Genomic DNA, 259,130 nt, shown 5'->3' on the forward strand with positions numbered 1-259,130 from the left:
GTGCGGTTAGAAGGAAAACTAAAAGGTAATACTGGATAGAGGAAGATGGCTGAGAGGGTGCAAGAAGAATTTGTCATCTTTTCAGCCTTTTTGGTTGCCTTTTTTGTCTTGGCCTTCTGCTCGCTGGACAGTTGGGCAAGATTCTGGAAAGACAAAAAGCAAACATACATTCATTAATTCGTCTGCTGCAGACCGAATGTGACACAAGAACAAGCTGCTAATCCACCGAGTCATCGCTCCAATAACTTCTGAAATCTCTGTATGTGTCTGTGTCCATCTGTTCTTTTTCTTTCTCTACAGCCGGTCAACCAATCAGCTTCAGACTTGGCAGGTGTACCAGCAGGGTGTCGAATGTGAGGTTTCTGGATAAAGGCCAGTGACCAATGATGTCATAGATTGAGATTTTACTCATCTTGTGAAATAGCAACTAAAGATTTTAGAATTAGGAGAGTGACCAACGTGCACTAAAACGATCACTTGGATGTTTGCAGCTCTTCTCTTTTTCTCTCTGCTGTCCTGTAGCAGTTCCTGAGGTCTCTTCAAGCTCACATCTTTTTCTTCCACCTTGTGTTTCATGCAATGCAAATCCCTGATTTTGATTTGACCTCTCCGCTCTCAGAGACTTGATTTCTATTACTGGTAATTCTCCAGAAACTCTGTTTCAAGAGCTATGTATTAAAATTTTAATCAGGCAATAATATTGTCCTTTTATTCATGGAAGTCAGGTCTTTCCTTGTTTTCATAGTTAAACTAGGCTGCCACCTTCTCCTCCTGCCTTAAAAACCACCAGTTTCCCCGCTCTGTATTGAATGGCATGAGATCTTTTTTGGAGACCACATGAAAATTTTTAGGTTGCTTCTTCTGGGCCTGGATTCTGTCTGGTTTATAGTCTCTGACTTCTGAAAAGAGAGACATGCCAAAAGTACTTAATCTCTTGTTCATTCTCTCTGGGTTTTTGCACCAGGTCAGAAGTTTTAGTTACTTTCTGACTGCTGGTTCTTGCTGACTGCAGAGACCTTCTTCCGTCTTCTCCTCTCCTACTCTGTGTTCTTTGTGGATCATTTGATTTTGGGCATCAAGGAGGAATTTACTCAGGCAGCTGGGAGCGATTTGAATGAGTGGCACCTGATTTGGTCAGGACCAGAGATGGGCAGTAACGCGTTACTTTTTAACACGTTACTGTAATCCGATTACTTTTTTCAAGTAACGAGTAAAGTAAGGGATTACTATTGCAAAAACGGTAATTAGATTACCGTTACTTTCCCGTAGGAACGCTGCATTACTGCGTTACTAAAACCATGATTTTTTTTTGCGAGAATGTCTCATGACAGTGACGTAAGTGAGTGTGACGTTCGTGACAACAGCTGTGTGCAGATCAACAATGGATAATATATCGATTGTGGGAGAGAGTATGAGCATGCAGCGTTTAAAGCGTGGAAGTACTGACCTTACTTTGAGTTTGATTCCATAAAAAAGTGACAAAAACATTAGCGTCCATTGTGCGTGGGAAGAAAACTTCTTTTTACAGCGAAAAAAACCCCCTAAACTTCCAAGCAAGCACCGAGTGCACAACGATGTAATGGGAAACTCACAGAGAAACTCGTGGATTCTTCCACTGACCACTGTGGCACACCTGCATCAGGGTAAACCTCCGCCTACCCGACTCCTGCTTTACAGGTGAAAATAGAGCAACAGGACGGCTAGTCTTTGACTTTATTTATTTTCTGCTGTGTTTTACTTGCATCTATTTGAAAGAGTGTAAACACAAAAAAAAAAATATTTATGTGCTGGAATGTGCAGAAAATAGGTTTAAATATTAAACAAATTTCTTCCAGTCAGAGAATGTTGCATATAACTTAATTTTTGCTTGATGCATAAAGTTAAAAGATTAAAACTGATAAAACAAGTTTTAAAAAGATACTTTTCCATTTGATTACATTTTGTATGATGGATTATGTAGAAAAAGTAGAATTGGGTTGAAAGATCTATCGCTTTATCACCTCTTCAGGTTGTAAATCATGTTTTTAAAAAGTAACTAAGTAACTAAGTAATGAATTACTTTTGAAAATAAGTAATCAGTAAAGTACCGGGATTACTTTTTGGGGGAGTAATCAGTAATTAGTTACTGATTACTTTTTTCAAGTAACTTGACCAACACTGGTCAGGACTAAGCCTGATAGCCAGTCGTCTGAGTTACTTAAAGGTACGAACATACAAGGAAAAATGAAAAAAACAAACAAACAAAAAAACAAATTCTACCACTGGATAAAGAACAAGCTTTAGTTAAATAAGCTCACTTTCTTTCTTCAAACCTTGAAATTTTTGTACACTCGTATTTTAAAAAATCAAAAACATAACAGTTAATATTTATACTTCGTTTTTAAATCTACAAGATTTACATGTCTTACAAAAGTCCCCCTTTTGTATTTCTGTCATACATTGTAGTGTAAATGAGGCAAATGAAATGTAAACATAACCAGAAGCGAAGGATTTGTAAATCATTTAACCGAGATACAGGCACAAGCCTCAGGGGATTGTATGAACAGACTCCATGTGTTAGCTCTTATAATTAAATATAATGAAAATATATTTTTGTTAATGTGTGGACATTTTTTTTTTTTAAAAAAGCTCAATTTGTGACAATTTCCACTTATTGTTTTGACAACTTGAACCTTCATGAAAGAACTGGACCAAAGAAAAGAATACAACCAGAAAGCTTTTGGATGAATTACCTTTGTAGCCTTTTCCATGTTATCTACAGGGCTGGGCTTCGATACACAAAGTTTTTTTCTTTTCTTAAATACAGCTTCAGTTCTGTGAATTTTAAAATGCTTCTAAAAATGTGCCAAAGAAGTTGATAAAATGTGATCGTTAGACAGGAACAATAATCTAAAGCACAAGATTACAGTTTTTCTCAGATGTTAAAACACAAAAGCCAATCCTGTAACCCAAATGACCAGTAGTCTAAACACATTTTTCCTTGCTAAAACACATGTTGCAAAACAACTCTGCTCATATTCTCAAATGAAAGCCCATGTGATGCAAAATGCTTGCCACAGTCACCAATCTTTGAACACAGGGAACACACCTGGCGTCAGTCACTACACACAACGACTCAAAATTGAAGACACCTGTTGCTAATGATGTGACCCCACCTATAAAAGCATAGTTTGGTGAAGATGCCAAACAATCACAATGGATGAAGGCATTTGAGCGTGCGGAAGGAGAAGAGCTGCAGGCCAAAGAGGAAGAGGGGTTGAGATCAGAGGAGGAAGAGGTGGAGGCCTAAAAAGAAGAGGAGTTTGGAGTAGAGGAGGAAGAGAAGGAGGCCAACAAGAGAGGGGAGAAGGTCCAGGTGGGAGAAGAAGACAACCTCGCACCATCATAACAGATGATATGCGAGCAACAGTAATTGATCATGTCATTGTCCATGGCATGACAATGGCTGAAGCGGGACGAAGAGTACATCCAAACCTGAGTAGGTTCACCGTGGCCACCATTATCAAGGCATTTGGACAACACAACAGGTATAGTACGCTATAGCTTTGTCACACTACAGTTTTACAGGCCTGTGAAAGTGGTCTGTTACTTTACATGTAGTTTTACATATAAATCAGTCAATTGACAACACATGTTTCTTTCTTTAGAGCTGAAGGAATGCCACATAGAGGTGGGAGGGTTGCCATATTCACAGCGGCACAAGAAACCCTCATTGCAGATATGGTCCGTGAGAACAACTGCATTAGACTCCGAGAGATCAGAGACAAAGTCATTGCAGATAATGTAAACTTTGAGAACATTGATGCTGTCAGCGTGTCCACAATAGACCGAGTTCTCCGGCGCCAACAGATGAGGATGAAACAGGTCTACAGGGTTCCCTTTGAGCGCAACTCTGCGCGACACATAGAACAACGTTACGAGTATGTGCAAGTACGTATACATCCATGTCCACAGTACAGTTAGTGGAGATACTGTGTTGCTTAGTGGCCTACATTACTTCTGGACAATACTGTGCTACCTGATTGACCGTTCTGAACACCTGTACGCTTTTCCATGTTCACAGAGGATAATGCAGTTGGACGCGATGGCCAGACTCCATGAGTACCTCTTCCTGGATGAGGCTGGCTTCAACCTCCAGAAACGAAGGCGAAGAGGCCGTAACATCATTGGCCAAAGAGCCATCACTGAGGTTCCTGGCCAACGGGGGGGTAATATTACTCTTTGTGCAGCTATGGGTACGGAGGGGCTTGTCCACCAGCATGCTGTCCTTGGGTCTTACAACACCCAACGTCTCCTCACCTTCCTAGAGGAGCTAAAAGACATCCTCCTGGACCGTCAACAACACCATCCTAGGCTAGCACATCACATGTATGTGATCATTTGGGACAACGTCCGCTTCCACAAAACACACCAAATCAGAGAGTGGTTCACCACCAACAGTGACCACTTTTTAAACGTCTGTCTGCCACCCTACTCCCCTTTCCTGAACCCTATAGAGGAGTTCTTCTCATCATGGAGATGGAAGGTGTATGACAGACAGCCATACACAAGAGAGAACCTCGTACGGGCAATGGAGCTGGCCTGTGCTGACATCCCAGTGGAGGCCTTCCAGGGATGGATTCGCCATTCCAGGGCATTTTTCCCGCGGTGCCTAGCAAGGGACAATATAGCCTGTGATGTGGATGAGGTGATGTGGCCCAATGCAGCTCGGCGACATGATGCCGCACAGTGACTGTGTGTAATACTGTAAAAAGACCGTGTAGACAATAAAAAGACTTCACACCCTGATCATGTTTCCGAGAGTACTGTTGTGTGCGATAGATTCTGTTTTTGCATTGAGTTGTGTTACAGTAGTGTATGTACATGCAGGATGTTTTTATAGATTTATAGTCTTCATGTGAAACTCACAAATCTAAATGCCTAATCCTCTGCAGGGTTCTATGACGATCCGTTACTGTACAGTTTATAAAAATATGCGTTGGCAGTTATGAACCAAAGAACCTTCTCACAAATTGAGCATTGTGTTTTCAATTGTTTTGCTGTAGTGTGTAATGCTGTGTATGGTGTTTACAGTTTTGACAACTTCGAGCTGCTCTCTTGGTGTGGGAGTTTGAGTTTTGCAGTGGGAAGGTGTGGTTGTGTTTATGTAGCTTTAGAGAAGGGTGTTGTGTTTGGACATTGGGGGACCTGGTGGTAACGTTTGTGACATGTGTTTTAGCATTTGAGAAAAACTGTAAGTGTGTGTAATGTTTACTTAATCTTGTTTGCTCATCAGCAGCTGTGGTCGCAATTACAGGATAATGCAAAATACAGTAATAGCAACATCAGTAAGGATAAGTAATAAAAGTGAAAAGCAAAGTATATTACTAACACTGGCAAATATGAGAAAAGTAATACAATTGTAAGTCCAGTTGCCGCAGCCTTACAGATGGGGTAAGGAGCTCGGTCATTAGGGAGGAGCTCTGAGGACAGCCTCTACTCCTCCACACTGAAAGAAGCCAGAGGAGGTGGTTTGGGCATTTTATTGGATGGGTGCCACCTAGGAGAGGTGTCCCAGGCATGTTCTACCAGGAGGAGCCTTTGGGACATGTTGGATAGATTACTCTGCTTTGCTTGGCTTGGTTCTGCCTTGGTGTTGCTTTAGAAGAGCTGCTGGAGGTGGCCAGGGAGAAGGATGTCCCAGCATTGACTGTTGTCAGGGCGACCTGGAACCCAATTAGTGTCGGGATGGATGATTGGACAGATGCATGTGACAGCATGTATTAAAATGATCAGGGGTATGTTTTAATACCTAGGTATTAAATCATACATTCATATTCTAACTTTTAGTTTCAGATTCTGTGATCGTTTCTTTCACAAACGGCACTGCTCTTTTCAACAAAACAGATGCATTAGTATTGTTTTGACTGATTTTTTTTTATGACTGCTTTATCGCAAGTCTAACTTAGACAACAGCAGAAACAAAAGCACAGCGGGACCAGTCTGCTGTCATTCTCAGGGTATTAAATAGTGTCTTGTTGTCAGAGCTGCTAGCATCTACCACATATGCACAAGACAATAAACTTCCAAATAACTCCTGTGTGCCCTCAATAGTTAGGTTGAGTGAAATGTCCACAATTTCACATAGAACATGCAGGTTCTATGTGAAAGTGCCCTCACTCTCACTAAGAACAAATGTTCATTCTTGAAGTGACTGCTGTTCTTCAGTCAACCTATAGCTGCTACAGACCAGAACATATTAGCGCTCTTACTCCAAGTTTAACACATTTGTTTCTTATGCTTATGTTTGTTAGGAATCATGTACAAAATCAGGCACATCATGTACATCTCCCACAGATGCATCTTAACAGCAAAACTCAAGTTGCCCACCCTTAAACCCATCAATGAGTTTAAGCCATTGAAGACATTTTTATTTATAAAACTTATTAGTGAAAAACAAAAAAACTATTAAAAAGAAGAAAATCAAACCAGCAGATAAAACCTTTGTCTGCACATGTTTGAAAAAACAAAACAAAAACAAATCTGTGCTGCTGGCAACCATCAAATGTTTATGCCCTTGTGCAGTAAATTCACGAACATGTGTTACTGAGCCAGTCCAAAACTCAGCACATCAGTCTCCTACATGTTTGGTGGAGAGTGCTCTCAGTTTTCCTTTACTAAGATACAACACGAGTATAAATCACGTTCGCGGTTCAACTCTCACTTCATCAATTTATCTTCCTTTCTCACGCGCAAATAACTTCATTTGACTCAATTCTCGCTCACTCTTTACTCTCTCTCCCTCTTTCTCGCTCTCTCCGTCGGGTTTTATGAGGTCACTGACGAGCAGCCACTCAGTGCTGGGCTGAAGCTGAAGGAGCGCTGTGAGCTCCACATTAGTGGATAACAGGATCGGGATCTCTGGAGCGACGGAGACTCCTCAGCGCAGTCCGCTCAGGGTGACGACTGCAGCAGCCCCGCTACAGCCTGCTCCAATAAGCGCGCATGAAGTGAAACCAGCCCCGGCAACATGCATCTCTGAAAGCGTTCAGCAGGCAGTCTTTTGTCTAGCCTGAGGAGAGGAAAGTCTGCAAGCCCACTTTCCTTGCTCCACTGAGGTGAACTGAGCGTCAACAGAGCCTTTTTTCTACCCCGTTTTTCCCTTTCCCCCCTCGCTCTCTCTCTCTCTCTTCCGCCTCTCGCAGTCCATTGCTCGATATTGGACATTTTCTTTTTTTTTCTCTTAAGCGCCGCGGTTTCCCCGAGTCTACCTGTTTGCCCAGCACCCATGAATTCAGAAAAAAATGTGTATCTTGGGAAAGACAAAGGCATCATGCGGAAAAGAGCCTTGCTCCTTCGGAAGGGTTGCAGCTTCGAGATTTCCAGGTAGGTCCTCTTTTCTATTTTTTCTTAACGGTGGGCGATTTTATTTCTGTCTGGGACATGAGGGCGATCAAAAAGAAATGGCCAGAGTATCCCACTGGAGCTGCACTCTCGTGACAAGAGCTAGCACTTAGTTTCTGATCTATGTTTCACCTTGTGGATCGGGGATTTAACCGGGATCTGGCGTGTGCGCGCGAATTGATGAGCAGAGGGATTCCCCGAGAAAGGAAAAACAAGCATTGTTGATCCAAAAAGACCGTACATTCATAAACATGACAGGTTTTAACCTCTGTTTCAAATGAAAAGATGCATTTTGGGGGCCATCATATCGTTTCCATCTCAGCACCGTGCGTTCACGTTTCTTATCGGACCGTGGAAGGATGCGTTACGCACGGGCTCTTTTTGTCTGCGCCTGACTCTGCATTATTGACAGAGCTGCCCAGCTGCAGGACGCGGTCTTTGGTGATTTTAGAGCCCGATTCAGGTGCTGATCGTGCAGCCCACCAACATGCATTGTAGAATACAAACAAATCCACGTAGCAGGTATTTGATCACATGCGGTAGTGTTATGCCAGGAGGCACCTGTGAGTTCAGACATCCAAACAGGTGAAGGCGGGGAGGGCCTTGGTGACAAATAGACCACAGGCTGCGGAGCTAATATGACTTGGCTGTGTGGTACAGCTGGGTTTAACCTCCCGCTGGTGCTTGAACATGTGGCTTCCTGTGGCAACCTCCTACTGTGGTTTATCTGCTGCAACATCATTCATCAAATGGTTTGGGTACCTTGGTCAGGGCAACTAAGCTGCAGTTTTACTTAAAAGACTCACTTTACTGATGTCACACCAGTTCCTTCCTCTTTACATAATCGCTTTTTTGTTGACTATACTTCCATGCCAGGGAGTGTTTGTTGAGAACTTGTGACAGCAGATCTGTTAGGTGGTCGTTTTAACTAAGGTAACTTTCTCTGTTAATTGTTTGGTGTATAAAGCAAAACGCATATTTATATATAAATGGAAGGCTCACAATTCTGAGCTTTTAGGTCCAATAGTGTGGCAGTATATCCTGCAGGTACTCAGTCACAGTGCTGTGTCTGTGCAATATTGAGCCAAGTCACATTTTTGTTCATTAAAAACTCGTCTGTTCGTTTTCCTAGAGACTGAGCACAGACTGATATTAACATTTAATGAATCCCCCGTTTGATCTGTGTTTGATTTTCCATTATCTACCACAATGTGAGGCTTGGAAATGCAAATAAATATACATATTTAAAAAGGGATTCCTATGATTGATTTCCATATTAATGATGAATTGTTAGGAATCATGTTTTATCACTGTGGTCATATCATCTTGACTACTCCTACCTTCACTCCGATTTCCTGCCATTTCAGACGAGCTGTGGAGGTGTACACAAGTGCAAGATTACTCACAGATCTCGCTTCATTGCTCTTATGGCTTATAACTTTGTCCCAGTGTGTCTATTGATGGTGAGACTTCTGTCAGGGAGATGGCTAAATATCTGACTGCACGTCTGACTTATGGCAACAGAGCCATGTTTTGCACACAGCGTGCATATGTGGGTTGAAATTTGGCTAGTTTTGTGTCCACTTACATTCAAATTACACATCCCTTCTAATGAGCCAGACCTATCTCGTGCAGTGAATGAGTTTCTTCCATTTCTATGCTGTTCTGCGCTGGACCCAGAGTCACACTGTAAAGCTTCCTGGCACTCTGTCTCTCAGACACTAGCAGTTTAACAGACAATCAATCAGAGGCAGGCCTAAAGTGGGACTGCGTGGGGAAATAGATTCTCTGCTGTACTGAGAGGTGGAGGGGTGGATATGGAAGACACTCAAGTGAGAGGCTTCTGCTGAGAAGTCTGTGTATAATTCATTGCACTGCAGAGAGGCAGTGCAGAGTGTCACATCTGACCGTACAGATGTGACACATTGTGACCACTTCTTAAGCACACATGCTGTACATTAGAAACATGCTGTCACAGGCAGGATCGGGCTTGCGCTCTCTCACACAAACTGGCTGAGTTGTTCTATATGTTGTTCTATATGTATGTTAGCAAACTCTATTATGAAGCAGCATTATCTAGACATTTTCTCCTTCGTGCTGCAGACAGTGGGAAACATCTTGCAGGATTTGAAAGGAGTTCCTTAGGGCACCAGCTAATGATTCTGTTGTGATCATTTGATCTTGTTATTATTTTCTCAGTTGATTCATTCGTTGCTTGGCCCATAAATCTGAAAAGCGGGAGAAAAAAAAGCGATGAAAGATGAAGATCGTAATTTCCCAAATTTCAATGTGACATTTATCAAATGTCTGAAAGCATGAAAGTCCCCACGATGTTCTGCTACAAATGGTCAGTCAATCGTGTCGTCATTTCACAACAAGTCCAAAAGCTCAGTTAACGGTGTAAAGCTGTCGTGATCGGTGCTAAGCTGCTGGAGTTAATACACTCTGGTATAAACATGCCACATCCCATTAATATTTCCAACTGTGATCTGGACACTGCTTCATCATGACTAAGCCTTATCTAACAAAGTCAGCGGAACACCAGTTGGCGGATATTCTCACTGACAGCATGTAGCTGCAATACTTAGATGGACCACTGAAACCAATTACAGGGCCATTTTCCTCTGCTGCTCTCGATTTATTCGGTGAGGGATGCAGGTGGTTCAGCTGGTGTGTGTATTTCTGTGCATCAAGTACAGTTGTGCACATGTCTGAAGGTGTCTGGACTCTGAAGGGGAAGTCAGCCAATTTTACACTCTGGTCTATCTAGGCTCCATAGCCTATCATGGACCTCTGTGCCTTGTGGCTCAAGCCTACATTGGCTATAAGCATAATGCTCTCAATTCTCCAGTTCAGCAATGAAATGTACAGTAACTAATTTGGGAACCCAAGTCTGCTGACTTATAGCCTTTGGAGGAATTTTGAAGCTGTAGCCTCGAGGACTTCCTGCCAGTCAATATTTACGAAGGAAGATTTTAAAAGCATCATTGGGTCTTGTACCTTTGCAGTTCTTAGCACTGTCATGTGTCATCATGAAGGTCTGGGCAATCTCCTGTGACTGGTTGGGGCGTTGCTAGTTAGTCGAACTGGTTAAACTAACTTGGACATATGTGCAAACTGTGGACGTGAAGCCCAGTGATAGACTGGTGGGCTGTTTAAGGTGTGCCCTGTTCATCCAGTGTTAGCTGGCATAGACTCCCGGACAACACGGGTACCAGGTTTTCACAGAAAGGGTGCTTCTCTGAAAAAAAGAAGGGAAACAAAGACTATCTCCAGTTCTGCTGAATCTGTTTGGATCCAGCCTGAGACTGGCAGTGTTCTAGAAATGCTCTGCTAATCTCTGGAGTATGTTTTAAGAAATATGAGGTTAATTATGCTTGTGCATACACTCAAAGCAAGTACATAGAAAGCATTGTCTTTGCCCTGGAGCTTTGAGCCTGACAGAGGGAGAGTCTGGATATCCTCCAGGAATAACAAATCCTTACCTAATTACAGTCGTTTTCCATTGTTTTCCAAAACAATCGCAACACGTCTGTTTGTCAAGTCCGCCTGTCACTAAACTCTTGGCTCTGGTTTGTCTCAGAGCACTCCCCACCAGCATTGGCTAATTGTGCCTCAGCGAGATTAGGCTAGGTGTCACTTCAAGGAGCCAAGAAAGAGCTGGCTCGACTCTGACCACGAACTGGCAGAACAATCGCAACTTCAGGAAATAGTGCAAGAGAGACAAAGAGAACTATGTGAGCACTCATTGCTAGTAGTAAGCACAAAGATGAAAAACAAAGAGGCCACAGGGAAGAAGACGTCCCCTGATGAAGCCTGAATCAAAAATTCAGGGGAAACTTCGCTGTGTAGAATTTTTTGGGGGGGGTTTCACTTATCAATCCCTCATCAAGAAGCTATAGTTTATTTAAATGGTAGCAGCATGTTACTGCAAGGGAGACTAACAGAGACCAACAGAGAACAACATGTGAGTAAAAAAAATAGATTACTATGGTTTAATTTTGTAACACAGACCAGTTCAAGATAAGAAGTCTGTTTGCATTATAGGCAGGGGAAGATTAGGTTTTCACAGCATGGGTTAGTTGTTTTGTGCTGTTCATCAATCACTTTTCTGTTGGCTTATCTGCCTGTGTATGCCTCTATTCACTCATTAGACTAACAGTGCAGTACCAACTTCACCTGTGCAAATACAGTAGATCTCTGTGGTGGCCTGTGAGCTGTGAAACTCTTACACAATGTTAGTCGCACGCCCTTTCATCCTCACTTGCCTTGAACTTCTCACTTGAGTGGTTATTCGAGCACACACGCTTTGAAGTGCTGTCAGTGTCGTCATTAACCTTGCCTGTTGCCAAACGCACAGTGTTTTGTGTGTGTGTGTGTGTGTGTGTGTGTGTGTGTGTGTGTGTGTGTGTGTGTGTGTGTGTGTGTGTGTGTGTGTGTGTGTGGAGTGGGGGTGGGGGGTTGCCGTAGCTTGCTGCGCATCACATTGCCTAAAGACCGAATCTAGGAGAAGCCGAAATCCGCTGCTCTCCGTGCGCTTCGTAACTGAACTGGAGTGGGAGTGGTGAGCATATGTATCTTTAAGAAGAAAAAAAAGAAGGAAACATATATTTGGGTTTGTCCTTTTGTGGTTTCCTGGTGAACTTTTTATAGTAGGCTTCAAAGCTCAATGCGAATGAAGAACATACACTTCAAATGTTAGATGCTTTCCTGTAGGTTGTTTTTAGACCTTTCAATACACCAACCTTCTGTTTATGTGCAGAGGCAATGCTGATGCACTCTCATGCAGACTGAAAGTGGTTGTGATAGGCTGGCTTACTGGGGTCTCCCCCTGCTTTACAGTCTGTCATAACGCACCCAGCAGGAGGAGGGGGAGGCTGGTTGGGTGGACCATTTGACATTTTTGCTGACTTAAGGTACTCCTCTGCTTTGCATACTGTGGACGTTCTCTCGCACAGATGTAAACCTTGTTCGGCACAGTATGTGTTTGCATTGAAAGATGAGCGCAGGAGCGGTGTAGACAGTTGGAATTTAATGCATTAAAGGTTAACTGTAACTAGGATTGTTTATGTCCTGCAAATCAAACAACTAAAGCCGATGATTTTGTTTTTAATGACTCACAACAACATTTTAAATATGGTCTCCTTGTTCTCAGTTTGAGGTCCAGGGCGCGTCTCTATGCAGAGATGCCCAGATGTCCCACTCCCCAGCTTGCTCCCAGGTCCCTGGGAAACCACTATGTTCAGTTTTCTAAAATAAATAAAGAAGAGCATTTAATTCTGACATAAACCTTTAATACACCGATATTATCATTCACCCGATCTATCTGTCAGAGTCATGTGACAGAGCCATGTTTATGGTTTGTTTAGGTTCAGTCTCTTAACCTTTCGCGGTTTAATGGGCCTTTATTGTCACAGATTTTTAAAACAAAGCAATGTTGATTGTGGTTTTAAACAGTAAGTAGCCTGTGGTTTCTTAATCTGTGGGTCAAAGTCATTTTGTTGACCATTTGATCAGACACCTCCTCTGTCATTGGCTCCTTTCCTCTATTTTCATCACATGTCCAGAAAGCTAGCAGCTAAAGAAAATATCCAAAATCCTGTTTAACCTAAGGTGTTTGTGGTTAATGGAGGAAACTAATGTTGACAAATTTAATAAGAGACGTATTTAAAATGCGAAAGGAATCCAGTGTGATCATTTCAAGTTGTTATCTTAATATGGTTGAAATTTTACATTTACAGCCAGTTTACAAGAGTGCAATAAAGGTTCTTATTTCATACGTTCTTCAGGTTCATCAAAACATTACTCCCAATGCAAATTAACTGCTGCAGATACATTTACTAACAGATAGGGAGTGTATCTTAGAGTTCAGCTAAACATACTTCCTTCTTACCCATATGCAAAGGTTTCATATTTACACTCTACAGTATTGTGCAAAAGTGTTGAGCCACCCTTAATTTCTTCATACTTTGCTTCCAAGGAGATTTTCTTGTCATTTTTAAAGAGGTCTTAAGCAATAGTTTTCCAGTCTTTATCTCAGTCTCTCAAAGTTTTTCTTTAGACATTGGTTGTTTTTTCATGCATTGTCAGTCGACTTCTTGGAACTGTTTATCTTCAGGGAAATGTTTGTTTTCTTTTTAAATCACGTAACACTGACTGATGAATGAGTATAAAAATCCAGGGGATGGACTATGTTGTGCTTTTTGACAACTAGGCAAAGAACCAGTTTTAAGTCATATCTTTAAGCACTTTGTTAGCAGACGTCTGTCACAAAAACACACAATTTTTCCCATTTCTGCAGTTGAATCTACAAGAAGCACCACTGATAACAGTGTTTGACAGGTGTCTGAGAGATGTGTCTGGGCTTTCAGTTGATCAATCTATTGTTCACTGTAGCTTCATCACAAAATACTTTGACATATGCTTAGCCGTCTAGAAGCCATTTTTAAGTAAAGGAAACAGAAAGAAAAGCCTGAGATGTGTCAAATTACACACAAAATTGAGTAAAAATGACTTTTGGTTGAAATCGTTATCAGCATGATGTACAGACTCTGTTTTGGCCTTTATATACTGCATTCCCATAAATTCTTGCATATGTTTCAATAAGTCAGTGTACCTTTTTCCCATTTTCCTGCAAAATATAAAGAAATCAGGCATGGCTCCAAACAATTGGAAATACTTGCATGACAATAAGACGTGTTTTGACATGTAAAATTATATATACGTACTTTTTTTTCTAAAACAATTTTACAGTTGCTTTCACTCATGGGTGAATCCACATCCCTTGATTTGTTTTTGTTGTTTTTTTTATATTACATTTCCAAGTTCACACAGCTCCCTCTGGAGACACGAGCAGCTTTTTACAACTGTTTTCACATATGCAGCAGATCTGTCAACACACTTTGAGGCTTTGAATTTTGGCACCTTCCCTGTTTTTTAACTATAGTATGGAAATGACCGTGCATACATTTCCTATAAATGAATTATCCAACTGGTAAACTAACCAGTTATTTCAGTTTCTGCTCCCAGGAGTGCCAATCGCACGCTGTTTTGCTGTATTGTATTACTTGTCTGATTTCCCCTACAAGGTTGTAGGCTGGGAACTGAAATCATGTGCACACGGCTGGTTCTGCTCTGCTCAGCCACACAGTCGGTCTCTCAGCAAGGTCTGATAAACACTGGACTGTAATCGCTCCCATATGTGGCTGCATAGCTCAGCACAAGCCAGCTCAGTTCAGCCATGCGCACGATGCAGCGCACCAGGCTCATTTTGACAGTAAAATAGACTCAAATTACTACGAAGAAGAAAAAAAAAGAAGCTGAAAACGAAAGAAAAGTCCCTCACTTGATTACAACCCCATGTAAACTTTTATTCTTTTGACTAAAACATCTGCTTCCATTTAGGGTTTTTTAGACACATACCTACACATTAAAATGCACTGTGCACTGCTCCAGGAAAGCTTGGAGTGGAAAACATTTCCCATTATAGTTGGCCGGAATAAGACCAAGCATAGAGCGAGTTGTACTTAAAGCCGGGTATTGGTTGAGATGTGGCCACCTCAAGCTCAGCCGCAAGCCACATGCACACAAGACTCATAATCTGGGGAGCGTTTTATTTTTTTCGCAAAGTATTACAAACTGCCTTTATAGCAAGGTCACTTTCAAAGTGAAAGTAAATGTTTGAAAGTTGAAAGGAAGTCTGCACATATAGAAAAGCTGTGAGTATACAACATATGCTGTTTCTCACCCACCAGCTGTATCGTGGTCATCCTTAAAAAGTTATCCAGGAGAGATGGTGTGAGAAATGGAGCGTGTGAAGGGTTACTGTTGGACATTTTTACCCTGCGGTTTTTTAGGAGGCCAGCCAAAACCACTTCTTGGTTAGCGGGTGAGCAACAGAACAAGACATGTAAGAAAGAAGGAGTTGGAAGTGCAGTTTAAATGCACTTGTAGAAAAATAAGGGCATGCAGAGGTTGTGAAGGCAAAGCTGAAATAAACTCGTTTAAATTTGAGCTTGTATTTCAGAAAACTGCTCAAAGGAGTTGTCGCAAACCCCCCACTCCACCCCACTATAGGTCTCATACTGCAGTTGCGTACAGATTGCATTGCATGATGCTATTTCTCCTGTGTTGTTTTGGATAAAGAAAGCATGCATGTTGGTTTACACAAACACAGGTGCATACTCACAGATGCATTTTCCCAACAGTGCATCACTATTGTTGCCGAGATGTCCGACACAGAGTCTTTAAGACCCCCTCTGAGAAATTTTAGGCTTTAGCACCTCATGTGTCATAACCGGTTTTCTTTTTCAAATGAGGAACGGAAGTGATATACTGTTGCATTTTAGTGTGGGAACACCCTTTGAGGAAGTTGAGACAGCAATGATATGGCCCAAGGCAAGAGGAGGTTAAAGTAAGTGGGACTGTTTAATGCTTTTAAATTGAGATAACCTGTTGAAAAATAAGAAAATTAGGCTTTCATACTTTTTTGGTAACCACATTTTTTAAAATGACCTTTGGTGTGATGTTTGCATTAGTTGGAAAGTTAAGAGACTCAAGTTAATATAGTTAATTCTGATAACAAGAAACTGAGTACAAATGTTTATACGCAGGCGTCATCGATTACTGTGATGAGTCGTTGCAGCCTCACTAAACTATGAAATCAAGTACATGCAAATGTGCAATGCTAAAAAAAAAAATGAAAGGAACACTTTGAAAACATATCAGATCTCAATCTACAAAACATGCTGGATATCTACACTATTGGGGACTGGGTAATGCGTTACAAATGAAATGATGCCATTTAATAAAAATGAAAATTAATGGTATGAAAAATGGTGCTCAGTAGTTTCCTGACAACATCAGGACATGCTGTGTGTCCCTCCATGGATATGCCTCCCTACACCATCACTGACCAGCCACCAAACCAGCCGTGCTGAATGGTGTTACAGGTAGCATCGGGGCAAACCTGCTCTCATCTGTGAAAAGCTCAGGCTGCCACCTGCCAATTCTGGTATTCTATGGCGAATGCCCTCAGGCCACACTCATGAAGTTTCTGATTGTTTGGTCAGAGACATTCACACCAGTGTAATGCTGGAGGTCACTTTGTAGGTCTGGCTGAGCTCACGCTGTTCATCCTTGCACAAAGGAGTAGATACCAGTCTGCTGATGGGTTTGGAACTTCTACAGCCCTGTCTGTCTGCTTCCTAGAATCTCCTCCATGTTTTCTAGACTGTGTCGGGGGACACAGCAAACCTTCTGGCAATGGTGCATATTGATGTGCCATCCTGGAGGTGTTGGACTACTTCCTGCAACCTCTGTAGGATCCAGGTATCGCTACCAGTAATGATACTGACCCTAGTCAAATGAAAAACTAGTGACAAAACAGTCAGAAAAGATGAGGAGGAAAAAAATGTCAGTGGCCTCCACCTCTACCTGTGCTTTCAGCACAATTTGTTGTCTCATTGTTGCTGCTCTATTGCACCTGTTGTTAATTTCATTAACACCAAAGCAGCTGAAACTAATCCACAAATCCTACGAGTTTAATTGACTAGATGCTATATTCTGATTAAAAAGTTCAAGATTAAAGTCAGAAGTCATGTATTCTCAGAAAGACAAACATCAGGGTGGGGACAAAATGTAAACTCAGTGACTTTGATCGTGGCTTTAGTGTTCTTGAAACTGCTGATCTCCAAGCAAGACCGTTTCTGGAGTTTAATCCTCATGTTGCAAACGAGCAGTAGTTGTGCATGGTTCAGAGAATAATGTGTGAATCGGACACAACAGCTGTGAAACCACAGATTATGTCAGAATGCAAAACACCTCACATGAACAGAAGAAAATGATGTTGGGCTCCATTGTTGTCAACCAAAAACAGAAATGTGAAACTACAGTGGACACAGGCTCTCTAAGACACAGCAAACAGACAGTCAGATCAAACTCAGTTTCTGCTGAGGCTGAAGATGGTAGGCTCAGAAAATTTGGCTTCAACAGCATGAATTCATGGACCCAACCTGGCTTGTGTAAACAGTTGCTGTTCCCACTCAGTTTACTTTAAAGGCCAAAGCTTATTTGAATATTGCAGCTGACCGTGCGCATCTTCCAAAGGTTGCCTGCAGTATGATGATGTAAGTTGTCTGAAATGGCTCTTATGAACATGACAAAGAGTTAAGTGGACTTCAGTGGCTTCTGTCTCCGATTCGAGTCTATCACAACTCCTTTGGGATGTAGTAACACAGCAGTAATGTGCAGCTGCAATATCTGCGGACTTGCTAATAATATTTCCTACATCTCACAGAATTCGTGCCACCAAGAACTAATACTTGGTGATTGTGCAGTTTTCCTTCTCATTCAACTGTGATAAAAGCTAAAACCACAAGAGGGCAGACTCTCCCTGTAAAAACAGTGGGACCATATGGCTGCATGATATAGGCTGAAAAGAGAAGGATTGAAGAATTCAGAGTCACACACAGGCACACACCTCTCACAATGTGAGATTTTATAACTGCTCACATTATGTGAAGATGAGTTCAAATTCACATTGAGCAGCATGTTTGATATCACGTCTCTCCACTAGGAGGAGGGTGTACATTAAAAAGCAGTGATATCTGTGAGGACACCAGGAGGAGTCCGCCCAGGGTTTCATATCAGGCATCAACTTCACCGGGTTTATTTTCGTGAAAAAAGCTGAATTTATCTCATGTCTGTTCTGCATTCAAGCAGTGCACTCATCTACACGGTGTGTCAGGAGCTCCATACCTCTCATGAGCCTAAAAGCAACAACAAATATCCAATAAGGAAATTATAGAATAAGATGTTTTTCTTTGATTTCAAGGTTCAAATTCCTAACAGTGTTTATGGTAATAGAGACATATTTTTGTTACAAAGGGAAACATATTAGATTCAGTGATTAGAAACTAGGAAATCAAAGGGGTTCCAATATCAGCTGTCACTAAATCTGTCACTTTGGATACTGGGCATAGTCTATTATATTTTGCTCTCTTGCATTGACTCCTGTTGCTTGAAACGGTCATACTGTAAGCGTGGGTACATTACATGTTTGAAGACATAGGAATTCTCATTTCTCTGTAGTACTTTATTTATATAGTTAATATTATTTCTCTATTGTAAGTTTTTAACTGTGGATATGGCACTTTTTAATAACGATATGTTTCTTGTGGGCCAGCCCTCTGCATTTTGTCAAGCAGTTATGTTCTCTCTTTTTCGAGTGGTGTTTCTATACATTTTCCCATAAATCTGAGGGTAATAAAGCTTTTGGCTCTTGTTGTTAGTGCCAGTGTTATTTGGTAGTGAACTGGTCTGAAACACAGTTTTGGCATTAAACAAAAAAATACAAAAGCAGACATTCACATGCACATGTAGCTAAAGTGCCAAGGGCACAGAGGTGTCCAGGACCGGTCTGAGCGTCACAGGCAAAAGGTTAATTCACCTGATTACATTTAACATGACTGCCATCATCAATCGACACAGCCTGACATAGTGGCATTTCACTGAGGCCACATGGTGACCGGCTGGCATTTGAGATGCACTAAGAACAGAGAAGCCAAGGCCTGAATCCAAATCGTGTGTGTGTGTGTGTGTGTGTGTGTGTGTGTGTGTGTGTGTGTGTGTGTGTGTGTGTGTGTGTGTGTGTGTGTGTGTGTGTGTGTGTGTGAAGCATTGGAAAAATTTATGAAAGGGGAAATATAAATATAGTGGGCTACTGGAACTCATAATCTCAGTTAGGGAACAACTCTTTCATTGTCCTAAAGTCACTGCATTTTGACATGCTTCCTTCTCTGATAGGTACCTAAGCAACTGTAACTGTAATGTAAATGTTGTGCAGCAATATGCACAATACACAAACCTGATGGTGAAGCTGGACTATAAGTAGCAAGCATTTACAGTATCTTGATGCATTCTCAATCATCCAGGAAAGTAAATCTCCAGAAAGTTGATTCTGTTCATCTGGATGTAGCGTTTTGTGGGAGAAACGTTTCGTCACTCATCCAAGTGACTTCTTCAGTCTCAGCTGACTGCAGGTTTCCCCAAATCTTATAAACAGTACATTTGCATAATTACTGAAACCAGCCCACTGGGAGGTCAGTTCCTTAATCTTAATTATGCAAATTCTCATGACCATTGATCAACAACCACTGACCAAAACCCACTGATCAAAGACCACTGATCAATTGCTAAAGGGTTGAATTTTGCTGTCACACCGAGACAAATCCCCCTAGTGGAGCTGATCACAGCCACAGAAACAGCAATTCGTAACAACAATATTGCAGAAGTGTAAGCAGGGCAACTGCGGACGAAAGTTTCGGCCTGTCTCAGCAATGCAAAGCCCCCAGCATCCAATATCACCATGAAGGAGAGGAAGGCACTCACATCACTTAGTGATGACAACAACATCATCCTTCCGGCAGACAAGGCTAGGTGCACAATATTGCTAAAACAGAAAGACTATCATGAGAAAATTTTGTCACTACTCAGTGATGAAAATACTTATGAGCCCCTGAAACGAGACCCAACGAGACACAGAAGAGCCACCTCGTCAGGCCAGGACTCTGCAGTCTATTTACACCTACAGGCCAGTGGACACTCTTCCAAGGATGAGGATGTGCACATCTTGGACAGGGAGGAAAGCTGGTTTGAGCGCGGAGTCAAGGAGGCCAATTACGTGAAAAGGGAAAGACCATCTCTGAATCGAGGAGGGGGCCTAAGGGTACATCTTTTGCCATCTTGGATGAGTGATGAAACGTTTCTCCCACAAAACGCTACGTCCAGATGAACAGAATCAACTTTTGGAAAAGCATTTACAGTAGTTCATTTACACCATTGATAAAAACCTGCACAGTCCAAGCTAGTTCAAGCTCCTCTTCCAGTGTGGAAATCATTATAATCGCTCAAACTTGCAATAATGAAAGGGAATAGAGGTGGGCAGAACGATCCAAATATCGATAGTATTGATGCTAACATTGGTACTGGATTGATACTAGCATGATAGGATTGATACTTTGTGAAAAAAAAAAACATTTTTCACTATGAAAAACGTCTACGTGTCACCTGTGGAACTCTCTCCCACTGAGCATAAGATCTCTGGACTCAGTAGCTTCTTTCAAAAACCAACTAAAAACTCATCTTTTTAGAATTGCATTTTGTTAACTGTGGTCTGTTTTTTTTGTTATCCATGTGTGAAGCACTTTGTGATCTTTTATCTAGAAAGTTGCTATATAAATAAAGTTTTATTTACTTACTTACTTACCTGTATCGCCTAGTTTTTGTTTTTTTCACAGCCAGTCATATTCTAACAATAGAAGCTTATCCAAAGTGTTTGAAAAACGGGCACATTTACATTCCAGGTTTTCAAAAAAAATAACGCACTTTTAGAATAGGTGAAAAACTGGAAGGTGTGTTTTGTTGCGTGTTCTAATTATTGTGGAAAGTATAAATCACTGTGATGTGATGGACATTAAAATGTGCTGATGACTTGCAAATTTATGATCAACTCATAAATCATGACACACTGCTCTCCCTTACTTTAAACTGACAAAGGCAACTTGTGTATTGGTATTGGCAGTACTGTATTTACTTGGTATCGGATGTATTCCAAATTCTGCAGTATCACACAGCACTATCAAATGGAGCCATCTTTAATGACTGGTTCCTCTTGCAGGTTACACATTATCCACAAGCAGCGGCTCATCAAAGAAGTGACATCACGGCAGGTGTTTTCATTTGCATGTCGCGTACATGACAGATAATAACCCCACTGTGCATGTCGTCCACTTTTGCATATTATTGTCTGCAGTGTTTACATTTTTCGCTCATTTTCATCCATACCAATTTATTTATAGAAGATACTCCCACTGGATTTCATGTGATGTAGCCATCACTGTATATTATACACTTTCAGACAAGCCTCGTTTATCCTATGTGTGGGAAAAGTGCCGTGGCTTAGATCGTGAGACTGCAGGGCCTGAGTGGCAGCTGTCCAGAGAGAGGGTGGTGGAGCTCAAAGGGATTATCGCACTATTGAGTCAAGAGCTCTTGATCCCCACCTTGTAGCTAGCTTCATGTGCTTCAACTGCCGTGGCTCACCCTGCAAGTGAATAAACAATTAGTGTACCTCTGCACCTCAGCCTTACTGGCATTGACACATGGACTGTAAATCCACACACTGTAATGCTTACGCCTACATATACAATCAGATCTTTAAAGTTCCAGTCGTCTGGGGAACAAAGAGCCTGAGAAAGTCCACTACTGCCGCGTCCTGCACACATACAAGAGTTAAAAAACAAATTCTAAACATTGATTTTTAACTTTCTGCTGAAGTCCTGAAGACAAAGCTTAGTAGATTTTTTTTAAAAATTGAAGCTCTGCAACATAAAGCAGCTATAATTTAAATATTGCAGCAACTCTTTGCAGCTAGAAAAAAAATAGTCCAGTAATTATGTTTAATTTTCTTTGCTTATGCTAATCAATTTCCAGTTGCAAATGAATTGGACAGTTTGCCTTGCGGGTAGGAGGCAACCTTTCAAACTGACTGCAAAGCCATTTAACACTGACCATTTTAAATTTTGTCTTTAGGGACTTTAGTAAATGACCTGTTGATTCATCTACTATTCATAGAAACCTCATCAGAAATTGTCTCAATAGAAGGGTAGAAAAGATAGAAAAGGCTGAGGCTTGCCAAGTTACACAAGAACTGGACTGAAAATCAGTGACAATAGGCAATCAAATACATTTTTGATCATCAACATTGAGTTGACAGTCAGGAGAAAGGTACAACAGTGATTGTCTGCAGCCATCTGTAGACCACGGTCATGGTGTGGGGCTGCATTTCAGCCAGTGGTGTTGGAGCTCTTGCAAAGCTGATGGAAATATGAACACTACAGGATGGTATGTTCCTGTCTGATCCAACGTGCAATACTGTCTAGAAAGCATCTTATTGGCAACACCTTGATTTTTCAGCATAACAATGATCCCAAAAGAAGTAAAAGCATACCTGAATAGAACATCATAGAGTGGGACACTATCAGTTATGGATCGGCCCCATCCCAGAGCCTGCATCGCAACATTATTGAAGCAGTGTGGTGTCACCTTTACAAAGAATGGAATAAAAGGCAGCTGAGATCCAAAGAAGAGCTTTTAATATCCTTCAAGTAGAACTCTTCCTGAAGACTAGAAGCAAGCGGCCTAAAAGAGTGCAGGCTGTGTCAAACTTATTAGAACTGCACAAACTAAAATAAAGGCAATATTTTGGTGGATTCATGTCCTGTATTATTTAACTTTGTACGTAAGCTGTGCATTATATTCATCACCTCAAGCAGGCTGTTGTTACATTACACTTACTGTAGTGTTTCTTCTCAGCCCGTTTTGTTATGCATTCAGGATGCCCACCCTCCAACCCCACCCCCCTCTGCCGTATTAGCAGACTGATCTGCGAAGAGGAAGTCTATCCCTGTTCTCACTTCCCTTGTTAAAGAATAACTTCATAAGCATCCGTTAAAAGAATAAACCCTTTATGCAAAGGCCACGGACGCCAGTGCACGATATGGTGTGACAGTGGGAGGGTGTGACAGAGCTGTGTTTATGTAACTTGTATGACTGCCTCTTTGTGCGAGTTATTGGCCCCTGGGCTCTAATTAGAGCTTAGGGGTGTTGAGCTATCTCAGGTTGGCTCATTGTAACTCAATCCTGACCTCAGAAAACTACATACACGAACTCCAGTCTTGTTTAAAAGGGTTTTTTTTCCTTCTTTTATTTTGTTTTTGAAGCTTCAGGCTGTGGCAGATTACAGCTGCATTTCAACATGAGCTATTTATAAAGGTTATCACATCCAGAGAACGAACAAGACAAAATGCCATGTGTGTTGGTAGCTTTAGGTGTTTTCCTGTAGCATGGCATGTCACAGAGGGGGGTTTCTGCTGATTAAAAATTGATGAGCAGCTGAGTGCCATGTAGCCTGAGCCGAGCATTCCTGCAGTCTTTCATGTTGTGTGTGTGTGTGTGTGTGTGTGTGTGTGTGTGTGTGTGTGTGTAGGCTGTAGCTGCGCTATTGTGAAGGTATCATATATACTAAAGATCACATTTCACCCGCTGTGTCTGTGTGTTTAAAGGGAAAAACGCGAGAGAGCTCAGAAATAAGATTTAAAATCCATCTTCACATGTTTCTGGTGTCATTATTGCTTACTTTTTGTGCGCCATCCATGTACTGACCTGAGAAGTATTTTCCTTCCTTCCTGTTTCCGATTACAACATTCATCTGTTAAAATAGAGGACCAGATCCAAAGTTATTGTTATCTTTAAAAAAGGATAATGATGCAATTTTTGTAATTTTCCTCTGTTCACCCATTGAATATATTTTTATTTAAATAGTGCCACAAATGCAACAGCATAAACTAAGCTAAAAGCGTACAATAATACAGAGAAAACCCCAAGAATCAAGAGTGGGAAGGAAAAACTCCCACTCATAGGAAGTGACAAACAAATGGGAGACCACACACAGGCTTTTAAAGACTGTAAGACACATTTAATGAAAATAAGGTAAAGCAACTTAAACACAAGTTAAAGGACATAACAGCCATAACTGAAACTTCCAAATAAACATAACACGTGCCAGAGGGAGCCAAAAGCCAGCCACCCTGGTTCAGTCAAGGTGTCTTTATATACACTGGGACTGGCCTCTCAGGTGTGCTGCATCAATAATTGGGTCAGTTCCACCTACCTGCAAGAAACAGGAAAAGGAAAAAGAAAAACACAAGGCCAGCCCACTGGCCGTCACAATGAAGAAACTTAAACAAGTCCAGTCACTTTTCTTTCCAAGCTCCTTAGATTACAATGACCTGGATGACTGAAAACCTTCACAGACTATTCTGAAAGGATTCCACAATTTGTAGATGCATTGTTTGCAGATTAGAGAGTACAGCCCCGTCTGCTTCACAATTCATCCTGCTACTGCTTAGACCAGCAGTCAAAATCATCAATAAACAGCAGTTGGTTCCACTGGTACCATCGCTGTCAGGGTGCTGGGTCTTTTGAGTTTGACTTTGTGTTTTTGTGACCCTCTGTATTACAATCATGGTTTAAGTTCAGGTTTTATAGTTTAGCCTCGAGTCTAGTTCTTTCTATGTTTGAGTTTTCTGGTATTCCCAGTTTATGGTTCGTCTGAGGTTCCTCGTGTGTGTTTGTCTCACCCCTGTGCCGCTTGTGAGTCCGTCACGTCATCTGTGTTTACGTCGCCCTGTGTGTGTGTCTTTGAATTTTATCTCCCGTTCCTGTTTGTGTCCCCCTCCTTGTTTTTCATTCCATGTCTCTCCTGTCTGTCATGTGCATCAATGTGTGATCTCCCCAACCCGTCATGTCTCTCCTCTCTCCCTCCCTCCGTGTCTCGTCTCCCTTAACTGTTTCCATGTTTCCATGTCTCTTTGTGTCTCCTCCCTATGTCTCCCCAGACTGTCTTGTTCCTATGTACGTTCCTTCCTTCTGGCCCTGGTGTCTGAGTCTGTGTTTTATTTTGACAGTCTATCGTCCAGTGTTTAGTGTGTTTAGTTTTGCTTTCCCCATCTCTTATGCCTATTCATTCCAGCTGTGTTCCCATGCATTTCCACTTTCCTTGTTTTCTCTCAGTGTATATATTTTGTCTCTGTCTCCCTCAGTTCCTTGTCGGTGCATCCGTTTACACTCCCTCATGTCTCCATGGTATTTCCAAGTATTTAACAGTATTTAGTTTTCCCAGTTTAGGTTTTTCATGATTTGTTCTTCGATTAATTTGGTTTCCCTGTTTTGTTCATGTATGTTATCAGCCACAATAAATGTCTTGTTTTTTTGTTAAGTCTAGTCCATTCTCCTTTGTCTGAAATTTGAGTTGTATAGAAGAAAATGTTGATAATTCCCAAACACTTAATTCAATACTTTTGTTAAGTGTAAAAACTGATGGATCCAGCTGTAGCTAACTGAGATGTCACTGGTCTGGTTTACTCAAATCAGCTGGGTCTTGCACCTAGCCACAACACAGTTTCTTTGTTCTGTAACCAGTTAATCTTCACAGCATCACATTCATTTAAAAAAAAAAAAAAAAAGATTTAATCCAGTGCTTGTTCATGCAAAATAAAGAATGTGGAGTTAGACCCTCATTACTTACACTGGGGTATACCATACCTGGTCTATGGCCAGATTTCTGTGAGTCCCCCAGAGCATGTTGTGCACTAGTGATTGACTTATAGAGCGAAAGAGAAAAATCTCTTTTAATGTTTTCACTCATTTACCAATACTTTATAAATCGGCCTCTATCCATTATTAATAATATCATTTTAGTAGCCAGGTTGTCGAAAAATACTTGGCAGGATCTTTTACTACAACTGGCAACAACAGCGGTATTTTTCACAACCTGGCAATCCAAAACTGTTCGTCATTTATAGACAACCAGTGAGATGCAGTAACATCAACTCTTTCAATAATGAATCTTTAAGTTAAAACTTCCGAGCCTGTGACTTTTGAGGAAGTAATGGCAGCCAAACATTTCCAATTTACATGTTTAAGCTGACTAAAGCTACACTGGAGACCATTTCCTGCTACGTACCAGGAGTGATACTTAAGAGATCGAAAATTTAATTTCCCTCCACATTTTTTTTTTCTTAAGTGAGCCTCAGCCTGAAGTCATGCATCTTGAACATCACTTTGCGGGATACCGAGAAGCTTGGCGCACGGCATAATTGACAGTGAGGTAACAGCGGCATCAACCTGGAGAAGAATAAGCCGCTCTGAATGGTGCTTTTTGCTGCAGAGCCTCAAGCAACAAATTGTGTCCACTTGAAATGCACCATTGATGAAGAGTCTATGTGCAAGAGAGAGAGAGAAGGGGGAAGAGAAAGAGAGGGAGAGAGCGAGGGCGACCACACAGTAAACGCACAGCTCCTATGGCAGATCCGTTCCGCTTCACTATCACGCAGTGAACAGTTTTTTGGCTCTGAAAGAAGAGCTGCAAAAAAAAAAAAAAAAAAAAAAGCAGTTGGAATACCAGTCGTGGGGCTTTTTTGTTTTTTGGTCAGCAGTTGTCGGAGTTTGCGCCGCAGTGATGACCAAGCGCTCTTAGCGGGTTAGGAGTGGAGGAAGACGTCCGTTTGCCGTTTGCTGTCGCCTTGTCCGCTGGACTAACATCGCATGGGGACATGAGCAGTGTGGATCCATCCTCTAACAAACTGTTGACTTTCAATCAGCGGTAAAAAACAACAACAACAAAACAAAAAAACAACCTAAATCCCACTCATACCTGTGTGAATGCCGCTCACTCATCTGTTGATTGCATGCTATCGTATCTCCTCCAGCACTCGCATATTTTACGCAGCTGAACGCAAATTAGGCTGGAAACACCTGCTCTGGTGTCTTCCAGCGTTGTCACCATTTGTCGGTGCGCATTGGCACCTGCTAGATCCGCGACTTGTTTGTGCACTAACTGACAGGTTTTGGTCGAGTTCTGGCTACTTTACGTGTGAGGTGCATGATTTATCGGTCTTTGCTCGTTTACTTCTGTTAACTAAAAGCGCCGCTGAATCCACAAGTCTCCAGTCTGGAAGTAAAAAGCTTCTCAACGTACAGCTTTTAATTAACGAATTACTGTCGTTAGTTTTAAAAAATTAAAAACAAACAGAAGCAAACCAAATTGGTTCATTTATTTTCTTTCATTTTTGCCCGAGAGAACAGACATCACAGGCGCTATGTGCATGGAAAAATGTGAATTATTCATAACCTGCTTTTCAGTTCAAGGTGTGGAGGTGCATTCGGCATTCTGGCTTTGTGTCAGTATAACATATGTGAGACACACAGAAGGCAGGCATCTGGCTTAAGCTGAGCAGCTGAGTTTAGATGTAGTCCAAGGCTGCTTACTGTGTGGAAGCTCATTTCCAGCTTCTTCTTCTTCTTCTTCTTCTTTTTTTACAGATGGGAAATGCCACCGCTGTGGCTCTTTTAGCAGCTTAAAAGGGAAAGCTTTGGGCTGCAGTGACAGCTGAACACAGAGACTGGGTGTATAGGAAATACTCTGAGGTGCCAGCAGCATACTGCAGCGTTTGTGTGAAGATGACTGTGAAATGTCCATTCTTAAAATGATTTCTAACATCGCTGATCTGGATTTTTTTTTTTTTTTTTTTTTGCCCCATTTTGTGTGATTTCTGCATCATCTTAGCTTTCAGTGATCACTCTTGCAAATTGTGACTTAGTTTTATTGGGAATAATTCATAAGTCCTTATAGAAAAGTTAATGAGTAGCAGTTACTTTGCATACATATACTGTAGTGTGCTATGCAGCTCTGTCAGTAACTTCACTTTGATATTTACATGCAAATTTTCTATATCACATCCTGGAGTGCACAATAAGAAATTATAATTGGGATAGTGAATGCTTAATTGACAAATTAGTTTAAGGAATTTCTCATACTACCCAAAAATAGTCTTCCAGTTGGTAGTATAACATCATATTTTTGCAGTAATTCCTAATATTTATAGTTTTTCTTCATGTGTTGTTAGACAGCCTGTGTCGGAAAGCCTTCAAAAGTAACATTATTTCTGAATTGTGTACCAGCTAATGGATATTTTATGTCGGCCCCAAAAGTCTTTTGTTTGGCATTGTTCCTGCTCCTGTTGGCATCTTTTTCTCTCATAAACAAATCCCATTTTGTTGTGATTAAAGAGTCACACAGTGCTTAATGTAATAGGAAAAAATGACTGGTTTAGTCTCGTGGAGCAGTTGGAGGTTTCGTGTGATGGGTGTACTCTACATTTCACTCCATTTCAAAGGCTGCTGTCCATTGTCTTGTGACAGAAACCACAATTTCCAACCTCTCCTGTACTGCATTACTGAGGGCAGCACTTGAGTAATGAATATCCATCTTACCTTGTTCGTTTCGAAGCGATTTCTCTTTGCTCTGAGCTTTCAAAGTCATTTTGCTTTGGCTAACAGCCATTATGCTGCTGGAAAGTGATTGTCTGGACTGCTGTGGTGCAGAGTTCAAGCTATGATGTCTAAACATATGGGTGGCTTCAAATGCGGGACTATAATTTCAGCTGTGCTATATCTCAAAACCATGTAATGACACAGCATGTCAGGAGAGTGAGGTAGCTTGATGGGCTTACAGCCAGTCATACAAGCCTGAAAGTGGACTAGCTGCTCTGATGCAAACAAGGTGATGTGAAGCAGATGTAAAGTTCATCATGTACACACTTTTAGTACACTGCATTACAGGCACAGACAGTAGGGGTGGGGGGATGGTATATAGATTAACTATCTATATTGATTTCAGAGTTAATGTTGTTATGAAATATATAAATACACTCACTGGTTACCTTACCGGATACACTTTACCAGTACACCTTAGTTGGACACCTTTTAGTTACCAAACTTCCTTAATTCTATGTGCTCGAAACATTCCTTATACATGATCATGACTGACATGATGGCATCACACAGTTGCTCCAGATTTCTTGGCTGTACATCCATGATTTGATCTCCTGTTCCAACACGTTCTATTAGAATGTGATCTGGTGACTATGGAGGCAGTTTGAGTAAAGTGAACAGACTGTCATGTACAGGAAGGCAGTGTGAGATGATTTGAGCTTTGTGACGTCGCACATTATCCTGCAGGAAGCACCCACGAGAAGATCTGTACACTGTAGTCATAAAGGGACAGACATGGTTAGCAGCAATACTCGGATAGGATGTGGTGTATAAGAGTGGGGTTTAAAGTGTGCCAAGAAACTATTCCCCACACTATAACACCACCAGCACCAACCTCAACCTTTGCTATAGAAGGCAGAATGGAGCCATGCATTCCTGTTGGTTACAACTGATTCTGATCCTACCATGTGAATGTTGCAGCACAACTCGATACTAATCAGGCCCTGCAGCCTTTTTCCTTTTCCTTTTTTCTTCTGTTGTCCAATTTTGGTGACCCCACATGAACCATAACCTCAGTTTCCTGTTCTTAGCTGATAGGAGTGGCACCTGGTATGATCTTCTCCTTCTGCAGCCCATCTACTTCAAGATTCGACATGTTGGGATGCTTTTCTGCATACCTTGGATGTAGCCAGTGGTTGAGTTAGTATTGGTTCGTTATCGACTTAAGGCAGTTTGGTCATTCTCCTTTGACTCCTATGGTCAATAAGGCATTTTTACCCAGAGAACTGCTGCTCACAGGATTGTACAGGATGTAGAACTGGCAACATTGAAGCCACATTCAAATCTCCTTTTTTTTCATTCTTCTGCTTCTTCTGTTTGAATTTCAACAGGTCGTCCTTTGCTATGTCTACATGTTTATATGTACTGAGTTGCTCCCATGTGATTGGCTGAAAGAATAGCTATATTAACAATCAGTTAAACAGGTGTACCTTATATTGTTGCCAGTGAGTATGTGTATAAATTGGAATATACTTGAAATCCTGTCTGTGTTACACTCCTGCAGCTCTGTTCTCTGACAGGTACATGTTCATCATCACATTCAGGGCACTTCACTCCCGCAGCTTGTTCCACCTCTCTAATAGTTTGTTAGCACAGCATGAATGTTGCTTATCTGTTTGGTCTGACTGAAACCACATTGAGCACAAACAAGCAACCGGCTACACCTCACACATGTGTTAAAATACCTTTCATTTTACAAGTGTTTTCCAGAACATACGAAGATGTAGTCTCGGTCTGGCAACAATGTTTTTCCCTTTGAGCATTATGGAGGTTATGAGATTTTGAAAAAAATAAACAAATCAAAATAAGTCAAAAAATATCAGTTGTAAAGATTTGATTACTCTGCATGCAGAACCACTTGTACATGCATCTTTCGCACAGTTCAGCCCTAACTTAAAATATGAGAATCATCATTGGAAGCACCAAACGAATAAAATGAACAAAATGAGCTTCAGTGGGAGATGCAGTGGTTCTCATTAAGGAGATGGTTGAGGTAATTTCACCTAATCACCTTCCTCCAAGATAGAGTCCCTTTCATGACCCTCTCTCTCAGAGGTACAGTGAAGGGCAGCAACTCCCATTATGGGCAGAAAAACCCACGGCACATATAGTTGAAGGTATTGTTGTGCTGGACCACTTTCTTAATCGCATCTCTGTAGAAGAGGCAAGAATGAGGGATGGGAGAGTGTAAGGAGACGATGATGGATACATCCTGTAGTGTACACACACACACACACACACACACACACACACACACACACACACACACACACACACACACACACACACACACGCAACCTTTAAGCCTGAGTGGGCATTATGTATTAACAGCCCTACATCTGCCTTTAGCTTGTCTGCAGAGACAAATAAACCTTACCACAGAGTGAGGAGTTAAATGGAGGTAAAAGGGAAATAGAGGGTGTTGGCCAAAAAGGAAGAGGAGGCTAAACATGGGGGTCATAATAGGCAATCGTGGTACATGATACACAGTAACACAAGATATTCAAAATGTGGAAGGTGTACAGCTAATAGCACACTGTTATTCACTGAATCAAGCTGAGCACCCATCAGCTAATCGGTTGAGTTAGCTTTCAGGAACAATGGCTAATATTTTGGGGCTTCTGGTGTCGCCGGTGGATCTCTAGGTGAGGACTTCCTGTACCATTGTTTTCTATGCAGATGACTTTTGAAAAACTAATAAAAGGCAGCAGCATCGTGAGACTATATATGGTTTTGATGCCAGAACTTAGTAGAGAAATCCTTGTTCACAGCTGTAAGATTCTTCTGGTAGTCTGTCACCAGGTTTGCAGACATCCCTGGAGGGATTTTAGCCCACTCCTCTTTACAGAAACTCTATCAATTCTTTTGGTTTCAGCGTAGTGTGTTCCCAGTGATGTTCCTGGTGACTGTCTCTAGTCCCTTCAAATCATTAACAAGCTCCTGCTGTGTAGTTTTGGATTGATCCATCACCTTTATCATGATCATCCTCGTCCCAAAAGGCGAGATCTTGCATTGATCTCCAATTTAAAGGCAATTGATCATTTTATACTTCTTTCATTTTTGAATAATCGCGTCAATAGCTGTTAAGTTCTCGCCAAGCCTCTTCGTGAGTGTCTTTTAGCCCATTCCAGTGTTGTGCAGGTTTGGTTGTAATCTGTGTGACACGTGTACAAAGCCAGTCAGAATATCAACCAAACATCCAGAAAAAACAAAATAAAACACTTTCTATCCATTAAAATGAAACTATCATAAATATTAGAGACTTCTTATCTCTGGAAGTGAGAAATCTTATAAATTCGCCAGGGGATCAAATAATTATTTCCCCCCACAGTGGAAATAATAATTTGGCAATTGCAATCTTTATGTTTTTTCCTTATTGTGGATTGTTTACTGCACCCAGTATGATCCCGTTCAAATGTGATTGGTTATCAGAAGATGGATTACCCCTTGCCTTCTAATCCTAATCTCATAAGTTAAATGTATAAAATCATGAAAGCCTTTAAAGATTTAAGCAGTTCTGTGATAGGTCACACACACTTGTGCTTGTGTTTGAACAATTTGTCCTGAAGCACCAGCTAGCATACTGTACCGATGAGAACATGCAACTTCAGTTTTCACACAGTTGCTGCGTGACAGCCGAATAACTTTAACTCCACACAAACTTCCTCCCCAAGAGTTATATCTGTAGTGTTACTGCAAGTTGTGAGATATTTGCCCAGATCCGTGTGTACTCAGTGCGTATGCTTGTAAAGAAAAACATGTCTCATATGTGAGCATGAACTGGTACTGTAGCAGCATCCATCTATCCAGCTCTCTATGTTCAGTCTAATCTTATAAAATTCTATAGACAGAGAGGCATTGTTTCTGCCACTCTTCTCTTCTTTCTGGAACTTCTCTGATTAACATTTGAGGAAGGGAATGACACTGCACGGCATGACGAATTGCACTGCACATCTATTTGGCAGTGCCATTGCTTCATAAATGGTTTTATTGCTAATGGGATTTAACTAGATTCTTATGACATTTAGCATTCCAAAGAAATAAAGCGTCACAAAGGGAACTTTGAGAACGCTGCCTGCTGTGAATAGACAAATTAATTGATCGTTTTAGAATTCTACTGGGCTCGCTTTGTCTTTTCAATTCATCTTTAAGATTTGAGGCTTTTTAAATTGCTACTAAGAATATCTTCTACATGGATAACGTTGGATCGATAATAACACGATTGTCATGACTAAAAATAAGCAGTGATACATGGGTGTATCAGCAGTACTGTAGGGCAATTCAGTGCTGTCATACTGAGAGTCTCGTAGCAAAGTTTTTGTAGGGACGGAAAAAAATATTCGGTCTTTTGTGTGGAGCACCGAGTGTCAAACCTGACATTTATAATCACAAAAACACTTGAATGACTGACCAGCTTTCACTGTAATTTACTTACCACTGAGAGGAAAGAAATCCACTTGTTTACTTCCTCTCAGTGTTAAATGATGACATTCATGAAAGTGCAGTGTCCGTGTTAAATATGTTATAGCTGCGAGTCCGAGCTATGCTGTGATAAGCTTAGTGACTCAGATCTCTATTGCTATTGCTCTTTTCATCTATATCTCAACTAGAATGAAAATTGGAGAACTTACGCTTGTGCATGTTTTAGTGTTTTCAATTTGTCATCATTTTATTTTTCCTTAAACCAGAGAGAAAACAGCTCCTTATTTTCTGTCCCTTCTGTGCAATACTACTTTATGTCTCCATTATAATGCTTTTAGGACCAGATAAGGTTATTCATATTGGAGAAACACTTAAATTTTTTGTATTAGTATTTTTTTTTACTTTTACGTGTGCGTGCGTGCGTGCGTGCGTGCGTGCGTGCGTGTGTGTGTGTGTGTGTGTGTGTGCGTGTGTGTGTGTGTGTGTGTGTGTGCGCGCATTGGTTTGAATCTGTCCCTGTGTCAACTCTGTGCGAGTGTGTATCACCAGCAGTCATCTCTCCACACCAATCTCCATCTATCACTCGAGCCTAATTCAATCAGGACCCCCATCTCAATCAGAAGTGAGTTGGACACAGCTCCCGGGTCAGTCACTGTGCTGCTGGCAGCCACACCATACTGAGAAACAGACAGAGAAAAGAAAAGAAAACCATAAGAAGGAAAGACGCAATATGAATTTAATGCCAATGACCAAAAGGACAAGTAGGATAACTGAAAATGGAAAGAAGTGCCCTTTGGGTCATGGCAACCTTTTCGCTGACTCCCGCCTGAACTCTAAGAGTCTCACCTTTGTACCCCTGCCCTCTTCATTGCTTTCACCCGCCACCCCAGTTTCTGTTATTCCCCTCGGAACTTTTGATCCTACCTCTAAACAATATCCTGTGCAAAGGGCAAGAAGCAGTAGTTAAAATGGTAAATTTGGAAAGGGCAAATAATATAAAAGCACAGACAGCCCCACATAGAATTCCCATATTACAGTACACAGTTCACATTTACTAGTAATCCAATGTGAATACAAGCAGAAGATGATTACTTACCCATACTCATGTTGAAGGAGTGGCAACAAGTGGAAAATATGGATTTGATTTTTTTTTTCTTTAGACACTCACTGGCCACTCGCCGTGAGAACTACCTTAAATCTTCAAGGCACAGATACAACATGGTGCTGGAAACATCCATCAGAGATTTTGGTACATGATGGCTCAGCAGCATCATACAGTTATTGAACATTTGTCAGCTGTGCATCCATGATGCCAACCTCCCATTGCATTACATCCCAAAGTTGCTCTATTAGACTGAGATCTGGTGATTGTGGGGGTTCTTTGAGTATAATTAACTTACTGTCATGCTCAGGTAACTACAGTGGGGCAAAAAAGTATTTAGTCAGCCACCGATTGTGCAAGTTCCCCCACCTAAAATAAATTCTTTACAAATCCTACCATGTGAATTCATGGATTTTTTTTTTCACATTCTGTCTCTCACAGTTGAAGTGTACCTCTGGTGCAAATTACTGACCTCTGTCATCATTTTAAGTGGGGGAACTTGCACAATCGATGGCTGACTAAATACTTTTTTGCCCCACTGTAGATTGAGATGATCTGAGCTTTGTGACATGGTGTGTTATCATGCTGGGACAAAGGGATGGGATGCAACTATCCTCCAAACCATTAAACCACCAGCACCAGCTTGAACCTTTGATACAGAGCGGGATATCATGTTGTTTACACTTCTGTTGTTGACAGTGGTCTTCTGCTACTGTGCCCCATCTGCTTAATGGTTGATTGTGTTATGCAGTCAGAGATGCTATTCTGCATACCTTAGTTTGAGTTAATGTCGCCTTTCAAAGTCACTTAAATCACCTTTTTCCCCTCCTATTCTGATACTCAGTTTGAACTTAAGCAGGTTGTCCTGACCATGTTTCATGCCTAAATCCATTAATAAGCAGTGGAAGTAGCTGGTGAGTGTATAGTAAATACTTAATAAATGATATTATAGTCCTTTAGTGAGCATAGTGCATAAAAGAAGTAATAGGCAACTATGAATAATTAAATGGCTCTATCCTCTGGCAGCTCCACTGACCTAGTCACCCTGATTTTCCTACAATTATCCAGGTGGTGCTTAGATGAAAAGTGAGATAGTAGTGTGAGAGGAGCCAGCTCGTGGTGTGTTATAATGCATTGATAAATACTTAATACTTTGATAAAGCCAACTTGAAATTGTTTATATGTGACACAAGACTGACTGGTGGCTTGTGAGTATGGAGGACACGATGCATTAAGCGGTTAAGTGATGAGTACCAGTAGCCTCAGGTGGCTCCAATGACTTATTCTTGTAGTGTGATTCACTACTGCCTGTCCTCAAAGCATGTAGCTGAAAAGTGAGTGTTTCAAATGCAGTTGTCATTCAATAAATATTTAAAGCAGTAAAAGTACATACCTGAGACCATAGATATGCATAAATAAGCCAAAATATCTCACGGTGTGATGAAATAGCTGGAAATTTAAGCACATTGATGGGCAGGATCATTGTATCAGCGCACCCAAACATAGGTGTTAGCAGAGGAAAATAAGCAGGACGTGCATGTGGAAAGAGTTAGCAGGGTTAGGGTTACCTGTGGTCTCCAGCTTCTCCATTCACGGGGCCTCGTAGGACTTTACCAATCAAGTCAGATAGCTCTTCTTTTTCTTTTTGGTCTTCCTCATCGGTGGAAAACACAGCTCAGTAACAGAAGCTAAAGAGGTTACCGAGTTGTGCAGACGCCTTCTTTGCATGCATTGCCTTGTAACCATGTACTGTTTGAATGTGAAGAATGGTGAGTCACACACAAACACAAACAGGTGTTCTCTAGTAATACTATACTATGTATATTATGATAAAGAGACTGTAGAAAAACAGATGCTGCAACTGCCACTTGTGTATGAACAATGTCACAGTTTATGCATTGTATACGTATGTGATGAGAGCACATAGGACATGCATCTGAGTCTGACCGTTCCTCTGTGTTACAGCTCTGCCTCAGAGGACTTGGGGTGCAGGCGTGGAGACTTCAGCAGGAAACACTATGGTTCGGTCGAGCTGGTGAGTCCCACCCACAGTGCGCTCACGTCTTTGTTGCTCTCTTTTGTTTCTCAGCATGAGCATCTCTTTTTCTTCTTTCCTCTCATCCTCATCATTGATTCTTCTGTTGATGACCTCCCCTCCCTCTCTCTCTCTCTCTCTCTCTCTCTCTCTCTCTCTCTCTCTCTCTCTCTCTCTCTCTCTCTCTCTCTCTCTCTCTGTCTGTCTTGCTCTCTCTGTCTTTCTCATTCCCTTCCCACTCCCTGTTGGCATGGATGGACAATAGAGGGGGACTGATGAGTCATGACATGCAGGGCGTGGTTCAGGGATGTGCTTTACCAGTGTGGATCACAACAGTTCTCCACTCAAAGTCATTTAATTCAATTTTGTTTTTATTAATAAAGCACAGTGTTTTAATCTAATGGGATTTTAAAGTGTAAGGTAAACATCTTACGATAGTATAGGGACAGATCGGTTTGTGAGCAAGAGCTCTGCAACAGCAATGCAGGATGCTTTTTGCCTACCAGCCTCCAAACTTAATTCGTTTTGTTTTGATGCTGCTGGTGTAAAGCTGCGGCACAGTGTGTGTCTTTGTGGTTGATTACTAAGCTGTTGAGTCATTGTTGCCCTGGGGGAGCATGTGTGTAAGTGTCTGTGCATGTGTGTAAGCGTACGCCCCTCCACTGTGAGCTGAGTCTGTACTTCCCGATAGCGCAGAGGGACAGGAAGTCCTAGGGTTTTCACGCAGCAATCGTACTTCCTACCAGAGACATATTGCGGGTTTGTCCATGAGTGTCGGGCACCACGTGCTCAGCAGATTAGTGATGAGGAGAAACCGCACTGTGCCTATCAGCACTAGCATACAGACAGTATGGACAGTGAAGTTGTGTGAGTGGAGGCTAGTATCCAGAAACTGTGAGTGTGAGACAGGGTGAGGTCACTAGCTTCAGTGACTTGTTGCAGCGGGTCAGTGGTGTCCTCTCATTTCATTACCTCTGCTACACCTTAAAATCTATTTCTCTAGCATTAGCTCGGACCGTCACTATGCGAAGCAAGGTAAAAAGTGACTCTGACCTAGCATCAGGGATTTAATAGTAGAAAAACAAAATATGTAGATTCCGTATTTAAATGTAATTTATAAACAGCCTTTTTAAAAATATGGATTGAGTTTCTCTGTGGGCAGAGATGTATTTGACTCATCTGAGACTGAAGTTTACAGCTCTTTTTTTAATTTAGCCAACTACATCCTAGAATATACTGGCAGGTTTTGTATTGATAACTACTGTAAAATCAATAATAAAATCTAACGATAGATTAAAGGTGGAATTTGACAAGTGATGCTAAAGAGCTTAAACTCAAATTGATGACTTCTAGCCTTCTTCTGCATTAGTCCAGTTTAGTTTTTACTGTAAGCCTTACCACAGATACTGCAGACTACTTAGTTCAGTAACCTCACATTAGCCTTTTGACCAATGCAACACAGTTGATCATTTGATATATTAGCAAAAACCCATCCCACAGGCAGTTTTTCCCATGCCGGCATCAAACTTGGTATGTCTTGATGCATGCTCAATCATCCAAATCCCAAAAGGTTGATTCGTTCATCTGAACAGAATCAACCTTTTGGGATTTGGGATCCCAAGATTTGGGAGTTTCACTACTACATCCAGATGAACAGAATCAACTTGGTATGGTTACATGAGCATGGCTCTTTCAGTGTAGCAAGCAAATGCCTGGAAAGATTCTCCTCGATCTCCCAGCTATCGTGACCCTTTATCCCCTTCAGTTCATGCCATGGAATTGTAAAGGGGCGTCAGATAGAAAATAAAAACCTGCCTGTTTTTGAAAATTAAACCCTATCATAAGCTTTAAATTGTACGTGTAACATGCCTATGAATGTGCAAACGCTATGTTTGTACATAAAAACAGGAGTGTACACTCATAAACCATTGTTTTTATATGCTGATACAAAGACAGAGTACTTTTATTTGAAGTAAATATTTTAACCACGTAGATGTTAGAAATATTGGGATCTTAGATTGTACCAATCAGTCATCAGGAGGAGTTTGGGGATAAACATACAGACATGCATACTCTGCAGTTATTATAGTATGATGATAACGGTTACGTCCCAATATGAATTAATAACCATATAACTCAACAAGATAACCCTTCTTCTTCCTATCCACAATCTGTTACAGGCATGTGAAATAAAATGAAAATTGAATTTTCTTATACTTGTGGACCTCTATTTTACACAATTAACTTGCAATCATCTGCCACTACAGAAAAAAAAAAGCAATGCAAAGCAGTTCTGCTCGTTTTAGTTTTGTTATTTTGCCAAATGCTAAAATACAGAAACTGCAGCTTTATTGACATTTAAATGCATACAAAATGATAACAAGAAAAGAAATAATGATTTTCTGACCCACTTAAACCCCTTGGCTGCAGCTATTTTGAATATTTTATTGATTTAATAGCATATGCTTAAAATAATTACCATGTTATGAAAGTCCAAAAAGTTGCAAATCCTGACATGTGAGATCTCAAATGTTTAAATAATGTCTTACATAATTGGTCTATAGTATAAAAAAAATCTACTCACTGCCGTAAGATTACTAAGCAACATCACAGTGTATCTCTTGTGAAAGCTACAGTTTTCATTGTAGAGTTAGGTGTCGGAACAATTTCTTAGCCAGGTGCAATGGCTAATTGCTCAGGTGTTCACGCTTTCCTGGAAACATCACAATGAGAAGGACAGAGTCCCTCTAGCTGCTTGCCTATTCTGCCAATTTCCATGCTAAGCTAAGCTAACTGGATGCTTGCAATTATAGTATTGTACTGTTGATCATCTCATCAGAGTCTGAGCAAAAAAAACAAACATTCATAATATGCATTTGTTTAACTGCCATGAGAATATGCCCTAAGTATAACTTCTAGAGATTTACTTTTGAAGTTTAGTTTAACAGAATGGTTAACAGCTTCATCCATATGCTCTGAAGGAAGCTGGATAGGCTGTGTATGTTAATCATAATAAACTTTAGTACAACCACCTTTGTGCTTTTCTAATGCTATTATAGTGTATTACAGATTTATTACAGGTTTCAGGTTACATAATTCAACTAATTATTGGTGCTCAAACAAATTCACATAAAACTTCAAAATAATCATTTCATCCAGGATGATTCGGTTATTAACACATGGCAATTTCAGGTGTGATAAAAGGCAAAATGGCATGGTTAAGAAACGAGGAAGTGGGCAGAAGGAAATTAAATACAGGGCTTGATAAACCACCTTTATATTCACAAAGGACCTCAGGGAGTATAACCACATTACTACATTACCTGTGGTATATTTTTGCGCCTCAACTCCGTAGTGAAATTAAGCTCTTGGCTTTCTGTGGGAGAAGAAATATAATTGCGTGTGTGTGAACATACAGCAGAAAGTGTTTTTGTCAAGTCTGGCACTCATGCTGCTTAAGGCTGTATGTCTCTGGGGGAGGCTTGTGCAAAGGTCGGGAACGAGTCTGTGGTAATTCAGGTTATGTTGCCTTTTAGCCAACAAACAGCTCTTTGTGTTGACAGCATTGAATCGATGTGCTCTGTGTCTGTTTGTGTCCCTAGTGTGGTGTTGGAAGGTTATTAGGTCCTGACATTTCCTTCAAAGAATTATTCAATTGTCCTAAAAGTCACATAATTACCAGTCATGTGTGTGATTGTTAAAATGATGTAACTCATATTTTATGTCTATCTTTGAGATGCTTCAGTGCACGTCTGCTGGGCTGTCAGAGCTGCAAGCACTCTGTGATGGTGATGCTGTGGCTTCACCTGTGGCGCCTATGGTGGTGTGATGTTAATGTGGGCAGAGTAGTGTCCAGCAGAGATGACAACGTTGAGGTCAAAGCTTTCTGCAGAGACTACGTTTGGGGCTCACTTGCAATGACGCACAAGAAGGATGAAGTTAAGGCATAAAAAAGCTTTGTTTGGGGAGTTGCAGTGTTTTTGCTGTGTTCTCTGTCAAGATGATCCCACACTGCTTCAGCAATGTTGAAGTCCAGGATCTAGGGAAGCCAATCCATGACAGATAGTGTTCCATTTTGTGTTTTTCTATTCAGATATGTTTTTACTGGATTGGCAGTGTGTTTGTGATCATTATCATATTGATAAAACAAAGCTGTTGCCAGTTACATTTTTTCCAAATGGTGGATCAAAATCTAATGGTACTTTTCTGCATTCATAGTTTTGATAAGACTCTCAATACACTGGCTTGAATGGGCCCTAAACCCCACATGCATGGACATAATTATCGATTATCTCACCATTTGCTGCATAAGGAAACGTGACTACACTATATGCATCATTACTCTGTGTGGAGTTTGCGTGGGTTCTCTCCGGGTACAGTGCAGTTAGCGGGGTTGGGTTAAGTGATGATTCTACATTGTCCATAGGTGTGAATATGAGTAAGGATAGTTGTCTGTATCTTAGTGTTAGCCCTGCAACAGACTGGTGACCTGTCCAAGGTGTACCCTGCCTCTCCCCCTATGACAGCTGGGATAGGCTCCAGTGGCTTCACTCTTCGTATTCTTTCTTTTTGGGGCACGGATTTGATGGTGGTTTATTTTAGTTCTTTTAGTACTAAAGAACATGTTTTCAAATGTCACAACTAGAAGATATTGATTCAAAGCAGGGACTCCCTAATAAGAGAGACCAGCATAAGCAGAGCCATGACTCACCCTGTCTGTTTTATTTTTGGCATCATGGAAGCAGTGGTAGCAGGGCTCCCTACAATGTATGATATGATTCACTCTTGAGCACACACAACTAAGACACTATATAGATATGTATAGGATCCAGTTTCATTTCAGCCTGCTTGCATTATAAGACACTTTGTACTGTTAAAATCATTTGATGGTGAAAACACCGAAGAGTCACTAGAGTGCTCTGCTGTTAAAGGTGGACATCAGCATCATATTAAACGGGGTCCTTGTTTGTTTTTTCTTATTTCCTGTGCATGTTTACTGTTACCATGGTTGATGAGTTCAGTTTCACTGTGTGTGCACCGCCTCACACCGACATGCATCACATGCAGTGTGGAATAAACCTGACAAGAGTTGTGACGTTGCAGTGTGTGAAAAGGTTTTTGCTCCCTTCCTGATTTTTTTATTGGGGGTTTTGACATATTTGCACACTTTCAGGTGATGATCTGAAACAAATCTTAACCTGATAACCCGAGTAAATTTAAAAAAAATGCTATTTTTAAATGATTTCATTTATCAAAGGAAAAAAAAACTATCCAAACCTACTTGGTTTAGTGTGAAACAATAATTGCCTTCTAAACCCTGATTGGGTTTTGGGAGCAAAAATGACAATTTCAGCAATTGTGATAACTGGTAATCAGTCTTTACAGGAATTTTTTGGAGGAATTTTGACCCATTCTTCTTTGCAGAGTTGTTTTATTTCAGACAAATTTAAGGGTTTTCAAGCATTAATAATAACTGACTCCAAAACTCCCAAACTGTTTTGTTTTTTAGCCATTCAGAGGTGGACTTGTTGGTGTGTTTCAGACTATTGTCCTGCTGCATAACCCATGTGAGTTTGAGTTTCAGGCCATGAACTGATGGTTAGATATTCTCCTTGAGAATTTTCTGTTAGTTGTCCAGGTCCTGAAGCAGCAAACCAGCCCAGGCCATCACACTACCACCGCCATGTTTGACTGACTGAAATCCTGTGTTACTTTTACTCCATATGTAACGGGAAGCAAACCTTCGAGCTTTCCACCGAATGTTTTCCTTGGAACTCTCCCATTGATGTCTCTGTGAACCCAGCTTTCCAAAAATCACGGCTAAAATAACGGCCAATGATGGTTAACCCATGATTTAACATGGGGGCAATTACTTTTTCTCTAATTGCTTTTTTCCCTTAATAATCTTGTCTTGTCTTAAATTTGTTTGATGATCTGAAACATTTAAGTTTAACAAATATTTAAAAAAAAAAAAATAGAAATTAGGAATGTGGCAAATACATTTTCATAGCACTGTAAGTGATATTAAGTCAATATATGTTAGCTGCAACAAAACAACTTAGAACGAGAGTTAAAGCAAACAAGGCACGGCCAGTTTGCATTAAAGTCAAAAACCACACAAAGAAAAGCTGATGGGCTCCAAATGTTAGCTCTCCTCCTCGCACTGTAGTGAACAGATGAAATATGGAACTGAATTCAGCAGATCAGATCTATAGATCAGCGCAGTCTAGCTTTAAGAGTCCGGATGAGTAGAAATGAGTAGAAATATTGGATTGCTGAACTCATAACCAGCACACAGGCACAAATCTATATTTGTAAGTGCTCATCCACACAACTGAGCAAGAAATCCTGTCACCATTGTTCATAGAAGGGGATACACAACACAGTCACAAAAGCGACGCCCACCCTATCTTGTCATTTCATTCTGCAACAACGCCACCGTCCACTTTAAAAAACTTAATTGTGCATTGTTTCATCCTGACACAACAGCTCGGAAAGCATGGAATTTTGTTTTTCCAGTGAACTGAATTGTCTTTGAGGCTGAGTGATGGAGTTGGTGACAGTGAGGTGGGTGCTGGCAGTCTCTGGTGAGCCAAATGGAAAAAAGAATAGGATAAAACCCTTCAGACACACATTCTCATGGTAATTTTTTCTGCGTGCGGACATTGTATTTGCCTTAGCTTCGTGCTATTTGATGTGCCGCAGTGCACAACATTAAATGAGACTGGCACTACTGGCAGAATCGGTGCGTGTGTGTGCTGAGAGGTTAGCTGTCAGTCTTGCACAGCGACTGGTGAGCAGACGGCTCCGCTCCCACCTGCCTACCAGTGTTACTGTCATTGCCTCAGAGGCTTTTGACTGCACTGTCACACTGCATTTATTCCCACTCTCAGCGTGTATCACACTGTTTGCGACGCGTCTGTTCGTCTGCTTATTAACTGCATAAATTCGGCCGAGCAGAAGACACTTTGGCCACAAGTGGCAATTAAGATAAAAGCAAATAGATGTATGCTGTGTGTAGTTTTGCTTTTGTGACGCAGACACTGAAGTGTTTATCCATTAAGCCAGAATCACACGTACGTGTTTCAGGCTTCGGTCGTCTCGAGTCGTAATCATTTTAAAAGGGGTGACTTGTTGCATTGCTAAATTGAATTGTGGGCTCTTTGCAGAAAGTTGAGAAAAGATCAAACAGCCACAAATTGCCTTTTTTTTTAATGTTCCAGCACAGTTGTGTTGTGTTATGCAAATTATTGAAGACAGGCTAAGAAGCCTGATGTCGTGGGTGGTTGTGCTGATCCTTTTTTTCCCTTCTTTCCAAATCAATGCACTGCTGGTGACCCATAGTGTAGTAAACTTAGAACAACACAGATTTGAATTAAATGGATTTGCTGCATAGATTATCCTTTTGTCGTGTTGAGTCAGGATTGGACCGATATCTGATCTGAATTTGAATTTGATAGGTGTGACTGATATTTGGGTCGTGAGTACAGACTCAAAGTGACTCATCCACACGTTTGACTGTTATGTTACTGGTATTCATGTTATGGAAATAGTTAAAAAGTCAGTAATGAGCAGAGGTGGGTGGGTGCTGTTTTTTTTCCTTTTTTGTTTAGCTTATATTTACTGAATAAATCACAACTATCACTGATCGCTACATTTTGCAGAATGGCCACGGGATGAGGGGAGGAAACCTTAAAAGTATCCGGTTGAAAATAGTCAAATAAGGCAAGTTCACAACAAGTTATATCACTGCAATAGACTGGTGACCCATCTGGGGTATAAGCTGCCTCTCACCCCATGATAGATGGGATAGGCTCCAGGGGAAGCCACTACATCTATCGAAAACCCCAAATTAAAATTCCAAAGAAAGCAAAACATTTTCCTTTGCACACAGCCACTCACTGTCACTCACAACATTGAAAATGGCTCACTGGGGCTGCCTGTTGTTCTCCCAGCTTTTGTATTCTGTGCTGAGTCACCTGAGTCAGCACCACAGGAGAAGAGGGGGGCGCATAAATAAGGAGGGAGACAAACAGTTACCAACACTCATGGTTCCTAGGATATTTAAAAGTAAAAGATTAGTCTTAAAGCTTTTACTTTTTGATAAAGCTTATAGTCCGAGATGGATCGGGTGACCCTGAACCCTTCCTTAGCTATGCTCCAATAGGTGTAAGCTGCTGGAGAGTTCCCATAATGTACTGAAAAGTTATTCTCTCCATATGTTTATACACTGCTTTGCATGTAGTTATTACTAAAATCTGGCTTCACAGTGTGTCTTTTGCCCTGCACCCCGTTCATGTTTCATAAAAAGTGAAAGTGAAAAGAAAATTCTCCTGCTAACAATTCTATGTAGCCTCTTATAGCTTAATCCTGTGTACCAATAATTACAAAAAAGAACAAAATGGATATCTGTCAGAGGAATCAGACTACCAGCAGTGTTTTTTAGAAGATCGGCACCTTCTTAAGAGCTTTCAGGAATATTGCATGGCAGAGTTTAGTTTGCTCAATGTCATATCAGTACCACATTATTTTGCTTCTTTTGCAGACTAACAGCTTGTACAGCTGATGTTTTTTTGTTTTTTTCGTGAGCTTCAGTTTGCATTTCCTGACTGAATTTGGTCTGATTGAAGAAGGAGGGTTTTATGCTGATCCAAGCTAATGAAGTGCTTCAATTTTAAGTTACATAACTTATTATATGGGAGCAATTAATAGTGCTTCAACTCCTTCCACTGTGCATCTGTAATTCATCTGAATAAAAAAACACAATGAAGAGTTTTATTACCGTAGACCAAGAGGAAGGTGAAAAGATGAGACTGAATTTCCATGATTCTTTTGACAACTTCTTCCCATTCAGTGACTTATTTTTAATCAAGGAACTCTGTTTAATCTTCCCGTTTTTTCGCTCAGTCCTTTTCTTTAGCAGTTTCTGCTTCTCTCTTTTCCCACTCCTAATCTCCATCTTAATTCTTTCAGTGTCTTTTTTTATATCTTCTCACTGAGTGTGCACCTGCCTCTCTCCTTTTTCTCCCTCCCCGTGCTATTCCCTCCTCGCCCTCTTTCACATCCTCTCCTGCTCTACTGAACTACGCCTCTGTGTTTCCTGCTTTCCTGGAGGGTTGTGGGTGTGCATGAACAGGCCCGCTGATGAGATCAATTATCTATCAGCAGTCACAAAAGTATTGATTTAACAACCCCCACACATGTCTCTCTGCACTGCATCTCTTTTTTGTCCCGTGGGCCTCGGGGGAAATCAGAGGCTCCGGTACGAGCTCGATTGTGTACGTGTGAAATGCTCAAGTCGTGCCCTAAAATGTGAGCTGTTTAAGTGTGTCTGTAAGAGGGAGTGTGAGTGTGCTTCATCCATAAAGCCTCCAAAGCCTCTTAAGTTCATGAGATTAAGAATTGTGGAGATATCCATTATTCTTTCACCGCTCAACTTTGTGTTGTCATTATGCACCTCTCTTGGCTTCTAACGTTTTTTCCCTTCTATGTAGTGGGGAAAATAATCATTTGATCCCTTGTTGAATTAGTAAGTTTGGTCACTTTAAAAGAAATCAACAGTCTCTAATTTTTATGGTAGTTTCATTTTGTTGGAGAGAAAAAACACATTGAGTAAAAGTTATAAACTGATTTGCCTGTCATTGAGTAAAATAAGCATTTGATCTAAGTTGGCCCTGATTATTCAGAAATGAAAGAAGTATAAAAGGATCAATCGCCTTCGATTTGGAGCTCAATGAAAGATCTTCCTTTTGGGATTAGGATGATCATGATGAAAGTGATTGATCAGTCCATAACTACAACGGAGGAGCTTGTTAATGATCTGAAGGCAGTTGGGACCGCAGTCACAAATAAGACCATTGTGACCACACTACACTGTAATGGACTGATATCTTGCAGTGCCTGCAACATCCTCCTACTCAAGAAGGCACATATAGAGGCTTGCCTTAAGTTTGCCAGTGAACATCTAAATGATTCAGAGAAGGCTTGGGAGAAAGCGCTGTGGTCACATGAAACCAAAATGAAGCTCTCAGGCATTAAATCAACCTACCGTGGTTGGAGGAGGAGAAATGCTGTGTACTGTGAAATCTTGGATCAGAACCTCCTTCCCTCAGCCAGACACTGAAGATGGGTCATGGATGGGTCTTCCAGTGTGACAGTGTCCAAAAACATACCACCAAGGCAACAAAGAAGCATATTAAGGTCATGGAGTTGCCTAGTCGGTCTCCAGACCTCAGTTCTGTAAGAAATCTGTGGAGGGAGCAGAAGCTTCAAGTTGCCAAGCTGCAGCCTCTGTAAAGACAAGTGGGTCCTCCTGAGATGTCTGCAAACCTGGTGACCAGCTACAAAAAACGTCTTATCGTTGTGCTCGCCAACAAGGGTTTCTCCGCCAAGTATTAAGTCATGTTTTACTTGGTCATCCAATACTTATTTACATATACAGTTATAATTTTATATACAGTTACTGACTTGCAAATCAATTTTGTTAACTCTTATGTAATGTGGTTTTTGTTTTTTGCATTTTGGATTGGTATTCGGCATCGATTAAAATTTAATTTCCATCAAAATTAAAGACTGTTCATTTCTTTGGAATTCAGCAGGGAATCAAATAATTACTTCCCCCACCGTATATAGGTTTGGTCCTGTGTCTCCAGTATTGTTCCCAGCAGTGTCGAGGTGTTTTATGAGTTGTTTGTTAAAGCGTAGAAGCATAACAGGCTCCCCCTTTTCCCCTGTTGCCCCTCATTTTGCCTCCTCCAGCCCACCGGGTATCGTTGGAATGCAGCTTTTTCTTCTTTGCCACTCTTCTGTTCCATGATTTAAAAGCAGTGGCTACACAATACATAGACACACACAGAAACACACAAAAACACACACACAGACTCCCCAGAGAGCTTAATCTCTCTTTTCTTCTGACATTTTTCTTTCTTTCACCCCATAACAACTGAAAGCCTATTCACACACTGCAGCACAAACACTTACCTAAAAACACAATTAATACTGAATGTCTCTCTCCTTTTTTCTTCACATCCAGCCACACACACAAACACATCCACCAGGGAGGTAGTGCATTGCTCTGTATGAACGCTACATTGGTTTCCCCTCCATTATCTTGCGATTGGACAGTTAATGTTGCAGGAGGCACGAAAAATAGAGGAAGATGGTGGCCTACAGCTTCGACATTTACTTTCCATTTTCAGCACTCGAATACAAAATACAGATGTTAACAGAGTCGCAATGCTCATTCATTCACCCATAAACATGGGCACGTACAGGTCCATACCCCGGGATGCGAAAATATGCAGGGAATTTTGATGCCTTTTAATATGCATATAAAAAGAGAGAACATCTTATTTTCATCAGTTTATTCTATAACAAAATGAGTTATTGCAAAGAAGAGCTTCAGACCTGCAGTAAACATGCTTTGGTCTGTATTGATTTTAATATGCCATTATATACACTTACCTAAGGAAGTAAATGCAGCTATAGTGCTGTACTTGTGTGCACATTAGGGCGGAGTGAAATCACTGTCATATTAATAAGAAAAATGTTGCAAATATGTTGTTAGAATTCTTTTTTGAATCACCAATTTAATCAAATTCAACAAGCCTACAGTATAGTCTGCATAAATGCACATAACACTTACAGGTCTCCCATTTCTTTTGCAATGAGTCTGACACTTAAGGTGTCTCAGTTCTTTGAGTTACAGCAAACAGACGGACTCATTTTCCACTCATGCAAGGTTAACTGTTTGCTTTCTGTGGTGGTTATCAGAATTTACTAGCATCTTTCATCATGACCTTGCAGTTGAGCTAAATTGGTTCAACTGCCAGCACCTGCAGACAGAGCCCTTAATAAAAGATCGTATAGCTTTTACTGGTTTGAGATTTATTTCACTTAAGGGTTAGGGTGACTGTGATTTTAAAATTGTGTTTTAGCAAGCGTTGTAAATAGCTAGCTAGATATTAGCCAGGGACGCTTGTTGTTTTCCGGTTGAGCTTAATCTGAAGATGCTTTTTGTAGACTTCACATATGGAGCCTACTCTCCATCACCTGAGTCATGATGCTGGTGCTTCCAAGCATGCGAAAGGAGTTGTTAAAAACTGCTTCGCAAAACATCCTAAATCCACACAGCAGATGTTTCCGTTCAGATATTAATCATAGTGTCATTTTCTCATTGCTTTCTTGTTACAGCTACCTCAGTTTAGAGTTTCCATATACATCTACACAGTTATAGATAGTACTGAATGCAGTATATATTCACAACATACTTCATACCGTGTACATTATAACATACCATAATAGACCCATTTCTGTAATATACTTACATATCTATACTATTGCTAATATATATTGTAATATATCTATATCACTAAAGCACTTCTGGATGGATGCAAACTGCATTTCGTTGCCCTGTACCTGTGCATGTGCAATGACAATAAAGTTGAATTCTATTCTATTCTATTCTATCATAACTGATCTCTGAACAGTGGAAGCTGAGGGAGGTACAACTCACAAAATTGTCTGTGGTTAGTCTCTTGACAATCCTCCATTAAGGATCACAGGTAAATCCTTGATGTGCTCACAAAAAGAGCCAAAATACTGCTTCCCTTGTTTCAGTTTGCAAGACTTCTGCTCTTGCTAGCAGCGCCCAGGAAAATGACCTACACAGCAGAGTGAAAGGCTTGTAGTCAAGCTAGGTTCCAGAGACAATAGTCAAGTATGGCCAAAAGATGGCATGACGTTACACGATGGATGCAAACTAGAGCTGGGCGATAGAACGATAACGATATGTATCGCGATATAACTTTTACTCGATAGAGAAATTAAGCTATCGCGATAGACCTCGCCGCTCTTGTCCTCAAAAAAAAAAAAAAAAAAAAAGGTCAGCCAATCCAAATTAAGTAGCACAGAGCCGAACCAATCACAGCCGCAGCGTCACGTCGCGTGACTTGTTACGTACAGCACAAGTGCCAAGCCGCACGTGTGTTTGTTTGGGAAGCAGCCAGCGGGTAATGGAGCCAGCGCGTAATGGAAGAAATGAGTGTGCCGACTAGAAAAATCAACCGAGCGTGACCGAAGAGAAAACAGATGATGGTTCCAATGCCGGAGAGATTGTCGAACGGAAGAGCCAAAGAAGTTCCGTAGTGTGAAGGTATTTCGGCTATTTCAAGTCTGACAAAAAACAGAGTAGCGTGCACTGTAAATTGTGCCGAAAGCAAGTCTGAAAATACAATAAACTGGTGCATGCGTCACACTGCGCCACGTTATTGTTTCGGTGAAATGAATTTCTACAATACTGTTAATTCTACTCTCTGCAGTGTTTAAATGCTTACATATACACACAGTTACTGTCCGTCCACACATACGACTCGGTTCTGCTTCTATGCCCCAGCTTTGTTTACTTTTTCCCACCGAGGCTTCTAGACTTCTGATTGGCCAACATTTAGGCACGGTTAGGAATCTAGCGCCACCTGCTGCTTTGGCATGTTCATAGCAGCGTTTTCCTTCATTTCTGCCTTTATGTGTGGATGGGATTATTTTTTAAAACGAAAATGGAAAATCTCCGTTTTCAAAAATACCCGTGTACGTGTGGACGTAGCCTCAGTCTCTGACTGGAAGCGCTAATTCGTCATTCGGCTTTTGTCAGACTAAAGTAACTGTTAAAACTGTTTGAAAAGCTCAGCTATACAGCAAGGAGAGATTGAGAATTTCCTTTTAGTTCTCAGTTTATTTGATATTGACAAAAGTTAGTCAGTTTTGTCTGTTCTTCTGTAAAACAAACTAAGATTTATTTTTAGAATTAATATTTTGTTTCTAAGTGGAATTGACAATTTAGTAGTCTGTTTTGTTTGTCCTATTTTGAAACTTAAACGCTTTAGTGGCTGCCTTTTGTGTAGTTTGCAATATTTGCCTTTATTTATCTGAAAAAGTCTCATGTTCCTTAAGTACATCTACCCTGTTGAACTTATTATGGGAAATAAATATTTAAATAAAAACAAGCTGCTGATTATTTCACATTTTACTTGTGAGCAACGGCACATTTAAATCTTACAAATATAGTTATTTGGCTTATATCGTGATAGATATCGTTATCGCCTGAAATGAAAAAAACATATCGTGATATGAAAAAATCTCATATCGCCCAGCTCTAATGCAAACATGATGTCTGTTTTTAGCAAACACTGCTTGCCTCACTTATTCTGTTGGCATCCCCACTGTGTACACATACCATGTCAGAACAGCATTTTTAAAATTGTTTTGCATACCACTTGGATAAGCAATCACTGAAACCAAAGGATACAAGGGTCTCACTTACAGAAGCATTTATAAAGTTTATTATTAAATCAGCTCAGATTAAACTTAGATTAGTCAGTTATTTGAAGAAAGCCCAAAAAGATGAAGACATCCTTTATCACGAATGACTTTTGCAGCATACAATGCACAAAACACGTGAATTTACAGTTAATGTCACAAAGTAACAGATACAGAAGAGTGGCTTGTATGCTCGATAGGCAAAAACTCTGAGGATGGCATATAAATAAAACCCACAATTTCCTTACTAGCCTTGTTACAATGCGAATGCCTATTTTCAACCCAACCCAATGTAGAGCCAGTTGCAAAATTTAATTTAAGAGCTTTGCACCAAAACCCCAGCTACAGTACTCCATATCAGATTTAATTTAGTGTGAACAATAAAGTCAGAGTGACAGTTATTAATGATTTTATTTAGGATGCAAAGCTCTTGCCTTTTATCCTCACTTACCCACAGGAATGTTTTGAGTGGACTTGAACCCTCTGTCTCTCTCTCTCCATGATAAATGCTCTCTCATCACTCTTGTTCATCATTGCACTGGCCGTCATGATCTAATGAGCTGTTGAAGTGGGGCACACCACCCGCTCTTCATACAGATCAGCATTGTGCCTTGTCCAGGTTTTGCACAGGCTTTGGCAGCCACTCAGAATATTGTGTTGGTTATTAGTTTATCATTGTTCATAACCCCTTACAGCATCACACTCTACTTTGAGCTTTATCTGAGGTAACGAGTGCACAGTCCTGCTTTATAGTCTTATTCTGCTTTTGACCATGATCTTGTTGTGTATAGGTGATTGTTACACTTGCTTTCCTCCTGCTTCATGCATTAGTTGTGAACTCTTTAACTTTGTAGGTCAGCGACACTGGATGCTGTTTATTAGTTTTCTGTATTTGCTCCTTACCTCTCAGGACCTAGCTTGTCATTGTCTTTTTGCTTGGCTTCTCCAAACCATTTCTAGCCATCTGGATGTATCACAACACATGCAGGAATACACATCCACGCCAGATCTGTCTTTTTTTTTTTTTAATGTATTGGCAGATCAGAGACCTCTGTTGACGAGGACAGTAAAATAAAGCACAGCAGTCAACAGGATCAAAGGGCAAAGGACAAAGGAAGTGCAGTATGGGAGGAAAGAGTCTCTGATGTGTTGCCTGATAACAGAGCATCAGTTACCATGATGGAAATGGGGGTTTAAAAGAGGAATCAGGAGGTGAAGAGTAATAGACTGAAAGGAGTTTTACATGTGTCCACACGGACAAGAAGAAAGTAGTCAAAAAAACAGCAAAACTGACTATTTTTCTTTATATATCATTGATCTTATTGATATTCTTGATCTTTTATAAAGATAACTTCACAGCATTTGTTTATACACATTTATAAAAGATAATCATAGAAAGACACATACACACATTTGCAAACAAAAACAATTCTGCAAGCCAAGTGTAATGGGCTTATATTAACACCATATTACTTTAAGATATTGTGAAGGATTTTTCAGTGTGTATTTTGTGTAGTTTGATGTGTAGTAGCAATTGCTTAATGACTTAGTTTAATCGAGATTAGTGGAAATGTTCAATTTGACTGTTGTTTGACCTGCGCAGGCCATTCATCTTTCCTGCTAGACTCATGGACTCATTATAAATGCTTTAAAAGACTCAAATTACTGTCTACTGCTATAGTCGTCTGAAAAACCTACACATCTGTGCTGCGTTCAAGGGAGTTAGGAGGGCCTAAGCACTTGTATTAAAGCGAAAAATTTGGTGGCAGCATTCAGATGTGTGTTGTCAACCAGTGCAATAATCTTCCAAGGAGAAGACATCCCAGAAAATTCTCCCAAGATCAGCCTGTGCAATGCTCAGAGAAACTACAAAAAACCTGGAGAGCTACATCTCAGACTCAGTTAGCATGTTAAATGATAAAGTTCATGACAGTTCAGTTAGAAAAAGACTGAACTAGTATGTTCTGCTTAGAAAGGTTGCTAGAAAGAAGCCTCTTCTCTCTAAATCCAGCACAGCTCATGTTCACAATGGTACGTCTGAACGAACCACAACACTTCTGCATATCACCACAAACACCTCACACTAACTGCCAAGCACAGCGGTGGAGAGGTCATTATTTGGGTTGTTATACCTCCACCCAAATGAAATGTGATGTTGGGATCTTAAGCGTGCGGTGAATGGTTGCCTGAAAAACGTCAATAAACTGATGCAATGTTGTGTAGAAGAGTGGGACAAAATTCCTCCAAAGCGATGTGAGAAACTGTTAAATTATTGCTGCTAAAGGTGGTTCTACAAGTTACAGAATCATGGGCTGTTTACAGGAGTGCACACTATAACTACACCTCAGGTCTGAAATGCTTAAATTGAAATGGTGACGTGATGATGATTCTAGGTCATATTTGGAATCACTGACTTTGCACAAAAATCAGCTGCAACTCTTTGCAAGAGAGTGACTAAGCATCAAAATTTGCCCAAATATGGGACCGGTTTTGGAAGCTGTACACAGTTAGACAGGATAGCTGAGCTGCTCTCAGGCTTTGTCTTCTCTTGTTTCACTCAGTCTCCGCACTATTAACTTTCCCATTTCATCTCATGATGTCTCCTCTCTAGTGCTGCAGTAGTAAGAGGTGAGTCAGCATGAGACAGATAATTGTGGTGATAAGTAGAGGGTGCCTGAGGAAAATTAGGAGAAAAGTTTAAAAGTTAAAAACTGTTTATAAAGTGAAGGGAGACTTGAGTGAATAAGGGTGAAGAGGGTTAGTTGGTAACATATTCATGGAAAGGGGTTGCTAATGCTGCTGTTGTCACATGGAGGTGATGTTTCACCACGGTTCCTCTTTTTTCTGTGAGTGCAGCGGGCTCTGGTGTATTTATAGTCGGTTTATTACTGTCTGCCACAAGTCACTGTTTATCAGGTGTCTAATTTTGACCATGTCTCCCTCTCACTATGTCTGTCTCTGTCTTCCTCTCAGCTGATATCCAGTGATGCAGATGGGGCCATTCAGAGGGCGGGACGCTTCAGGGTGGAGAATGGCTCCTCAGACGAGGTGCGCACTATATCACACACAAGCCTCTTGTCTCAGTCTGGCTCTCAAGGTTTTCTTGTGCTGATTTTTGGATCCGTAATTGTTTTGAGGGCCTGTTTTAACTCAAGCTGATTGAAGGTGACAGAAAATTTCATAAAATAATATTTTAAGCTCTTTTTCATTTGCCATTCTTTCACTAAATAGTATTAAAGCTAATTTAAGAGGTGGCTAGAGTAGAGTAATATAAAGACTGGAAGTATGGGAAAACTGATTTCCTGGTTCTGTCCAAAGTTACAAAAAATACCTTCCAGGTCCTCTAAAACTCCTAATTACGATGTTATATAAAGGTGGTATTGATTTTCTTATCTAATGCTCAGCAGAGAGGACAATAAGTATCCCTTTAACATGACTCATGTAGCTGCCGCTACGAATTGCTTCTTCATGTGGTTCCCAAATTTGGGTTTATGACTCATCCATTAGGTCAAAAAGATATATCTAAGGGGTCACAAGATGAATAACGGATGATTAAACAGGCCTGTTTCATAAATTCTGGCTTTTCTCCCATAGTTGGGTTTTTTTTCTTGTTAAATGCAGGCCAGTTTGCTTTCTGTAGCTGCTGAAATTGTTCACATCAAGCAATCTACACACTCCTGGTGGACACACCATTATTTTATAGTGATATGCACAGGGGTTAGTGCGGTGCCAGAGCACAGCAAACACTTTTTTTCTCCCCTGAGGAAGTAGAATTGCCACATTTATCATAAACCTTATTTTGTGCCAGAGAGCCCATGAAAACAAACTGACAAATTGGTCAGAGCTGTCATATTGATGTGATGATTGATTTGCAATGTCAGCTCGAGCACAGCAAGCAAACGTTCCAACTTTGAAGCTGCCGTTAGCTGCAGGCTACCTTCAGAGGGTACAGGGATTTCAATTTTTTTTTTATCTCGTCTGTCTAGTGGGGTTTTTTGTGGGGAAAAAAAGATGAAATTTAAACATTTTTTTTTCGCTTGTGGCAGGTCTTTATTTACCTCACCTGCTTAAACTGATCATATACGTCATTCCTTTTTTTGACAACTATAGTCATTATTTTAGTCCCTTTTGAGTTAGTGCTTTATCCTGTTTACACAGCCTCAACATTTCTTTTTATCTGTGTTTAATTAAATTCCTTTTATACTAAGCCATCCCATTTCTTATTAAGGCTTTAATTGTGAAACATTTGTTGTGGAAACATCAGGAAGATTTTTATGTGAAGAAATACATGCACATGTACATAAAATTATTTGTGGCTATGGCATTTGTCCTCTGTCAGCTGTATGTATGACAAGAGATAACTTGAGTGAGCAGAACAAACGCTGACCAGTACTGCGAATACAGTAGCTCCTGCATTTGCTGATCTTTGTTTCCTTTTTAAGTCAATTTCCAAGAATGCAGCAACAATGCATCTCTATCATGGGGCCGCCCTATTATGATTCACTGCCTCGATTTTGTCCAACATTTTGGTATTATTTAGGATGTGATGCAATCCGCAAAGACAAAGGTTCTCTTAATCTCAAACCTTAGTCCTCCCACATTTTTAAATTGAGAGCCATGATACAAGTAATAAACAGTTACATTATAGCTTGCTTTTGCTGTATCTGATTTCCTGCCCTGTAATATAATCAGTACTGTTTTATTGTGTAACAGTTTTCCACAATGAAGACTGCTGTGACTCAAGCTGTGACTATCATTATAACATTGTGGCATATGTTTGTGTGTGTGTGTGCGTGTGTGCGTGTGTGTTTGAAACAGACTTTGGACTACACTCCAGGAACCTGGAGGAGAACCGATGTCCATCTGGAGAATCCAGAGTACCACACCAGATGGTTCTTTAAATACTTTTTGGGAAAAGGTCAGTGCTTCTCTGCTGTGCTCTGTATAAAAAATACACTCACGCACAGAGCTAGCATGACATAGATCAAGAAATGCCTCCATATTTGGAAGCTTGTTATCAGCCTTGTCCTCATGCACTGCTTTTCATTCATCTAACCATATCCCCACTGAGAGTCTTAACTACACTCCAGCCCAATACGTCACCCAAGGAGAAAGCTCACTAAGGACATACAGTATCACTAGACAGACAACGCTGCACAAGATAGCACAATTAAAATTTTACCCTTAGCTTCTGAAATGAGACTGTGCAGCAACCTAGCAACTGTGAGAAGCTGTTAGGAATTATTTGTATTGGTCACCTGTCCTGCACCTTTTTCATAATTTCTCCACCCGCATTATTCCCACTCTGCATTACTTCCATAGTCTTAAAAGCTCATTGCTGAGGCTTCCCTGTAATGAGTTTAGTGAGGAAGATCAGCTGAGAGGTGAGGTAAAGAGCAGAGATATTTGTGAAGGAAAGTTAAGACAGGAAAACTATCAGCTATGGAATAACAGAATAAGAGGCATCTTTTTCCTCTTCTGGCCAGGGTCTAATCATACTATGGCACGGGCAGTTTAAAAATGAGCCACGTCGCAAGAAATTTGGCTCGACCTGTTTTGGACCGCAGCTGAGCCATCTGTGTCTCACAGCCCGGACAGAGTCGACTGCATCGCACAAAACAACACATTATGAACTCGAGGCCAGCTACTTTAACACAAGCTTCCTGTTTGATGAAACACCCACAGTGGCACACATCTTACTGATAAGAATAAATCTTTCTGTGTCTGTTTCCCTGTTATACTCCATTAAATATGACAATAATTCTTGAGGCTGCTCAAAAAGAACGAGGCTCAGTAGTAAGCCAATAATTGGAACGCAGCTTCACGTTACTGCTTACCTTAAGCTTAAAAACATCACCGATTAGGAATAAACAGAGCTTATAACCAAATAGAATAAAAGAGACACACACACACACACAGGAAAAGAAAGCATTAGCTGAGGTGAGGACGAAGAAAGAGGCAGCAGAGAACCTGCATCTAATTGGGTTTGGATGGCTGTTTGGCATTGTTTGGATATGTTACCCTGTCAACCAAAGAGGCAGAGACTCTGCTGCGATCTGTGTAACTCTAGGTTTTGAATGAAAGAAGAGAATTTAATGAAAGAAAAGGCAGGAAGGAAGACAAAAAATGAAAAAACATCAACAACAAAAAGACTAAAAACACAGATAAAACAGCAGAGAGATGACTGGGCCCCTACTATGACAGAAAAATCTAAATTTTTAACTTAAACTAATCAAAACTTTAACACCAGGAGAACCAGCCTGGAGGTGGAATAACATGGGTCAGTTCAAGTAGATAGCTTACTCTGTCCATCTGTCAAAGTCTTCTTGGATTTTATGAATCAGTGGGGTATGAGCGTATATTCCAAGGTATAAGTCCCAGCGTCCCACTGTGTATGGCTGAAAAGCAGAATCTTGGATTTCAACCAGAGGACTGAGTAGCCATAGAACTTTCCAAAGCAGTTGATCAGAGTGTGGACTGACAGAAAGTGAGTTGTCAGATTAGTTAATAAAGAAGAATGTTATCTGCATATAAACTGAATTTTTGATTATGTAAATTTGTTGCTATACCTATGATGTCATCAGTCTGTCTTATGGCTGAGACAAGAAGTTCAATGAAAAGTGCCAGAAGAGATGATGATTATCCTTATCTCGTACCTCTGTTTAAATTGAATGGGTTGGATATTTGTCCATTAGTGATTACAGATGCTGTTGGAGTGTTGTGTTGTATAGGATTAGCTGTTTATGTAAGGACCAAATCCAAAATGTTATAGGAGGCAGAAATTTCCAGCTCAATTTATCATTTTTTTCCTGCATCTAGAGTAAAAATTATGGCAGGGCTTTGATTTAATATCCATTTTACTATTGTATAAGTTAATCAGTTGAATAATCTTGATCTCTTAATCTTAATCATATCTGTAAATGATCTCTGTCCACCATAGTCCACCAAAATTATGTGGGCACGGATGCAGAGAAGAATCCCTTCTACCTATCGGTGGTCCTCTCGGACCAGAACAACCAACGTGTTCCCCAGTACCGAGCCATCCTCTGGAGAAAGACGGTGAGTTCACTGTCTATGCACCTAGCAGCAGTAATTTTAAATGCGTCACATCTCTTAGACCTTCAGGATGAGTGTTGGGGAGTAACAGAATACATGTACCACCGTTACGTATTAAAAATACAAAATATGAGTAACTGTAGTCCGTTACAGTTACCGTTTAAAAAGGTGGTATTCAGAATACAGTTACTTTGTTGAAGTAACTGGATTACACGGCGGTCTTTTCCTGTTTCATATGTTAGGCTGTCCCCTCTCTATTTTTGGTAATTCCACGCCGGTGGAAACCCAAACAAAACCTGTGTCTCAATCTCTCGGCCCATGTCACCCCTACTTGCGGCCCAAATAATGACGTGACGAAATATTTTCAAAAATTATTGTTCAAAAAATTATTTAATATGAATGCAATAGGCAGAGTGTTATTGGCATAGCCCTAAAGAATGTAGCCTCATGGACAGTGTAGCCCAGTAAGCTATTAAGACTCGACTTTACACCGTGTTCGTGTTTTCCTCCGAAACAATAAGTTCCGTTGCAGCAGCCTTTCAACGCCTCTGTCTCTCGCTGGCAAAGTTGACGCAGACAACAAAGTAAAGCTAGTTTTCGGCTACGAGCCCGACACAGAACTGACGTATTAGCCAGAGGTCCCTTTTGGAGCTGTGGGCCTGTTTTATATTGTTACGCCCCACTTAAGAACGAGGTGTCGACTGGAGTGAGGGGTAACACAAAGTGAAAGGGAACACATGAACTACTGGAGAAATAGATGTCAGTATACAAGATTTATTGCCTAAAACTACTACAGTACGAAAACACAGGGAAGCTCTTTTCTTCAGGGTCTCCAAGGCCAGAACAATAAACAAAACACCCCCCTTTAGCTAGAAATCAAAACCAAGTACTCACTAACCAAAAACAAAATACAATGGCTGAGCTCCCTGTCTAACCAAACCAGGAGAAAACAGTTGAAACAAAAATGGCAGAGAACCCCTACCTGCTTCCACAATGACAAACTAATTATCACAATAAGGGCACACCTTCGCTCACAATAAAAGAAAGAAAAACCAAAGTTCACAGAGGGTAAGTTCTCACACACATACACACAAAGGCCCGCTGCCCAAAACTCTACAGCTCACAGCTCTGGCAAACATGGGGAAAATGGCAGGGGGTGTGGCAGTTTAGGACGGCAGACTATATGCCGTGGCTGACGAGCTGAAACACACCTCAGCTGCGGCTCATGAGGCAGACCTGCAACACAAGAAAAGGAGAAAAACAACTCTTCGACAGAGGGAGAGCCACTAGAGGTCAGCGACCGTAACACCCCCCCACATAAAATATCACATACAGTAAACAGACACCTTTAACAACTGCCACCAAGTCCGTTACTGGGGTTAAGGGGTTAATACTGGGTCCTGGACAGTGCGTCAGCCACCACGTTGTCCACACCTCTCTGATGTCGGATGTCTATGTTATACTCCTGAGCAAGCAACGCCCATCTCATCAATCTTTGGTTATGATTGTACATGTGCTTTAGAAATACCAGAGGGTTATGGTCAGTATTGACCCCACGTACACGTCAAAATGCTGCAGAGCAAGCAACATGGCTAGGGTTTCCTTCTCAATGGTGGAATAGTTGAGTTGATGAGGCTTGAACTTAGCTGAGAAGTAGGAAACCGGGTGACTGATGCCAGCAACTCCATCCTGTAACAGTACTGCTCCCGCGCCGGTAGCGCTTGCATCCACTTCCAGCTTGAAGGCCTTGCTGAAGTTGGGAGCAGCCAGTACAGGGGCACTGCAAAGGAGAGACTTGGCACAGTCAAATGCATGTTGGCACTCAGCAGTCCATACGAAGGGTTCCTTTGGACTGCACAGACGAGTCAGGGGAGCCACCACTGTTGAAAAGTTCCGGCAGAAACACCTGTAGTAGCCCACCAGACCTAAGAAGCGTCTGAGCTCCCGTCTGGTGGTGGGCACCGGGTAGCTCAGTACGGCCTCCACCTTTGCATTCACGGGGCGCACCTGGCCATGTCCCACTTGTTTTCCGAGGTATGTCACTACCGCCTTGGCAAATTCACACTTTGCCAGGTTCAGAGTTAGGGAAGCCTGGGATAAACGAGCAAAAACATCCCTCAGAGTACTCACGTGATCAGTCCAGCAAGAAGAATATACCACAATGTCATCCAAATACACATTACAACTGTGAATGTCTGCTAACACAAGGTTCATAAGTCGTTGGAAAGTGGCTGGTGCATTCCGCATGCCAAACACCATCACTGTGTACTGCAAGAAATAGTCTGGAGTAACAAATGCTGAAATATCAGAGGCTCTGCTAGTTAGAGGAACCTGCCAGTACCCTTTTAACAGATCTAGCTTTGTTATGTAGGTGGCGGCTCCAATACTGTCTATGCAGTCTTCCATGCGAGGCAATGGGTATGAGTCAGGGACTGTGACTGCATTTACTCTCCTAAAATCAGTACAAAAACGAGGAGAACCATCTGACTTTGGTGTCAGCAGACATGGAGAGCTCCAAGAGCTATGGCTAGGTATCGCCAAACCATTTCCAAGCAGGTACTATACCTCGTTTTTCATTAATTCCCTCTTGAGTGGGGGGCACCGGTATGCGTGTTGCTTAATAGGGCACGCATCACCCACGTCAATGTCGTGCTTTAACACTGGGGTTTTAGACGGTACATCCCCAAACAGACTAGGGTGCGCTTGGATCAGATCCTTCACATCGTCTCTCTCGTCATGAGGAAGATAGGAGAGGTACGTGTCTAAGGCACCAAGAACCTCTGAGTTTGCAAGCCTGCCGCTCTGCTGACCTTCACTACCCTTCACCAAACCATCATCATGGTTTATGGGCACAGAAATGAGTGAGATGGAGCCCTCGCGATCGTCTTCCCTAGAGTGAAACAGTTTCAGCATGTTTATATGGCAGAGCCGTGTTTTACGCCTCCTATCCGGAGTGCGAACGATGTAGTCTGTGTCATTGACTTTGCTCTCTACCACATATGGTCCCGCAAATTGGGCTGACAGAGACGGACCAGATGTGGGCACCAACACGAGTACCTGATCACCAGGTTTAAAAGAACGCTGCACTGCCTTCCGGTCATACTGCCGCTTCATTTTCCCTTGGGCTGCTGACAGAGACTTCTTAGCTATTGCACAAGCATGGTACAAACGTTCCCGACACTGCGTGACAAACTCAAGCACATTTGATTGCGGCTGCACATCAGACAAAAACTGTTCTTTCAGGGCTTTTAGAGGCCCTCTCACACTGTGCCCAAAAACTAATTCAGCAGGGCTGAAACCAAGGGACTCCTGTTTTGCTTCACGAGCTGCAAACAGCAGGAATGGCAGTCCCTCATCCCAGTTCTTGTCAGTCACCAGACAATATTTTCGCATCATCAACTTTATGGTCTGGTGCCATCTTTCTAGTGCACCTTGTGACTGGGGATGGTAAGGGCTGGAAGGGATGTGTCTGATACCAAGTGATTGTAATGTCTGCTTGAACAGTTTTGACTGGAAATTGCTGCCTTGGTCGGTCTGAACAATTCTAGGCAGACCGAATGTTGAAAAGAATTTAAGTAGAGCCTTAATCACAGTGGGAGCGGTGATTTTTCGAAGTGGTATGGCTTCAGGAAAACGGGTTGTGGCACACATGATTGTCAAGAGGAACTGATTACCCGTTTTTGTTCTGGGTAGAGGACCCACACAGTCCACTAAAACACGCTCAAAAGGCTCCCCAACTACCGGGATGGGTTTAAGAGGAGCAGGTGGCACCGTCTGATTAGGTTTACCCACAATTTGGCAAACCTGGCATGTTTTGCAGAACTTGGCAACGTCTTTCTTCAGACCTGGCCAGTATGTGACCTGCCCAACCAGAGTCAATAAAACACTGGACTTACTGTATGCCAATGCAGAAGAGGCATACAGTTCATCACCTCTCCCTCCCCTGGGCAGATCTGATCACAACCTGGTGCACCTTGTCCCTGTGTATGAGCCCTTAGTGCGCAGGGAGCCACCAGCCACCTGCACAGTACAGAGATGGTCAGAGGAGAGCGAGGAGGCTCTTAAGGATTGTTTTGAGTCGACTGTGTGGGAGGTGATTTGTGATGACCACGGTGAGGACATCGACAGCCTTACTACATGCATTACTGACTATATAAACTTCTGTGTGGATATTACTGTACCTACCAGGACTGTACGGTGTTTCTCCAACAACAAACCTTGGATTACCCCAGAAATTAAAACTGTCCTCAAGCAGAAGAGGAGGGCCTTCAAATCCAGAGACAAAGAGGAGTTGAAAAGGGTGCAGAGAGAGCTGAGGGGACTGATAAGGAATGGGAAGGAGAGCTACAGGCAGAAGATGGAGAACCAGCTTCAACAAAACAACGTTGGTGAAGTCTGGAGAGGCCTCAGAACCATCTCGGGCCACAAACAGCAGAACTCTCTGCCTGGGAGGGATGTGAGATGGGCAAATGAACTGAATCATTTCTTCAACAGATTTGACTCAGCCATGAGGCAGTCTGCAACATCGGCTGCAGACTCACCCACCCCCACTGCTGCTGTTCCACCTCAGACACTTCACACCTCCTCTATTCACCCTGCTCACTCCCCCCCACCCCCAACAACAGCATCCAATACACACTCAACACAAGGCTCCAGCCTGTCTCTCTCAACCACCCAGGTTAGGAGGGAACTGAGGAGGATTAATGGCAAGAAGGCAGCGGGTCCAGATGGCATCAGCTCGAGGGTCGTCAGGTCCTGCGCGGACCAACTGTGTGGGGTGATGGAGCACCTCTTCAACCTGAGCCTGAGGTTGGGAAGAGTCCCACAGCTCTGGAAAACCTCCTGTGTTGTACCAGTGCCAAAGACTTCACGCCCCAAGGACCTCAACAGCTACAGGCCGGTGGCTCTGACATCCCACCTGATGAAGACCCTGGAGCGGTTGGTCCTGGCTCAGCTTCGGCGCCTAATAAGCTCATCACTGGACCCACTTCAGTTTGCCTACCAGCCTGGCATTGGAGCGGATGATGCCGTCATTCACCTCCTACATCATTCCCTCGCTCACCTGGAGACCGCTGGAAGCACTGTGAGAATCATGTTCTTTGATTTCTCCAGTGCCTTCAACACCATTCTTCCCTCGGTTCTAAAGGACAAGCTGGTGAACTCTGGAGTGGACCATCACCTCACTACCTGGATCCTGGACTACCTCACCGACCGACCACAGTATGTGAGGACTCAGGGCTGTGTGTCGGACAGGGTCGTCTGCAGTACGGGGGCCCCACAGGGAACGGTTCTGGCTCCGTTCCTCTTCACCATCTACACTGCAGACTTCTCCCACAATTCCACCCAGTGCTTCCTGCAGAAGTTCTCTGATGACTCTGCAATAGTCGGCCTCATCACTGATGGGGACGACAAGGAGTACAGAGGTCTGACCCAAGACTTTGTGGACTGGTGCCAGCTGAACTACCTCCAGATCAACACCAGTAAAACCAAGGAACTGGTGGTAGACTTCCGCAGGCACAAGCATTCTCCACTGCAACCACTGAACATCCAAGGTATGGACATTGAGGCTGTGGACAGCTACAGGTACCTTGGTGTTCATCTGAACAATAGACTGGACTGGACTCATAACTCAGACGCCCTCTACAGGAAAGGGCAGAGCAGGCTGTACCTGCTGCGGAGACTCAGGTCGTTTGGGGTGGAGGGCCCACTCCTGAAGACCTTCTATGACTCTGTGGTGGCTTCTGCTATCTTTTATGGCGTGGTCTGCTGGGGCGGCAGCATCTCTGCTGGGGACAGGAAGAGACTGAACAGGGTGATCCGAAGGGCCAGCTCTGTTCTAGGATGCCCTCTGGACCCAGTGGAGGTGGTGAGTGACAGGAGAACGGCGGCTAAGCTGTCATCCCTGATGGACAACATCTCCCACCCCATGCAGCAGACTGTGACAGCACTGAGCAGCTCCTTCAGTGGGAGACTGCGGCACCCACGGTGTGGGACGGAGAGATTTCGCAGGTCTTTCCTCCCCACTGCTGTCAGACTCCATAATAAAGACTTTAACTGATCAAGCACACACATCCATACATATGCAATAATACTAAGTGCAATAATCCTTTCTGTCATCGTTGTATTTTTACTCAGTTGTATATAGTATTTGTATTTGTATTCTATTTTTATCTTATTGTATATTTATTTTATTTTATTCTACTGTATATAGTATTTTATTTTATTCTATTCTGTACAGTTGTGTACTGTATTTATTCTTATTGTATTCTAATTTTTTGCCTCATAACTTTTGCACTGTCCACTTCCTGCTGTGACAAAACAAATTTCCCACGTGTGGGACTAATAAAGGTTATCTTATCTTATCTTATCTTAAAAAGTGCTGAAGAACGCGGTCATAGGTTTTAGTAATACCTAAATGACCTGACCATGGGTGTTCATGCGCAAGCTGCAATATGCCACCCCGGTAATCCCTAGGAATGACTATTTGGCGTACCACCCCCCAACCCTCATCACCTCCTTCCTGCTGTAATGCAGGTCTTGAGACCCATTTTCTTAGCAGTAACCCATCCTCAAGATAAAACCTGTGTGCCTTTTTATTGTTTGCTAACTCGCTTACCTCTTTAAAACAGTTAGTGAGTGACTCATCCTTTTCCTGAGCCTGGCTCAAACACTCACGTGAGACCGGCAAAGGAAGAACCTCAGACAGAGTAGCCAGACCCTGTTCATCGAGCGCTGGTTTAGAAGGGCTAGCAGCTGGCTCTCTGTCCCCAGTTAGAACAGATCCAAGAACAGTCTCACTCAGGTTCACTTCCTCCAGCTTCCGAGCTTGCGACCTGGTAAGAACACTGACAGAAAACACATCAGGGTGGGATTTCAACAGCTCGTCCTCTTCCGGGATACAGCTGGGTTTATCCACCACTTCAGGAACAGGGAGTACTTTGTCCCCAGCAATATCATTTCCCATTATAAACTCAACACCCTGAATAGGAAATGAGTTTCTTACTGCAACCTTGAACAAACCAGAGGCTAACCTCGACTGCACATGAACACAATGTAATGGTGCAGGTATGTAGGCCATCCCAATACCTTGCACTATTGTACTAGCGTTACAAGATGACTCATCACTGACTGGCAAAACGTCGGCCAATAGAAATGACTGCGAGCCACCCGTGTCCCTCAGTATTCTCACGGGCTTTTGATCCCCAGGAAACCCTGTTAAGGAGACAAAACCATCGAAAATGAAGGGTTTAAAACACTTATCAGGTTCACTCATGGTCACATGGGAGGGGGAGCTCAGCGACTTGACTAGGCCAACCCCTTTGGCTTGTTTTAATTGCTGGGGCACTTGTTTACGTTTAAGAGCCAAACACTCAGAAACTATATGCCCCACTTTGTGACAGTAGAAACATTGTCTATCAGACTTGGAACCCAAGGAACCCCTAGGTTGTTGAGGCTTTGTGTCCTTTTCCAGTCGTTCATGATAGTGTGAATCGGATTTACCCACAAACACGCTTTTGTGCGTTAAAGCAAATTCTTCTGCCAGGATAGCTGCCTCCTGCAAAGTGGCCACTTTTTGTTCATTCAGGTACAGCACTGTACGATCAGGAACACAGTTTTTGAATTCCTCCAACAATACCAGTTCACGCAATGCGTTAAACTCTGACACTTTGCTTGCTTGACACCACCTATCAAATAGTGTCCCTTTTTCCCTTGCGAACTCAAGGAATGTTTGAGCAGCGGATTTCCTCAGGGTCCTGAAACGCTGCCTGTAGGCTTCAGGCACCAACTCATAGGCTCTGAGTATAGCGCTTTTGACATTGTCATACACAAGACTGTCCTCGATAGTGAGAGCTGCGCATACTTCCTGTGCCTTACCAATTAATTTGCACTGAAGCAAAAGGGACCAAACCTCCTTGGGCCAATGTAAAGCCATAGCAATGCGCTCAAACGCATTAAAATAGGCCTCCACCTCAGTCTCCCTGAATGGTGGAACTAGGGCAATGTTTTTGCCCACATCAAATGCCGGAGGTGCAGGAGCAGGGGGAGAATTATCTGAAGGATTGCTATTGTTGTCTTCATCCTTCACTGTAGGTGGAGCAGAAGGCTCAGGAGACAATTTGTTAGCTTGCAACTCCAGTTGACGCAACCTAATAGATGTCTCAGCTTCTAGCTCCCGACACTTTAACTTGAACTCAAGCTCATCCTTACGTTCCCTTTCTTTGGCCTCAAGTTCAAGACGAACTAAACGTACCTTTACGCGTGCACTAACACTGGGATTACTAGATTCGACAGAGAAGGGCTCAAACCGTGGAAGAGAGGTTGGTAGCTTTCCCTCACCTGGTTTGACCACCGTAGGTGTCCCCGCCCCCTCCTCAGCACAAACCTCAGGCTGACCAGAGGTTTCGAGGAGTGACGCGGCATCCCCCGAGTCCACCTCTAAGGGGAACACGCCTTTCCCAACCAACCCGCTGACAACAAGAGTCTTTAACTCGCTCTTCTTCATGGACTTGGCCACAAGGATGTCATAATGCGCGGCAACAGCACACAAATCCTCCTTCCGACATGCATCAAGCTGGTCCAATGCAGGCCTAGCTATAAAATCACCCAGGCTAAACTGTGCCATAACCCAAATAATCCCGGACGAGCCCCCACTTATGTTACGCCCCACTTAAGAACGAAGTGTCGACTGGAGTGAGGGGTAACACAAAGTGAAAGGGAACACATGAACTACTGGAGAAATAGATGTCAGTATACAAGATTTATTGCCTAAAACTACTACAGTACGAAAACACAGGGAAGCTCTTTTCTTCAGGGTCTCCAAGGCCAGAACAATAAACAAAACACCCCCCTTTAGCTAGAAATCAAAACCAAGTACTCACTAACCAAAAACAAAATACAATGGCTGAGCTCCCTGTCTAACCAAACCAGGAGAAAACAGTTGAAACAAAAATGGCAGAGAACCCCTACCTGCTTCCACAATGACAAACTAATTATCACAATAAGGGCACACCTTCGCTCACAATAAAAGAAAGAAAAACCAAAGTTCACAGAGGGTAAGTTCTCACACACATACACACAAAGGCCCGCTGCCCAAAACTCTACAGCTCACAGCTCTGGCAAACATGGGGAAAATGGCAGGGGGTGTGGCAGTTTAGGACGGCAGACTATATGCCGTGGCTGACGAGCTGAAACACACCTCAGCTGCGGCTCATGAGGCAGACCTGCAACACAAGAAAAGGAGAAAAACAACTCTTCGACAGAGGGAGAGCCACTAGAGGTCAGCGACCGTAACAATATACACGCGGAATAGTTTTCTATACGAGATCGCTCCAAAAAGTGCAGCCTTACCTAATGTCCACCTACTGTTACTCATTTTATATTAAGATTTAAAAATCTGGTTGGTATTAGTATGGCGAATAACCTTCAGTAATAGTAATAAATCACACAGCAATAGTACATTCATGTAGTTGTAAAAAGCTTGATAATATATTAAGTAATCCAAAGTATTCAGAATACGTTACTCTGATTGAGTAACGTAACGGAATACGTTACAAAATACATTTTGGGGCATGTATTCTGTAATCTGTAGTGGAATACATTTTAAAAGTAACCTTCCCAAAACTGTTCAGGATATATGCAATACTTTTTTTTCTGAGTAAAATGATATATAAGGTTTTATATTTTTGCAGGTATCATTAATTGAAAGCATTTTCAGCAAACTGTATCATATGACATGACTGCATTTCATTGTATTGTAAGCAGTTTCTCACTGTTGGACCGATAAATGCTGAGATACTTTTCAATAGTTTCATCAAATAGCTGCAGCCCAATGACATGATCAACAAAAAAATCATCATGTGTAATCTTAAAGAATAATTCACAAACATTTATTCTCTTTAAAATCTTAATCTTTAAAGCAAGTTAGATAAATGTAGCGGCAGTCGTGGAGTCTAAATTCCCATAAAATATAAAGTCTCCAACTAAAAGTGCAGGTATTAAAAGTTTTAGCACACTGGTGCAAAGATTAATCCTGAACACAGACATTTTCTGCTTAATTAAACAGTTGTGGGAGGTGTGTTTTTTGTTCCTCAGATCTAAACACGGAAAAGCACAAAATGTGCAAAGTCCCTTAAAAATAGTCTTTAAGGCACTATGCTACTCCACTTTTGAGTCACCGTTTGTGTAGGTGTGTGTGTGTGTGTGTGTTAGAGAGAGATGCATGATTATTATGGTGTGCATCTAGTTCTGTGATTCAGTTTCATGACCAAGATAGCTTGGATCTAATTTTGCCCTCCAGCCTCGTCTGGAACCTGATTAGGGTGATGCACCTCCGCTGCCTGATCACATTGATTTATCTTGTTTCTGTCAGACTCTAACTGGTACAGGATGTTGTTGTTGAACAGAACAACTTTGTCTTCTCTTGAATTGCTTCTGTTTAATCTTTTAAGTCCTCTGTAATTATTCTGCGAGTAGTTGAAAAATCTCTTTTGTGGTCTGAATTTCTAAATACACACACCAAAAAATGTACTAATTATTTCCAAAATGAACAGATGTATAAAACCCACTATGTTATAATATGATAATCACTGATCTGTGTCACTCTTGTTCACACAGGGGACTCTGAAGATTTCCCTTCCCTACAGCCCAACAAAAACACTATCAGTCAAGTCCATACTAAGGTGAGACGTGCAGCTCAGACCTTGTAGTCACTACTCTTTATGCCCTCTTTCCAATGCATGAATGAGATTTTATATTGTTGTTTTCTCATTCTACAGTTCAGATGTAATTATTTGCATTGCACAATCTAACTGAACTTAGAACAAAAGAAACATTCAAATCAAATCAAATCACAGCAATACAAGGTAAAGATCTACAGCAGTAGAGAAATAACCCCAACAGATGACCCCCTATGTGCAAGCACTCGGTGACAGTGGGAAGGAAAAACTCCCTTTTAACAGAAACCTGCAGCAGATGGTTGAGGGGGAGGAAGACAGGGAAAATACACACTGTGGAAGAGAGCCGGAGTTTGACGTGAACTAATGATTAAATGTAAAGCAGTCTATAAACAGACAGAGAGTAAAAAAATGTGAGAGAAGAAAAAACAATCAGTGCATAATGGGAAGCTCCAAGCAGCCTAGGCCTAGTGCCGCATAACTAAGTTAAAGTTTTAAGCCTAATCTTAAAAGTAAAGGGGCTGTCCGTGTCCTCTAGCCAAAGTGGGAGCTGGTTCCACAGAAGAGAGACCTGAACGCTGCATCAGTGACTGGTAACAAGATATTAAAATATGTAGAAAACAGAAGGTTTGAGATTTTAAATTACTCAAGGCTAAGTTGCTGCACAAACTCTAAATGAATACAAATGGTTCAAGCTAGATGGGAAATCCCCTGTATCAGGTTTTAATGAGTGTTAACCTTTGGGCTGTTTGTCTTTCGTCAACACTAAACACTTGGGGTTTTTATCTCTGTTTCTTCCACTCCTCCTTTTTCTGCCGCTCCTGCTTCTGCCTGTACAGTGCAATGAACATGGACAGGTTTGAGAAAGGCCCCAGGGAAATCCTCAACCCAGAGATTCAGAAGGTGAGAATGACACCAGCACAACGGCAGGCTCTTAATGAAATATAGCACCGACCCATTTCATGCCAACCCGGATCAGCAACATCTAAACTTCATAATGTCCTTAGGCTGTGTCATCTCTAGCTGTAGTGCTGGTCAGTGACAGTTGTTGTGTCCTCTTTCCCCAGGACCTGTTGGTGTTGGAGGAACAGGAGGTATGAATATGATATGTTTTTCATGGGATAAGTTAGCATGTCTGCAGTAATCCTGGAATTTTCTGTCATTAATGCAGTTTGATTTTCTTTTTTCTAGTGTTCTGCATGTTTGAGTCTATATGCTTTTATATGCTGAAATGGTTGCATGTGTACAACTACAATTGTTCTTTCAAGTGTTATGCAGATTAATATTTTTCTTTCTTGGTCATCAGTATTTAGCCTTTCTTGTTACCTTTTGTGGATCTTTTGTTTAATCTATTACATGTTATTTTACATTTCTTTAAAAAAAAACGTAGAATTTATTTTGAATTGTTAATCTCTAATCTAACTCAATTTTCTTTTAGGGTTCTGTCAATTTTAAGTTTGGTGTGCTGTATGCCAAAGATGGACAGCTCACAGATGACGAGATGTTTAGTAATGGTAAATTCTGCTATGCTCATTTATTATTTAGTGTTCGAATTAAAGACTGTATATTAAAAAGGACAGTCACTGTGACATCAACCATTTATGAGTGTATTATCATGTTGAAGCTTAATATGAACAATTAGGTTGCTGCCATCTTTGGGCATCATCATTTTTGGTCACTAGCGCTAGCTTGTTTAGCCCTTAAACGCCGATGGGAGTGCCCTTAATTCCATTTGCGTAACTATTTTTAAATCCCGGTAGACTCACAATCAAATAAGATGAGGCATTTTGACATGAAAACAGAGGAGTTTACTTACATATCATGCATTCAACTTGTCCCTGGCCGCAGTCTCCTTCTACTAATGGGTTTGCAAAATAGCGTCAGAAGAAATCCAGACACACGCTTTGCGGATCTGATCAACTTTCCATTGCACTTCCTATGCTGGAATAAACATCATCACATTATCAGCATGAACTAACACGTCTGCGATTTACTGTGAAAACCAGAAATTATGTCATTTTTGCAGGAATTTTTCTTTTTTTTTTTTCAGGGCCATTTTAAGATCCGCTAGTGATAATGAAAGTTATGTTTGACTTGGTGCCTTTTTTACACTTAGAACTTTGATTTCACTGTTGGAAATAGTTTTACAGAAGAGGATTAGGGCTACCGAAAGAAAAAAAAAGTGGGCAAGTATTTTTTTGACATTAAAGTCAGACTTCTGAGAAAAAAATAATTCTGATGAAAAAGTTAGAATTCTGACTTTTTCATCAGAATTATTTTTTCTCAGAATTCTGGAAAAGAAGAAAAAGAAAGACTTGCCCACTTTTTTCCCAGTGGTCCTAATCTTCTTCCGTATAGTTTATTTTGATGCACATGCAGGGTTTCTTTGCACATTAATATCTATTTTTGTTTTTGTTGCAGTTTATAAAAAATGTAAAACTGAAATTATGAAGTCCGAATGAATTTCCTGTGGTTGAAAACTATTTCATTCAACTTTCTTTGCATTTAAAATTTCGAGGGCTACACCTTTGATATTTCTGTAACTAGAAAAATGCGTAAGCAAAACAAAACCGATTTTCAATTTTTTTGTAGTTTATTAGAGTTTTTAGTAATTTATGTAGTTACTATGGACTTGATACATACATATTATTCAAATTTGGGATATAACAACTTGCATGCATAGCAATGCTCTTAAAAAAGGCACTACAGCATGTAAAAATATAGAAAACATAAAGTAAGCTCTGATGGCCTTGTTAAAGGATAGGCTTAAAACAGTTAGCAAGATGACAAGACTTTCTATAACCTCATTAATGTTACTAACCAAGCTAGCTTTTTCACCTTGTTTACAGTTTTCATGTTAAGCTAAGCTAAACTAAGCTTAGCATATAAACTTAAGAGTGGCGTAGATCTGGTCACCAAAAGTGTACTTTTTCCAAAATGTCAAATTAAAATAAAAAACACTACATACCACAATAGACGATATCTGCTTAGTGACTTGTGTTGTTGCAGAGACGGGAAGTGAGAACTTCGACAAGTTTCTCAGTCTGCTGGGTGATACCATTACACTGCAGGGATGGGCAGGTTACCGAGGAGGGTTAGACACCAAGAGTAAGAATGTGCACCGTTTGATCACATAACAAAACATCACATTCAAAAGGAGGCCATCCATTAAGGTTTTTTTTTCTCTGTGTTATGTTATACTGTTTTTGTCTGCAGATGACACTACAGGAATTAAGTCCATCTACACAGTGTATCAAGGTCATGAGCTCATGTTCCACGTCTCCACGATGTTACCCTACTCTAAAGAGAACAAACAGCAGGTGCGTTACAAGTGTGGTTGTACACATTTGGTCTCTGTTTTTTTGTAACACTTTTAGTGTTTTCTTGATTTCATATATTTTTACATCGTTGTTTTTTTTACAGTCAGCCACTATGTCTCTCCGGATCATTGGTCTAGATCAGGGGGTGGGCAATTCCAGGCCTCGAGGGCCGGTGTCCTGCAGGTTTTAGATATCACCCTGGGTCAACACACCTGAATCACATGATTACTTCATTACCAGGCCTCTGGAGAACTTCAGGACATGTTAAGGAGCTAATTTAGCCATTTAAATCAGCTGTGTTGGTTTAAGGACACATCTAAAACCTGCAGGGACACCGGCCCTCGAGGCCTGGAGTTGCCCACCCCCTGGTCTAGATGAAATATTGTAGTATGGATACATGAGATAAGCATTTGTACAAACATTCATGATGTTCAGAAGAATCATTCTAATAGTTTTGGTAAAACCTTGAAATTGTGGTTTTCCGTGAAATATCTTTTTTAGATTTTTAGCCAACATCAGCTGATGGCTCCTGATACCCTGCCCCATTCTGCGCTGGGGTCTTAATGATCTCTTTCCCCACCTCTGACTTTATATGTGTTAGACCACCAGTCATAAAACCAACAAAACACAAATATTTTAAAAATCTGTCAAAAACACCTTTATTTATTAGACAGTTAACAAACTGAATCCATGCACCATTTCAGCCAGCCCACTGGCTTTCTCTCAGAAGTTGGAAGTTAGTTAAGCTTTAAATTCAACCACAATAGCTCATGTTTCCATTCAGGAATGCAAGTAACTGACTGTAATTTGGCATCTTAATCAAAAAACAATAATTTCCTATACTATTTTACCTGTTTTTTATGTAAAACGGTACATTTCAAAATTCATCAATAACAACAATAATTATAGTTTAGCATTAAAAATATAATTTTGATTACAGAGCTTACTCAAACTGATGCATTAACCATTACACAAACAAATAAAAGAAAAGAAAAATGGTAATGACCAGTTCAATCACTTAAGGCAGCTGTGACATAAACCTGACATTGCACTCTGAAGGCTGGGAAGCCATACACAGCTACTGTCTGTAGCACGTCTCATTAAATACTGCAATCATACAAAAGTGACAAAAATACCAGGAGACTGACAACACTGTTGTTCAGTACTCCTTTCAATGTCTATTTCTGTATCTTTATGTATACAGTTGTTATGTATGCATAAGGGAGTGCTGTGGCATGAATGCAGTAGAATCCTGTTAGTATAGGAGGAGAAGAATAAAAAGAAATGGGCATCGTTGCCTCCTTCTGTAATCCCAGGTTGTTTTAGGTATGACTTCAAAGGGCTGCTGCTTAGCAAATCTGACACATCTTGAGATATTCACTCTGGCAGTGATTAATAAGGAATAGTCTGTGCCTGTAGTGCATGTGGGTGCATGACTGAGAAGAGCTCCAGTCACACTCTATATCACACCTTAGTGTTGGTGTAATGTAAAGTCAGATTGTTTTAACTGGTGAAGGTGTTGTGTTAATCATATACAGCAATACTTCTGTATTGTTTGATATGAAAGAAATATATTTTTACTGGTAATGGGACCACGAGAGTTTCAGACTAGACTTTGGGCATTTTTACATGATTGTATAGGTTTAAAATCTGACATTTTGGCTTAGTTTTAGTCCTGGAAGAAAAGAAACTCAGTAAATTTTAATAGATGATCAGTGAATTAAGGACAAACACACTGCATGACACAAAGTGCATGCATTTGTGTGGTCTCAAAAACACTGGTTGTCACGGTGTGGCATGGCACACCGTGGAAGGAGTGGGGAAGGAGGACCCAGGCGCGGTGCTCTATGTATAGACAGTGTTTATTTACAAAGTGAAACAACGTAACAATAAATCCCCGTGTTCTCCCAGACTCCAGTGTCGTGTCTCCCCGTGAATAGTCCGTGTTTCTGTGCTCTCTCCGCTCCCGTGTCAGCACCCCCTGCTGACACGCTGCTCTCGTGTCTTCCACGCTGCTCCTGCGGGAAACATAAGACGCAGCCGTCAGGACACATACAACTGCGGGCATGCACACACACTAACTCAATAACAGGACGACTAACGTGGAGTCTCATGCAATGATCCCGCGTCGGTGGGAGCTCCAAGACTCTCCTAAGTAGCTCCCCCGACGAGCCCTGATCAGCGGCAGGTGTGTGGCTTCGGGTGTGGCCAGTCCTTCCACAGGGCCACATCCCTCAGGCCTGCAGGTGGCTGAGCTCCATCCTCCAAGCATACCCGCAGACGTACACACACACACACACACACACACACATCTACAAGCATGGAGAAGAGCAGCAGCAACACCAAAATACATATAATAATAATAATAATAATAATAAATAACTGCTCAGGGATCCTGGGTCGCCCAGTCCCAAGACCCTGACACTGGTAAAGTATTTGGGTTGCTGATTTGGCCTAGCAAATCATAGGAATAATGTTTCTATAGCTCCAGAACCTGCCCAATAACTACCATGTTTCAAAGTCAAAGAATTCATTGGTCATCATCTGTACATGCAGTTCTGTATTGCCATTTATTAAAATAACAATTATTGGTAGATAATTCCTGTGACACATAAATTGCAGGGTGCCGAGGTTAATTTGCCGTGTTTTTCCTTATCTCGGTGTCTCTCTTGTTCATCTATTCTGTCAGGTGGAGAGAAAGAGGCACATTGGAAATGACATTGTTACCATAGTATTCCAGGAAGGCGATGATGCCTCGTCATCCTTCAAGCCGTCTATGATCCGATCACACTTCACCCGTATCCTTCACATGGACAGCGACTGTCACAGAGATTAAGTGGTAGCCAACAACATGAGCCATGTTTACACCAGCTTGAGATAATGAAGTCACATCCACATCAGAGCAGTGGAACTGTATGTGTTTGACTGTATGTGGTTTAATTGTTTCCTTTACTTTCACATCTAGATATTTTTGCATTAGTTAGGTACAATAGCCAGAATGACAGTTACAGGTGAGTGTGTTTGGTTTACAGAAGAGTCGATGAAGTTACTTGATCTGCGGCTCTTTACGATCTCATGTGTGTGCTCTCTGCCGCAGGTTAAAGATCTTCTCAGAGGAAAGCGTTCCACTGTTTGGACCCCCTCTCCCATCCCCGCCTGTATTTACCGATCACCAAGAATTCAGGGACTTTTTATTAGTCAAATGTATGAAAGTGTTCAAAAAAAGTTCATCAGATATGCTGACATCTTTGCGTCCCCTCTGTCTCCCTTACACTGATCTTCCCTCATTTCCTTCAGTAATCAATGGAGAGAAAGCCACACTGGAGACACCGACGTTTGCCCAGAAGCGTCAGCGGACCCTCGACATGCTGATCCGCTCGCTCTATCAAGACCTCATGCCTGACCTGCACAAGGTACAGCAGCGTTTCCGTCCACGACTCTGCTGCAGAGACCTGTTGTTGTACTTTTTTTTGCCATCAATCCACTCTTCTCCTCCTGACTCCTCCTTGTCACTTCAGTCACTTGCAGCGACTGGAGTCGCTGCTGATTTGTCCTCTGCTGTATTCCACTGCAGCCTCCGCATACTGCACCACACTCCACTGGATTCTGCTGCAATGCTGACTTTCTCAGCAGGGCTCTCTCTCCTCACATCACTTTAGTTCTTATATCTGTTGTTTTTTCCCCTCCTTTCACTGTTGCTCCTAATACAGCTTAGTTCAAGCAGTGCACTGTTCACTCTTGCTGTTCTCACTTCACTTCTAAGACCCTTGTTGCTTTTCTTTTTCTCTCTCCGTGTGGCTGCGTGTGTGCGCGCATGTGTCACATTTTGTGCGTTCCATGTTTAGGTTCCCTTTTCTCCCCAGAACATGTTAAACAGACGGTCCTTCAGCGATGTGTTGCCCGAGTCTCCAAAGTCGGCACGTAAGAAGGAGGAGGCACGCCAGGCTGAGTTTGTCAGAATAGGGCAGGTAACTAAGTACTGAGCACACAAAGACATGTAAAATAGCCTCATGTGTTCTGTGAGAAACTCCAAAGAGCAATTCTGTGCAAGTCTTAAGCCACCTCTCATTTTCATTCATTTTGCTATGGGAGAAAGGTGCAACAGTTTATTGAAATATGTGCAAACATATATGGAAATACAGCATATATAAGGTAAAAACATAGTTTGTACAAATTTAATGAGCTTGAAAGTCAATATTTGGTATGACTACTTTCAGTCTGAACTCTCTCAGGCGGTCCTCAGGAACAGTTCTCCAGGCTTGCTAAAAGCCATTCAGAGCTCTTATTTGGACATCGGCTGCCTTTCCTCTGTTAAGATGATCCCACACTGTTTCACTAATGTGGATTTCCCCTGACCTCCTGCGTACATATTCACATGTACAGAATTGAACCAAAAGTTTCAAATGCGGATACATCAGTTGCCACTGATTTGTGGTCCAGTTCTTGTGTTATTTGACATAAATAGAGGGAGGGCCTGAAGAGATGTATCTGCTGTAGATAGATTTTAGGTCTGGCACTTCTTTTGTCCTCCACTTATCCAGTTTCCTCAGATGTTTTAAGAACAAACTGCACACCATGCCAAGAGTTTCGCTAATAGTTATTTGGGAATCACCTTGTTGTTGCAAAAATGCTATTTTATGCCTGTCAGACTGTGTTATCATTAACATTTTTGTAGATTCACTGAAGAAGTAGTCTGAAAATAGTCAGGTAAAAGGACAAAACTGAAAGAAAAGCTTTGAAAGATGTTCAGAAAGACTAAAGAGCCATTGCTCAGCTCCATATACAGTATAGAAATCGTGGTATAGTGTTGTAGAAATGACATTGCAGACCTTGAACAAGTCATAGTATTTTTTTTTTTACATGATTATTGTTCACAAAATCCTTTTTTTGATCAGCTTCTATTGTAGTGAACACTTCAGACTTGAGCTGTAATCAGAGGCTTAATTCAGAAAGAGGAACAAATTGCTGAAAAACATCATTGAGCTTTATACAGCCCTATACACTCCATTTCTCCATATTTGGGCTTTTTTGGTGGGGGCGTATTTACTTTATGGGTCATGTATTTTTGATGTAATTTCCAGGAAACTTTCTAAATGATTTAGCTACTCAAAGAAATTAAAAAGGGTGTTAAAATTTGTCCTACTCATAAGAGAAAAAAGTGCTTCCACAGTTACCAGCTTCTTCTGTTTGATGTTTTAAGAAGAAAAGTAATAATTTGTAAGGCAAGTGAAAAGTAAATGCTAATCGGAGTTGCCTGGGAAGTCAAACAATAATCCTAAACTTAACAGAAAAGGTACCCGAGTCACTTCAGTCTGGTCTTTAGAAATGAAACTGCCTAGCATGGGTTAGTGTATTTCGCTCTATTCTCTTTGTTTCCCTCTAAAAATGCAGATGTAATGAGTGCTGCCTACCACTGCAGGAGAAACTACCCTCTCTCAGTCATTAATGAGGAAGCTCTTTGTACTGATTGGGTTTCAAAGGCTGAATGAACTGAACACCTGCTTGCAGGAGGATAAAGAAGGAATAATAATCTAAGAAGGTCACTGTGTGGCTGATATACCTGATATAATCATACTGGGAAAAAACCTTACAAAGCACCATACATGGCAATGAACCCGGATGACCATTTTTTGTGGGAGGCTGGGAGATAGTGGGTATTTTTGATGTGATCACTCATACAGTTTCAGAGTAATGTGACTGTCAGCATGAGTTAAATTATAATAAATCAATAATTGCCCTCATAAACCGAATACATCAATAATTTTACTACAATTTGTTCTTTCTTTTTTTTTTTTGATCAACTTGAAAATCTATCCAAAGTCCAAAGGTTTGAACTGAGTAGTACTAATAATGCCTTCATCGTCACTCATTGTTTTATAATAGTCTATATGAGCCTTAAAAACTAGACACTAGTTATAACAGCTGTACCCTGTAGAAAAAACCTGTTGGAGGAAATTAGTTTTTAAAGTCAAAACCATTTATAGTCGACTCTAAATGAGCAGCTGTTTATTAATCTTAGTAATTCTCTCTTTTTCTCTTTGTTGTCCTTGTTTCCTTTTCTTTACGTAACTGTTCTATCTCGTTTCTACTGTTCTCGACTTATAAATACAAAGCTTAGGTATCGACGTGCTCTTCTATAAAGCATTAAAACAGTGGAAGACTAACATCTTCGGTCATTGATTGTTCAGTTATTTTAGGGACAAGCCATTTGTCAGCTAAACTGACTCACAGTGGGGTCAGTCACTGTGTTGTGCACGTCGTACACAGTGATGTCATGTTCCCCATTAATGTCTCATAAATCTGAATATGATTTCTCATGGATCTGTTCTGAAGGATGCTTTAGTATGCTGTATGGCTAAGCCACCGCAGTGGTGGTTTGTATTGATCTATGCAGGCATGGTAATGCTTTGTGCAGCTTGGATTGGCACTTTCAGTCAGATGGTTGCAGCTTGCACATTTGTACGAACTGTGTTTGAATTCTGAAACGGCTTTAACCTTTGATGCATTATGACTTTTCTTTTTGTACAGTCACCTTCTTGAGCCGTCACAGATCTCAGAACCTAAATAAGCATGAAAAACAAGCAATGTCAGTCCAAATAGCAGTAATAGAAAACAGCATGCGTATTTCAGCAAGTTAGGGCTCATTTATCTTGCGCAAGGTCCACGAGTGTGAAAGCGTTATTTAAATAACAGATAAATACCGTAAAATGCAATTTCCTCCACAGAGAATGACTGTGATAGATGCTAGCTCATTGGCAAGCTACCTGTTTACAGCTACATGATGGAGCCCAAAAGATAGAAAAATACATACCAGTTCATCAAGGCCTCATAATAGCCACATATAACATCAAAATATATGTTTAAAAAATGCCCCTTTAGTAGCACATAGATTGATCCTGTTTATTGAAAGAATTCAAACCCAGTGGCTGAAAAAGAACTACTTAACTCTTTACCCCTAGATACTAGGGCTGCGCGATTTTGCATGAAATGGCACTGTGTAGCGTTTGTCTAGGGTGTTGTTCATTTTCCTAAATCCCTCGTTTTGCACAGTGTTGATGGGAGCCATATCTTTGGTCAGGTGATAAGTGATAGCCTCCGTAATTTCTTTGTGCCTGCGGGAGTTCGACGTGTATAGGGAAGCGCTGTATAAGGTTCCCGTTATTGATGTTTGGGTGGTTGACCGGGACGGATTTTCTCCTGTCACTTTCTCGTCATCCCTGACGTGCTCTCCGTTGTTTTTTCCCTGCCAATTTTAGCATCACACGGCACAGCTTCTGTATCACGTGGTATAAGGCTCCGCCCTTGTCATTTGTTGAGCAGGAAGAGTGAGCGCTTGTTTTCATGCAGATTACGTCCCGGATCAAAATGCGGTACAATTGTCATCTTTTTTTTAAAAATCGTTGTCATTTGGAAATGAGATCGCACATAAGTATGAATCGAGATCGCGATTTTCTAACGATTAATCGTGCAGCCCTACTAGATACCCTGTTAGAAGCAACCCTCTGATTGGTTCATGTCATATTTCAGCCTGCCTATTGAACAACATGAGTGGATGTGCATCAGAAATGAGTGAGGATGGTCTCTATTCATGCAGGTACCCTAGGGAAATCCATTTATTCTAATGGTCATTGAACCGCATCTTTATTGATATTTACTAAGGCGTCAAAACTTGCCATTAATGATGCAGGGTAGATCGTCAGATCATCTTAATGGGGAAAAGAGTTCAAGAAACAGAAATATCTCAAAAAATGTCTATATTTGTGTAGGTCTGAACTTTATTCTTCATTCTGTCCTGCCTCATTTGAGGTTGGAAAATACAGAGTAACTATAACTCTGTTTATAAAAGAAATCATCGTTACCTCTAACAACCACAGCGGTAAAATGCCACCTTCTCATCGTGGCAACAGCGTTAATTTTATGCTAACATTAGCTACATGGGAGCAAATCTTGATTTCAGATGTCAGACACTGTGGTGATGCAAGACTTCAGACTTCCATCAGTGCAGAATTCAGAGGTGTACGCCGTGTGTCATATCTGATGCCGTTTCTTCCCCAGGCCCTCAAGCTGAAGACCATAGTGAGAGGCGATGCGCCGACTAGCCTCGTCACCACAGGCTTGTGCAGAAAAGAGGTGAGGCTCACATCTTTAAAGCGTCTCACCGCCTTGATCTTAATACTTGAAAGAACCTTTGAATTTTTTGCCGTTACAAAACAACTTCATGTTTGAAATGTTTAAAAAGCACTTAATGAACCCGGGGGGGTTAAATTTATGATTTATTTGTAGTCCTATCAAACCAAGTGAATATTAATCCTATTGTGCGCTGTATCAATATGTGTGTTGCAGCCATGGGAGTCCCAGTTGTTCTGCAGCACATTCCCCTATGATATCGTGTGCGCTGACTCCTGGGGTCAGTCAGTGCTGGTTGCCACAGACGCAGCAGGGGTCATGCTGCTCGATGGTGAGGTCACTAATCAATACGCCCTGTGCCATCTAAATTAAAGCACCCATGCATAATTGTTCAATACTCAGCAGAATGTCGAGAGCAGCAGCTAACATGATGATGGTAATGATGTTGTCCCTCTTTCAGGCCCTGATCCAGCAGGGTTAGGCATTGGTGAGTGACACAATCAATATTTTCTTATTTAAATGCTCTTTCTTTTTTTAATCCCTACTTGGGGCGGGGATTTTTCAATTTAATTTTCTTTAATCATGTGATTTTTGACTTGTCTTTCAGAGCCACAGAGCCTTCCCCCAGTGCACATGTTCGACAGAACCATGGTGGTGAAGCAGATGCACGTTCTCGAGCCTCAGGACCTGCTTATCACCCGCACTGACAAAGGTAGGCTTAGACCACTGGGAGGATACTGCTAAGCACTGCCTCCCTGCACATCAGAGATCTCCTGTCATCCTTTGAAATCCTCTTTTTGACTCACAGTACTATTTGGAGCAGATTGTCTTTATGTTTGTTCTTTTTCTTCGCCTTACATTTCATCTGTCTTTTCCTGTGTGCGTTAGTGTGTACACGTTTGCCCACCTCCACTGGTCCGGTGAAAACATCGATCCATCGCCGAGATTTAAGGAAGCTGACCTGCACAGAACGAGTCCCTAAAGGGGTTCTGTGTGCATGTGTATACAAAAGAGTGTCTGTTTGTCTGAAGAACCACATAGACTGTGAGAGTGCAGGGGGTTATAAAGTACTAAGAGATATCCAGACAGGCAGACAGATAAAATTAAACACAGAGGGTGACTAAGATTTAAAGGACACACAAGTAGTTCAACCGAGATGTGGCTGTGTACTAACAAACAGCAGTTGGACTTGTCTGATGTTTGCTTTAACTGTGAAAGAATGTAAATGGTTGATCTGCAGATGATAAGCAAGTAGGGATCGTCCAGGTTTGATAGTCATTATGCGATGGCAGGCATTTGTCACGACTGTGTGTGGGCTTTGATGAAAGCTTCTGCGAGTGCGCCAGCTTTAAGAAGCCTTCTAGTAATCCTCCTGCAATACCACGCCATTGCATGGCCGTGGGAGGATGCTAAATAAGAGCTAGCAAATTGAGGGTAGCCTTCGTGCAGAAAAAAACAGAAGAGCTTTTTGTTTTGTTTCCAGGAAAGGATGCTCGGCTTTATGTGTTCAGACTCAGCACAATCAAGAAAGGCCTGGAGGAGAGGCAACTAATCAGGGGCAAGTGCGACAGCCGGGAAAACAAACTGGAGAAAACGAAAGGTAACGCACAGGATCTGCAAGAATATGCACACAGTTGCACAGAATGCAAAATAATCCTCACAGTGAAAAAGGTAAATACACTTATGCAAGATAGAAAAATCTGCTTGAATTTGACAGAAGTTGAAAGCATCAGATAGTTCCCCATCCGAACACCTGTGATAAATTTTTCCCCCTGTTAATACCTTTAGGTTTATTTGAGGATAATATGAGACTACAAAATTGCTCTTTTTGTCAGCATCCTTCAACAGCAGCTCTAGTGTGAAATAGACATGCATGCTTAAATTCAAGCCATCATGAAAATAAATGTAAAAACATTTAAAGAGACATTTCCAAGACATTTAAATGTTGATACATATCAGCTACCTAGCTTAATCGTTTCTGGCATAAAAGGAGCCTGAAATGTACTTCATACATTGGTCATTCACGACTCCTTGGCTTTAAATCTATTATTTCCCCCTGCTGGTAATGCAACTTAAGCATGTGGTGGATTAGTGTGTCTGTTACCCCTTAAGGTGCTTTAAATTGTAAGGTCAAGATGCTAAAATAACACAAGAGAAAATCCCAATAATCAGGCAACCCACTGTAAGCAAGCATTCGGCAACAGTGGGAAGGAAAAACTCCCTTTTAAGAGGAAGTAACCTCCGGCAGAACCAGGTTCAGTTGGGAGTGAGGGGAGGGAGACAGGAAAAAAGGCATACTGTGGAAAAGAGCTAATTTGGTGATGAAACCTCTTACATTCAGATCAACGTTAAAACCTATTTTAAGACAGATTGGATCGACTGATAGCATCTCGCCATGCTCCTGTTGGTATAAACAGGAGATAAAGAAGTTCCTACTTGGGAACCTACTTCTCCACTGGCCTCTGGCAGGTGTTGCTTACTATCACACTCCAATGTAGCTCCAGAGCCACAGCCACCCCATAAATGTGGAAGAATGTGGTGGCTTAAGTAACCAGCACAGCTTGAAGTAAACAAGTAATCTAATTAGCATCTGTAACGACATAAACTTCTGCAAATTAACACATTTGATTGTTTTGCTATCAATTGCATGAATGTGGAAATGAAAGAGAGATTCAGTCAGCTGCATTAGGCACAAACCTAGGGGAGGAGTCAGAGAGAAACTCTGGGTTTGTTAAAGAAAAGCTGCCAGCGAATAGAGTCTGTGAATAGCCCAGGGATTAGGGAATCCTCATCTCAGGGTTAGCAAACTGTTTTCTGGAACAGGCCTGTGCTTCATCATATTAGGCGCAGCCAAAGCCACAGTGCTGGCCTGAGATGGACATATGAAGAAATCCATGCCAAGCTGACAACAGCTCAATACAAGTAGAAAAATTTGGAAAACAAGCTTTTCGAGCAGATTGAAACCTGAGCTTTTGGCTTACAGACATAAAAAAATGTCTTTGAGCTGTAAATATTGTTCATCTGTACAAATGTTCCTAAAGAAGTAAACATCTACATTTCTGACCTGTTGAAGGATTATCTGAATATGTTTATGAGGTTGTTTACAAGGTTAACAAGTATCTAATCAATTCTGAAGTGCAACCTTAATGAATCTCCTTTTTACAGTGTACACACAAATACACACACAGTGTTATATCCACTGGTGTCATGCCAGCTGTCTGAGCGGCATGCATTGATCTGCGGGACGATGCCAGGGAACGACACCTGCAGCAGTAAACATCCATTATAGTTTCCATCTCTTTGTCAGCCTCCCCTCTCATCCGCTTTGTCCTAGGTTGCCATTTGTACTCTATTAACACCCACCACGGCTCAGAGCTGAGGATAGTAGCAGCCATCAGGAACAAACTCCTCCTCATCACCAGGAAACATCCGCGTTTCAGCGCCGTCGCCACAGGAGCGGATTCTCCAGTGGAGGAGTTTCAGTACATACGGGTAAATCAAAGTCCACATGAGCAAAGAGAAGGTGGAAAAACAGCATATGAATCAAGCATGCACATTGTATTCAATACCCAAATGTAATGGGGGCTAAAAAAGAGTCTAATTATCTATCAAACAGAAGAGGGTGAAAGAAGAACGAAGACAGGAGTGTAAAAGTAAAGAGTGCTAATGTTAACCACGTGTACCACGCTCCCATTAGGAGATCTGTCTGTGCGACCCGCCGGTGGTGATGTCGCTGGTGGACGGTCCAACCGGGGAAAATGATAATATGATTTGTGTGGCCTACAAACATCAATTTGACCTGATCAATGAGAGCACTGGAGATGCCTACCGGCTTCATCACGCAGAGGCCAACAGGGTGAGGCACACAGGCACACACACACATATTAGCGGCTTTCTCTTTGCTTTCTTGCATTTCTATGTGATGTTTATTGAAGCCAAACGGGACTGAAACCTTTAGTTAGCGGCTTTATTTACCTGCTGATTACCAGCCTGCTTGGGTGAATCAAACATTGTCATTCTCAGCAGGGAGAAATGGATGAGCAGGCTGTAGGATGAACAGCTGCCTTAATAAAGCATCTCATTCTGCTTTCTATTTAGAGAAGAGTAAATCTGTAGCTGACATGCAGTGTATCTTCTGTATTGCCCTGAGGGTGCTGACCTGACATTATTTGTTAAAAACAGTGTCTCCTATTTGACCTTTCGCCTCTGAACCGTCTTTGATTTCACTAAACTGACTTCTTTGTGCCTGCAGGTAAATTTTGTAGCGGCCATTGATGTGTATGAAGACGGGGAGGCAGGTCTGCTGTTGTGTTACAACTGTGAGTGCCCCCCACCACCATCCCTCTCTTGACTCCAGACATTTCAGATGTTGTGTAATGTCGGCTATCTGCCTTTTTCCTCTGCGACTGGAATAAAAATAATTGCAGAGACAGCTCCAGAATATTAAGAGTGAGGGAGCTTTTTATCCCTCTGCTTCAGCTATATAAAAGGACAAAAAGCTGTCTGCCCTCTTCGACTCACAATAAAAGGCTGCTGTCGATCGTGGTGTAACATAAATACCTTTAACCTGAATCCTGTGTGTCTTTTGCAGATATTTGTTACTATAAGAAAGTTTGTCCGTTTAACGGCTCCACACCGATGATCCAGTCCAACACCTCGGATTTCCACTTCAGCTGGAACCAGATGCCTAATGCTATTGGTAGGTTGCCACGGCAACAGTTCTCGGGGCCCCACCCTGCCCATTGCCGCTGAGCTTCGTGTCACCATGGAAACGTCATGTGTAATCACAAGCATCCGACTGGCCCAAGTGATTACTTGTGCGTGTGTTTCTGTGTACGTTTTATTATTAACACAGAAGGTGATGAAAATTTAAAAAAAAAAGCTGGTGTTAAACCAGTAACCCTGGCACTGCTCATAACAAAATGCTGCCCCTCTGGCCTCCTGTGCATCCGTAATGTGTCCTGCTTTAATATGCACATAGACACTAAAGCCAACAGTGCAGAGTAATCGCACAAATGTATTAAAACATGTGGGACATCTTCAATTTAAAATCAGCTCACACCACTGGCATATAAAACAGTAATTTTCATAATTTAAAAAAAGTAATCACACCCTTTTGATATAGTATGCTGGATCTTATCCTCCTGGTGTCTTTGCAGTTTGTGCATTTCCTTACATCCTGGCCTTCACCACGGACTCCATTGAGATTCGACTAGTGGTCAATGGCAATCTTGTGTACACAGCAGTGGTCCCGGAGCTGCAGCTGGCTGCTTCGCGGGTCTGTATAAATGACAACATATACACCCACTGAACAAGAATCCTCAAGTTTGTGAATTTAGTTTCACTGTCAGGCTTCACTCAGTTGTAGAAGAAGATGTCTGGGAGCTCTCATTTCAATCCATCTTTATTATCCCTGTGGGAAATAAGGCTGGTAATCTGCATGGCTGCAAAAGCAATAATACAACTATGATTTATACACTCCGATAATTGCAAACAGAACAGTGCGCCTGAGATCCAATGATTCATTCTGATTCTTTGTTCTTTCTTTTTCACCTGCTGCTTCAAACCTTTCTGTTTTCCTGCCTTCTCTGCACGTCCATCATTTCCCTCTCATTTCCCTCTCTGCTTGCATCTGCTTTTTCCACCCACAGTCAGACATTTATTTCGTTTCATCGGCTCCAGTGAGCTCAGCCTCCAACTGCAGTTCGAGAGACACCAGTTCCCAGAGTTCCCCACAGACGCCCACCGGCTATGAGATGCCCATGTTCCCCTCGCCGCTCGGCGATGGTAAGACCCACACAGGATGTTTGACTTTGGAGTCTCTCTTAGCTTCAAGCGCTGCAACATTTGTGTACGTTAGTTCAGGTTGATAACCTGCAGTTTTCTGTGACAGTAAGTTTTTCTTTAATCACTTCTGCCATCATCTTTTTTTTTTATGAGAAACATTATAATGTCCTCATTGCTGGGTATTTAGAGTAGCAGTAGACAAATAGGTATCCTGTCAACGGCCCTTTAACCCCTAATTTTACTTACAAATGTGGTTACTTTTATTTATTACCGACCTTCTTTCTTACAATTATTTCAGAGAAAAAGTCATTCATTCAACAAATTTTATGCTTAAAAAATGACTTTTGCGGCACTTAAACATGAGGTAGAAAGACTTAGGTGCCGTTGTTTAATTATCTTTGTTACCAAGCCAAAACCGGTACAAAAATGTTGCCTGTTGGTGTGTTCAAGGACCTACTCATAATCTGAAACTTTGCTTTAGATTAAATTTGCTAATCTATGTTGAAGGGCAGGGATGGGGATGTCAAAAACGTATTTTACATTGTGAACCAAATACATCCCACTTTGATCTTAAGTGGGCCGGACAGAAACCCTTTCTGTTAGTGTAAAGAACTTTAACTACACATTTAATCCCTGGAATAGTTTAATATAAGAAAAAGGAGTGCAGTTTCAACAACACATCTCAGTTTTTCTATATGATATAGAAATGTTGCTGTTGTAAATAAAAGAAATCTGGAAAACCTTTGGCTTAAAGTGTAAGAAATGTGTAAAATGGCCTAAAACATTCTGGTTCTGTCATTGCCCTTTATTTGTAAACCCACTGGGGAAAAAACAAAAAGAGAATTTCCTGTCGGTTAATTATTTATATATTCATATATTTTCTTTGGTGTATTATGCCCATGGGGGAGGTCTTTATCACGCTCCAAAACCTGTGGAAATATAGTTAAAACTCCAAAATGTATGCCTTTTTATTCCTTCACATTGTTAAAATTGCCCAGTGGGTCAGATTGGAGTCTGTGTCTAATTCCGGCCCTCAGGCCTTATGTTTGATACCTCTGTTGTAGGAAACAGACAGATAAGCACAGCGAGTATTGCAGAATATGCCTTCTTTTATTTCATTTAAACACTGTCTTTAAAAAAAAAAGACCAACACTTACAAAGTGTTATTCTGCCTTGTAACCCTCTGTGACTCCTCTTTGTCATTTTTATTGTTTATTTTTCCAAGATTTCTTTTTTAAGGTTGACTGCGTATAAAAATGCTGTAATTACTGAAGAGGTAATGCAATATTTTGTTAGATCTCTTGAACTGAAACTGAAGATCTGCACTTCAGTCACATCTTGATTGTCCATCATGGTGATGTATGGAGGGAAAATTACAAAACTGTCTAAATACTGACAGATCTGGCTGTAAATCATATTTATTCTACTAAAGTTTCACTCCTTATTTTCCCACTGGTTGTCCACCACACTCTCCAGTGTTTCTGTCTCAGACCTGACAGTTTGAGAATCCCTTTTTTGTTTTAAGGTTGTCACCAGGCAGTGAACTCTTGAATTTTGGAGGATCCTTGAACACACCCTTTTTCAAAACAGGCATCCACATGGCCTCCCGTTCATCGACATACTGCCAAGAGATCAAGGGGACAAACTTTTTACTGAGATACGACGTTCCTTACTTTCAAGCATCATATGATTTTATACCCATATGTAGTATGAGGTGTATGGAAAAAAGCTTGTACCTTAGCTAAATGTGATTTGTAGTTGAAGGACAAGAACATTTAAAAGCATCATTGTGATCTTTTCGATTGCGAATTATAGTTACAATATAATTACAATATAGCACGCACACTCTCCCAGACATCTTTCATTGTATGTTTGACCATTTAATACACACACCCCCACCAGCACCACCGCCTCCCCATCCTGCTGTTCCTGATCTCCTCCAGATTAATACAGCTTGTACAAGCTTGTCATTCACTGTCTGTCAGCTGACTGATGGACAGTGCAGTCTAGCTGTTAAAGACACACAAAGGTTTCCATGTAAGTCTGAACTGCAGAAAAGAGTGAGACTTAGGAAAAATAAAAAGCTTGTGTTCCTGCTGCTGCTGCACCATCCAGGCAGTCTTTTCCTGATGGAAGTGGGTATTTACAGGTTCCATTAAAGCTAACGGGGAGGAAGGTCTGGCTGTTGCTGCTGCAATTAGTCAAGTGCAGGATTTCTGCTTATGTATGTCATTTTTATTAAAGGAATTCTCTTTTTTTTGCAAATAATTCTGCATTACTGGAAGATGTAGGCATAATAGAGAACCTACTATGTATGTGTGTGCGTGTGCTCCTAAATGTATGTTACTGTGTGTGTGTTCAGTTTGTGTAACCCTCTTCTTCATCCCTGGTTCAGATTCTATACGGATCCCCTATGGTACCAAGCTTTCCCTGTACATGTCTAAGGATGCTGAAGGTACTTTAGGATTCTCCCACAACTTGTCCTCTGTCCATAAAAACACTCATAACGCTGCCCTACTAACATGCACGTGCACCCAGAGTGTATCACCCCTGTCTGCTCCGAAGCAGCATGTTGACTTGAACGTTGGTTGAATGTTAAGTGAACATTATGTCTTCCCCACCCCCACTCACCCCCCTTTCTGTCTGCCGACTAATTAAAGCATTAGCGCGAGGGGAGAATGAGAAGGGAGAAAGGAAGGTGCTAGAGCTCAAAGTACAAAAGTGAGGCAGAGGTGATGAAGATAGAGAGTTATGAAATTACCAGGAAGGGGGGGAGGAAGAATAGGTATGCAGGCAGTGTGAGCGGAAAGGGAGGGGTTATGGAGGCTTTGGGGGGTGCAAAAAAGGAGCAAGAAAAGGGAAAGAGGGAAGGAGAAGACACGTCTGCTGCAGCATGATTTACAGATTGCACTGTCGCCATGGAGACTTTTGTCAGCCCTCTTTTTCGATCCAAAGTAGTCCAAACAGCGGTGCTACAGTCTGATGGTGGGTGGGTGGTCGGGCGGGGTGTTTGGAGAGTGGGGGGGGTGGAGAAAGGTGGAAGGGTGCTGACAAAAATCCCATCCTCTTAACTGCCTGTGCGCCTGCCGTATCTGCTCCTTGGGAAGGTTTTCATCTGACGTAATCACATCAGTGATGCGAGCAAGATGTCACTGATGTGGCTGCTAGCCACCATCCACCTCCACTGGCTTAAAGACGCCACGTTGTTCTGAGGAATTTGACTCTGTTTAGTACTAAAAACATCCCTGACAACTGTTTATTTGATTTTTGATTTTTTTTTGCCAGTGTGCAGGAGTGTGACACTTCCCCTGGTCCAGAAACGCATGTGGAATATATTGATCTCTGCAACTATATATTCCAAATACTTGCATGCCTTGCCGCATCTTTGGCTATTTCCTTTTGCCGTCGGACGACACAGCGGCAAGTGAGAGCTGATCTGTAACAGCACTAACACAGTGTACCTGTCAAGCATCAGCAGTGACCCTTTGTTTTTCACAGTGGCTCTTTAACTCTCCTCTCACCCGCTGACATTTCAGATGAGGCAGACCCTTCCTTTTTTTTGCAGCATAGTCTCTGCCTCGATTCACTCTCATTCACTATCACCAGCCTGCCTCATCGGAGCAGTGTGCAGTTTCTGAACTCCAACACTGCTCCCAAGTGGAATGGCTGGGCACTGCCAGTGGGCACACTGCAGCTTTGCGGGCAGATTGTGTCACTTGAAAACTTCCAAACATCCATTCAATGCATCTCGAGCAGACTTTGTTGTCTCTGTTGAATAATAGATGGCCTGCTATAAATGTCTACTGAACAGTTACATTAGCTCGCTGTTGTAAGGAAGATTAATTTTAAGACTGCGTGCTGTTTCAATAAATAGCGCTATAAATCACTTTAAAGTGGCTTCATTTAAATGTGGATGTTTGATTCTGTTGTATCAGCATTCATAGAGTCCTAATTATGTACAGAATTAATATTACAGCTGACTGTTTTGCAACGCATGCCACATGTGATGTCATAGATGTTTTACTGCGCTACGAAAATACAAAAGTTAAAGACTTGATCAAGCTGTGTCACCTTTGCTTTTTCAGGTTTTGTAAGCTTTTGCTTTTGCTGTCATTATCTGTTTTTTACTGGTCCTTACTGGTGCATTCAAAGACTTTTATTTCCAGTGAAATAAAATTATTTCTTATTATACCTTTACAAAATCGACAACATGTTGGAGTTGGAGTGGCTGGCACACAGAATGCAAGAGCAATGTTAATAAGTTGAATCTTTGAGAGTCCCTGAATGCACCGGAAAGGCGGAAATATGCCTCTAGAGATTATATACAAGATAGATGCCAATATTTACATGTCTGACGCCAGTCCCTGGTTATTTCAAGTGTGTTTAGTGTAAAGATTACAAATGTGCATCTCGTGTAATGCCGTTCGCTGCATTAGAGTCTCAGAGGTAAGAGTATGTTTCATAATACCCAACAGCAGAATTTCAAAAAAGCCTAATCTTTGAGTCAGGTGAGAGTTTTGGAGTATCCTAAAGCTGCACTGAAAATGCTTGCAGATGATATGTATGTGAGTGTGATGTATTGTAAATTTAGTTCAAGTTAATATATAGTGCATATATTAGTGATCCTAATATATATATAGCCTGTGCAAAAGGCTTGAGCCAGCCCCTCATTTCTTTATATTTTACTAGGAAATGGGAAATGTTTGAAGAAATCTATGCATACCATGATGAAATATGCCAAGGTTTGAGTCAAGTGGAACTAAAGAAAGACAATCTGGCCCTGAGAAGCAAACCACAAAGAAATGTGGGATGCTTCAAAATCTTTGCACAGTACTGTATGAGAGGTAGAAATTTGGAAACCACTAATGTAGTCACATGTTAATGTTTTACCACCTGGGTTTTTGTACAGATTTTCAAAAAAAAATCAAGAGCACAGGCAGCTCTTTCCCTCTGTTTATCATCTTTACGTTAAGCTAAGCAGTAGCTTCCCAGTGGTAACTTATGCAGCCAAATAGTCAAAAATAAAGTATTTAATTTTCATTGCACTGCCATACAAAAGTGTTGAAATATTGATAAAAATAAAAGGTTCAATTGCTAGTTGTAAAATCTGAAAATATATGGTATGTTTTTGAATTTCTAAAGAACTAAAGCCAAGCCTTCTTTCTTTTTTTGTTTTCATTTTGTGTGCTCTCATGTCATCTACCACAATTGTTCTTCCTCACTGCTACCTCTTCCTCTGGCTTCCTCCTAGGTGAAGCGACATGCAAGCACATTTTTAAGATCCCTCTGTGTAACTTGGTGGGCCGCAGCATCGAAAGACCCCTGAAGTCCCCTCTGGTCAACAAAGTGCTGACGACACCAGCCCCCACCATGGTGGCCCCAGCTCCCCTCATCTCTGCAACACACTCGCTTTCCTTATCCCGCATGGAGATCAAAGAAATAGCCAGTCGCACACGGAAGGAGCTGCTGGGTAAACGGAAAAATTATTTTGCACCATATAGGAAATTTAAGTTGTTTTTATGGAACTAGTGCCCACTGGTGCAGTTTTGGATTATCCCTCACATACCTGCTCCTTCATGGTACGGCTACATTTGAGCATACTTGCAACAGCAAAGCTACATGACGTGATCACAGTCAGTCAAAAACACACACAGAGATTCCTTTATTTTTAGTTAGATCTAGTTGTCGTCTCTGTGTTTCATTCTAAAATCTTCCTCAAAAAAGCTAATTCCACAAACACATTTTGGTTTGCAAGAACAGCTATATAGAATCTCAACAGGCTCCTATTAAGAATCTTTTATCTGTTTATTTATTCATTTCTGGTTGTGTTGTTTCAGTTATTACATTATATGTGGTATCTTCGATGTCTAAGGCAGGACAGGCAGCCATTGCCCAACTCCCTGTGAGTGGTTCATGTTCATTGATCAGTAGCTGTTGATCAGTGATCAAGAAAGTGACCTCACAGCCTCCCAGTGGAAAGGCTACGTCCAGATAAACAGAATCAACTTTCTGGGAGACATCACTGTGCTAATTCTAAAATCTTTGAAGTACTCTCCAGTATTGGTCTCAGATGCTATTGCAGTTTAGTGGCTCAGTCACAATAGAGCAAAGATATGATATAAACCTCCTTGCAACTACTAAAAATTGGTGGTTGCCCAGTGAGTCCATTGAATATTTTGAAATTTAGCAGCCGATTACAAGTAGTTGCACTGACCAACTGGTAACCCAGAGGTTAAGAATGCAAAACCCACAACCTGTAGTTGACCACACAGTGATTGCACAGGTTCCCTGGAGACAGATTGGCAACAGGTTGTAATCAGTGTGAGTCAGTCTGGACACATCATCTACGTGTGTGTTTTTAATAGCAGACCTGCCTCAACTGGTTTCCAGCTGGTTGTATTCTGGTTATATTCCTATATAAAAGCACCTGTGTCATTTTGCAGTTAAATTGCTGGATTCTGAATGTAAATAGTTAATGTGAATTTCTGTTAAATGTTACATTTCTGTGTATGTAGTTGGCGACACATTTGTGATTTTCAACGATTTACAGTTAATCGTATCATACAGTTTCCAAGCTGACCTTATTCAGTCACAAACTGATAGCAGACTGACTTCGACTTATTGCTGTTTTCTGACTATCTTGATGCACCAAAGTTGCTTTCAAGACGTGAACTGTGGTTAAAAGCAGCACTCAAAACCACAGAGATCACACAGTTACATTCATTTTGGTTGTGCAGCATCTCTAACTACTGTTTTCGCCAGCGAGACTGTAGCATTAGAGACTATATCTGAGATATGAAGTCACCACATGGCTTTACACATTTGGCTTTGTAGGAGAAGATCCCAAACAATGTGTACCTTCCAATTCTGAAGTAGACCTGTTTTGGGTGTTTTTTTTAACATAGGCAAAAAGCAAAAGTTTGATATTTGGAAAAATGTGCTTATTGGCCTTCCTGTTGTGTGAGGAGATTCATCCCACTGTCATGTGGTACTTTTACACTAAATGTAAACTTACAGCAACATTAGCTTAACATATGGAGAAACATTTACTCTTTTGTCTAAAGAAGCCATTTCTATCCGTCCCCACCTTCAAATACTTTCAAATTTCATATTCATATACTTTGGATTTATTAAACTGAAAAGTTTAAAAAATTAAATGAAATCCAAGAAAATTACTACTTTTGGTTTGAAATCATCTAGCTCATAATTATAAATGGGATATCGACCATCCTGCTCTCAGAAGGAAGGCAAAAAAAAGCATATTTCTGAGTTTTCCAATGCATTTTCCATTGTCTCCTACCAACAAAGGCTTGACAGAGGAACCAAGTGGGAAATCAGACAGCGGATCAGTGAAGCAGAGAAAGATGAGCAAAAAGAACACAGAGGACGAGCCCAAAGTACGAGCGCTGACGTCCACAAACAGCGACAGGTGATAAATCTGAACAGCAGCTGCACGTTTGATGTTTGCTTAATGCTAGCTTGAGCTTGAGACATGAGTCTTTCTGTGCACAACAGGCTAGCCTCACAGTCCAGCGAAGTGGATCAGGATGTCCAGCTGCACTGTTCATCCAGTTCGGAGGCGGAGCCAGAGAAGGCGGTGCTGCAGCCAGAGAGCCCGCCCCTTACCAGTGCGTTCTCCCTCTCCACATCCTTCGAAGAAGATGTCTTGGACCTAAAGTGAAGACAATCCCATCGTGCACTTCTCTGCCCGCCCACTTCTGTACTGTCACCTTTACTCTGTTGTTTTGGTTGGTCTTCTTTTCTTTTCTGTTTTTTGTTTTTTACTGTTGTTGAGCTCTGATACCTTGGCGCTTTTTCCTACATACCCTGGGATTCTGAGCCCCCGTTCAGCGGACGAGATGGGTGCAGTGGAGGTTTGAAGTCATGTTTGTGTGCGTGTGTGACTTTTTTCATGAGCAGTGCCCCCCCTCAGCCGCCGTGTGTCAGCTGTTTGTGTCGCCCCGCAGCAGATAACCCAAAGAGGTTGCGTAAGATGCCGTGGTGCATTCAGACTTCTGCAAGAGCTTTGAGATGCCGGTTTGATCCTAAACCACAAACTGAATGTAAATCTGTGCACCAAGGCATGAGAAAACTCTCTGCATTCTCAACTCCCTCTGACGTTGCAAGAGCTTATGTGTTGTATATTATGTGATTATTTCCGATCCACTTTCAAGTATTGTATGATATGCATATGTGTACATCTGTTTATACACAAAAGTGCACACATGCAGGCGTATATGCCTGTCTGGCTTGTGATGCATATTTATAGATATATTATAAAAATCAATTTTATTCCCATATTTAGTAAAAGTATGATTTTTGATTTTATGCTCTGCACATTTTCGCCCATATTGTTCCCCTTATCTGTCGTAAACAGGTTAGACAGACCTGGAAGAAGTCTCCCACAAGTGCCGTCTGCCACTGTCCTCCATTCAAGTAGACGTCCAACAGCCACCAGATTTTGGTGTCTGTCAGTAGCAGCCATGATTGTAGTCCATGTTCGATTACAGTGGTAACCAACGACTGCAATCAGCTCGGGTGATTTCACTTGCTGGCGGCAAAATCTCAAAGGCACATGCACAAATCATTTTATCCCATAACAAAGACCTGACCTTAAATTTGCATGACTTGCAAGTGTTGTGTTTTTTGCAGCAAAGAAATCACTTCTTTGGAAACAGTGCGATCTGTAACATGATACCAAATTCCGAACAAAGTAAAGAAACAAACTGAGACAAGAAAAAAAAAGTACAGGAGTATCTATAACAAGACGGTGGCTAGATGGATAGAGGAGGGATGATAAAAACAAAACCAAAAGTGTGAATTACTTTTACTTTGTCTTTTTCTGTGTGTGGAATGAAAAAGTCTTTTATTTTGTAGAGTAAAATGTGCACTTAGTTAAAAGATAGTTTTATCTTTAGGAAAAATTAGACTTTTACTGAACTAAAATTAAAGCCTAAATGAAACTAAGAATTTTAACAGTGCAAAACAAAACATCTCATTAAAAAATACTAAATGTATTTATACAATTAGTATATTTGGAAAGCATAACCATGCTAGCGCTGTTTAAATCACTGAGTCTAATTTGGAACTTCAAGGCCCAGAAGCCCTGCTGATTTTCACCTCGAGGTCCAGAAATACACTGATTTACAGCTGGGGTTATCGGTTAGGGGATAACTCACTGCAGCACACGGTTAAATTCACAGTTTAGATATCCTTTCCTTACTGAGTGTAGAGGTTTATGATCAGATTGTTAATTGGCTGCCCATCTGGAAAATCTTTTGTTATTGTCATACAGATAAAAATCTAGTCCATAAATTTGGAGGGCTCAAAAGAGACTGATAAGTCTCTAATATTACATATGCTCTAAAAACAATCCTTCATTTCATTAAACCCTCTCGGCCTTTTAAATGTCTCCTCATTTTATACTCCACACATTCAGATTACAGAGTAAAGCAATCCATTAAAAATAAAACCACTAATGCTCAGTTACTGTAGAGTTGACAACAGGGAAACATCAGTATCTACAATGGCTCTTATTATTACATCAGTCTGGGATGCCAAACAGCTAAGGATGCACCACATCAGCTAAAGGGTGACATTCCACATGATTAAACCCAGCTTGAGCACCTTTGGGCGTTAGAGCAATCATAAAAATAATTCTGAGAGCAGAAACTTGGCAAGTGAGAGTGCATGGTTTTAAAAAAGGTCAAACATGGTCAAACAAACTTTGTGTAATTACTGTCACAGCCAGAGGAGGGAGACAAAACTTAACCACCACAGGTTCAACATGGGAAACCTCCACATCTGTACCATCCACCCCACTTGTGATGTAAATGCACCTCCAACACTAATAACCTTTATCAGGATTACTTTATCTAGAAAAAGTTTCATACAGAATCTCACAATCCGTTCTAACACAAAGGGTCAACTACACTTCTCATTTAATTTTAGTAAGAATCCACTTTATAACACCTAATTACAGCACTGAAAAGGTTAAATGGTGCTTTGTGTCAATGTAAAAGCTAATCAAAGTGACAGTAATACAAAGGGAAATGTTTGGCAAAGGTGACTAGCCTGATGTAGGTGTTAGTGCATCTCTGTATGCTTGTTTCACATCATAGCAGCCTTCAGATTGAGCATGAGCCTCTTCTTTTCTCATTTCTTCACACCTTTGCTCTGTTCTCCTGCCTGCCTCTGCGTGAATCCCTCTAACAGCAAAACGTAACTCAGAAAAAGGGGTAGAGGAAGAAGAAGAAAGAGGAGGAGGAACCGGGATGGATTTTTACTCTTCTTTAGTGTCTAAATGAGGGTGGATGACTCGGGGAATGCTGCTTCTCCCGCTTTGCGTTGTTACGATTCCTTCTGTATTTTTGTCTTTAGTTTCTACCTCCCCTTGGCATTTTTACTGTTTTGTTTGTTTTGGTTGGTATTTTAGTTTGTTTTGGGGGGTTTTGTATTTGAATCTATATTTACTGTTTAGACTGTTGCTGAACCTCTCTGTGATATCAAAATGACAGAAAATTGACAAAAAAAACACCAAGTGTCTTAAAATATTGTATCGCCATCGTTTTTAATGCCAAGTAATACTTGTAAATGTTTGTGTATCAAATGTGGCCTCAAAGGAAACTGAACTATATTATTATTAATATTAATATTATTTGAGCAGTTATTTTAAACAAGTGCTGTAGACCACTGCTGTGAAAGTAGTTGATTTTGTTCATTGATATGTAATAAATATTTATGAAATTTCTGTTGGGTGGTTTCTTTGGCTTACACACACACACACACACACACATAGATATAGATATATGCAGGCTGAAAGCAATGTAAGTAATGTTAAGGTTAAATGCCAACATACATTTCTGCTTTAACTCTCTTTTCTGTAGCTGACTGAGTCATAGGTCTGGGGTTGTTTATTCATGAGTTGTTTAAATGGAGCATTTCTTTCTGTTTGGATTTTTAACCCAGCAATAATCTGATTATGAGGTTCAATGTAAATGTTTACCTTTGTAGTACATTGCGAAGTACACACAACTACCAAAGCCCAGCAGAACACCGATACTAGCATCACACCACCTTTTACTCACTTGCCCTTTTCAACGCCCATCACAACGTGGCTGCTGAAGTTCAAATTGAGCATTAGAATGGGAATGACATGACTCCTGGTGCTGGACTGTTCTCAGTATTTCAGAAACTGCTGATCTGGTGGGATTTTTCTGCACAACCAGTTCTAGGGTTTACAGAGAATTGTCGGGAAAAGAGAAAATATCCAGTAAGCAGCAGTTTTCTGTGCGATTACGGCTGATGTTAGAGGTCAGAGGAGAATGGCCAGACAGCATGGAGATGATAGGAAGGCAACAGTAAGTCATACCAAGGTATGCAGAAGAGAATTTCTAAATGCACACAATGTTAGCCCTTGAAGATGGGCTACAGCATCAGAAGACCAGACTGAGTGCCACATCTGTCAGCAAAGAACAAGAAACCAAGGCCACAGTTCACACAGGCTTAGCAAAACTGGATAATGGGAGAATAGAAAAACATTCCCTGGTCTAATAAGTCTCACATTTCTGCTGCATCATTCATATGATAAGGTCAGAATTTGATCTAAACAGCATGTAAGCTGGATTCTGATTTCTATCAACAGTTCAAGCTGCTGCAGATACTGTAATGGTTTGGTGAATATTTTCTTGGCACACTAACAACTGAGCCTTGTTTAACCTCCTAAGACCCAAACTCTTTCATGGCATGCATTTTAAATTTTTCTTTGCTATTTGGGTTGATTGGGACCTGAGGAATGTAAAAACAAAAAATTACCAGATTTTTATTTATTTATTTACTTAATTTTTGTTTCTGATACAAATGAGATCCACGTATGAGGACATTGGTTTTAAATTCTGATAGAACGGTGGCAGTATGTTTTTGCTGATGTTTTCCAGGAGGCGGTGTATTATTTTGTTTCTCCTGGGTTTTATTTATTTTATTTATTTATTTATTTATGTAATTTTTTTTTTTTTTTTTTTTTTTTTTGTTTGTTAGTGTGTTGTTTGTTTGCTTGTCTTAGTTTGTTTGTTTGTTTAGAAACGGACAGAGAACTGACAGTATGATTATTGCAGTTGTATATTTATTTATTAATGTTTCTGTCCATCCAAAAATATTAATAAAAAAAAAAAAAAAAAAAAAAAAAAAAGAACGGTGGCAGTATAATGTCCTCACAAGTGAATATCAGGCCCTTGTAGAGAAAAATTAAGTATTTTCGTCTAGACACCAGGTCCTAGGAGGTCAAACACCGACCCTTTATAACCACAGGGTACCCATCTTCTGATGGCTGATTCCAACAGGAGAGCATGCCATGTCATAAAGGGGAGATTCATATCATGGAGTCACATCTGACAAATCTGCAGCAGCTGTGTGATACCGTCATACCCACTCAGACCAAAATCTGCATTTTTTGGTTATGACTACAGTGAATCTGAGAGAAAATCTCATAAAACACTAGCAGGAAAACGCTATGAAAGAACACAAAACACAGCGGAAGTGTTTCCGGGGGGACATTAATGTGACAGAACAGCTGCAGCAGTGACAGAAACCAAAACATGCGAAGGACTGAGCAGAGACATGATTAAAAGAAGCGTGCAATTCATCTGTGACTCAGAAAAAGGTGAAACATAATTGTATTTTAATCACATAGTTCATATAATACTGCAGATAGATGTTTGCTATTAGCCGTTTACTGTTAGCTTGCCCATTCCGCAGCTGGTCCGTCACATTATTGTCTCCTCAAAATCCCCATTTTTTGTGAGCAATGTTTTTTCTCCTTCCGTTGTGTTTTATTTAACTTCCGTTGTGTTTTGTGTGCTTTAACACTATGTTTGCATGTACTGGTGTTTTTTGAAGTTACTATGCATTGGGCCCTTTCAGGCCCACATGTTGCCTATATTGACATTAATATGTAAAGTTAAATAAATCAGTTTAACTGAAATAAGACACAGAACAGTGGAACATCATAGTTATACAAGTTTAGATTCTGTGGTGTTAGAAAAGTGTTAGATAATTATTTAGCTGGTGTGAACTATTATTTTAATAACTCTAATAGGTGTCTATGTACTGTTACTAGTCAAAGTCAAAAATTTATAATAATAATAATAATAATAATAATAATGATTGCATTTATATAGCGCTTTTCGGGACCCTCAAAGCGCTTTACAATTCCACTATTCATTCACTCTCACATTCACACACTGGTGGAGGCCCTGGGGCAGACTGACAGAAGCGAGGCTGCCATATCACGCCATCAGCCCCTCTGGCCATCACCAGTAGGCGGCAGGTGAAGTGTCTTGCCCAAGGACACAACGATCGAGACTGTCGTTGGGTCCGGCAACCTTGGAACCAGCAACCTTCCGGTTACAAGACAAACTGCCAACTCTTTGAGCCACGATCGCCATTTGGTTGAAGAGTGAAAGCTGAAAAGATCTGGCTGAAAAGTGCTCTGTGTGTCCACAAGGTGGGGGTAAATATTTATGTAGCTTTACTAAAATGACCAGTTTGTTTTTTAATCTCACACAGGAGAGCCTGCACTTCTAAAACAAAAGAAAGTTTGGTCCAAAGTAAACTGATCTCCCTTAACAGCGAACAGCAGCAAAAACAGAGCTTTTGTCAGAGTTTTCCTCCAATCCAGAAGTTTAAAAAAAAAAAAAAAACAGCATGCATGGGAAACGAAAAATATTTTACTTCACACTGATCTTATTCAGAATCAGAATACCTTATTGATCACTAGGGGAAATTATGTATTACAGTGAGAAGTGTAGGTAGGAGGTCAGGAACCACATTTCCTTTTACCCTCGAGGGCTGGGGGGGGGGCACGTTGAGACTATGACAACACTGACGCATGCAAGGATACAGACACACCCCTGTCACTGGCATGCCAGCTTTATGTTTCAACCAGATTACACATATTGTTAATGCTCTGTTATTAAAAGCCAAGGATTTTCCCCGTCCTCCCACCTTGTCAGTCATTTTGTTTAAATCACAAAAACACCTGAGCTCCTGTAAGTTCGAGCTTAGTCATGATCACTGGGTTGGAGAAAAAAAAAAAAAAAAAAAAATCCACTGGAAACGAAATTACATCATCCGAGAATTGGGCAAAAAGTTTCACGCCAGAGTGAGAAAAGCCAAATCAAGCGTAATCACTGATGGAAAAACATTTTATGTTGGCGCACAAACTTTCATTTTCCTCAGTGTGGAAGCATGACTGGGCACCTTCTGTAAATATTTCTATATGGCCTTCCAGCACCTCCCTCCTGGCCTCAGGGTGAAAATAAAAAGAAAGGGAAAATGAGCACAGCATAGCAGAAGGTCTTACATAACAATCAAAGGAATGCTGGAACTCTGCCGGTGCCTTTTGGATCATCTCACTCTCGCACATAAAGTGGGGCCCCCTATCCCCAGAACATACCAATTCTGCAGCACAAGGCTATCTAAAAGAACAACTCATTTAGCACAAAGTGAAGGTAGAGGCTGGGTGTGCTTAGATGTGCATAGTTTTTATTGTCTACAAGTTTTCCTTTCAAAAACATTAAATTGAATAAATTACAAAACTCACCAAGTGCCTTCACAGATACATTTACACACAATTATACGCTAGAAAATTCCTCAGAAGGTTGTTGCGAGGCGTGTACTCTGAACCCGTTTCTCACACACAAAGAGCATCAAGTGTATTTAAACTTTCAGCATATCAATCATCATACCAGGATCCATCATGCTGTTGTTGAACAGACACAGGAACATGCATCCATCCACAAAGAAACAAAAGCATGGGGTGGCATGACAATACATGAATAGTGGTCTATGGTTTGTGTAAACACAAAAGATCAGTGGCCAAAGTGGAGCGCAGAGGTGGAAAATTATCCCAGGTTGTTTGAGTTCAATCTCTGCAGCCTGTTCTAAATTTCAGCATTTCCTGGCTTTAAAAAAAAAAAGAAAAGAAAAGAAAAGAAAAGAAAAAGGGAGCAACAACCTCGATTGCATCTACTGCATGTGATGTCAGCTTCAGATATCTTTATAAGACACTGTTATATTTCAAACTTTGCCAAAAAGAAGAAAAAAAATACTGATAATCAATCTCAAAACCCAGCACTGGTGTTATCAGAGACCTTGTATTGCACTTCCACTTGTCTTTACAGGAAGTGCAACAGGAATCCTTCTCCCACTACTTTCTGACACAGGTCACACATAATGAGCCGTCTTGAGTCTCAGATCACAGCTGTTAGTTCAGTCCCTTGTTCCTGGATTTATTTTGTTTTTGATTTATTAGTGTTTTTAGGCATATGATTTGACTGCCATCAGGATCTGTACGGCCATGGACACACAGGGAATCTGAGCTAAGGTGTAGGCCACGGACCGGGTCGGTGCTTGCAGGGCCAGCAGGTAGGCAACGCTGTGCAGCACACGGCAGATGAAGAAGACGAGGAAGTGAAGCCGTGCCACCCACAGTGAAGGTCCGGTCATGGAGTAGATGGCGCCCAAGAAGAGAAAAGGGAGGATGTTCTCCATGTCATTAATATGAGCTCTGAAAAGAAAGACAGAAGTCAGCACACGGAGGCTGACACACAACTGTTTTCCACAGTTGTGTGACTCAGCTACCTATGATGCAGTAAAGTGACTACATCGCATGAGTGACTATGATACGGGGTAATGATTTCCTGTGATATTCCTGGAAGATTTATATTCAGGGTGACTAAAATAATATGCATTTAACCCACACTAGCACTATCTCAAGCCAAAGCAAGGGCTCTGCAACCTTCTCTAATCACCTCTTTCCTGTTTCCCCTCCACCCACTTGAAGCAGCTTTTTAAACAATATTGTTCTAGGACACTCGCCATCATAATCCCCTTTTGCCCAGAAAACAAACAAAAAAGGGCACATAAAAGACATGATTAAGGTTGGACATGGAATACGTCGTGCTGCAGCCATTTTTATTAGTTATTAATGGAAATTTTAAATGTGTTTCCCCCTGGTGCAGAGTTGATTCCCACCACAAGCTCTCAGGAGAAAAAAAAAAAAAAAGAAAAAAAAACATTTCAGGACAGACAGAGGGGAAAGTTTACTAGTAAGAAAAACATCTGCTCTCCCCTGTCTCAGATCATATTCTGACAAGTTTAAACAAATCTGTCGCACACAGTGCTACAAGCTACTGAAACATCAGTGGAGGAGTAGCCCACAAGAAAAGAGAACAAATCCGCTGGAAATAAATCTACACTTTATCGGGTTTGCGACAGATATCTGCGCGGGAGAAAACTTGCGGCACGTCATTCATGTTCTGTAGAAAAATTTTCATTTTATGATGCAAGGGTATTTTACTCGAGTACTTCAATGCTGTGCGCATTTGAAATCTACCTGAGTGAACCAGTTTTCATGCAGTGTACTGAATTCCTTTTTAAATCAAAAAGTAAAAGCTATGCAATGGGAATGCATAGTATAACTAATACTTGCCATAAGCAGCAAATACAAGGGAGTTTATTTGTTGTTGTTGTTGTTTGGATTTTAAATCCAATCCAAAACTTTCTCTTTTTTTCCCCTTTCCTTTCCTTTTTTTTTTTTTTTTTAAATCATCCTCCTGCGACCCTCCATCCCCCTAAACACAAGCAGTCTAGTCTTACAAAAAATACCCCGTCTGCACGCTCACCTCCGGCATCTTTCCACATATGGATCTTCTCTGTGATACTGTAAACCTCCGTGTCTCAGCGCGTCCTCGGGGTTGGCAAAAGCCTTTCAGGGAAGAAGCGAAAAAACAAACAATAAAAAAAAAAAAAAAGCTTTCCACCAGAGAACAAACAGGAAGAAGAGAAACTTACACAGCATTTAACTTCAAGCTGCATATACAGGAGCTCACTCACCTTTTTACGCAGTCTTATTTGTCCCGTTATGACCGCTATTACGTACATCTTTAACACCAGCAGCACGCCGTAGAAAACAAAGCAGGAGAAAACAGAGTTTCTTAACATGACTGCTGTAATCCACGCAGAGTTGCAGCGAGAGCAGGGGAGGAAAAAGCACTTAAAGGAGGACTCAGATTGCAGCGTGCTGCTGAAATAAAAGGGAGAGTGAGAATGAGGGCAGGCCGTTTTGTAGCACTGCCTCCACCCACTCACGGTAATGATGAAAGCACTCTCATTCATGCACAACTTCTGTGAATTCCAGAATTGCTTCCTGGAGGCTACACTTAACATGTTCAGATGGTGGAGGTACGTTTTGTTCTTCTGCTTGGAAACAGGTAGCACATTTAATCATTCAAATTGAGCCTGATAGTTTTCTCCTTCCGTTATCTTGGAGGATAAATACCAAAATTTGACATGTTCACGTATGATTTTTACCTTTTCCCCCCAGAATTTAGAGCAGGTTTGCAACTATTTAGAGGGTCAGGTTTGATCCCCAGCTCCTTGCAGTCTGTATGTTGAAGTGTCCTTGGGCAAGACACCCAACCCTAAGTCCCTCCTGATGTATGTGCATGAATGTGTCAGAGTCTAAAAACTGTGTTTGTGATAGCAGGTTGCAGTGTGATGATGGGAAAAAAAAAATCCAACTTATTCATTCTCACAGAAGATTAGACGTGTGGCCCAACTTGGGGTATGAGTACGAGTTAGCCAATATAACGAGAAGCCTCGCAGCACTGTGGTTCAGTTCATCTTCATTTTATTCATATAACACCAAACCACAGCAAAAGTTGCCTTGTAGGATAAAGACCCTATAATAATGAGAGAAAACCCCAACAATCACATGACCCACAATATGAGCAAGCACTTGGTGACAGTGGGAAGGAAAAAACCTTTTTAACAGGAAGAAACCTCCAGCAGAACGAGGCTCAGGGAGGGGCGGCTATCTGTCGCAACTGGTTGGAGTTGATAGGAGTAGAGACTGTGGTGCAAACGTTGCTTTGCAGCAAGAAGGTTTTAATCCTGAACTTGTTCAAAGACCTGCTTTTCAGGTTAAATTGTGTTTCTATAGCAGCTGTGGAGGTAAATATGCCGGCCGTCCACGGTATATCTGATATCTCACCCAGTGTGTGGGATAGGCTGCCATGAACTCGGTGCGGGCATGAGGCAGCTGAATCAAGGGTAAAGGAAATTTTACGTGTCAAATACATGAATGTTTTTGAAACAGTAACTCTATTGCCATTGGTGAATGTCTGAACCTAGCTGTATACGTCACAGTGCTGTCAAAGGCTTAAAATGGAATTCCACAAAACTGTGCAACTAGAATTACCTTAACATCATTAGACGGAACACTGACGAAGTTTTTCGATTAAGAAATTTGACCCACTTTTAGTCAGAGTTAATGCTCTGTAATTTATCCAGTGGATGAAATTCTGCAGCTGTTTCTTAGATGAAAACAATGGTCAGATTTTGAAATTTCCTGTGGCTATTTTCTTTTTAAACATTGGCTGGACATACCGTTTTTGCCACTTGTAGGGGAGACCGGGGATAGTTGTAACATTTTTGACATTTCTGTCTGTAAATTGGAGCTCTTTTAAGGTAGTGGATTCAAAATGTAATGCAAAGTATTTACATGTCTCTGCTATTAAATAGTGCAGCTATTTTCTCTGCAGCACAGTTACCCATTGCATGGTATGGTCTCAAACACAAAGAGTGAAATGTTACAATTAACCCCATAGTCTGGGTTAGTTGTAACATATCCTGGGGTAAAATGTAACACAATGAAATAAGGGTACTAACAAAATATTAACATGTAATCTTTGTTTATTCAACACATGAATGCACTTACATCCATTTATGTAGCTGTGTGTGTGTGTGACAGAATGCAGAAATCTAGCTTTTGAACATATTCCAACCCCCCAAAAAAGACAAATTATGGAATTTTCTGCAACTGAATATTTCATTAATTTTGGTTGGTCTTCCTTGAGTTTGGCCTCATTGGCTCAGTGGGCATTATAACTTACAACTCTTGCACCAATTTTGAACATAACAATGAAGCTGAAAAAATGTAGTTGTTCACCAGCATCGCAATTCCATTACTTTTTATCATACCTTGGTGTGGTTTGCAAAGTGCTTCAGAAAGATGAGGAAATCTGTTTCTTGCACTCATCCTGATTTATTTCCACTACCAGTACTTCCTACTGGTCCATCTCTGACACAGAGGTCTGCATAATGTATGTGTGGGAACACAAACAGTGGAGGAATTGTGTTGCCAATGGCATTAACCACATATACAAATGCGACCAGTGAACCTCTCTCTGCTGATGTTGTTGCCCCAACTTGTTTAATATAAGTTAAAGTAATAGTGTGGTAAGTTGTAACATCTGCATTATTGTTACAACTAACCCAGACTGTTGCTGTTACAACTGACCCAGACTCCTATAGCCATGAACTAGCTAACATTACAGCCAACGGCTAAAACATTAGCACTAAAGACCTACACAGAATATATCCCCATAGACATACAAATAACATAATTTAAGTTTGATGACTTTAACTGCAAAGCAGATAATGCTATTAGAAATTGAAATAAAGTAGAAAAACGTACTTTTTGGCATACAAATTACTTTTTTTGGTGTTAAATTGTCTGTTTTTGACAAAATGTGCTGATTTTTCACATGTGATAGCAGAACTGAATTGGGCATGCACAGGATGAGTCACATCATTTGAAACTTAGCCCTGATTGGAGAAATTTGAAGTGTTACAACTGACCCACGTTACAACTATCCCCGGTCTCCCCTATTAACTTTTGAAAGATTGTTTCAGATATCTGCTGCACTTGATTCTAATTTGCATGATTCATGTGTTGCCTCACTCTTTTCTACCCGCCCTTAAACTTTGAAAAATTACTTGTTACTTACGTTGAGACAGTTTGTCCTTGTGGTCTGAGAGCTTTGCAGGGAGAATGGGAGGATTTGATTGGTGCACCGGCTTGATTTCCCTCAGGTGTGGATAACGACTGGGTGGATCTCTGCTGAAGCGTGTCACGTTTCCTCCTTTTATGTTCACTGCCAAAACAACATGTACTGAATTAATCAAAAGTTGTTATTATTCAGCAAAATGTTGAGTTTTAGATTACTTGATCCTCTTATATTGTATTATTAGTTTTCTTGAATAGAAGCCAGTATCTGAAGAAGAATAAACCCTAAACTAATGTGTAAACACAAGTGATGAAATAATATTTTTTTTAGTTGCAGTGTTCCCATAACAACCATGCTTTAAGCTAAATAAGTAGGCTAATGTAGACAGTCTTACCTCCTAATCACTCTTTTGTTGTTGCTGTTTTTCATTTTCTGCTAGATCCTAGCACCCACAAAAAAAACCATGCCCACTACTGATCACTGTTGTATTTACACAGCCTGCCCTCCCAGACCCACGCACTTTAAAATGCTCTGCATACTGAAACGCTAAGAAACAACGCCTAACAACAAACAGAACTGAGTTTTTCTAACAAAAGCAGTGTGGAGTCAGAAAGAGGCAGAGGTTTTTTGTTGTTGTTTTATTTTAGTGTAATGAGTGAATAACTAAACCTCTGGGCCAAATCTTCTTCTCTGAGAATCAATCAAAAGACCACAATGAGAGGGATGGAAAACTGTCATAAAATGGGACTAAATGCCTAAAAAATGGATATAAAATGACCTCAAAGGGTCGCTAAACAACGGCAAAACAAAACAAAAAAAATTAACCAAAAAGCAACACAAAAACTACTGAAATGATCAAAACACACGACACACCGATATTAGCTTCATGGGAACCATTTACAGGAGTTTGTCCAATATTTTTTGCCCTGTTTTCTTCTAATTCAATTCAGTTTTATTTATAAAGCACCAAATCACAACGAGCACTTAGGTGACAATAGGAAGGAAAAACTCCCTTTTTAACAGGAAGAAACTTCCGGCAGAACCAGGCTCAGGGAGGGGCGACCATCTGTGTTGACAGTGTGTGTTGAGACTGTCATTTTTAGCATCTACATGAATGTTAAAATTTTCCACAATAATTATTTATTTTCTGAGCTGAGCACTAAATTAGATAAAAAGTCTGAGAAATCAGACAAACTCTGTGTAAGTCCCAGGTGGACGATAGATAATAACAAATAAGACTGGTTTTTGTGTTTTCTAGCTAGGGTGGACAAGACTAAGCATCAGGCTTTCAAATGAGTTATGTCTGTCTTGGTCTTTGGTTGATTAATAGCCTGGTGTGGAAAATTGCTGCCACACCACGTCCTCAGCCTATGCTTTGAGGATTCTGATAGTTATTATGATTTGGGGGTGTTGATTCATTTAAGCTAACATAATCATCCTGCTGTGAGCAGGTTTCTATAAGGCAGAGTAAATCGATTTGTTGATCAAGTTATTAACTCATGTACTAACACAGCGGTCCCCAACCTTTTTTGCATCACGGACGGTTTAATGTCAGACAATATTTTCATGTCTTTAAGGTGTCGCGGATAAATACAACAACATAAAATGATACGACCAAGACAAAAACTGTATTGGTACTTAGTGAATTTGCGTTTATTGTTATATTTACAGTGTAACTTAATTAGCAGCGTCCTCCTTAAATGCGCCAACAACATTGAGAGTAACGTCCTCCTCTCTGCCCCTTAATGCTCTCCGGTCGCTATGGTAACGCGTAAATATTTCTTTCAAAATAAGACACACAACTACAACACGGGAAAAGACCCAGGGAAAATGAGTTAACGATAAAAACCCTGAAAACCATAAATTTCACACCCGAACCTCAACTCTCACGGCCCCGTACCAAACGGCCCGGGTGTTGGGGGCCGCTGTAGGCTACTAACAGAGACTTGAATGAGAGACCTAATGTTTAATAATCCACATTGCACTGTTTTACTCTGTGGTGGAGATGTGGATACTGTATTGTTCTTTCTTTGTGATTTTGTTTTTTATGTTTAAATCGTTTTTTGCTGGTTTTTAGTTTGTTTTTTGTCTGTTTTGCAGCTGACACAGGGGGGTGGAGATTTGGGGGCATAATAGGTCCACTGTTTATAAAGATTTATTGAGATATTTAAACTTGTTAGCATTCATCTATCACACAATAAATGCAATTAATTTTTTCCGATATATCCAACACCAACAGCTTTATATTTAAAACTGTCCCTGCCTGTCCTCACCCCCACCAATTACTTTTTTCACTCAATTATGGATGGCTCTGGTTCAACTCTTTTGAAAGAGTGTACTCCACAGAATGATCTGAAACTGAGTCATGTTATGTGACTCCTTCAAAAAAAAAAAAAAAAAACATGCTATGAACTTTTTAAAGATAATTACTTCCTGTAGGACTGCTAGCAAAATACGCCATCAGAGGTTACAACAGAACATTTCTGATGCAATCCAGCTGTGCCCTCTGTTCGTAGCCTAATTGCTCAACACCATGATTAGTCATCATTTTACATAGACAAGTTTTGTTTTTTTTTTGTTTTTTAATGAATTAATACTGCACTTAAGTGTGTTTGGAGCTACTTTTACTGTTTTACTTTGTTCTCTAATACTTTATAATTAAATATTGCATGCTTAGGGAGTTACTTTTTTAAATAACTGTATCTTTTCATACTGTGTCTCTATGGATGTTAGACAAGAGCTCTATATAAGTACCATTTACTATATCTATACATCAAGGAAGCAGATTGTCTGAATCTGCGTGACATGGTGCGTTATCTCTCTGTAAGCAGTCATCAGGAGATCGGTACGCTCAGTCACTTGAACCGCTGCTACAAGACTATATGGATCCATGTCTTCATGCCACACCAAATTCTGAACGTTGCAGAAGAAATGGAGACCCATCACGCCAAGCAATGTTTTTCCCAGTCTTTTATTTTCCTACGTTTGTGAGGCTGTGTGAGCTCTAGGCTCAGTTTGCTGCTGTTAGCTGACAGGAGCGGTGTGCTCGTCTGCTGCTACAGAATTCTCTCTTTTTCAGATGATTCTCTGTAAACCCAAGAGATGGTGGGACAGGAAAATCCCAGTAAATCACCTGTTTCTGAAATACTCAGAGCCAGCCCTTCTGGGTTCACCAGCCATTCAATGTCACTTTGATCATTCCCCTTCTCACCCATTCTGACATCTTGACCACGTTGTCATATTTGAATACATTGAGTTGCTATTATATTATCTCTGGTGCTCTAATAAGTAAACACTAACTTAATGTTAAAGGAGTCTTAGTCTAAAACCTGTATTAATTACTAAAAACATGTAAAATCTTCATTTGCTTTTAAGATTTTAGACAAATGTTTGGACATCATATTTTTCCTTTTGTCTGAGAGTATAGATTTGAAAGAAAACAGGAAGCATCACCACATTTACTGTAAATACACATTTTCTGTGCACGAATCCACGTTTATTTACATGTTTGGATTATAACACTTCTTGGATGAGGGTCAGCCGCCTGTTCCTTGTGTCTGCCAGTCCAGCGTGATTGAGCTGCCTGAGCTGGTGTCGTCGCAGCAGTCCTCGGCATCAGAGAAGGACGACATGTAGTGGAGGCCCGTCACTCTATGGTAGTCTCCCTGGAGCATCTGCGGATAGGCGGTGAGCTCCATAGCCCTGCGGCCAGTCCTGCTCACCCTCACAGTCCACATGTCAACCAGATGCATACACATGGCACAGCCCATGGTGTTTCCAAACAGTGGAGGGGACAGATTACACAGATATGCACAGTGACTCTATACAAGAACGCAGGTCTCAGGGTAAATAGTGACTTACTCACCAACACACTTGGCAGGTGCAGACAGGACCTAAGACGTATCAACATCAATCATTTCCATGCCTTGTCTTGGTTCCCGTGTTTTTTCTGCCTTCAAAGTGCACGGTGTATTTTTTTTGTTCAGGTTTTGGCATAAAAATATAAATACTATCATCATCATAAATTATGCAGGTAAAATGCAAAATGAATTTGCAGTGTTAAATACATTTGAATAGTTATTCTATGTCATGTTTCTGAAGAGGAGCTCTCGAGTATCGAATTTCTGCTAATGAGTGTAAAACACCATCAGCGTCACTGTAAACCCCTATGCTTGTTTCCCAAGAATGTGAATCAGTATTTTCTTCTATAAAAGGCAGTGAAAAAAAATAGATAAGTGGCAAAAAGGGTGGTTCGCCAAAAAATGACGTAAAACCAAAAGTGAAGCTACTTGTCAAGCTGCATGCACCGCACAGATACACAACAGATTCACATGCAACCCTGCCTGCAAGGCTCGAAAGGCTTAACCACGAAGCAAAAAGCCAGAATCATAATTGGTGTTCTCCATCTCATACAGCTGCCAGACACGGCATGTAAATATTTACTGCAGTTGCTTTTGGAAAGGGGGAAAAAAAGAAGAGTTCACAGAGAGAAGTCAGACACAGAGATGAGTCAGTGAGCTTCTTTCTCTCCAGCAAATCGCACTCATTTCAGAAGAAACAGTTCATCTGGTGACGTGCTCTTCGAACTGGTGGCACTTTGATTTGGCCACAGGGCGTCTTCACACTGATGATTTGATAAATGAAAGCCTTCCTGTGTGATGCCTTTTAACTTGATTAAGCAGAGCTGTCACTGCAGATCTGAAAAATGTGTGAAGAGAGAAATGGATGAGAGGTTAGCGAGCGGCAGATAAAAATATAATTTTAAGTTTAGGGGCAAAATATTCTTTTTTTTGTACACCACTCAATCAGCAATGAAATAATTTCTGTGAGACTAAGATAAATACAAAAGTAGACAAATATGAAATGGAAAAAGGAAAATCAAGACAAAAACTAACAGATAAAAAAAGGAGATGTGACTCAGTTTCTGGTTTATATTTATGTTACAAGTACAGCCTCTTTCAGTTGTAATGTTTTATATCCCATATAAATAAAAATCCAGTAATCTGGTCCTTAGCAGGCTCTTTAAAAGCAACCTCTGATGAACAAGAACAGATGACATATTACACCACCTTATTATTTACGTAACAAAAACTAAACCAAGTGGCAGAAGCAGTGTATAAAAATGGCCTACACCCTGACTGCTTCCATGGGGATCAAGTGGACAGGTAACAGCCAGAAGCTGATAATCAAATGAAGTTTGATAAACTGAAGATCTGGCAGTTTGCTGGTCCCAATCATTCAGATGTGTGTTAACACAGCACAAGGGAGGAAAGATATTAGCCATGATCTTGGAGAAGCATCTGTGTCTCCCCATTAATCTGGGAAGGCTTAAAAGACTATTTCTAAACACTTTAAGGTCTATCATCTACAGTTAGAAAGATTATTCACACGTGGAAAACATTTAAGACAGCTGCCAATCTTCCCTGGAGTGTTCAGAACATGCAATGCTCAGAGAAACTTCAAATTAAGTAAAAAAAAACAAACAAACCAACAGCTACATCTCTGACTTTACAGGGCTTGGTTAGCATTTTAAATGTTAAAGTTTATGACTATATTAATAGAAAAAGACTGATGGGTCATTATGGGTCAAGTTTGTAAAGCTTCATCTGAATAAACCACAAGACTTCTGGAACAATGTCCACTGGAGGTGTTTGGCTGTAATGCACAGCTCCACGCTTAATGAAAATCAAACACAGCATATCAGGACACCCCAAGTGTCAAGCACGGTGGTGGAGGCGTGATGATTTCGCCTTGTTTTGCAGCCACTGAGTCGCTCATCAACTCCTCTATGTACCAAATTATTCTAGAGTCAAATGTGAAGCCATCTGTCTGACAGCTAAAGCTTCGATCAACAGAACAACAGCATAATGACTGCAAACACAGCAGCAAATCTACAACATGGCTGAAAAAGAAAGACTCTAAGTCATGCAGTGGTTCAGTCAAAGTCCAGACCTCAACTTGACTGAAACGCTGTGGTGGCACCTTAAGAGAACTGTGCATGAACAAATACCCACAAACCCCAATGAACTGCAGCAACACTGTAGAGTGTTTAAAGTTATATTTGAGGAATTGTAGAACCTGATGAAGCCCAAATTATTTTTTTTATGTCCTGATATGTAAAAATCTTAGAAATGTAAGAGGCTGTATTTTTGTTTTTACATAACTGTATGTCTGAAAAACAAATATACACCTACAGGGGTGCTGTGAGGACAGCAGAAATGGGGTAACCGCTCAAGTGTTCGTAATCTGAATTAAAAATACATGCATGAACCAGGCAGGATCCAGGTTTTTTCCTTATAGCTATGGGAAAAAAACACAGGGCACTCCTACAAGAGTGATTCTGGCTAATTACATTACATTGCTGCTTTCATATAATGAAAAACATGTTGTTTCTGTGCACTCTATAAAATAACAACACAATTTACAACCAAAAATAAACTAAATCTGTGCAGCTGACCCAGGCTGTTCGTGATATGAATGTCGACATTCATATTTCCCTGCTCGAGTGAAATTTTCTTCTGTACCAGACCACCCGAATCTACTGTCAAAGCTCCATCAGCAGAATCTGGGTGGTGCACAGAGAGCCATTAGCTCCAAGGGTGAAAAAAAAATGCCTGTTATGATGAGGACAAGTGGTCTGCTGCTACATGCCACACCCATCCCATCCCAGTGAATGGACACAGCAGGGGCCACCCTCTTTAAAGCCAGGCTTTAAGACTCCTCTGCTGTCCTCATTTGTCACTGTACTGATACTGGTTTATATTCAACTGCTCCTACGGGACACTTAATTATTCATCAATACATGTGGTGTTTCAAGAAATGCATCCCAGCTTCAATTTAACCTTCACATCCGTAATGATGTCAAAGCTCTGTGTGTATTCATGTTCAGACACACGCGTAGTGCAGGAATCATGCCAGTGTTGTGTTCCTGTGATGAGGATGGATGCTGCACATGCTGCTCTGTGTGTTTGTATAGCTATATGTGCTCAAGGCAACCCCCTAAAACACATTTTGGCTCTTACCTGAATACGGTGTGTCGGTTCTCCCATCTGCATGAATCAGTATGTGCGTGATATCCTTGGAGCAGCCCGGCGTGTTTCCCTCTTGCTCCGTCTCTGTCTGGGCTTGGAGTCGGCAGAGCTCAGTATATGTACGGGACTTGAGATGACATCACACCTCCGTACTTAAGAGCAGCTCTCTTCCTAAAATTAAAACGGGCGATTCTTTCGTCTCTCTCTCATGCTTATATTTTTTTGGCATACAGCAGAAGGTAAAAACAACAAAAATAATAAAGTCTATGCATCATTTTTCTGTGGCATTTGCAATAGTTTTAGCACATTAAAATATACTGATGTAAAAAAATCTCATGCAATTTGGGTCTTGAATTACTTTGTTAGCTTTTTCCACAATTAAGGCAACCATTTCTTTTGTAATTTATATTTGCAAAGTAAGTACAGCTTTTGGGTTTTTTTTTAGTCAAACACTAGAGTGGCCCTCCAGTGAGATGACAGTGCCAGCAGTGGCCCCCAGCTCATTTGAGTTTGATCCCATAAAGATCATGCCAAGAGTGTCTAAATGAATAAAGTAAATAATTATTTAACTTGTTTAAAATTGGATGTAATCTATTAAAGGCATAATTAAATTAAGATTTAGTAAAATTATGTGTTTATTTAAAAATATTTGGTGCTGTCAGCGTTAATCTCGTTAAAATTATGTTAACGCCATAACCGCATTAGCGCGGCACATCTCTGTTAGCGAGTTAGTGCGGATCGCCCCATGTGTGGGGCTGCACGGCGTCAATGTGTTAGCGCCGTGCAGCCCCACGCACGGGGCGATCCGCGCCAACTTGCTAACAGAGATGTGCCACGTTAACGCCATAACTGCATTAATGCGGTGAGGTGAATCATCCAATAATTTAAACTGCATGGAGTCTCATTGCAGTGCTGTCAGTATACTTTGAACTAAATCATTTGTTTGTCCATGTTCAATTGTGTTATACGTATTTGAAAAAAATAATCAAACATATTTTCAATTAAAATTAACATAGGGAGGGAAGAAAATGAGAATATTTTACCGAGAACAGAAACATCTGATCTAGCACACTGAGGGTATCTGCATGGATACCCTGAAGAGCGCTGTCAAGCCTGCTCCAGAAATTATCAAATTATCTGTCTTCTAGATGGCAGCTGTTTGTTAAAAGTTTACTAGAATTTTTTATTTTTTTTTAATCTGATCTGTGTGAACAGTCTTCATCAAATTTAATATACTGGTGTACAGTTCTTTACCACCTTCTTCCCAATCAGTCTAGCATTTTTGGGCTCTCAAAATAATTTTACATTCATGTGCCTTCTATAGCTGAGTTCTTGCCTTTAAAATTGCACATACATTTTAAAAGAACACAAGTAATACAGTCAATTATGTGTTATTTCTATTAGAGCTATTAATCATAAGCATGAAAAGGTAGTGAAGTGCACAGTGAAGCCAAGCTCTAGTTATCAAATATGCTGCTATCAACGTGTGGGCTGCGTCCTGCCATCCTCAGAAGTCTGGAGTCTTCAACTTGCCAGGCAGGAAGTATTTGTACACAAATACAAACTCTGTGTACTTGGAACTGAGAAACAACTAGAAACACTGGGGAAAATGTGTATTAAAAAAAAAGAAAAAAGAAAATGCAATGGCTTGGACCACCCTGGAGTTAGCCCCGCCCCCTGACTTTGAAGGGTGAGGTTTAGATTAGATTAAATAGATTTATGATGCACTACAACACAGAAACCATTAAATAATTTAATGTTTTGATATTTTAATCTAATAATGACACATTTAAGTAATTATTTTGGCACAATCCCAAGTGGCTACATTTGAAATCCATCACTGGTTCATCCCTTAAAAAGCATGGAAACTTCACTGCTCATCATTCAATGCATTTTTTGCATAAACCTCTGTTTAGCAAGCATAAATCTTTACAAAGCAAAAGATTTGGAAAATTCGCTTCCTTATAGTAAGAAGGTCTGACAGCTAGGATGGATGGATGGACGATAAGAAGGTTGATGCCACTCCAAGCTTGATCTGATTAGGTTAGCTTAGCATTAATACTTAAAGCAGCAGAAAGAGCCGTGCTTTGTCAATGAGCAAATTAGGTTTTAATGTCCATTTTTGTACAAATTTAAAATGTAGATAATGTGATTATTAGAGGGTATGTGCTGGTAGGGAGGGAACACACTCATGCAAGCACATCCAAACATTTAACATGTGATGTACCTTTAACAGAACCATGAAAACGACTTCCTCATTCGACTGTCCTTCTGAATAAGGAAGTTGAAAATTAGGTCCTTGTTGGTCCTTGACCCTACTAAAAGGTGCCATGATGAAGAGATAATGAGTGTTATTCACTTCACCTGTCATTGGTCATAATGTTATGCCTTATCGGTGTAGCCTGCTTCACAGTAATGCAAAAGTCTTGAACCACCCTCATTTCTTTATATTTTGCCTCAAGGAGCCAGACGTGGGGGGGGGGGGGGGGGGGGGAACGACGACACTGGCTGCTTTTTCACTCGTTTTCACTCCAATCCTTGTGTGTGAGCATTTTTACAGATTTAGAGTTTTTTTTTCTTTTGTTTCTTTATTAAGCCTGTCAATGGAAAATTGTACTTAGTAGTCAGTATAATCTTTTAATGATATAAGTTTGCATATGGTAGAATGCTGCATGTAATTATTTGTATGTAGAAGTATATAGTTGGTGGCATATTGAAAGGATGTCTCATCCTAGGAGGTCTGTAACATTCTAGGGTGTTCACCCCCACATCCTAGGAGCATGAGAGTTCGTACCTTGTTTTATTGTTTTATGGTAGGATTAACGTAGCTACGTCTGTTCTAGTCTAAGTGTTTTAACTGCTGGACTTCCTCACCGTGTTATCTAGGGTGAACCATCTAGGGTGGGGGAGACTACCCTCTTTGTGACCAAGGATGTAGCTTTTGTGCTTTCATAACCCTTTGATCAGCAGGACACACACACACACACACACACACACACACAGAAGTACAAAATAAAGACCGGGGCAGTGCTCAGCGCGAGTCTCTCAGTCTGGAGACTGCCCTTGCTAGCAAGAAGTTCTGTGTGTTTCTCTTCTCTGGGTCTTTACTGAAGAAGTGTTTTAGAACATTTTCCTTAACAAAGCCATATAACACTAGCCTATGAATTCTTCAAGCATAAAAAGGCACCTAACAAACCAGCACTGTGTCTACATGTGACAGACCATTTCCAAAGAACCAACAAAGTCAATATTAAAGAGCCATTAGACAAAACCTTGGCATGGTATCTAAGCAGGGTGTGTTCTTAACTGGACAAGTGGACGACAAAAGTGGCAGGCCTAAAACCTATCTACACCACATGAACATAGTGAAATAGAAAAAAAAAATCTGGAGAACTATTGCTCAAGACCACTTGAAAAAATTACATGACAGTCTGGCTCCTTGTTAGCGAAATATAAAGAAATGAGGGGACTTTTGCACAGCTCTGTAAAAATGCTGCATCAGTTTTTTGAGGCTGATAGGAACACCCAATGTCCTGGAATCAGGCCACTGGTGTTCCTCTTGAACAATTGTCAGTGAGGTTTCAAATATTTACCAAAAAGCAGCTGAAAGCAACCATCAGTACCTTCTTGCATCACACACACACCAAAGAAAATTGGCATTTTCAAATGTAATACGAGGGAATTTTAATCATCAAACTAGTCATAAGTTATTACATCAGTTATACAGATATTAAGACATCTCATTGAATTTAGGCCAACCACTTAGGTCCCACGTTATCAAAGCAACACTACTGGCATGAGCACACGAGCCACACATTAGAGGATACAGAGAAAACAAAAGTCAATGAGATCCCGTTGTGTGTTTTAACATTTCCGATTAACTGTCCACATTTTTGAGTGAAGTGAAAACTCTGCACGTGTAGCTACGCACTGTAACACAAACAAACAAACTCACAGATGAGGATAATTAAGTAATCACCATTCACGATTTCTCTACACTGCAAAGAAAGTTTAAACAAAAATGAAACAAAAAAAAAACGCTCCAGTCTTCAGGTCAGCTGTTCAGACTGTCAGCATGTCAAGCACATCTTTGATGATAGAGCTGAGATTGCACTAAGATTTGTCTTTTATTTCATTGCACTTCCCCCCCCCCCACAAAAAAAAACATGTATCTAAACATAATACACATATCGCCAATAACACCTCTCGTGGATACAACATGGAAATGTGCTAAAAGAAAACACATTAGAAAACAATGAACAAATCAGTGGTGTAAACAAAACAATGGAAAAAAGTAATTCTGCCTATCATGTGTTAGGACGCGCCGTTCAAAGGTTCCTGTTGTTTTTCATATAAAGCTGGAGAACAAAGGAATGATTACCTCCTGAGTTCTCATCGCTTTCCTTAATATCTCTGCATGAATGAGAGCTTTCTCGATTGAGCTTCCAAACAAATAAAGCTGTTAGAGTTAATAGTACACTGCTAGACATACATGACTAATGTAAAGGTGGATGAATGTTGGGAAATTTCCCACCTTAACAAACAGTGTGTAGGGGATTGAAGGCACTGTATTCAAAAGTAGGATGACTATAGTGCAGATAGAGTTACCCCAGCTATTATTAAGGGAAAAAGCACACATCAAACACTTAATTTTTGATCGGTATTTGTCAAAGTTTTGTTTTATTCTGCTAAGATGACTCGAACACATTAAAGGGAAACCCTATTTCTACTTTCTTGTTAGAGAGTAAAAATGTCCAAGGTCTTTTTAAATATAAAAAAATTTAAATAATTGATGAATCTGTGTCTATCTGAACTACTGTCGCCTATTTCCGCAATCAAGTTTCACATTGGATGGGTGTATTGCTGACTATACAAGCACAGTGCCAAATGTGAAGTTGTTTTGGATAAGGGGCGCCTCACTTAGCTGGAAGGCAAGAATGCCACGGGAACCAAAAGGTTAAAGTAGATATGTCACAGAATGACATATTAGAAATCTGGAAAATTTAGAGCTGAACATGCACAGTAGTGAGTCCACTCAATAGCCATGGCAAGCCAAGACACCTTTCAGAGGAAGCTCATTTCCACTGCTTGTATCCACAATCTCGTTCTTTCGGTCTTCACGCCCAGCTCTAACCATAGGTGAGGACAGAAATGTAGCATGACTAGTAAATCTACAGCTTCACCTTTACACTCATTTCTTTCTTCACCACAACAGACCGGTACAGCACCTGCATCTCTTCAGACAATATGCTATTCCCATTCTCTAGATCTAAAGATACTTGAACTCCCCTATGGGAGAAACTACTTTCCAAAGTGGAAAGAGACCTGCACCCTTTTTCGGTTGGGAACTGTGGCCTCAAACTTGGAAGTGCCAAATGTCATCCCAGCTCCAAATCGTCCTAGCGCAATGTATGGCGCTTGAAAACAAAGTGTCTGGACTTCTTTAAGTTTCCTTGAAGACTTTTCACCTCTCATCCAAGAAGCTTCTTCAGTTCTAAGAGCAAATGGTGGAGAGTTCCAGATTTTAAGCCCTATTGGGAGTGTCCCCAAGAGGGTCGTGGACCCCCTGTTGATCCTCTGCCCCACACCTTTGAAAGCGGGTGTGAGGCACAATCAGTCAATGTTTCAGGTGAACCCACTGTGAGACTAAGCCCCACCCTATCAGGTGATTTACTGAGGTCAAATGGCTCAGGATGTGAGTGGTCGTTAAGGCGTCTGGGAAGGGTTCTCAAAACTGGATTATAGATGGCAGACTGTTGGTGTCTTAAACCACCGCCTCTGTTCAAAGATGGTCGTTCACAGTGGACATAGATGCTTCCTTCGCTCTTCTTTCAAACCATCTGTCTTCTCTGTCCGAAATGTGAACATTGGCATCTTCAAAAGAGAGACCTGTGTCCTTTAAATGCAGATGAATAGCTGAGTCTTGTCTTGTCGAGGTGGCTCTTCTACTCTTCACTCTTCACCAATTGCTCTTAGAACTAGAGAAGCTTCTCGGATAAGAGGTGAGATGTTTTTAAGGAAACTTAAAGAAGTCCAGACGGTTTTCTTTCCAAGCTCCTTTAACTACAATAATTTGGATGAACTGAGAACCATCCTAGCAGAAGGTCACCACCTAATGAAGTCAGAAGGACCATATGATCTACCAAGCGATAGAAGTGATCTGAGCCCACCCAGCCAGAAACAATCTACCACTTCTGTACCTGGACTCTGGTGGAGCCCTGGTTGACCATTAATTCTCCACCCCCCAAAAAAACAAACAAACATTAACTTTGATTTTATTGGAAACCTAGATATATAACTACATGTACAGAGGTGAGCCAGTTTTGGCTTTATGGTTGAATTCACTGTCAATTTGTCCTGTGCCTCTATTTTGGCTCTTCTATTTGGCAAACGCAACCGGGGTGAATGATCATACTCTATTATTGAGACCCATCTGTTATGCCTCAAATTATAGCCAAAAATGATTCCTTGATACAAATGTGAAGAAATTCAGACGATTACTCCCAAATATGTGTGGGTGAACTCGTCATCAGGGAAAAATAGTAATTTCACTTAGAGGAATTTTTTATTTTTTAAAAAAAAGCAAATGACACAGAACGGGGAACACTCTGGAACAAACACCACTTTGCACCTTCATCTTACATAAAAGATTAAATAAGCCCTCACTATTATTTTCAGTCATTTGGCCCTGAAAATTTCGTTATCAAAGTACTTCTAGCTACTTTTAAACCGGCATCAGCTGAGTTGCAACATTTACCCACAGTCTACTTCTGGAGGTTTTTCACTGCCAGTCTAATACATATAATTTCTCCCTTAATGATTACTGATAAAATAGAGATTTAAAAGCAATGTATATGCACTGACACTTTATGAAAAACACCTATGGAGACTTCATGTCATGTAAATTGACAAAAAAAAGAAGAAGCATGTAATAGCTCATTAACACCATTTCTAAACCTGATTATTATTAACTGACAGTAGACTAGACTAATATAATGTAATGTAGTCTAATATATTAAAGGGAAAGAATTAGCTTATTAAAATAATGCCAAGCATTAACTACTTAAAATGTGGGGGCAACGTTTGGCAAGGGTCAGGGTTCCATTATTTATTTATTTTTTAAAAAGAACAAAAAAGGCAAGCGTGTGGTTTATCTGAAATGAGAAAGAGGATGACTAAGTTTACTTAGCTAAGCTTCTTACAGATTTGTTATCGAATTATCTCTCTTGCATTTCTGCAACATGAATTGCACACTTCAGGAAAATATCTAACATTTTATACTTATGCTAAATTTTTACAAGGTTTTTTTTTTATTTACCACCTTCAGATTGGAGTCCAAACATTGCACAGTAGTATAAAACAAAATAATAATAATAAAAAAAAGTATACATACACCGAATCAGTATAAGGAGTAACCTTATTGGTGCGACATGTTTCTTTTCTTCTTTTTTTTGCATATGTGATATCTGTTTGTGAAGCTGTTGTGTTATTTCTGCTAAATTTTTAGAAGATGGTGGGAAAAAGCACTTTGTACTTAATACTGCCCTTTAAACAAATACTGCATAATGGTCTATTGTAATAACAGGCATCTCAAAGTTAATTTACACTTAGAAATCAAAAGCTTCTGTCTCTTCTCGTCATAAAAACCAGCTCTGATGTTTTGTTGCACAAGATTCTCTTCATTAATCCTCTCTCACGCTCAACTTTCTGTTTATGCCCCATGAAAATTCCCATTTCCAAATTTCCATCTGTTAATATTCATAAACTCCTAAGTATTGATAGCTGCTTGCGTAAACTAAACAGAAGCGAGTCAACACTTCGATCATTTTGAGCACACAAAAAGATAACGGGTTGTCTGTTTGGGGTATAAAAATAAAAAATAAAAAAAAACTCAACCTGTCAGTGAAATGTCCTCACTTGAGCAAAGAAGAACAAAAAAAAAACAACTTTTTTTTCATGCATTTATACCCAAAGTCTTTTGGAACATGCATTTTTGTAGTCTGTAAACCCTTTTAAACAAATTCAAACCTGAAAAGACCCACAGTCCTGAGTGCTTTTAAAGAGGACATATTATATACCACTTTAACATGTTGATGCAGGCTTTACATGTCCCCGAAATGTTTAAGGTTCAGCTTATACCCCCAGTTTTCAACAGACGCTTTCAGTGCCTGTAGCTTTAAATTAAAAGTGCTGCTGGTGCCCAATCTCCTTTTCAGGAAGTGGTCTGTAAGACACACACGGGAGCAGCCGAAAGCACCACCCAGTGAGAGCAGTACAGCACAGTGTGCCACATAGACGTGAATGAGAGACTCTGATGTTTCTATCATTCTCAGTGTGATCATTTTACATGCAACACAAAGCAATCACAAACAACCACTGATTTGAGCTCATGATTATGAACCATGGATCAATTCAAAAACTGAAACTTTAGCAATGCAGCTTTAAAAACTGGCTCATAACTGGCGACAGGTTACAAGCCAGGTTGTAGTTTGTGTCTTCATATTTCACACTCATTTCATTGTCTGTAAACAAAAACTGAAGATTATGTAAATGAGGTCAGCTGTAGTGGGATTTTAAACGTGCTGAAATGCAGTACAGGGTGCGATGAGGAGAGATGCAAAGAGACGTAAAGGACCGAGCTGAGCTTGGACTAAAGCAGTAAAGGTGACATGAAAACACAGAAATGTACACCGGGGCAGGTCTGTTGTATTCAGGTGCATCTATTCACCAGTGGGGCCTGTATGTAACTACATGCAATATCTCTAGAGATGCTCTTTTGCCATCTTTTGTGGAAAAACAAAGTAGATATGCATAATATGTCCCCTTTAAAGATCAAAGTGTCCGACTGTGATTTATCTGACATCCCTCTCGTCATGGCCGTACCTGCTGATATGTAACTAAATAACAAAAAGCACTGTTAATGTCTCTGGGTTTGCTTCCAGGGAAGAAGAGAAGTCCTCAAAAGCAACACACTGTAATTCTATTCTCCGCAGCATTTCGTCTTGTAATACTTGCAGCCGTCTGCCCGTTTAGCATTATACAACACCATGTCACTACAGCGGCCACTGAGACACCACAGCTACCAAAAACAGCTCCAGGGATGTGACAACATCTTATTTGTACACCTCAACATTAAGGATCAAAGTTATCCAACAAATAAACCGTGTTGTTTTTAGGTAGCGTTTTCTCTTGCTGCAACATGGCTTCAGAATAACATGCTGCTACATTTACAAAGTGCTCAAGATGGGGCTTCTTCACCGTGGTGCAAATTCCTCAGCTTCCTGTGAGGACAAGAGTGGAAAAAGGGCTCAGAAGACCTGGGGATGATAAAAGTTGAGAAACAGTTTGAGAATGAGCAGACCCTTAGTGAGGCATCATCTCCAACTCTATATTTTGGATTTATAGCAGTTAAGAGACCAGATATCCTTCTTTCTGCTGATTTACCCAAATACACTAAAAGGCATACCTGAATCCACTCTGTGTATATACAGCATATATAGGGATATGTATGTTTATAAGTACAGTGTTGTGCAAATGTCTTGAGCCACCTCTCACTGCTATATATTTTCCAAAAAAATTCCAGACATTTATTGAATCCTGCAAACATACACGGAAATACAGAGTTTGTACAGTTCTAACAAGTTCAGCAACAGAGCTTCAGGCCTTTTGTTCTCTTCTCTGTCAAGATGATCCCACGCTGCTTCAATAATGTTGAGGTCTGGGCTCTGAGGAGGCATTTTATTGCGATTTTTGAATCACTTATTGCTAAAAGATGAAGCTGTTACCAATCAGACACTTTCTAGATGGTATATCATGGTGAATCAATATCTGACAATACTTATTATATTTGTTTCATCACAAATCCCACAAACCAAGGCAGCAACTCCCCCGTGTTTTACAGATGGCTGTAGACACTCACTGTTGGACCTCTTCTGACCGCCACCATACATGTTGATAATAAGTTTTAAATGTGGATCCCCTGCTCTGTGATCAGAATTTACACCAAAAATACAGAATCTGAATTCCTTTGTTTATAAGACCTGTTGCCACTGATTTTCACTCCAGCTCCTGTGTAATTACACACACCTCAGCCACTTCAGATAACAGGAGATGAAGTCCAGATGCAACTTTTAGGTCCATTTTTTCACGTTTTTGAGGCCTGCCAGGTCGTCTTTATCCAGGTTCCTTAATTTTTTTTAGGACACACTGCACACCATGTGGAGATGTGCCAAATTTAAAGCTAATAGCTCTGTGTTGTGTAACTGTCTTATGTTTGGATTTGGGGTGTTTTTTTATAGATTCAACTCAAGGAAATGGGAACAAATAATCTTCGTGACAGGCTCCTAATAACAAAGTGCCTAAAGATACAATTTAAAATTAAACAACAAACATTAAACAAATTTCCTCTGAAAATGGTCAGGTACGAGGACTGGACTCAAAATGAGGCCAGAGAACTATTGCTAAAGATCACTTTTAAAAAATTCAAAAACATCAGTCTCAAAAGTTTTGCACAGTAATGAAGCAAAGTGTAAAGATTCCAACCTCTCTTTATCTCAAAGTGCTCTCGTCTCTGCCTCAATCTTCCTCTCTCCGTGAAGGGTGTCGGGGTCAGCCGGGGCCACCGTCTGTCTCACTGCAATCTCAGGGCCTCCGCCATAAATTCCCAACAAGTACTGCCAAGTCTCCTCTGAGATCTGACCATAGTCTGCACCTGTGGTGAAAAAACACGCAATGTCTAAAAACAGTACATTGATTTTCTACCTTTATGTCCTTTTCAACCTCCTCAGACTTACCTTGCTTTAGCTGTATATGTCCTCCTTTCATAACACCGATTTTACTGTTGTCGATGGGACCGGGTGGCTCTGGGAAAAGGAAAGTATAAAAGTATTTGGTAAAGAGAGAAAGATGGGAACTCGAATGCGCTGCTACTCATCGTACCATTGTCTTTGCCCTTCACAAAGCTCTCCCACTCTCTGAACCACTGCATGCTGATACACAGGATCACTGTTGGAGCCTCCTCAGCTTGAAACTCTTTGTTCAGCTACACACAAGAGAAAAAAAAAGTTCATTCAACACAAAGACACTTTAGCACAAAGGTAAACTTTTGCATAACACACACGTTTACCTTGATGAAGGTGTCAATTTCTGTTTTTCTGCGTTTAGCTAGAGCTTCAATCTCCACCTGACAGATTGCACACATGTAGAGGTGGTTGACTGCTGGGCCACCTCCGAAGCTGAAAGCAGAAAAAATCCGTAACAGAGAGATTAACACATGATTTGATAAGGAAGTATAAGGCCTTTTTGTTGGTCTTTACATCAATGCTGAGATGCATGTCATCTTTAAATGGGTGCTGCTGCCTAATATAATCAAAGTGGTCAACAATGTTGCTACATGACATAACCATTCAGCTCTTATGCCGAGTGACAGTTTTGGTCATTTTGATTCTAAACAGCAGCAGCGTCTGGTTTCTTTTTTAATACAGACAAAAGTACTGAGTGACACCTCTTCAACCTTTTTCAGGTATAAAAATCAAGCACCTAACCACGCAGCTTGACTTTACACACGTTGGTGAAAGAGTGGGTCATTCTAAAGCGCTCAGTGAATTCAAGTGTGGTGCTGTAATACAATGCCACCGTTGGAACAAGTCAGTTTGCGACATTTCCTTCCTCCTAGCTCAACCTCCTTGTTCTAAGTGCTATTACTGCAAAGCAGAAGTGCTTGGCACCAAAGCAACTCAGCCACAAAGTGACTGTCACTTTTGTGTGTCTGATTTCAAGAGTGCTGGTCGAGATCTGTGTAAATAGTTTTGTAAATCAGACAACTTGTTCTGTTTCACTGTATATACTGAACACTACAGGAGTGAGAAGCCTTCAATCATTAAAACCTCTTTTCTCTTGTTTACTGGATAGGGGTTTAGGTGAGCAAATTGTCTTTTGTTTGACTCTTAATTTGGTCAGGGAAGATTAGGGACCTTTGGAGATCTTTTGTTTGTTTCATTGCCATAGCTCACTGCTGAAGTCAATAAATAGCTGCATAGCATTTGCAATTGCTCTGTGTTTTGGCTCTTTCTTGGGTGGAGTTGGAGTGGGGAAATCACATTTCTTGTTACGCCCAGGTTATCCCAGGCCAAGGTCGTAACATAGTCATACTGAGGTTTGTTTGGCAGCATGGAGCACGTTTACCTGTTGTAAAGGTATTCCCACACGTTCTGGGGAACAATCACAACCAGATCATCTATGTAGTGGTATTTATTAGGAGGGATCCCTGCACAGAGATGAAACACGTTAATAAAGACAGTGCAGGCATGTTTTTCTAATCAAGACAAGTCAGTGGACGACTTAATAAAAATATTTATACCAAGCTGCAGGCTGAGCCATGAAAGTAAAGCGAGCAATTCTGATTTTAAAGAAGAGACTTATTAACCACACATACCGCCATGTTGACAAAGAAACGTGTGGTTGCTGATGGGGCCTGGCTCAGCGAAGGTGTTGAACTTGTTGAGCCATTCTCTGGAGATGTAAAACTGCAGCAGGCTGGGCTCCTTCATATTGGCCAGAGCCACCACCTTCTGCCTCTCTCTCACAGCCTCCTCGCTACTTTTCCTGCACGAGTACAATAGAAATAAATCACTTAACACATCTTGGACGAATTAGCGTAGAGTCTATGTAAATGACGCCTTTGCTCACCTATAGAACAACACATAAGCCTCTGCGTTCTGCACCACCGTCTCATGGACTTCGGTAACATACTGGTCATCAAACTCATACCACTGGCCGTTGATTACATTCTGACAGTAAGCTATGTAGTGCCCACCTGCACCCATAAACAGCATGACAAAACATATTAGAGACAGATGCTAATCGGATATGTGTTTTGCTCGCTCTGTGAGAAATATTGCCCACGGGGGAAATAATATATCAACAGGAAACTTTGTGGTCTCATACTTCCTGCAGTGCCATGGTGGCAAATGACTGACAGCAAGTCGTAAGTGGTAACTTGCGATGGACTCTCTTTAGCCAGGAAAGGTCGCATGTCGAGGCCCTCGAGCGGGAAGGACACGTGGCTGCTTATCTTGAAAGAATACATGACCTCGTGCCGAAAACGTTTCAGGTGAATGCACAGAATCTATGCAGCAAATACAGGACAAAACAAGGAAATTAAAGATGGCATTATGCAGCAGATTGCAAATGAAACCGATGTGTTATCTACTGAAAGAAAGTGCTGAGCTAAAAAAAAAAAAAAAGTAAAAAGAAAAAAGAAAAGAAAACCGCACCTCTGGAAGTCTAAGCACTTTGCAGTATTTGACACCATTTCTCAACCTGTAGAAAAGAAAACACTGTGTGAATAAATGCATACAAGTACTCTCCTTTTAAATCAAGGATATATATTTCAAGCATTTAATTTGACGCACTTTTTACATCTCTCACAGCTGTACATGTTATCCCCTGGGAAAAAACAAAGAAAATGAATGGAAATTAAAATTCTGACATATAAACTATGCTAGTATTGGAGCATTATTAGAGCACAATTACCTTTGAGTTCATCTGCAGCAAAAAAAGCAGCAAGGCAGTCCTCTAGTGTTACCATGGGCCCCCAAAACCAACTGGGGATACATGAGACTACAAACCTGCACAACACAAACACAAATACTCATAACAAAAAAAAACCAAAGCAAGCTGGAGAAATATTAGCTTTAAAAGGCAACTCTAAACTTCAGCGCAGTTGATCACATAGTGAAAATGTTTCCCCTTTTTCAATTAGTCATTTTTAATCATTCTTACTAATAAGCCTGAATATTCTTTAAGCTTGATTCTCAGACAAAACAAAGTGAGTTAGAGGATGGACTGATGTGAAAGTTAGAACATCTGGAAAACTGCAATTCCTTGAAATGGCCGTTTGGGGCTGGCTCCAAAAGCGAGTCAAAATTATATTTATTGTATTAAGAATTAAGGTTATTGGGGGCGTGACTTAATAACTGGAAATCTTAAGGTTACAGATGTCCGCTATAATCACTAGAGTCTTTGCAAAGACTCCACCAGAGCTAATTAAAGCTAACTGAAGTCACTCGCCCTTTCTGAGGCGACTTTGGGTTAATTTGATAAGAATTACCTGCCAATAACTAAAAAATGGAGTAACAATTCATCCAAAAGCACTCATATAAATAATTATAAATCACTCAAGTGTTTTCCATTGTAACCACCAAATTTCCATTGGAGAATAGCTTCAAATCATAATGTAATTTTGTTGCTTTTATTTTGAAGGCGGATGTCTGTTTTTTAAGTAGTTTTTAAAAATGACTTTGACTTCTAAGAATTTATTTACTGAAGTTGGAGGTAAAGTTGTATGCTTAGTTTGTGTAGAGCAGATTAGTGTGATTCACCACTGAATCACCACGATGAAAAGATGAATACAAGATGAAACACGTAGACTTGAAGAACTTGACTGTTTTAGAGAGTGAAAGTTTTAAACATCCACGTATGGGGTGGTCAAGACCAGCTTTGTGAGTTCCCACAAAAACAACTGAAAAACAGTAAAAATATTCTCAGTAAGAATATTTTTACTTTTTGGGCCGGACTAACACACCTTGATAAAACAGCATTTGAAAATGTGCAAACTGTTAACAGGAAGGAACGAGGACATTTCGGGGAAATCTAAAGCTTCGGCTGAAAACAAAGCAGACAATTTTGACTTTTCCTCCTTGCCACCGGATGAGAAATGTGATATCTGCAACACAGCCCAATATAAGTCTATGTACACGTGAAACAAGAGAGTTTGACATCATGGAGGAGCTGGAGTGATTCGTCCATGACGGTAACCGCATGCTTGGATAGGCTGGAGCTGAAACGGCACAAACTGGCAGGTGTTACAACGAATGGCTGTCTAAATCTGAAGAAAGATAAAGTGACTGAAATGAACACAGAACTGAAATTGATGTTTTTGCACACCAGGAAGTGTTGTGTAAGTCATTGCTAAAAATGAACCATGTTGCAAGAGCAAAAGCACCGAATCATTAGTATTTCACATCATCATCACTGCTGGATCTTTATTGCTCTCTCATAGAGGAGAGATTTCCGTGTATCAGAAGACGCTCTTTGGCTCTACCTTCATATGTCAATAAATATGCTTAGTGACTAAGTTTAACAAATCCCCTCTCAGTGATGATCACCTGTCTGCTGTCCTTCATATTTCTACCTGCAGCGCTCCACAACAGTCCCGGTTTCTCATGGGGAAAAAGCTGACCCCTGTGTTAGCTGATAACAGCATTGTCAAAACACGGCCACTTCTGTTTCCATAATATCAAGATTGCAACAGCCGTGAAGGTAAAAGTCAAAGCTTTGAAACAAGACTTCATAAACTAGTCTGTGCCATCACAGCAGAGTAGTAATGTGAACATGAATTTTTGAGCTATGATGACGCAAACAAAGCGTAGGAGTATGACCTTATAGGTCAGATCTTATCTGCACTCCTTCCTGAGGGAGATATCTGGCTCTTTAGTCTCCGGATGCTCTGCCTGTATAGTGCCAACATACGTGCACAGGTAGTTTGATGGTGATTTTTGGAAAAATACACTTACCAATGAGACCGAACCAAAAGAGTACCGTAATTATCGGGCTATAAGCCGTTACTTTTTCCACAAGCGTTGAACCCTGCCGCTTTTAGTCAGGTGCGGCTTTTCTATGGATTATCCATGAGTTTTGTCATATCATAAGACGATTTTTTTGTTTGTTCCGCTGTTGTACGGCACTACGTTGCCTGGCGGAAGGGCATATGATCAGACACACAGTATCGGGGTTCAAGAGTGGTATGTTGGTCACATGTCCATCCGCCAGGCAACGTAGTGCCGTACGAAGTAGCGCGAAAAACAAAATTCAAAGTAGCGCTACGCGTTCAGCGGGAGGCGTGGATGACGAGCGGCGATAAACTTGCGAAAAGCAAGTTATGCTCAACTCCACCGGTGGATTCTGACAGCGTGGAAAAGTGTGAAAACATCCACGATCACCAACGGATTTCGAAGGGCTGGACTGCTGCATGATGGAGAGGAGGACACCGCCACGGCCCTTCAGAGGGTGTTCGACTCTGACACTGACAACGAGGATTTCTTTGGTTTTGAAAGTGACAACAAAGGAGAGAAGCGGAGAGTGGATGACGAAGCCATCCTGAGCCTGTTAGTATCCGACACTGGAGAAGAGGACTTTGGTGGTTTTAGAGCGCAGGAAGAAGAGAAAGATGGGTGAATGACTGACTTTTCTTCTTGTTAAAGCCGTGTCACTGCACCTGAGCCTAAAAGGTAGGCCGAATCTATTTTTCTGGTGTGCTGTAGGTTATTGTTATGTACTACATTTGTTACTCGTTTATGAAGCACAGCACATGTTTCGTACTTGTAATTACCGCTACTTTTACATATACCTAAAAAGTTGTGCAAATATGTACCCGTAACTTGTTTTTCAAAATATTAATAAAAGTGATGTCTCCAAACAGCCATCTCTTTCCTGACAATTCCCTTTGTGTATATTCTCTTACATATGATAAGTCAACATTGAAACACCTGCGGCTTTTAGTCAGGTGCGGCTAATGTATGTACAAAACAGGATTTTCCCCTGATTTTAGCTTGTGCGGCTAATACTTAACACACTGTTTGCTGCTATAACTACACATGTTTCTTTTTCAGCTATTTATTTATGAGTGACTTATGTATGTATGTATGTATATATATGTATATATTGTACTATTCTTAGTTAGTGTATTGTCTGTCTTGTCTTAATGTTGGTTTATAATGGAGCACTGTAACAAAAAATAATTTCCCCCAGGGATCAATAAAGTATTCTGATTCTGATTCTGATATTCAGGTGCGCTTTGTAGTCCGGGAAATACAGTAATGTTTTAAGCCAAAAAACAAAAACAGTAATGAGTTCAAAGATGCTCTAAGTCAGCAGAATTTTTTAAAAAGAGAATAAATCTGGGTTAAACAATAAAAGCCCTCTTCCACCATTGCTTGAGTGTTATTATGAAATCAAAGGAGTAGCTTTTAAAGGGAACCCCGGCTATTAACACATGTTTGCGCTAAAATATGCACTGTGCTTCCAATAACATATATGTGGTATTAAAATACGCCAAATGTTTTCCTTTCAGGCACATTTTATACAAAACCGATTTACCAGTAGGCCGCCATTGTTATTTACTTCTCAGTGCACTCTGGGTCCCTGTCATGGATGCATAATTTGGCACGACACCATTGCCACTGGCAAGCAGTAGCTGCATAGACACCAGTAGTTTTCCCTCACTTTCACATCCTTGTGTGACGGATTGTTTTCATCTTCATCTAAACTAAGTATTGGTTGACTATTTTCATCCTCTCTCAGATTGTTCTGGTTCAAACTGGAAAGGTTGAACAGAACCCATTTCCAGGGCACTGCTAACTGTTAACTCGATGCGGTGCAACCGTGTGACGTCACTATCCAGAGTATTTTTGCTGAAAAGTGTAAGTGTAGTGCTTTTCAGAGCCACCTTAAGTTTACCAAATCTGTCCAACCAATGAGTAACTGAGTGACTCTAGATGGCCTCTCTACATGTCCTACACACAAACTTTATCTGTTTATCAGCACATTTTCAGAAAAAAATGTGATAAATCATTGAAGGAAGTTATCTATGAGGCATCACCTGCAATACACTTCCTCTAACTAGCAAAGTGATTGCTAGTTAGAGGAAATAAACTATTCATTTTTTAGATCTATTTAGTTTATAGATCTGGCATAGCACATGCGTTCATCTTCATCATCGAACACACAGACACGTGTTGCAGCACCTACTGAAAAGACTAGCTAAATAAGAAGCTTTTGTAGTTTTATGATTCGTTTTCAGGAAATACCGACAGGCCAAGCAAGTTTCTACTCGCTGTTAATTCTGTAAAAATGTTACCTTGCAGGCATATAGAAAGCTTATCTAACTACATCTGAAGTTACAGGAAACTAAAGTCAGAAACATACCAGATTAAAAGTATATCGGTAACATCAGCAGTCAACATTATGCACAACTAAGGGTCAAACATGCAAACGTCGTCTCAGCCTTTTTCAATTATATTTCATTCACTGACCGCCGTATGGAGTCCATGATGTAGGAGATCCACCCCTGCGAGCCGTAAGTGTCAGGGCACACACCAGTCTTCACCGGCAGGTTCTGATGGATGGATGAATGGAGCTTTGCTAGGTCTTCTTTACCAGGAATAGGGAGGGATAAGTCCTGGAAGGTTTCCACTGTAGTTGAGACCTGTACCAAATTCAGAGAACCAGTTTAAACAGCATACCTCTAGCAGTAAAAGAGCAATTATGAATGTGTTTTAATCACTCTAATTACACAAAAAAGTCTGTATAATACTGAAATGAAATAATTGCACAAGTCACTTCATTTCATTTAAACCTGCTTTGATAGGAAATGTAATATAATTTAACAAATAAACATATTTTATCAAGCGTATACTCTACCTCCCCCTTGTGTTCAAATATGTGAAGTGCATCTTACCCTGTCACAGGTCAAACACTGGACTAGACTGAGGATCGAACCATCAAAGATGTCCGAGATCACACTGCGATAGTGAGACTGTTTTTTCTTCCTGGCACTGAGCAGCAGCTGAGCTGGAAGACACATGATGGGAGGGAGGGCTGGCTTCAGAAGACAAAGGCAGAGAGCATCTCAAAGAGTGCCACCTTAACTAACATCTTTGTAACTGTGTATACTCAAACTGAAAATGACTTTCAGATACTATTCATCAGCTACACATACCTTTTAATGCCTGCCACTAATTCATTCATCCTTCACTTGTCCAGTTTTCTCATTTTTTAAAGGCCACACTGCACACCATGATGAGACATCCCAAGTTTTCAGCTAATATGTGTCAAAGTACTACTTTATGCCTATCAAACTGTGTTATCATTGACATTTTAAATTCAGCCAAAGAAATGGGAATAAATTATGTGGGTTTTTTTCAACCGACTGACGGTTTGAATGATACACGAGTCACGTGAGCCTCCACAGTCACCTGACCTAAACCTTGGAGTGAAAATGAGTGTAAAAGCAGCCAACATCTCCAAAAATAAAAAACTTAGAAAGACTCAAGAACTCCACTTTGGACAGTGTGATTCTACAGGCAAAGACTCGCCTGCTTCATATGTGAAACATTAAGAAGCATCCTATGTTGTTTACTTACAGTTCTGTACATGCGACTACCACGGTAGTGCGGTAAAAATGTGTTTTACCGAGGCAAATGTTTCTCAACCTGGGGACTCTGTTAAAATTGTGAAGCATCTTGAGCAGTCTATGAGAAATTTTCTCACCTTTTTTGAAGGAGTATGCAGGTCCTGAAGAGCGGAGAGGGCTGGACCGGGGGGGACTGGAGGACAGTTTGGGATGCAGCTCTTGAAGGGTGCGCACAGGACTGCAGGGAGTGGACTGGGGCTGGGTCATCGATGCTTCATTGTCTGGCTCTAGAAAACATCACAGTGGAAACACAAACTTAATGATAACTGATGATATTCTACAATACATAACTGAATAATCCAATATATAAATATATAGATATATAAATATATAAAATCACTGTATTCCTGCTGGTCTTGTACCTGAGCTGTTGTTGCTCGGGACTTGACTTTGCCCTGTGTTAGACGTCTGATGGTTTTCCTGACTTTGGACCTCTGTGTTTGGGGCTGCAGGCTCCTCTTCATCCTCCGCCCTCCTTTCTGGAAACCCTTCCTCAACTGCTGTGTCCACATCAGCATCTTCATCCATCTCTTGTGAGCCTCCATGGAGCGGGGAGCCGGGTAACCTCCTTTCTTTAAGCCTCTCCTTCTCAGAGATCACTGTACCACTACTGACGTCCCCCATTCCACCTGCCGGTGACCGTATCCCATCACACTCATCCTGGATGAGCAGCTCGCTGTCACCCACCCCTCCTCCCTCCCCTCGGTCACTACTGGAGCCAGAGTCACAGGAGAGGAACTCATCCTCAGAGGGGGAGCGGTCTCCGTCTCTTCTGTCCTCCCCGTCGCTCCCGTCGTAGCCCACGCTACACTCCGACAGAGGCTCCTTCAGCTCTTCGTGTAGCTGGTCCATCAGACAGCGCAAGAACTCCTGAGTGTCCTGGACAACACAGAAACCTCATATTAACTGCATGGATAGGGCCGCATTCACAGAGAACATTTGTAAATGGACAATAGATAAACACAAATATTGCAAGCAAAAAGACAGAAACATTGGAGTAACAAGAAATCGGTTTGCACATTAGCGAGATACCATGTGCCAATCACAGCCACTGCGTAAACAGACAAATCAAACATTAACTAAGCCACCGAGAAAATATGGAAAAAATAACAAGAAACTGGATTGGAGATATCTCGATACTGTGTGACTGTCTGCATTTTCTCTTTAAATAGGATCAGACAAACTAAAATACTAAGTCTGACTTGAAGTTTATCCTTAGGGCGATCGTGGCTCAAGAGTTGGGTCTCCCGACCGACTACCCTGTGAGACTGCACTGTCAGCTGCGCCTTCTCTTTAACTAGGGGGCTATACAAGTGCGTGATGATTGTCAAGGACATGCATACACCATCAACTGGCTGGTAAAATGAAGCCCCTCGGCTCTTCAGGTATCTCAAATATCGGAAGGAATACAGAACAACAGAAGTAAGCCTGTGTTATTCCAAGGAGCAGTTATCTTTCAGATTAAGCAGCCTCTCAGAAGGGAAAGGGAAATTCAATTCCTGTCTTTATGTTAAAAGAAAAAAAATCCATTTCCTATTACTTTGTCTAGTTCCCCCTCCAGACAAATGGCATTTGACGGAAGGCTTGTAGTCTAACAATGAAAGTGATTAAAGATAAAGGAAAACAGGAATTAACACTAATGTGGATTTCTCTTTGTCAAAGGCCAATCAACCATGTTTGTGTACTTGCTTTAACTGCCACAAGGGGGAGACAAACTGCAGATTTAAAACTGATTCAAAAATAATGGACTGCACTTTAAAATACACAACCGAGTAATCTTGTGAAAAGCATTTTTTGCAAATCCAAGGGTTTAATGATATAAAATCCAATAAAAGGACAGTGTCAAGATGCTGTTGAAGCATGCCGGGCGGACAGCCCTACCTGCTGAGCGTAACCACGAAACATGGGGTTCACCAGTTTGATGCCGTGGGACAGGCTGGTAGGGACAACATAGCTGGGCCTGAGAGGGGAGCAGTAATAAGAGACATGCAATTATGTTTTCATTTTAATGACTAAACACTAGTTTGTTGTCCAGTTTACATACAATCACTGTGATGCTTTAATTACCGTTTTTTATGCCAGAGTTCTGAGATGAGTTTCTGGTAGCTCTTACACAAAGCAGGCTTCTTGTCAGTCCTTACCAATCCACCGCAGTCCAGAAAAAACTGAGTGAGAGGAGGGCTAATGAGGGGGCAGAGGGACAGCTGAGGTTAAAGCACCTCTAACATTAGTAGTAGATGTAAAACAAAAGAGAAGCTTTATTGTTTGACTGAAATATGTCCAATGATTAACCTGATTAAAACCAAAACAAACATTAAAGTTGTTCTACATTTTAGGAGGAAAAGCACGCACCAGTTGGACAGGGCTTGAAGAGCTGCGTTCATGTAGCAGGAATTTCCAATGTTTTTCATTCCTGTCAACCCTACAAACAAAGATCCAAAAAAAGATCACCAATCATGAAACACTTTATCCTCTCAGAAAGCGTTCAAACTAAACATCTTAGACATAAAGACTGCTGTACAAGTCAGAGAGAAAAGAAAAACCTTCAAGGCCTGAATAAAAAGAAACCAGGGCAACTTTGACCACCAGTCTAGAAATGTTTGAAGCTGATCAAGCATGCATGCATATATACCTCTGGGTTTAAGCTCATCCTCTTCTGACTCTGAGCCTTCTTCTTCGGCCACAGCAATCGGTACCGCTTTGAGTGGGTGACCAACTGTCTGGGGAGAGGTTTCCTAGAAAGAGAATAAACAAATATTATAAGCATCTTGTGTGTGTGTGTGTGTGTGTGTATTTCTTGTTCTTATGTTAAAATGTAAATTCCACTAGTAAGACACTTAACATAAAAACATGAGCTGGGTTGAACTCATACCTGCTCTGTAGCTTTACAGAGGTGTGCTGCAGCAGCTACGGGCACCAGGGCCGGCCTGTGCTCCAGAAACACCTCTCGCTCACACACATAACACCAGATCCTGAACGTTGTCAGATTCACGGTAAGGTTGTGCTTCTTAGCCTAAAAAGGAAGCACACAATCTGCTTATAGACTACTAATTTAAAAAAAGGGGCTTGCAAATAAATTTTGTATGAAAGGGCCGTACCTGTGCATGCAGGGTGCTGTGATCAGAGTAGGACTCTCCGCACCCGACATACGGGCAGTCATTCTGCAAATCAGACACAATGTAAGATAGGATCTCCTTCCTTTTTGCTTCTCTGTTCAGAATCCAAAAATCAATCAACACCCTTTATCGCTTTCCTGAACTGAAGAGGAACTGCATTTTTAAGCACATTTATACTCCACGCTAACATTAATTATACAGCATTCACCTGGCCCTCCAGTCTCTGATGATATATGCTAAGCGCAGTGTTGGCTTAGAAGTTAAGCCACCTTTTAGCTTTATAGCTAACTATTTGAGATAATAACGTAAGGTATTTAACAGGATCTAAGTCCTAACCTTACCTGTAGACAGGCCCACAGGTTTGGACCACCAGCTCCACATGACTGACAAGTTCCCTACAGGCAATATTAACACAACATAGTAAAGAAGAAGAAGTTTATATGCATGGATATTACATGAGCACAACACAGCTGAAGTGCTTATTTCAGTCGCCATCCACAACAGGGTATATTTTACATCTGACAGCAGCTTCACTGTATGAAAAGCGCACCTTAGACTTCTGCAGAAGGTCCTCCTTTGTCACCTCGCCTATTGAATCGAGGTGGAGGCAAACGTCTTGTTCAGCCATAGTTACCAACTATCTTCTTCTGGTGGACGTCTGCAAACGTGACAGGCCATTAATAGCAATAAAGTCTTCAGAAAGGGGCTGCTGTAAGCTAACGCTAGCTCCATCACCTCAACACCAAATACACAGACAGACATCGCACTCACCTCGTCTCTGGCTGATAGCTCAAAAGCAGATGCAGCAGCAGCTGTAGTCTGTCATTACCGCGAAGACAACAAGCCCCTAAACAGAAGCTGTCAACCCTGCAAAGGTAAAGGCCTTCTGTTTACCCACCAAAGCTCACGAAACATCTCCTGGCCCGCAGCGACGTGCTTTACAAAGGGCTCACAAACAGGAGCGGCTACCGCGACCCGAAATCTTACTTTTCATGTCCGTGCAAACAGCTCGTGCTGAATGCGAGCAGGTGACAGTATGCTAGCAAGACACCGAGGAGGTGACGCGATATCCCGGCAAACCATCCCCAAACAACCTCCCCCCCGCGCCACCTCCATCTGCAGAGAGGCCCGGCACGGCACGCACGACCACTGGGGACGACGTCAGGCTGAAGGAGGAGACGTCAGCCCCGGCCACCGTTAGGTCAGCACATGCAAATTCAGTTCCGCTGATGAAAATGAAGGCTCTCTTCTTTTTTAATAATAGATCTGTTTCCTGATTAACATTTGATTCATAACTATTTTATTTGTATATATAGATACATTCAGATTCATAAACCGCAAAGTGCGCTTCGATTTCGTAAAAGTCCCTATTTACGGAAGTGACATAATACTGTACGTATGTCAGAGGTACGTAAGTTAAATGGGTCCCTCGAGTCCATCGGTTGACTGTTTACAGTGCCGTGAAAAAACGAGTGTGTCTCCTTCCCCATTTGTCTTTTCTTGTTTAGTTTAGTTTTTCTTGTTTGATTGTTTGGTTTTGTTTTGTTCTTTTGTTTTTTGTACGGGGCTCATATTTGTCACATTTTCTTTTCACAATTTCAGACAATTTAAATGAAGCTAGAGTAATGTTTGGCCTCTGGCATTCAAAGATTTCTTTACACAGATTATGAGTGGAGATAGGTTCAGGCACTAAGTAATATATGAACATATATACAATATTTTTTGTATAGATACAAAAAAATAAACAAATAAGTAGATTAAAATAACATACATGAAATTCACCTAGGACCTGCACAAAATATAATTTTACAGGTTTACCATATTTGACCCACTTATCCCACAGTTTTAATCAAAATCATTTTTCTTAAGAGAAAGAAAGTAGTCCTTTCCATAGTATAAATGTCACGTGAGTGCTTTTTTCTATGCAGCTGTCAGGACACCAAATATATATTCATCAGGGCATCTTAGCCGAAATTATCAAGCAAATGTTAATGTTATGCAGTGAAATCCCAAAATAAATATAAAATGTAGTACTTAAATGATGTTTTAAAAGTGAGTCTGGGGAAGGGGACAGCAGTCCCAACAACAGTGTCACGGTTTGGCAGAAGTAGGACCCAAATGCAGGACTTTCTGAATGTAGACAATGTGTTTATTTACAGCAAAGAATACCAACAAAAGTACTAATAATTCACAGTGTGTGAGTTCTCTGTGCGACAGTTCCTCAATTCCCATGCAGTGATTTTCCTCCGTGGTCCACGGTAAATGTTCCTCTATCCTCTGAGTCTATGTACATAGGTGCCCAGCTCCCGCCACACGTTTCTGCAATCCTCCTGGAAACAAGAGACACTTCAGTTAGTACATCTTCACCTTATGAGCAGGAGAACTGTGTTCCTAATACAACGAACCTGCGCCTAGCACTGCTCCGCTACTCTCTTAAGTAGTGCTTCCTTGACAAGGCTGATCAGTAATAGGTGATATTTCCACTGCACAAGACACTTACAAATGTGGATTGCACAACACTGGACATTATATTTCTTCATTTCCATTTAATACTTGTACGGCTGCTGTTATTGTATATATATATTTATATTTCTTCATACATTCTTATATATTTCTATACTGTGTATTGTGTATTTTGTTGTACAGTTATTTTCTTTTCAATTTTAACTTATATATTTTATCTTATTCTTTCCCAGTTAAATTTACCCTTCATTCTAATTTGTGTTGTACAGTTATTTCATTTTTAACTTTAATTTTTATATTTTATTTTATTTTATTCCTTCCTAGTTAAATTTATCCTTTTTAATTTTCGTATTTATTTCCTATCTTATTCATAGCCTTTTCTTTTTTTCTTTAGGTCATGAGCAGTTGTGTAAGCATTTTACTGCATATCGTACTGTGTATGACTGTGTATGTGACAAATAAAATTTGAATTTGATTTGATTTGATTTGAATGTGATTACTCCAGGTGTGGCTGGCTCTAAGGCGGGAAGACTCTCAAGGCCTGGTGTGGCAGCAAAACCCGAACATCACAGCACACACACCCTTACATGTACACAGGGAAACGAGGGACCAGGATCAGACAATACCAAACAAACAACAATAGACAATCCTGAGAATCTGATAGACCGTTTTTTGGTAAACCCAATATTGCTACAAAAACTTCAAAGTAGAAGACACGTCTTGGGTCTGTGAGAGTGGGGACGGAAGAAGACCATTTTGAGACAGATTTTATGGCAACGGACCTTGGAACGGTATCAACGATGAATAGATTAACCAGCATTGCAACTATTGGACCATCAATGCTGGTAGGAAAGAAGCTGCAGAACTGCATTTGTGGCTGGTCAAAACTAACAACTGACATGGGCCAAATACGGCATGACATGGCTAATGACCTCAGGCAGATTAACAACACCACACTCCCAGAGAAACTGAAGCTCTGGTGCTTACAGTTTGGGTTGTTACCCAGACTACTGTGGCCACTGATGATGTACAGGGTCTCGCTTAATCATGCCAATCGAATGGAGAGGCTAGTGAGCACCTACATGAGGAAGTGGCTTGGACTTCCGAAATGCCTAAGCAGTGTTGGACTCTACAGCGACAGGATACTGTCATTGCCTATCCCTAACCTAGCAGAGGAGTTCAAATGTGCAAAAGTGAGGCTGGAGATATCACTCACAGACTCCTGGGACTGAGAGGCACTGCTCCCACCCTAGCAACGGGGAGGAAGTGAACCCCAGCCATGGCTGTGCTACAGGCCAAATCTGCTCTTCTCTATCGTGGGCAACGTCCAACAGGGCAGAGGAGGGTTGGTCTTGGAGCAGTAACACCTTTCTGGTAACAGGCATCTGTAACCGAATGTTGAAATATGATGGTGGAGGAGGTGCGTCGACAGGAGGATGCAGCCAGAAATGCCAGAGCTATCTCCCACCGATCACTCACCAATCACACATTTTCTTAAAAGCTTGGACTTTCCTGAGCTGGCAAAAAAGAGATTTGCGCTGCAATTTTCTCTCTACAGTCAGGGAAGTCCCCTGGCCCAGACGGCTTTTCGGTAGAATTTTTCCAAATCATTTGCCCCACAGCTCGTACCTCTACTCCACTCAGTTCTACCTGAAGCATTCACACAGGGCAAACTGCCAACCTCCTGGCACGATGCTTCCATAACTTTAATTGCAAAACAGGGGAAAGATCCAACTGAGTGTGCGTCATACAGGCCAATTTCGCTTTTGAACGTCGACTTTAAGATCCTAGCTAAAGCGCTGGCCCACAGGTTGGAAAGGGTCCTGCCAGCAGTCATACCTGAAGATCAGTCTGGCTTTGTTAAAGGTGCCACCCCTTTTTCAACATCCAACGCCTTTTTAATATCCTGCACATGCCGTCCAAGGACTCTCCAGAATGTGTTCTTTCCCTTGATGCGGAAAAAGCATTTGACCGTGTAGAATGGAACTATCTATTTGCTGTGCTGGAAAGATTTGGGTTCGGTCCCAACTTCATCTCATGGATCAAGTACCTATACTTGTCCCCTGTTGCGTCTGTTTGCACTAATAGCCAGAAATCAAAACCATTTCAACTTAAACGAGGCACACGTCAGGGTTGCCCCCTTAGCCCATTGTTATTTGATCTAGCTATTGAACCCTTAGCAATGCTTTTTCAAAGCAGTAAACTTGTCCAGGTTATACAAAGAGGTCAAACTGAACACAAAGGCTCTCTCTATGCTGACGATTTATTGCTTTCTATTTCAAATCCAAATACTTCCCTACCGTCTATATTGTCACTACTCATGCATTTCAGTCAAGTCTCTGGTTATAAATTAAATCTGTCCAAGAGCGAACTTTGTCTATTAAATGAAGAAGCGTTTCCAATAGATTTGTCAGGTTTCCCCTTTAAAGTGTTCAAAGAGCAGTTCACCTACCTGGGTATCACAATTACAAGAAAGTATAAACAACTTCTCAAAGCCAACTTTTTTACACTATTGAAGAATGTCAAACAAAGCCTTCAACAGTGGTCACCCCTGAACACAACTCTGGTTGGACGAATTAATTCAATTAAAATGAATATCCTTCCTAAATTCTTATACTTATTTCAATTTTTACCGGTCTTCATTCCCAAGTCTTTCTTTACAACTCTAGATTCTATAATCTCCTCTTATATTTGGAAGGGTAAACGACCTCGAGTAACTAAGGTGCACTTACAGAAACCTAAGACTGAAGGGGGTCTGGCACTCCCTAACTTCCGCTTTTACTATTGGGCTGCCAATATTCGGTCCCTGACCTACTGGTTACAGTCTGGGGAAGGTGTGGGCGCAGTTCAGGAGACATTTCAATTTGAATAATTTTTCACTTCAAAGCCCCATCCTTTCAAACCACCTATTCCTCCCAGCAACTTTGGACAACTTGTTCCAGGTCTGGTTTAGAGCAGGTATTATTTGCTTTAAAGATCTCTTTATACACAATAAACTAGCATCATTTGATCAGCTGGCAGGAAAATACAGTCTTCCCAAAACTCACTTTTTTAGATATTTACACCTCAGACATTTTTTGCAGTCCCACCTCTCCAATTTTCAAGAAGCTCCAGCTGCTAAGTTACTGAACGAGCTCCTTAATTTGCAACTATCAGGCAAAGCTGTAATGTCTCGCATCTATAACAAACTGTGCAGTGTAACCCCAGCTCCCGTTGTGGGCCTCAAGTCCACATGGGAGAAGGAGTTGGGTATATCTATGTCAGATGACGTCTGGGACTCAGTCTTCTCTCTGGTAAATTCTACATCACTCTGCGCCCGTCATTCCCTGCTACAATTCAAAGTAGTCCACAGGGCCCACTTATCTAAATCCAAACTAGTTAAGCTTCATCCCAGTTTAGACCCTCAATGTAACAGGTGCGGGTCTAATGATGCCAATCTAACCCACGTGTTTTGGACCTGCCCTGCCCTGGCAAATTTTTGGGAGGAGGTTTTCTGCACTTTGAACAAGGCTACCAGCCTGAAACTAGCTCTCAACCCCCTACTTGCTCCCTTTGGTACAGCGGGAGAGGATGATAAGTATATTCCCAGAGCAAAGAGCAGGGTGTTTTCGTTTTTTCTTCTCTCTTTTTGTTTTTTGTCTGTTTTTGTTTTTTTTTCTCGTTGCTTGTTTGGTAAATAATAAGAGAAGAAAACAATGTTCCAACATGAGTTCTGTTTTGTATTCATTGTAAACAGTTTGTGTTTTTCCATCTTCTTTTTTTCTTTGTAAACTATATCCACAAATACTCAATATTTTGAATAAAAAAGAAATGCCAGAGCTGTAGCGCTGGCCAAGCAGGGTCGCTGGATGAATTGGGAGTGTCTTGAAAAGAGGAAACTCAATGGAGTGAAATCTGCAGAATGGAGTGTAATAGGCTAAGTTTCATCATATGATGTGCTGCCTTTCCCCATAAATCTGCAGCTTTGGTTTGGAAAGGACCCATCCTGCCCCCTGTGTGCACACCCAGCAACACCAAGAACATTTTGGTTTGTTGTAGGACTAGCCTTACTCAAGGCAGGTACACATGGAGACACAACCAGGTCCTCGGGTGTCTAGCTGAAAAAGTTGAGTACAAAAGGGAATCCATTAACACCCAACCTTTCACAAACCAAGAGGAGCATCGGTATTTGTCCGGGAGTAGGTCAAGTTAAGAACTAGCTCTTCAACCCCCGGATCTGGGACCGCTGAAGGTCGCCAGGGATTGGCAGATGCAAGCTGACTTGGATGAGAGACTAATTTTCCCCACAGAAATTGTTACACCTCATTTGTGACCAGACCTTGTCTTTTGGCCTAACTCTCAAAAACTTGCTTATGTCATTGAGCTGATGGTACTGTGGGAGGATGTAAGACACATGCCCTGTGGTGGGCCTGCCTGAGCCGATGGTGTCTTGTGATAAAAGGCCGAAACACCCTGTGAAGTTAAAGCACACAACTGATGATGTGTCCTGCTGGTAAAGCTTCCAGGCTGCCTTTCCTCATAGTAGCCATCCCTCAAGACTTTCTCCATTAGAAGCAATGCAATATCAGGGATTGTAACAGCTAGTCCTTTTATTGAATCACAATATTCATTAAACCCAAAGCAACACATGAGACCCGGGTCCTGCAGCGGTGGAGAAATTGTTCTGGTGGCCTGCTGCAGATCTGGCAGTGGCAGAGAAAAAGTTCTGATGCCGACCACAGGTCCAGTGGCGGCGTGGCATGGCAGATGACCAGCGATATGATGGAGCTGCCAACTGTGGCTGAGCAGCTCAGGCTATGGTAGGTCGAATAGGTCCCCACAAAGAACAGACCTCTGGCGTGGGCATGGCAAGTCCAGACAGCCCACAGAACCTCTGGCTTGGGCAGAGCAGGTCCTTCCGGCATGCTGACCTCTGGCTCAGGCAGAGATGCGACTGGGCCTGAAAGCAGTGTAGAGGCCACAGGCGGTTGAGCAGGTGGCAGCATGGCAGCTGCAGGCATGAGCAGATGGCAGCGTGGCAGCCGTAGGTAGTTGGTGGTGTGGCAGCTGCAGGCGGTTGAGTAGGTGGTGGCATGGCAGCTGCAGGCGGTTGAACAGGTGGTGGCGTGCCAGCCACAGGCGGTTGAACAGCAACAAGCTGTGTGGTGGTCAGTTGGATCAGGTGGCAGGATGCTGGACAGACATGGCACACCCTCAGGGTTTAATCTAAAACCCTGGCTGCTAAGTTCAAAGGAAAACTTTTAGATATCGGTAAATACACAGAACACAACTACTGGTCTGATTTCCTCAGTTTTTGCACACCATGCCAAGTTTTGGGAATCATATTGTTGGCAAAATACTATTTTATGCTTGTCAAATAGTATTAAACAAACTAAATGGTCATAAACTGCAGTACAGAATTACTATGATCAATAAAATAAAGTTAAATCAATTATTACTGTTTATTTTCTTCTACTTTTTAAGTTTTCGTTTTTAAAATAAAGTGAAACTAAACTAGAAATGTGTGGTATGACGTTACTACGTCATAAAAAATCCTATGCTTTTAAAACAAAACGTTAATGTTAATTTTTCATTCATATAAATGTTTAGAATAATATGTTTTATCAGTGCGGCAAAGAAAATTAAAATAAATCCCAATCATTGATACGTCAGTGTAACACAGATTCCGAGTCAGTATTCCGTTTTTTAAGAAACAAAGCTTGAACTGGCAGGTAGCTGTAAAATCTGACTTCAGATCGGCACTTTTGGAAGCCACGTAACACGCAGCAAGCCTCGCGGTATTTACGCTACCCAGCATGCCCCGGTCTTCCTTTCTGCCTGAACCGACATGGTGGGTACATAGCTGTTCCTTCTGGGGGAAATATGTTATCTGTTGTATCTGTTTGCATCCTTTCATACATTTATATTTTTATACTGTAGAAAGTGCCAATTAAGTCTTTGAACTTTGTGTAGGGCCGTGATGTTAATATTGTGCTTTGATGCTGTGTTGTTTTTGCGAAAAACGTAGGTTATGTTGGTCGATGTGTAACCGGTGCTAACAGTGCTGTGGCTGCCTGTGGAGTGCTGAAGCTAAAGGCGATGAACATGCTTGTTTTAGAAGCTCGTTTTTGTTTTGTTTTTATTAAATTTTTGTGTTTTTCTTTTTAATTTTCCAGACGGTTGTATGTATTTTGTAAAGTAGAAGTACAATACTACCGGGGTACAAGTTTGTGTGCCCTGCTAGTTTACTGACTAGCATTAGGGAATGGGCCTGAGCGTGGGTCGGTATTAACCTTCCTTTTGGCCTCACATTAGTTGTGTTTCTGTCGTTTATTGAATGTATTCACAAACACGCAAGTTTTACCTACGTTTTCATTGATACGTTATCATCCTGAATCGGTCTTTAGTTCAGTGTGTATGACGTCCCTTAGGTGTTGGTGTAGCAGCATGGAGATTAGTTGAGCTCTGAAGTAATTCTCTGGCTTTTGGGGTTTATTTCTTGCTTTTTGCATTACAGCTCTAAAAAGAACTAAAGTGGTCTTTTGATTGTATTTTTGCTAGATTTAAAAATTATTTTGTGGGAAATTGACAAGGGTAGTTGCTAAAGCTAGGCTAAGCAACTCCCTGACACGGTTGGGAAAGGTAGAGCAGTGTTGTAAGTTTACATGCGGAGTAACATGTTTACAAGTTAATAGTCATGTTAGGTTAAAGTTGCTTGTGTTTATGCTTCTGTAACACACTGTTCCCTTTTCCACAGCCTAAGGGAAAGAAGGCTAAGGGGAAGAAGGTGGCACCAGCCCCTTCAGTGGCCAAGAAGCATGAGGCCAAGAAAGTAGTCAACCCCCTGTTCGAGAAGAGGCCCAAGAACTTTGGCATCGGTGAGTATCTGCAGGTGCCACTTTATTGGGGGCATAAGCTAGTGGTCATACAGGTGCAGATGATGTAAAAGAATATTTGCTATCTTAATACCACTGATGACAATATTCCCACCAAGATCGCTGATGCACATTATATTAACATTAAATTAAGAGAAAGTTTCTGTTTAATGGTAGATAATGATGAATTTGTTGTGCTTTACCACAGGCCAGGATATTCAGCCCAAGCGTGATTTGACACGCTTTGTGAAATGGCCTCGTTACGTCCGCCTGCAGAGGCAGCGCTCCATCCTCTACAAGCGTCTGAAGGTTCCCCCTGCGATCAACCAGTTCACCCAGGCTCTGGACCGCCAGACTGGTAAGTACAAGCAAGTGGTTTTCTTCTGTATGGCAGTATGTCAGAGTTGTCATGTGGGTTCTAAGAAGGACTGTTTCACTGTGCAAGTGATGTGAAAGAGTATTTGCTATCTGACCAGTTATGCGGACGATTTCCACCAAGATCACTGATGCATGTGTTTGTAATCATGGTAGCTTTGTAGTAAGCCAAACTTGTTGCCCAAATTTCAGTGTTTACATTTTTAATTTTAATTGGTTTCTTCCGCAGCCACTCAGCTGTTCAAGCTGGCTCACAAGTACAGGCCCGAGACCAAGCAGGAGAAGAAGCAGAGGCTGCTGGCTCGTGCTGAGCAGAAGGCTGCTGGAAAGGGAGATGCCCCAACAAAGAGGCCTCCCATTATCCGTGCAGGTGAGTTTGATTGAACAAAGTCCTGTCTTTGTTAAGCTCCACAGTTTAGTAAAAATGTATTAAAGTTTAAGACTTGTGCTGGCCTAGTTGGCAGCTCGGTCTTATGTATTTCAGGAGTGCTGCTGGAATTGTAGGTTTGCTCCTAAACAGTCTTAAACTGTGCATTAGAACCTATTTTGTGTTCTTGTTAGTTCAGCCTCATCTGACTTGGCCTCAATGCAGTGATGACCAGAATTTCTTCACCTGAAACTTGCTGTGATGGTTTTTGAGCTTTTTAACCCTGAGCGTTGGCCAAAAAATAATGAAAAGTTTTTCTGGATTAAGTTGGTGGATCAAACATTTTAATTTCTGCCTTTTGGTTTTCGCTCTCTGCAGGTGTGAACACCGTCACCTCTCTGGTGGAGAGCAAGAAGGCCCAGCTGGTCGTCATTGCCCATGATGTGGATCCTATTGAGGTGAGATTGGTGTAATATGTGAATGCATGTTGGGTTCAGTTTAGTGTAAAAAGTGGTCTCTGGCAATGATGTCTGAATTTCTTCACCTGAATCCTCTGTGTGGATCAAAACATACGAGCTTTTTAACCCTGAGCACAGACCACAAATGAAAAACAAGTTATCATTTATTAATTTTTGTAAAAGGCAATATGGTTGCCACACTCCATGGATAAACTCAAAATTTTTTGCTTCCTGAAATGTTAATACTTCCTGTGGCTCCCCTGAATTTCTAGCTCGTGGTCTTCCTGCCTGCTCTGTGCCGCAAGATGGGTGTCCCTTACTGCATCGTGAAGGGGAAGGCTAGACTGGGCAGACTGGTGCACAGAAAGACATGCACTTCATTTGCCTTCACACAGATTAACCCGTGAGTATGAACATACACTGAACTGTGCCCAAGTGTGACAGTGAAGTTTGGCAAATGATTTTTAGTACGTGTTCAATAACTGGCTGGAGAAAAGATTCGATACTTCCTCTGGAGTGAGATCTTAGTTCACATCTTCAAATTTGCTTGGATTATTTTCTACAGCAGTTGACTTTTTAATCAGGGACCACAATATGTATAAATTTGAAGTGACTTTTCAGACAGGAAAATTTAGTCATCTGAATACAAGTGTCGGTACTGCATTGACCATCTTTTCTCTCTTTTTTTTTTTCTTTTTCCCCCTACTCCTAGTGAGGACAAAGGTGCACTTGCTAAGCTCGTGGAAGCCATCAAGACCAACTACAATGACAGATACGAGGAGGTGAATAGCCATTACTCAGTTAGCAGTGTTTACATTTCACAAATCCTAAAACAAATTGTACAAATTTTAACTGTTCGCAATCTCATTTTCCAGATCCGCCGTCACTGGGGAGGTAACATCATGGGTCCCAAATCCACAGCCCGCATCACTAAGCTGGAGAAGGCAAAGGCCAAGGAACTTGCAACCAAGCTTGGTTAAATTGTTTGGAATAAAAAAATGTATGCCCTAAAAGAAGAAGACTTCTGTTGTTTAATTTTCAAACTAAAATGATAGAAATGTTAGAATCAGATTGCAGGTGTCAACACAGTGACAGCAGGAAACGTAAACATGGGAGCATTTTAAATTCTGATTGTTATAATAAGGGTGGAACTGACATTTTTAGGTTTCCCATGCCGAATCCTGAAGTGTCACAGTTTAAATCAAGATCATAATCTTGGGCATTATCTGACAAATTGCTTGAAATCGGGATAGTTTTTTTTCTTTAATAACTGAGAAACCACAACTTGAAAGGTGAAAAATATCATGAACTCTGCCTTTCAATTCCTGTAAGTGAAGACGTATTGATGGTCTAAGTTTCTGTAACTGGAGTTACTGAATCTGATCGCACTGAAATTACTTATATTTAGTATCATCCAGCAGTAAAGTTAACCTGTTTTTAAAAAAAAAAAAACAAAACAGAAAAACTGGCTTAAATTTAACATAAGATGCTTTGTCAAAACCACATAATTTACAGGACACGAGGCGCTTTTTTTTTTTTTCTTTCCCCAACGGTTATTATTGGCACATAGTACATACAACAAGGTAAATGACAGAATCCCCGATCTTGAGTACTTTATTTACACATGAAGCTATTTACATAATATATGTACCAGGCTGGAGCTACAAGTTAAGCACAAACCCATCATTCAAGTACCAAGTAAAATAATTTTATTGCTTTAAATCCTCTTGATGAACTTTGCATACCACATGTAGGAAGTAGCTGCACACAAACCATACCTAGAAGAAAAAAGTAATTCTGCATTTTATCAATCAAATGCACCTTGACACATGAGTGTAACAGATGTACAGCAGTCCAAAACAAAACACTCACCATGTTATTATGTACTGCATGTGTTCATTCCTCAGTGTGACCCTGGTCTGTCCACCTATTGGCCCACCAGGAATAGTGCTACCTGCGTGAGACACAAAACTTTTAATTACTTTCAAATTGAAGTGTTTCTGTTGATGTGAGTGAGATAAACAGCATACATGGAGGATTGCAGAGGTTTAATCTTAATGTAAAGTCACTGCGTCAAAGAGCACTAAACATACCAAAGTCGGCATCAATGAAGATGGGTGTGGCTCCAGTGACTTGTGCCATCGCTTCCAGGTCACGGTAATGCCAGCGGTTTCTCTCCACGTCATTGTTTGGTACAAAGGGTTTACGATTCTCTGTCAGTCTGACCACTCCCACCAACTCCACCTCATCCTCCACCTGCATAAAGGCAGCATTTCAGTGATTCAAGTGTTTACAACAACACAAAGGTGGTGTTAGTAGTTTAGCGAACAGTCAAGCGGTGTAAGTCAGTTCTGTAGGAGTAACATGACAATAAATGGGTCTTCGAGGCACTTTCACAGGCATATTTAAACTATTCAATTACTAAAGGGAGTTGGGGCCTAATTGAAGATGAATTCTCAGTGCATAAAGAGGTTTTCAAAACTGGAAACACCCCAGGCCTATACCAGGACGTGGGATTTGTCTTGACCAGGTAACTTCAGGGATGGTTCGCTTCTTACCAAGGTGGATCAACATAGTAACTTGTGCTCCAAAATAGGTTATCTGTGAACAAAGTAAGCCATACTTGTTCATTATTTTTCTTTGTGCTGTTTAACATGTTTAACATTAACACGCTAACTGGGGCCTGCAAAGTCTGGCATGTAGCTACTGGGTTTTTTGCAATTTCTCTAAGCATTGCACAGTCTGGCCTTGAGGTGTTTTGCCAGGACTTCCACTCCTGGGAAGACTGGAAACTCTTCAGTGTTTTCCATTTGTAAATAATCTTTCTCAACGTACAATGATGGATTTCAAATTGTTTGGAAATGGTCCTTTAACCCTTCCCAGATAGGCAAGGGATCATTGCTGTTATCTCTTTGGTATTCTGTTAACACACACATAAATGCTCCAGACCAGCGAACTACCAAAACCTCTACTTTTACTGAGGTGCTCATACTTGCTTATGATCAATGAATCAAGTGCACTTATTTATCAGGGTGTAGATCATTTTTACACATGCTGCTTCTGCATTTTGGCTTAGTTTTTGTTCAGTAAATAATTACATGGTGTGATGTGTCATGTTGTTGTTCATCTGAAGTTGTATTTAGCCGTTAAGACTTGCTGTCAACAAGATGACTTTTTTATTTTTTATTTTATTATTATGTCGTGGTATGTAAAACCTAAGAACTGAACTGTAGTCTTAGTTCTAACATAGCTTGTGACAAACCTATTAGACTTATAAGTTAGTCTTATTAGTCTTGAAGAATAAGTTAGTCTTTGTGCAATTAACAAATCTCAAAGACTTAACACTCCAGCCTGGTGTAAAACCTCTGTGTTTACCCAGCATCTGATGTCTTCCCCTCACCTGTCCCTTCATCCTGGTCTCTGGTCTTATTTTCTGCCTTGGCACGAATCCTCTGTTCACCAGGATTGTGATGCTTCAGTGACACAGACGGTATAAATCAGTGTTGAGAGCAGCGATGTATCAATCAATGTACAGATATTGCTATGGTGAGATGTTTTATCTGGCTCCTTACCCGAGGTCGGTACAGTGGAATGGGGTGATGACATTAGCGCCGGTCTCTGCACTTGAAGAGAGCCTTCCTGCTTCTCTGGCCTCTCTCTCTGGGTCGACTGGTGAGCGGGGCATAATGTATAGCTCTTGGGAGTGATCGTAACGTCCACGTACCTTGACTCTTCTGTACTCGAGGTTATTAACCTCATAAGGACTAGAATGCAAGGCGGGAAAATGGTATGTAAATCTGTGCCTTAATGATTCACATATGTAAAAAACGCAGCTTATTCAACTTCTGCACATTAAGATATTACATGAAGTGTTAAAGAGCACCTGTTATACTTTTTCATATTTTCTGTCATAGATACAGGACCTAGCCACTCTCTGCCACTTACTCAAGAGGAAGAGGAATGGGTTCTGCCGTAGTGAGTCGGGTCAGGTCATCAATCAGCTTCAATTTCCACTGACGCCTTTTCACCTACAGATGAAGGCAATGAAGACACTGGAGTACACCCAACAACAACCAGAAAGACGTAACTGCATTGTGTGTATTTAAAAAAGCAATAACAATCAACAAATAAGTGGTACCTGCCATGTGCCGAGGCCAAAGGTGGTGGCAGGGATGAGCAGCAGGAACCATTTAAGAAAAGAGTCTTTCTCTGCAGCTGTGGCTGCTGTGGAGCTGGACTGTCGTCCAAAGCCAAGGAACCTGCCTGGATATGTAAAGAATAATAGTGAAAGGTGGATTCCTTGGAGAATCGAACAGCATATTGACATAACAGTTACAAATAATATAATGGAATAACGTATATATGCTACCCAAAAAAATTATACACAAAGATTATTTCAGCAGCCATGGAGACAGACATTAATGTAAACCGAACAGGTTTTGTTGATTTTCTTATATTATTACGTAGTAATTACTTTTTTACCTAATTTCACCATTAAAGACAAAATACCATATAACAGATACAAAACAGATTTATTTTCTAGTCTTTTTTTTTAAGTGGAAAAAATATGTAACAGTGACTTTATTCGCTAATTATCTAAAGGTGGTGTAATTGTTGACAAGTTTAGTTTGTACCGTCTACACGTTTGAAGGCTCCTGGCAAGAAGAAAGACCTCTTGGTGTAAAATGCATGATTCTGAAATACAAATGTATAAAATAAACTCAGCATTTTTGCAAGTCGTTCACTCGGCGATGAAAATGACTTTGACGTTTTTTTTTTGTTTGAGACGAAAAACTGCGAAAACTAACGCACCTGTGTTTTTAGTGTCGGCAGCAGCCTCCGGGAGTAAGTCAGCAGAGATGTCAGAGAGACCATTCTGAATCAAAACAACGTGGAAATGGATGAAAATGGACGAGACAACCGGCTACATTACAACTACATAACTGACAAGTTTCTGCTTGGAGGGGGACCACTTCTGGTGTTACTACTTCCGGATTGGGGACGCCCCGCCCCTTTAAATTTTTACACACGTGCGTATGTGAACGTGTTGATGTTTTTATCGGTAAATATCGTGTGTGTGTTTTATCCGGATTAAAGGTGGGAGCCCGTTTCACTTGTCGACATGGATCTCGCCTCAAAGGATTCGTACATTCAGAAACTTGCAAGTAAAGTGTTTTCTCAACGAGACCAGGAGTCCAGGAAGAGACCGTTCGGTAATGTTAGCTAAATGCTTGGGTTTGTTTACATGGTAAAATTGAAGCTGTAGTGCAGACTTTAACATTTAGGTGTTATTTATTGTGGAAAAACTACGTAAAACTCAGCAAGTGTCATCAAACCTTGTGCCACGGTTTCACGTTTTACCTACTTTGTACCACAGGAGGCGCTACAGTGTTTAATCTGATGGCTTTATGCGCCCCTTGTTCATTAAAGTTACCAAACTGATAGCATGTCAGAAAAATAATCTGCTATTTCTCTTAAAATACTTTTTTTGTCCCCAAAACTGATTTAAAAAATGAGTTTTTTGTCATTTATTTATCTAAATTTCTAAAGGTATCAATTTTCTCCTTTTCACTGATTTCATTTATGTGGGAAGTTGTAGATAACAAGATTAATTTATAACTCGGTGGGAACTAATATTGTAAATGACCTTTTTATGTCTTTTAAAGTTGGCTCCATAGGTTTTTGGACAATGCTACTTTTTTGTTGTTTTTGTAGTTTTTCCTCTGTACACTGTTGACTTTAAATCAATCAGGCAAGTGCAGAGGCTCAACTTTTATTCAAGGGCTTTAACAAAAGTAATGCAGTAACTATTTAGGTGCCACAGAAGTTTTACACAAATCCCCCTTTTAAATGCTCAAAGTAAATAGACACATAAACTTAATTTAAAATATAAATAAAGTCTTAAATACTTCTGCAGTCTTCCTAAGCAGTAGATTTCTTAAGTCTACAACCTAGTGTTGTGTTTCCTCCCTTGAGATGCTCTGACAGGCTGTGCACCCAACTTAAAGACTTGGTTATATTCCATTGCAGACGCAGACAACTGAGATTCAACAGTAGTTCCCATTACACTTCTTTAATGTCCTCTTCAAGTCCATCAGCTGGGGCTAATGCATGGTTGTTGTCTAGGACTCAGATTTAAAATTATAGAGAAAAATCTATGCAATAAAAGTGACAATATGGCAAAATGGCTTAAAAATGTCTCATTGTACAAGTATGTGCACACTAGACCTCCAGGTGGACTACTTTTAAACCAAAGAGCTCATAACTTGTAGACATACATCCTTTGATCACATTATGCCAGGACAGGTTTTTTTCATATTAAGAAGTCATGAGATAAACTGACTGGCAGGTGTTTTACTGCTAATAGGATTGCTTTTATAAGAGAAGAGTCACCCACCAAATCAGCTGTGACTGGGTTTTTTTTTTCTCATGAAAAATGAGGAAACAAGCTGATCATGAGTTTACCAACAGAAAATTTCAAATCCTCTTTTCTCCAGTTAGCTGACGTTATCTGAACATGTTGCAGGCCCTAGGCTAGTAACTGTAATAGCAATGTTGTAGAACTGCAGTGACACATTATATACATGCAATCGTCAATATGTGCATTGTGTTTGTGTGTGTACAGTTCATTTCAAAGCTAAAAGTGACACTGGTCCTCCAAAGAAGAAGAAAAAATGCAAAAAGAAAGATGAGGCCACAGATGGCAAGACTCCCAAACCCCAACAGAAGCCTTCACCCTCTCCAGCAGCACAGAAAATCAAAGCTGCCGTGAAACCAAACGGGTCCAACACTGAGGCCGCAAATGGAGCTGCACACCAGAAGCATCAAGGTATACCAAGCCTACGCTGGTCCTGTGTGGAGGTTTTTCTCTTTACATAACTGGGTCTCATTTAATGCTTATTTTCTTTTTCTTTAAGGAGGAAGTGTAGACTCCAGCTTCACTACAGTCGATGTATTACGCAAAAGGCTCCATGAAAAGATTGAAGAGTCCAGAGGACAGGTATGCAGTTTTCAGAGATGGCACAGTATGAAAGACAGAGACTGTAGGGGGGGAGGGGTACTGAGGATCATCTAAAACAGGAAGTGATGTCACCGCTGGGTGCCCTAGAATTATTGTTGAAGCTTAACCATGTTAACCTGTCTTTTATCAGGGAACTCCAAAGGATGCATTATCAGAAGCTGTCCAGGCGAAGCGAGCAAAGCGAAAGCTGGAGCGGGAGCGCAAGAAGAGGAAAAGAAAAGAATTTCTGATGAAGAAACTGGCTGAAAAAAGTGGGAAAGAACAGCCGTTAGAGGTAAAACAGGAAGAGGAGCACGTCCCTGCCTCGAGCAAAAGAAATGAGACTGCTCTGGTCTTCAACAAGGTTGAGACGGTGGACGAGGGTTATATAGACAAGAAACAAAAAAAGAAGATCAAGAAACAGGGGATAAAAGGCCAGATAACTCCTCTGACGGGGAAGAACTACAAGCAGCTGCTCAGCCGCGTGGAGGCTCGCAAAGCCAAGCTGGAACAGCTGAGAGAGAAAGACGAGGAGAAGGCCTGCGAGATGGAAAAGAAGATCATGTGGACCAACATGCTCTACAAGGCAGAGGGCATCAAAATCAAGGACAACGAGGAGATGCTGCGCGAGTCGCTGAAGAAGAAGGAGAAGAGGCGCACTCAGAAAAAGAAGAAATGGGAGCAGCGGAGCGAGCACGTCCTAGAAAAGATGCAGCAGCGGCAGGACAAGAGGCAAAAGAACCTGCGGAAACGCAAGCAAGTCAGGGCAGAGAAGAAGAAGGACAGGGCGCGGAAGAAGGGCCGGGTGCTGCCTGAGGACTTGAAAAAAGCCACAGTTTAGTCGAAGGAAAGACAACTTGCATCTTGTTTCAGTTTCTGTATGGCACTGTGATATTCACATGATAATAAATGTTCTCCTTGTGCAGATATTGCCTGACCCTAATGCCCAGGAGAAATACCTTGTTTCATGGTCAATAAAATGGTATTATGAACATGATAATGAATATAATTCAAATTAACAGGCTCTGTGTGTGTGTTCGTGTGTGTGCCTGTTGACCAAAAAGACGCTGGTTAGCAAAACATTTGCATAGCACAAATACAGCCAAGTAAGCCTGGTTTTCTCTCAGGCCAAACGCCAATGAGCGCCAACTCATTAAATATATTTTTTAATTTTATCGATGTAATTTTTTTAATTTGAACTATAAAAAGATTAATGACTGTGGTTTAACTTTTTTTTCGGACTACTTTGTCACTGGCAGTGATAAAAGTCAGTCCTGAGGCTGCTGGAGGATTACCTGAGTCCTCTCCGGAAAAAAAAAAAAAAAAAAAAAAGCAACTGCAGGAAATGAAACGTTCAGGAATATTTCTCCTAAATTCACGGCTACTTTTTAAAACAGTATTTAAAAAAATAAAAACTAGCATATGGTTAGTTGATGACATATACGTCAACAGAGCTGAACCGCGGCTTGAGTTTTGGGCCCGTGTTTGTCTGTTGTCCGTGACGTTTCTAATTGTAATATCTCGCCACGCCCACACAGGAAGTAGATATCAAAACACAAGGAGGCTGAAGGGGAGTTGCTGGGACCTTCGTTATCAACTCGCACTGGTCCCAAACAACAGCAACCCTGGACTTTCAGGTGAACAGAAACGTCTACAGATATTTTTTTCCTTCTGCAGGGACTCAGTGACAACATTAAATGTCGTCTGCTCCTGTGAGGCTGTGATCATTTATTAATGGGAATAATCAGGAACATTGCAGCAAGTTTGGTCCTACTTCGGCAGAGTTCAGTTAAAAACAATCATAAGGTAGGCACAGCTCCGTTAAACTGAAGACAGAGGTCTCCAGCATGACCGCGTATTTTAAAGCTTGTTTTGTTGCTTCAGGTCATAATGTCCAGGCGACTTCACGCACGCAGGACAGACGGGGTGGATAAGAATGTCTGGTGAGTAAATACACTGAAATGTCCGTGTTTTTGGGGGGATGATTACTCAACCAAAGGTAAAGTATCATATGTGTAATATTTTAACTATAACAGCAAAGTAATATTTCACAACAGAGTCTGCAGTTGCTGAGCACGTTTAAAGTTGCATTCAGGTACCTGCTCATTGGGCGATTTATGGTTAAAAGAAGAAGAAGAACAGAAACAGAAAGAGAAATGTTTTTGTCAGCATATTTCACTGAACTGAATTAAGCTGACCTGCTTTCTGCCTTCTCCTAAACAAATTGTTTAACTGAAAAAAGAAGAAAAATAAAAATAAAACTCTACCAGTTTGTTGCTTATGACCTGCCTCCTACCTCCACCAATCGGATGTATCACCTACATCTGATTGGTTGAGAGCAAGGTCGCACAGTTTGGAGCTGAGCCACTTTCTTTTTTTTTTTTTTTTAAAGTGTCACAAACTAATAAAAATGTGCTTCATAGTGGAATCCATATATGTCATTATAGACAGCAGAAAAAGTCAGGTGTTTTATTTAATTAAGGTTTTTGCATATTTTTAATTATTGAAATATTGCCACATTTAGCCCACCAGAGCTGTTCACCCAGCCCCTAGAATATGACTGAATACAGGAATAGCCTAATAAGTAGTATCTCTCATTTAACATTTCTTGTAGTGTTTCATGTGCACGTTTTATGTCACCAAGCTATAAAACCATTTCTATGACCACCAAACACAGCTAAAACGACAAACAATTAAAGAGCGGGTAAACAAATTCAGTGAAAAGATGCAAACACAAATTGCAGATTCCCAGACTCCACAATGTACAAGTACATTGCATGTGTAGGCGATGATTATCTTGAAAGCTTCACAAATATGAAACCTAAAATAGTGTATCACAATCGCCCTTTAGTGGCTTGCTCCAGTTCAAGTAATGCAAGTATTAACAGTGACAAGGGATAAGGAATAACGTAAATTTAGAAATAGATAATTAGCATAATTAAATAATATATTACCTATGATACTATTTTTATTTTATTTTATGAGAGCTACTCACAGTGTCTCCTGAGAAAAATTCTGGCCCTTGGATAAATGTAGTTGTCCCCAGCCCTAGGCTTAATGGTCGAGCTAGTAAATTACAGTTTGCTCAGATGGGCCCCGAGTGATCAGATGTGTGACTTCATGAAGGACTGCACTGCATTTTTAACCCTTGGTCTCCGTCTCAAATACTGAGACACTTCCACATTTTGATTGCGTCTTGTTTACAAAGGTCAGCATTGAACACTTTCATAGTTTAGTGTTTAACTTTTACCCAAGTCTGTCATCGTGGGTCAAGTGCAAATGTGTCTGTCACAAGCCAAGCAGATTTCTGCAGAATATAATGGCAACTATCACAAAAAGAATGTGCATTAAATACTTATGTATGATACACGTTTTAATAGGACTTATTAAAAAAAATGTCAGATCCCTGTCATTTTTAAGGAGTCATTTTTTGATTCACAAGTCTAGAAAACTAATTAAACTTGGTCCTTCAAATATTTTAGGGTAAAGATGCTACCACTCTAAAATATAGATTCTCAGAAGTGTAACTCAAGCTAAAATAGAATGATGGATGCTTGAAATCAACAATCTTCTTAACTGAGATGAATTGAAATGGAACAAACCCTCTGATTGTTTCATTCTTACTGACACATCTCGTAACATCATTGCTTTGTCTCACTCACCTCACGCCCACAGGGTTGAGTTCACACAGCTCGCAGCAGATTACAAAGCAGTGAACCTCGGCCAGGGATTTCCCGACTTCTCCCCTCCGCAGTTTATCCAGGAGGCCTTCTGCAAGGCCATCAACGGAGGACCTCAAATGCACCAGTACACCCGAGCTTTTGTAAGCACAAAGGCATCCCAAAGGGGGACCCGATTTCAGTCATTTTTCTGAGGGATTAAAAGGACAGATGAAATTGAAATAGTTGCAGAGCAAATAATGAATGGCTTTTTTATTATATTCTTTCCTCAGGGTCACCCCCCTCTTGTTAAAAGTTTGGCTAAATTCTTTAGTAGGATTGTTGTACAGGACATCGACCCTCTCGAAGATATCCTGGTGACCGTTGGTGCTTATCAGGCCCTCTTCTGCGCTTTCCAGGGTCTGATTGATGAAGGGGATGAGGTACAGAAATCAACAAAGTGATAAGTAGTGCTGTCAAAAAACAAGAAACTAGTGATCAACGTTCAAGTGAAAATATAAAGAACTGAGAGTTGGGTTTTTTCTCTCTCTTAAAAAAGTAATTTACGTTTCAGGTCATCATTATCGAACCGTTCTTTGACTGCTACCAGCCCATGGTGGTGATGGCTGGAGGAAAGGCAGTTTATGTTCCTCTGAGACCAGTGAGTGGTTCATGTTTCTAAAAAATAGAATAGAAACTGATAATTTCACATTTTCTTTTCAATTTAGGATCCTCAATGGTATGGATCCTGTACATATTTCTTCTCTTTTGTGTTTTCCCATTTGCAACAGAGAGAGGGCAGTGCTATCCTATCAAGTGGAGACTGGGTTCTTTCTGCTGACGAGCTGGCCAGTAAAATTACTCCTCGCACTAAAGCCATTGTTATCAACACTCCCAACAACCCATTAGGCAAGGTAAGATTAATTATGCCCTCACGAGGCCGTTACCGTGCACATAAGTCTGATTTGGGTTGTGGAATTTTCAACTAATGGGATTTTATTTTCTTGCCATTTTCTATGTTTTCATTTAATATATCGACTTTACTCTCGGATACAAACATGCATCCGTGTGTGTTACAGGTTTACAAGACAGAAGAGCTCCAAATGATTGCCGATCTGTGTATTAAGCACAATCTGCTGTGCTTCAGTGACGAGGTGTATGAATGGCTCACGTATGATGGAGCCAAGCACATAAAGATAGGTGGGATAGCAGATTACACACAAACTAGCTAGCGACAGTGCCGACGTGTCATCTAATGTTTGTTTTTCCTATTCTTTGGCAGCCAGCCTTCCTGGCATGTGGGAAAGAACTGTAACTGTCGGCAGTGCCGGAAAGACATTTAGTGCTACTGGCTGGAAGGTAACACACAGTCTGTAGGGTCATTGTCTTTGCAACACGTTGTTAGTGTGATCTGATTTGTTTTTTTACTCATATTTTTCAGGTTGGCTGGGCCATCGGCTCTGGAAATATCATCAAATACATGAAAACCATCCATCAGAACTCTGTTTATCACTGCGCAACAGCCGCTCAAGTAAATGCATACTTTCTAAATTAATATTAGTACTACTTTAGTAGGGCTGTGAAATTATAGCTATTTGAGCAGATCAATTTTGTTTTGTTTCTTTCTTCTTGTGCTTTATCTAATCAGAATTGCTTGATCAGGTTAAATTTTAAAACTCTCTCCATCCTTCTTCCTTACCACCAGGAGGCAGTCGCTCATGGATTTGAACGGGAATATGAGCTGTTTGGGACTCCTGAGAGCTACTTCCAGCAGCTTCCCACGATGCTGCACCACAAAAGAAAGAAGCTGGCCTCGTGTCTGGAGAGCGTGGGGCTGCAGCCTATCATGCCAGAGGGAGGCTACTTCATGGTCACAGACATCTCCTCAGTCAGTGAGTGATGAACAGTCATCTTTGTTTTATACATCTTTCATCATCTGAAATCAGTATTTACCTTTTTGTCTTTTTTCCTCAAACAGAGGTGGACCTGAATGACCTGAGCACAAAGGATGAATTGTATGACTTCAGATTTGTTAAATGGCTCATTAAAGAAAAGGTAAAAATGTAAGGTTTTATTGACGTTTGTTTGGAGTAAATGTGGGGATATAAAATGATTGATCTGGGCACATGTTGTAAGGTCATCCTTAAGATGATCAAGGGTGGAGGGTGGATAGAGAAGATGGAGCGAAGATCGAGGTAAAAAAAAAAAAATCCTGAAAGGTGAAAAACAGTACTGAAGATTCAAACTCTCAAATGTAAACCTACACCACATTGATGAGACATAACCAATCAAGTCCTTCTGCTTAGACCAGCGATTAAAGTGCGTGGTACATATCTGAAGGGTGGGTAACAGAGACATAAAGAGTTGCATACTTTTTGATGAATGCTCCCTGAGCTTGGCGAATTCTAGAAAACTGTTGGGGATAGATGCCCCCATGTAAGGAAACTGATGATGAACAGGACAAACTTTCAGCATCGATTGGAGACAATTGATGCTAAGTGGTCAAAATCTGATCCATTGCCACAGATTTTGAGTTTTCTTTGTTGTTTTTTCCTGCCTTTTCTATCTGCAGGGTTTAGCAACAATCCCCGTCTCTGCGTTCTACAGTCCAGAGCACAGCAAGGAGTTTGACAAGTACATCCGATTCTGTTTTGTTAAGGTAAACCTGACCTTTCTTACTGAAGTGGTACATCTCAAGAAACAACTTCCTGTTTGTCAGTCTTTCTGTCTCTGCTTTCTCCTCACAGGAGGACTCCACGCTGGATGCTGCAGAGGCCATCTTGAGAAAGTGGAGTCAGAAAGAGTAAACTTACCACTGATGTGAGGCTTTATCCGTCCACCCAGATTCTTCCAGTCTGCTTAAACTCAGGTGTTGACCTGATCCAGTTAAAGGTGCACGGACAGAGCATCCACTTGCACTTGAGCAATCACTGAGGAAGTATTTTTCAGTAAATATTTTTAAGTTAACAATATACCTCTACATCACAGTTTACCTCCAGGGATATTTGCCCTTACTTTGAAGTAATGAAATCACTGAATAAAAGCATCCATTAAACTGGTAAAATAAGTGCTCTGTGCTCAGTAACCTCATCAACACTTATGTTGCACTCCTGCCAGATAAAGGAATTTGTTTAGAGAGAATTTTTATTTTGTAGTCATTTCTAGATGGATGTGAGTATTGCTGAACCAGGCTTAATGTATTAGTCACAAATAATCAGCCTAATTTAATCATCAGTGATGAGAAGAGTCAATATATTCCTGATCACTTTATGATTGCTAATATTAATTGTTCTCACATGAGCCATTGGCTGAGGAAGACTGGGAACATGAGCCACCCATTCACTCTGTAACAGCCACTCTCCCACCACAAGTGGGCACCAAAGCTGGTACTTCCACTTGCTTCATTTGGCAGTGCTTTATACTGGATGAATAAAACCATCCATTTTCTGTCTCTGGCTGGAATTAAACCAACAACTGTTGGTAAGGATTTATACAATGAAATACATTCACTAATAGAAGGTCTCATTTTTTGCATTAAGAATTGAGGCGTATGAGTGTTGCACTAAAAATGGGAATTCTGTTTTCTGCGAGTAGATTTTTCTATTGATTGGATGTAACTGCCATCATTTTAAAGGCTGTTATTCATTTTACATCAAAGGACTTTGGTGTGAAAATCTGACATTAGCACAAGAAACAAGAAGTGCTAGATAAGGGTAGAAAGAGTTGTATGTGTGCTTTCAGATGATGATGATGATAATACCACTACTATTACTACTACTAATAATAATGATGTCAGGAGGGGTAGCACATAGAGCAGTATTAATTCAAAATAATAATGGTGGCATACTGTGACACGGCTATTAATTTGTCAGTTCATTAAAAATGTATTTCAAAGATATCAGTGTCTCACTTCTTGTTTTGTGGTTAAGGGTGCCTCCTGAATGTAAAGCCATAAAACCAGTTATCTACCCATTTTTGAACTTTATATTAATATCAGCATAAAGCACTTACAATTTTATAATATACATGTTTTTGCACTGTAAAGTGTTTGTCATCTTCAATAAGGTTTGTATGCACTGTGTTACCTTTGGTATTTATGCTGATTTTGTGCCTAAAGACACATTCTTAAATTGTTTCTTCAAAGACACGGCATCATGCTGGACTTTGCACATGCCACAGTAATTTGGGCTGCACCTTGCCGTTACAGAAATAAGTGTTTTTAATACCGTGGCTTCTATTTATTACAAGCAAGTTTACACACATGTATAAATGAAGAAAATAGCATCTGAGCTATGGTTGTTTCCAACAAACAGTGACAAACCAGATGACTTGGCATCAAAATCAATACGGATCTCCTCTGGGATTATCGGTATGTTGTATCTGTTTCGGAACGCTCTGTACCTGCAAAATTAACTAACATTGTTGAACAGCTGACTTATAAAGGGGGAAAAGTACTTGTTTATGGAAAGTGGAGAGGTTAATTGGGAATTTCTGAATAATGTAGCTCCAAATGAAGATATGAGATTTCTGAGATGCTTTTTGATCCAGTTTATATTTAATAGCAGTTTTAATAACAGCTTATTTAAATAGCTAGAATCAGTCAAATTTAAGACACCATTAGTTGCTAAGAATTACAAATTTATGGATGTAAATTTTTACTTTTTTACCCCCACGGGAAATGATCTAATATTTTATCATTTTAAATGTTTTATATATTTTTTAAATATATATTATTTGTACAGAGAGTGGTGTTTTATAATAATTTATATAAGGTCAAAATTAAGGCGGTTGTAGGCAGTGACTGTAGCATGAGAAGCACAACTGGATCGTCACGTGGTTAACTTCCCGGAAGTGCTTTGCGGGCAACGCAGAACATGACCTGGAAGTAAAGACTGTTCACGTGTTGGTACATCGACGCTTGAATATGTCTTCTAGCTTTGCAGTGAAGCGACCCAATCTTGGGTCTTCTCAGGTATTGTTACTGTTTGACACTTAAAACAAACAAAACCACTGATGCGTGTCTTTATTTACACCCCTTTTCTGTCCTTTGTTCGTGTTTGCAGCCAGTCGAGAAGGTGGACTGGAAGAAAAGGAAAGCGGAAAGTGAGTAAACAGCTAACTAGCTGCATGTAGCTAACAGGTTTTTAGCCACATATTTTTCTTACATAGTCGAAAAGAAACTCATCTGCCGTGACATTGTTTCACAATGCCGTGACCCGGATTCGAACCGGGGTTGCTGCATTTTTTTAGCTGCATCCCTGCCAATACTATACGGCTGTTTTGGACATTAAAACAGAAAAAGAAAGAAAGAAAAAACTTTATTTTTGTGAGAATTAATGTGCATATCCATTTTAAGGTTTGTCATGTATTGACAACATGCTTAATGCAGATTTCTTTATTGATAAAAAAAGCACATAACAATGTAAGTCTGCTCAGCAGTCGAAAACCGGAAGAGGGAGTTTATTAAAACACAATATAAAATGTAGCATGTTCGTCTTAACTATTAATCAAAATACTTTGTTTTACAATATACAATTATAGTGGAAACATATATTCTGTATTTATATATACATTATGGACAAAACTGTTGGGCCATTTATTCAGCACCATTGCCAAAAGTGTAAATAACCAACCCGTTTTTGCAAACATTTGTGAAAGAACAGGATGTTTTAAAGACTTCCTAGCAGAGGTGGGACCAAGTCATTGTTTTGCAAGTCTCAAGTAAGTCTCAAGTCTTTATCCTCAAGTCTCAAGTCAAGTCTCAAGTAATGTCAGGCAAGTCAGAGTCGAGTCTCAAGTCACTGGTGTAAAAGTCCGAGTCAAGTCACAAGTCTGAAACTTTGAATTTCAAGTCCTTTCGAGTCTTTAAAAAAAACAAACGAAAAAATAATGTTGCAGTTATATGCTAAATGTAAATATTAGACCATGTAATTTTAAAATCTGTTTTTCTCAACACATACAAAATAGTGAACTTAGAAAATATACACAAATTGTGAAATTGCACCTCTTTAAAATGCAGCTCAATTAAACCTAGCTCCAAGAATAATTTTCACCGACAGTTCTGAGATAAGCTGCATGTTATTCTTGGATGCGGTTGTAGGACCGGCTTTAAAATCGCATGACAAAAATATCATACACATTAAAAAAAACTGTATCACCAACGTAGCCTGGAAAACATTTGCTAGTTAGATGAAGTCAGCTATCTCATCTTAGCATATTTATATGCATATTTATAATTATACGGTTCTTGGAGTGAGTGCACACACTCATGAAGTTTAGTAACTTCCGGTCACTGCAACAAGCCCAGGTACAGTTTACCGACGGATGGGTGCAGGACCTTGAAATGCACCGTGTAGAACGAAAGACCATCGTACGTATCATAAGTTTACCAGTCTCACAAATTGTCGTCATAAATACACATTCGTTAACCGTTTATTAATATAACCTTTGAGCTCAACGGTAATTAATTAGTAGTGGAAATAATTTCTGGTAGCATCACAGAAATGTAGCAGTGACAACAATATTGTATGCTGTAATCGTACTGGGCAATTAGTGATACAAAAAACCTGTTTTATCCTGTGAATAAAAGTATATGTTTTTGTCAGTGTACCATAATAACAGAAGCGAAACGCAATATTGTGTCAGGACAATTTACTATTTATGCACAATAAATAAAGGAGCATAGCGCGACAATTTCTGTTCAGCGCCAGACTTGCTTGTAACCTATATCACCAATTATGTTAAGAAAAATGACGCATTAACTACAACAGCAGACTGACCTTTGTGTAAATGCTTGGAGCAGACTAACCTGTGAGCTGGAGTGTTCTAGGACGTTATATTTGATCTTTGAATGGCTGCAATCCAGGCCATCCGTCGCCTCTTTGTTACTTCGGAAACATGGCTCGAACAATTTCTCTTCAACGACGTAATCCGATAACAACCGATCTCTTTACCCGTCGGCTTCCCGTGGCTGTCATGCGACCGGCTATTGCAGTTAATAATACAACAGCTTCTTGACATTTTTGTGTTACTTTTTATCACTGTGTGACTGATTTTAATTGAAAGCCTGCGTGCGCTAGTACCGCTTGCCACGAGTTCCCAGAATCCTTTGCGGTTCTACCCGTGAATGACGTCACATTTTCAATCTCCATATAATATGCATGTTAAATTTTATATTTGGGGTAAAATATCAAGTCTTTTCAAGTAAACCGGTTCAAGTCCAATTCAAGTCCCAAGTCATTGGTGTAAAAGTCCAAGTCAAGTCACAAGTCTTAGAACATTTTTTCAAGTCAAGTCTAAAGTCATAAAATTAATGACTCGAGTCTGACTCGAGTCCAAGTCATGTGACTCGAGTCCACACCTCTGCTTCCTAGATCTCTTCCCTCCTAGAGGGTCAGCTGTGAGTGGTGTTATTGCAAAGTGGGAGCATTTAGGAACCACAGCAACTCACTTTTAAAGCTACAGAGTGGGGTCACCAGGTGCTGAGGTGCATACTGTGTAAAACAACACCACTGACCAAGTAACTGTAAAGTTTCAAACCATTAACATCAGCGTAAGCACTGTGCTGGGAGCTTCCATGACCAAGTAGGTCATGTAAATGTAACCTATAGGTGGCCCAGTACTTCTGTCCAGATAATTAAGATTTAGGTATTCACAGTGATTATTTAGAAATGAGCTCTTTTTTTTTTGTAAATGTCAATGATTCTTCCTGAATACCAGTAAAGGAGGCTAAGAAGCAAAGGAAAGAGGCCAAGCTGATCAATCGACTAGAAAAACAGAAACAGCAAGAGGCTGCTGAGAAAGCAGAAACTGAACTGAGCCAGAGCAAAAAAGGTAACAACATTATACCGTTGATTTTTCCTATGTAATAGGTGATGAGTGCTATAATTACTAATCTGTTTTTCTCTCAGGTCGGGCTTACACGGTGAGTCTGGCTCTGCCGGGGTCTATCCTGGATAATGCTCAGTCTCCTGAACTTCGCACGTACCTGGCCGGACAGATCGCCCGCGCCTGCGTTGTTTTCTCTGTTGATGAGATCGTAGTGTTTGATGAACGAGGGGAAGATGTCAAGTACGTTTTCATAGAGTGCCCACTTGCAGATTAAATATGCCTTGACCCACATGACAGCTAATGGAAAGGAGTTTGCTTTTTGTTTGTGTTTCACAGGAGTGTGGAGGGCGAGTTTAGCGGTGTTGGGAAGAGGGGACACGGTTGCATTCAACTTGCCAGAATACTTCAGTATCTAGAATGTCCACAGTAAGTTTGGAGAAAATCAGATCACCATTATTGATTTGATCAGTACATTTTATCTCTTTTGATAGTCCAGCTTTTCTTCTCCATCAGATATCTGCGCAAGGCCTTCTTCCCAAAGCATCAAGATTTACAGTACGCAGGTAACTTAGTAACAAATGGAAGAAAAACAACAACCTGATAAACAGCTGTTCTTGTGATGAGTCTGAAATTTAATACGGTGTGAAATATTTCATGATTTTCATGATCATCAATCAGGAATCTTTTTCTCCCTCTCTCTCTGGTAGGTTTGCTTAACCCTCTAGACAGTCCTCACCACATGAGGATAGACGAGGAATCTGACTACAGGGAAGGCGTCGTGGTCGACAGGCCTACCAAACACAATAAAGGGTCGTTTGTCGACTGTGGAATGAGAAAGGTGAGCTATTCTGCACTGGGAGCACAGCTGTTGTTAGTGTACTCTTTATTTATTGGTAATTATCTAAGAATATAAACTGAACGATGTTCACTTTCCTGGTCCCACAGGAAGTTCAGATTGATAAGCAGCTGCAGCCTGGACTACGAGTCACAGTACGGCTCAGCAAGACACAAAATCCAGGTACTTTTCTTCACCAGAATCTCAAGGTTCTTTTTTATTTTTTTTTAGCACATCAGTTAAGTTTGGGTCCATCTATCTGTGAAACTGTCTGCAGAAGGCAAAGCATATAAAGGTGTTGTCGTGGCTCCTCACGTGCCCAGGACTGAAGGTGGTTATTATTGGGGCTACAGTGTTCGTCTGGCATCTTGTCTCAGTAGGTTTCCCATTTAACTCTCAACATTGTGCTTTGCATTCATTTGCAGTCTGTGTCAACGACTACTGCCAACCACTGCTTTATCCACACTCTTGTCTATTTCCCGTTCCTGCAGGTGCAGTTTTTACTGAAAGCCCCTTTAAAGGAGGATATGATTTGACTATTGGTACATCAGAAAGAGGCAGCAATGCGGACCAGGCATCACTGACGCCATTCAAGTAAGTTGCTTGAAGCGGCCTTTAACCGTTAGCGTGCAAACTTAACATTCAGAATATGTTAAATTTGGTAAGCATTAGGGCGGTAGAACAAGTGTCTCTGAATACATCCTCTCGGAGGTTGTTTTATTTATTTATTTTTTAACTGTGCAGACATCTCTTGGTCGTTTTTGGAGGTCTTCAGGGATTGGAGGCCAGTTTAGATGCCGACCAAAAGCTGGATGTAACTGACCCCAGTGTTTTATTTGACCTTTACCTCAACACTTGCCCCGGTCAGGGCAGCAGGACCATTCGTACCGAGGTGAGACCAGTTATTCAAAATTTGTTTGAAAAGCATTTTTCAAATTATAAACCATAATAAACACTTTTGCAGCTTGACTGTGTTTTTATTTGTTTCCTTCTTCCTGTCACCAGGAGGCCATCTTAATTTCCATGGCGGCCCTGCGGCCGAAGATCACCAGCAGTAGTGCTTCATTAGAGAGTTGAGGATACAATAACACAAAAATGTTTTAATGTCCAGATCTGGAGCATTTAGCATTGCCTTCTGTAAGAATATTTCACCCAATTTTTGCATTGAATGCAGTCAGCAATAGATCTGCTAATGTTGTCTGATGTTTATTATCCCCGTTGCTTCAAGAAATTGCACATATTGAACCATAAATACTATTCAGATGCATGAACTGGTGTGTTTTGTGTCAGCAGTACAAATCTATTTCATGAAAAACAGTGCAGAGACCATCATGGACAAACAAATGGGAACAAACTGTTTATTAACAGATTTTGAACTTTCAACTGTATTTTCATAGATTTTAAAGGGTTTCCTAATGATATAGACCTCCAACATTGCAATTCACACTACTCCTAAATAATTAAGTAACAGACAACCAATAGTTATTAAACCATAGTGAAAAACCTCTCTATATAGAATTTTGTATTTATTTACAGTGGGTCCACTGGGGGAGATTTTTTTTAGGCAGTGAACTAGCAGGCCCATTTCTGTAATTTACCACATTTATGTGCTGACAGATTTGTGGTTTTTACTACAGAAAAATTTGTTTTTATTGTGTAGTAAAGAAAATGACATTTTCTTTTTAAACTTGCACAAATTTCAATATTAAATGGGATTAAATGTGTCTTTAAAACATGTTGTTTAAACATCTTTCGCTGGTTCGACATACTTGATATCAAAGCAGGCTATATACACCCAACAATGTAAACTGAGCGTGATGTTCCTGTAGTAAAATATTTCTACTTACAAGTTTATTATAACAGTTTTAAAAAATGGGACCTGAATGAAACTGAAAGTTGACTTTATCTGGTCCAGGCCAAAGATCGAAAAACGTATCCATACCACGACTGCGATGCATACTGTGGATGAATTGAACTAAAGCTGCATGTAGCGTGACATTGAGTTAAAAAGGTTTAAATGCCACACAATTAGTGGGTCCACTGGGGGTGGACACAATTCCGGGGGCAGGGTTAGTTCAGTAGGTAGAGTGGTCACCCCATGATTGAAAGTTGGAGGTTCGAATCCACTGAACGGCTATCCTGAGGTACTCCTGAGCAAGGTACAAATGACTATAACGGACCTCCATCGCCTCCAAAAGAACAGTGTTATGGATAGGCGTAGCTTTGGGTCACGTGGTGTCTGTAATAGTGATTGCTATATCACCTGTTCACGGCCCGAGGGAAATTTTGTGAATGAGTGGGTGATGGGGGAAGTCGACTTTTGCTGACCGCTCAAGCTTGGAATGTTTTTGATCACTGTTTTTCTACGGATTTTAAGGATTTGATAACAAATAAAGGAGTTTTAACTTGGAACTTTGACTAACGTTTTAAACAGCGGGCGCGTCAACATTATTCCCCTATTCAGCTGCTCGGCGACTCAAAGGCTTGAAAGTCGCCAACATTTGTCAGCAAAAAGTGCGACGGCAATGGACCGTCCCGCAATCAGCGCTGAATAAACGCCGATGCGAGCCCACACACCGCCGCCACTACACCCGTAAAAGCGGCTAGACCGACAGATAAGGAGAAGACGACGGTGGTATGTAAACTGTGTTTTTGTGCTGCGTATTGTTTGTTTGAACGCAGTTTGGATTCTGACCATACGAAGATGTTTTTGTGACACGCCCACCGCTACGTTTGTAAATGACCCAGATTATTTGTTTATTTGATATTTTTCAAATAGTTAAATCCCTGAACGAATTATACCTTATAATATAGATTAAACTCTTATTTTGAAATTCGTAACGGGCAACTTCCGGGAAGGAAGATCGTACCGCAACTGCTTGCCGCAGAAAGGATTAAATGAGAAGGTTATCGTTTTCCATCCATCTTAAAATTAGCATCTAGCTGGAAGGCGAACAGGTATGTTTGTGTGTTGTACTTGTTGTTTACATTTCGGACAATTTGTAAATGTATTACTTGATTGTTAATAAGTTTATGAGCGATCTAGCAGGCTGATGCTAGCACCTCCTGTGCCTTTTCTGTGAATTGATTAGCATAACAGAAACGTGGTTATATCAAGTGAATGTTTATTTGTTTTATGTTATGATTACAGCTCTTACGATGTGTCTATGGCAATTTGTGAATAAATGGGTTGGAATACCCCACCATGGTCCATCCGTAATGATCATTGAGTGCATCGTCTGAATAAAGTCCGGCTGGAATGCTACAGTAAGAGCTGATCCCCCGCATCATCCTGCTGCCATCCTGCACCACGGAACCACGAGGACGAGTCACGGAGCTGTGTTGCTATTCGTCTGGGATTGACAAGACATTTCACGGAGCAACTCAGTGCCATTCTATGGGTCTTCTAGACAGAGACTTTATAATCATCATGCAGCTGGCTTAATGGTTTGATGTGACGGTCAGAAAAGGTATGGAACATTTCATTCTAATCGACAAGGAAAGGACATTCATTCTCATCAGTGGTGGTTAAAGGGAGAGAGAAGGTCGTCAACTACTGTGGACATCTGCTGCATTAAGACACAACGGACATGAAGTAATAACAAGTGAAGTAATTTTGTTTATTGGTATTTACCACCACTACTGTATATCATTATCATTCTTTCTACTGACCCAAAAGGGGGTGAAAGAGGGGCATTTAGTTCAATTTGTAACTGTACAATAGTAATGGTGTATTGATCTGTGTTTAGCATAAGAGGTTTACTTTACCACATCAGTTTGCAACAGCTAGCAGGTTGCATTCATTATTTTATACATTTCTTCTCAATGTTGTGTTGGTTATCCGCTTCTACTTCAACTTGGTTTAAAGTGCAAAGATTCTCCTCCCTTCTGTTAATGCAGCCTGTAAGTTATAGTAACCACAAGCAGCTCATTAACTAAAGCCTGCAAATTAGATAAGTAAATAACATAAACATGAAGGAAATGGAGACTCCCTCCTCACAAACAGAACTAGAGCATCAGATAGTCGACCTGCAGAATAAAATCAAAGGGCTTAAGGCGTCTCTTGAAGACACATCAGAAACTACGGAAATAGAACTTTTGGAGAAGGAAATTCAACGCAGAGAAGAAACGTTGAACAACTTACAAGGTGAGCTTAAGGAAGGCCTCCGACGTTCCACTCGAACAAAATTCCCAACTCCAAAGGCGCTCGAAATGCAACAGGAGGAAGCAAGAAAAAGGGAAAGAAAGTTCATCTCAACGTACGAAAGATGGAAGATTCGAGCCCGAGAGTCAAGAGAGCAGCTCAAGTCAGACATTAGTAAAGGCGAGCTGGCATCTTTGATGGATTCTTTGGAGAAAGAGAAAGAAACTGTGTTAAACACTTACCTTGAAATACGAAGTCACATTACACCTTCTCCAGAATTAAGACGTCACGTTGACAGTTGTGAGGCAGTTACAGCCGAAATTATGAAAGTTACCTACGAGAGAATGTCAGATCTCGATGGTGATTATGATGCAGAACAAGTACATTGCCGTCTCAGGGAGCTGCTTAAGAACAGCTACGCACGCTCCATCTATGGATCCACTGCATCTAGAGTGACAAAGTCAATCCGTAGTCACAAAGGCACTACTCTAACACTCAAACAGGCGGATGCAGCAGCAGAGCTAGCTGCTAAGGAAGTCGAATTTGAAGGGTTGCTGGAAGAAGAGAGACAAATGGAGAAGATAGAGGAACAGCACAGAAAAATGGAAGTAGAAAAGCGCAGACTTGAACGCCTCCAAGCAGAAAAGAATTTGAGGGCCGCTCGGGCCAAACTGCAAGTCTACAGCCAGGTAGCCTCGCAGGAAGGCAGTCTCCATTCCTCTAATAGTTCAGTGGGAAACCATCATGTTCCCCCTGCTATCAACCCTCCAACTCCCACCGTCACAGCATCGCCACCCGACCTAAACGTGTCATCCCTTGCCCAAGCCCTACAAGACAGTATGGCTCTAAATAGACTTCCAGTTCCAGAGCCGTCTGTATTTAGTGGGGACCCCATTCAGTTCATCGAGTGGAAAACTTCATTCATGTCACTTATTGACAAAAAGGCCATCTCCCCAGCAGACAAACTTTATTACTTGAGGAAGTATGTAGGCGGCCCAGCTCGTAAAACATTAGAAGGAACTTTCTATAGGAATGACAGCGACGCTTATAAGGATGCGTGGAACAAACTGGATAACAGATATGGCCAAACCTTTATTATACAGAAAGCCTTCAGAGATAAGCTCACAGATTGGCCAAAGATCCAACCAAGAGATGCAGAAGGATTAAGAGACTTCTCAGATTTCTTAAACGCTTGCCAAGATGCAATGACACATGTGAAGAGCCTCGAAATACTGAACGACTGTGAAGAGAATAAGAAGCTAATCCTTAAACTACCAGAGTGGATAGCATCTCACTGGAACAGGAAGGTTACTGAAGCCTTAAAGGGCAATAAGGAATTCCCCAGTTTTAAGGACTTCGCCGCATTTATGGCGACAGAGGCAGAGATTGCTTGCAATCCAATCACCTCAGCTTATGCCCTCCGCAGCTCTGAGTCGAGCACTGCAAAACAAGGCAGCAGAGACCCTAAGAGGAACAAGGCAAGCGTTCTAAACACACAGACTGAGGCTGACACTGAGAGGCTCAAGCCAGTTAAAGGAAAGGAAAGGTCTCCTTGTGCCTTCTGTCAAAATAATCAACACAGACTACATGGATGTCCCAAGTTTATTGCTAAAACTCTGGAGGAGCGTCGAGATTTTGTCAGAGAACATAAGCTCTGCTATGGCTGCACCAAACCTGGACATAGTGCAAAAGACTGTCGACATCGACACTCATGCAACACGTGCAAGGGTAAACATCCCACTTGTTTACACGATGACAACTATTTAAAGAAGGAAAGAGTTCTGCCACAGGAAACCACTATCCTGAGCAATGCCGGCCAAACGGAGGCTGCTGCAACTTCAATGTCAGTGATTACCGGACAGCCAACTAACACATCAATGATTGTGCCTGTGTGGGTGTCAAAAAAGGATACAGGAACTGAGAAACTGGTTTACGCCTTGCTGGACACGCAAAGCGACACGACGTTTGTTGACCAGGAACTGAGTGATGTATTAAAGGCAGATTCCTGTCCAGTTAAGCTGAAGTTAACTACGATGATTGGACGCGACGTGATCGTAAAGAGCCAAAGAGTCTCAGGGCTTTGTGTTCGGGGTTATCGCTCTTCCCTCCTCATCGACCTTCCTCCTGCTTATACCAAGGATTGCATACCAGTAAACAGAGCCCATATCCCAACATGCGAGACAGCTAAAAGGTGGAATCATCTCTCCAAGGTCATAGAAGAGATTCCACCTCTACAGGACTGTGAGGTTGGTTTATTGATAGGCTATAACTGCGCACGAGCAATGGCACCAAGAGACGTCATAACGGGAGGAGACGATGAGCCTTATGCAATTCGTACCGACTTAGGATGGAGCATAGTTGGTGGTACGTCGACATGCCCCGACACCTCAAGTACGGCGGGACAGTGCTTCCGAGTTGCAGTCAGGGAGCTCCCACCAGTCACTCCGGCAGATGCCATTCGCATTCTAGAGTCTGACTTTAAGGATGCTAAGGAAGACGGCAAACCAGTGTCTCAGGAGGACATCCTGTTCCTGGACAAACTCAAGAACCACATCGAAAAGAACAGTCTAGGTCACTACGAGATGCCGTTGCCCTTTAAGGAGAGACCTACCTTACCTGACAACAAACAGCTTGCAGTCATACGTCTGAGCCATCTAAAGAGGAAGCTGTTAAAGGATGAAGGGTACAAAGAACAGTATATCAAGTTCATGGAGGAGGTCATAGAAAGGGGTGATGCAGAGGAAGTCCACGATGATGGGAAAGAGGGCGAAAAATGGTACATACCTCATCACGGTGTATTCCACGACAAGAAGCCAGGCAAACTGCGCGTGGTGTTCGACTGCTCTGCCAAGTACAAGGGAACCAGTTTGAATGATCATCTGCTCACTGGTCCTGACCTGATGAACAATCTCAACGGTGTACTTCTTCGCTTCCGGTTGCACTCCACTGCATTGATGTGCGACATAGAGAAAATGTTTCACCAATTTCATGTGAAGAAGTCAGACCAGGATTACCTGCGCTTCCTTTGGTGGAAGAAAGGAGATCTCGGTGCACAGCCCCAAGAATACCGTATGAGGGTGCATATCTTTGGCGCAGCGTCATCGCCTGGCTGTGCAAACTACGGATTGAAGCATTTGGCTACAGAAAATAAAGACCGGTACCCATTAGGCTCTCAGTTCATTCTGAGAAATTTCTATGTCGACGATGGAGTCACAAGTACAGACAGCTCAGAGAAGGCTATCAAGTTAGCAGAAGAAGCCAGAAAACTTTGTGCCCTGGGTGGTCTTAGGCTCCACAAGTTTGTGTCCAATGACAAAGCTGTCCTGGTAAGCATACCAGCAACTGAACGTGCATCAGACATTAAAGACCTCAACCTTGCCTTTGATAACTTACCTTCAGAGAGAGCGTTGGGTATCCAATGGCACGTCGAATCAGACTGCCTGAAGATCAGCACCAACCTTAAGGAACAGCCTGCAACACGTCGAGGCATATTGTCCATTGTTGCATCCCTGTACGATCCCTTGGGTCTCATAGCCCCCTTTTTGCTCATTGGAAAGGAAGTGCTGCAGCAGATGTGCTGCCATGGAACAGGTTGGGATGACCCTCTAACCAACGAACTTCGTCCACGGTGGGAGAAATGGAAAAACGACCTCAACAACTTGGAGAGGATAAATATACCCCGAAGTTATGCCCCGGCAGATTTCGGAAGGGTTATTAAACGTGAGTTACATCACTTCTCCGACGCAAGCACTACTGGCTATGGACAGTGTTCATATCTGAGGCTTAGCAATGAAGAAGGAGACATCCACTGTGCTTTAGTCATGGCCAAATCTCGCGTCGCCCCAACAAAGGTCACCACGATCCCAAGATTAGAGTTGACGGCTGCAGTCATCTCTGTGAAAACCAGCAATGTTTTGAAGGAAGAACTTGGATATGCGGACATTGAAGAGCATTTTTGGACCGATTCCAAGGTTGTACTAGGGTACATCAATAATGAGGCTCGACGTTTTCATACATTCGTAGCCAACCGTATCCAGAAGATACATCTCTACACGGATCAAAGGCAATGGAGATACGTCCCTACTGACCAGAATCCTGCGGATCGTGCTTCTAGAGGTTGTTTTGTCCATGAGCTAATATCATCGGACTGGTTTACCGGCCCTGCATTTCTATGGGAAAAGGGAGTTGACCTCTCAGAAGAGGTGGCTCCGGAACTGTCAGTCGGAGATCCAGAAGTTAAGGAAACACGGACTCTAAACACGGAAACTGTAGAACAAGATTCTCTTACTTATCGGCTGGCAAAGTTCTCATCCTGGACTCGTGCCATCTGTGCAGTGGCTCGCATTCTTCGAAGGATCAACAAGGATAAGTCAATCGGCCTCTCTACAGTGCAGGAAAGAGAAGAAGCCGAGCGCCTCATCATCAAAGATCTGCAGAGACAAACATATTCGGAGGAAGTGCGGCTACTGAAGAAAGGTTGTCAGCTGCCACCTCATAACAAGCTACATCACCTCAACCCCTTCTTGGACAACAATGGTGTGATTAAGGTGGGAGGTCGACTCCGTGATTCAAACCTTCCTCTCTCAGTTAAACACCCTACCATCATTCCAAAGGAACATCATGTTACAAGGATGATCATAGCATACTGTCATGAAGAAGTCAAACATCAAGGCAAGGGGATGACTCTCAGTGCAATTAGGACAAGAGGTTACTGGATACCAGGAATTGGCAGGACGGTTGCATCCTATCTTCGCCGATGTGTAGTTTGTCGGAAGCTTCGGAGACGGACAGAAGAACAGAAAATGGCCGATCTCCCTCCAGAGCGAGTAAATCCATCTCCACCCTTTACCTACTGTGGAATGGATTGCTTTGGACCCTTCTATAGCAAGCAAGGACGTAGTGTGCGAAAACGATATGGTCTCCTTTTCACCTGCTTCTCCTCCAGAGCCATCCATATTGAAATGCTGGAGGATCTATCTACAGACTCATTCATAATTGGACTGCGCTGCTTCATTGCTATACGTGGAGCCGTACGCCAGATCAAATCTGACCAAGGCAGTAACTTCCTAGGAGCCAAGAATGAACTGCAGGAAGCCCTCACGGAATTAGATGGTGATAAACTGACGAACTTCCTTTCTAAGAAGCAGTGTGACTTCATCCTAAATGCTCCTGGATCAAGTCATGTTGGTGGAGTGTGGGAGCGTCAAATTAGAACAGTCAGGAGTGTTCTCAACGCGACCCTTGGACTCTCACCTGGAAACCTACCTGATGCTTCCCTCCGAGCATTCTTCTATGAAGCAATGACGATAGTTAATAGTCGTCCTCTCACTATTGAAAACCTACATGATCCCAACAGTCTTGAGCCACTGACACCAAACCACTTACTTACCCTGAAGCCTACCATGGCCCTTCCTCCCCCCGGCAAGTTCATAAGGGAAGATATGTATGCGAGAAAGAGATGGCGCCACGTACAATATTTGGCCGAGCAGTTCTGGAGCCGTTGGCAGAAAGAGTACTTAGCCAACATTGCCTTTAGACAACGCTGGCACACCCCAAAGAGAAACCTGCAGATCGGGGATATAGTCATAATGAAGGATGAAGACTTGCCCAGAAATGAATGGAGGTTGGGAAGAGTCGTAGAGACTACAATGGACAGAGATGGACTGGTTAGGAGAGTGAAGCTCTGTCTAGGTGACAGGAAACTTGGCAAAAATGGTGAACGTCTTACTAAGCGGTCAGTGCTCGAACGGCCAGTTCAAAAACTAGTCTTATTGTTGGAAGGTGACTAGTCCATTCCTTGCATACTATGCTTCTGTTGTTTGGTCATTATTTGTATTATGAAATCATTGTGTTCTTTCTTCCTATGTTTATGGAGTTATGTTTTTGAACACTAATGATTTGGTGGGAGTGTAAATGACCCAGATTATTTGTTTATTTGATATTTTTCAAATAGTTAAATCCCTGAACGAATTATACCTTATAATATAGATTAAACTCTTATTTTGAAATTCGTAACGGGCAACTTCCGGGAAGGAAGATCGTACCGCAACTGCTTGCCGCAGAAAGGATTAAATGAGAAGGTTATCGTTTTCCATCCATCTTAAAATTAGCATCTAGCTGGAAGGCGAACAGGTATGTTTGTGTGTTGTACTTGTTGTTTACATTTCGGACAATTTGTAAATGTATTACTTGATTGTTAATAAGTTTATGAGCGATCTAGCAGGCTGATGCTAGCACCTCCTGTGCCTTTTCTGTGAATTGATTAGCATAACAGAAACGTGGTTATATCAAGTGAATGTTTATTTGTTTTATGTTATGATTACAGCTCTTACGATGTGTCTATGGCAATTTGTGAATAAATGGGTTGGAATACCCCACCATGGTCCATCCGTAATGATCATTGAGTGCATCGTCTGAATAAAGTCCGGCTGGAATGCTACAACGTTTGCTGTTGGATTTGGTGTGTGTGAGTTGTGGCTCTGCAGGCGTTCAACTGAGTTTGAAGGAATTGCTGTTGCCTTTGTTTTGGATTTTGGCATGCTGCTTATGTTGAATGCTTAAAATGAGTGGATCACAGGCTGCATCTGTTGTTGGAAAAACTGAAAAGGATAAAAGAATAACTTCCCTCACTGAGAAAGCTCTTGCAAACAAAATTGAAACCATCCAAACAGATCGGAAAAGGCATGTAAACAAAATGAAAAGTGTTATTATGTCTCTTAAAGAGCTAATGAAAGATGATAAAAATCATTCACAAGTCAAAAAACAGTTTGATGAGTTAACACACCTGTTTAAGGATGCCAGTGCATTGCATGAATCTTTACTTTCTCTAATCTCATTTGATGAGAAAGATAAACAAAATACATGGTTCTCAAGCATCTCTAAATACAATAAAGGGTTTATGGAGGATGTTAACATATGGCTTTCTGAAACTGATAAACATTCAGGGAGGCCATCATCTGACAAGGCACAGTCACAGGAAACTTCCCTGGGAGGAGAAGTGGAGGTTCGAGAGCACACTGGAAAAGAACCACAATTATCTCTTAATCCTCAGAATGATGTTAATGATGACGTGTTGCCATCCGACAGTGTGTCAAATCAAGGCAGTAGGTCAAGCTCAAGAGTATCATCTACTTCATCTGCATGTCTCAGGGCAGAAGCTGAAATGGCCGCCTTGCTTGCACGTCAACATATGCTGAAAGAAAAACACTCTCTTGAAGAACAAGAGGAACAATGGAGGAGAAAGAAAGAACAACTTCAGCTTGAAGCAGATATAGCTGCAACTGTTGCAAAGGTGAACGTGCTGAGAACTGGATCCGCTATGCGGAGCGTCGCTTCACGGAAATCTAATGGAATGGAATCATATTTTAAAACAAAGGGAAACAGCCTTGAAATTCTTAATGCGGATGCAGAGACTTTTGTTCCTCAGACGCTTACAAAAGGAAATGCAATCACTGGGAATGCAGAGTGCAAAACAGTGCAACAGAATATCAAAAGGGAAAGGCCTGCACCAGCTTTTATGGGGCCTTCTGATGCTTTTGGATCAATTCCACCTTTGCCTAAGCTACAAGCTGCTCTTCCAGTAGCCAATGAAAATCTGTTGTCCATTATGGAAAAACAAAATGAATTAACTTGTATGTTGGTCCATCAGCAAAGTCTTTCTTCACTGCCCAAAAGGGAGATTCAAACCTTTGATGGTGACCCTTTACATTTTCAGGCCTTTATGCGCTCGTTTGAACAGGTCATAGAAGCAAAGACTGGCGATGCTGGTGACTGCCTGCATTATCTTGCACAGTACACCAAGGGGCAGCCCAATGAACTTGTTAAAAGCTGCCAACATATGTCTGGAAGTGCTGGATATGTAAAGGCAAAGACTCTGCTGTATGAGCACTTTGGGAATGGACATGTGATTGCATCTGCCTATTTGAACAAAGTTCACTCATGGCCACTGATTAGATCGGAAGATGGAAAAGCTCTTCAGGCATATTGTTTGTTCTTACGTGGATGCTGCAATGCAATGGAAGAGATTAATGATCTCTCTGAATTAAATACACCTGCCAATATGCTTGCTGTGATTAGAAGACTGCCATATAAGTTAAAAGACAAATGGCGAACAGTAGCATATGACATTCAGGAGAGGCAACATCGCAGAGCCGCATTCATTGACATTGTTTCCTTCCTTGAGCGTCAAGTTAAAATTGTAACAGATCCCATCTTTGGAAATCTATGTGACGTTCCAGCAACACATCTAGCAGCCAAGGGCAGCAATGGAGGGAAATGTTCTCCACATCTAAAAGCTAAAGGAAGTAGCTTCGCCACAACAGTCTCTGACGTCGAGAGACAGAATCAGATAGAGGCTCAAGATCGTCACAGCACTGTGAAGGCTTGTTTTTTCTGCAAAGGCGGACACACACTGGAGTCATGTGCTCTGCTTGATAGGAAACCTCATGATGAGAAGATTTCTTTTCTTAAAAAGAACCGCATTTGTTTTGGCTGTTTGTGTACTGGGCACATAAGCAAAGAATGCAGAAAACGCCTTTCATGTAAAATCTGTGGCCTCCGACATGCAAGTATACTCCATATCCACCACAAAGAGAAGAATGAAGTCAAACCTAATAATGAGGCAGATAACATTCCTGTTACGATCCAGACTAGTGGTCTTACTGGGGCTGGTGAACAGGACTGTAAGCTTGCCATTGTGCCAGTTAAAGTAAAATCAAAGAGAGGTCAAAGAATAGTGGAAACGTATGCCTTTCTGGACCATGGGAGTTCAGCATCCTTTTGTACAGTGGGTCTTATGGACAAGCTGAATATTGCTGGGAGGAAGACAAAGATTCTCCTGCGCACCATGGGACAGGAGAAAGTGGTGGACAGTTTCATTGTACCTGAACTTGAAGTTGCTGGATTGGACAGTGACATGTACTGTGATATGCCTAACCTCTTCACTCAGCATAAAATGCCTGTAGATACTGGTAACATCCCAAATCAACAGGACCTGGATGACTGGCCACATTTGAAGCACGTTCATTTGCCAGAAATTAAGGCCAATGTTGAGCTTTTGATTGGCATGAATATGCCCAGAGCTCTAGAACCTTTGGAGGTCATCCGGAGTGTAGGTGATGGACCCTTTGCCATTAGGACTGTGCTCGGCTGGACTGTGAATGGGCCACTTAATCGAGAATGCTGTGGAAGGCCAGGATGTTTGGCAACAGTTACCGCCAACAGAGTTTCTGCTGTCACACTGGACAAGCTATGGAAACAGCAGTTCAAGATGGATTTTCCTGAGAGCAGCAATGATGAACAGATGGGGCTGTCAAAGGAAGACTTGAAGTTCCTGGAATTGGCCAGCAAGACGGTGACTTTGGGGGATTGGCACTACAGCATTGCCCTGCCACTAAAAGACCGAGACATAAGAATGCCTGACAACCGTGCAATTGAGCAACGAGCCTTAGGTTTGAAGAAAAGGTTCATCAGAGATAAAGACTTTCACAAAGACTACACTGCCTTCATGACAGATCTTATATCTAGAGGATATGCAAAGAGAGTCCCAGTCACAGAATTAGAGCGCCAGAAATGGGGAAGGATTAAACGCAACTTCGTTCCCGGAGATGTGGTCCTTATAGTGGATGATTCTGCACCTCGTGGTTCCTGGATCATTGGGAGAGTCACCGGAGCTGCACCAGATGAAAAGGGGCTTGTGCGTCAGGTCTGGATTAAGACCCCAACCAGCCATGTGTGCAGACCCATCACAAAGATATGCCTTCTTCAGGAGACTTCTGACCCATGATTATGACATTTTGACACAGTGTGACATAACTAACTTTGAATTGACTTTAATGTTATGAGATGTACATTACAGACTGACTATATTTAGGCTAAGTGCTGGTAACCTCTGGCCTATGACTGACTGACCATGTGCAGACAGAAGAGAAGACATGAGAAAATAACTTTGGTGGACTTTTTGAGTATGTTATGTTGTCTCACTGGGTGTCTGTGATATGATGAAGTGTGTGTTGTGAGTTGTGGTGTTGGATGTGTAATTATTACTGTAAAAATGTAATAATTAGGGGCCGGAATGTTATGGATAGGCGTAGCTTTGGGTCACGTGGTGTCTGTAATAGTGATTGCTATATCACCTGTTCACGGCCCGAGGGAAATTTTGTGAATGAGTGGGTGATGGGGGAAGTCGACTTTTGCTGACCGCTCAAGCTTGGAATGTTTTTGATCACTGTTTTTCTACGGATTTTAAGGATTTGATAACAAATAAAGGAGTTTTAACTTGGAACTTTGACTAACGTTTTAAACAGCGGGCGCGTCAACATTATTCCCCTATTCAGCTGCTCGGTGACTCAAAGGCTTGAAAGTCGCCAACAAGAAGAATAAGAAAAGACATTTTGTCAACACACTTGATACTCACCGGTCACATCCTGTCTCTCTTAGGAAAAGATCATCAAATGTGAGCATCTTGCTCGGGGTGACAGTAAATTAGGAGATGTCTCTGTAGGTCATGTTGACTCTCGATCCATAAAAGGCTGCTTTGGGATCTTTTCTTATCGTGTACGGAGGTCCCCAGAAGATGATCACAGAGCGGCTGTCTGTACGCCGTAGGAACTCATTGGGGTTTCACAACACACAGGACACACTGGAGTGGCTCCCGACATCAGATTCAGTTCAACTTTTTTTAACCTGAGAAATGGCAAAAGAAAATTTAGAGTCAGAAAACATCTGAATGAATATTAAAAGTTCATATTCTTTTAATCACCAAATCACTGAAATGTGTGAGAATCCACTACAGAAAGATCAATGCTGTAGGTAGTGATGGCCCTCTTGAAGCTGATGCTCCGGTGCGTGTGTCAAAAAAATCAACACACTGCTAGAAGCACTGTGTCGAAGCTTGATTCGTTTGGCCAGAGTCACGAGATCAGTGATGTCCGAAGCTTCATTTAGAACCCAAGTGCTTCGGTTTATAAGGAAGTGAATCATTCGCGGGATTTGTGGAGTGTTTTGATGGTGGCAGATAGCAAACCACTGATATTTCTACTGAGAGATTTGGAGCCAGCGAGGACTAGAGGAGTTTCTGTCGTGTGGGAGTATATTGAGTTGATTTTGGTCAATCAGGTGGGTTTTCCAGCTTTGTGTTCTTGTTGTTTGCCTTTGTTTTGTGAGTGTTTATTTTATCTGGAAACGGGGAAAACTTAAAATGACTCTTTACATTTAATGTTATAAAAAGATATATTTTATTTTTTAAATAATCTTAAACTGTTAGTTTGCAAAATGTGCAGCAATTTAATTGATTTATTCTCTAGCTGATAGTTTGTGGGGCCCAGGTAGACTATATAACTACCAGTTTTTATGCACTCCAGGCTCTTCTGTTCCATGTGAAGGGATTTTCCTTAAGGCAGGAGAAATTATCTCCACGAAAAGGAACAGGTTTGGCCATGGCAGAGTGGAACAAAATTTCTTGGTGGGGATTCAAGCTGCTCTTCATATTTTTGGCCACCAGATGCCACCAGAGAGCACTGTGTTGAGTAATGAACCGTTTTTCAATACAAGCTTCAGTGCTTCAGAAAACTTCATTTGGCCATCACTAGCTGTAGGTTTTAATGATCTAGTCAGAAAAGATGATTCTGGAGTTCCGGTGAATATGGTAGGCTAGAAGACGTGCTTTCACTGTGCTCCCGCTCCCACCTGTACTTATCACAGTGTAATGCGCACTACTGTCTATATTTTTACCTAAACTAGTGACTGAGAGCTTTGGGAATACTCAGCAGTCCTAAATACGCTTTTTGGAAGTTAAATAATGTCGAAGCAGACGAAGATACAATCTCGAAAGACCACGGCCGTCGTGATGAACAATGCTAGCCAAACTGACATGCTAGTAGCAATGGGCGACCAGCCCTCGCCCCCGGTGGACACCGCAACTCTCGTCCGTGAGGTGACCGATAGCATCAGTGAGGTAATTGACCAAAAACTGTCTGCACTGTCGGGGACACTGGAGAAAATTTCGTCCTCGCTGGAAAACGTCTCCAAACGCGTCACGGAGGCAGAGCAGAGAATCTCAGATATGGAAGATGGGGTGACTGACCTCGCGGGGAGGCTGGCTGAAGCGGAGGGGAGGATTAAGGTTATGGCAAAAGGTTTGGACGACTTAGAGAACCGCAGCAGGCACGACAATATTCGCATCATTAACCTGAAAGAAGGTGCGGAGGGTGAGAGCCCTACTCAGTTTTTTGAGGCTTGGCTGCCTGCCACACTCGGGCTGAGACACAGCTCCGCGGGTAAAGCCCGCATTAAAGTTGACCGCGCACACCGGGGCCTCGGCCCGCGGGGTGCTCACCCCAGGCCGGTGATCATCAAGCTCCACAACTCCGGAGATAAACAGCGGATTATGGCTGCAGTGAAAGCGGCCCCCGAACTCCACCACGACGGGCAGCGGATCTTCATACATCAGGATTTCTCCTACGCGATCCGTGAGAAACGACGGGGATTTAATGCTTCTTGCCGTGCCTTAATCGACAAGGGCATCCGCTTTAGGATGCGCTATCCAGCGACGCTTGTGCTGACTTACAATGGCAATGAGCACAAGTTTGAATCGCCTAAAGATGCACAAAGTTTCATCAATGCGCTGGATTAATAGATGCTTGCCCCGTACAAACTGTGGCACTGCCGGACTTAACTGGGACCGTGTCATTAGACGCCTGAGTCCGCAGCGTTTAACGCAGTTTGAGGAGGCAGAGACGGTTTAACGGGGAAAATAGCCTAATTGTTTACTCAGTCTCTAATTTTGATTCACAACTGACAGTAACCCGATTCCATTCAGGTTTGGGGAGCGGGGGCGGGGTTTTGCTTTGTTTTGTTTTTTCTCTTTTTCTTGTCTTCTCTCTCCTTCTCTCCCGTGGAGTGAAACTTCTTTTGGCTGCACTGGGCTTGTGACACCACCCGGTGGGTGGCATTTTCATTTTTGTTTGTTTCTTGTTTGTCTGTTTTTAGTCCGTGATACCTTGACGTTTATCTTAATTCTGTTATTGTATGCAATTTGTTGTGTGGGTGAAGGTTCCTTTGCCATCTTTTTGTGATGGTTTTGTTCATGTCAGCACGGCCGGTTCAGGCCATGGGTTAAGTCTTTCACATGTCTTTTATTATGATGGCTCTTTCTGTTTGCCTTGGGTTGACGATTCTTGTCCAATGACAGATTACTTTTGCAATGAGTAACACTAAAATTATTACTCTTAATGTCAAGGGAATTAACCACGTCATTAAGAGGCGCAAGATAATTTCCTTACTCAAAAAAGATAGAGTGCAGATTGCATTACTGCAAGAGACTCACCTCACAGATTCCGAACACCTAAAACTCAAACGTGATTGGGTGGGACAAATTTATTATTCTTCCTTTAACTCTAAAAGTAGAGGCGTCGCAATATTGGTCCATAAAAATCTACCATTCACGCTACATACTATTGTAAGGGATACGGACGGACGATTTATTTTGATTACTGGGCTTCTATATGGGGAATTAATTCTATTGGGAAGTGTTTATGCACCAAATACTTTTGATAGGTCGTTCTATTCAAATTTTCTGGCAAAAACCTCCCCTGTGTGTCCGAACCACGTAATAATTGGTGGGGATTTTAACTGTGGCTTGAATCCTGAAACTGATTATAATCCACCAAAATCTCAACCATCTTCAAAAATGGCAAAGGCTACAACGGACCTCTGTTCAGATCTTGGTCTCTTTGATGCTTGGAGAGTTTGTAATCCACATGTGAAGGACTTCACATTTTTCTCACGCCCCCATTTTTCCTTTTCCAGAATTGACTACATGTTTGTTTCTGGATCTGTCCTTGACAGAACTCGGGGCTGTTTGATCCGCACATGTGCGCTTTCGGACCACTCATCAGTTTCAATGGAGCTATCACAACCTTACTATGACCCTTCGTCTAGACATTGGCGGCTAAACCCAGCTCTCCTTAGTGACCCTAAATTTGTAAAGTATTTAGAAGATCAGTGGGAACTCTATCTTTCTACAAATGACTTACCGGGGGTTAGTGCTTCTACTCTATGGGAGGCGGGTAAGGCATTTCTCAGGGGCTCCGTTATCTCTTTTACCTCGGCAAAAAAGAAGAGCAACTTAGCCAAACAATTAGTGCTTGAACGCGATATCACTGACTTGGAGAGGGAGTTTAAGAAATCCTCGTCTATTTCTGTGCTTCGGAAGTTGGATGCAGCTAGATCGGCCCTGGACCAACTGTTAACTCAGAAAGCGGAAACTGCAATATTCTATGCGAAGCATAGATTATTTGAATCAGGCAACAAACCTGGACGCTTGCTCGCCCGACTTGCCCAAGGGAAACGGGGCTCTTATGCAATACCCTCTCTAAAAGATAAGGCAGGTGTTTTACAGTTTGAGGCTAAACTTATCAGCAAAATAATGAAAGAGTTCTATCAAGACTTATATTCCCCTGAGTGTCAAAATACTGTAGACGCCAGGAAACTGTTTCTTGACACTGTTAACCTCCCTATACTGTCAGAGGAAAGTCGATTGGATCTTTGCAGCCCTATCAGGGTGCAGGAGGTCTTGGATGCAATTAAATCCTTACAGAGCGGGAAGGCTCCGGGCCCTGATGGGTTTGGGCCAGAGTTTTATAAAAAAATGGCCAAACATGTGGCGGGTCCTTTGTTGGGAATGTATACAGAATCTCTTGAGAGGGGCGTGCTTCCACCCACCCTAAACCTTGCCCATATATCCCTGATCTTAAAGAAGGATAAACCCGCGGATCTGTGTACATCCTACAGACCTATAAGTCTACTTAGTGTGGATTGTAAGATTCTGTCCAAAATTTTATCCAGACGTTTGGAGGAGGTTCTGCCGGTTCTGATAAAGCCTGACCAGACGGGATTCGTCAAGAATAGATACTCCCGCTCCAATGTCCACCGACTCATAAATGTTGCGCAGTTCTCTCAGAACACCAATTATAGGGCTCTTGCGATCTCTCTGGATGCTGAGAAAGCATTTGATCGGGTGGAGTGGGAATATCTATTTGATGTTTTGGACAGGTTTGGTTTGGGATCTGAATTTGTCAAGTGGGTCAAACTGCTGTATGGGGCCCCAGCTGCAAGGGTCTTGGTTAATGGCTCGGTCTCGGATGTCTTCCCACTGGGTAGGGGAACGCGGCAAGGATGCCCCCTCTCTCCCCTGTTGTTTGCACTTGCTTTGGAGCCACTGGCAGAGGCTATAAGAACTGATCCTGAGATCTGTGGGGTGACCTTGTCGAATACTGAATACAGGATTTCCCTTTATGCAGATGACGTGTTGCTCTTTCTCACTAAGCCAGAAACTTCTATTCCTGCACTGACACATATCATCAACCAATTTGGCCTCTTCTCAGGGTATAAGATAAATTATGATAAATCTGAAGCTTTGCCACTGGGTGACGGGGGGAGGTGGGACGCTCCTCCTAATTTCCCTTTCAGGTGGTCGACCACGGGTTTCACATATTTAGGTATCAGGGTGTCCGCAGACACAGCGGAGTTGTACAAGTTGAACTTCAAGCCGATTGTGGCCTCAATCAAGAATGACCTCAATAGGTGGTTTGACCTCCCCCTGTCTTGGACGGGTAGAATAAGTTTAATCAAGATGAATGTGCTACCCAGAATATTATACCCCATTCAAATGTTGCCTCTCAGGATCAACAGAAAAACATTCATAGAGATTGAGGGATGTCTTTCTAAATTCATATGGCGTGGGAAGAAATCTAGACTAAAGATACAGATTTTACAACTGCCCACGGATGAGGGGGGTCAGGCACTGCCTAACTTTTTATATTACTACTGGGCTTGCCATGCACAAATAATCTCAGGGTGGTTACATTCCTTCCTTCACCGGGGCGAACCATCGGTAGATGCCTGGTGCTGTGACCCTCTCTCACCTCTTAGTCTCTTATCCACTGACCTGGCGGACCTCCCTCTTGGTGTCAGAACTAATTCCGTCTTGATGCCCACTTTAAAGGTTTGGCGTGATATTACTGCCCACGTCGGAAGAAGAGGTTTCTCTAGTGCACTGCAGCCTCTAACTAGGAATAAAGCTTTCCCCCCGGGTATTGGCGTTAATATATTTGATGATTGGTATTCCAAAGGTATAAGATTTATTTGTGATCTGTTCGAAAGGGGTAGTTTTATGGCCTTTAATCAAGTTCAAGTTAAGTATAATTTACCACAGAAACACTTCTTTGGATTCCTGCAAGTAAGGCATTATGTGAACTCCCTTAAATTTCCAGCCAATCAACCAGTTTTGAACCCTGTTGAAAGCTTTCTTCTCAAAGTTAACGAGGAAATGACTACAAAAAAGAAATTTATTTCTCTTTGTTATGGGAAATTGTTGTCTTTGAACTTTATAACCACTGATAAGGCCAGGGTTCGGTGGGAAACCGACCTCGAAGCTCAGGTTGGTGCGGAAGCATGGTCCAAAACTTTCAGATCTGCCATGAAATTGTTTCCCTGTAACAGACTAAAGGAAAGCCAGTACAGAATCTTACATAGACTACAGCGTACGCCGGAGTTCCTAAATAAAATTCACCCTCAGATTTCTGCTCTTTGTGTGAAGTGCAATACGGCTGTAGGGACCTATTACCACTGCATATGGCAATGTCCTTTAATTACTAGATTTTGGAAGAATATTGCTATAGAGCTTTGCTCTATTTTCCACCGAACGATCCCACTGAACCCTATGCTGTTCGTTCTGGGTCTATCTATAGAAGGGCTCTCTCTGTCTTCTGTACAGATGCTTTTGTTAAGTAAACTTTTACATTTGGCGAGGCGATGTGTACTGTTTCAATGGATTCAGAGACGGCCTCCTACTGTTACACAGTGGTACAGAGAACTGCTCAGGGTGCTGCCGATGGAGCGCCTCAGTGCCATCATAAAGGGCAATTGTAATGCATTCTGTAGCATATGGCAGCCTCTGCTTGATCACCTACCTCATGACCTTACTGTGCTATTACATAAAGGGGACTCGCAGTTTGTTTTTAAACACACTGATTAATGTCTGTGTTTTCCCCCCCTTTTTTTTATTTTTTATTTATTGTTTCCCTTGACTTCGAATGTGAAACGCTTTACATATTTTGTCCCAGGCGTGTGTACTGGTAACTCATATACCTGCATTTGCTTTGTTTTTTTTTTGGTTTTTTTTGTTTTTTTTTTGTGCTTGGCTGTGCTGACTTGTTGCTGTTCGTGTTGTTCTGACAAAATCAATAAATCATCGTTTCAAAAAAAAAAAAAAAAAGAAAAGATGATTCTAAAAGTCATCAACTGACTCCAAATGCCCAGATCTGAACCACCTGTTTGCTGAAAACAAATCCACCAATCAGTTGTCCAGGTCTAACTACTGACTTACTATTACTCTGTGGCAAAACCCTGTCAAATCTGCTTCGGTGCACCTGTTGAACAACTGCTTCTAAATCCAAGACCCTAACTCCCATCAAAATCATTTTCAAATGGTGTCCTGAGGATTTGTTCCATACAACAGTGTGTTCTTCATGTTCCTGCTGTCAAACATTTGGCTACAGGAGCAATTAAAAAAGTGGGGTCTTTCCTGCTGTTGAAACAAACTCCTGACTGAACATACAATGTATGTCTATGGGTCAGTTAGAGGGTTATCTCTCCACTTGGATCCACACAGTTCAAAAAGTTTACATCGCTGAGCTTTGAAATACACACTGTTGGAAAGACAACAACGATGGCTACGTTTTGAGGGTAAAATGGTGGCTGTAGAGCAAACACTGTGCACACAGCAGCAGTTGAAACATAAGATTTTAAGATTTTCATGCCTTTGGAGTTTATTATATGGATGTGGTGACAGTGTAAAGACAGCCTGTACTTCTGATTTTCAGAAAAATTTGGGGATCTATTTTAACATTGGACTCTATGGAAGAGTTGGAGGGAGGTGGCTGTGCATTGGTGACATTTATGAAAGAACCATAATATATACTACAATAATAACAACATTGGATGAAAGAGGACAGCAGTGGCTACGTTTTGAGGGCAAAATCATACCTGTAGAGCCAACAATGTGGACACAGCAGCAGTTTAAAGAGAAGATTTCAAGATAAAAATTCCCCCTGCTCCCACTCTAGCAGTTGAGCTGTCTCACTCTAACCTCCAACATTCTGTCCCATACACACCCATTATAAACTCTGAAACGGGTGAAAAAAAGCATGAAACTTAAACTGGGGCTGAAGAAAAAGTATAATAGATATTGAAAAGATAAATACAAGTTGAATGTCTTGGCTTCGTTTTAAAGTTTAAATGGTGGCTCTAGGTCAACGTATGTGGAAGTAGTTGAAATAAGAGTAAGTTGAATGAGATTTTGAAGGGTCTCCCCATTGAAATACGTTATAAATTTTTGATGAATAATTTAAAAAATACAAAAGTTAAAAATGACAAAAATAGAAGCAGTAATGTCCAAAAGAAGAGGAATCTAACGGTAGCTGAATGGTTTTTCTAAGTTGAATGGTGTTGAAGGAGATAGACGGACAGATAAGAGTTTAAATATATATATAAAATATAATAATAACTAGAAAGTGCATTTTCTGAAGAAACTGCAGTGTGAATGCTCAAATCTGAATGTATGCGCTGAAATGAATTAATTGATGAAATTAAGTTAAAAATGAAAAAAAAAAAAAACTGAATTTTTAACCTGAAAACAAAAGTGCTGAACTGCTAAAAGCTGACGTTTACACAAAGGAAGAATTTGGAAAATAGCTGAAAATGTTTAAAATTTTAATTAGAAAAAGATGAGTAATGACAAAAAGAAAATTTAGAGTCAGCAAACCTCTGAATGAATAACAAAAGTTCATATTCTTCTAATCACTTAAAGAGTGGAATTATGTTTTATAAATCTCTAATTCATAAAAAAAATAACTTATTAAAAATAAATGTAAAAACAAATTTGTTAAATTGAACTGAAAAGATGAACAAACATTCTGGAGAAAATACAAACTTTCATATACAGCATAATGTTTTTCAGACATATTGTGTATATTATGTTTAATAGTATTATATACATCAATTTGTTTTGTATGTCATAACATAAAAATCTTAAGTCATATTTTACAGCTTCTTTCTGAAAAGGACTAGTAGAATAAATAAAAATAACTAAATTAAATAACTAAATAAAAAATGTTAAGCAACATATGAAATACATGAAAATTCAACTTTTAAAACCACAATCCTGAACCTTTAAATTGTGTTGGTTTCTTAGAACATGGCTGAACAGCTGTTTCTATTGGTCTACTGATCTGTCTACACATCTTTTTATTACTCATTCTTTTTTGTGTTTTAATGTAAACAGAGTCCACACAGTTGTAAAAGAGAACTGTATAGAGATTTTTGAGTAAATTCAAATGAAAGCCTAAGGTGGTGACACAGTTTAACACATACAAATAATCAAATAAACACATTAGTCCTTTTTGTGACCATGGATTAAATAAGTATCATTAGTTTACAGCATTGTTCAGCCATGCCACTAAATGCTTTTTTACACATTGTTTTAACCTGGGCTCAGACACAAAGTCCCAAATTTAGTTAGTCCCTGACTTTGAGTTGTGTTTATGACTAATTATTATACACAAGGCTTTATCTATCTGAACTCTAAGGACACAAATATGAAAAAAACCTATACTTACCAGCTGATACCCCACACTAAACACTAGGTGTGCCATGTGACCTGAAACTTTGGTACAAACTCATCATAATCATTCTGTTTACACTGTTTTTTAACACTGTTTGTGTTGCTGTTCAGCAGTTTAAAATGTTTTAGATTGGATTACATGGAATGAATTTGAGTTCTCTCGGGGGGTTTATGTGTGTTTTGTTCTTAGCAGATTTTTTTTCCCATACTGTTGAATTCCAGTTATCACATTTCTGGTCATATGACATCCCGAGTGTCCACTTAAAAAAATCCCCACAGTTAATTCAACATTAAAACAAAATAAAAATATGTTAAATAAATAAATAAAGGTTTGCTCTGTGATGAAATATTAAATAAGCATACATTGTACAGAGCTCTAACAATGAAAACAATCCTTTAGCCTGTTGATCAGAGTGAGGCAGTCATTATGTCCATCTAAAAGAAGAGCAGAAAACAGGAACATATGTAGTTGTAAATGTGAATATCAGTGATAGTTGTCTTGTCAAAGGGAATACAATAATGAAAATGTTAACTTACAGAATCATTTAGGGAGAATCTTGACACTGCACAGAGGAGGCACAGTCAGTCTGACAATGATGGTGATCTCCAGGGATGTTTTCCTGCAGCAACATTCCTGACAACTGGCCATATGATCCAGAGTAGTTGGTTTGTAATAAACAGAAAGGTGTATATGTTAGGTAGTGTGCACTTAGAGCTGGTCCTAAGAAACAAACACACCCTGTAATAAACTGAATACCTGTAGTAGTGCTGCTGCAAATATAAAGCCCTTCTATCACGTGTGGTTTCAAAGAAGGCTCAGTCACAGAAACTGTGCAGTCTGTTCAGTCCTGAGTGTCTCAGCTCTGAAGGGGATGGATCACAGAGGGAAACACCTGAGTACAGACATTAAAATACACTCAAAATAACACTCCTAAGGTCAAGTGAAAACACAATTTAAACACAAGAATGAATACATGTTTTCATGGAAATAATGTCATTAACCCTTTATTTCACCGACTGCTTGTGGAACAAACTAGAAGGAAGACTTATCACAGAATCTCTCCTGTGCTCCAGATGTGAAGTCTCACGCTCTGATCGTATGGTGAAGATGGTGATGATGAAGCCTCTCTGATCTGTGGCATTACAGTTTCTGGCTGCTGTGTGCTTCACACTGTTGGATTTTACGCTTTTAAGCTTGAAGAAGACACAGGAGGACTGTGTCTCTCTTAAAAAAAAAAAACAACCCCCCCCCCCCTAAAAACCTCCTACCGCACCCCCCCACTCAACTCCCACCTACCCACTCCACTCAACTCCCCAGCCTCACAAGATCCAATGTCTATACAAATGTAGGGTATCAGCTGGTAACCGAAAGCAAGTTGTCACATATGTAGTACATATGTGACACTGCTGAAACACTTCTGGCCAGAAGTGTGCAGTTATCAACCCAGACCCACCCTGATAAATGCACTGGCTGAAACATGATAAAAGCTCATAAAAATGTGTGTTTCATTGTAAGATTTGTCCAAAAATATAATCATATACTTTTGATAAAGTTTAAAGATTATAACAAACCAAAATCAATAACATTTTTGTAAATAGTATTTTAAAATAAAGGCACACATAAAGCGGCTTAACTGTCATTATTGCTGTAATTAGGTATTTTAAACCTTTAGTCTGTGTTGTTCTCCCAGAAACAACGAAGAAGCTGTTGAACATTTATTTGTTGTGTGGGCAATCCTCTGGTCCACCCTCCCTCCCTCCCAGCCACAGTGAGACTGGGGCAGCCTGGCAGGATTTTGAAGCCTGGCTGCAGAGAGGATATGCCTACACTGTTTGTTTTAAACTGCTATATTTGATTTTTTCTGACATTCATAGATTACTGTAGGTGATTTTTAGATTTTCTGTAATAAATAAAATTGTCATCTTTTACTGATATCATTACTTAATTCATTTAATTGTATTTTATGTAAAGAATTCAAACATTATCCTGCAATGCAGGGTGTTTTTTCTTAAGCCAACTTTTAAATATCGCTCTACTATCTTATGTCATTCAAAAATATAGAAATTACTTACTGTATTCAAAGATCTAGATCAAGAATCATCACAGGACAAAACACAGTATATAGGGTCATGGTAACTATGGTAGGTCTTCATGACTCCAGAATGGAGACATCGCTCTGGCTGAGAAATGAAAATTAGGTCAAGCAGTGTGTTCTTCTCTGTGGTAGGGGCAGTGATGACCTGTACGTATCCCCTAGACTCAAACAGCTCCAGGATTGGTTTGTTTGCGCTGGATAAAACATTCTCATTAAAATCACCACAAACTATAATGGGATGACAGTCCATGATCTCTAATGAGTCTAATAGGCTTATCAGGTTTTTCAGGAATGGCCTCAGAGTGTAGTCTGGAGGTCTGTACACAACTGCAATCAGAGCACTGACTGGTGCTTCAACCTTTAAAGCCAGAAATTCAAGGTCAGTTACATTATGGATGTACTGTTTTTCATGCACTTGAATGTCACTTTTCACATAAACAGCAACTCCACCACCACTTCTGTTTGCCATCTGGGGAAAGTTTGTGTAGGACAGGTGTCTGTTGCATTTGAACAAATTGTAATTTTCCAAGTGGAGACTCTCTGCGACAAAAGAGCCCCGCAGGTGTGTTTCTGTTAGGCACAAAACATCTGCTAGACACAATTCATGGTGACTCTTGATGTCATTAACGTGAGCTGGCAGTCCCTCTGTGTTATGATCAACAATGGTGAAAACTTCTGACCTGCTGAGTGTTTGTCTCACGTGTAGAAGAGGCATCATGTCATCAAGGTTGGCTTGTCTCATGTTCTCAAGCGCTGCAGTGATTTCTGGGTTGGTGAATATTTTTTTCTCCTCCATATCAAGAAGATACAGTCCACTGAGAGACGTCACTCTACTGACAGCTACGTAGGCCATGCCGGGCTCAAAAATGCTCTTAAGAGAGACAACAGCTGATGTAGTTGTCATACCCTGTACCTTATGTATTGTACATGCAAAGGCCAGCTTCACTGGGAACTGTCTTTGTACCACTCCTTTCTGCTTCAGATTCTCCTCTGCTCTCTCAATGTACACCATGTCATCTGCTGGTGTGCGGTTATTCTTTCCAGATGTCTCATTATCCATTTTAAGTCCAAGCTTGATGATGTGTTGGTCGTTTTCAGAGTAAACTACTCTAAGTAGTTTTCCAAAAGCTCCATTAACCAAACCATTTTGTATGTCAATGTTTCTGGTGAGCATGACACAAGCTCCTTCTGCAACTTTCAGTGTGTCTGGTAACTCGTTTTTACCTCCTTTAAATGGTCTGTCTTGAAGTGCCATTCTGCCAGTTCTAGGATCCTTTCTAAAATCATCTGCATGGATGTCAATGACATGAGTATGGAGCAGAGCCAGTTTTGAAGAGTTGTGTGCATCCACTTCTTTATTAGTTGCAAAGATGTGCAACGCATCAGTCGGACAAAGGGCTGGTTCAATTATGGCCTATGACAACAAATTTCTATCCGCTTCGCAAAGCTCATCCAACTTTCCTTTCACACGAATTCTGTTCAGCATCTTAGCAAAGACAACATCATCTTTCTGACGCATAATCTCAGTCAGAGTGATCATTTGAAAATGCTCCCGCCACAGGTCGATCTCGGACGGGCCGTGCACACAGAGAGGTTTAGACTGTCGCACTGGGGGTAGCTGATAGAAGTCTCCAACAGCAATGACTGACATGCCTCCAAAGGGTCTCAGAGTCCCTTTGATCTGTTTGAGTCTTGCATCTACATATGCAAAGAGATGTCTTGACACCATAGACACTTCGTCAATGACGATTATTTCAGCATTCAAAAGTTCTGATCTGACTTCATCCAGCTGATTGCCAAGTCCCCAAATGGGAGGTTTTAAGCTTCTAGGGAGCTTGAGAAGAGAATGCAGTGTTGTTCCAGAAATGTTAAATGCTGCAGTCCCAGTGAAAGCAGTTAACAGGACAGTGGGTTTTGATATGTCAACGTCATCTGCATATCTGGGCACTTTGCTCAGTATCTTAGATGCTTCTGAGTAGATGCATTTGATGAGATGTGTTTTTCCTGTTCCAGCACCACCATTAATATAAAAGAAAAACTGCTCTGGATTTAGAGCACAGACTCTTTTAGTGCACCAGTCTCTAACTGCATAAAATATGCAGGCTTGCTTCTTATTCAGATTCTGAAACATCTGACGTAACAATGTGGGATCAATAGCAGGGGGTTCCCTGATGGCTCTGACTTCTGTTGAAGCATCAGCCTGACGACTGTAGTCGGGCACATCTTCCTGTTCATTTTCATTGTCTCGCTCTCTTTCTTGTTCAACAAGTGGCAAACTTACGAGATCTGATTCAGGTGCCAGATTACACCATTCGTCAGTCACACCTCTGTTCTGCTCATATTACTCAACAGCGCTCTCGATCTCCTCACTGTTTTTCTCATATTTTTCTGTTTCTTTTGACAATGTGTTGCACGTACTCAAGACGGTCAGTACCTGGCAGCTGTACACAGCCAGCACCATAGAAAGCCTGATAGGTTGGCAAAGATGGCGTTTTCAGTTCGTGGTCTGAACGATGAGGAAGGTACAGTTTAAGCAGTCTTCCGGAATATTGCTCTGGATGTTTTTCTTGTGAGCAGCGGTGAAATCTGATGATAGCAGGCTTATCGTTTTTGCGCCTTTGCACAAATCCCATCTCATTGAGAAGGGGCAAAACATCTTTACCTTTTTTCTGTTGGCCATAGACAATCCTGCAAGTAGCAGCAAAGTCTGCCATGCACATCTCCTCATACTCTGGTGTTTCAGGTCTGGCTTTGTATTTGTCATTCAAAGATGTCATCCAAACATTGGAAGACTCAGGTGTTGTGTTGTCCAGAACTGACAGGGGACGACTCATTTTCACAGGATTATCATCAGTTGGTATGAAGATTACAGCACGTGAACATTGCTTCGTGTGAAGACCACATGCACGAGCAACACACTCCTGTGCACTGATCTCTCGTTTCTTTGAGTATGCCTGCATGACGGCTCTCATTTCATCGCACTCATTTACACTGTCCTTATGAGAGTTCTCAATGACAGTTTTCAGGTACTCAGATAGCCCGCTCTCTTTTTTTGGAAGCAGTTTCAGGTTCATTCAGCAGCTGGTTCAGTGGTCTGAGCTTGTTCTTTGCCGTTTCTACCTCCAGTTCATCATCCTCACTGGGTCTTGTGATCATTGTCTCATAGCAGGGTGGTTTGGGAAAACCAAAACGGCACCTGGAGCTTATACTCCTAAAGCACGTCTTTGTGTGGTTCTTACTGTGTTTTTGCACTTCTGTTACTTTCTTGTACAGTTCAGGTTGTTTAGGTGGATCAGGCAGCTGAGCTGTGATGTATTTGTTTATAAAATCCACAACAGTTTGATCATCATCCTCCTCAAACACAGGAGCACCTTCTACCCACAGGAGGCAGTGTATGTGTGGGCTTCCTCTGCGCTGAAACTCAACTCTGTAAAAGTAGTCAATGACTTTGCCAAGTGGCTCTGCAGGAGATAAGAGTAAATCTCTGAATAATGCTTCAACTCTCTTGTCAAACATGCGCATTGTTGTGACAGGATTGCTTCTCAGGATGTCACACTTTGCTGACCAGTCGAGTCCTTCAAAATTGACTTGTTCACCTTGCTGCCTTGTTATTGCCTCAATCACTTCAGGCCAGCGCATTTCAGCAGCTGAAAATGTGCAAAAGAACCAACAAGTCTTGCAAGTAAAGCTTAATGAAGCACTGCACAGAAATGCAGAAATGGTTCATGAGAATAAACAATTGGACACTAAATACAGAGAACTGGAAGGCCGAAATAAAGACTTGGAAGAAAGGCACAAGGAAAGTCTCATGAACCAACAGAAGCAGCCCAACGTGGACATCATAAATGAGGGCTGGGAAATAATGTTTAATCAAGCTCAGCAGCGCATTGCAAGCCTGATGACAGAAAAGAAGCAGAACAGCCATAAGTTAAGAACAATGTCCTGCCAGCTTCAACAAGCACAAGCTGTTACTCAGGAGCTCCATGGGAATCTCCAAGATGCTGAGAAAAAGAAGCAGGAGATGCAAGTACAGCTTGATGAAGCCCTGGAGAAAAACCAAGAGCTTCTTCAAGAGAAGAAACAGCAGGACATAAAGGAGAAAGACATGGAATGCAAACTTCACAACATGAAGAAACAAAATGATGTCTTGCAAGTAAAGATTAATGAAGCACTGCACAGAAATGCACAAGTGCTTCATGAGAAGAAACAACTGGACACTGAATACAGAGAACTGGAAGGCCGAAATAAAGACTTGGAAGAAAGGCACAAGGAAATGCTGGTGAACCAACAGAAGCAGCCCAACGTGGACATCATAAATAAGGGCTGGGGAATAATGTTTAATCAAGCTAAGCAGCCCATTGTAAGACTGATTATAGAAAAGAAGCAGAACAGCTACCAGCTTCAACAAGCACAAGCTGTTAGTCTGGAGATCTATGGGAAACTCCAAGACGCTGTCAACTTGAAACAGCAGCTGCAAGTACAGCTTGATGAAGCCCTGGAGAAAAACCAAGAGCTTCTTCAGGAAAAAGAGCAACTGTAAAAAATACAGGAGAAGAAAAACAAGCACAATTAGAAGAACTGGAGAAAAAAATGCAAGAAACTTGAGGAGGAAATTACAGTAACAACCGAAGAACTGAAAACCCTCATCCTACAGAAAAAAAGAGCTCCAGGAACAGTGCCTGAAAAAGAAGAAGAAACACTTCTGGTTTTTCAGGAGGAGGGACCCTCCTGCTTCCTCACTGGATCATAAGGCGGCATAGCCTGGTCTTCCTCCACCGCTTTTCTCATCTCCTCACCCCTATACCTCCCCCTCTTGCCCTTTCTCTCCTTCCACCTCTCCATCATTCTCCATTTTTTCTTTCTCCCCTCCCTTCTTCATCCTTTTTCTTTTCTTTTTTCCCCCTCACCCCCCCAACTAGTCAAGGCAGGTGACCCTCCCTGAGCCTGGTTCTGCAATAGGTTTCTTCCTTTAAAGGGAGTTTTTCCTATCCACCATCACCGAGTGCTTGCTCAGAGGGGATTGTTGGGGTTTTCTCTCCTTTCTATCCCTTTCTTTTCACCTCCCCTCTTCTCCCTTTCTCTCGTACCACCTCTCTCCACCACTCTCCATTTTTCTTTCTCCCCTCCAATCTTCATCCTTTCTTTTCTCCCCCCCCCCCCCCAACTTATTCTTGACTAACAATAAACACAATCAACCATATTTTTACTCGTGTCAAATCAATGTCTCTTCATTCAAGAATAATTCATCTTATGAATAAAAGCAGCAAACGGGTAATAGCTGTGTGTGTTGGTGGGGCGGCATATTTACGTTTTACATTTTAGCAGTATCTGTCGTGATCTGCTGGTTTGACTCATCCAATAAAGAAATGCATAGACAAAAAACACAGAGTTATATTTCTCTTATGTATGAGGACAAAATTTCAGCAGACAATTCTACAGGACAATTCTACAGTACGACAGTATTTAATGCAACTCACCCACTCACCTTGTAGAAACTAGACATGGACCGATCCGATATTACATATCGGTACTGGATCGGCTATCGGCGAGAAATAAAAAATGTAATCGATCCATTAAATATCAAAAAAGCACCTCACAAAACTAGCCACACGGTGTAACTCTGCTCATAACCGTAGCACGTTGGAGCAGTATGCATCATGGCTGTGTGTATTTGTAGGGTAGCTACCAAACCAGCATTTCATCTCCGAGGAAGTTTTCCCAGAGAGAAGTAAAGCAAGTGTGTAAGTTCATCTCTGAATGTTTGTAAAGCATTCCCACGTTAAGCTTAACAACCGATATATGGTGCGACTGCCTCTTCTCTCTCTCTCTCTCTCCTGCTGCTACTTCAATCCTGAAACTGCTTAATGATCAGCTGATCGGCTTTTCTGTCACGAGTCCGTCTCTCTTCTTTGTTTTTGGCCCACTTTGCACCAGAAAGAGGAAACCAGCGGCTGAACAACAGCAGCACGTTTAACCTTGATAAGCTGTTGTTAGAATTTATTTAACATTACTTTCTAGACCAGGATCCTTTTCTATGTAGCTGGTAACTGTGCAGGGGCGGATCTAGCAAAGTTTAGCCAGGGGGGCGATAGGGCATGAACAGGGAAAAGGGGGCACAAAGACATACTTTTCTTTCTTATTCTCATTTAAAATGTCCAGCTTTCAATGAATGATCATCCGAATCTTACACCCAAAGTTTTAATCTGATGTAAAATATATAGAAGTCCATTACTGTATATAGTAACTGTTAAGTCTAATATACCCTAGTAAGCTATAGTACTTTTTCCTTTGTGAAAGTACCATCTGTGAATTCTGCAATTCTGTTGAAGAAAGATGTTGAATCTATTTAATTATTCTTGAAAAATAATTTATTTCTGTGCATTTCCCCCCCTGCATCAAATTAAATTTGATTACATCGATTAAGCATCATGAGGTGGAGGGTGGGGGGTGGTTCCCTATTTTATTTTGCTGGGAGTTTGCAACCCTATTAGTTAGGTTGCTTAATATTTCTTCTAGGTACTCTTTAAATACCAGAATAGAGAGGATGGAGTAGGTTTAAGTTTATTAGATTGATCAGTGTTGCTGAATATGAATATTTTGGGCGCAGTGTATTTTTTACATACAGGTATAACAGAATAGCGTTAGTGTTGTTATTTATTTAAACTTGAGTATAAACTTATACAAAATGCAGCAAGATATTAAAAAAACGTTTTATTGATTAAAAAACACTATATCGGATTCATATCGGTATCGGCAGATATCCAAATTTATAATATTGGTATCAGACATAAAAAAGTGGTATTGTGCCATCTCTAGTAGAAACGCTTGAGTCAAATGTGTGACCCACCTGCCCCTGGGACTCAAACCTGTATTAACAGTTTTGCTTCACCTTTTATTAAAATAAATAAATAAATGCATATAAATATGCAACTGTACATACTTTGAATTTCTCCTCTTACTGTGGCTCCCCTGCAGTACTTTCAAAGCCCACCAGGAGGCCCAGGACCACACTCTGGGAATCACTGATCTAAACCATTTAAGAGAAAAGGTTCCTTTAATGCCCACACAATTCTCAGTCCAGAGACTAGGATACTATGATCCACTGTGCCAAATAGCATAATCATTCGAGTCTGAGATTAATAGAAGATGAATAAAAAAACATCTAAAAGTGCTTATTCTGTGCTATTGTGTGCTTTGAAACCAGACTTCTCACCATTGAAACCATTTGACATCTTTTTCCAGCACCTTGGACAGGAAAGGAAATTTAGAACTCATTCAGTTTTTCTGTTTTTGTTTTTTTGTGAGAGAGAGCTGGCTGCACTACCACATGTTTGAAGATGGCAGGGAGAAAGACATGTCCCTTTTAGAAGACAGACATCAATAATGGATAGCACCCTAGGCCTGACTGTGTCTTCTTGAATAAATGAGTGGGAATAATGTCTAGGGAGACACACAGAGAGCTTAAGATGGGTAATCATTTCAGCCAATTTAGACAGAGAAACAGGCTCAAAGTGATAAAAAAAACAAAACCAAACAACCAAGGATTTTGGGGGAACCGAGGGATCATAGGCAGCTGGAGTCATTACCGATAAAATTTTCACATATAGCTGGAGTCTCTGGAAGAGAAGTGGTAGGTTAGTGACTGATAACAGTGGTAATGGTACCAAGTAAAAAACGAAACCTGTCGCAGTTATTTGAGATGTCAGTGTGTCAGATGTGTATGTGGCTAGAGACTGGCCACAAACATATGTGTTAGCGCCATTTATAGTTATTACATGCTTTATTTTGAAAAGCCTGAAAAGGATATGGTGCTTTTGTTGTGAAAGTTTTGTGAGAAATAAAGTAAGCGAATGGCGGAGCGACACGATGGTTTTACCGTCGTTGTTGCACAAACCGACGCGTAAAACAGCCTCTTGTCCATCCAGACTCTTATTTTAGATATAAGAGAAATAGAGAATTCCAAGAAGAAACAAAGATAGCCACTACATTAAGTAAAACCATCATGCTCCCGAGCAAGACGACTGCATCGCTATGAGATCGTGCAAAGTTTGATACAGCAAGTCAGTTAAGTGCACAGAGCTGTATGCATGAAGAATCTAAGAAAAGAAGAAATAAGCTTTCATGGATAAAGTTTTGGACTATGATATGCTGCTAAGCTACAAGTCGTGTTAAAACTGAACAATTGCGATTCTCAACTTCTTACAAATAAGTCAGTGACAGTGTTTTTGGTCTTAAGAAGATGACACTAACTACGAAAGCCTCAGCTTTGTGTCATAGACCATTTTGTTTCATGAACACTTGTTGAATAAGAAGTTGTGTAAAAGGGGCAGAGATGGCAGATAAAGACCCGCAAGGTTGCAGGCCCAGGGCACAGAGCTGCAGTAGCGGGACTGGCCACAAGAGGGCGCAAAAGTACACCGAAAGAGGTTTGGAAGAACAGCTCGGCAGGCACATAAACGCAAGAAGGTCCAAGCTGTCACAATTAACTTCAAAAATGAATAAAATTAGCGGACTGATGAAAGAGAATGAAAGCCTTGACATTGTTGATGAACATTTAAGTAACTTTTCAAAGCTGCATGAAGAATTCTTACGGGCAAATGATGATGTACTGTCGCTGTTGCCAGAAGATGAAAGGAATGTGGACCAGATGCTCTGGTTCAACCCAAAAAAGGAGCAGTTCAGTGCGTTTATGACTGAAGTTGAGAAATGGATCATCGTAACAAGACATCAGCATCACGACGACGTGAGCCCAGATGACAGCGTGTCAGTGACTGCTAGACTAACTGCAAAGAAATCAGGTACCAGCATTGGAAGAAGCTCAGTCAGTAGCCGCTCATCAAGATCGTCCAGAGCTTCTTCGGTATCATCTGTACGGCAGAAAGAAGAAACAGAGCGCGCTGCTCTGCTCGCACGAGCCGCATCCTTGAAACAGAGACAAGCCTTGGACATTGAAGAATGTAAGTTAAAAGCAAGAAGAGAACAGCTTGAGATCGAGACAGCTATTGCTGCTTCTACAGCCAAAATAAAAGTGTTAGAGGACTGTGAATATGACAGCTGTAAAAATGATGTGGAACAGTGTGAATCGGCTGTTAAGCAATTCAGCTTCCAAGAGCCAAAGGTACAAGGTGAACATGATGGGCATTCAAAGGTAAACAGTCACAGTGTAAAACAAGAAGATGACTTGCACCAAACTGATGCCAGTGTTATTCCAATGAATCTATGTGAAGTCATGTTGAAACAAAATGATATCACTGAGATGTTAGTCAAACAACATAGACTGTCACATTTGCCTCAAAGAGACATTCCCATCTTTAGTGGTGATCCACTTGAGTTCATACCATTTACAAGAGCCTTTGACCATACAATTCATGACAAAACTGACAGTGACAGTGACAGGTTATATTACCTTGAACAGTTCACCAGAGGTGAGCCCAGAGATTTGGTAAGAAGTTGTCAGCACATGAATCCTCAACAAGGCTACAGTGAGGCAAGGAAGTTGCTGTTTTGTCATTATGGTAATGAACTGAGAATTGCAACTGCCTACATGAACAGAGCATTCAATTGGCCACAAATCAAAACAGATGATGCAAAGGCTCTTCATAGCTATTCACTGTTTCTCACTGGTTGTAACAATGCAATGCAAGACATCAGTCAACTGCAAGAGATGGAGATCCCCACGAACCTCAGAGTTATTGTCTCTAAACTGCCATACAAAATGAGAGAAATGTGGAGAGTCTCTGCTTTTGACATTCAAGAAACAAGTGGAAGGAGAGCAAAGTTCTCAGATCTGGTTAGATTCATAAACAGACAAGCAAAAATAGCTGCAGATCCTTTGTATGGTGACATTAAGGATGCTGAAGACAAAGCAAAGTCATCTGCAAATGTGAGAATGACTAGATCATCCAGGCAAAGGGGAAGCACATTTGCTACAAGTGTAACACAAGCTGCAAATGAAAGGTCACCTGAAATTAATAAAAGTGCTTCTTGTCACACTAGCAATGCCTTCCAGAAACCATGCATATACTGTGAAAAACTCCATACACTGGCAGAATGTCAAAAGGTCAGAAACCAGCCTTACAAAGAAAGACTAGAGTTCCTTAAAGCAAAGGGTCTGTGCTTTGCATGTCTGACACAAGGTCATCTGAGTAAGGACTGTAAGAAAAGATCATTGTGTGAGTACTGCTCTAAGAGACATCCAAGTATGCTTCATTGGACAAAGGAGGAGGACAGTAAGGCAGACGATTGCATCCAGAGAAATGTCTCAGACATTCCCACAACAAGTGATGAAACACACACTTCAGGCAGAATTTGTGGAGCCACGGGGGCCGGAAAAGGCATTCATGTGTTATCGATCGTTCCTGTGTGGGTTAAGTTGAAGAAAGGCAATAAGTTGATTGAGACTTATGCATTCATGGACAATGGGAGCCAAGCCACGTTTTGTTCAGAAAAACTGATGAGACAACTGGGTGTAGAAGGTAAGAAGACAAAATTCATGCTTCGCACAATGGGACAAGAAAAGATGGTGACAAGTTACCACCTGTCAGGATTAGAAGTGTGTGGTTTAAATGAGAACACCTATATAGATCTTCCTGACATTTACACTCATGCAGACATTCCAGTGTCTAGAGAGAACATCCCTACACAGGATGATTTAAAAAGGTGGCCACATCTTCGGCAAATAAAGTTCCCACATTCAGACGCAGACATTGGACTTTTGATAGGATGTGATGTGCACAAGGCTATGGAACCATGGGAGATTATTCATAGTAACGATAACGGTCCATATGCTGTTCGAACAGTCCTGGGTTTGGGTTATCAATGGCCCTCTCAAGAGAGATTCTTGCTCTACTCCTTCTGACAGAGAGCTGAGTGTTTCAGTAAATCGCATCTCTATCACTAATGTTGAGAATCTTTTGATGCAACAGCTCAACTATGATTTTCCAGAGAAAGCTTCTGAGGAAAAACAGGAAATGTCACGAGAAGACATCATGTTTATGGATTCTGTCAATGGCACAGCTGAAAGGATTAATGGTCATTATAGCATAGGTCTTCCTTTGAGAAACAAAGCTGTCAAAATGCCAAACAACCGCAGTGCAGTAATGCAGAGGGCAGAGAATCTGAAAAGAAAATTAATCAGAAACACAGAGTTTCACGAGGAGTATCAGAGCTTCATGTCTGACTTGCTGAATAAAGGCTACGCAGTTCAGGTACCAAACACAAAGACTACCCCTGAAAATGAGAGAGTTTGGTACATACCACACCATGGGGTGTACCACCCTCAGAAAAGAAAACTCCGTGTAGTTTTTGACTGTGCAGCATCCTTTCAAGGGAAATCACTGAACGAAGAACTCTTGCAAGGGCCAGACCTAACGAACACACTGATTGGGGTACTAACAAGGTTTAGGTGGGATCACATTGCCTTGATGTCAGACATAGAAGCTATGTATCACCAGGTGCGAGTACCTCCAGAGGACAGTGATCTTTTGCGTTTTCTCTGGTGGCCAAATGGGAACTTGAATGAACCTCTGCAAGAATACAAAATGATGGTGCACTTGTTTGGGGCAACATCCTCCCCAAGCTGTGCAAACTATGCACTAAAAAAGGCAGCAGAAGATGCTAAAGAAAAAATGCCACTAGCAGCAGTTAATGCTGTTCTGAACAACTTTTATGTAGATGATTGTCTTCTGTCAGTTTCAGATGAAACAGAGGCATGTACTATGGTCAGGGACCTGACTGCATTGTGTGAGAGTGGAGGATTTCACTTAACAAAGTGGATGAGCAACAGCAGAGCTGTCCTTGCTTCCATTCCTGAAAAGGAAAGAGCAAAAGAGATGAAAGATTTGGATTTGAGACATGATGCACTACCAGAGGAAAGAGTCCTAGGAGTGAACTGGTGCACAGAGACAGATGTATTCAAGATCAGGATAACTGAAAAACCTGTGCCAAAGACTAGGCGAGGCATCCTCTCATTTGTAAGTGCAATATATGACCCATTGGGTTTTTTGTCTCCTGTCATTCTGACAGCAAAAATCATCCTGCGAGAGCTATGTGGCAGGAAGATTTCATGGGATGAGGAAATCCCAGCTGAACTGGCTCAAAGGTCACAAGTTTGGCATTCAGAGCTTTCAAAACTTCATGGCTTTACCGTCAACAGGTGTTTGAAACCTGCTGGATTTGGAGTGGTCATATCTACACAATTGCACCACTTCGCTGATGCCAGTGAGAGAGGTTACGGAGTCGTTACTTACCTCCGTATCACAAACCAGAAAAGAGAAACTCACTGCTCATTCATTATGGGCAAGTCCAGAGTGTCTCCTCTGAAGCAGATAACAATTCCACGTCTGGAGTTGACAGCAGCTGCAGTTGCTGTAAAAATGGACAAGCTCATGAGAAAGGAGCTGCAAATGCCACAAGAAGAATCTGTGTTTTGGTCTGACAGTAGCACTGTTTTGAAGTACATTTCCAGCGAGAACATCAGATTTAAGACATTTGTAGCAAATAGAGTGTCACTTATTAGAGACAACACAAAACCAAGTCAGTGGATGTATGTAAACTCTGAATTAAACCCTGCTGACCACGCTTCAAGAGGAATGAACACAGAGACATTCATGAAGTGTTCAAACTGGATTGCTGGGCCAGAGTTTTTGACAAAAGATAAGAAAAACTGGCCAATTCCACCGGACATTAAAGAAATACCAAAAAATGATGTCGAAGTCAAAGAGGTGATGAGTGTGGATGTTACAAAATTACATGAAAATCCAGTGAACAAACTGATCTCTCACTATTCAGACTGGTACCGTCTAAAAAAGGCAGTTTCCTGGATACTTACGTTCAAGCAGCTGCTTGGCAGGTTAAGTGCGCATCGGAAGCTTCTCACGTCACAAGCAAGTGGCTGTGACAGCAGTAAAAGGAAATCTGAAAAGGTTGCAGGTCAAATGCAGCAGTTCAAAACATGTATTAAGGGATCTCCACTTACCACTGCAGATGTTGCAAAGGGAGAAACTGAGATTGTTAAGTTTTGTCAAAATCAAAGCTTCGCAGAAGAAATTGCAAGTCTTCAAAAGGGTGACAAGCTTAAAAGGAGCAGTCACATTGTGAAGCTGGATCCTTTTGTCCAGGATGGAGTTTTAAGGGTTGGCGGTAGGTTGCATGAGTCTGCACTACCAGCCGATGTTAAGCATCAAGTGATTCTCCCTAAAGGTCATCATGTTTCTACTTTGATTCTGAGACACATTCACCAAGAAACAGGCCATGGAGGAAGGAATTACATATTATCCAGGCTGAGAGAAAGATTCTGGATTCCACAGGCAGATTCAGCAATAAGAAAGATCCTGTCAAAGTGTGTAACATGTAGAAGGACATCTGCGAAACCTGGTGAACAAAGAATGGCAAACTTGCCACAAGATCGCCTGATTCCTGACAAACCTCCATTCACAAATGTGGGCGTAGACTATTTTGGACCTTTTGAGGTCAAGCATGGGCGCAGCAGAGTTAAGCGATATGGTGTATTGTTTACATGTCTTGCTGTTAGAGCAATACACATAGAAGTTGCCCACTCACTTGAGACTGATTCTTGCATAAATGCATTCAGGAGGTTTATTGCAAGACGAGGTCAAGTGTCTGTCATGAGATCAGACAATGGCACTAACCTTGTGGGTGCAGAAAGGGAAATGCGTGAAGCAATCAAGGGATGGAATCATTCAAAAATCTCAGAAATGCTCATGCAAAAGGGCATCACCTGGATATTTAACCCCCCAGCAGGGTCACATTTTGGAGGAATCTGGGAGAGACAAATTCGCTCAGTTAGAAGAATTCTTAACCAGATCCTAAAGCAGCAACCTCTGGATGATGAATGCTTGCGGACATTGCTATGTGAAGTTGAAGCAATTGTCAACGGCAGGCCAATAACAAGAGCGTCTAATGACCCCAATGATTTAGACGCACTTACACCTAATCATCTACTTCTTCTTAAAGGGCAGCCAGTACTGCCACCTGGATTGTTTCAAAGAGAGGACTTGTATGCAAAAAAAAGGTGGAGACAGGTGCAGTACCTGTCAGACATTTTTTGGAAGCGTTGGACTAAAGAGTATTTGCCGCTTCTACAAGAAAGACAGAAGTGGTTAGTGACTAGGAGAAATCTGAGACCAGGAGATGTTGTTCTCATAGTCGATGACAGTGCACCAAGAAGTTCCTGGTTAATGGGAAAGGTTGAGAGAACAGTTCCAGACTCACATGGACTTGTCAGACGTGTGTTTGTCAAAACCAAAACTAGCGTTTTGGAGAGGCCTATCGACAAGTTATGTTTGTTGCTTGAAATGGAGGCAACAGTTTGAATATCAGCCTCATGTGTAACAGATATATGTTCAACACATATGACTTATGTTTCATATGTTTGGTTAAGCCAGTTAGATTATGAGTGTTGATATTAAATGACGCTCTATTGTGTTAATATGTAATTGTTATGCCTTAGCAGTAACAATTAGGGGCCGGAATGTTAGCGCCATTTATAGTTATTACATGCTTTATTTTGAAAAGCCTGAAAAGGATATGGTGCTTTTGTTGTGAAAGTTTTGTGAGAAATAAAGTAAGCGAATGGCGGAGCGACACGATGGTTTTACCGTCGTTGTTGCACAAACCGACGCGTAAAACAGCCTCTTGTCCATCCAGACTCTTATTTTAGATATAAGAGAAATAGAGAATTCCAAGAAGAAACAAAGATAGCCACTACAATATGTCTTAGAAGTTATTTTTAATTTAGAGACCACAAATAGGTTTTCAAATTATATTTGACCCTTTAGCATTTGTATGTGTATTTTCTTAATCTTTCTCATCTCCTTCTTCTCCCCCCCCCCCCCCCCCCCCCCCCCCCCATTTCTACCTCATTCTCTTTTTCCTCACCTCAAGCCTCATTTCCTGAACTGCAGTCAGCGCTCTAGCGCAGAAAAACCTACTTAATCGTTTTCATTATTGTCAGTTACTTATTGCCAGCAGACTAGACATGCAACCGTCCCATCTCCAGACAGCTGACAAGCCAGCTAAACAACAGCTGGTCAGGAGCTAAGATTATGCCTGCTGATGTCAGGCTTGAGTGTCTAAAAGACAGAAAAAAATCACACTTTCCCTCTGACAAACAGTTTGATTACATTCTCCTCCAAGTATCCCAAGTTTCCAACAAAAATGTTAGAGCCATTTCAAAGAAAATATGGCTAACAGCAGCTAACAATGACAAAAAAATAATGCACAGAAAATTTCAGGATATCCCCAACAACTCACCTCATTATCACTGTCATTGGACAGAAGTCAGCTTCACGGCTCATGGAGTCCTTTCACAAAGTTTTATAGCTTCCTCTGGAGTAAATAGATATTGACACTGGTGGTCAGAGGGCCCGGTGGCGCCAGTGTCCGGCAGCCTCGCCTCTGTCAGTGCGCCCCAGGGCAGCTGTGGCTACAATGTAGCTTGCCATCACCAGTGTGTGAATGTGTGAATGACTGAATGTAGTGTAAAGCGCTTTGGGGTCCTTAAGGACTAGAAAAGCGCTATACAAATGCAGGCCATTTACCATTTACACCCGAGGTAGACATCAGACTGACAGCTTACAGTCACAAAAGATGAACGATGGCCAGAGGTGCTTGTTCTTTGTCTTTGGCCACAGATTTGCTGGTACTCTTAGCTAGGTTTATGCACTTGAACTTAACCTAGTTCCATTTTTGTACTCCCCTGACTGCAATCTACTGACATCCAGTGATGAGATTTAACACACTGTAACTTTAAAGTTGCAACTTAATTTTAACAAATTAACAATATGAAGGAGCTAACTGTGGTAAGCTAACAGTGGATATTTAACCAGCACAACACCAGTGGTTCATTAAATAGTCAGTCAAATATTAGCAGACAAATCATACAAATGGCATTTAACACATGTTGTTTATTATCCATAACTGGGATTTTTTGCATTATCTCCTGCAGGAAGTCAATAACGTATCTGTTAATGATGTAACCTAGTCTCCATTCATTTCTAAATGGCAACAAATGTTTATTAAAACACAAAAACAATTCACATGCTTGAACTGGCACTTAAACGTTTGTTTTTTCATTAAAGAAACAAACAAACAAACAAAAGAAAACACACGTGGAGAGCAGAATGGACAAATGAATGTCCCTCTGAGTCTGAGTTTCTAAACCAGTCAGTTAAACATACATTTGCATTTACAAAAAACCCAAAACATGTTGCTGCCTTTCTTCAAGCTGGAAGCTTTTCTTGTAAGATTACAAGACCTTTCAGCTCTCAAACTTTTTGTATGTGTTTTGAATGTCACTGTCTCAGGTTCCAAACTTAAACTGACTAAAGTTTTTTGGTACATCTTCGCATTTATCGTAATCCTGCATTAATTCAGTCATGTTGGTTATAGCTGTTGAAGCAACACTTGACATTGTTGTACTGCATTCTGTTATATACACATTCTGATATGCCTAAAACTGTGGTTATTGAACGCCTGAAAATCTGGGTTGTATAAATCTACTTCAGGCTGTTATCTCAGTATATATAGCAGGCAACCTAGTTGTCAGCAGTCAGTACAATTTGTGTATCTTCATAGTCTATAAAAATTTTTTTATTTTTTACTAATTTTAAAAGAAAAAAGGCTCAGGCTTCTGGACCTTAAAATCGCATTTCATGCACAGTGATGACAGTTCAAATTCTTAAAGATAATTGCAAAATTCTTGTCACCATTTAGGAAGCTTCTCTGCTTCAAACTGAGATTTCACAGCAAGAGCACGATCTGAATTACAGCCACATGCACCACGACACCACTGAGGTGAAACGGTTTAAGGTCAGATTCAGGCAGACAGTTCACTAGTAATCTTCAACTGGCACTATACTGTAGAAAACATATTGCTCCTTTCAGAGAGGAAACGTGTGAATTTTACACTGTACATAAGTAGCTCCCTTATTTTTGACCCTCTAATATGCCCTGGTCTCAGAATATTGGTCATTTTTGGAAATTAACCTTCTGCATCTTTGTTTGAAAGTCAGCGCACAGTTAGTACCTATAACTAAAAAGGTCTTCCCATAATAAATTGGGTTCCCATGTGATTTAAGAGGTCTGATTATGTCCACAAAAGTAGCATTTCTTTTTCTGTCAGAGTTGACTCAAGAGCAGTGAAATATTGTTAAATTAATATTTGGTGGTACTCTTATTTCTAAGGAGCATAAACACTATATTATAGTTATTTTAATTGACACTAAATCTTAGGTCAGATTGTCTTATTTACATACAAAGTGCCGAATTCAGACTTACTAAGCTACTGTTAGGATGCTTTGTGTCAAGAGCTGAAAAGTGTACTGTATGTAGACAAATTGGATTCATCCAGCTAAGATACTGACAATGTATTGTCAATGGTTTCTTGAACTTGTGCTCTTACACTGTATCATAAGGCCCCAATATAGATTATAATATAGATTATTTGTACACTGGATTAGGGATATACTGGCTATGGCTGCAGTGATGGCAGAATACGATTCCTGTGTATGAAACAGAAAACTATAGCTATAAAGAGTACTTTATAGGCCACTTAGTTATAGTTGATTAGACATGATTGCTGATCCCCTTTCAACATGAGAAACTGCATTTTTCAATATTTAACAAAAAAAATAAACATGTAAAAAATCTTTGTAAATTCATTTTCTATTTACAAAAGACACAAGTCAGTGTGGAATATACACCAGGTTTCGGGAAAAAGGCTTGAAACTGAGCTTTTGTAAAAAACAAAACAAAAATAATAAAAAAAAAATAAAAAAATCCCATGCCTCTATTCCGAGATGTGGTCCAATATTAGGCTTTTCATCGGTTTCTGAAAATATCCATCATTCATACTTAGTCTGGTTTTTTTTTGTTTTTTTAAAGAGGTCTCATCCGGGGGGAAGTTCCAATGAAATCAAACCGATAAAGCTCATTTGTGCACCTGTTAACTCCAGAGAAAAGTCTTCAGAAAAGTGCTTTTTACCATTTGGGATGAGTGAAGCTGATGTTGTACTGCTTTCCCCAGCGTGCAAACACCTGTTTCTCTGTAATAAAGCGATGGTGGTTTCCTCTTCGGCTGCTCTCGTGCTGGATGTATGTTACACATTCATCACCGCCCCTGGGCTTGTAGTAGTGGTATGGCATCTTCTTGGATCCAGAATTTCTTCTGGAAAAACAAATTGATTTCTTTATTGGTTAACTGGTTTAAATTCCCTGTAATGGGTTGAAGTCAAATGTTATACTTACCCACAGTGATTGGGTGGAACCATCCCATATACTTTGATATTATCACATATTTCAATGGCTATGACCATTGTGAACCAACCTGTGCTCAACCACGAGTGAGATTTTTGTCTGAGAAGAAAAAATAAACATATAGGAAAACAGCATTTGGTTACCTTTATCAAAACATTTTATAACCACCCTTAACACTCACCGGTCACGTCCTGTCTCTCTTTGGAACAGGCTGTCAAATCTGCGCATTTTGCTCGGTGTGACAGTGAAACAAGAGAAGTCTCTGTAGGTCATGCTGACTCTCTGGATCAATCTGTACAGGGTTCCTTTGGCATCTTTCCCAATCTTGTTTGGGGGTCCCCAGAAAATGATCACTGGGTGGCTGTCTGTATGTCGTAGGAATTCATTAGGTCTCCGGACCACCCTGAAAACACTGGAGTGGGCTACGACCCTCAGAGTGGTCCGGTTCCCGACGTCAGATTCATACCCCGTCGTAGGGGCGTCGTTCATGCGGATCACACACTCGGTGCGGTCAATCTCGTCTCCCGCTCGACTACCCAAGACGTGGCTGGAGCTCGTCACCAGTGCACACTCATGACAGTGCATGGTCATACTCTGAAAAGAAGCACAAGATGGAGCTTTTTAAGATAACATATTAAAACAATAGCTGTCCGCAACAGTGGTGTGGTGTCTATATTTTACCAGTTTAAGTGCTGATTTAATTTTTAAAAAACCTAAAAACACTAAAACTAAATGCTAAATCCAGCTGACAATGCTCATAACAATGATAATAAGTTAATATAGACGTTTTCAGCAACACGGGTCATGCAAATGTGTGTGGGTTTAGCCACACATAGTCTATGATAACGTCCATGTATCTGCCGAGTCTTAACAACTACAGCCCAGTGTGTTAGGCAGGGTTATCACTATATCAGATTCTCGCTACCTGATTAAAATAATAAACTTTATTGACATGCAGTATAAGAAAAAAACAATAAGGGTTTCTTTCAGGGAGTTTCCGGGTGTTTTTAGCTCTGATCACATTATAACGGTTGGCAGTGGGACAATTTGGAGGCAGTGCACCTTATCCCAAGTCTCTAACTTCAGATTGGGTTGACATCCCAGTCAATGCAGTTTTTTCCTGAAGAGGAAAAAAGCAACATTTTTTCTTTACTATTGGCTGGTTCAGGAAGCCACCCCTATGCACAGATAAAACTCAACTTGGATATAGCGTTCACAGGACAGCCTGAGCTGGGCCCAGTTTAATGACATCCTGTTACAGCTTCTTCCAAAATACATATTAGTAAATTACTTCAGCAGCATTTGATGCACTCTATTTTGTCTCCATACTTTCACAGGTATTTAGAATAAAACACAAGATTATATATCCAAATGAGTGTCGCAGTCAATCTCTAAAACTAAATTAATTTCACTCGCATTACCAATCGGGAAACTGACTCTATATTGATTTCTGGTTCAAAGTTCACTTATAGTTCCAGCTTTAACTTTGAGTGTTTGTGCACAACCTACTTTGTTCCCATAAACTGGCACATAGCCGTCTTTTCCTGTCCATTTCCTCAGGTCTGTGGTCTTGGTGGCATGGTTGGTAGCCACATGGAAAGAAGCGTAGACAGCATCTATGCTGCTGTTATTGTTGGAGCTGTACAGGATGAAGAGCGTCATCAGGATGAGGATGGCAGCAAAGATCACCATCTTGTGGCTCTGTTGTCCCTGCAGAGTAAAACACAATGGTGCAATATACAGAAAAACATTTACTAACATGGAAACTAGAGGCAATACTTTTACTTTTTATTGGATTAAGAAAGGACCATGAAAACCACAGTGTGTGAGAATGCAGCAGCAAAATTAAATGTTTTAAAAAAAAGTGAAACTGCACACAACCACGTTATTTTAGATTTTAATACACAAAAAGGCAAGCTCTAACTGGCCCCGATTCTTGCTATGAGTGACTTAGTGTAGGCCTAAATCATACACAGTGTAACAAAAAGATGTTTTAGTGGCCCCATCTGGCATACTTGCATACATGCAGAGTGAGACAAAAGCTGACATAAAGTTGTTTCCTGTGTACAAACAAACTGTTAATGGAGAGGCAGCAGCTAATGAGGCTAACCCTCAAAACGCACATGCTCACTGTCTGAGCCACTCACCACCGGCTGACCACTGAGTGTCTGCATGATGCAGCTGACTGACAGCATGAAAATAGCAGCCTGTGACATGCCAAGAAAGTGGTTGTTTCCCAAAAAATGGCCGCCAATATTAAAACTGGCGGAAATCACTTGCTGAACTATAATATGTCAAACATCTTGAGGCATGCCTCTCAACTCTTTAGGCACTACCAAAGCAGGTCATCTCTTTGCTTCATGTATAACCCTTTCGTAAATCCTGTTGACTACATCCTTTTTACTAATATAAACAAAGATATTAGATAAGAAAAACACATACAGCCACAAGTGCCTGCTTTTTAGCACCAGCTGCTGCAGCATCATCATCATAAAGCTGCTGGCTCACAGGCTGATCGACCGGCTGATCATTGCAGCATTATCATATGTCACATCTCCCAGAGTGACATACCACTGACCACTTATGAGGTTTTTTTTCTCTTTCTATCCAGGTATGCTTTTACTACACTGTCAATGTGATTGGGATCATTGTCATGTTAATAAAAATGAAGCCACAGTCAATCAAATGCTTTCCAAATAGTACTGCTTCGTCGAACACACTCTGATCGTAGTTTTCTGTATTACTAATCAGTTTTTTATCAATTTTGTTAAAATCCCAAACTCCACTGGCTGAAAAACAGCCCCAAACCATGACAGAACCACCACTGTGTTACACAGATGGCTGTAGAAAAGGGGTGGGCAACTCCAGGCCTCAAGGGCCCTGCAGGTTTTAGATACCACCCTGTGTCAACACACCTGAATCAAATGATTAGATCATTACCAGGCCTCTGGACAACCTCAAGACATGTTGAGGAGGTAATTTAGCCATTTAAATCAGCTGTGTTGGACACATCTAAAACCTGCAGGACACTGGCCCTTGAGGCCTGGAAGTTTCCCACCCCTGCTACCGCCGCTCATGGTTTCCCGTCAACTGAAGCTCCATATGCATCTCTCAGGTCTTTGTGCCAAAAAGTGCCAGGGACAGAAATGCTCTTGATGACCAGCAACCTTCTAGCCATCAGTCGAAAGTCACAACAAGTGCCTGCACTTTTTAACAGTACTAACAAAGATACTAAGGGCAAGAGGTATGGTGCCACCACACCCTCTAAAGGTCTTACCTTGCCACCCAGCCTGAGCCCCATGCTTCCTGATCAGTTCCAGCACACGGACTGTAATTGTCTGTCATCATACCTAAACAGGAAAAGGTAGACTAAAACAGACATGCACACAAATTCATCCCACTTCATTTAAATGGCGCCACTCGTAGTGATATTATCTAGTTAGCTGTAATTAGTCTAATAGCATGTTTAGACACGTAAGTATTTACAGGCTATGTGCTGGTGTACCTAGCAGCCGTCATACAGCTGCTAGGTACACCTGACAAATGTTAAAGCCAAATATTACACATTTTGATACAAAAACACCATCTTAAATGCGCAACCGGCCGCTTTCCGCGGGGTTACGCTTTTCTTTACTGGTTATTCTTAAGAGCAGCGTCCGGCTAACGGTGCTAGCATATCAATGAAGTTGACGGGTGATAATGGGTTAACGGGGGCCCGTAATGGTCCGCGTTTTTTACCTTTTCATGGTCTGTTTAGCCTCCGTTAACGCTCTCCCCCGTTTCTCTCGTGCCTATCTTCCTGCACCACTTTCTGACGTCATTGCCCCCGTCCTCTCTGTGTGCCTGCAGAGCAGTGAGCACAGCTGCGGACTCCGGAGCTCATAAACAAACGTTGCTACGGTAGTTTCCAGGATGTAGCCTGACATCGTCACAGATATGTCCTTTGTAATCAGGTTTTATTTTATGTCTGTTTCTGTTATTGTTTTCAGTTCATTTTAGTTTCACCAAGTTTTAGTCTTTTAAATGCTGCTCCATATTCCATAAATTAAGTAACAGATAATATGCATTGCACAAAGTCTACATAAAGCTTTGTGAAGACAGTTGATTAACAGGAAAGTAGAGAACACAACCCAGGTTGCCAGTATTATCTAAAACTAATGTGTTAAACATTTTGAAACTGAAATCAGGTAAGGAAGCATCTAAACTGAGGCACAACAGCACAGAGCTTTAAATAAAGGCAAACAACAATCTCACATCAACTGAGGGAGTTCTTCAGCCTTAAAAAACAGACAATAGTACAGAGATGAGTAACTGCTGACAGCCTCTAGGTGAGTGAGGCCACCTAGACACAGGAGGAATCCCACCTCTGAAACAGACAATCTGAGTCCACCCACTACAACACTGATTCAGATCAGATTTGTCACTGAAACCTACCTGAAGCTTTGCTGCATGTGTTTATTCAGACCTGGGATGTCTGCATAATTGTGAGTCATCTGCCTTTGCAGTGTAATGAGATGTATTGTAATATCTGTCCCAAATTTTCCAAATCTTACTTCTAACAAAAGGCCTTATAATAATAATAATTAACAAATTAAACTAATGAAAGCCAAACTAAAAGTAAATTCTTTATAAATAAAAACTGAACTGAAATAACTACTTCTACTCTGGGAACTAATGAAGTAAAATGAATTGAAAACACAAATCCAAGACAAAATAACAATAACATAAAATAAACTATAAATTGAGATTCATGGGTAAGTGATCTATGTGGAGTGTCAAATTTGTTTAGCGTTTCTTTTTGGGTTTTTTTAAAAAAAAATTTTATATGAATCTTCATAACTTTTTCAATTCTGGGGGGAGCATAATGGCATGAAGTGACACAAATTTAGACACGAAATTAATTGATTTCCAGCCAGACACAACTGCCCTCTGAGAGAAATACTAAATGGCCTTTGCCTTCTGCTAACTAGTCTTGTGCTGATTATTAAGCTAATTTTGAATCTGTGACAAAGTTCGGCACAAGTGAAGAGTCTCACTTTCCTCACTTTTCATTTCTTTAGTTTAGTTTCAGTTTAACACAGAAGGCTCCTCTTTGAAACATTTTCTGTTCCCCACAATCCCTATGCTATGTTATACTGGAAACTTAAACAACAACAGTATATACTTAGGACATGCAGTCTATGAGTAACACATTTGGATTTATGCACTTTATCCTCCCTTTAAAAGTAATGTTTTATTTAATCCTGTATTAACAAAATGGAGGTATTTTATACAATTTTAAAATAACAAAAGCTAACAGAAGTGAGCCAATCATCTTTCACATCCGCACACTGACTAATCGGATATTGGTGAAAGCACCAAGGGTAGACAAAGAATGTCCAAAGCACTGAACTGAATTCAGATGCACATATTCAAGTAAACAAGACTCTGAAATCCAAACTCGCACATACAAACAGAAAGTGTTCTTTAGCAGGTTTATTCATGATAACACTTATCTTACAGTGATGAGTGTTTACATTCAAGTTTGTGCCTTCAAAGGTTGTTTTTTTTTCTTCCTTTTACCATATACATGGACTTTGGCTGCTAAAACACAAGTAAATTTAAACACTTCATGTCTGAAGTACACATCATAGTAAAACGCTTCCTCACTAGTGCAAATACTGATGCAGTCTCTGTAATAAGCCACCAAATAAGCATTATGCAACTGAAAAGGCGGTGCTATGTTTTTAATAGTAACAGGCAGCAAAATATAAATGGTAAAAAACTTTAAAGATGAAATTTAGTATTAAAACAAGACAATGAGTCTTCCTTTGCTCACAATTGTTCATTCAAATGTAACATTTTGTCACACACCCTAAAGGGTTTTTTCAGTTTCCGTGAGTGTGAGCGAGTATGTGGCCACCAAAGCAGATGTGAAAACAGCAAACTGCAGAATCACGAGTTCAACGGTACCACAGAAAGACCTGAACACGTTAATGCACATTCAATGAAATGTTGCCACTTCGAGCATTTTAACACTGTAACTCGCCCATATTGTTACAGTTACTGTGTTAGCAACAAATGCAAGCATAAAGCTTTCAGTAGAGAGCTTACAGCATAACAGCAAGAGGTTTTTACAGAAATAAACACCAACTTCAAGTTGCTCAAATATGCTTATTTGTTGAAAAAGTTCAAATGAAATGCAACACAAAGGCTTGTCTGAAAACAGCTTTCCTTTTAAAATGTCCCGGGGCCATAAATACACTATTACCTCAACTGTGCTTTAATGCTGAATTGGCATTGTCATCTTTTGATCACGATCATGGACCAAGAGCGTGTAAAACAATAATAGAAGAGCTGAAGGGATTAGTCATTATTTGTTCTAATCAGCTGGATTTTCTGGTGGTTGACTTTCTTATAATAAGTTATCTTTCATACAAAAATGCTAAAATGCCACTATCTTATGCGTGTTTAGATTTCTGTGATGGTAAAGTAAGTGCCAGTTATTTTCTGACAATTTGTTATCGATTCAAAAGCAGCATTAACCTAATTGTGACCCTACATAACTATAGGCTGTATATAAAAGATGGCCATGATGGCATAGTCATCATGACACCCATTGGTTAGTGAGGTTCTTAATGAGAAATTGAGGGACAGCGTCCACCACAAAGTAAAGCTTAATCTAATTACTGTCTGTTTTGACTCTGAGGAATATAATTTATAAAATCAACATGTTATATTCAGTAAAACCTGAAACTGAGACCACAAACTCATAACAAGGGTTGAAGGGCTGTTTTCGTGTAGACTTCTATTAAACCAGATGAAACCAGATGGGTCGCCCCCTGCTGGCCATTTGAAATGAAGCACCTTTAAAGAACATTAGCTTTTTTTAGCTAGGTATATCTTTTATATACAGTCTGTGTATATAATTATAATGCACTTTCTGTCTCAAATGAAATGTATATAATTGCAGCTTTATATTACACAGGCCAGATTGAAGCATGAAGTAAAAAAAACTGTGCAGAAAAGAGCAAAAGTCAAGGCACAGTTATAAAGAATCTAAAACCAGCTTTGGTATTGACAGGTTTTAATTTATGGTGTTGTGTTTTAATATGTTTTTTTCTTGTAGTCCTACTGATCTCTGCAATACCGAGGGGCCATTATCATTTGTTACCAGTAAAGCTTAATCTCATTCTTCAGAGGCTCCAGGAGGGGTGTTTAAACTCTATCCTGTGGCGTGCTGCCCATTTGGCATAGATGGCTTTCTCAGTGATGAAGCGATGGCCTCCACGTTGGGTGTGCTCATGGACCTTGTACATCTTGCACTCATTGATTCTGTTTTGTTCATAATAATGGTAGGGAACAACACTGTGATTGGCTCGGCTGTTGACAGGAGGGAAACAGTAGGTCACTAAAGATAGTAATAAGCCACTGTATGTACATAGAATATATACACACATAGAAAAAAAAGATGGAGCTTGATTATGGATCATAATCTCACCTGCAGTAGCCGTCATCAATCATTCCATAAACATGGATGCTGTCGCACATTTCTATGGCCAGAATCATTGTGAAGAATCCAGTGCTGAGAAACGCCCCAGTTTTCATTCTGAGTGAGAAACACAGAATATTTGTTCTTCCAAAAAAAGTTTTGCAAATTCTTACAAATTCAAAAATAAATCCTACAACTGCCACCAGTCATAATCTACACATTAGATCATAACTGTATCATACACTGTACAGAAGAGGGTATGTAATTATTTAATTTCCTGTAGAATTTGTAGGTTTGCTCATTTTCCAAATGAAAGAGAACAGCCTCTATTTTTATGGTAGTTTCATTTTGATGGAGAGAGACAGAATATCAACCACAAATCCAGAAAGAAAAACACATAACATTAAAGTTAGAAATTGATTTGCATGTTATGGAGTGAACTGTATTTGATCACTAAGCAAAACATGAATTAGTACTTGGTGGAGAAACCCTTGTTGGCAAACACAGCGGTAAGATGTTTTGTGTAGTTGGTCACCATGTTTACACAAATCCCAGACTGGATTACTTATTTTTATTTCCTCCACTGTATTTCTTTTTAGAGACCCTCATTTCCTCAAGAGGTTTTGCCATTAGCCAGGCTGTCATTGTGTAAAGAACGTCCTCAGTAAATGACTGACCTGATTAAACAATGGGAACACTGAGTAGCTTCACCCCCTTGTGGTAAAAACATGGTATTACATAGAGCCCAGCCCAAGCGCAGCTTCAATTGATATCTCTTTGACGCTCACATTTTTGGATTTCAGGTTATAGCAGTTATTTCCTCACATTCTAACTGTAATTCATTTAAGAAAAACTTAAACTTTGAACACAAGAATTCACAATAACTTCCTTTAAAGTAAGGTATCAAGATTTAACTGAGTTGATTTAAGGCTGAAATGGGTAAATTATATTTTCACCTTTAATATTTTGAATTAGAGAACAAAGTTATACAGTGTGTAAATGGCTACACTTTCTATTTGTACAACTTACGAGTTAAACTCCTACCGTACCTGTTTTTTCCCGTTTCGTTCTGAAACACCCCGTCACAGTACTCAATCTTGTCTTTCGTCACAGCATACATTCGGACATTTGGATATTTTTTTGCCATTTTCAGGAGGGCATTGAAGATGTGTCCTTTGCCATCTTGCCTCATGTTCCTTTCAGGACCCCAAAACACATATGTGGTCTCTGCTGACTGCTGGAAATAATACTGCTCATTTTTTACCAGCAGGGGAACGCTGGTGTGAGACACAACACGAACGGTGGTGCGCCTCCCAACGTCGTTCTCAAACCCCTTAGTGGGCGCGTTATTCATCCGGATCACACACCCGATTTTGTCTATCTCCTCTCCGGCGCCAACTCCGAGCATCTGACCTGAGCTGGAGACCAAGGCACACTGACTACAGTTGATGTCCAGTATCTGTGGAGAGAAAAGGGGAAAGATGAGAATTTTTTAGGCTGTGGTTTGTGCACATAAATCAGTAATTGGATGGTTATAGCTCAGCTGTTATTCCATTGTAATTACAGAATGTGCTTTCATAATGTTTTGTGTTGGGCTAATTAAAATAGACGAAATCAGAATTTTAGGTCAAGTATGTCTTGCTGGGAACAATCGGAATTTATTATATTATTTACTGGGTTCAGCTGTAGACTCTGGATGTGCAACTCAGGACTTTCACAGACTTTTTCCAAAGCCACTCCTGTGTTCTTTTGTGGTACGCTCTAGCTTTTTGTCTTGTTGAGATGCAAATGTATTCACAGTCTGACAGAAATACTACAGATCTGTAGTAATGGTTTTCACCCTAACACACACAAATACAATCAACAGAGACTGACAGACTGACAGTTGCATGCCTTTGTTATTTAGGTTAAGAAATGCACTGTATAATTAATATGAGTGGCTATCAGTTTTCACGGTCACCATGAACTAAGGGAACCAGACCTCTGTAAGCTTTTTTTTGTGTAATCCTACCCTCCTTGTGTCTCACCTGGTCCATTCTGTCGGGCTTGATCCTCTTGTAGCCCTCGAGTCCCTTCCTGGCCGCAGCAGGTGATGGGCCGTCCCGTATCATCACATGTCCAACCCAAAACAACAGAGGGAGGCTCAGGGTGAGCAGGCAAAGCCAGCGAAGCATCTGCACAGGCGGATAAGATGTAGGAAATGTTAGGGTAGTGCAGCTCCGCACACATTATTAGCGATCGGATGGGTTAAATAAGCAAGTGACTCTTACCAGAACGTTCATATCAAGGCCTTCGGCAAACCCCTGCTTCCAATGGCCCGGACGACACTCATTTTTCACGCCGACTCGAGAGAGACATGCCCAGTCAGCCACCGTCGATTCATGATCACAAAGGTTCCATATCAAAAGATTTTTAATTGCCTTTCCAGCTCTGTCAAATTCCAGCATCCGTTTCTTTGTGCGGTTACTTTCATTTTCATCACGTAGCCGACCACATTATTCTAGTCTTATTTGCACCATGTTTACATCAACTACCATCCGAAATCTGCAAGCTGCCCGTTTCTTCCCCAGCTTTGTTGACACAGTACCCTACAAACAATTCCTAGGACCCGCCTTGTAAATTATAACGTAGCCCGTCTTTACAGAATACGGCTTCCGGGGCCACTATTTCGCAACAAACTATCACCGGAACAAACTTGATTAAAAAAACATTACTTACCAGAAATAACTGTAACTTTAATAACAATAACTATAATAACTATGAATTTAACTATATAAACAATGATGGTATACGTTTTTATTGTTAGTATTTAAATTCATATAATGACATTAGACATGCGGAGGGCAGTCACGCCTTTATTCTGAAAGAAACATGCCAAAACCGGAAGCAGTCTTCTCAATACTTTTTGGTTACTTTAAAGTAGCCGTCCATGCGACGTTCCAGTACCCCTCGTAAATTTTCTTTCCCACAATAGAAGGAAAGTAATTTATAAACATTATTTCAGATGGTTAAACTACGCCGTCTCAATACTTTTTCTCGTTATACTATTCTGGTAGCCTGACTCCAATGTTATGGCCTTTAGCATATAATTAAGAATATAATTATTCAATAAACGTAACCCATTTATGTCCCTTTAGCATTGTTTTTAATTATAAAGTATATACACCGCCTTGAACTTTCTAGCAGTATTTCCCCTCTGTTTGATCAGGATAGAGTGACGATATTTCAAGAACTAATATCTGATTGGATTAGAAAAGTCTTTGCCCCGCCTACTCTTTTATCTGATTCGTCAAGAAATAGGTAACTGTCTTCACACCTCACCCGACTGGCCCGTGTCCGCGTCGGTATTCTTGCGTTAACTACGTAGGGCCTTGGGGAAAAAAAGAATCCACCGTGCGACTTTCACTGACTGTGACACGGGGATGTCCTTCCTTGAAGCCTCGGATGATCACGGTATGTACCTACGCAGGGATTATGTTATTAGTTGTGCCTCTGGGGAAGCTGCACACAAAGCCGCCTTGAAGTGTGTGAGCTGTCAGCTCACAGACTTTGCTCTGAAGCCAGCTTGACCTGGTGATGCTATGATGCAGACTGACAGATAAGGCTAGCCGAATAAGCTAGCTGACGTTAGCATATGCTCATCTAAAAAGATAGTTTCATCTTTGCTAGTGCTAATATTTAGCTGTCCTTGACTTGAGCTTTAAAGAAAGACATAAACCCTGCTGCTGAATTTATGGGGAAAGCTCTAAAATAATTTGTGTCAGTTGAAATTACTGTCTTCTGCTTCCTGGACTGGCTAACAGCTAGCTTTCGCTTTAACATATTGTCAAAGTTCTTTCAACTAGCAGCCTTGTTTTCAATAACTTAAGTCTGCATGGAACATAGTTGTGCTTTATGTACACTAGTTTGCTTCAGAGACGTAGAAAGTCAACCAGTTTCTCATGTTGAAGCCACAACTACTATCTTTTGTTAGGCTTTGTCTCGTACAGTATGTTGAATGGCGTGCTTGTTGCCTATTTGCATACCAGACACTCCAGACTGGTTAAGTAGTAGCTGGCAGAGTGTCAGTCTGCTCTCCTTCCAGGTCAAACCATAAACCTGTACAAGTTAAGTTTTTGTCTGGAGAGTGGTACAGTGAAAATAGTTTCTACTAATAGCTGGTATTATAATGGCTGTGCAGTTAGAAGCACCTACACTTAGGTACAAACCTTGTGCCCTATCTGTTGTAGAACAACAAGACTGCAGTTAGCCACTGGATGAGAGAGTGGTTGATTACGGATGGTTCATCAGCAGGTCCTGAGCTGGCTGATCTCAGACCAGAGGGGAAACTTAATTTTTGCTGTGGCCTGAAGGCATTATAATTCCTGAGATGTCAATGAGACGAGGAGAAGGGATGTCCATCGCTCAGGCTTTGGCCATGACTGTAGCAGAGATACCCGTCTTTCTCTATTCCACATTTGGGCAGGTAAACACCTTTATACAAATGCACACACAGAGTGTACACTATGTTTGGTCGTATCCTCACTGCTTCTTCTGCTGTCAGTCCATATTTTCCCAGCTGAGGCTTACACCTAGCCTGAAGAAGGTGCTGTTTGCCACAGCACTGGGCAGTGTGGCTCTAGCTCTCACTGCTCATCATTTAAAAAGGCGAGGAAGAAAGAGGAAGCAGGGAACACAAGAAAAGGATGGCCAGAAGACAGTGGGAATACCAGAGTCGCTCATGAAGACAGGACGGCCCTCATCATTAAAGAGAGGTGTGAAGACAGAATATTATGTTTCTTTTTTAGGGGAGGGGGACGCTGTTTAGTGTCTTTCAGCAGTGGTTGCTGTGAAACATTCAGTGAGGAAATGTTTTTCCTTTGGGACAGCCCCATTTACTGGTCGACAGATGATGAGTCCCAGCACTCGAAGCAATGATACGATGAGTGGAATTTCCTCCCTGGCTCCCAGTAAACACTCAAGTTCATCACACAGCCTGGCATCTGTAAGTTTCATACTTTTTTTTTGTCATGTTTGCTTTATCTTTGACTTATTTATTTATTTATTTTTTTCACCATCTTTGGGTGTATATGTGTCTGGATGCTCATTTCTGGCTTAGATGCGAGTCCCAAGCTCTCCAAATCAGTCTGCCAATCCATCCACACCTTGGGAGGCAGAGCCTGTGGTGGAAGAGTCAGGGGCGGTAGAGGACGCTAATGCAGAGAATCTCTATTTAATGGGTAAGTATTCACTAAAACTCATGTTTTGTTTTTTTTGTTTGTTGTTGTTGTTTTTATTGTTTAATATAAAAACAGCGTAAAGCCACTTTTTTTTGGGTCTTTTTACTATTTCATGCTGACATTAGAGCACAAGCTATCTATAATTACATTGCAACCAATATTAATCCGTATCAATTTAATGCAAAAATGCCAGTTCCTGTAGCTCTGTGCCACTGGTACTTGTAGTGCAGTACCATTATTTTTCAACTCAAGAGTAATGTGCTTAAAACTGTTTTTGCACATGCACTGCAGCCTTTAATTTCTCTTTTAATTAACTGGGGAACTTTATGTGAGTAATAAAATCTTTCAATGAATTGGACCGACATACAACTGGTTTTAGTCTATGTAAAATCTGATTGAGCCCATGTGTGAATTGAACTGTTGTGTGCTACATTTAAGACGGGGCAAAACTGCAGACAACGTTGGGATTTGAATCTAATTTTTCACTTCCTGTTAGGCATGGAGCTGTTTGATGAGGCTCTGCGAAAGTGGGAACAGGCACTGAATATTCGCCATCAACCCCACTCAACATCCAGCAACAACAGCCTGGCTCTGCAGGGAGCAACATGTGGAGACGTTACCACGGTAACTATTAAACTGTTATTACCAGTGTGTGGTGGGATTGCTAGTCATTAAATGATGTCAAGCAACATTTTGAAAGATACAATGTCTGAAATTCAAAGTCTGAACCTCAACATATTTTCCACTGAAGATCACTCAAATCACTCTGTGGGTCTAAGATGGGAGTGACTCCAAACCACCTGAAGCTATCGTTGGCTTCAGTTTATCAACTATCATAAGCTTTGTCGTTTCCCAAACCAGATATGCATTGGAGTCCACTTGCACAGTGGGACTGTGACTGAACTCTCACTATGAAAAGTAACTCAGTAAATCATCTCTGCTATAGCTGCCGGAGAGCTGTCATCTTTCAGTGAAGGCTGAGGTCAGAATATAAATGGTTACACTGGGGAACATTAAAGCTGAGATTTCCTGTTAATCTTATAAAGCATTTTTATCCCTCAAAAGGCAGAAATAATCAAATACTTTACGTGATGTTGTTGCAACACATCAGTGCATTAAACAACTGCCTAATAATTATAGAAAAAAAGAACTGGTCATAAACTGTTGCAAGACTTTTATTTATTAAAAATAAAATAAAATGATTAAATTTAACTATAAAATGTGATGCGGTTCCAGAAAAGCTGATCAATTTCGCTTAGTCTGCCTCCTGGATTAGAGCCCAGTGCCAGTTTAATTTAACTAAATAAACTAATTCTTGGGTTATTTATTATATAATATTAAAGTGGTATCTTTATTATTTTTATTTTACAGGGTGAAGCCCAAAATAAAGTGTTTGCTGAGAAGTTAGAGACACTACTGCACAGAGCGTATCACCTACAGGAGGATTTTGGGAGCAGTATCCCAGCAGACAATGTGCTGGCAGACTTTGGTAAGAATTTCTGTGTGACCCTATCAGACAATATAAATATTATTAATCAAAGATCATACATTTCGACTGTTGGCTCTTGGCCTCTGTCACTGCTTAGAGCTATATATGTGTGCTTCCGGTCTGGCTCTGGCAGTTAGCTTGTGTTGTTCGTTTGGCAGAAAGTGAAGGAACGCTAATCTTGCCTCAAGTGGAAAGTTTCCATAGACTGCAAGAGGACGATGCTACTACTGTCACTTCTGATGACTCCTTCTTTTCGGCTGCGGAGGTGAGCTTCTTTCCCCTGCCCTCTAAAGACCGACCGTCAGAAAACACAGTACACTCCAGACCCTTCAAAAAACCTCCCCCTCACTCGTGTATTCATCTGTGTACACACACATACAGGCTGTGCACTGAGGTATTTGTGTTTATGTGCAGCTGTTAGATCCCATGTCTCTAGGGGAGGTCTATCAGCCAGCAGCCCTTTATGAAGAAGCCCTGTCTCTGGTCCATGAAGACAAAGTGGCCTATAGGACCCTGAGGTAACTGTTATGTGAGGCATTTTTATTTGTATACTTAAAGATGCACTGACAAATACTTTTATAAAAATAGTATATATTACTGTAGATAATGCCATATGAGTCACTGTCTGTTGTATCTGTGGTCCCTCATAGACTTTCAACTAAAACTACTGAGAAACGCAGTTTAATTGTCAAACATCAAAAAGCCTTTAGCAGTTAAACTGGTGGAGACCAAAACTGAGCAAAAAGTGAATTTTTTTTTTAGACTCCAAATTAATGCTGGTGTTACTTTTTGGATGTGAAAATGCACATTTTAACAAAAGGTAATAGTGGTGCTAAAAAACAAAACATCTTATACTCCAATACACAGCAGCCAAGAGAAGCACGAGCCTTTGTTGACTTAAATAAATCTTTCTGTGTTTACCAGGACTGAACTACTTGAATGTTATAGTGACCAAGACTTCCTTGCCAAGCTTCACTGTGTGAGGCAAGCATTCCAGGTTGGTTTCAGCAAACCCACACTTCATACGTATATACATGTTTAAAACCAAATTACTACAGAAATTAAACCAGTGATGCTTTTCTTTTCCAGATCCTATTGTTAGATGAAACCCATCGTACGTTTTTCATGGAGACCGGAAAGCAAATGATTGTTGGTTTAATGATAAAGGCGAACAAGGTAAAATACTCCTCACTGGATCCTCAGTTATGAATGTCCTTTTGGACAATTTTAAAGAACTGTAATTATTTATTTTAATTGATCTCATTTGATCTTTTGCTTCATCTCAGAGCCCCAAAGCTTTTCTAGAAAGCTATGAAGACATGCTGCTGTACACTCAGAGAGAGGAAACGTGGCCCATCACTAAGATGGAGCTGGAGGGTCGAGGAGTGAGTAATCATGCTGTTATTCAAGTCATCACATCAATGTGATAGTGTATGTGTGTTTACGGTAAGCATGAATGTGACAAGTGAATACAATCAGTAGCTATTAATTGCAAACATCAGTTAACATTTGTATTTTTTTTTTTTTTTTTTGTTTGTTTGTTGCTTTTTGGTTTTTTAGTGAAAATATTTAAAGGGACCGATTGCTTAATTTTTTTAGTTTCTCTGTGACAGATATAACCCACTCATGACCAACACACATGACAGTGTGCTCAGCTCTTTGAGCTCTTTGAGTCAGATGTACATAATTTTAATATGTTGCACATTGCTGCCACCAGCTGTTCATCAGTAGTATAGCTTCAAACTATCCATAGGACATGTTCACACATGCTTGGGTGTGTGTATATCTGAAACAGAGCGACCAGGAGCCCACTCTTACAAACCTCCATGTCACCACAGTAGATAAGAAAAAAATACAGAAGTTTTTTTTCTTGTACAACAGTTGCACAACACTATCTAGTCCTTTATGTGTTCCAAGTTAGGTATGCCTGATGCCACAGCAGTTCAAAACATTACTGCTGCTAAAAATAAATAAATAATGCCTTCACCATTCCTCATGGTCCACATTTCCTGAACATTGCAGGTGGTTTGTATGAACTTTTTCGACATAGTGTTGGACTTCATCCTGATGGATGCATTCGAAGACCTGGAGAGTCCTCCTGCCTCTGTGGTGGCTGTGCTGAGGAATCGCTGGCTCTCTGACAGCTTTAAAGAAACGGTTAATATGATGCACATGCATCAGCACAGACACTTACTCCATATTCCACCAACATGCTTATAACGGTTTCTCTAATAATAGTTTTTAATTTTCTGGCAGGCTTTGGCGACTGCTTGCTGGTCTGTCCTAAAAGCCAAAAGGCGTCTTCTTATGGTGAGTTTATACTAGTTTTAGAAATTAATACTTTTTAACAGCTTTATTTAAACCTAAAAAAATTTGTTTATTCTGATAGCTTGTTCTTCTGCTCTCTCCAGGTTCCTGATGGATTTATCTCCCACTTCTATGCCATATCTGAGCATGTAAGCCCAGTTTTAGCTTTTGGCTTTTTAGGACCCCGGCAGCACCTGAGTGAAGTGTGCACAATTTTTAAGGTGAGGCCATACAGAGTATATGGTTTAAAAATATTTCAGTGCAAGCAGACACTATCCTCTGTGCAGGAAAACCACTAGCATAATGTACAACTCTACAATTCTTACAGCACATGACACTAAATGTATAATTTATACAATTGTATAGTGAGATGTACAGCAGAGGATGCAAGATGCTGCGAGATACTTTCTTTAATCGGGTTATAAAACTTTATAGAAGTGCAGTGTTGGAAGAAAAGAGTCAGAGTGAAACTCTTAAACCTACATTTCCTTTAATGCAACTCTAAAGGTTCTTTGCCTGCTGCTTTGTTAGAGCACATTTATATACAGTTTGTGCCAAACCTAATTTCAATATTTTTTAGATTTAAGTAGCAGCTCCTGAGCCACAAACATCATTACATGCAAGAGCCTTTACAGTCAAAGTAGTAGTAGCTGCAGTAACAATGATGGGGGAACTTGCATTCATGTGGCTCAGAGCTAACTAAGCCACATGAAGTTGTCTTCACGTGGCTTAACAACACACACATTATCATACCATCTTTTCATTTTGTTTTCTCTCCTTTCACCTGCAGCAACAAATCGTGCAGTACCTTAAGGATATGTTTGACCACGACAAGGTCCGCTTCACCTCTCCACAGTGTTTGGCCGAGGACATCCTGAACCTTTCTCACCGCCGAAGTGATATTTTACTTGGGTATCTGGGAATCGATAGCCTTCTTGAGATCAACGGTGCCCTGCCCAGTGACCAAGAGGGCTCTTCAGGGACCAACTAGGAGGAGTAGGGTAACAAAGAGCTTCACTGGGCCTTGTACCAGCCAACAGCAAAGAGGCTGACGAGTTGGGAACAGCAAGAAGTCACAGCTGAACAGTGTGTCGATATTAAGACTGGAAAGAATCATCCTCCTGTGATACACTGAGAACCAGCATTATTCATTTATTCATCCGTGTTTCATTAAACATGACGGCTTAAGTAGGACATACTTTCACTAGTTCTACAAAGTCATTGGTCCTTGTACTAAGGAGTGAGTGTAACGATCCCACCTCTTTTATGTTGCTGCTGTGTAGTCATCGAGAATACAGACTGCAGTCATGTAATGACAGACGTGCAAGGACTTGTCTTTGCCTTGTTGGGTGAGTTCTTGAAAACAGGCCTGACGGGAAGCATTACCAACCCATGAAAACTGTAACTGTGCCCGCTACACTTTTACTCCACATGGATTGAGGGCTTTCAGAGAACTCTTCATCACCTCTGGAATTAAGGGGAATCATGGTGTGGGAAACAGCATTTTGTGTTTTATTTTAAATTAAGTAAGCTTAAATGTTTAAAATGATGAGATTTCCTGAGAGTTCTTGAGCACTTTGGCCAACTGATTATTAGTGCTGCTGGTTAATGCAAAATGGGGTGGGTTTGTCTCCACACTTGTCCTTAAATCCTCTTTAATGTCTTTATTTATTTTCTCCACTTTTGGTCAATCGAGCTTAAAATGTGGTGAAACCAAGAAAGTCTGTTGAATGCAAAAAGACTTGAAATAGTGTAGGGTTCTGGCATGTTACTCATGTTTGACACCAGTGTTCACAGTTGCAGTAAACATGAGTGTTTGAAGAAGCATGTGCTAAGGGATTATGAAGGTTTACTTTCTATAAATTACAACGCAAATATTCAGATTTAAATGGCAACAAAAAACAAAACAAAACAACACTCCAAACACAAAAGAGTGTGAGATGTGAAATACCTGTCTGAAAACTATTACATAAAACACAACAGTTTAGAAGACGCTAAAGACAATAAACAATGTAAGACTTGAGTTCTCTTGATTTGTATTTGCTAATTCTAAAGTCTGAATCTGAGACATTCTCCCAGTTTAATTGCTTAAAAACATTTGGGTCTAAAAGTGTCCAGTCGCAAGTTGTACCAAATAAGCCTTTAACAAAGTGGATACTACTCACTTGTCCTAGGAGGGAAAGTATGTGTTACTAATGGTACCAGTAGCGCTGTGTTGTTCACACGACATGAACAGTAGAGTCTTTCCGTGGCAGTTTCACTGGTTAACATTAAAAATGGCTTTAAAGTAGGTGAGCCAGTGTTGGGGCCCGAGCACTGTGCATGTTTGCTCACTCACTCACTATCACACCTTAACAGCACACCTACTGAATCATTTATGTTTTTGTTTACATCTATACTTTCAGTGATAAAAGCTCGCTGTGGGGTTGTTTTGGGGTTTTTTTTGTGTAAGAAGGTGGACACCTGTGGAGATCTTGCTTAGAAAAAATATATGTAAACAGTGACACAACCTCTAAATGAAACATTGCCATTTAGTATTCTTAGGAAGGATATTTCTGATGTTATAAAGATCTGTAATGAAGAACAGGGCATTGTACAGCTGGACTGTCATCCACATAAGTGCACTGATGATAACGTCTGAGTCTGCTTTGCTATCCAAAGTACTGTGAACTTGTTATTGAATGGCATTTATTCCGCAATTATCGCATCGATTACACCACTACTGCACAGGCGCATTTCTGATACGCAGATATATACAAAGTAAATCGTCTTCATGAAATTGAATTTAAAGATTATTTATTTACAGAGAAGCACAGTTGTCTGAGGGGAGGAAAAAAAATTTCTCTGAATACTTTGGGCCGTTTTAGTGTCAGTAGTTTATCTTATGAGTCCATACAAGTGTATTTCTTGTGGCAGTGATAATCCAAATCAAAGTCTCTTAAATTAAGAGCTTTTATTTTCTTTTATTTTGATTCAGTATTTGCAGGGTTATTTGGTGTTTCTGTCTAACATGAACCAAAACTGTAAATTGAGCTTTTACAGAAAATCATTTGGTTCCTCATTGTGACAGATGAGCATTTTGCACTTTAGCAGAAAAATCCAAGAATGTCCAATAACCCTTTTTTAATAGCTGTTGATTTATTTGTTGCATCAAAAAACTGACATATTATTGATAATAAAGAACATAAATGTTGTACAGTAGAGAAATTATCTTTCCCAGATCACTATACATATGATTATTGTTAATCTGCTATCTAGGTTTTGTTTATGTGTCCATCTTGTTCAAATTCTCCCCTTTTAACTGTTCTAGTAATTTTTATACCATTATTTGTCATGCAGGTAAATGCTGTTATGGAAAAATGCTTCTGTTTAGTCTTGTGTCCATAGATTGGTCTGCTTTTTCTCAGAAATACATCAGTGTATAATGCTACTTGTAGACCCAGGCTTAGCCTTTAGCTGTAAGTTTTAAAGATCCCAGATTACCAATATTTAGGAATTTCTAATTTTAAAAAAAATTATGCATGGAGTCTTCTTAACATATATTTGATGCAAGAATTTCAGGTGGCCAAACTATAGAGAAAGATTGGTTTTGTTTTGAAAGTCACTGCTATGTTTCAAGTGTCCTACTCATGCCTTTTGTCTTTTCTATTGTTAATCAACAGCAGAAACTCTAATCTGATTTTAATTTTCCATATTAAATGTTATTTTTTTGTTAAATGATATTGAGTTATTTATTTTACTTCACAAAAGTCAAACATGCTAATTGAGAGTTTTAAAAGAATATTGTTAGAATAGGTATATCAAAAAACACTGGCTTAATTTTGCGTGGGTTCCCTCCGGGTACTCCGGCTTCCTCCCACCGTCCAAAGACATGCAGCTTGTGGGGATAGGTTAATTGGAAAATCCAAATTGTCACTAGGTGTGAATGTGCGAGTGAATGTGAGTGTGAATGGTTGTCTGTCCCTTTGTGTTGGCCCTGCGACAGACTGGCGACCTGTCCAGGGTGTACCCTGCCTCTCGCCCTATGACAGCTGGGATAGGCTCCAGTGCCCCCCGCGACCCTGAAAAGGATAAGCGGCAGCGAATGGATGGATGGATGGTTTTTAAGGAAGTACATGATCATAGTAGATAATAAGAGGAAAAAAATCTAATGTGACTAAAATATTGGTCAGGAATTTTAAATCATTATTATTATTATTAGTAGTAGTAGTAGTAGTAGCATCAAAAGAGGGCAAATATCATCAGTATTCCCAATTGTTCAGGTGATTATTGTCATCATGTAACTGTCCCCTATAAAAGTCCTGAATTTAAAAAGTACAGTTCTTACATACTTTATCTTTATTTTGTCAAAAGATGATATATGCGTCCGTGGTGCTACCACCCTTTAAAAACCTTCAAGACTGATGTTATTTATTTTTTTTATCGGCCTCACGTGCAAGCGATTATTAGCTAGCATGCTAACACACTAGCACCTACCACAAAATTACAAATCTACTAACATTTAGCTCGATTATAGCACTGCTCGGGTGGATACAGGCATAGTTTAAAGTCAAAAATGTTTTTGTTTCATCATTTGCTGCTCCTTTTAAACTATTTAAAGTAATAAGAAAGAGATGGCGGCACACAAGAGGTAAAAGCTCTGTAGTGATTCAATAGTAAGCCACAAATCTTACAATAACTTTGTATAACAAGTCTGGATAACTTGTTACTTTTTATCCCAAAAGAAAGACATTTTAATTTTTGAAAAAAAGGACATAAATGGGAATCAAAAATTCCATTTATGATCAGGTTTGTCTTACAGCCTGAAAGTTTGTATTCAAAGTTAAGGCTGTTTCCAATATGAACTCATGCAACCAATTTAAAATAAAATTATAATATTTGAATCATCTAATTTTAAGAGATAAGCCATGATCTTGATATTAACCTCTGTGCAATATTTGTTTCCCTCCCCTGTATAAAATGAGAGTTACGCCTGTGGATGGGTGAGGTACACCAAGCGGAGTTTGTAAATACATTTGGCTAATACAACAGCCAGACAAAGGTTATATGATCACTAATTGTTAAAGCTCTTTTAGAGAAGTATTGATGTTTGTGTGTGAACTTTATAAGCAATTTAGTTTATTTAAATTATGTTAAACTGACTGGCAAATTGTGGTATAATATACAGGTGTTCTGATTATTTTATATAATGTCTTTGATATAAATAAGGTGTACAAAATACCTAAAAAAACAAACAAAAAAACCCCAAACTGTATAGCTCCAAGTTATAGTATTTAACCATAGATATTATAAAGAATAAACACAAAGCAGGTTGTGCCAGAGTTTTATAGTTTTGGATTTACTAATTAGTTTATATTTTGTTTTGTATTTTGGTTTTAATTCAGTTTAGTTTAGTTTTTACTTTTCATTGCTTGACAATGTTTAGTTTTACTTTTGTTTTTATTAGTGTCAGTGTTAGGTTTAGTCCCTTTTGTATAGAGTGCATATGCCAGATGCAAGATTTAGAATTCTCAGTAGAAGTATCATTGCAATAAAAAACTGAACTTTTTTGAAAGCAGTTGACTCTCAGTCTTTTAGACATCCAAAATTTCAATAAACATGTCTATTAAAGCCTCATCAGCTCAATTATGATAACAAATTTTCCCTCTGTATTAGTATTTTTATTTTAGTTTGTTTGCAAAATTGTTTCAGTGACTTTTAGCTTTTCTTGAAAATCTAGTTTTTATTTTAGTTAAGGAAAATATTTTTCACATCTAGTTTTCATTTTCAGTTCAGCTTTATTTAACTATAATAACCTTGGCATGAGCACGTCCCCTGCAAGTGTGGCATTATTGTATATTGCACACGTATAACCTGAAAGAGACTGGTCATCTATAGTTAATGTGGGAACCTATGTGCTGGAGTAGCATTACCCAGCACCTTGGCACCACTGACTGGTTTGTAAAGACCGCTGCACTCTTCATTGGCTAACAGCTGGTTAATTCCAAGGCATAAGTCACTGAGCTTCTGGCTTCCTGACATTTAGAATGATAAAAAATTGCAAAATGGACACAAATATGACACAAAAGGAATGACTGAGCCCATAAAATCATCAGGAAAGTGTTTACAGGGGTTAGAGCTGAAGGCAGTTTTCCCACAGACTTCTGTAGGACTAAAGTCTTTTTGCAACCACAGCGATTTGCCCCTTGTGGTCAAGAAATAGAAAGCTACGCCCATGTTTAGTTGTTTAATATTCTCAAATAAACCCTTCTGGCTTTGAACATTGTTCAGGAATGATGGCGGGCCAGTAAAGTGTAGGATAGTGAAAAGGCTCAAATTAATCTTAATCAGTAATGAAATTAATTCAAAATGCACTGATACCCCCATATTGGCCCTGCCATTCACCTATTAGCAATTAAGATGACATTTATGTGTTGTGTGAAGGCTAAATGTACAAATATTTCAAAACACTTCAGTTTTTAAAAAAAAAATTAAATAATCTGCTTCTTGGACACAAGGTGGAGTAGGCATCTATTCCAAATAAAACAAGTAAAATAACACAAGTAAATATTAAAAAACAAACAAATCCACAGACCACTTGCATTTGTGTTTACCTTAAAATCTTAAAGTCAGTGTATCCCTATAATTAGTTTTGAATGACAGTTCCACTTTTTAAGTGGCTTATAATGGATCTATACAGTATTAGTCACAGTTTATCAAGTCTCCTGTAAGGATAATTTATACCTTAGCCTTTGTAAAGGTTAGCTTAAGAGTACTAAATTATGTTTTGACATTTGACAATTTGGCTCAAATTAATTCATATTTTAACACACAAAGAAATCTCAGATGCAAATTAGGTCAGTTATTCAAGGGGTAAGCAATAGTCTGGGTTCATGCCTTAAATTAATTATTATTATTAATTTCATGCCTTAAATTAATTAAGACAATTGTAGATCATACATGTTTTTGAATGAGTGCATTTTTGGTATTTTAATGTAGGCGGCCCGTTTTTTTTTTTTGTTTTTTTTTTGTTCATTCAATAATTCTTCTCTATGGACAAAATAGCTCGTCTGCAGATTGCAGCTGGGATTGGTCGTCGCTTCCACTGTCAGGGGACGTTTAAGTGCTGAGCTCCGCTCTCCATTGGCTGGACACGTGTCTGGGCGTTTCACTGTGGGACTGCCCGGTTGTGTCCGGGTAAGATGGCGTTGGAAGAGCAGTGCTCGGCACCACCTCGATGGCGGTCCATATCTTTGACACACGTAGAGTTCCCCGAGGGTACGTACACTTAGCGTCTTTATGTGTCTGCTGAAGCTCTGTCGACACTGGCTGTTGTGTAATTTTTCGGGCAGTGCGTGTTTTGTTGCTGCTGAATGAACACGGCCGTCGGTGTTGCTGCCAAATTGTGAGCTGCTGTAGAACCAGCAACACAGCGGGAAATGTAACCCGGACTGCAAAATTGTGAGACAGCGTCGCATGCGCAGTTTGTCACAATGTCCACAATGAAGGCTAGTTAGCCTGCTAGCTGTCTTTATATCGTCTTCGGTATTTTCTTTCCGCTCTCTGCTAATACGCCGTGTACTGTAACGGTTATTTGGCCAAACTCAAGTATTTAAAAAATAGGAAAAAAAAGGTATGACTACAGTAGAAATAAATTGGTACTCCTCGGAAAGCATTGTAGCCAGCATTGTAGCTAACATACTAGCTAGTCCCATGGCCTGATACTGATCAGTGTGACTGAATCTCATTGCACGTATATGTTTGAGTTGCACCCAATAATGTGCTCTGTTAGTTTAAATATGGCTTAGCTACTTAACCACACCAGCTTCCTTCTTGTAGCCACAGTGTCTTGGTCATCCGGGTTCACTGAGAGACACAACTTGTCACTCCCACCAGTGACTTCTACTGTTTATGTGCCATTTAATATCTGTAATCTGTTAATGTGTTTTAGATGATCTGACGGGACACTTGCTGGCCTACATCAGCCTCATCCCTATAGCAATTCTTGTGGGCTTTGTTACACTCATAGTGTTTAAACGGGAACTGCACACGGTGAGTCCTGCACATGTACTTGACAAAGTTGTGGTTTTAGAAAGGGCACAATATTTAAAAGTCCGCCTGTGAAACTGTCAATTGTCTCACAGGAACTTGATCAGCATTGTCAGACAGGGCAGAAGTATGCAAACACTCATGCATTGCCTTTTTTTTTTTTCTCATAAAACTAGATTTCCTTCTTTGGAGGGCTTCTCCTGAATGAAGGAGTGAACTGGCTGCTGAAGCACATTCTCAGAGAGCCGCGCCCATGCGCAGGTGGGTGAAGGAACAAGTTTTTTCTTTTTTATGTATAGCAGGTTGGGTTGGGCAAGCATTACAAAAATTTAATATAAAAATTGGCTTATAGCATCTATTTTTTTTTTTCGTCCAAAATTTTTTTGTTTTGTCAAATATTGAATTAGAGCTAAATAGAAGTACCTGTAGAAAATGCCGATATCCACTTCAGCTTTATGAGTAGTTTTATTCTTTTACTAAACCCAAAACAGTGCCTGCACTGGATACGCTGATCAGCCACAACACAAAAACCACTGGTCACCTCATTAAATGGAGAATATTGGGCTGATGGCGTTTCTCTTTAGTTTGTAGTTGCAGTCCACCTAACATGCCACTCCTGCCTTATCCTCTTGGTGAAAGTACTCAGTTTGAGGCTACATAATAGATGTGGCCCAGTGGCTACACCCATCTTTTATTTTGTCCTAACCTCACTACTTGACAAAAACTCCTCAGGAACATAATAATAGGCCATATCCAGCCTCCAAATGTCCCAGGATTCTATCATCATCATTTGCTGGAATAACTGGAAAAAGCTCACTAAAAGACCCCACCCCACAGCACCCAGGGGATCATCTGCCATTGACCCAGAAATCCTGTGCCAATGCTCCATCTGTTTAAGAGTGGGACGTACACATTGTTAGACACATGGTATTATACTTTTGGTTGATGAATACTTCATTGAAGGGGAGAAACGTTTTATTGGCTGATAATAATGGCTTTGTTTTCTTTTGTTTTTTTTTCCCCTCTTCTTCCAGGTTTTTGGACAAGAGCATTTAATTGTTTTCTTTATGCATGATTAAAAAAAAACTGAATAATTTTTGGGTTTTGTTTGTCATAGCCGAACTGTTGTAAATAAAACCAATATTGTAAATTAATGTTTATAAGATTCTGTTGTCTCTCTGCAGGGGCTCACACAACCGTGCACACAGAGTATGGGATGCCCTCCAGTCATTCCCAGCTTATCTGGTTCTTTGTTGTTTACTTCTTTCTTTTCCTTTATTTAAGGTGAGTTATTTTGTTGTTGTGTGGGGAAGTTTAATGATAGAAACATAGTTGTGAAATAATTCAAATTGCAGCAGCTACTTGACAAAGTGAATTTAGTCTAGCAGTAGGACTAATGCAAACATGCAATGTGTATTGTGTGCATCTCAAACAAGCATTTCATTTCTAGTTTTCATCTGGTGCTCAGTTTGGTTATTTGAGGTCATTACAAGAATGGTTTGGGCTATCAGTAATTATTCCACCTTAACTTTAAAATGTGCCAAACTGCTGTATATTATTATTTATTCTTTTTCCCCGTCAGAATGCATCAAACGAACAATGCTCGATGTGTGGACCTTCTGTGGAGACACATACTGTCCATTATCCTCTTGGGCATAGCCTTATCAGTGTCATACAGCAGGTAAAATCCAATCCCTATCCTCTGCACATATCCCAGATCATTGCTAAAATCTGAAGTTCATAGAAGAGTACTCTAACAAACAGTAATATTAGTACTTGTTTTACTAAAGTTGACCCTCATTATATAGGTCTTATGCATGCACTGTACACCACATCCTTGCCCTTTTTCTTATTAACTGTTTTCTTGGCCCTTGTTATGATAAACAGGAAGGTTGTTTTATTTATTTATTTATTTTTGCTGGTTCAGGAGGTTCCCAGCATGTTATGTGATCATTTGTGACACTAGACTACATGCCTGTACTCTGTTTACAGATGCCCATTCAAGTCTGCACTTTCATGAGCCATCTTTATTTGTTGAGTATGTTTAGGACTTTAGTCCATTCATGACTGTTCAGTAGAGTTACAGAGTGAAGCTGCTTCCCTCGCAGGTGATCTTTGGGGGGGAGGGAGAAACGCGTTATTTCAACAGAAGTCGATTTAAAGTCAAGGAAGTTTTGACCTGAATTGGCAACCATTACTGATGTGATGGGGACGCAGAGCTCAGTGGTTCTGTATTGGCATTTCTGCCAGAAATTGCATAAGCAACACTCGATATACTTGTATATTCTTATAGTGCTTTTTATGTTCTCTTTTCTATAAATAATTGAGATATTGACCTTTTTTTTTTTTTTTTTTTTTTTTTTTAAATTAGATGGTGGCAATTATTTGATGAAATGAAGGACTTAAGTTAACTGTCTCAACTTGTGAAGCATGAATGTCAGTAGTGGGTGTAAAACTCAGAGATGACATTTGACCAGGCTGCTCACACTTTGCAAAGAACTTGATTTCCTTTGTAACAGCATCACTTTTGCTGAGCCGATAACACTTTGAAATGGTTTAAAATGCATTTTGATTTTTTTTTTCTTCTTTTCTCTTACTTACTTACTCATTCTTCAGAGTCTATTTGTTGTATCACACCTGGAGCCAGGTTTTCTACGGTGGAGTGGCCGGTAGTACGATTGGCATAATCTGGTTCTTTATTACACAAGAGGTGCTGACACCAATATTCCCCAAAATAGCTGCATGGTAAGTAGTTCTCTCATTTTCTGCTTCCTTCATGTGTCACAGGGGAGGGCAACTCATCCTCTGCCTGAGTTGCATGAAAATGGTCTAGTATCTATTGTCTAATGTTCATATTTTTCTTTCTTTTAAACAATTCACAGGCCAATATCAGAGTACTTCCTGGTACGAGACACAAGCCTGATCCCAAACATCTTGTGGTTTGAGTACACAGTGACCAGATCAGAGGCACGGTAAGATACTGTGGTGGTGGTAATGGCATTTCACTCGCTTTTCTACATCTGTGATTATCGAGGCCTGACTAAAACACTTGGTGATGGTAGCAGCTAACATGTTGGCAAGCCAGGAATAATTCGTTGCTAATTAGACGTGACACATTTAGAAGTCTTCCTGTTTTCTTTCTACTGTGCCGTTAACTGAATGAAAATTTGACAGGAGTGTTGTTCAGCACTTTCAAAGCTAAGTTCAGCTTCAGTAGCGCTGAGAGCTTGAGACAAAAATATTCATGTCACGTAGCTCCCTGCTTAGCAAGACCGTTGATCCATTGAAATGTTTGGTGCTTTAAATATGACTGGGTCTCCTAATATTTTGAGTTTGCTAATTTTCTTTTTTTTTTTTTCTTTTTCTTTTTTTCCTTCCAGGAACAGACAACGAAAGCTTGGAACAAAAGTTCAGTGATCTACAAAGTTCATTTGTGAAACTGAGTTTAGGACCACACGTGCACACAGATACATTCCCATTTACAGACGCAAACAAATGTTCACTCAACCCCCCCAACCAAAAAATGGCATAAAAAGTAAACACAAAAACGACACTGGAGAACCATCATCTGGACTGACGTGGTTGCAAAGGAGTAAAGGGCAAAAAAACAAACAAACACAAAAAAAATATTTACAGGTGGCAGGAGTGCCTGGACCTGGCCCGGAGCCTACAGCCTGAGCAAGTCCGTCCCCACGCCTCTCCTCCTTGTACAGCTTGCCTAAAAATGCTCTTCAGTGCATGCAAGACTGTGTAAGAGGCATACTATTTAATGATAGATTAATATATATATTTTAACTATAAACTCGCGCTGACAGTAACGGTGTGTTGCAAGAGCTTCAAGGGGCCAATTACAGGAGCCTTTGCTCAAGTTTCAAACAGATTGATGGGCGTCATTGCAGCATGTACTTAGTGATTCCTTTTTTTTTTTTTTTCTTCCCTTTAAAAGAAATATTCTGATGGATACTATAGCTGGTGGGGTGGGTGGGTTGATTATGGCTTTGTTAGGGGTGATGTGGAGTCGACCATTTTTCATTGTTATAGACTAGAGAATGAACAGTTTCTAAAATTGGTTATGATGTAGTATAAATATGAAATTGCACTTTGTTAAATTTACAAGTTAAAATAGGACTAACACTAGTTAAGTATCATGAATGACCTTCCCTGTCTTTTTCCCTCATTGGGTTTTGCTTTGTGTCTCTGCCAGTCCTCATAATAATGATATTAGACTCCAAAGCTGATCTGTAAGCAGTGTAAATTTAATGAACCTTCTGAACTAACAAGCTATAAGTTATGGTTTCTGTTCATATCAACCTTTAAGTGGCACAGCAGTGGGTTTGAGTTATTCTTTTGTTGTTGAACACACTTTGGACCGAGGTGTTTTGTTAATGCCTCTTGCATAGTAGCAGCCTGGGAACAGAATTCTGGGATTTGTAATTTTTTTTTCTTTTTTTTTCAGCAAGTTTCAGGTCTTTTCTGCAGTTGCGGAGACCCTTTTTAAAATTTTCCTTCTCCCCACTTTTCCCAACACAACATTCCATATCAGATAGTGAGAAAATGAGTGCTGAGGGTGGACTTTTTTTTTTTTTTTTTTTTTTTTCTCTCAAGACAGGAAAAAATCCTCAGGTCAGTAGCAGCATGTGATTATGCTTATTCCTCAAAGCCTGCGGCAGCTGATGTTGGAAGTGAGCGCCGAAGCTGATTTTTAAGTGTCACCATTAGCTCCACAAAGGGAAGTAGATCTATAGTTTGTTTTGGGGTTTTTTTGTTTTTTGTTTTTTTTCTCGTATCTTGGTTTTTTTTCCATGTGTAACCTATATCAGGCTGAATAAAAATGTGTTTATGTACAAGTGATGGTCAAATGTCTTACTTTGAAATATAGTGACACCTTGTAATGGCTAACACATTCACTTGACTAGCAAAAGGTTGCTGGTTTGATTCCAGCCCTTTGGGGTTGAGTTAGGAAGGGCAAGGCCAGTGTGAAGTTGCCAAATCAAACATGAACAGCTACCTGCTGTAGTGACCCCACTGTGACCATGGATCAGTGGAAAATGGTTTCATTGCTTACATATAAAATTTTACTTTGTAGCATATTTATTGAGCCAATACGGCACTTAAACAATAAGACAAACACTACTCTGTTTAAAAGAAAAAAAAAAATGCATTAAAAAAAAAAAAAAGTTCAGCTTGGTTATAATTTACAATTTGGACTGCTACATCTTTTCCAGCATTCTCAGAAAAAAAACAAAAAAAAAACCATCCTCACTTTTTCCAGTGGCCCTGAACCTCTTCTGTAGCCTACAAAGTTTTACCAGAATTTACTCAAAACTTTTCAAGCTATTGTGTTTGCAGACATAATGACACACATGCAAATGATGCCAAAGGCATAACCTTGGCTGAAGCTATTACAAGCAATGACACACACAGTACGTGTCATTGCAAATTTTGCTAGGAAAATGTTAAATGTGCAGTGATTTATTGAAATTTGCAAACATACATGGAAATGCAGCAAACAAGGCAAAAACAGTTTGCACATTTCCAGCAAGTCTGAAAGTCAATATTTGGTACGACCGTCTTTATTCTCCAACATAGCCTGAGCTCTCTTGGGCAACTTTTTTTCAGCTTTGTTTCGTCTTAAGGAATAGTTTTCCAGGTTTCTTGTTGGACATTCAAAGCTTTTCTTTTGATTTTGTCTACCGTTTGTTCTTTTCTCTGTTAAGATGGTCCTGCATTGCTTTAATAATGTTGGGGTCCATGCTCTGGGGAGGCCAATCTGTGACCAGTGGTGGTCCATTGTGTCGCTTCTATCCAGCTATTCTGTTACTGTTTTAGCAGTGTGCTTGGGATCATTGTCATGCTGTAAAATGAAGCCAGTCCTGATGACATGCTTCTCAGATTTTATTGCTGGATAGATTAAAATCTGACAGTACTGATATATTTATTTATGAGTCGATCAGTTTTGAAAGCATCCTTGACACTATCATCAGTGTCATCACTCTAACATGTTCAAACGAATCACTTGTTTCCCCAGTCCCCCTTACTCTGCTGTAAAATGACAGTGAAACGTTGTTGTGGAAAATATGTTAAAATTCAGTTTTTTGCTTCATTTGCCAGAGACTGGGGAATTTAAACATGCACCGTATGTTAACACGATATGACCCAGTGTTGGTGACAAATCCATGCATCCGTCTGTTTAGTTGAAACAACGAACAAGCTCTCTGTCTTGTTAAGGGAACTTCATGCACTTCTCTTCCTCTATTCCCCAAAGTGACTGCTGAACACTGCTGAGAAAATACTTCAGGCATATCCTCACGACTTGCACGGCTCAAAAGAAACGTCTGCCCTATTTAAACGACCCATTCCATTTTTGATTCACTTTTCAGGTCCTACCTCAGGCTATCCCCAAACACCCATCGGGAACAAGAATAGCCTAAATTATGAAGACTGCAGTCTATTTCTGTTCCTTCAAGCTATTACTTCTGTGTTGCACTGTTCAGTTAAGCAGCAAGCACTCCTGAAGAAAAACTCTTTGGATGTGATTCAGAGGAATGGCTCAGAGCTGTTTGGTCAGTCTCCACTCCAAATATGTCAGATGTTTAATTCTGGTTCTTCATAGTTCATCAAAAAATGAAGGCATCAAACTCTTGAATTAAGAGTCACAGAGGTATCTTGAACTTAAAGAAATGTAAATCAAAACAGAAACCTCTCGGCACTATTGTTATCAACTCAGCCAGACTTCTGTCTTTTAAGCGGTTAATAATGTTAAACGTGTGACCAGCTATCTCAAACAGGAGAAAGATAAAATAGTTTCTTTTAGGAAGAAAAAGCTGGTTGGGCCTATTTATTAAAGGGGAAATGAGATGATGCAAAATAATTATTCATCTTAAGTTTAAGTTTGTTTCCTGTTTTGCTTTTAAAAACTCACCATCTCCAATTCCTGCCCTTGTGTACTTTTCCAGCACTCCCACCTTTGCGTATTTAGTCTACATGTTCACTTTTTTACCACAACTACTTCTTGTCAGATGCCCTGCCTTTGTACTGACAGGATCATCAAACTGTTTATTAAACCACATTGAAAGTAATGATTGAGTTTTAAACTTTTTTCATCCTACTAAACCCTTCTATTGAGTTCATATTTGTCCAGCCAACCTGCTGAAGTTCAAACAGAACATCAAAATGGACAAGAAAGGTGATTTAAGTGGTTGTTCAAACCCGACCAGCTGGTGTGAGTTTTTCAGAAAGTGCTGATCTGCTGGGATTTCCCCACAAAACAACCTTGCCAAAAAACAAAAAAAGCTAAAAGAGATGAGATGTTTCCAAGTCCACGGATCTCAAACTCAGTGGGAGGGAGTTCCAGAGTTTGGGGGGTTACTGATGCAAAGGCTTATCCCGTTCTCATCCTTGTATGACGTACAGCCAGCAGGCCCTGATTACATCACCTCAGGGACCTGTTGGGGATGCATTGATGAAAAAGTTCACTGATGTATGTCAGTGCTTGTCCATCCAGAGCTCTAAAAGTCAAAACCAGAATCTTAAAGTTGACCCCGAAGTAATAGGATACTCCGTGTATCAACCACTTGCGACAGCTTGTTTTGATACTTCTTAAATTTGACATTTGTTTTTATATTAAAACATGTTTTAAGAGCTCTTTGTGCAGACAATAATCAACATGAAATTTCTTCTATAGACCACTCTGTAAATATCCTCTGTTGTTCCCTCTGACGTTGCAAAACCATTATGCACCACTGTCACATCGGTTGACGTGTTCATCAGCCTAAACATGAACATTGTTGTAAATCCTACATACAGCATCCTGCCGCTGTGAATACTTGCATCGCCAAAAATGTATCAGTCCACAGATGAAAATAGTCCCAAACAAATGCATTATTTAGTCCTGCTAAAAACTACAATGCCCAGCATATTCATGGAGAACAAATGGCTTCAGACTAATGCATTTCCAGCCTTTTTGTTTGTTTGTTTTTTGGGGGTGCGGGGGGTGGATTCTGCGCACCTACTGATGTGCGCTTTAATTAGTTCCCCGGAGAACAAATTAAATTGTTAATCAAACAGCAGCCCCAGTTAGATTAGTAAGCAGCTGTGTAATTCAGCTCCTCCACAGTGGAATGATTTGTTGGGATCTTGTGTGCCATGTTAATCGCTTAACGGCTGGCTGATATGTATAAATGGTACGTACCGATTTCAGCGAGGCTTTGTATTGTGTCGTGTTAGCCTGGCATTTTGCTTTTGTAATGGCAGCTAATGACACATGTGAGTTGTGCCAACCTGTGGCTGTGCGAAACCGAGACAAACAAAATGTCAAGCTCCTCATTCCTGTACAAATGACGTAATCACATGGTGGCGTGCTCGGAAGCATAAATATTATTTGTATGCACAATCTGAACATGATAAAAAAAAAAGGGGGGGACAGAGAATAAATCAAGTTTACTGGTTGTATTTTACAAGCTTATTTGTATTTGTCCCCTGATTTGGTTTCTTTCTCCTTTAAAAGCTAACCAGGCTTCTGTGAATAAAGGGCTGCCTCAACATTTATTACAACAAACACAATGGCTATCTTTCTAAGTTGACATTTCTGTAAGATTTTTACTTTCAGACAAGTTACATTTGTGCCAGCAGACACTGGCAAGAATTACAGTGTGTAATCTCACTGGAGGTTGGCAGCAACTTTGAGTGTGTTCTGTCTTGGCAATGGAAGCTGTTCAACATCTCTGTTCAGATTTAAAGAAATCAAGAAGCTTATAAAGGCTCCTTTCCCTTTCTGCAGTATTTACATGGTAAGAGTCGTACCATGATTTGACACAGTGATTCCAAAGAGTCTTCAGACAGTTAAATTATCAGCAAATTTCAGTGAAGTCCACAAGGCTTATTATTATCCTTAATTTGCTACATAAACTGTGTAAAACAAGCATTTACAACCAGTCTACATAAGTGATGTCCTACTGAAATAAATCGCCCCTTTAAAATACCGGCGACCACCAGTGCTACCCCTCAGCCTCCTCGTAGACGTGCCTATGGAATCAATTTCAAAATCCTCTTGACCTCCGACCTTGAACTTGAGGTCAAGGTCACTGTAGATCCCATCAGGGCGGATTTACTGTGGTGGCATGAGGTGGCCACCCCTAGTGCCACCCTAATTTTGCATATGGCAGTGTTGTTTATGAATATAAGCTAGCGTTAACACTTAACGCTACAATTAACACTGAATATGATTTCTAAAACTGAATATATACATATTGTAACTCCCCTTCTTTGAAAAATGGTTTACTCGAAACTTCAAAATGGCACAAGGATAAGTGTTATTAACCCAATAAATCAAAATGAGGTTTACATTTTTGGTGAAAAATACACAATTTTGTTCATGACAGAGTAGATTTCTGACTTTCTTCTGTCAATTTAAGCACGTAACACTTAAAAAAAAAAAAGTATGTCCAACGCCGCCCATCTGGTGGGGTGATGTCAATACCCTAAACTAAGTGCTTTCTATCTAACATTCACACTGCAATGAACACACTGAGAGCAACTCAGGGTTTAGTATCCTTCCCAAGGATACTTTGGCTGGAGCAGTCAGCTTTCCAATTAGTAGAAGACCTGCTGTACCTACTGAGCCACAGCTGCCCCAGAAAGTGAGGCAAGTTAGATTAACTTATTTGTTTTTAGTAAGAATTACTTAAGGTTGATGCAGTCATTTGAAAAAAAGTTTTCACAGGGCTTAAAAAAGCTTGTAAAATCACCATAAACAGCAATAAACGTGCAGTGTTTGTTTTCTGTATGAATTTATCAGTCACTTACATTGTTATGGAGGGATTTTGGACCACTCTTCCTTAAAATATTGCGTTGGCTTGTTGATGCACAGCTCTCTTAGGGTCCTTCTACGGCATTTCAGTCAGGTCTATGTCTGGACTTTGACTCTGCCATTGCAGCACCTCGATTCTTTTCTTTTTCAGCAGTTCTGTTGTAGATTTGCTTTGTACCACTGTGCTCGATAGTTGGTTTGAAGTGCTGGTGCTAAGTTGAGATGTTCGGTTGTCTCCAAATGTAGTGCTGAGCATCATCCCCAAACATCTTCACTTTGGTCTCATTTGTATGCTGCACTGTCAGTGAACTTTAACATGCCGACTCAGCATTATAGAGCCTGAGATGTAAGCTTTTAGGCTTTTTGCCAGCTTCTCGACATTGCACAGTCTGAACATGGGGTGAATTTGCTGGGACATCCACTCCTGGTAAGATTATGGCATTGTGTGAACACACACTTGAATGCTCCAGACCTGGATTCTGCTTTTATAGCAGAGCTTACACTTCCTGATCAGGTGCATTTGATTAGCAGCGCCTAGTTGCTACTTACCCTCTTAGTTCTGATGAAAGCAATCAGGATGTAATTAGTTTTGTATCAGCTGTAGCACTGGTATCACTGGTATGAACCCAAGAGTGTAACGAGGCAAAGAAGCTCTACTTAATTACAAGTTAAATGAACGTCAAAATGAGTTTATTAAATGGTAGTTAAATCAGTGTTCCTGTCCCTGTGTGGTGTGGGGCACCCAAATACAAGAAAATCTTTACATTATATACAAAATGTAGATATTATGTTTAAGTCAATGTTATTTTTTCTCTCTCGAGGCATGCAGTGAGTTTACATTTTTAAATAATAAATAAAGGTAAGTGAATTTGTCACAGAAAGACAACTTTCTGAAAGGCAACAGCATAAATTTAGAAGAACATATCTACTGAGAATTGGACGATCTTGGAACTGGATAGTAGAATGAAACTGCAAAAAATGGCAAAGACAAGTGAAGTATGCTCAGAGAAAAGGTCAAACACAGAGAAGGCTACTCTCTTTGTCAGCAAAAAAACAAAAAGAAAAAACTTTTTCTATCCTCCACAGATGGGAATATTGTCAAGGACTGAAAACAGGCATACCCAGAAATACCAACAGCAGATTGGAGCACAATCTGAGTGAAGCATGAAAGACCGCTTTGGAGATGAACAAAATGTCCTACTAAAACCTAATGTACTCACAGTTTTATGATCAACAAGGGATAAATAATGATGTTCATGCAAAGAATCATAGCAACACTTTAACCCTATATTCATATTATAGTTATAGGAAGAATGAATTAGCAGCAAAATTTTATATATATATATATATATATATATATATATATATATATATTATAATTATTAGACACTCAAACTGCAATATTTATTGAAGCCAAATACTTTATCTTCATCTTGAACATCAATCCCAAATACATGTTGTTGATGGATATTTTTGGTTTAGAACAGTGTGGTATCTTCCTTTAAAAAAAGTAAAATCATTTGCTTAGATGTCTGATTGCCAAATAAATTAAATTCAGTTATTGAAGTTAGTGTGTCTCATTGTATTGAAACTTTGTATCCTCATATTGGGAAATGTTGACTTTATTGTGTTATGCTGTGAAAGAACCCGATGACTGCATATGTGGACCCCCATTACTTAGAGATGTGTGACTGCTATGGAACAAAGTAATAACTTCCTGCTCATAGAAGAAGCTTAGTATATATACTTATTAGGTTCAGCAAATCACAAATGGCTAGGAGAAATTAAAAATGGATTGCAAACAGGAGCTCGGGTTTAAGGATATTAAAAACAGGATTCAGTCTCTAGGAAAAATGGAAATAATGATTTTTAGTATATTTTGTATGTTTTCCTCTATTTGCATACCTAATGAAGGTAATTTTCAGCATTTAGATAACATATGCTCTAACTACAACTATAATTCAGTCTACATGCTATGATGGAACAAACCTATGTATTCTGTATGCTTTATATTTGACTTTACTGTTGAATGAGTACCACTAGATGGCACCCAGCGCACATTGGCAGTGAGCAGGTTGCCGTCACACACACAAAGATAGTACAGGTTTATTGGAACTCACCACCAATCAAAACACAAACACTGCACCAATTTGCACCTGCTGTGTGGCACAGTTAAATTAAATAAAACACAATGGAAAAAGAAAAACCCCCAAAACAAAATACAACAAAAAGGACAGTGGAAGTGTTTTTGGGAGAGGTTGATGTGACAGAACAGCTGTGAAGAATTGCACTTACACACTTAAAAGAAGCAAAGGATTCATTGGTGTTGTGACAGAGAAAAAGCTGCAAGTTAATGTGTGTTTTAATCATGTGATTCATATAATACTGTATGTACGTTTGACATTAGCCATTTACTATTAGCTTGTCACGTTATTGTCTTCCAAAAACCACTCCCACTGTGTTTTCCAAGTTGTTGTTTTTTGTGTGCTTTTGACGCATTTTTCATTTGCTGATGTTTTTTGAAAAAAAAAAATGCAGTGGATATGACCTTTCAGGGCCACTGTATTTTATGCTTCAGATTTGTTGAGTGAAATCCCATTTAATACTCTGTCTCTGTGCATTGCACTTGCACAGTTCTGAAATTTGCTTGTAAACTATATTTGCTAACAATAGCTGATAAGAACTCCAGCCTCTCATCTAAATATGGTAACTTGTAGCTCCCAAATACTAACACAGCATCCTCCAAAATGCTAAAGAAAAATGGAATTCCAAAATCACTGGGTGATGGCTCTGTCCATCTTTGATATATAGTCCAGATACCACAACAAGACTGATATCACCTTAAAAAATCTAAGTGTTTCACAAAATACTTTGGCAGTATACTTGCTCGTTTCCTCACACGGATTTCTTTTTCTCCTTTTCTTGTTCAATAGTGTTTAATATGTTGGGAGCGACTGTCTTAATCCTAGCTCACTGGGTTCATTGATTAAGTCATAAGTCAGTTGATATACAGCCAGTGCATGAGAAATACAGTATGAGAAAATATGGCGAAAGTTCACCCTCACGTTGGTTTGATTTGATTATCCTGATTTTGTTTCCAGTTTGTGGATGACAACAACACAACTCTCTGTTTTATTTTTCAAACAGAAGATCTTGCAGGTGTATAAATTCTTGCTGTACTGCACACCGAGAAGCTATGGGCAGACACAACACTTGTGGAGCACTGGAACACATAATACAACCAAAACCACTGTGCATCACTGGATACAGGAAACTCCCAACAACCTGCTGTTTTGAGCATCCTGGTGTCCAGCCCTCACAATATGATTTTCACATTTTGCCTATTTTTCTGCTTCCGGCACATTGAACTGTTCACTTCCTGCCTGTTTGGTCCAAGTCCTTGATAGGTAGGATATGAGCAGATAAACAATGTTATTCTTTCCACTTTCAGCAGCTTTAATGTTGTTGGAGAACTATTTGACCAGTCTAACTGATCAAACTGGAGCTAATTTTGACTTACTGGGCATTTTAGTGTCTAGTGGTGCAAATTCTTCTATAGCTGAATGAAAAAGAAAGTTAGTGTTAAAAAAGTTAGTTGGTAAAAAGAAAGCGAAAAATGAAGATTCAACAGCATCTTGAACCATCTTTAGCAGCAATAGCATGCAGTATTTGTTTTCTGTATGACTTTATGAGTATTTTTCATTATTGTGTAGAAATTTCAGTTCACGGAGGTGAAGGCATTCATTTAAATACAGCCGTCCTAAGGTTCCACCACAGCATTTCAATCAGATTGGAGTCTGGGGGATTGTAAGATCTTGATTCTTGTCTTTTTCAGCAATTCTGTTGCAGACAGTCTGATCTTGGAATGAGTTTCTGGGAATGTCCACTCCTGGGAAGATTGTGGTATTTGGGTTAACACACATCTGAATGCATCAAGCCAGCAAACTGCAAAAACCTTTGCTTTTACAGAGCTGCTCGTACTTATTGATGATGAATTAATCAAATAATTAGATTAGCAGTACCTGGCTGCTACTAACCTTCTTATTTTGTATGGAAGCAGTCGGGATATAATTAGTTTTATATCAAGGATAACACTGGTATCAGATTGCTGTAAGTCACATCATCTCAAAAGTGTAACAAAGTAATTGAGCTCAACTCAATCTGATGTAAATGAACTTGGCTTATTTATTTATTTGTAAAAAATACATTCAGAAAATATCACATGAATGACTTTATTCATATATTCATTTGTTCCCCATTTAAGTGGGCAGAGGTCCCTGTGTGGTGAATGGGGGACCTTAATCTAAGAGAATCTTAAAATTACATACAAAATGTAAATACTTAATTCCTATGGAGGCAGTAAGGATGTACTCTGTTTTTTCCACAGGACCACACAGAGTCCAGGGAGAAATTTCATTTTCACACGAGTGTATTTATTAAAGAAATTTCTCTAGCTGTTAGCTCTACCTGTTAAATAGAGCTGTAAAAACTTCATTTCGTGCAGTCAAAATCATCTGTCATATGCATCGCTGGCTATTCAGCCTGCTTTAATTAAATGTGATTTAAGCAGGCTGGGGAGTTATTTCTAAGAAGATAGACTATGGCATGTTGCTGCACTAAAATTATGATAACTGATTTGCAATTAAATACCGGAGAGAATGTTTTACAGCTCTAATGCATTTTTTTTTACATGCAATACAATAGGGATTTAAATCAAGATATAAATGAATTGATAAAGTAATTAAATGCATCTCATTTTGTTTTGTTTGAATAGAAACTGAAGTAACTGATGGAAGCTTTCGTGGTAAATGGAAGAAGAGTAACTGGAATAAAAATACATTCCCATCTTAAATGTAGTGTAGTAATAGGATGAATTACCATAAAATGGAAGTACAAATATTAAAAAGTCTGATGCGCTTCAGTAAATATCATTTATGTAAGTAAACATAATTTTCGTGTAAATACTTTTAATGGCCAGACCTCTCTCCCTGTCTTTACATAGGCTTTCCACTTGGGGGCAACAAACACTCACCTGCACGGGTTGGTTGGTTCAAGGACAAAACCGCTATTTAAAGGACAAAAAACTAAGGTAATTGATATCGTCATTAAATGTTACTGAAGTCTACTATTAGTTTCACTACACATCTAACAAATGGCTGGTAGACTTAAGAAGTGAAAGACTTTGTAAAAGCTTTGATTGCTGAGATTTCTTTTTTAGACCTGTCCTCTCACCTCCAGCAGTTTTATTCTTTATTTAGACACAGAGAGAGAACACTGAGGGAAAGAGACAAGAGTCTCCGACAGGTCCCGCTCCTGGGCCAGTTTCTAAACGTGTACTTCTATTTTTACACAATATCAAGCTCATGTTGCAATTTTAATATTCTCGAGGATGGAACAAACAGAGCAGTGGTACAGTTCTCAAGCTGTGGTCTGGCACTATTTATACCAGATATTGGTGTGTGTGAAACATCTGTTTATGTAGCCTACAGCTGCTTTTGTGAAACCCCAACACATTCTTATTCCCAAGGCATCACATAGTGATGCTTGTTCGGAAACCTTGGGTGTCAAATTTTAAAGCACTGGGAAACCCTGTAGCATAAAGGTAGCATTATGTTGCATTGTAAGCAGCTGTTTTTGACTGTTTTGCTTTTTTATCAATTAGCTCTGAGTACCTATTCTGCTTGTTTAGATTACTGATAAAAAAATGCATTATATTGCCACAAGTATTCACTCAAACATCCAAATCATTGAAATTGATATGTTTCAATCACTTACATGGTCACAGGTGTAAACAAAACAAAAAAACACAGAGGCATGCAGACTTCTTCTACAAGCATTTGTTTAAGAATGAGTCGTTCTCAAGAGCTCAGGGAATTACTTGCTATTAAATATTCCATAGTCAACTGCTAGTGCTATTTTAACAAAGTGGAAGTGATTGGGAACAACAGCAACTCGGGCACAAAGTGGTAGACCATGTAAAATCACAGAATGGGGTCTGTGGAAGCTGAGATTCATAGTTAGCAGAGGTTGCCAACTTTCTGCCAAGTCAATCTCTCCAGACCTACAAACTTCATGTCATCTTCACATTAGCTCAAGAACACAGCGTAGAGCTTCATGGAGCAGTTTTCCATGGCCAAGCAGCTGCATCCAAGACTTAACTTGCCATACTCAATGCAAAGTGTTGAATGCAGTGGTATAAGCACATTGCTACTGGACCATTGTTACGCCGGTTTATTGTCGGTTTATGTCCGACAATAATTTCACGGACCAGCCTTTAAGGTGTTGTAGATAAATACAACAAAATAAAACCAGTACCGGTACAAAAAAAAATTATTCACAACACAAGGGAAAAGAAATAACGCTCAAAACTCATAAAAATCCTGAAAACCATAAATTTCACAACCGAGCCTCAACCCGGTACCAAAACGACTCACGGACCGGCCCAGGGGTTGGGGACCACTGCTCTAGAGCACTAGAAATGTGTTTTCTTCAGTAACGAATCACGCCTCCCCGTCTGGCAATATGGGGAGGCAGTTGTGACTGTGGCCACGTCCACACTGATCTCTCTGTCTTGGCCTCCCGTCCACAGCGAAAATGCAGACTTTTGAAAACGATGACGCACGTTAGTCATATGATGCAGTCATGTGAACAATTAAACTAAGATAGCAGAGGGGATTATACAGCAGTTGTTTTGTTTGCTCTCAATTTTGACAGCCCCATTGAAGCTTAATATCAGTTTGTACATGCTCCAGATAGCTTTTCTTCAAATTCTCAATTGCTTTTGCAACTTAGTACTTTTGTGTTACTCGCAGCAACAACTCCACCTCATTGTTAGTCCATTTAGAAAGAGCCAGAAAGTGAATAAGCGGCAGACAGAAATGAGGCAGGTCGAATCTTCTTGCGTTTACTGCAGTACTGGAACGTGAGTGTTTTCGGCCGTTTCAATGTGGATGTGCAACTCTGTAAAAACGACTGAAAACGCTAGTGTGGACGCGGAGCGTTTTCAGACGAAAACGCCGTTTTCAAATCTATCCGGGCTAGTGTGGACGTAGTCTGTATTGTGCCAAGCGTAAAGTTTGGAGTAGGGGGATTATGGTGTGGGGTTGCTTTACAGGAGCTGGGCCCCCTTAGTTCTTAATACTTCAGCATACCAGGACATCCCCAAACTGACTTTACAAATATGCTTCTGGAAGAATGGTCAAGAATTCCCATAAATGCTCCTAAACCTTGTAGAAAGCCTTCCCAGAAGAGTTGAAGGTGTTATAGCTGCCATTAGATTAAACCCTGTGGATTAGGAATTGGATGTTACTGACGTTCTTATACAGACAAATGAGCAAATACAGTGTAGTTTGGGTTAATATACAGCCTTTTACACTGGTTTTCAAAACCACATGTTAGAACTAACATCTGATATCTGCAAGAGGCTGATAGCATATGGTGTTTATGTAAAGCCCTTACAGTGCTGCTTTATCAAAGCTGCCCGCACCTCAGTGATATACACTATGGTCCAGATTTACTAATGTGTTTACTAAAGCGCAAACTGGGCTTTGACTTCCAAAAAACCCCCAAAAACATGCTGTTGGTCTTTACAAAGAGAGCGCAGCGAGAAGTACAACAGCTTATCGCTTACTTGCCATAATATAACTGTGACTCGTAATTTGCTTTGCACTACGAAATTTGATCCTGGTCATTTAGCTCACTGGTCTGCCCACTCTTTATTCCTGACCCCCTCTCCATCTTACGTTCGCCATCACACTTTCGCCTCCTTTGTCCTTTCTCTCTGTGCCCCCCTCCCATCTTCCTTTCTACATCTTTTCACCTGTTTTCTTTTACAGCAACACTTAACCTCTTCACGACTCCAGATCATCACTTTGCCTTACTACCTAGCCTTTTATGTCTTTTCAGTCTTCACTTCCTATTGATACCTTTTCCATTTCACAGCCGGACCTTTTTTTGTACTGCCTTCTTCCTTGTGCTGCAGTTGCTTGTATGGTTAACACAGCAGCCACGAACTGATTCAGGTGAAGGCCGATTTCTTTCAAAATTCCCCTTACTTTTGACTTCAGGGCACAAAGAAGATGTTAAAGGAACCAAACAACAAAATGTCTTTGCTAATTCACATCGCTTTAAAGTAAACTAACATGATAAATAACAGATTGCAAGACCATGACCTGTGCATTATTAAATGGTTTATACATGAGACTGAACTCAGTTAAGTTGAATCTGCGAGTAAAACTGTGCCAGTATTGACCTCGTTGTGTTTGTGCTTTTCTTGAGCTTTTGCTTCTTTGTATTATATTCACACACTTTCAGAAATAAGAAATAAGGGTACAGTAAAAGCTCCTTTCTGTCCTTACAGGAAGATGAATGTATCCCCTGGGGCTATTAAATGACATAAAGGTAACTGTGTGTACTTTTTAGAGCGCCAAAACTGGCACATATATGTTCCCAAATAGTAAAATCTACACACTTTCACTGTCTCCTCTAGATTTTATGAATAATAACAAAAATATAATATAAATAAATGGGTTCCCCTACACTGTTTTGCACCCTTTTTTAAAGGTCAGTTTTTGTAGACCAGAATTTATATGGCACTTTTCTAGTCCTACTGATCGCTGAAAGCTTTAGACTGAAAGCGACATTTAAGCATGTATTCATAAAGTGCTTTTAATCTTTACACTTCTATCCCACATTTGGCTCACAGCCAATGCCAAATCACCAGCTAAGTCAGTGGTTCCGCGCACATGCACGCACGCACGCACGCACATGCACAAACACATCCTCCAATCACACACACCCATATGTTGCTCCATTGCGGTTTATTTCACATCTCAAACATTTAGTAAACAATTAAGCAAATACAAGTAATCTGCAATAAATTACAGGTAGTAAGGAAATAGACTACTAACTCTTTTAAGCAACGTCCGCACCTACACAGGTATTTTTGAAAACGCAGTTGTTTCATCCACACGTAAACGGCGTTTCGAATCACTGAAAACTGAGATTTTTTTAAAACTCATTTTTTTTGTTTACTTGTGGACACAGAGGTCAAAGGTATGTGCCTTTTTTCACGTCACGCTGTGCGCCACGTTATTGTTTACATGAGATGAATTGCAGAATGGCAGATAGTCAGATTAACAGTATTTTGTCTCTATCTTCAGGTTTTACAGGCTTACATATACACACGCAGTTACTGTCCCACTATTTAGAAAGGCAGAGGCGTCACAGTGTAATTATTTTACATGTAGTTGGATTTTTCCTGTGTAATAATATTCAACATTGCTATCAATACATTTTTCAAAAAAAAAAAGCCTCTCTGTGCAAAATGGGTTTAAAAACATAAACAGCTGTGGGATACTGTTTGTCCGTGATTTATTGTTGACTATTTTGAATGAAACGCTTGATTGTTCGATGATCACGCTTCAGAAGCTTTGCAATTTTGAGACTGCTGCATCCCTCTGCAAGATATCTCACTGTTTTTGACTTTTCTGAGCCTGTCAAGTCCTTCTTTTGACCCATTTTGCCAAAGGAAAGGACGTTGCCTAATAATTATGCACACCTGATATAGGGTGTTGATGTCATTAGACCACACCCCTTCTCATTACAGAGATGCACATCACCTAATATGCTTAATTGGTAGTAGGCTTTCGAGCCTATACAGCTTGGAGTAAGACAGCATGCATGAAGAGAATGATGTGGACAAAATCTCATTTGCCTAATAATTCTGCACTCCCTGTAATTCTGCAGGGGAGACCTACCTTTGCACTTGTGCAGGTGAAACCAAAGGGAAGATATGCTTCACCATATTTTCTAGTCTTTGGCTTAGAATGAAGTTGGTTTGGTAACATGTTCAGCAATGCTTCATCTCCTGCTTTGCGTTTGTGTGGGCGCCCCGTGGTTGCAGTGTACAAGCATTGTTTTGTTTTTTTTTCCCTTTTCATACCGCGCCCCCCCTGCAATGGCTCTGCGCCTCCCCTAGGGGGCAGGCCCCACACCTTGGGAAGGTCTAAGCTAAGTAAACACGCATGTGCTTGGACTTTGGGAGGAAGCTGAAGTTACCCAAGGAAACTCATACAGACACAGCAAGGACGTGGTTACTCTACATAAATAGGTTACAGCCATTCTTGGCTCAGGAGGTAGAGCAGTTTGCCCACAAATAAGTAGGTTTGTGGTCCTTCGTTGGCTACAGACTGTCCTTGGAAAAAATATTAAATATATAATAAATGTTTGTTTTTAAAAAACAAACAAACATATAAATGTTAATAATTACTGTGTATGGCCAATCTTAATTCACAGTTTCACCAAGATCGGCTCACCTGTTAAGGAGGAGACAGACAGACATATCTTTCTACAATTATAAGGCTGTTGTTGAAATTAAACCATATCAGCCTCGCTTCCCTAACTGTACCCATTTCTAATCTTTTCTAATCCCAATAAAAATGTTAAAATCGTCAGCTCTGCCACCTCCAGCTCAGCAAACCACACATTTTAGCCGGTCAGTCCTCTTCTCTCTAGAGCATACCTCCACCTCTTCAGGCTTGCTTGTTCCCTACGCTCACTACCAGAGATGGGCAGTAACGCGTTACTTGAAACGCGTTACTGTAATCTGATTACTTTTTTCAGGTAACGAGTAAAGTAAGGGATTACTACTGCAAAAACGGTAATTAGATTACCGTTACTTTCCCGTAGGAACGCTGCGTTACTAAAACCGTGATTTTTTTTGCGAGAATGTCTCATGACAGTGACGTAAGCGAGTGCGACCTTCGTGACAACAGCTGTGTGCAGATCAACAATGGATCATATATCGAGTGCGGGAGAGAGTATGAGCGTGCAGCGTTTAAAGCGTGGAAGTACTGACCTCATTTTGAGTTTGATTCCATAAAAAGTGACAAAAACATTAGTGTCCGTTGTATGTGGGAAGACAACATCTTTTCACAGCGAAAAAAACGAGTGCACTACCACGTAATGGGAAACTCACAGAGAAACTCGCGGATTCTTCCACTGACCGCTGCGGCACACCTGCACCAGGGTAAACCTCCGCCTACCACACTCCTGCTTTACAGGTGAAAATAGAGCAACAGGACCGCTAGTCTTTGATGTTATTTATTTTCTTCTGTGTTTTACTTGCATCTATTGGAAAGAGTGAGTGTAAACACACACACAAAAAAAATATTTTATGTGCTGGAATGTGCAGAAAATAGGTTTAAATGTTAAACAAATTTCTTCCAGTCAGAGAATGTTGCATTTAATTAAATTTTTGCTTGATGCATAAAGTTAAAAGATTAAAACTAATAAAACAAGTTTTAAAAAGAGACTTTTCCATTTGATTACATTTTGTATGATGGATTATGTAGAAAAAGTTGAATTGGGCTGAAAGATCTATCGCTTTATCACCTCTTCAGGTTGTAAATCGTGTTTTTAAAAAGTAAGTAACTTAGTAACTAAGTAATTAATTACTTTTGAAAATAAGTAATCAGTAAAGTAACAGGATTACTTTTTTGGGGGAAGTAATCGGTAATTAGTTACTGATTACTTTTTTCAAGTAACTTGACCAACACTGCTCACTACAGATCACACTGTCATCTATGAACATCTCATCGATGGAGACACCTGCCTGACCTCTGTCAGAGCTGATCCTTGATGTAGTCCCACCCCTACTTTGAACCCATCTGTCGCTCCTGTCTGTCCTCATACAGGCCCTTCATGACCCTCTTGTACTTCTCTCCCACTCCTGATTTCCTTATGCAGTACCACAGTTCCTTTCTTGGCACCCTATCATATACTTTCTTTAAACTGACAAAAACATGGTGAAGCTCCTTCTGACTTTCTGTACTTCTCCATCAACACTCTCATAGCAAACATCGCATCTGTAGTTACTACAGCTAGATCAAGCTATCCATGATCTTTAGAATCAGTACCAGTACACTTCTTCTCTCTTTGTCAGACATCCTTTCAGTCTCCAAAATTGTGGTAAACAATCTGGATAAAAAGTCCAGTGCCCTCTCGCCCAGACATCTCCATACCTCCACAAATATTGTCATGGTCCGCGGCCCGGCGTCTGAGGTGCTGATGGGATGCCCACTCCCGTGGGCGTGGCCGCTGACTCCACACCTGCATCCCATCCCAGGCGATCACCAGGTGGACCATTTAATCCTGCCCAGCCTGCTGCTCCACGCCAGTCCGTAATCGTCCTTCAGCGGTAACGCACACCTACGGGAAAGTCCTTAGGCAATCCTATCCGTGTGAACTAGTACTAACTCTGCCTTGTATACCCAGATCACTGCTCGGCGTGTTTTGAGTCACCAGCCTGTCCACCTGCCTGTCCAGAATTTGGATCACGATCAACCCCAGCCGCCTCGCCCTTTCTGGAGCTTCTCCCCACGGACCCTCACCCCTCCCTCCGGTTCCCTTGGCCCCGCTATCATCGTAAGACGCGTGCACTACCTCCCCTCGTATGCTGCCGGTTTACCCGCACCCCAATAATCCTTTTTTCTTTTTCTGTTTCAGCCTCCCACGGTCCTGCTCTCGGCGTTTCCTGCGCGATTCTTCTCCCGGTCCCTCGGTTTCTCTGGTTCCATGCGTTTTCTCCCTTCTACTCTCCCGGGACACTCTCAGTTATAATAAAGTTTATTTTTTCTCTCGTACCGCTGTGTGTGTGTTCTGCTCCTGGGTCCAGCTTGTGTGTTGAACTTCGGTTCTTGACAAATATGGCATATGGACCAAACACCTTTCCTTCTTCTTTACATGTCGCTAATCCTATGTTGACTTTTGAAATATATACATTTATATTTAAAGTAAAACTAAGCTTTTTTTGTGCTCATTGGATGTGTGTATTCCTTGTGAATTCTTAAACTCTAAGCACCTTTCCTATTAGGTTATCAGGCAGACATCAGGCTCAGGATTACAGCCAGGATCTGTCTGCATTGCTCCCGCATCTTCATAATCCTCACAGTCTGAAAGAATAGCTTGTGAGCCTTCTTGTGGTTATGTGTGTTGTCACCTGTTCATACTTCTGTTGTGTCTTAACAGGGATGTTGACGCTTCCCATTATAGCTTCTTATTATCATCCTGTACCGTAGATGGGCTGCTACAGCACTCTGATACAAAAGTTGTCTTCGAGGGAGTTTGAGTGAAAACCAATCAAAGACAAGAATTGGCGTAATCCAATTCAGGAAAAATTTGAACTGCTATATTTGTGTAATTTGTATGTGGAGCAGCAGGTGAATCACTATCCAGTAATACACAAGAAAGAAAAATTAATGGAAATTGTAATATAATAACCATAAATGAATGCATCAGATTTGTTTTTCTCTTCTCTCTCATGGCAGATTTGTCCTTTATAACTCAAATATAACAAGACTTTTTGCCTATATCCATCTCCTATGTTTTCCACTGTTTACAGGAATCACTCAGATAGGCTTTGTAATGTTAAACGACTCAACAGCCCAATCAAACTGATGAAGGCTTCAAGATAGTGAGCACTGGACTTTACTAGATGTAAAATTATTATGATGATTTCAGTCTCACATCTAAAATATGACAAATCTTTGGTTCAAGTTAAAGTTTTGTGCAATCTAATGTTCTCATTTTTGGTTTTTGCCATGATCTTTGCAGGTTAACCTGAACAGAATGCTGCCTGTGTGATTACTCAACTTTAAGGGCAATGCCGCCAATACCCTAAAAATACCCCAAAATCTCAGTTTACAAGTCTCCGGCACTCATTTTATCAGACCACAGTCTTTTGCATCATGCACTTAGAATCTTTCAGTGCCTTTTTGTAAACTCCTGTCTTCTGCCATCTGGCCACTCTCCCACACAGTCCAGATTTGTGAAGTGCAGCACTGACTGTTGCCTCTCCAGAAAAATGTCTCGTTGCAGCCAAGCAGTGCTGTAGCCCGGTTGGGCAGGTCCTGGGATCCCTGTCACCTGCACGACTGGGGCTGGCCGTTGCATGTCCGGATATCCAGTTGTGGAAAAGAAGCTGAACTCTATTGACGTCCATATTTCTTACGTTCTCATCATCCATAGTATTTTTCATGCATTGGCATATGAATTTACCAAAACAGTGACATGAATTTTCTGCGCGTGTGATTTGGTGGCTCGGTTTTGTTGTTTTTCACTGCAGTACTTCTGAATACTGCACTGAGTTAAACAGTAAGTTATTCCTGAGAAGCTCCTTGTCATGCTTTGTGTTTAACTGATGGTACGTGTCACAAAGTGTGCAGTGATGGACAGCAGAGATCCATCTGAGAGCTGCGGGGAGCTTAGTTCACATGCTTTTCTGATTTCTTGAGCTTTCTGACAGCATCATGAATATTTGCCCGTATCGACACCCTTCACCACTGCAACGTTTCTGAATGTTTCCTGAATCTCGTTAAATTTTCAAACACCACAGGGTGTGCAGCTTTTAGGCAAGCTCTAGTTATTTGTTTATTTATTTTTAACAGCAGCAGGCCAGCAATTAATAATTTTCCACCGTGAAAATCAGAGCAGCAGTTTATCCTCGAGGATTTGCCTTTGTACATCAAATCGTCATTTGAATCAACACATTTATCGATTCCCTAGTTTGAGGTCAAGCGCAAGGCTCAATACAAGGTAGTTATTGGAAGGAGGCATTAAAGGAGAATCGCAGCAAAGCCTAAAAAAACAGAAATAGAGTGCTAGTAAGATAAATGTTGCTCTGTTATGCTTCAGTCTGACTCTTGTAAATATATATATATATAATGTGTGTGTATATAGATCTATGTATTATTATTACTGCTTTGACCTACATCTCAGTCTCCTGACCTTGAACTTGATGTCAAATATGACATGATATTTTAAATCTTTATACAGTACTTACACCACAATTTCAAAGGTGTAAGGCTTTTTATCAATTTTTGACCAATAAGTGATTACGTTGACCTTGGCTGCGGACTGTTAACATGAGCACACTCTACACCCCTACAAAGTTTTATCAAAACATTTTCAAGCTATTGTGTTTACAAAATTTAACCTCGTAACAATAACACTGTTACATGTGTTGGCAGGAACTTTTGTATGTGTAGTATGATGTATAATTTTTTTTTAGAAATTTTTATGGTAATATTTACAGACTTTGATATTTTTATGGGCATATTTTTAAGCATTTTAAGGTGTTTACATTCAAAGCAGCAACAGTAAAGATATGATAATAATGAGGATGGTGATGATAATGATTATTTTTAAATGAGCCATTATCTAGGATTAGTTACTCCTTTTTTGACAAGTCAAAAAGTTTCTATTAGTAATGGTTTAACAGTATAGAACTGCATGGAGCACTGCTGCTCTATAAATGCATTAAGGAAATGCTTCCAGTTTGCAACACTTCAATCCATCTGATAACGGTGTGCAAGCAGTTGTAAATGTTCATTCTAAACAGCAGGTACAACATTTTTGCGGCATATCTTGCAGTTTTACAGAGGACTTTATTTATTTATTTGTTATCTTACCTTTGTCAGAGCTGGGTAATAAGAAAAAGGAAACAAATGACTTAATAGGCACTGGTCTAAAACTAGAATGCTCCTAAAATAAATGTCACTTTACTAAATTTGGGCCACTGAATTTTGGTAAAAAAACAAAACAAAAACAAAAAACATTTTAAGTGTGCAGAGCAATATGTGTGAAAACAGCATTTCTCATGGGCACCAGGGTGTTTAAAGAAAGAAAAACAAATGACGCTATTTCCTGTTGGCTCTTATCTGCAGCTCTCCTGCTGTGAAAGCACAAGTCATGTGCTCCAGTACGTCGCCATCGTCAATGGCAGTGGTACAGCATATGATGGCATGGCAGACCTGGTCACAGATGGTACACTTAGGCGCCCCAGAGGCTGCCTGCTGGCAGGACACACACATTACACAAGAAAACACTGTTATGTTCTGCTTCCGCTTCAGACACGCTGACCAAACACCTTCGTTAGGTCCTCGCCTGTACAAATATCACTGATATGCTCTTTGGGTATCTGGCAGATTCTTCATAAAGCTCAGTCTTTCTTTCTTTCTTTTTTTCTTGTGTTGAGAGCAGTGGATATGCAGTGGATTTACAGCAGTTGTGAATGAAGTCTTGCTTTCCCTAATTGTTTTGAACGTGCTAAAATCAGATCTGCAAAACATATGCTGCAGCATGCTGCAAAAAGAAAACAAAATTCTAGCAGTATGCAGTACATTTTAAAAGCTTGACACACAGATGAGTGTATTAGTACTTTCTCATATCCTCAAGATTGAAAATCTTACATTTTTGAATTATGTTGATTTTTCCGAAGAGCTATTTTAAACACAAGCAGAGTTTTATGTAAAATCCAAAGATGTTGATAACCGGTCGCGCGACAGAT

The 259,130-nt window shown here is 40.6% G+C and overlaps 13 protein-coding genes, 2 long non-coding RNA genes and 4 other non-coding genes across 29 annotated transcripts; 13 read left to right on the forward strand and 6 right to left on the reverse strand.

The window, feature by feature from the left end:
- Positions 1-6,835: 6,835 nt before the first annotated feature.
- On the forward strand, positions 6,836-93,471 carry garnl3 (GTPase activating Rap/RanGAP domain like 3). Of its 5 annotated transcripts, none has more exons than XM_026173355.1 (31): positions 6,836-7,365; positions 35,828-35,897; positions 53,184-53,258; positions 55,029-55,128; positions 57,151-57,269; positions 67,881-67,945; positions 68,779-68,842; positions 69,007-69,033; positions 69,378-69,453; positions 70,949-71,047; positions 71,156-71,259; positions 73,949-74,057; positions 74,225-74,270; positions 74,357-74,463; positions 74,557-74,672; positions 75,105-75,227; positions 79,315-79,389; positions 79,603-79,717; positions 79,847-79,873; positions 79,994-80,098; positions 80,870-80,986; positions 82,721-82,878; positions 83,084-83,242; positions 83,639-83,705; positions 83,978-84,085; positions 84,546-84,664; positions 85,038-85,173; positions 87,569-87,628; positions 90,425-90,643; positions 92,482-92,602; positions 92,689-93,471. In XM_026173355.1, the coding sequence occupies exons 1-31, from the start codon at positions 7,268-7,270 to the stop codon at positions 92,852-92,854; spliced, it is 3,150 nt and encodes a 1,049-aa protein (XP_026029140.1). In that variant the 5' UTR covers positions 6,836-7,267; the 3' UTR covers positions 92,855-93,471. The 5 variants fall into 5 exon arrangements, with proteins under 5 accessions (XP_026029140.1, XP_026029141.1, XP_026029143.1 ...); XM_026173356.1 differs by having other exon boundaries at positions 75,123-75,227; XM_026173357.1 differs by lacking the exon at positions 6,836-7,365 and adding an exon at positions 25,776-26,608.
- Positions 93,472-99,692: 6,221 nt separating this feature from the next.
- On the reverse strand, positions 99,693-105,477 carry ptges (prostaglandin E synthase). Of its 2 annotated transcripts, none has more exons than XM_026173379.1 (5): positions 105,418-105,477; positions 105,024-105,170; positions 102,067-102,253; positions 101,856-101,938; positions 99,693-100,738 (listed from the first exon to the last, which is right to left on the reverse strand). In XM_026173379.1, the coding sequence occupies exons 1-5, from the start codon at positions 105,450-105,452 to the stop codon at positions 100,489-100,491; spliced, it is 702 nt and encodes a 233-aa protein (XP_026029164.1). In that variant the 5' UTR covers positions 105,453-105,477; the 3' UTR covers positions 99,693-100,488. The 2 variants fall into 2 exon arrangements, with proteins under 2 accessions (XP_026029164.1, XP_026029163.1); XM_026173378.1 differs by having other exon boundaries at positions 102,067-102,256.
- A 3,003-nt stretch (positions 105,478-108,480) lies between these two features.
- Positions 108,481-112,216, reverse strand: LOC113025536 (uncharacterized). The gene is made up of 2 exons (XR_003272811.1): positions 112,046-112,216; positions 108,481-109,721 (listed from the first exon to the last, which is right to left on the reverse strand). It is a non-coding gene; the product is annotated as an uncharacterized LOC113025536 (long non-coding RNA).
- A 6,381-nt stretch (positions 112,217-118,597) lies between these two features.
- Positions 118,598-135,804, reverse strand: usp20 (ubiquitin specific peptidase 20). Its single transcript, XM_026173361.1, has 26 exons — positions 135,410-135,804; positions 135,194-135,289; positions 134,973-135,080; positions 134,764-134,817; positions 134,405-134,467; positions 134,179-134,319; positions 133,939-134,041; positions 133,659-133,728; positions 133,374-133,487; positions 133,188-133,266; positions 131,669-132,185; positions 131,384-131,533; positions 130,572-130,684; positions 130,147-130,319; positions 125,588-125,682; positions 125,467-125,500; positions 125,329-125,374; positions 125,000-125,180; positions 124,742-124,868; positions 124,488-124,657; positions 124,238-124,319; positions 123,180-123,288; positions 122,993-123,095; positions 122,848-122,916; positions 122,597-122,765; positions 118,598-121,371 (listed from the first exon to the last, which is right to left on the reverse strand). The coding sequence occupies exons 3-25, from the start codon at positions 135,048-135,050 to the stop codon at positions 122,608-122,610; spliced, it is 2,829 nt and encodes a 942-aa protein (XP_026029146.1). The 5' UTR covers positions 135,051-135,080; positions 135,194-135,289; positions 135,410-135,804; the 3' UTR covers positions 118,598-121,371; positions 122,597-122,607.
- Positions 135,805-143,573: 7,769 nt separating this feature from the next.
- On the forward strand, positions 143,574-145,955 carry rpl7a (ribosomal protein L7a; the record flags this gene model as incomplete). Its single annotated transcript, XM_026173383.1, has 7 exons — positions 143,574-143,742; positions 143,948-144,097; positions 144,344-144,484; positions 144,860-144,939; positions 145,212-145,342; positions 145,652-145,721; positions 145,815-145,955. Coding segments are annotated over 7 exons (846 nt in total), but the record flags the coding sequence as incomplete, so codon positions are not given.
- LOC113027523 (small nucleolar RNA SNORD24) lies at positions 143,797-143,870 on the forward strand. Its single transcript, XR_003273083.1, has one exon. It is a non-coding gene; the product is annotated as a small nucleolar RNA SNORD24 (small nucleolar RNA).
- Positions 144,179-144,250, forward strand: LOC113027524 (small nucleolar RNA SNORD24). Its single transcript, XR_003273084.1, has one exon. It is a non-coding gene; the product is annotated as a small nucleolar RNA SNORD24 (small nucleolar RNA).
- On the forward strand, positions 144,701-144,773 carry LOC113027520 (small nucleolar RNA SNORD36). Its single transcript, XR_003273080.1, has one exon. It is a non-coding gene; the product is annotated as a small nucleolar RNA SNORD36 (small nucleolar RNA).
- LOC113027518 (small nucleolar RNA SNORD36) lies at positions 145,000-145,076 on the forward strand. Its single transcript, XR_003273079.1, has one exon. It is a non-coding gene; the product is annotated as a small nucleolar RNA SNORD36 (small nucleolar RNA).
- A 580-nt stretch (positions 145,956-146,535) lies between the features above and the next one.
- surf1 (SURF1 cytochrome c oxidase assembly factor) lies at positions 146,536-149,836 on the reverse strand. The gene is made up of 9 exons (XM_026173372.1): positions 149,752-149,836; positions 149,574-149,634; positions 149,078-149,202; positions 148,885-148,967; positions 148,512-148,703; positions 148,340-148,412; positions 147,033-147,195; positions 146,812-146,893; positions 146,536-146,717 (listed from the first exon to the last, which is right to left on the reverse strand). The coding sequence occupies exons 1-9, from the start codon at positions 149,812-149,814 to the stop codon at positions 146,657-146,659; spliced, it is 903 nt and encodes a 300-aa protein (XP_026029157.1). The 5' UTR covers positions 149,815-149,836; the 3' UTR covers positions 146,536-146,656.
- Positions 149,837-149,956: 120 nt separating this feature from the next.
- On the forward strand, positions 149,957-152,975 carry surf6 (surfeit 6). Its single transcript, XM_026173370.1, has 4 exons — positions 149,957-150,152; positions 151,565-151,768; positions 151,857-151,939; positions 152,091-152,975. Exons 1-4 carry the CDS (start codon positions 150,062-150,064, stop codon positions 152,778-152,780), a joined length of 1,068 nt encoding a protein of 355 aa, XP_026029155.1. The 5' UTR covers positions 149,957-150,061; the 3' UTR covers positions 152,781-152,975.
- Positions 152,976-153,450: 475 nt separating this feature from the next.
- kyat1 (kynurenine aminotransferase 1) lies at positions 153,451-159,496 on the forward strand. The gene is made up of 13 exons (XM_026173365.1): positions 153,451-153,745; positions 153,824-153,882; positions 155,615-155,762; positions 155,892-156,041; positions 156,173-156,259; positions 156,390-156,512; positions 156,678-156,798; positions 156,881-156,957; positions 157,040-157,129; positions 157,304-157,490; positions 157,577-157,653; positions 158,171-158,257; positions 158,346-159,496. The coding sequence occupies exons 1-13, from the start codon at positions 153,674-153,676 to the stop codon at positions 158,403-158,405; spliced, it is 1,338 nt and encodes a 445-aa protein (XP_026029150.1). The 5' UTR covers positions 153,451-153,673; the 3' UTR covers positions 158,406-159,496.
- Positions 159,497-160,411: 915 nt separating this feature from the next.
- spout1 (SPOUT domain containing methyltransferase 1) lies at positions 160,412-165,530 on the forward strand. The gene is made up of 12 exons (XM_026173369.1): positions 160,412-160,570; positions 160,662-160,701; positions 163,318-163,431; positions 163,509-163,668; positions 163,765-163,854; positions 163,942-163,991; positions 164,136-164,266; positions 164,374-164,446; positions 164,541-164,639; positions 164,755-164,857; positions 165,008-165,155; positions 165,269-165,530. Exons 1-12 carry the CDS (start codon positions 160,523-160,525, stop codon positions 165,338-165,340), a joined length of 1,128 nt encoding a protein of 375 aa, XP_026029154.1. The 5' UTR covers positions 160,412-160,522; the 3' UTR covers positions 165,341-165,530.
- An 80-nt stretch (positions 165,531-165,610) lies between these two features.
- Positions 165,611-178,689, forward strand: LOC113025516 (uncharacterized). Of its 3 annotated transcripts, none has more exons than XR_003272807.1 (2): positions 165,611-174,539; positions 174,733-178,689. XR_003272807.1 is itself a non-coding variant. In XM_026173351.1 (2 exons), the coding sequence occupies exon 2, from the start codon at positions 168,236-168,238 to the stop codon at positions 174,194-174,196; it is 5,961 nt and encodes a 1,986-aa protein (XP_026029136.1). In that variant the 5' UTR covers positions 165,611-167,221; positions 167,415-168,235; the 3' UTR covers positions 174,197-174,789. The 3 variants fall into 3 exon arrangements, 2 of the variants coding, with proteins under 2 accessions (XP_026029136.1, XP_026029137.1); XM_026173351.1 differs by having other exon boundaries at positions 165,611-167,221; positions 167,415-174,789; XM_026173352.1 differs by having other exon boundaries at positions 165,611-166,898; positions 167,415-174,789.
- A 27,401-nt stretch (positions 178,690-206,090) lies between these two features.
- st6galnac6 (ST6 (alpha-N-acetyl-neuraminyl-2,3-beta-galactosyl-1,3)-N-acetylgalactosaminide alpha-2,6-sialyltransferase 6) lies at positions 206,091-213,065 on the reverse strand. 3 transcript variants are annotated; one of them, XM_026173386.1, is made up of 6 exons: positions 212,199-213,065; positions 211,738-211,829; positions 209,970-210,170; positions 208,642-209,054; positions 208,452-208,559; positions 206,091-208,371 (listed from the first exon to the last, which is right to left on the reverse strand). In XM_026173386.1, the coding sequence occupies exons 2-6, from the start codon at positions 211,759-211,761 to the stop codon at positions 208,185-208,187; spliced, it is 933 nt and encodes a 310-aa protein (XP_026029171.1). In that variant the 5' UTR covers positions 211,762-211,829; positions 212,199-213,065; the 3' UTR covers positions 206,091-208,184. The 3 variants fall into 3 exon arrangements, with proteins under 3 accessions (XP_026029171.1, XP_026029170.1, XP_026029169.1); XM_026173385.1 differs by having other exon boundaries at positions 211,738-211,810; positions 212,199-213,064; XM_026173384.1 differs by lacking the exons at positions 211,738-211,829; positions 212,199-213,065 and having other exon boundaries at positions 209,970-211,275.
- Positions 213,066-213,920: 855 nt separating this feature from the next.
- st6galnac4 (ST6 (alpha-N-acetyl-neuraminyl-2,3-beta-galactosyl-1,3)-N-acetylgalactosaminide alpha-2,6-sialyltransferase 4) lies at positions 213,921-218,667 on the reverse strand. Its single transcript, XM_026173390.1, has 5 exons — positions 218,202-218,667; positions 217,959-218,105; positions 216,981-217,390; positions 215,941-216,048; positions 213,921-215,822 (listed from the first exon to the last, which is right to left on the reverse strand). The coding sequence occupies exons 1-5, from the start codon at positions 218,376-218,378 to the stop codon at positions 215,636-215,638; spliced, it is 1,029 nt and encodes a 342-aa protein (XP_026029175.1). The 5' UTR covers positions 218,379-218,667; the 3' UTR covers positions 213,921-215,635.
- A 597-nt stretch (positions 218,668-219,264) lies between these two features.
- miga2 (mitoguardin 2) lies at positions 219,265-226,969 on the forward strand. Of its 2 annotated transcripts, none has more exons than XM_026173388.1 (16): positions 219,265-219,384; positions 220,161-220,396; positions 220,475-220,685; positions 220,800-220,915; positions 221,030-221,150; positions 221,647-221,774; positions 222,522-222,639; positions 222,798-222,904; positions 223,054-223,157; positions 223,564-223,636; positions 223,729-223,815; positions 223,926-224,024; positions 224,662-224,796; positions 224,896-224,949; positions 225,051-225,167; positions 225,737-226,969. In XM_026173388.1, exons 2-16 carry the CDS (start codon positions 220,301-220,303, stop codon positions 225,935-225,937), a joined length of 1,767 nt encoding a protein of 588 aa, XP_026029173.1. In that variant the 5' UTR covers positions 219,265-219,384; positions 220,161-220,300; the 3' UTR covers positions 225,938-226,969. The 2 variants fall into 2 exon arrangements, with proteins under 2 accessions (XP_026029173.1, XP_026029174.1); XM_026173389.1 differs by having other exon boundaries at positions 220,225-220,396.
- Positions 226,970-232,052: 5,083 nt separating this feature from the next.
- Positions 232,053-237,569, forward strand: dolpp1 (dolichyldiphosphatase 1). Its single transcript, XM_026173391.1, has 8 exons — positions 232,053-232,203; positions 232,877-232,977; positions 233,151-233,235; positions 234,159-234,258; positions 234,557-234,655; positions 235,591-235,719; positions 235,857-235,946; positions 236,355-237,569. The coding sequence occupies exons 1-8, from the start codon at positions 232,128-232,130 to the stop codon at positions 236,389-236,391; spliced, it is 717 nt and encodes a 238-aa protein (XP_026029176.1). The 5' UTR covers positions 232,053-232,127; the 3' UTR covers positions 236,392-237,569.
- A 17,261-nt stretch (positions 237,570-254,830) lies between these two features.
- Positions 254,831-255,357, forward strand: LOC113025544 (uncharacterized). Its single transcript, XR_003272813.1, has 3 exons — positions 254,831-254,981; positions 255,059-255,208; positions 255,290-255,357. It is a non-coding gene; the product is annotated as an uncharacterized LOC113025544 (long non-coding RNA).
- The last annotated feature ends 3,773 nt before the right edge of the window (positions 255,358-259,130 follow it).

This window comes from Astatotilapia calliptera, chromosome 7 (genome assembly GCF_900246225.1).
Source record: "Astatotilapia calliptera chromosome 7, fAstCal1.2, whole genome shotgun sequence".
In the NCBI taxonomy this organism is placed as follows: Eukaryota; Metazoa; Chordata; class Actinopteri; order Cichliformes; family Cichlidae; genus Astatotilapia; species Astatotilapia calliptera.

Coding starts and splice junctions, on each gene's coding strand:
- usp20 (XM_026173361.1), bottom strand. CDS start 135,050: ATGGCTGAACAAGACGTTTGCCTCCACCTCGATTCAATAGGCGAGGTG. Junction 133,267..133,373: donor GAACTCTGGCATAAAAAACG/GTAATTAAAGCA, acceptor CTCCCCTCTCAG/GCCCAGCTATGTTGTCCCTA. Junction 130,320..130,571: donor AGTGTTTGACCTGTGACAGG/GTAAGATGCACT, acceptor AATTTGGTACAG/GTCTCAACTACAGTGGAAAC.
- kyat1 (XM_026173365.1), top strand. CDS start 153,674: ATGGGAATAATCAGGAACATTGCAGCAAGTTTGGTCCTACTTCGGCAG. Junction 156,799..156,880: donor AGCCAAGCACATAAAGATAG/GTGGGATAGCAG, acceptor ATTCTTTGGCAG/CCAGCCTTCCTGGCATGTGG. Junction 156,958..157,039: donor TTAGTGCTACTGGCTGGAAG/GTAACACACAGT, acceptor CATATTTTTCAG/GTTGGCTGGGCCATCGGCTC.
- st6galnac4 (XM_026173390.1), bottom strand. CDS start 218,378: ATGCTGGAATTTGACAGAGCTGGAAAGGCAATTAAAAATCTTTTGATA. Junction 217,391..217,958: donor AGCCCGACAGAATGGACCAG/GTGAGACACAAG, acceptor TTCTCTCCACAG/ATACTGGACATCAACTGTAG. Junction 216,049..216,980: donor AACGAAACGGGAAAAAACAG/GTACGGTAGGAG, acceptor TTTCTCACTCAG/AATGAAAACTGGGGCGTTTC.
- LOC113025516 (XM_026173351.1), top strand. CDS start 168,236: ATGAAGGAAATGGAGACTCCCTCCTCACAAACAGAACTAGAGCATCAG.
- st6galnac6 (XM_026173384.1), bottom strand. CDS start 210,221: ATGTTAGTAAATGTTTTTCTGTATATTGCACCATTGTGTTTTACTCTG. Junction 209,055..209,969: donor TGCCAGTTTATGGGAACAAA/GTAGGTTGTGCA, acceptor GCTTCTTTTCAG/AGTATGACCATGCACTGTCA. Junction 208,372..208,451: donor GTTCCACCCAATCACTGTGG/GTAAGTATAACA, acceptor TTGTTTTTCCAG/AAGAAATTCTGGATCCAAGA.
- ptges (XM_026173378.1), bottom strand. CDS start 105,452: ATGAAAAACAGCAACAACAAAAGAGTGATTAGGAG. Junction 105,171..105,417: donor AACAAAAGAGTGATTAGGAG/GTAAGACTGTCT, acceptor TTGTTTTGGCAG/TGAACATAAAAGGAGGAAAC. Junction 100,739..101,855: donor TATGTGGAAAGATGCCGGAG/GTGAGCGTGCAG, acceptor CTTTCTTTTCAG/AGCTCATATTAATGACATGG.
- miga2 (XM_026173388.1), top strand. CDS start 220,301: ATGTCAATGAGACGAGGAGAAGGGATGTCCATCGCTCAGGCTTTGGCC. Junction 220,686..220,799: donor GCCCTCATCATTAAAGAGAG/GTGTGAAGACAG, acceptor CCTTTGGGACAG/CCCCATTTACTGGTCGACAG. Junction 221,151..221,646: donor AGAGAATCTCTATTTAATGG/GTAAGTATTCAC, acceptor ACTTCCTGTTAG/GCATGGAGCTGTTTGATGAG.
- garnl3 (XM_026173355.1), top strand. CDS start 7,268: ATGAATTCAGAAAAAAATGTGTATCTTGGGAAAGACAAAGGCATCATG. Junction 69,034..69,377: donor TGGTGTTGGAGGAACAGGAG/GTATGAATATGA, acceptor ATTTTCTTTTAG/GGTTCTGTCAATTTTAAGTT. Junction 83,706..83,977: donor TCTGCTGTTGTGTTACAACT/GTGAGTGCCCCC, acceptor TGTCTTTTGCAG/ATATTTGTTACTATAAGAAA.
- spout1 (XM_026173369.1), top strand. CDS start 160,523: ATGTCTTCTAGCTTTGCAGTGAAGCGACCCAATCTTGGGTCTTCTCAG. Junction 163,432..163,508: donor ACTGAGCCAGAGCAAAAAAG/GTAACAACATTA, acceptor TTTTTCTCTCAG/GTCGGGCTTACACGGTGAGT. Junction 163,855..163,941: donor CAGTATCTAGAATGTCCACA/GTAAGTTTGGAG, acceptor CTTCTCCATCAG/ATATCTGCGCAAGGCCTTCT.
- surf1 (XM_026173372.1), bottom strand. CDS start 149,814: ATGGTCTCTCTGACATCTCTGCTGACTTACTCCCGGAGGCTGCTGCCG. Junction 149,635..149,751: donor TGCCGACACTAAAAACACAG/GTGCGTTAGTTT, acceptor TTTGTATTTCAG/AATCATGCATTTTACACCAA. Junction 146,718..146,811: donor ATGCAGTACATAATAACATG/GTGAGTGTTTTG, acceptor TTTTTCTTCTAG/GTATGGTTTGTGTGCAGCTA.
- surf6 (XM_026173370.1), top strand. CDS start 150,062: ATGGATCTCGCCTCAAAGGATTCGTACATTCAGAAACTTGCAAGTAAA. Junction 150,153..151,564: donor GTCCAGGAAGAGACCGTTCG/GTAATGTTAGCT, acceptor GTGTGTGTACAG/TTCATTTCAAAGCTAAAAGT. Junction 151,940..152,090: donor TTGAAGAGTCCAGAGGACAG/GTATGCAGTTTT, acceptor GTCTTTTATCAG/GGAACTCCAAAGGATGCATT.
- dolpp1 (XM_026173391.1), top strand. CDS start 232,128: ATGGCGTTGGAAGAGCAGTGCTCGGCACCACCTCGATGGCGGTCCATA. Junction 235,720..235,856: donor TTCCCCAAAATAGCTGCATG/GTAAGTAGTTCT, acceptor AACAATTCACAG/GCCAATATCAGAGTACTTCC. Junction 235,947..236,354: donor GTGACCAGATCAGAGGCACG/GTAAGATACTGT, acceptor TTTTCCTTCCAG/GAACAGACAACGAAAGCTTG.